This window comes from Trichoplusia ni, chromosome 21 (genome assembly GCF_003590095.1).
Source record: "Trichoplusia ni isolate ovarian cell line Hi5 chromosome 21, tn1, whole genome shotgun sequence".
In the NCBI taxonomy this organism is placed as follows: Eukaryota; Metazoa; Arthropoda; class Insecta; order Lepidoptera; family Noctuidae; genus Trichoplusia; species Trichoplusia ni.
The window spans coordinates 3014184-3216881 of NC_039498.1; the positions used below are offsets into that span (position 1 = coordinate 3014184).

At 37.7% G+C, this 202698-nt stretch overlaps 8 protein-coding genes across 19 annotated transcripts; 3 read left to right on the forward strand and 5 right to left on the reverse strand.

Moving 5' to 3' along the window:
- The first annotated feature begins 1190 nt into the window (after positions 1–1190).
- Positions 1191–39976, forward strand: LOC113504165 (LIM/homeobox protein Awh). The gene is made up of 6 exons (XM_026886330.1): positions 1191–1376; positions 24706–24887; positions 37273–37490; positions 37656–37898; positions 38186–38281; positions 38787–39976. The coding sequence occupies exons 1-6, from the start codon at positions 1371–1373 to the stop codon at positions 38864–38866; spliced, it is 825 nt and encodes a 274-aa protein (XP_026742131.1). The 5' UTR covers positions 1191–1370; the 3' UTR covers positions 38867–39976.
- Positions 39977–40205: 229 nt separating this feature from the next.
- LOC113504181 (protein henna) lies at positions 40206–46513 on the reverse strand. The gene is made up of 6 exons (XM_026886349.1): positions 46395–46513; positions 42362–42665; positions 41829–42188; positions 41477–41739; positions 41137–41366; positions 40206–40944 (listed from the first exon to the last, which is right to left on the reverse strand). The coding sequence occupies exons 1-6, from the start codon at positions 46452–46454 to the stop codon at positions 40788–40790; spliced, it is 1374 nt and encodes a 457-aa protein (XP_026742150.1). The 5' UTR covers positions 46455–46513; the 3' UTR covers positions 40206–40787.
- Positions 46514–48929: 2416 nt separating this feature from the next.
- Positions 48930–53532, forward strand: LOC113504297 (ATP synthase subunit gamma, mitochondrial-like). Its single transcript, XM_026886554.1, has 5 exons — positions 48930–49191; positions 49607–49857; positions 51818–51981; positions 52342–52506; positions 52864–53532. The coding sequence occupies exons 1-5, from the start codon at positions 49100–49102 to the stop codon at positions 53131–53133; spliced, it is 942 nt and encodes a 313-aa protein (XP_026742355.1). The 5' UTR covers positions 48930–49099; the 3' UTR covers positions 53134–53532.
- Positions 53533–53890: 358 nt separating this feature from the next.
- On the reverse strand, positions 53891–57925 carry LOC113504298 (glycine cleavage system H protein-like). Its single transcript, XM_026886555.1, has 5 exons — positions 57585–57925; positions 57129–57243; positions 55385–55464; positions 54726–54854; positions 53891–54421 (listed from the first exon to the last, which is right to left on the reverse strand). Exons 2-5 carry the CDS (start codon positions 57226–57228, stop codon positions 54263–54265), a joined length of 468 nt encoding a protein of 155 aa, XP_026742356.1. The 5' UTR covers positions 57229–57243; positions 57585–57925; the 3' UTR covers positions 53891–54262.
- Positions 57926–58796: 871 nt separating this feature from the next.
- LOC113504296 (amino acid transporter AVT1D-like) lies at positions 58797–67962 on the reverse strand. The gene is made up of 9 exons (XM_026886553.1): positions 67584–67962; positions 67346–67441; positions 66044–66158; positions 61532–61700; positions 60900–61088; positions 60412–60650; positions 60095–60301; positions 59807–60002; positions 58797–59566 (listed from the first exon to the last, which is right to left on the reverse strand). Exons 2-9 carry the CDS (start codon positions 67436–67438, stop codon positions 59434–59436), a joined length of 1341 nt encoding a protein of 446 aa, XP_026742354.1. The 5' UTR covers positions 67439–67441; positions 67584–67962; the 3' UTR covers positions 58797–59433.
- A 2841-nt stretch (positions 67963–70803) lies between these two features.
- Positions 70804–180840, forward strand: LOC113504291 (protein furry). Of its 7 annotated transcripts, none has more exons than XM_026886530.1 (59): positions 70804–71045; positions 73136–73180; positions 73263–73367; positions 73520–73738; positions 74038–74189; positions 74579–74778; positions 74886–75101; positions 76125–76248; positions 76704–76925; positions 77429–77663; positions 77753–78374; positions 78453–78636; positions 79069–79274; positions 79795–79994; positions 80158–80231; positions 80341–80462; positions 80697–80784; positions 80878–80969; positions 82296–82427; positions 85373–85540; positions 85925–86074; positions 86335–86498; positions 86821–86978; positions 87752–87862; positions 88200–88354; positions 102078–102253; positions 142563–142685; positions 147908–148041; positions 149044–149145; positions 150721–150855; positions 157441–157632; positions 158372–158463; positions 163943–164066; positions 164363–164544; positions 165734–165850; positions 165930–166099; positions 166179–166274; positions 166359–166556; positions 166642–166808; positions 166897–167155; positions 167608–167733; positions 167942–168045; positions 168153–168377; positions 168461–168658; positions 168815–168994; positions 169583–169717; positions 171149–171286; positions 171364–171508; positions 172211–172377; positions 172578–172652; positions 174860–175033; positions 175586–175723; positions 176011–176161; positions 176488–176630; positions 177447–177728; positions 177929–178060; positions 178521–178678; positions 179152–179282; positions 179375–180840. In XM_026886530.1, exons 3-59 carry the CDS (start codon positions 73298–73300, stop codon positions 179482–179484), a joined length of 9243 nt encoding a protein of 3080 aa, XP_026742331.1. In that variant the 5' UTR covers positions 70804–71045; positions 73136–73180; positions 73263–73297; the 3' UTR covers positions 179485–180840. The 7 variants fall into 7 exon arrangements, with proteins under 7 accessions (XP_026742331.1, XP_026742334.1, XP_026742333.1 ...); XM_026886533.1 differs by having other exon boundaries at positions 168174–168377; XM_026886532.1 differs by having other exon boundaries at positions 102093–102253.
- LOC113504295 (neuromedin-U receptor 1) lies at positions 115279–139472 on the reverse strand. The gene is made up of 3 exons (XM_026886552.1): positions 138468–139472; positions 129470–129689; positions 115279–122407 (listed from the first exon to the last, which is right to left on the reverse strand). Exons 1-3 carry the CDS (start codon positions 139419–139421, stop codon positions 122016–122018), a joined length of 1566 nt encoding a protein of 521 aa, XP_026742353.1. The 5' UTR covers positions 139422–139472; the 3' UTR covers positions 115279–122015.
- A 262-nt stretch (positions 180841–181102) lies between the features above and the next one.
- On the reverse strand, positions 181103–201459 carry LOC113504294 (H(+)/Cl(-) exchange transporter 3). Of its 6 annotated transcripts, none has more exons than XM_026886546.1 (19): positions 201274–201459; positions 196810–196886; positions 192404–192578; positions 191770–191802; positions 190864–190926; positions 189911–189940; positions 188223–188359; positions 187941–188144; positions 187685–187835; positions 187449–187607; positions 187229–187368; positions 186537–186719; positions 186182–186396; positions 185720–185928; positions 185308–185448; positions 184920–185130; positions 184020–184183; positions 183727–183940; positions 181103–183648 (listed from the first exon to the last, which is right to left on the reverse strand). In XM_026886546.1, exons 2-19 carry the CDS (start codon positions 196876–196878, stop codon positions 183558–183560), a joined length of 2589 nt encoding a protein of 862 aa, XP_026742347.1. In that variant the 5' UTR covers positions 196879–196886; positions 201274–201459; the 3' UTR covers positions 181103–183557. The 6 variants fall into 6 exon arrangements, with proteins under 6 accessions (XP_026742347.1, XP_026742346.1, XP_026742348.1 ...); XM_026886545.1 differs by having other exon boundaries at positions 201002–201459; XM_026886547.1 differs by lacking the exon at positions 190864–190926 and having other exon boundaries at positions 201002–201459.
- Between the last annotated feature and the right edge of the window lie 1239 nt (positions 201460–202698).

Below are 202698 nucleotides of genomic sequence, written 5' to 3' on the forward strand. Positions count from 1 at the left end.
GGGTTGCAACCTTTATCGATATTAGAATGAATTACTTAAAATTACACGAATTTTAGAATACTACAGATATATCTTAAAGTTCGGTCTCTCAAAACCTTAAACAGTTATCTCATGGTAGTGGAATGGAATAAAGGAGATCAAAACTCGGGTCTATCAACAGTCGCTGAGACAGGAGGCCGGCAGGGTGTGAGGCGACCGACACACCTCGTTGCATTAGGGAGTCTTGAGCAACTCCGTCAGTCGCCATGATTGGAGAGGCGAAACTATGCTGACCTGGAACTTGTGTAGATACTGTTTTATGTTAAAGAATCCTAGTCGTAGTTTATTCATGGTTTAGGCTTCTGATATTTAGATACATCGTACTAGGTTCGGGGATTCTGAATGTTTTGTTGTTGAAATGTTTGGTTTGCTGGTCACTTGTTTAGTACGCAACCACCTACGATATTTACGTCGCCCGAAATAGGCCGGACCACTGACAAAGGCGGTGGGTGCTCGGCTCAAAGAATGAAATGACATTTGACAGAAATAAATAGTTAAATATTTGCAGCGATGCCACGCTGTGATCGGTGTCAGCAGATATGGTGTTTGCGCAGAATACACCCCAGGGATGTACATAAAATACATCATCGTTTCAGTCATCATTCGCTTAATTAAATATAAATCATTTATATGTAATTTTCAATTTTACATAGACAAACGTTTCTTTGTGTAGAGCCGCCATAAAATGGCTATTAATTTTAATGGCGCCGCCTTCAGGCAGACGCGCCGAGCGCCAAGAATCGCACTATTCCTTGCTATGTGAACGATTAAATTCAATTTACGATATTCCAGAGCATTAGTTCACTTAAAGAGCAATAAAATGTCGGAAACATTGATGACCGCTGTACTCAATCAGAACTCATCATTGAAATCTGATACGTCACGCGAAAGCCGGTTCGCAATATTTTATTGCGCGGACCCGTACCTACTATTAATTCAGTGGGGATCATTTTTCGCGGCGCCCAGCGAGCCATCGAACACCTTTACATAGCGAAGTGAAAGGGGAGGAGGCTGGTGGAGCGCGGGGAGCAGCGGTTGTTGAGGGCGTGAGCGGCGTGTGTGTGCGCCGGGGCGGGGCGCGGCCGCCGCTCGCCAATGGCAGGCTGCGGAGCAGGCGGGGCCGGGCGGGGCGGAGGTCGCGGGCGCCGCCGTCGCCGCGCGCTAGTATCGCGGAGACCGGGCGCGCGCGCACCCGCCGGACGCTCGCGTGTCGCTCAGTGCGCGGCCCATATGTGCTGACAGTTGTATCGCGGTGCCTCGCACATGTTTATGTTTTGTTTTGTGAACTGCACCAGATAATAGCTATCAAAGTGTTGGGTGTCAAGCTGGAGATGAAGGTAAGATTTTTGGTCCTTACCGCTGAATCTCTACCGGCTCTAACAGAGGTTCTCTTAACTCTACCAGGTTTTCTGAATGTAATTCATGTGTATATGTTTAGTATTAAGCAAATCAATTCATAGTAAATCAATCAAATGTTTGTTAAAAAAATTATTTGATGACTTAAAGTTCGCAACAACTCGAAGCGTACACTAGACCCAATCATACTGTGTCATAAATTAGAATGTTCCAATAAAGTATACAATTACACATATATGCACTACCTAATTTGAAGAATATGCCAATTTAATCCGCCCACAAAATGCTATAATGATAAATACTAATGAACTTGTCTCTAAAAATACATGTTATTGACGAATGAAAAATCAACGGAAACTTGTCATTATAAAATTAGATTAGTATAAATTTAGTTTTAAGTGTACCGTTATTTTATATTTTAATTTTGTTGAAAAGCAAGAAGTACGCTGAATTCTTTCTTTTTTTCTTAAAGGCATTTTTTTTTGTAGCAGCATGAGATTCATCAATGCACCATGCAATAGTATAACTTAACACATAGGCACATTTGTAAAAGGAAATGTCTTTGATACAACACGCAACTCTTAACCGTAGGCCCAAAGTAGTTAACTATGGCGGTCATTGACGGTTATTACCTCTGAATTTTAATTTATAAATAAAACGAAGAATAATGTTGATTAAAATATTAATCTAAAACTGTACAAAATGGTAATTACAATTTTCAGTCTTAATTACGGACCTATCGTAGAAAAACTATTATAAAATATTTTTGTTCGATGCAGAATCCTATTCTTAATAAAATTTCGTGCTATTTTTTGAATTACTAGTATGTTGTACCAACCTTTTAAATGATTCTAATATGTTATTAATTACTGAACTCGGGGTGACGCCCAAAAAGCTTTATTCCACAAAGAAAAGTCAACGACTCTATGAAGCAAATACATGAAAAAAAAAACTTTCAGATAGGAGTATAAATCTTTTGAGTACATTAAAATCTTTACTGCGTTCATCTAATAATTAATTTCTACAAAAAAATCCTAAAAAACTGCATTGCAAACTGCCCACATTATGTTTATTAGACGCAATAGTAACTACAGTGCATCACTTTATACCTATTTACTCTGAATCATTTATGTACCCAAACTGTTATGATATAAAAGTATCGTAAATAAATTAGCTAAAACTTAATTTCCCATGGTTTGTTTGCAATAACAATTGCAATATAAAATTATAACTATTACCATTATTTTTCATGGGGCTTTAAATAGATAAACGTATGTTTCATTTGAAGATTACAACAGTTATTAACACACCACCTGTGTGTAAGATGGTAAATAATATACGTAATGATAGAAAAAATCTTAACTTTTATGACTACAATTTTTAATAGTTTAACAAAGAATAAAAACACGAAATGAACATAAACCACTTGCTGTTTCAAATTTAACGAAATAAAACTTTATTCTCAAAAATTAAACAAGTGAATATAATAATTCAACTAACAGACTCATCAAGGAAGTTGGAATATGTTATAGTTTTATTTATTTTAGCGTATACTCCCCAAGTTCCGATTATGACTCTACTAAAAAGACGCCATTGCCATGCCTTAAGAGCAAACTCAACCACCCAAATATAGTACGAATGACTCTCACATTCTTACTAATAGTAATACAGTACTAGTAGTTCACACGCAGACGTGTAAATAAGTAGACAATTTTGTATAATTTTGATAAAAATTAGCTTTAAATGTAACAAGTAGCGTGTTGTGGAGCGTGGTGGCCGCGTAGCATACAAAAGACATCAACGAGCGCAGCACCTTTTACATCTGCTTCTACCCAGTAATTGGCCGTTATAAATAATCCCGTGTGTATTAACATGCGCTAAAACAGGGACACCCTTTCACATTAGCGGTATTACACAATTTGCATACATTAATTACCTACATGCAAGAGTACCTCTAATCGTTATACTTATTAGAGTTTCTGCGAGATGTTGCCGTGAGTCGCTTAACAGTTAACATTTCACATTGTGTGGAGCAGTTAGTAGTATTAAATTTAGGTAAACAGGATCTATTAAATGATGATGATTAAATTTTCTTATTTGATTGTTCTAAAATTGGTTATTACAAACCTAAGTGTAGTATTGGACATCAACGTCGTTAAATACAATTTGTTCAATTATTATATTTTCTTACGCTTCAATAACAACACTGCGGTACTTCTAATGCATATTCTATGATTGTAGGTAATATATTTTACATAATTATTTAGTCAGTTTTAATGCGTTATCATAATTGAGCAACTCTATTCCACTGATTTTAATATTAAACGATGCTGTTCGGCGGTTGAGCCTATAAGTACCGGACTTACCGATGTAAACGAGTACCGAACAAAGGTTAAAAGCTACACAAAATAAATGTATCGAAGTAATAAATACGTTGGTCGTTTGTTTGCGGGCGATCATGCATCACGGCTGAGACAAGGCCAGTAATCCCGCCGAGACCATCAAATCCGATTACTGTGGAATCGGGTGCACGCGATAAATCGTCGCGGCCTCCACTGTCGTCGACGCCGATTCGTTACGTTCCGATTTACCGAAAAACTTATACGTTATATAGAGAAATATGGCGGCGGCCGCTTTGGAGACTAATATGTTATTTAAGGCGGGCGCGGAGCCCCGCGGCGCTGCCACCGGCTCAATGCGGATATTAATGATCCGAATGTATCAGCGCTCAACACACCGCGACGTCTTCTTCGCGAGCCGCACTCTCGCGGCACTCGCTCTGCACACCGCGCCGCGAGCCTCGTCACGCCAATCTAACGCAGCTACACGTAGCGGGGATCTAAGCGCCGTCTACAAAACTTGTTTTGTTTAGAAAATACATCCAATCAAGTTTTAAGTGCGCTATAAAGACAGCCGATCAACATTTTTAAAGACACAGGCCGTCACAATCACGGCGGGTAATCACCGCCAAAGTGTTGCCTAAATTGACACAAATTAATGAAAAAGAAAGTGACATTCAAATCGGTGTAAACAAAAAAGAAACGGTTGCGTTGATCGTCCGTGATACGGACAATGAACATCCCGACGCAGATGGTATCGCGGGATGTGCTACCGGGAGCCGCGTGTCGTGTGAACACGCTAGACGCGCGGCGAACGAGGCGAGGCGGGCGAGAAGAGCGACGCGCGAGGACCAAGGCGGGGCTGTTTGTTGAATAAACAAGGCGCTGGGTGCAAGGGGCCGCCGCGCTTTGTGTCGCCATGACGCGAGGGATTCTTGCTCCACTGCCTTCACTCCAACGAGCACGTCTGGGATCCTTCAGCAATGTGACGAAACCATAAGATTGCATACTTGCAGCAATAACATCCCCAATTCACTTGCACCCACCTAATATCACAAATGAAAGAATAATTTGTTACATCTTTTTGATTCCGATTCCTCTGTCTCGAGCAGCAATCCTGCCATGCGCTAGCAAATAAACGACATGTTTTATGCGCAAGCGCACTCGCCATTAACGAGTGCCTCGATCGTAGAAAGTAGGATAGTATCGCTTCTGGGAGTTTCTCCTCTAAGACAAATGTTAGAAACGGTACATTGTGCAGCATCCGGTGAGACGGCATCACTTCATAGACATTCAATGCGGCTGCAAAACAAACATCTCAAATAAAGCTCCATTAGTTATATCTAGACAATACGTATCTGTCTACAGTCTACGCTCCGTACATTAGTACTAGCGCAGGCTGATTCAAACGTTAATGTGCTAGAATCGCTGAGAAATTATCATTCTCCGTTAATTCTTCGAATCGGTAATAATTTAATCAGAGTCTTTCGAAACAGATACCTCCGTCTGTCCGTCCGTACGGAACCGTCGCCGACGGCAACTAGAGCGCACTCCTCAGAGCTCGTATATTTAAATAAGGATGCTCTTGACGCTGACACGAAGCCTCGGACCTCACTAATCAATTGTCCTCTCGGAGGTCACAAACACATTGCCGTAAAAAATATAACGCCTCGAAAGAAAAGCAAAAACTCCGGACTTTGATTCGTAAAATATTAATATTATTTTTTGTCGTTCATCTTTTATTGGAATACTTTGAGGCGAGTTCACGATGCGTCAGTACCTACGTGTGTGACTGTTCTGAAGTAGGTTTCATTGGTTTTTATGATCGTCGCTTATTTTGTTTGTGTATTACGTCGCGGGTATACCTACAGCCAGCCACCTGCCGATTATCCAACTCGACATACTAATATCTTTATTTCAATTTAGATGTAAATTTTCTAGAAATTATAAACATATTAATTTTACTGTATTGATTTACGAACTATAAAATGTACCCAGGTGACTAGAATCTTGTTCACTACAAAATAATGAATACATTACTTAACTGTAAGGTTTCAAGTAAAAACAGATTGCTCTGCTGAAAACTAAATTTTAGTCGGCTGAACGTACAACAGATAGTTTAAGCTTGCAAAACTTATTGCTTTATTGTTTAGATCATTGTCTGTTATAATTTAACTGATTTCGTTATCTCAGAATCTCGGCGTGTGGGACGTTAGACGCCACCCATCGCCCGCACAAAGCCAACATACTCAACATGCTCGTAACATACAAACATATAATACGCCTAAAAGGTTTGGCTATCGGCAGAACCATCGATTTGTGACAGTTCTTGCGTAATTGTTGTTTGCGGACATGTGATTGTTCAGCTGGCTTTAACATACGCCTACCAACAATTGAATAAAAGAAAATTTCGACAAAAACTGTTGAAAAAATTATAATTATTGAAAATTTTACTATTATTACTGCCCGCTTTTTTACCATTCAAGAAGAGATTCTGATGTTAAAGAATATAAGAAAATATATAAAGCTGAAGAGTTTGTTTGTTTTTTTGTTTGAACGCGCTAATCTCAGGAACTACTCGTTCAAATTGAAAAATTATTTTTGTGTTCAATAGATCATTTATTGAGGAAGGTTTAAGGTTATAAACCATCACGCTGCCACTAATAGTAGCGAAGATACAATGGAAAATGTGTAAAAAAACAGGGTAGAAATAAATCATAACTTATATCTTCTAACCACGCGGACGAAGTCGCGGGCAACAGCTAGTTAAACTATAAAACTTATCAAAATCTCTATTTGTTTATTTTGTGGTCAATCGTAATGATTTGACCAATTCACTAGCGTTCCAGAAAGTAATAGTTGAGGTATACCTCCACTTTCGAATAGTTCTGAATTCTCATGAGAACCTGGATTCTGGAGTAATGTTTCCAAAACTCAGCCATATTATCTGCTTAGTAGTATTTAAGTAGCGACAAGAAAAATTGCCCTAGTGTGTTGTCTAGTTACTTATAAATAATAGTTCCCGGAACGCGGATCTCACTCATGTCATGCCCATGTTCTAGTTAATTATTACCTATAAACATAATTGGCCAAGTTGAAGTAGCACAATTATTGTTCAGGATGATAAACTTCAGTTTGTTTAATTTATTTAGTACGAAGGGACTTAATTTAAGAGAATTAATTTTGGGCAAAAGAAAAGGAACACAAGCGAATAGGTGAAGGTATAATTAAATAGTTGGAGTCAAGTAAATTTTAGATTAAAATAATAATTGTATAAATAAGTATATTAAATACCCAAAGCAATAAAGTTAAAATATTTTATAATGTGTTTTTCACGTTCTGCCTAGTCGCATGTCTTCAATAGAACCGGTGAACCTCTTGTTTTTGCATTATACTTACGGGACTCTAAAACCTCATAACGAACTCATTGCAATTTATTTACGTTGTTTGACTTATGTTAGTAAAATGGCAATGTTGTCCGCGTGGAGTACATGCCACCGACATAAATGTCTCTCATCATAATTTACTGTCATTACCCACTGCGCCGGCAGCTGCTCACCATTAAAACTCTACTAATTTATACAACCGAGAATAAAAACATAAGATATTACCGATCCATAGTATCCTGAATTTTTATGTTTTAACTTATCCAAATAGACAAAGTATTAATTATCGTTTTTAATATGTCCTCAGGCTGCTAAACTCCTGACCAATGACTTGCAGTTCTAATATGTGAAGTACGACATCTTACAATGGTCCATACTCTTAATTATATATTTCACAGCACCGAAAGTGCACAAACCCACACAAAGGACGTGGCGCGAGTGCGTTGCGGACCAACGCCACAATAAGTGCCCTCTCACCGCCACGAGCCCACTCACATACCTGCGCAAGGCTCACCAATCATTACTTCGGTTACGAACAAGATTTATTGAGATGATTAAAAGTCATATTAATTTCAGACGAAAGTTAAACGATTAATCGGTTCGTTTTTCTTTGTCTTTGTCGTTTCCACAATCTAAACAGCCTTCGGGCAAAGCTTATTAGAGTAACTAATATTCGTCGACAGTTTTATTTTCGAAATTAATTGCACCAATAATAAGTCAGCCGCAGTGGAGTGAGAACAAAGCCGTGGTTGCGTCGTCCTCCCACACTAGAGCTCGCGGCGAGCGCTCTGTGGATCGTGTTGTTCACTTATTTGGATAGAGAACAAACAAATATAATTACAGTAACTTTGTTTACACTCGTTGAGCATGAAGGCCAAATGAAGCGCATGCGAGGTGTGACCACTTTCTGCACAGACTCGCACAGGATTACTGCTCATGTCCGACGCAAAGGGCTCACAAATTGTGCAAGTTGTTACATGACGCGAGATATTATCATACTAACATCTAATCATATATAATGCAGCGATAGCTGACTCTCGACACTCTTGCACAATTGTTGCGACTCTAAGGCTCGCCTCTTACCGGTTTTCCTTTCGATAATGTCGAGGGGTTTCGTGATACTTAGGCAAGGAGTCCTCAGAATGTGTACACCTCACACGGATCGCAGACAAAAGGCCGCTCTTATTGTTTGTAGTCGAAGTGGTTTGTTTAGACAGTGACAGATGGCGGCACCTCTCACCTTGTAAACATTTAACACCTCCGCCTTCACCGCGGGCAGACGCATAACGCATTAGTTAGCGCGGCCTGCACGTGGCTGATCTATCAATACAACAATATGAGCGGCGATGATTAATATCGAGGGCTCGGCGCGGCGGCGGCTCGGCGCGGCGGCTCTGCGCACCATACCGCACCGGTGTCCGCGCCCGCGAGGAATCCAACCCTATTAATATTTTATCAAACAGACGCGAGATGATGTCTCTTGTTGCGTTAATAGTTGCTCTCCATTCTGACCGCGACCATTCCGATACAAAAAATGTTTTGATAGTCCGCGCTATTGATTTCGAGCCATCAAATATCTCACCTGCGGCCTCGAGCTCGCGCTCATCGTTAGACATATGGGCGGTGAGTGTGAAAAACAATTATACTGATACCTAATGTTATATGGTTAACATACTACAAACACTTACATTTTATAGTCAACGAATAGCGCTGTATTGTTGTACAAGAGTGCTATAGCCACGTGACACTCAACAACATTTATGTAACAATACGGTTTGGGTCATCTTTCAAACACGGTGGGTTATAGAGCAACACAATGCAGTTACAAATACGAAAATAATTGATTACTAGATAATCGTTAGAAGTGGCAATAAAAGTGCGGGCGTGGGGCGCTCGGGCCGGCTCGGGCTGACTCGGGCCGGCTCGGGCGCGCTCGGCTCGCCTGGTTCCTGGTATTTAGGCAACAATAACTCCAGCCTTTTTGTTCACATGATTTAGCACCACCGGGTCGCTGTCCACGCAGTCGCAGCCGCTGCGCACGCGCTCTATACCGACCGTCATTAATTTCCATTTTTTTGTAACACTTGTAATAGCACTTATTACAATGTGTGATACAAAATTATTTTAGAATCGATTTACAATAGTCAAACGAACTTTGAACGATTACCTACACTTAACTTGTAATGGCTATTCAATGATTTTTTTTAAGACTTGTAAGATATGGTAACTCATTACATGGATAACACTTGAACAGGTTTAGTACAGTATTACTAGTATATTTTCGATAAACTTTCAGTCTCGTTTACATGAATAATGCCGTTTACTACGGCAGGAAATGAGGAAATAAATATATTAAATCATTTACATGCTAATGGTGTTGGGTGTCCGGTACCTACTTGAGATAACTAGGGTTTGGTTGGCTGAGCCGGCGGCGCCTGCACAAGACATTAAAAACTGTAATATTATTATTCTAATTTAGCGCGAGAACAAGCTCCTACTACAACATTACTAAATGTACTTTCATTTAATTAAGCAAAACTAAAAATCTCATTAACATATTGCATCAAAAATTACATCTTTTGAAATAAACCATATTCCTAGTCTCGCCTTTAAAGAAACCGTAAAGTAGCTCCGTTGTGTCAAGGGCTTTATTTGATACGGTCGTGACAAAGAGTCGATATGATTGATCCTGTGGTGTGGACACGGGAATCAGTCTGCATTCACTTCAGCTACTATTGTGCAGTGTTAATGCTAATGTAATCGTCATTATAGCAAGACGACCAGCCAGTATTCAGTCATCGAAGGTTTGTTATAAATGTAATCGTATCTATATTATGTAATTTTAAGATTAAGAATAGGCCAATAATGAATTAGCAGTTAGGATTATTAAAACTACCTTCTGTTTTAGACTCAATATTATAAACTATCTTTAAACATGAAATTATTGTAACGCCTCCCTAACACCAAATTCTCGGCGTATATCAAAGCGCAAATGACTCCTAAAAGAGTTCATATTCATAATTCATTTTCAACTGAAATGGAACTTAAAAAGATTAGTCGAGTCCGTGGAATGAAAAGGTCGCGCTACTTTATCAAGAGCATTACCAATAGAGGAGTTATAACGGCGGCATGAACAGTTACAGAATAACATTTTTCATTATAAACTTATTATGGGAGTTACATAAAGGCGTTGTATATCACTGCGGTGGTTACAAATGCGCTCGGCGGCGGAGCACAATGCGCGCCATGCATCACGCGCCGCCCGCTCCCCGCTCCGCTGCCCGCTCCGCTGCCCGCTCCGCTCGTCGCTCAGCTTGCCGCGTCGCCCGTGTCGTCGCCCGGGGTGCTGCGCGGTGTAATCCCGCCGTAAGTGCTCATTTCGTTGGGATTAACCATGTTCAACTTAGTGTAATTTATCAATTTGTGTCCGTCGGACGCGCGCCCGAACACCTTTTATTAACGTTCACATATATTTATATTGCCTCTTGCTCTTGTGTTTGCTTTTTAGTTATTACTATTATTACTTACTTAGTACCACCGCTTGTTGTATGAAATGCTGTATTTCGGACATTATCGCAATCACGAGATTAATTGCAAGCACTTATCATTCTGACTCTTAAATCGATTTCAACGCGTTTGTGCACGAAGGTGCAACTGGATTATACTCCCGGGTTATCTTACTCACCGTTAACGTTATGGTTCATATGGAATGTTCATTTTATAAAGGTTCAATATTTGTAAGATGAAAACTACGCTCAACATAGACACGAGGAGCCGCATCCATCAATCAAGGCAGATGTTGTGTCTCTGTTCATAACTTTATCTCACAACTTATACAGTTCATTGTAACTATTAATGTTTAACAACCTAATTTTATGCTTGTTTTGCGAACTTAATGATTTGTGGTTATTAATATATACTGTTATAATGTATAGGTTTATCGTAAACCATGATTTATTTAAATATTCAGCATTTCGTAACATGTAGGTACATTGGCATCGCGGATCGCGACTAAGATTAGTTTTCAAATGAGTTTTGTGTCGACGTCTCTATTCCAGTTTAGGAGACATTGCTTCTCCATTATATAAATTGAGGCTATTAACATTTATAGACGATGACATCTCGACACATGATGTGTCAAATATATTTAGATTTTTATTAATTTCGCACCGACAGAGATTGCTGCGTGGCAGGTAGGAGAGCGGCCGCGAGTCGCGACACCTGCGCCAATCGGTGGAGCGAGGCGCTTTAATTGAGATTTTACTACGGCATCGGTGACATTCAACAAATGTTATTGTATGAATGTACCTACTGATAATGTAAATAGAATACAGAGAAAGAATGTAGGTCGTTATTGTGGAGGAACACGTGTGAAACGCAAACGTTCCCCTGTACGTCCGCGCCGTCCTGACATCTATATCAAGCGCGCCACGTCAAGCCAATGTCAATCAACTCACAACTCTAAGCACTCACTGATAAGATTTAATTTAGTGCTGCCGGTGTTTGTCGGCATGTACGAGCGCGTCTGTTTGTAGTGCGCGCGAGTCACTTGTGTAAATTACTTTCAGCGTACATAAAGGTTGGCGGCTCTCAAACAGCGCTGCGCAAACATACCTGTTCAGTATTAATTCGCGTTATTTCTCTATTTGTGACGTCAAGTATTGTTCTACTCCACTTCGCCAGAACAGAGGGCCGGCCGCGGTTTATGTAACCACTTCATTGTCTTGCGCTATATCGACACAGGCTTCACATTAAAAGCGTTTGACATTGTATCGCCTTTGAGCGCCGCCCGCCTCGGCCGTGACGACCTTTTGCCACTACAAATAAAGGTATTAACATTATTATGTAAAAAATAAAAACAGCGCCACGACTCCTTATATTTCAGGATGCAACTTGGTGGAGGTATGACTGTCAATGTTCTTTAAATTATAAAACACTTTGTTGGAATTTGTTTAGTGTTGTGAAGCACCTTTGATGCGCTCTATTGTATGCTTAACTGGCCAGGAACGGAGCTGCGTTCACTGTGAACCAGCGACGGCGGCCGGCACTCGCCTGCTGCACTAAACACTCAACTTTATAGTACACACACTAAATAAAGGCCCGCACGGGCTCGGGGCAATTAAAAAAGGAATAGCTTTACCAATTTATTCGATTCGAATTTTAAAGAATGAGAGAGTTTATAAAGTTAATAATAAAGAAAAAAGTCAGCGCTTGGGCCGATGATGACTTAATTATGGGAACTAACACAATTAATAAGTTACGCGGCACTGTCGTACTGCGCAGGCGCGGACGACGTGCTCCGCTCATCAGATGCTATCATCTTCACACTTTAACGTATCTTTATAGTAATCATTGATCTTACATTATTTGATTTATTTTGATCGGCATTTGAAGTTTTTATCAATCAAGTTGTCACTGTATCGTAAACAGTGTTTTACACTAGCTCAACATGAATTTAACAATTCTTGTTGTATTCGATTTGTGTGCAATCACGAGGGGATTTAATGTATTCTTAACTCTGTTGCAGTGAAAATAAATTAATGTACATTAAGACACTGGATGAGTTGTTCAAACCTCATTCATTGAAATTCACCTTGTTACGTGTAGTGACAAGGGTGATGGCAAAAAAAATGAGCATCTTTCTTCGTTTTGACTTATTCATTAGAATATACGAAAGTGGCTTGTTACGAATACGTCACTTACCGCAAGTAGGTATTTGTCTTTCGACAAACCAATGTTTATTCGCAACGGATTTACTTGTTATTTTTCGTACTTTTAGCTAACGTACTTACTATTATTAATAATTGCATATTTTAACACAGTGCATGTACATGCCAGCAATACAAATGAATGTCTTAGGTCATAATATATAATGACAACACTAAGTTTAGAAGACGGGCATCAGTTTCATTATCTTTCTAGAGATAGCATCAGTTGGCAATAGTGTTAATATTGTTTGTGATAAAGGTGGTTGGTTACAGTTATTGTTATAAGCAACGGTGTGTCTGGGCGGCAGGTGAGAAGCACGCGCGGCCCCCGCAGAGCGATGCGCCCGCGCAGCCCGCGCCGCCCGCGCCGCCCGCCACCGACCCACCGACTGTCGCGAAACAAAACTCACGCCATTAACGCGGCTGGACAACAAATGATCAGATTCCGCACAACACATTATCACCCGCATTTTAGCATTAAAATGGTTTTTAATACTTACTGCATATCCATTAAGATAACGCAACCACTTTATAGTATCATAATGTCTGCGGCAGAATCATTAAAGAATATTTCATGCAAACGATTCGTTTATAGGGACAACAAACATGATCAGGAAATCGCAAATTAGCGACACATTACCATTAACATAAGTCGCGGGTACGGGAGGTGTCGGGGCCGCGTCACCGTGCTATCAGCGCGGGGATCACTCGCCGCCCGCTATCAAGATGACACGAGCAGTTAGCACCTGCCGCCGCGCCACCGCCCGGCTCGTGTGCCACCGCACCGCACATCTTCGTGACACTTGCGCAAAGCCTAACATAAATTTCACAAGAAATGACAACAACGTCGTATTATAAACACGGCTAAAACAGTTAAAGTATGTTTCAAGTCAACGGCATCCTTCGTGCAAAAAACATATCCGCGTAATTCGATATAAGTCAACACTTACGTTTGCGCTGCTACGGACACGGAACATTTTTTTTTGTAAATTTGAAATACAAGTGAAGTCCGTTAGTCCGGCTCTAATGCTACTTTAACTAGTAAAGATATCCGTCCTGGTAATATATCGGTGCGGCGGCGCGTACGCAAGCAATTTCCTGTCGCGCGCACCAGAATGCAAACAAATCGAACCACTCGCCTCGGGCGCTCTTATTCATAACCACGGAATTATTAAAACCACTTTTAATTAGTTTAAAATTTTGTTTGATAACGCTATGAATATTAAAAGAGGCTCGCCGACCGTTTAATTTACTACTTTCCACCCATTCGAGCCGGCGTCGAATCGTCGGCTATCACCGGCCTGGACGTAATTAAACCCGAAAAACAGAACTAGCATAGCATTATTAATATCGAGAAACAACTGGCGCCTTCGGTCTTTTCTAAGAGAAAAAAAAGCTCGGAATTTATACGTCAATAAGAGTTTGTTGGGCATTGGGCATTATCGTAAAATGTGAATAGTATTTAATAGTTGGCACAAGGCGTGCCGCTCCTATTACCTCGTGAGTTATACGACAGTTATAATGTGCCGGCACCGGGCCGCTGCCCGCGCCGCGCCGCGCTCTGCCGCGCGTTGCTCGCGACACTCCACCACTCGGCCGTCCACAACACTTTGCTACTCTTGCATCTGCGACACTTGTAAACCTCTGAAGTTTGCCCAAGAATTCACTGATTTATGCCATCTCTTAGTCAGTCTTAAAATTATAAATAGGTATGGCTGAGGCTTATTCATTTCATATTACGCTTTTATGATTTCTGGCTGAAAAATCTTAAAGAATCTTGTAATTGAACGTCTAAACTCGAATTCAATATAGAATAACAGGACTTTTCAATTCGATTCAATCTGTCGAAGTTGCGCGGCTATTACCAGTGCTTGCGATATGTGGCGGCCTCCAAGATGGGTCGGTCTCCTGCCCGTAAAAAGAATGTGAATTTCGTGAGTAATTCCATTTTGGAGACCCCTAAAGTCTAAACTACTAATACAGTATTGAGTATGGTGTCTACTACCTTAATAAGGCTAATTACTTCTTTTATTTTTAAGCCAATGAAAAACTTGCAACTTGACGAAGTTTCTGAGAGGAGATATCAACTTTTCAGTTAATTAACACAAACATTCCCTAATAACGCGCAAAAAATGACAATACTTATTGGAGTAGGAAAATAGCACTACCAATTGATGCCGATTTTCTCAGCACACAAAACCGGTTTGTTCAGACATCTGTTAGTTTATATCGCTCATGACTAATTCTAGCGTATAGGTATTATAGCATAACAGGACTCATAAATTGTGGGTCGATGAAAATGTATTTTGATTGATCAGACCGTTGCGCCGGGACATTTAACAAGTCCTGTGCGACCAAACGACGGGGCTTAGACGTTTTCATAAAACAAAACTAATTAATACGGCTGAGAGAAAAGACGAATCGATTTGATCACAACGGCGCATAAATAAAATTTGATGAGATCATAACAAAGTGGAACGGTTGACTCGGAGCTCGTAGAAAAGGCAAGGGATCAGTCCGGACAAGCGCAGTGCGCCGCACAAACAAGCCTCGGAAATTAAGTCGGACATCCAAAACTATAATAGCCGTTTGGGAGATCTGTTTTTTGTTTTCAATATGCAATAAACAGGGTAATAACGAGGTGCGCGAGCGCCGCTCGGCGGGGTGCGGGGCTGCGGGGGGAGGCGCGGCGGGGCGGCAACATGGCGTCTAATTGTTTGTAATTAGCGCCGTACGCGGTGCGCCCGCGCCCTGGGCCTCGGCTGCTTGCCTTTATGGACTGTTTATTACTTAATATGTTGTGATAGGCCGCCATTGGCGAGGCTCGTGGCCGCGACGCTCCGAAACGCTGATTGAGGTATGTGGGAACGTTTGATAGTGTAATAGATCTGTCCGCGGAGCGCCGAGCGCCGAGTGGTGGCGCGCTGGCGGGATGGATGGCGCCTATCGATTTTATGCGCCTTACACGAGTCATTAACGTGTTATGACGTCGGCTGTTTGCACGACTTGCGACACGCGATTGCGCCACGGCTTCACCGGCCAGCACCGAGACTAAAATAACCAATTTTGGAAAGAGCGCAAAGCTTTTATCTTAACTCACAGCCAAATTGCAAATCATGCAACCATAGCATACATACAGTACCCATGTTACGGGCGATTTAAACATTACTCTAATTGCGAAATAAACTCATACCAGACGACTGGTGTGCTGCGTGTCTGCTGTTTAGTTTGCTGAGAACAACAGAAATACGGGATTCCAAATTAAGATCGTATTCATGCGTTTGAGTCATAACAATGTGAGAATTTTAGATTGCGCTTGATTATTTTGTAAAAAGTTTTGTTTTTTTTTTGGAGAATAATCACTGAATGTTAACAGAATAGCAGCATAGTCAAATGGTTTGTTTGATAACATAGCGAGCCCTTCATTGCGTGACTTACCGTGACAAATAGTTAATGACCACTAACTCCATAACCATTATTTTTGGTATTAAATGTTTTTGTTATAGAGCTAGTTAACAGTTCAACTTGAAAGTGTTCTTTTTTGACCCGCAAATTGTTATTTATCTGTAATATAACACTATACTGAAATTGAATCTATAATAAAACTGGTCCGGTTCTAGCCGGACTCGTGACACTTAGGTTTCAGCACAAATAGTCTAAAGAAAAACCAAGGTACAAAAATTAATAAATAATAATAATAATAAATGCGGACAACATCACGTACATTGTTCTGAACCCAAAGTAAGTTGCTAAAGCACTTGTGTTATGGAATTCAGATACAACGAAGGTACCACAAATACCCAGACCCGAGACAATGTAGAAATGTGAATTTTTACATTGACCCGACCGGGGATCGAACCCGGGACCTCAGAGCTAGCGACACCTTGAAACCGGTGCGTACGCCACTCGACCACGGAGGTCGTCGAAAAATTGTTCTATCACTTATAACTAAAACCATTTATAATATAAGTTAACATTTATAACCGTAACAACCGTTGATTAAATCTATGTTTATATCCATTATTTCTCGTTTTAGCGACAACAGAAATAAATCATCTGTAAAAAAATCACAATTCATGAGATACAGCCTGATGGCGGAAAGAAGGAACGACGGCAGACAGCGGGGCCTTAGTAATAGGGTTAAGTTCTAACCATTCGGATACGAAATACTAAAACTGACATAGTTTTGCAAAAAAGATTTTCCGGCACTCACAAAAACGTTACCAGTTTATTGCAGAGACAAACGCTTTTTGAAAAAAATATGCACAATGTAACTTATTTATTTGCACAGAAGCGGGGTTAAAAACACGACCTAGGTTTTTGTTTACTGCCTATTGAAATACCTAGATATGATACAGTTCGAGTAAGATGGCTAATTTTGTACGACAAACTTGCCGACGGCAAAATACTTGGAATAAGAGTTTGGAATTCGAAGGCACCAAATTTCTTAGCACTTAGTACTTCAATAAGTATCTCGTCACTTGTAAGTTTCTTCTAGACATTTTTGTCGCAACTAAGAAGTTCTCTGCTACTATGTGCACTTTTCTTCTTCGCGCGAGTCTTGAAGTCTAAAGGTTCTTAGAATTCAAGACTTGCTCTTTTTACCATTTTTATTTGATTCTGACAGAAAAGTTTTCGAACCAAAATTTGGCGACACGAAGGTGAAGGAGGATATACACCGCAGAGTTTACTCGATCACTTCCATAAAGTAAAAACCTTACACGTATGCTCGGCGGTAACAAACGTGAACAAGCGAAAACGTGAAGCAGGCAGAATTGTGAAAAAATATACTTGACCAAATTAGACTGGAGTGCAGTATAAAATGGGATGACTTACGAGATATGAACGGTCTAAAACTAAACATGTTCGACAGAATTTTATTCCATCACGATAATGGCAAGATGGTACTATGATGTAGTGCTTGACCAACTAACAGCTAAGGATTTTAAAATTAATTAGTAGAGATTCTGCTTTATGTTTTAGTAAGGAGTTTGATATTACTTAATAATATTTCATTTTACTCAGAATATTTTGTTTGAGGAAATTTATGGTACACGTCACAAAGTCTTGTCATCTACTACAGCAACCTCGTCACAGCTAAAAGCTGACATTAAAAGACTTCTAATTTTATTATATTCGATCGATGGTATAACCTGGTGCTTGAGTTCAATACGCCCGTAAACCTTTGACGTAGTTTCTCCCCTAAAATACTCTCAGGTATGATTTTTCTTTTTAGTATTCCCTTCCCTAGAATGTTTTTCTTTAACGTACGAATGGACGTTACGTAGGGTGCAATAAACGATATTGTATTTTATTTCCTGTACCTAGTGCATGTCTACGATGTCTCTAAAACATTATTAGTATAAAGAGTCCTATGATATGTTACTAAAAGTTGATACGTATTTGATGTGTTTGTAAGTACTCGTGTATCTGCTTCTTCTGCAGGAGGTTCTAACTTCGTGTGTTTTCTTTTCATCGTCTGCTGACTTCGTACTCTGTTAACCATTGGATGACGCAATTTTTTTCATTTACCGTAGAATTTTAAAAAATTTCATTAAAAAAATGGCTCAGTGAGTCGTTTTCATTCGAAGTTGTTGTCATTGCTTTTGAAATAATATAATGTTGAAAAAATAACTTCAAAGTTCAAGTGAGGCTAAATCGGCTTGCTTATTTAGGAAAGTACTTTAAGGGCGAAACATTACGAGATGTAAGTAACGTGCCTGCTGAAGCCGTCGGTAAAAGGAAGTGATGTACAATATTTTCATGGGCACTGATGAAATAAAAACGCAGTATATTCCAAAAAATTTCAAAAACATACTCAAGCCTTTTTATTTTTATCATTTATAGAGCAACAATATTTTACTAAGTAATTATAGCCCAACTCAGAAACTTCTTTTACTTTTAAAATGTTTGTATGATTGAGTTTTTTTTTACATATTTATTTTATCCCTATCTTTCTCAACCTCTTGGCCGGGGCAAAACTTTGTTTGTTATTCTTAACATTTATAAAAGTGACATAAACCAATAACAAGCTCATTCAACCGTAGCGTGTTGTGTTAGTATTGAGACAAGTCGGCGATGTGACTCGTGCAAGTGGTGCTTGAGTATATTAGTGCTTGTGGCGGTGACGTCAGCGCACACACTAGAGACACGCGCTAGCCCGGCTCGGCACCGGCTTGCGCCAGTATCGGTGACGTCACTCGTGTAAGGCAACAGCGCGCGGCGCCACGCCCAGCCCCGCCCCGCTGTCGGCGGCTGCGGCGCCTCCGCATAGCTCGACATCGTGCCTTAAAATAATGGGGTAGAGTCTACGGTGATGTGACACAGCTGTGCGAGAGAGCAAACATCCGCCAGGACAGCGACCGAGACCCGCCGACTGCTATGTCTACCGTACACGTTTTACCACTACTACATGCTACAGCACACGAGCAGAAGGTCGCTTCGCGGAAGCATGAACGAGCCCAGATAGTTGCACGGATAAGGATACATTTGCATACCTATAGGTATTCCTGGATGTCTGGCTCATGACGGATGGTCCCTGTGACCCCCGTCACAGTGAAAAAACTCGAGGGCGATACGTGAATGGTGTGAAACTCTCTCCATTATGGCAGGCCGGCCCCCGCTGCGCCATTCTCGCCGCCGCTTTGTGCGACCACCAGATATCTCTGAGATACCTCTCGCATCGCTGACGTGCACACATAATTTATTTTCAATGATTTTTTGTTAGCCAGTTGGTTTTTGAAACACACTTTTGAGCTTTGACTTTTGATGATCGATGAAAAAAGTTTAGGAAATCGGGATCCCTCGCGATGCGTGAGCCGAAAACAAATAATAAAAGTATCGTTTGAAATCGTCGACGATTTAGTTTGGTACAAAGAGTTGTTGGCACAAATATTTTGAATAAATCGCCTTCAATTTCCGCGTGATTTGTCCCGCGTGACTTGGAAATTGTTTCCTCTTTGAATATAAAACGAGCGAGTGAAAGAATTACAATTCAGAAAGCGGCAGGATTGAGCGCTTTTTGCGGAAAATATTACGACGACGTTGTATCTCGTTTGGAGCGTATTGTGTAGGGATTTCTCGAATAAGAATTGCGAATATCCAACAGCTTGTTTATTTTTCTCCGGCGACGGCGGCCTGGCGGCGGCGGGTAGGTAAGTAGTGTTGGCAGTATAAACACCGCACCTACAACGTGTTATCCGCTGTCAGAGCTCTTAGTAATGGTAAACTTCCGAGAGGCACGCGGTGAATAGCTAGCGGCCCGAGCGCACCCACCCACAACACTTAATCTCCCAAATACATTTATCATGTTCAGCTGATAAAAATGCCATTGAGATCAGCCGAACACAATACGAGACACGCTCTCGGTACCTGATACGAGGCCGAAAGTCAATTATATTCAAATATAAATCGGATTTGCAAACGTAAGCTGGTAACAATGGCGTAGGCGCCGTGATGCCACCTTTAGGCCTCTCATTCCCGGATAATAGTAGGAAGCGGGACAATGGCAGGACAGTTTGGTTTGCGACACAAAGCGGGCTCCACGATCACGCTTGTCACGCCCGTCAACCGCCACTCCGCCACTACGACACGCTGTTGCATTATATTTTATTTTGTGGATTATAAACTCTATTGTGGCCAGCTATTATACACATACGTTTGCCTTTATTGTTGTGTTTGGATGAACTAGTGCAAAAAGTGGTGGAGATCATCATCTGAGGTGTAAGCTATTGTAAATGATACGCAGTCAATTATATGTTATGCTGACTGAATTTCTGCCTCGTAATAGTTGTTCTGACTTGTTAATCCGAAGACATAATATCCTTCATTAATCATTATGGATCGCGTGACCGAAGAAGTCTTAACTCGTTAATTCGTTAAAACACTTTACTTTATTTTTAACTGCCAGTAATGTTATAAAACATAAATTCGCAATTAAACCTTGTTTGCAATTCTCAGTGGTTCTGCATGATCAGCGCCGCGACGCGTCACGCCCGCGGCTCGCGCTCCGCTCACAATCGCCACACAACGTGAGTTTGGGACGCTTCTCATGCTGTCAATCGCTATTCAATTGATGAAGTTCGTATGAAGTCACAGCTATGACCCCGACCATAACCGTTATTGATTCCTACCTTTGTCAATCTTTATGAGCACAAAAGTGTCGGTTATAAATGTACGCCATTAAACGTATCAGAAACATTTATTGAGGTGCTCAGTCCCCGGTCACTCTCGTCTTGGCCAAAACACAACGGGTGACAACGGAGCATCTCATTTACATAATTTTAGGCAAAAAGGCAGAACAAACAAACCCTCGTAAATGACGCGTTAAATGCAATCAAACAACGTCATTATACACGAGTAGCTCGCTGCTTTCGTCTCAACAGAAAAAGTGTCATAAAAAGCGTATATAAGTCAGCTGAAGTCACTGCGTCGACAATGCGGCCACCGGGGATCTATTATACGACATTGTCAATGGGACCCTTAAGAAATTTGTTACGAACAGTTTGATAGGTGGTGGGCTATTGTTGCGGCGGGTAGTGCGCAGACGCGGGGCTTGCTGGTTGTATTACATATGTGCGGTTGTCGCGGGACGTATGCTGCTGGTTGCCGTAGGGTGCGCGCCGGCTGCAGGGCGCTCACCGCGCGACACTCGTGTCTATCATAACCGCAGGGGTGTCAATATACGACACTTTTGTAAAGTCGAGAGCTATTCACGCGGGAACAGATTTATGTTACTAATATTAATGGGCTGTTTATTTTGATATGAAAGCCATTGCATAAGTATTTGTTGGTTTTCGGTTTATAGATAGATAGGGTCGCATACACAGTAGTGTACATGGGAATCGAGGGCGTTATTCCTGTTTCATATTGTTTAGCATAATATGTAAATTCTGGCGCCATTTTAAGGCAAGACTCTTTAAGAAAACAGAAAATAATTTAAGATGCTGTATTCTGAGTGGGTCTGGGCAAGTTAAAAAAAGAGTTTTATGAAGAGAAGTAAACTTTTGATAGCAAATTTTGACAATACACTGAAGATATTAACAATTAGACCTAACCGGCTAAACCGACTATTTGCAACAGCCCACTGCACACAAACATGAATAGACTAATCACATAACACATTGTGATAGGTACTCATTAATTAAGTACATATTATAGTTGCGTTGCTTATTCAGCCTCATGCCTCAACTAATAATTATATTAATTACAGTTTGCTTGGAGACTCACCACTGATAGCCATATACAGGCAGTACCTCTGTCGCTCATAGAGAACATGAATAGATAATTAATTGTCGACTTAATAACGTCACATTAAACTTAAATAATGCAGTAACGAAAATCTGACCTGAGAGTGATGGTAAGTCTCAAATCTATAGGATATGATATGACACTAGACTACGACCAGTGACGTGACTTGAAAAATATATCTTGTATTTAGGTCCAAATGGCACTCCGCAGACGATAACACAAGTGCAAAATGTTCCCTTTGTATATTATCTATACTTATCTATACTAATCTATATCTATACTAATATATAAAGCTGAAGAGTTTGTTTGTTTGTTTGAACACGCTAATCTCAGGAACTACTGGTAATTTGTGTTGAATAGACCATTCATCTAGGAAGGCTTTAGGCTATATACCATCACGCTGCGAATAAAAGGAGCGAAGATACAATGGAAAATGTCGAAATATAGGGAAAATTATTCATCTTCGAGGGCTTCCGTTCAAAAATTCTCAACTTATATCCGGTAACCACTTGGACGAAGTCGCCGGCAACAGCTAGTTTTTAATACACAGATTATAGTTGCTGCTAGTCAGATAATATTTTCCATTAATTTGTACCATTGTACTTGCGAGTCCTGGCTATTCGAATCCTGTCTTGAGGTATGAATTTTTCCATGTGCTTTGCTTGTTTTTTGGTTTTTAACCTAAGATGAGCACTTGACACTATGAGCATATGTGATGGGTGCAGGACATCTTCTCATCCTCCTCAGCTCATCTCCGCTACATGTTTATAGGTCGAAGTATTAAATGCACAATACATATCCTACTACTATTATAAAGGCGAAAGTTTATAAGTATGGATGTATGGATGTTTGTTACTCTTTCACGTAGAAACTACTGAATGGATTTGAATGAAACTTTACCACAATATAGCTTATACATCAGAATAACACATAGGCTACAATTTTTGAGGTTTCTAATTTGTAAGGTCGTAAAAAAACACATTTTTTGCGCTTACATTGCAAACGCTGACTGAATCCTACAAGATAGATAGAAGGCAGGTATAAATTATAACTTATATCTCCTAACCACGCGGACGAAATCGCGGGCAACAGCTAATAACACAATAAAAAAGGGGCTCTCTAACTTATTCGAGTACTGCAATTCTATACTGCATTCCGAGTATCATGCTTATAGACAATGCCTTTCATATTTAAGCACATTTCTGGCCTGACAATATTTTGTAGCCATCGAGACCTTAAAATCAGATTCATAAATACCTACTCTGTGCCCCAATTTGGCTCTTCTGGTAATCATGAGCTATATACATATACGTACATATACGCGCTTTCAATCTTTTTCACTATGAAATGCAAAAAAGGTTTTGATATTCCACTGGTAGAGCAATTTGTAAATTCAAAAAGATTTTTATTTTTACATAATATTACTTAGACAGAAGAAGAGTTTTACTGTGTTAGTGCAGTCTTAAAATTAGTTAAAATATTGTTCTTTTAACATTGAACGTTTTCGAGTTGAAATCCCAGAGTATATGGCCTGTGGTATATCTTGGTCTATGAATATAAATTAACAGCGATGATAATACTTCGGTAAATCGCAATAAATCAACCTAAATAATATTGATTGATGTAATCATTAAACTTATCCTATTTAATCAGACGGACGATAAACAATAAATTATCAAATAACGAAATTGATATCTAAATATAACTCTGTAATATATATATATAATATATTATCATTTTTTATCTTGAGATTTAAATCTTTGTCAATCAAAGTTGTTCTCAGCAGAATTTGAATGTTCAAGTTGTTTCTTTATAAAGTTAGGGGTTATAAAAGGTAGAGCCCTGTTTTAACTTTAGAACACAAAAGTGAAGTCTGGTTGTTGCTAGATATTAATTAAAAGCAGTTTTTGATTTGTAGCTAAATTATTTTACCTCCTATAGGCAGCACCTCGAAGTCAATAAACCAGCCGACCAATTTAATTGCATCAGAGTTTAGAGTTCCAAGTGTCGCAGCCAACTGTCAATCAATTGACAGAGTTGTCGCAAGTCGATGTTTATTGCAATACGCGTAACAAACTAAGTTATGGTTCAATTAGAGCTGGCCGGAGTCGCGGCGCGCGGCGAGGGGCGCGGTGTTTGTGTGCCGCTATTAGATTACGCCGCGCCGCGCCGCGCCACGCCCCGCCGGCGACGCTGGCGCACATGTCGACTTACACAATAATTTGATTTTAAACTATTCAATTAGATTCTGCGGCGAGGGTGGCAGCACCAGCGCTAACTGTCGCTTTGTTATTGTTGTCACGCAACTTCAATGATGATGGACAATGTAATTACACGTTACCCGTTACCGATATCGGATTTCCGCCCGCTCGTGCGTCGCAGACATGACTCGCACATTCAGAGCTCGCGAGACTCGTGCTGCATTGAAACTAACTCCATATTGATCTCTATCTGAGATTTAGATAACTAACTGTTTATGATTCACTGTGTTTTGTGAGGTATCAGCATTGGCAGTTGAATTCAGCGAGTGTTTCTCGCTCGACGAGCAAACGATCTACAATTACAAAGTATTGCTGAGAACGAACTGTTTTGTTATGTTGTTGTTGTAAGTGGGTGTTGGTGTTGCAGACGGAGCACCGCACATGCTGTGCATGCGGCGAGCCGATCGCGGACCGCTACCTGCTGGAGGTGGGCGGCGGCGCGTGGCACACGGGCTGTCTGCGCTGCAGCGTGTGCGCCGTGCAGCTGGACCGCCACCCCTCCTGCTTCCTGCGCGACCGCCAGGTCTACTGCAAGCAGGACTATGCCAAGTGAGTGCCCAACACACGCGACTTGCAGCTGGCGAATTTCAACCACCTCATAACCTTCCATGGAGCTTCGCATGACACAGACTGTTTTGATTATGGCTTAAGCATTCATCCAGTAAAATATCAACCACAAGGTGTGCAAATTAAATATGAGGATCTCGCAGATGTTCAATCATGTGAAGACTTAATGACGCTGAGTGTTATGATACCGGGATGCCTTCTCTCGTTATATGAGACGTTTATATTATCAATCGAAGATTTATGTGTTTCCAAATGCTTTGAATCTCAATCTATAAAACATTAAGTTTGGTCGGAATCAGTTTTCTGCGATTTAATGATATTAGACGCGAAACTATAAATCACCATTTTTATTGTAAGTCAATAAATATGCTAATAAAACTATTAGCAACGAACATTGTGTTATCGACAAATGAGAATGAGATGCGAGATGATGACGTCGGTTGAAATCATCGTATTCCGATATTGTATTTTGAGTAAATAATAGACAAAATGTAGACAAAACATTCCATTTACCTTAGCAATATTTAAGATTGCAACCTCGATAAAAAATGACAAACTGAGAATGAAGGGAATCCTTACTCGCGTAACATCAAGACATTACAAAACGCGTAGTATATTCATAATTACTTAGTTAATAAAAGATTTACAAGCGTTAATGGTGTGCAAATCACCGCTGACCTCTTCTCTAATGTGATTAGTCCCGGCCGTGTCCCGACGCAGTGGGGGCGCGAGGCTCATAGAGACACTGAGAGAGCCCGCAGTGTGTGGTCGAGAGACACATGTCCTCGCTGCGTTCTTGTCTCCTAATTTCAATAAATGTCTTTCTAGTCCTGCGCCGCGGACGTTAATAGAGCCCGCCCCGGCCTACATGTTAACGATATTGGTTTTAATTAACTCGTTTACTGCTTTTTGTACAATTTCATTTAGTTGAAATTATACAGAATATAAAGATGTAGACGTTATTGCATGTGGAGAGAAATGCTGTTAATGTAAGGGAATGAGCGCTGTGCACGTGCATTAAAAGACTTGAAAATTTTCGTTGAAAAGTAATTAATTTATGTTTTTAGTGTTTGGAATAAAATTGAGAAAGTATTTAGACAGAGTTGGTCGAATAATTATAATTAATCAATCCATGAGCTTTATTATTTGAAGGTAACTGTAAAAAAACAGGCAAAATGTTTAGTTCGACTTGAGAAACCAGTGTTGTGACACCTACCAGAATTCTTGTGATAATGGCAATGACAACCGTACTTTTCAAAAGCTCATTGTTCTTAATTATAACGTGAGAGAAATCTCTATCTCCACTTACAAAAAACCTCTCATGACAATCTTCTTCTTTTTAATGCATTGAAAACATCGCACTTATACACTTCTTTATTCATAATTCTCATAGCTTACTGTTATGGCCTCTGAAGTCTAATCAGCGTTATATTCGCTACAATCTATTTCAAGATAAATTTAATATATTTGTAATAACTACAATACAAAATTCAAACGATGCAGATGTAACGGCTTTACCACGACTTGCATGCCAAGGAACATCAATATAATTAGGATTTCTAAAGTTAATAATAATGTTCAGAATTGTTACTAAGTGGGACTTTTGTAACGTCAAGTAGGTATTATATGAAAAATATTTTAACATATGTAACTTGATGTTTCTCTGTATGACCTCAAGTCTTGGAGATATCGGAAGAGTTTGCATACTGACTGATACTGATGAAGCGTTTGTGAAAACGTTATTCTCAGATCTCAGTATATTGCAGCACTGTGATTTGGATGGATGATTTCTAATTTTGAACTCATGTTAAAAGTGTACTCATGGAAATGCATGACTGTCTCATCCCCTAGTGTGCACTACACAGATTGTTTGGTTTAGGGATAGTAGGAACTTTTCTTTGCGTTTGTCGTTAAGGGTAGAGTATATTTTCCCATTTCCCACAATTCATCGGGCGAGGCTTTACACGTCCTGTAGACAAGTTTTATTTATAAGAACGAAAATCTCGATGATCGCTCAAATGTATAGGACTAAGTACTGATCAGTCAAAGCCACGTCTCCTGTCGAATGCAAGACCTATTTCTTAGGTAGTGTTTGGGTAGTATTCTGTAGTTCTCTTGGGTAGTGCTTGATTTGTAAGACAAAGCCGTACACCTGATTTTAAAAGTCAGGGAAACTTATGGACGAGGTGACATTTGATGGTTGAACAGTTGAAATGGAAAACTCTAAGGCTTTGGATAGTAATTCCCAATCCCAGGAAGTTTTAATTCAGATACTTTTATTAAAAAAAAACAGTTAAATAGACCTAACATTTGCGACATTTTAGTGACGTCTAACTACTTTCTCAGCTTTAAAGTATAACGACAAATAGAGCTCTTCTATAATCAAAATGAGAAAACTATGGCCAGTAGATACATAAGATGGCCTTAACAGAATAAGTGCGTTTAGCTTTTTCGTTGAAGGCTTGCGCAAAAATACCGTAGCATGGCCTAAGATTCAGTGCCATGCATTTGAGCGGTTCAACAGCATGAGCTCTTGGAGAAATATAACTTGTCTCCATCCTTCGGCCAGTCATCGACATGAGACAAGAAAGCATGCAGATGACTTAAGAAATAAAAAATGAATCAGGATATATTTTCACCTGGAAAACAAAAGAAAAACAACTGTCAACTAGCGGGGATTGAAATCTATTGTTAACGTGTTACCCCTTAAGAACGAGGAGTGGTTTTAGACTGCTTGTTTTTCCAATAGAATATCGTGAGGACTTACAACAAAACCATTTCATTAAATTTGAAATGTTGCGGAGGATATCTTGAACAGCTGAATTATCAATTCCATTTTGAATAGCAAATACTATTTAAGTTGGATAAAAAAAACGTCTCATTAATTTTATAATATTCTTGTTTTTTTTTTATTATAAGACTTTGCAGCATTATTGGCTGAATAACAATGTGACAACCCTAGTACGAAGCACGCCTCTTACCCAGTCATGGTAAAACGACAAACATTACATAAAAACGATTTAAAGCAGAGTCGTGAACATGAACATGTATTGGGAAGTGTCTGATCATTAACATCGTGCAAACACAATTAAGGTTTTCACTTCTTGGATCGCGAATTCCGGCGCCGTTTCAAATTCGTTCTGACGCTTCATTACCAGCAATATACGTGGATCGCGCTTGTCCGCCATCAGCCGTCGCATAGTCTTCGGCGTTTTCCTAACATTTAATTGAGCCATTAAACATTTTTTGTGTACTTCTGAGTGGAATTGATTTCGCCATGAAATGAAAATTGATAAAATTATTTCCACAAAATTGTTTATGAAAGAGATTCAACATTCACGTGTGCACACAAAGTCGTTTAGTCGGGCCGCGAGTTAATTCTTTTACAATACACTGCCTACGTCCAATTAACCTTCGACGTATTAGAAATATACGAAGTCATCATTATCCGAGTGATGTTGCTGACTGCGGCGGGCAAGGCGGCCGAATGCGGTGGTAGTGAGGTGTGCCAGGGCGCGGCGGCGCGGCGCACTACCACCGCACTCGGCCGGGTTGCTCGCGGCGCGCACCAGGAATGCGCGCAGGGTAGGCGGTCCGGTGTGCAGGCGACCTGTGACCCGCGCTGTGTGCGGCGCGCATGATGACGCACCACCACGCCGCGCGCCGCCGCTCGTCATCCTCCTCATACGACCTATCGGCACATGGTATCGATACCTTCCATACCTTTATTTTTATTCTAATTGTTTGTTTCCAATCTGATAACCGATAAAACAATGTGAGCAGACATATTTTTTCATCATTGTGCATTCACTGAAAGTAGCTACATATTATAGGATTGGAAATATTGGACTACATCTAGTACAAAGAACTAAACTATTATGGAAATAAAGTATATCAAGTGCTTGACGAAGCATGAAACTTAAAGAGACAGTTTTATTGATACTAACACAATAACAAGACAGCCGCGTCAGTCACAGAAAAAAAGTCAAGTAATATACTCATAAGTTGGAACTGGAAAAGGGTAACAGGTGCGTGAGAACTTATTCTCACGCATCCAAATAGAAAAAAGAGGCCAATGTCCCTCAGAGTGGTTTTATTGAAAATCCGTCGGTCGAGTGTGGAACAACAAAGCGGCGACGGGGAATGTTGCCAGCGATGAAAAAATACAGCGAGCGGGTCGTGACTTGCAACACTGTAGTTTTCATTTGTCATTTATTTTGATTGTGATAACTGGGTGCGACGTGAAACCATATATATTAATCGGGACGTCTGATGGTGACGAGCGCGCGGCGGCGACGCGTTTGTGTTCAACCAGAGTTCAGATCATGCCAGGCCTGGGGTGGTCCGCGGCCCTTCCACCACCCAGCAAGGGAATGCTCCGAGCAGGCATTGTTTTCAGGAGAACCTAAATGCCACGCCATCTTGTCAAGGCACGCGCATTATTCTTAATCCTTCCTTCCTTGTCGTTACACTCTTGCCAGAGTGGTCGTGGTCGTCACGTCCGCATTATTCTTATAGGCAAGTTAAAAGGTCTGGTATTGAATTTTGACTCGAGATTGTTACCTTACACATAAAAGTAAGTTTTGATACATTTAGTTTAGCGTCTTCTGTCCTAGTCAATTTAGTAACTGCATAGCGTCTGTCATTGTCAATCACGCACAATTCAACCACACTTTGATTGTGTCTCGAATGGATATTGAACCCGAAGTTCACTGTCGCAATTAGCACGGTGACCTATGACCATAGTGACCATGCTGAGTACGGCATTACTTGTACCTTAGTGTTTTCTTTTACGATCGGAAATAATACTTAATTAATACAAAAAATATCCTTTCTCAAGGGAGCAGTCAGATACACTCTCGTTTCATTATAAATCATCATTAAGATTACAAATAGTGGAAAAAAGGTTTTATTCAATATTTATATTTTGCTAAAACGAATACAAGATGAGCTAAATGCAACTTTGTAACTAGCTTAGCTGTTGGGTGTCTTGTGCATGTGTTTTAAAAAGCTGTGTAACACCCTTCCACTAAGGTTCGAATGCATAAACAAGTAGGTTTCTCGTTTGTAGAGTTCCCTATCAGATGTGAAAAAACTGAACTCTATTGAGGCACCGCTTTCTGTCTGTCTAACCGTCTCATGGTCCTTCCACCACAAATTCATTTTTCATACAACCGATTTGACCGTTAGTATCGCGACAATGACTTGTACATGATCGGATTCTACTTAAGACTGACAGTATGCGATTTTAGGGCGACCTTCTTACTAAGTACCGTTCTTCAAGACAGTCGGACGAGACGAACCATCTTGTGTTCTTACCTTTCTGGTGAGCGCGTACCCGCATACTATCATCGCCTTGACATTACACCGACCATAACGCCATTCAATGAGATTGTGTAATTATAACCGCTCTGCGTGGCAATATTGTAATTGGATTCTTTGTAAGATTGATTGATAGTTATCCTCTGCACGTCAGAACAGTTTGTTATTTCGCAATCGCTAAATAAACATTGATACAATTGCTATCGATTTAGCGAATTGTACATTTATGCTGTTAAGATTAAAGCGCCAGTTTACAATAAGCGCTCCCACCTGACGATCTTGATAAAAAAGGCGTTTAACTTATAAAATGATATTATTTGTTAGTTTCGACAAAATAATTATTATCTTATCCGTATCATAAATACAAACAGCCTTCCGTATGGGTTGTGATGGGAACTAGCTGCAGGTAGAGGTCCGGATGATAACAAAAGCGCTATAAATACCGGCCACGCCCGTACGTCAATAACATATAGAGCAAGCAACCAATTTAAGTTTCCCATTAGCCCGCAGCCGAGCGAATAATGTTGCCAAAGTAAAAAAAGACGATACATTCGGGTGCTCGTTAAAATGTGAGCCGTGTCACAGTTTAAATAATATTTGTGTGTTGTGGCGCACATAACGAGCGGTGTTGCCAGCGTAAATCGACGCGCGCCGCCGGGCAACTGCGGTAATTGCTTTCCTTGATGTATCATCTGTTTATTGTTTATTTAGCGCGTCTTTTTGTCTGGTAGCGGCGCCGAGCGGCCACGCGCCTCCCCAGCCTTTGTTAACCACAGACCGAAGCACGACACTTCACAACCGCTTGCGCATCTCACTGCTAGGATCTCGCCGTTGCTTTATCCTGGCAATATTTAAAATTTCCTTAATTACTTGTGGATTTAGAAGCCAGACTAATAGTTTGACAGGCATATTACAGAAATTATAAATTAATCTGAAATGTATCCAAACGATGGCAAATACTATATTAATACTACTTAGTGGCAGGATTGAGCTTTTTATTCTAAACTTTCGTACCTCTTGGGTCTGTAAATATTATTATTATGATAACAGCAGTCAGATTAGTAAACCAACATCAAAATTCGAAATGATCAAAACCTAAGGTCCGCATATTGGAATCAAAGGATTTGATTGGCGTATTCTTGACATTCTACACAGCTCAAATCACCTGATAACCGTCATCAATGTTTTCGGCACATCAGTCCGTCGTATGCCGGGCACATCAGGCGTGCAGCCCGGTGCCGGGCACTCGCGCTCGCCCGGCGCGGCGCACGCGATGTCCCGCCCACGCCTCGCCCGCCGCAAATGCGCGCGCCGTGTCTTATGTAAATGCACCATGTCCACTCTTGGCTTTAATTAATCTCTAGCCGCATAAATAAGCTCGGCCTTAGATCGATCCATTCAGAATAAACAATGCCAACTCGATTCGGTTCTGCCGTTATCATAATTCGAATATATCCATAGTTGAGTTTCACTCGTAAACACGTCATGCTGATTGAAAGCTTCGCATCACCAATTTACTTTTTATGTATGTGAGTTACGATTTGATCAAAATATCTGAAAAGTTATTTTGGTCCTAGTGTGAAGAATCAGTAGGTTCTTCACCTGTCTAGACTTAAGAAAAAAATAACCAAATCGCTCACTAGAAAAATAGAAATATTGCAAATTGTAGCCGATTAGTGTTCAAGAGGTGGTTTAGAAAAATAGCGTACCAAAAAAAGTCAATGTTAGTGTTAAAAAAAGGTTTCTGCTTCTAGCATGTTAGTGTTATAAAAAAGACATTATAGATCTTGTGTGCAAGCATAATAAGTGTAAACCAACCTCTGTCAACTGCATTCTTATTGTCACGAGGTACTCAAGTGAACGGCGTTTATAGCTCATGCTTATAAGTAAAGTATGAGAGTAATTATCATGAATCGTGGGCGCAACGCTCTGGATCGACGCGGTGCTCTCGGCGCGAGCTAATGCGAACAGACCTTAATATCGATGCCTATCGGCACTGTTACTAGATTTACAATTATTATTCTCTCTCTCACTTGTTTCCTATTTACATTAACGTACGACAAAGTGTTCTTGGTTTTCCAAACAATGTAAAGCATTGGACGCACCTATTTGTTAGGAGAGAGCTTCGCCCCTGCGTCCTGCATCCCGCGACCGGCGCTGGCGCCTCTCGCTGAATATAATCGATGCCTCCTACGTTTATAAGACCATCACATAAATATTGATTTGTGTCATTAATTCTTATAAAAGCAAACTAATTAAAAATGTTATTACAACAAATCAATGGAAAAGTGTACCTCTACCTTGAAGGTCGTATGATTAGTGGCGCATTGTGCCGGACCGACATCCACGCGTCGCCTCCGGCCGCTAACAGTGCCTCCAAATTGTTAAAACAAACTGTGGAAGAACGCCGCGATATATCTCGCATGGTGTTGTATCTAAAACAAATAACTTAAATTATGCGGAGGAGGGAGGGACGCGACGCTGAATGGATATTAAAATGTGAGGGTGGCAGGGGAGCGCGCGCGGAAAGCAATCAACGAGCGACGATTTATGAGGCGAGCCGCGGGCGAACCGCGATGCGCCCGCGCACTACACGCACCCGATTTTGTCAAACGCCCCCGGGACACACGGATTTGGTCATCCGTTTAATAAACAGAAATACCAAACGGTTTACACTGTAAATCAGATAGCGGCGTATAGAAGTGCCCCCCCCCCCTCAGGTCGTGCTCCCAGAGCGCAGGCCCCGTGCATAGTGAACGCGCTTATCTGGCTCGGGTACGCGACATCTTCATTATCGCCGAGTGTTAAAACTTGTTAATCTGTCACTTAGTTAATTATTATGCGAGGGCCGCAGTTAATTGATTCAGCCGACGACAAAATGTTAATAAGCAGTGATAGCGGTGGTGAAACGGTGCTTCTGTCCGGAGACGCAACGTTTTGAAATGCAAATCGTGCTTTTCGAATATTGGTGTGGATAGCGCCGATAAGAGACGGGACTGACTGAATTAATATACGTGTAACACGCGATTTTGCGCTTTGTGCTCAGCGGTATTATCGAGGGCGTCGCGCGTCGGACGCACCGCATGGACGCCGCGACGTCCGCCGTGCGACCGTGTTGTATTCTACCATACCTTAGTAATGGAGTTTATTTTGTTCCTTTAGTTATTACCCTGTATTTGAATCGCACAATTTACGTGTCTAGTTAATCGTGTAACTGAGCGCGTACAGTAATTAGATTACGATGAGAGTATTGCCATAAATACAGTGGAGATAACCTTGTGAATTCATTATAGTTTCATTCAAGGTAGGCTTGGGACAGAGTTAGATTTGAACTCACGTCTTAGCTTTCTTATCGTATCGGTACAACATCCGCTGTGGTCCTCCCTTACATCACAGTTGTTCTTGATCCACTGTGGGTCCTGTTAGGGATTCTTTCAAGTCATTGCAGGCCAGGGTTTTTAAAGCTTTATTGCCTGGAGAATTAGATTCGGTTTAGTCGGTAGCCTCAGGGTCGTAACCCTGGTGTTTGTGACTTAAACATAAGTCGAAGTGGGCGTAGCGTAGGTAGAGTTGACAGATTGTACATAATCATGAATATTATTATTGTCACCTGACTTCAAAAGGAAGGAGGTTCTCAATTCGTCTGTATTTTGTTTTTTTTTATTATATAATTTCAATTCTTTGGAAAATTTTGAACGAAAAATCATCGAGAATAGAATATTTGTTGCTATTTTTATATGTTTGTTGCAACCAGCACATAAGAAACTCTACACATTATTTCAATTGTTTTAAATCCTCAGCTAGATACTATTTACTAGTATTTACGTTGTCTCAGTTAATACGAGTTCGTAGCTTGTAGAAATCCACATCCTTAATTACAAATGCTCAAAGCACTATAAATAAAGGTTATCTCCGACGTATGTGTGAAGTTCGGTGTGGGTGTGTGTGTGTCATAAATATTGATAAATAAGATAATTGTCTAAATGTAAAACCAATACGATTTTTTATTTGATGCAGATAAAGTTAGCGCTCTCTAGGCTCAATTTGAATAGGTGTGTTTAGAAGAATAAAATTTCTATGTTGTTTTTCAATGAGACCAACTCATTTTGTTGTGGCTGTCTGATTTCAGGAATATTTTATCTAAATTACTTTATGAAAGCTTTTTTTTGTTCAGGATAAATATGTACAATTGCAGTACGTTAGATACGGGCAGTTTTAGTTTTTATCCTTAAAACCATTTTACCCTCCAATGCAAGTGAATTAAGTAACCTAACTATTATATGACTTTGTTTGACAACAGTCTAATCGTTTGACATCAATGCCGCAATGAACATCAATGTAGAATTCACTGAATAGTCAGTTTCTATTAAATAACATAATTTATTTACTATAGTTACGATTTAGCAAAGATTTTTCAGTTGTATGGAGCAATATTTCACTTAATAAATCAATCCATTGAAGTCCTAGTTGAGGGACTAACGGCCTAACCCTAGTTTTTTAGTAAAATTCTACCAGACATGTATGAAGTACTAAAACATTGTGCAATTACTCTTCTGCCATTCTATATGTGACTTAGCTCTGTTCTTTTTACAATGGGTCATATTCGAAAACCTTTAAAAGCTCTAGAACCTAGGAATTTGGAGTGTGTCACCCCTGAGAAAGTGGGTGTATATGAGGATTCTCCAGAAAACAAAAAATAGCAATGCCAAAGTAACGCAAAGCAGGCGCAAGCGATTCTGTGAGTCGGGCTTAGGCAGAAGGGTGACTCCGGGGCGGTTTTAAAACGGTGGAAGCTCAACATAACCAATCTGATAACCGTTTTACATGTAAAAGAAAACAATGATATCTAAAGATCATGTCTTATAGCACTTTACATACAAAGTTGACACATATCACGCGCACACCTTTATACCCGGTAGTTCAGCTGCTGAAGGTACATTTGTGACTTAATTATAAGATTGTCGCAGTTGAAATGTTTCCGCAAAGTTAATCAGGTTGTTGTTTTCGTTGCACCGAACTTGGAACTTGGAAATACCCTGAATTATATTTCAATTTCGCTATATTCAATTTCGTAAAATTATATTTTTTTTAATCAATTATCAGCAGTCAACGAACTTCAGATTTGGTTCAAACAGTTTGAAGTGTGTAACTCGATTGAATATTTCGGAGTGTAGATAGAAAGAGATGGAAATGCTTTTCAAAAAATATATTTTAATCAAATGTTTTTTAATTATATTCTTAACAAAGCACACCTTAAATAAAGTAAGCTCGTATGTTGGGTCAATTGATAGAAAAAAAGTTCGAAATGAATGATGAAATCCATCCAGACCTATTCTTGACACAGCTTAGCCAAATTTATGCGGCACGTCTTCCCACCACGCATGCTCTACAAGTTAGGGGTTATTCATAAATATGAGTACCATGACTGACAGCAATTAGTACAAGTCAAGTGTATAGTGTTAAGGACCGAGTGCGAGTCATATTATATAAATTACATAATTGCAAACATTAATTAACAAGCGTAAAGTACAATTTAATGCGTACATTGTAAGCGAGGATTAATATAAAATGAAACGTTTTAATATGTCTGTTTGATAAACGGTAGCTTCATTACCACATTAGGTGTAATGAATTCGTCCTGCCGCCGCGCCGGGTCAGAGCGGCTTGCCTTACGCCAAATGTATAAAAAAACAAACAAGAGAGTTTTAATGTTCGCGTTAAGTGATATGATAGCGTGTTAATGGTGTGTTGCATGCGTTTATTTAATTAATTAAATATGAAGGGCTCGCGAATCGTAATGGGTCCTGTGTGCCGGCCGACGCTGCGAGAGTCCCTCACTCGCTCAGATAAAACTGATCGCTTCTACCTCTTAATTATCACACTTATTGCAATTATGGGTGTTTTATTGACTCGCCGCAAATGCACACAGAACTGGTTGAGTATTTGATGACGCCTCATTACAGTTAACAGTCGTGTTTGTCGCACATGGATTACTTACTCTTAGTTGTTATTGTGAATAAAATACCATATATTTTAATTGTGAATCGTATTCTCGGTAAATGTTACAATTGTTAGACTAGTGACAACGCGGGACTGGTGGCGTTTTACTATCGCAATGTCTTTTCATTGTTTTTAGTCTTGTTGGCTCAATCGCGGATTTGGCTTTCTCTATCCTTCCTCAAATGAATAAACTCGACATTTTTTTTCATTCACTTGCCAACAATGTATGTTTTTTCCAATAGTACGAGCACACGTCGATGCTACGTTCACCAAAAACACTATTTGCTACGCGAGCTCTTTGCGTGCTGTGCGTATGCTTTTGCGAAGTAACACATGTTGAGAGTGATATTGATGACAATGACAATATCCATCCGACGCGTTTTACGTAATATGATTTACGTGCCAAAAGTCATAATACACCTTACTGTATAAGCTGGCTCTACGGATTTGACTTTCTGATAAAGTGAGTTGTAGAAAAAACCGAAGTTAGGACATGCAAAAAGCATAGAGTACGGTCTGCTACACAGTACCAGATACCACTCAATGCTAAACTCATTGCGTGTAACTTTTCCTCTTTTTTTTCGGTGTTCTTAACAGTAAAAGGAATCTTTCGTATTTTTTACCATAACCATAACTTGGTAACCTTATCAACCAACTCCTTATAATAGATTTGGCCTTGCCGCGGGAGTATCCCAGAGATCTGATGCAATCACTTGGTAAAGTTAATTAAAATTACAAATCTGAACGGTAACCGAAAATATTTGAGCAATTATATCTGTGTTACTCTTAAATGAATAATAAATATTAATCAATTATATTAGTGTAATTACTTAATTGACATTCATCAGGATGTTGATTGCTACAGTACCTATAGGTAGTCCTTCAATCCGTAAGGTATCGGTAAATTCATAATAATTTGGGCATCTACACATGTATGGATATTGTCAATGTACCGAGATTGTTAGTATATCTGGACTATGTCGTCGTGTCGTGCTGGCCAGTAGCTCAGCTGTTGTCCGCCAGCGTGACGTGTTCCTTTGCGCAGGAGTTTCGGCGCGAAGTGCTCCAAGTGCTGCCGCGGCATCTCGTCGTCGGACTGGGTGCGCAAGGCGCGCGAGCAGGTCTACCACCTGGCGTGCTTCGCGTGCGACGCTTGCGGCCGCCAGCTCTCCACCGGCGAGCAGTTCGCGCTGCACGAGGACCGCGTGCTCTGCAAGCCGCACTATCTAGAAACCCTCGACGGTGGATCGATCTCATCTGATGGTGAGTTTTCAGTCATAGTTTTTGAATATTTATAGATCAATACCCTTCATTTAAATCACATTTGCCTGCAATTAAAGTTGATTGCAATTAATTGACCAATGCCGTACATTGGGTGTGTATAGTGATATAATCATGTATGTGCAAATAAGATCATTTGGACTACAGATGGGTGCGACTCAGAAGGTTACCACAAGAGCAAGGCGAAGCGCGTGCGCACCACATTTACGGAGGAACAGCTGCAAGTGCTCCAGGCGAACTTCCAGTTGGACTCGAACCCCGACGGCCAGGATCTGGAGCGGATCGCGCAGGTGACCGGTCTCAGCAAGCGGGTCACGCAGGTCTGGTTCCAGAATAGCCGCGCCAGGCAGAAGAAGCACCAGCACACCGGCAAGGGGAAACAAAACCAATGTTAGTATACACAGGTCTGGACGCTGGACGGGGAACCATGCGCTTTCTGGCACACCACACAACGTATTTAATACTACATCCCCTGTTGTTGATATGTGCAACTTAAAGCTCATCGTTTCCCGTAAGTAGGTACTTATGCTAGACTTGTAACGCTGCTTTTAAAAATACGCACTTTTGGCGAAGTTAACCACAGTTTTGACGAAGATATTTGCGAATGTTTGCTACGCGAATAGTTCCAAGTGATTTGATTTTTCTCCATGTGTTTACGTGTTTTATGTGTTGCACAGTGGTGTCCCGGGACGCGGACCCGGCGGGGTTTGGCCGGCCCATCAACCTGCACCTCACTTACTCCTTCCAGAACAAACCACCTTTTGTACCGATAGGTAAGGCCGTCACGCACTCGTCTCTGACTACTGGATAATTTATACTCTACACGTACTTAAATATTATCTTCGGATCGTCTAGACAGCAAACCGAATTATTTCCGCACTTTTTACATTTAATAATTTATTGTTACTTTCTTCATTTTATTTAATAAATAAGTAAAAAACGATCGCTAGTACGCCTGCTCGTTGTGAAGTCGTAATATAAATAATAACAATCAGATGGTCGGTGATAGTGATTGCACGTGAGGTGCTACCGACCCGACTGCGGTTGGCTTTCATGTCCAGGCGCTCGGATGTAAGCTCCGCTGAGCACTGTCATAAAATTACCCATTATACCTTTGTATCGAAGATTATCAATCTTCGATAGTTCTAACAAATGAAGAACATTTCAGTTGAAGGAGATTATAAACTACATTATCTGCAATAAAGATAGTCTAAGATAGCTCCGTGCTAGATTGCAGTAAACCATGGACTATAAAGCAACATTCTTGTTTCGTTACAGATGGAACGTCTTTCACGGATTCCTCCATGGATGAGCTGTCGGAGGACTCTTCGATCCACTGCATGCAGAGCGAGGTGTGAGCGCCATCTAGTGGAGACGCGAATTTACAAGTGTTTCATTCTTTGAACATATCTCTTATCGTAACCTTACTCTCTAAATCGTAAACATTCTTCCAAATGTATTCTATATTACCAGTTTCTGCCATGTAAGCCTCTAATCGTAATTGTACCGAGTTGTTTGGCTAGTTCGCCTCGTACTGTTCTGCACAACAACTATTGTACCTCTAAGCGGTAGTAGGGGTCAGCTTTAGTGGATCACTCCCTCGGGAACATTCGTTTTTGTAACAGCGATTATGTGGGCATTATCTAAGTAAATTTCATTACTATCGTGATGAACTCAAAGCGCAAAGGCTGCGTTATAATCTGAGCTAGTTTTACATACTTCGTCTTTACTAATTTGTATTTGTAACAACGGATAGCATGTTATACCTAATGTCAGTAACGCACAAACGTAACAAATCATCGATTACTGAGTGAGAATCTCGAAGCGGTCTTATCTAATCTATTGTAAAAAGTTGTATTTATTTATTTATTTCTAGTAACTGTGATACGTTCTCTATCGAAACTGTTCTCGACTTGTTACATTTCCTAATACTGTAATTTGGAATAGCGTTAACTTTTTATGCAATTTTTATACATTTCTAAAATATCATATTTAAGTGCCAAGACGTACCGTACGTGTAAGAGTTAGGTGAGTATGCAAGTTGTCAGTAGATTACGTTAAACTAATGGCGTGCTTTATGTATGGATGGATGGCGGCATCCGTCAGTAACATATCATATCACGGACGAAGGGGGACGAGGCCGCTCCTGCCGCGGCTGGGTCGTCTGTCGAGGATACCTATTAGATTTCAGTATTGTAAATAAATCAAGTTTATGTACTTAACTATTGTAAATAAGGCGTGGAGACACGAGCAGCTGCCGCGGTGTCGCAGTCCGATGTTTTCGCCGCCGGGACCGCGCAGCTGACGAGTGCTCCACACATATAGGATATATTAATTTATGATGGTAGCTGTTTAAGTGACAAGTAGTGCGTCATCTCGTCATTTTAATGTAATTAATTAGTTGCTACAAGTACTAGGTACTTAAGTTTATTCTGTACAAATTTTTAAATATATTATGTTGGTTAATATTGTTGTTTTCATTTGACATTTCCTCGAAGTCGTTCGCAGATTTGAGAAAGGATATAGAACAAGTACCAAATATTGGCTGGGACATGAAACACGAGATTTCACTTTAATTTCATTCAAGAAAATACCAAGGTAAATTTCGTCAAAAATAATAAGACAATTATTTTAAACAAATTGTTTATTTTCTTTAATCATAACGTATCTTAAATTAAACTTATTAAAAACTTAACATATTTTTCTATTAATTTATTATTTAAAATTATTTACAAAATATGCTTATTTCTATTCGGATTGTACGGATAGACAAGCCGTACAATTTACATCTACTAATAATAGTTTTAATTAACGTTGGTTCTAATAAAACCTTATAATATATTAATAAAACTCATTTTAAATGCTATATATCTGACAGAGCTTATGGACTTTTGTTTTACATAACGTTATATTTATCAATTTCGTTTAGAAACTGTTTTTTTTTCAAAATAAGTTAATATATTGCACAAAGACATTTGAGTACGCTTAGGTTTAAGAGACACACAAACGAAAACTTCAAAATATCTCCGGGTTATTCCCTCCCGTATATCGACGAAAAAAATACACGTGATTTCTTCTCGTATGCACTAAACATATCTCTTCAACTCAAAAATAATGAAAATTGCGACTAAAAGAAGTCTGTTGACAAAAGACGGTTGGATCCTTGTTCAGAGCCAATAAGGTGGCCAATACTTAAAACCTGTAATTCTGGCAGCCTTGGCCACACTATGACTGGGCCAATGTAGATGCGGATTTTTGTGATAAATCGTGTCGTTTCATTTATAGCTTATCCATGGCGTTGAGGAGCAGGTTCATCTCCTGGTGGACTTCCCGAAGAAGATCCTTCATCTGTCGCGGAGAGTCCAGGATGTCCACGCTCTGTGTGTAGGGGTTGTAACGTACGCCAAAGTCACGGGGGATCTTTTGGGCGAATTTACTGGAACGATGAAAGAGAATGGTTAGAATGCTGGGACCCAAAAAGTATAGTGGTTTTGAGAAAAAATAAAAAATATTAATCAGAAAAACAATTACAGATCGGCTATTTGTTCTATAAAAAGTGTGGAGTAGAAGACTAGTTTAAATTCGATACTGCATTACAGCTGTCGCAATCTTAACTAAGTATACTTACATCATTCTTTCCTTAGCGTCTTCAAAACTATTTGCAACAAAGTAGACGGGTTGGTATTCAGTGATAGGGTACTTGGTGGCCCCCGTGGTCTCGGGGTCGAAGTCCCGCAGTTCGGGCTTATCGGAGAGGCAGTACTGCAGCTCCCCAAATGAAGACAACAGGCCCGCGCCGAACGCCTTCAGCTTGCCTTCTTGCCGACACAGACCAAACTCGACAGTAAACCAGAAACACTGAAAAAGGAGGTTTTATCAACGTAAGTATTTGAGAAGGTAGACTTATGAAAACCAGATTAAAAAAAAGATAATATATCTTTATTATTATTTAAATTACCAATACTCACAGTAGCAAGCTTTTCGATATAGTCATCAGGTGCACCAAGGGATGCAAGTCCAATCTCTTGGGAGAACTGAGCGAAGGCAGGGTCAGCAAATAGCGGAGCGTGGCCCAACAGTTCGTGGCATACGTCAGGCTCAGGTGTGTACAGTGGCCGAGAGTGGTGTCTGATGTACTGAGTGCTGTGGAACACTCGGAATGCAAGTCCAGCTAGGAAGTCACGAGATGACAACAGCCCAGCAACAGGACGCAGAGTAAAACCAGTACAATCTGAAATTCGAAGAAAAAAATAAGTAAAAAGGTTTATTTGAAAGTGGAAAGCGCATGGTTACTTAAAAATCGTTATCGTAGTTACAAACCTTTAAGGAAGTTGGAAACATCTTCCAACTGTGGGATGTTATCCTCCCTGTAGCCACAGTTCTCGATAAGCAGCGGGAACACGTGGTTGTGCTCCTTGCAGGCGTGTGTAGGATACAACTCTGTGAGCTTTCTGAACACAGCACCCCAAGTGGCAATCTCCTCCTTGGTGTAATCGACGTGAGGGAGTGGCTGTCCATACTTGTAGTTGTAAGCGATGTCCGCGAAGTACTTGCGGCGAGCGCGGTACTGCGGGTCCGTGAACCCTGGGTGGTCGGAGTCGAGTTCAGCTCCGTACGACAGGATCTGGTTGGCAAACCTATCCAAGTCGCGGATACGCCGAGGGAACCAAGGTACAGCGTCTGTAAGAGGCAAGTATAAGTTTTGGTAAGTTTTACTAACTAAACTTAAATTCCTGGGAATACAAAAGCATAAGACAAGTGTATACCTAACCATATTATAAAGTTATTTTGTTTTTCTTGAGAATGGAAGTACCTGGTAAGTCGTTTCGAAGTATTAAATGACACAAACTTACATCTATTGTCCTTATAGTTCCTAGATATAATATTCAAGTAGCCGACATTATTCTTGAGTTCGTCCAAGGCCGCTCCGAAATCGCCAACACCATGTTCGCACTCCACCATGAACTCATAGCCCGGCCTTCTGGCAGATGAGCGGGACTCGATGTGGCTGAGGTTGACTCCGTGCGAGCAGAACACGCTAAGGAACTTGGCGAGTGCGCCGGCTTCGTCAGGCGTCGCCGGGGAAAACAACAGCCATGTAGACTTGCTGGAGTCGCGACCCTCGCGAATGTAGTTGCCACCTTCCATCAGTTTTGGCTGGAATTTAATGAAACAATTAAATCATTGAGACAGGCCACAATAGTCACTAAAACTGAAAAAAACAATCTATGAATATGCATCATAAGTCAGAATTTGATAGTAGAAATGATAGATAATAATAAACTATCACGCTTGCGTCATAGACTAAGAGCTAGAGTGGCGATAGTTCACGGACCATTTATCCACATTCAGGTTACGTGGTGAATTAGCGCGATAACCCTGGGGCACGGAGTCGATGCCCGTCACGTACTGCATGCTGCCATCTATCTGATAAACTTCAAGACTACGTTTGGCTGCCTCGCACCGGTTCCGCGGGTATGCGTGCTAATCATGACATTATTAACTTTGTGAATCAGAGTAGCGCGTGTAAGCGGTGCGTGCGCGGCCACGTGGCCGGCATTCAAGCTAATTACTTGTTAATCCAAATGTGATCGCAGGCCTGTGCGAAATTGAATGATGCCTATCGTTATTAATAAAGGCTTGTAAAATATGCAGCCTTGCCTCTGAGAGCGAAATTAATTCACTTTTAATTTTCAACTTATAATTTTCGTTCGCGTTGAATGTCAGAAAGTTTTTTTAGTAGCTAAAGTAAATAAGTTAAAATTGTTGTTATTAGTCGACCGGAGTTTATTACCAATGAAAAACAGTACTTACATCATATTCTATTAACATTTTATTACGGTCATAACAAAATAATAACAAGGTGCCTTATCAAGTTGTGTGTCATATTTACTTTGGCTTGTAACATTGCGATCTGTAAAAACAGTTGGGAGATAACCCGAAGTTACAAAACACGGATAACAAGTGACAAGCAAAATTATGAAAATTGATAAAATTTAATTATTAGCAAATGAATGGCAACAATTAGTGATGCGAACGAGAAATTATTTTAATGTTATAGAAATTATTTTTAGCAGGAAAGCGGCAGTTGAGATTCCTGTGCCTGAATCCCTGTGATTAAATCGGTTATCTATAGTTTCTAGCAGGATGCTAAATTAGGCATCAAACCACAGATATTTTTTTATTATTATTAACCTGATACAAAACTAAGTTTTTCAAACGGTCTTTTCGGCCAAAGCGGAAACCGACATAGGTATTGTAGAGCCTAGGATTGGAGTCTTTTGACAACTAGCCGGGACAGAGGCGGGTCGCCAAAAATATGATGAGACGAACAGGAGGAACGTTTCTTTGGACTTAACTAAGACCGCTAAGTAACTGAGTAAATTTTACAGGCGTTAAATATTGTAATAAAAACAATCAGCAGTCGAAACCCTCACTCTTTTCTTCGTAGCCTTACAATCCACTTAAACCTAAAGACAAATTGTTATTTTGCACAATACCAAACAAAGAATACACAGAATTTTAACCGATAGTCATCCCATCTCTAGCTCTCATCGCAACTAAAGAGCTTACGTAATATCAATTATCAATTTGTTAATTGATAATTGTACGTTTTGTTAATTAATTTCTCTTTTACTGAGCAAACACAATATATTGTGTTGTTTATGTACATCAAACAATTACTTTGCTGCATTTAATACTCATTCCCGTAAAATTTTACCCTCGTAGTTGTTTAACATAATATATACTTTTTAGACACATATTATTAAGATTCATTTTCGATAGTTATGGTGAGTCGTCTCAACTGTGTACATTTGAGCAAGATTAGTTAGTACAAAAGGGGTAATAACATAAATAACTTTCACATCCTCGCGTAAACGGCCAAATTTTGTTATCCACAAAATCTTCGGTTAAAAAGAAAACATTTATTTATATAGCTTCGCCTTATTCATGGTTATTTTAAAACTGGTGAAAGGAGGTTTCTAATTACAGTGAAACATCCGAAAAATTAACTTTATCTTTATTTTTGGGTTTGGTTCGATTTAACAAACTACCATAAACCATTTTACATGGATCGCTTGGTTTGATGTTCATCGGTTACGGGGCCTTTTATTGATAGTTGATTGGAGACAGAATGGTATCGACTAGCACCTGCAGAGAGAACTTCGAGCTGTTGCTGTGATATAACTAGGCATACGTCACGTTAAATATTAAATGTTTTGACGAGCCTGCTGGTCTAGTGGATAGTGGCCCTGACTGCTGTACCGAAGTTGTGGGTTCGATTCTCACCCAGGACAAAATAAATGTTTCTCTGTCTGGATGTCTTTTTCCAAATCTTGCAAGCTTTTCTAAGTTTGAGAGTAGATGGTGTTGTGTTAATAGAAAAAATTAAAGTTGGACTAAAACCTTTTTGCTAACACTCAGTAAAAATACACAGACTACAAATAGAAGCTTCTAAATTGGCAAATTTTAAATAAAACTATCGCCGAAGTTATCTATAACTATTGTCCGGTTTTATACGCTTAAAACAGCGAGTAGAATTAGATACAACTTCAAATATGTTGTGGTAATTCTAGGAGGTAATAATTATATTTTCCACAGGTGTGTAATTGAGTAAAATATCAATTTGGTTCTATCTGTTTTCACGATTAAATGATCTAACGCTTCGTATTGACAAAGGACCGAAGAAGGTTTAAAATAAATAAAACAAAAAATACCTGGTTTTAAGCCACGCCCTTTTTTATGATATTTGTCGTGCTTTAAGCTTATGTATTCTTTGCTAAGTTGTACACATGTGTTATAGTACCGTGTTGGCTATAGACAAGAGTAGAAATATTACATTACAAATTAAGATTCGTACAATTCAGTTTTAACAATGTGGCGAAAACATTCGATGTTCTGTTTGTGTTGTACGGTAATGTTAGATGATTTTGTAGAGATTATATCTTGGTTCGTATTATTATTATTTTTCTAGTGTTGACATTTTAGGACCAACCGGTCCTGGATTTTCGTTTTTTTTTCAAAAAGTTGGGATAAAGACCAGTCTACTATTTTGAATGAATGATTGGGAACGAAACAATAAATATCAATAGAATTCATATCGTTGTAAATAGTACTAGTTTTATTCGAAAATAATGAAGATTTAGGGACACCTAACCTGAAGCTTTCTGTATAGTTCGCATTTAGCAATTAAAACAAAACTAATATCTAAATACGACGGAGACTTAAGACGGAGTTTCTTGTTAGTATTATTACAATCGAAATTAAGGTAAAAGTAAACGTAAAAATCAGTCAAATATTATAAAAAGGAATTCGGATTATTTTATTCTTTAAAAATAATATTTTATCAAACTAACAAGGTTTTGTGAAAATCATAAATATTAGGCTTTCACAAGCACAGTCAGCAATAAGCTACTGTTCATTTCTACCAAAGTACCAACTACAGTGGTATAATTACTAAAATAAATATTAATTAATCAGAATTAGAATCTGTATACTAAACATCGCTGTACAATAAATACTGGTAGAATAGCACTAAACACAAATTCGCCATTTAGGAGTATACGTCGAGAACTTTCCTAAATTATCATTGCCAATGGTACAATCATTTACATAAAGTATTTCGCTAGAGCAAAACTCTCATTCTATTTAGAGACTAATGTTCACAACGATGTTACTAACATTATCCGAACACCGTATTTTAATTAGACCCTAGAGTGGTACCTATTTCATCGCGCAAGCTTTATAATCGTTACTTATTTACCGACTCTATTACGTCCATCATTGCCTGTTCTCATTCCACAATACATGTAGCTATATTTTAAAAAAGAAATTAAGTATTTTCGAATTCGAATATTATTATGGAATTTTCTGGAATGGTCTTACCTTGTCTGGAGGCGACGAGGAGAGCTTGACCTCCTCGTTGTCAGTATGTATGCTCATCATGGTGCTGCGACAACCGTACGACACTAGATACGACGCTAACGCTCTGCGTGTAAACAAACGCGAGCGCCGCGCGCGCAGCTTTTATGAGGCGCTAGTGACGTCACGACACGCGCCACCCTCGCCGCTCCGTGGATGCGGTATTTAATGATACTCATCAAGTAATGCGTTGGTATAATACGACGTAATGAATAATTAATAAATTACGCATTAATACAAAAATGTTAAGAAAAAAACAACTTAAAACAAAGGTTTTCTGCAGTTAGAATGTAGACCATAAATAATTAGTGGTCATAACAAATAATTACAAGCACTAGAGTATTATTTCAAGTTTGTAACGAGTTAGGTTAAACCTAGATTAGGGTATAAAGTAGTTATTGAGTGTTGCAACAAATTTCAAAATAGATATCTTCAGCTGCTACTGCAGTAACTCAGTAATTAAAGTTTTACCCGCTATGTTTTTATTTTTAGCTAACCTAGTGTAGCCAATTGATATGCTTGCCACCAAATAAGTATGTCTTATTAATTTTGTACTCAACAGCCTTAAATCCGGACTACTACTATGCAAAGGTTTACAGTGTAAAACTAAAGATTGTTTACCGAGGAATACACTAACTAGAGGATCTACAAACCGCATCCAAATTGTAAAGAGCACACTCCGCTTTTTACATTGACGTGTCTGTTTGATAAAAAGTTCGTCTATGCAATGTAGCGTTGTTGTTGCGTTTGGTGCTTTTTACAAGTTTACTCTCGTCACACGAAGGTCGGACTGGTTTTTGTACCAGTCCACATTACGACGCTATTGATCGCAATAAACAAATCTTTATTGGATCAAAATATACTTGTTTTATGACAAAACATGTCCAAATAACCAAGTTGGTCAAGTACCAGATACGGCCAATTTATCGTGCAAAAAACAGAAATCGTTTTATCTTTAATGTCAAGGTTTTATTATTTTTAATTTGGTGTTAATTGAAAATAGATAAGTGGTTTGTCAACATCGGGGGGGATAAACAATGCCCTGTTTATTGACACGTTATTGGTAAAGTGTTGGCTGATAGTCGTTTTCAGCAACAGTTGAAGAGCGCGGATAGAGTTCATTGATAAACCGCATAGCTATCGAATTCACTTACGGTCCCGGGCTCGGGGGCAAAGGCGGAGACTCCTGATAAACGCCTCTCAATAGATAACTTATCTGACGTATCTAATAAGCAGTATTAATTGAATATTTTTTATCTATTGAGTATAATTGTTTTAAGACGCAAATGTTTTAAACTGGGTGGGTCACTTCGCTTCTACGTTACAAGTAGACTCTAAAATCGGATGCTAGTTCATCAATTACTGGGTATTAAGTATAAAAAAAAAACTGTGTTAAAGCCTCCAGGAAGATAAAAATACGGGAAAAATCGAAAATTCTCAAACATTTCAATTAAGGAGGTCACAAAAATAAAATTGCGTATAAAATACTCTCATGTTAGTCAAGGGTCTGATAGCAATGATTTATATAAAGTTGAGGGCTGCAGTGCGCATGCGTTCTCAATAAATCTCCACTGACGCTGGAATGCGGCAATCTGTAGGTCGAGCCTTCGGTCGCCAATACGTTACATAACGGGAGATATTAATAACAAATTATTATAAACAAATATGTCATATAATATTAAACCCGAGACTGCGTTTGTAGGCAAGGCCTATTCATTTGTTCGAATTTGATATGAACGAAGTGAATAGATACGAAGCGAGGGAATCGAGTGAATGACGTATCAGTCAACAAACCAAAAAACAACACCTACCCTTCCGAACCCATAGATTGAAATTGGTGATAGAACTTCATTCTACACTGTCGATTTAGTCCACTTTGATCGCTGTTTATCACATTCTTCCAGAAATATCGCAAACGCGTAACATGTTTAGATAAACATAGCGAACAAAAAAATAATAGACATAATTATATGTCAGCTGTATGTATAATTACGAATACATATCGCAGATATTTTGCACGCTTTGTTTCATAAGACTTTGTTAGTAAGTAATATTTAGCTGCTATAGTATAATTACTAAAAGCAAAAGTGTGCCAAAATAATTATCAAATTACCTTTTATAATGCTGTGTTGCAGCTACTTTACTCGCGTGTCTGCAGCTGAGCCGTTGGTGAAGAATTGACTGAAGTTAATATCCTTAACAAGTTTTATATAAAAATAACCTTCGTTTTTTACACAAGTCGAGGCATGCAGAAAATTGCATCAGGAACTGCCCTACATTTCCGTTTCCGCAAGGCTACAAACACTGCGACATTGTTTACCAAATAAAATATTGCTTCTTATTACCATAAAAGTTTATAGTGTTAAAAGATAATTTCGTCGCGAAATGCTTTTAGCAGGAGCACCTTTGAGGAACCAGTTTTAAGCCTCGTTTTAATTGGATTTTGAATAAAATTAAATCATCCCGAGAGCTCTTAAGATTCCTTTGATGTAAACAAATTAACCTAATAGAACCTCCATGGGTTTCTTATAGCCACCAATGTCAGAGTGACAGTGATTGATGACAGCACGTCAATGTAACGTTAGAAAACAACAATATTAGAGTATTTACCGAGGGGCCTAATACATTTTTTTTCTTGTGACCTGAGTTTTTAAACTAAAACCGGCAAGATGGTGATGCTAAAGCAGGTGTCGATACGACTTAAGTCTATCAAGAATATTCAGAAGATCACAAAAACCATGAAAATGGTGTCAGCGAGCAAGTAAGTGCAGATAGTCTTATAAAAACCAGGAATAAGCAAAATAACTATTCGGCGATGTTGCACGAGGATAGCAACATGTTTTAAAATTCTTTTCATGATAAACAGACAACTCGATGTGTGCGCGGCGCCCTGTAGGAACGCATGTTCATTAGTATAGTACAAGAAGGAAGCTTTAACTAGTGTGACAGTAACACACAAACCAAAGAGTATTAGAAGTTAGAACACAATGTTCTTGTACATCAACCAAGCTTACCCTCACCTAGAGCCGTGCGCAAAGATGAATTGAATGGAAAATAGTCTTGTTATTGTTAAAAGTCTTCATTCTAACGTATTCTATAACGTATATTGTAGTTTAAGATCTTATGGAAGATAATTGGATAGTGTCATAGTCTTAATTGATTTTCACTTCTTTTAGGTTCGCAAGAGCGGAACGCGAACTTCATGCCGCACGGCCCTTCGGCTACGGACCCCGTAAGTTCTACCAGTCATCGCAGCTGGTGAAAGGTCCAGTTGACGACGCAGCCGACCATCATCACCACCACCACTCAAAGACAAAGGTAAAAGTCGTAGAAGCCCAGCCCGCGCCTGAGGCCGAGCTGAAACCCGAACAGAAGGAAGCAGAGAAGAAACTCAAAAGGATCTACATAGCCATGACTTCTGATAGAGGTGAGGTTGAGGAGATACAGCAGTAATAAATATCCACTCACACTTTTAGCAAATCATCTGGATATAATTTTCAGAACCAATTTTATGTCGATTTTTTTTTATTTTTTCTTATTGCTCGTAATTTTCAATAGATTCTTATTGCAACACAAAGTTAAAGTCCGATCATCGAATACATTATCAGCGTCGGGAATGTGGCATACATAGTAAAATAACTCATTAAGGTTAGTTAGAACCAGCTCGAGTTAGTTAATGGGCAGAAAATGATTAGTTATTGAATTTTCATGTGGATTTGTGGATGATAACATGGGCAAATATTAACGCGTCATTGTGTTAATAGTGTCAATACCGTCACAAGTAGAGCACACAAGGGTTGGCGTGATAAGAGTAGCAAACATCTCGCCGGTCGGTGCGGCGATACATTTCGGTGATAGTGGGGTTATCGCGGATCAGGGCTCGGCGACGGACGCATCCGAGCACCTCCGCTGCCTCGAATGCGGACGCGCACGTCATGCTTACGTCACTACTGCTAAATCTCATGCCTCCAGGAGCAAAAGGCACTAATACTTGTTATATCAAGAGGATGTTTCTTATTTTCAATAATAAGTGAAAATGTATTAAGTTAAGACAAAACAAAGCTTATCTTATTAATTAAAGTGAACAGTAACATATGTTACGCGAATTTTGAAAAGGTACTTTCTTTTGCTTTTTTATAGCTGTTTATTCCTCTGTGGCAATACCTGCTGCCCTAATTGTGGCTGAATCTTGCTCCCGAGTTTTTAATTCTAGTCATCATAAGAAATCCTTATTAAGCTTTGTTTTTATTTACCTACGTCTAACGGCAACCCAGGCTTTACGTAAATAAACGTTTGTTATTAATATTATTACCTTCTTCGTTCTGTGCGTGCGTTCAAAACAAACAAACGTTGCGCAATATCTTCTTAAATGTCGCAGTTAATTTATTACTAGTTCAGTATCTAACGATAACGGTTACTCGAACATATTATGTACTTGTTTTCGAGTTATTTCGGTAACGTCAAAAATGTTACGTCTGAAGGACGGGTGGACGAAAATGGCGGCGCAGATACACCATTCGAAGTAGATCATTTTGATCAGCGTAGCACCAACAAAACTTTTGTTGGTTTCTTGACGTCATTTTCTAATTATTATTAACTTTTTAACTTTTAATAACATAATGTACGTTTTACATTATACCTTCTATTTTTTTGTATTCAACGTAGGGTCCATAGCACTATTAAGACCAAATGTTAGTCTCTGATCAAATTCAACCATTATTTCCAAAGTAATTCTCCAGTTCGACCACATTTTTCGAGACTAATCCAGTAATATGCACACTTTACAAGCATTCATACCGGTCACGGTTCACAAATGAAATCATTTTCTACGATCATGGCTAATTAAATCTAATTACGGGACAGTTGCATATCATCTTTAACCTAGGTCAATTTTAGTGCCACACGATGAAAGCATGTGCGCTTTTGACACGTGAGCGGTGATCGCGGTTGAGGAGGTTGCACGTGATTGTCATACAAGACCCTTAATCCGTACATAATGATTGGTGAAAGCAACACACATATGTAACCGATATTAGTAATCTTTCAAATGTTGATCTACCATAGAGGGTCAACGTTACCGCCACCCTCAAATTGTAAGCCGTAGAGAACAAATAACAATAAGTGTTTGCTTTCTTAAGCTGAATATTGAAGATGAGTCCGTCGTCACAGAGATTACAGTTGATTCAAATAGTATTACCGACAAAAACATACAACAGATTTCACATATAAAAATACTGAATCAGACTTGATGATAATCAGTGTCCAAATGAGAGCTATTTCAACGAAACTGGTTAATCCATTGCAAAGTTCTGCAATTGAGCACATCCACCTTTTTGAATTCGTTTGAGTGTGTTATTAGTGGTAATGAAACAAGTGGTTACGTGCAGGTCTATGCGGTGGAGTGCACAGCGGAGTGTCGCGGCGCATCAAGCGCGAGCTGACGGCTCGCACGGCCGACGGCGCGCACAGCAAGCTGGTCTGCGTGGGCGACAAGTCTCGTACCATGCTGCGACGTATTTACGCACCGAATATGCTCGTCAGCGTCAAAGAGGTGAGTAGTCGCTTCTTAACTGTTGTTCATAGATAAATTTACGCTGTTTGTCTGAACTAAACTAAATCAGAAATCGCATAATAACCAGAGATTACATTAGAAATGCCATTAGACAAAAAAAAAATATTTGCCTAGATATGACATGTGAAAATTTAGAAATTATGCTTACAAAACCAAACATATTATTACATGCTCTGCAAAATATAATCTCTAATTTTCTGATCCTTAACTTTGCTATGTCTTTTCTTGCAGGCGCTCACATTTTTTGCCATTCATTTGGATTCTGGGTACTTAAATATATTGTTGTATTGCCTGTGGTGTTTTTGATTTGATAAGGAAATTATCATATATTGATTTCAGGTCGGACGCCTGGCTCCAACGTTCGCAGATGCGTCGCGGATGGCGGCTGTCATTTCGGAAGCCGGCTACGCGTACGATCTTGGCGAGATCTACTACAACAAGTACTTCACGCCTGTCAAATACGAGCTCAGCGTTATACCTGTATTCAATAAAACCAAGATAGAGGTAAGCTCATAACTCATTGTAGATTTGTAGCAGAATTTGCAGATTACTGCAAATTTTGCTACATCATCATATTAATGATCTAAAATTCCAATTTTAAGCGCTTGTACGTACACTGCAATTGCATGTGAAACTTCGGTAATTAGATTGAACATAATATATGAGAACTGTCGATCGTGGTAAGGTAGCCTTTTATTAGTAGAACCCGTATCACGTAGTAGTAAGGATTGGTGTGATGACAACTTTATTTTAAACTACGAACATAAATTGACACCTGGATTTCTTCCTGAACCTCATACATGACTCACACTCACACTTATGACGCCGTGATAGCTAATAATATTGGGTGATATAACGCAGGGCGCACCCAACATGACTGCATTCGACGACGTCGAGGACGACACGCTTGAGAGCTACACTGAGTGGACGCTGGCGGCGCTGCTGTACTACGCGCTCAAGGAGGGCGCGGCGTCCGAGCAGTCAGCCCGCATGGCGGCCATGGACAACGCCACGAAGAACGCTGCCGACATGATCCGCAGGCTCACGCTATTGTTCAACCGCACGCGTCAAGCTGTCATCACCAGAGAACTCATCGAGATCATCTCTGGAGCAGCGGCGCTCAAGACGTGATAACACTATATGTAACCAGTATTGTATGCTTATTGCCAGATTTTTTAGGATATATAGTAGTATAGTATGTTTATGGGATGGATGGAACATCGACGCAATTACATACTTACATATCAATGAAATGATTTCGGATGATTTCTTACTGTAAATAAAAGTAAAAAGTGCTTTTGGTCACGAGATTTAGTTGTAAAAACCTAAGTCCTTTCGCAAAGTTTTTGCATCGATGTCTCTTTCACCCTTTTATGTAATATTGCTTTGTAATTACGATTTGCTTAATATTGTTTTAAGAAGTATTTTATTTTAATTAACTGTTTCACTGAACTCGTGATGTGATCTCAAAAGCGCCAATCATATAAATGTATCAAGACCATCTGTTTCATTAAAATAGCATCAGAGTTTTGAAGACTGTTTTTTTTCCTCCCCAATCGTTGAACTGGATAAACTAATAGCGGTAGTTAGCTGAATTATTTTACAGTACCTAATGTCATAATGGAGAAAATGAAGCTCTAAGAGGAATGTTCTACAACATGCGGGTATTTAGTACCACACCTATTTGATAGATGGCGCTTTTCAGTATTCATTAACATACCGGCAGACGCAACATATTTAAAGCAGTTAAGAATACTATTACAATGGATAAAAGTGAAGCATAATCAATAGCATATTAGGACCAGGCAATAGGTTATTTCCAAGAAAAGAAAAATTAAAAGGCAAACATTAAGAAGGATATCTTCAGATTGGTGAATAAATTAATGAACAAGATTAAAACATAAACTTTATTCAACCTATGAAATAAAGCAAACGTCGAGAAAAAGGAACAATTTTAATTATCACAACACTTTAACAGATAACTTGCATGCACAGTGCACATCCCAACAAAACATTATAACAAAGAGCTATGGTAGAAATTTCACATTTCATAACAAAATAAAAAAAAAACATTTAAAATTAGAAGTCAAGTGAGAGAGCGTACACAACCAAAATAGGACGATGGAACATCATAATGCTTGGTGGCAAAATGTTCCTCATTCATTTACAAAACGAAATTAAATATTGGCTTACACTTCAACAAATAAAATACGTAGGGTAAGACAAAACAACAACATTATAAATACAGCAGCAGCGCGGGTCAGTGCTCTTCCAGGTACTTGTCGTAGGTGGCCTGGTCCATCAGCTGTTTTAGCTCCTCGGGGCTGGATAGCTTTACGCGGAACAGCCAGCCCTCTTCGTAACACGACTTGTTGATCAGCGCCGGTTTCGATTCCACTTCGCTATTTTTGTCTGTTATCTGTAATTTTTAGACAACGTCTTTGTTACTCATCTTAATATTATCTACACGAAACGAGCAACGCAAAAGGAAATACTTAAAGTAGTTCCTAATTTGAAGCATAGTTCATACTTTTATGATATCTACTCACTAAAAAAAACTACTCTAAGGAAATGAATCTTGAGTCGCAGGGGGTTTCACAAAAATTCAAGTCACATGCACCAAGACACCCAGACTCAGGTACGTCATATAAGGTACGTGTAAAAGACGGCAAGAGTATCCGAAATAAAACCTCCTTTGAAACTAGTTAGGCATTATGACGTACCGTGCCCGACACTGGGCTGTAGACTTCGCCGGCTGCTTTGACGCTCTCGAGGGCACCGCACTCGTCTCCAGCGGCGACTTCTTTGCCGACCTCTGGCAGCTGCACAAACACCACCTCGCCGAGAGCTTCCTACAATACAAAACAATTCAATAGTAAGTAGACTGTCGCTGTTTTGTACCACTTCTTTATTTTCTTCATTAGGTTTCACTTCTTAAATAAGGTTGTCTTTAACACTAGCACCTTACATGTGCTAATCAAACTAGGACCCCGATTCCGGTATTTACAATATCTGATGAATGAATGAATGAAAGTAGAATTGAAATGATACTGTATTCTCCTTATCATCCAACACAATAATAGGAAAAATAACTAGGCGGAACACTGACGGCCAATACAGTGAATTTACAATTATAGTGTTGGCAAAATGCCCATGAGAATAGTCAAACACTTTTAAAGTTAATTTGATTTCCATTCATACATCGGCCATTGTAAATAGCAGAATTGCGGACCTGAGACAAATTTTACAAAGCACTAGGTGAACATGTTATTGCAAAGCAATAAAGGTATTTGGTTAAGGTAGGACAACAGTCATCATAAATTCTGGTATCATCCACAACATTAGCAACCACCATATAAGTAGATATTGTCCTGACACCAACCTGTGCATACGTGGAGATGCCGACTGTGCCGATGTTGTCGTTCACCGACACCCATTCGTGTTTCTTAGTGTAAAACCGTGCTGGAAACAAAATGATACTCGGTTAATCACGTAATTAAATTATACATCAGCTAAGCTCAGCTTAGATTGAACATATTATGAGTGCTTGGACTTTGAATATTTGGTAGTTATCCCTAATTTTAATTTTGCTTAAAGTTTGTGTTATAGGTATGAAAAAAGTAAAAACGATTTCGACTAGCAATAATTTACTTATAATTCCCTATTTAAATTTATAGCTAGCTAGACGAATTCCATTGGGGTAAAACGAAATGAAAAACACTATGATGTCATAATAACGCAATTAATTGTTTTGATTAGCACAGCCTTCTATAAGATAATAAATTAATTATAACAAGCAATAACAGTCGCTTATCGCAAACATCGATTATAAAACAAGAATACATTCGCCATGGCGCTTCTGCGGGCTTCAAATACTCGGACAAAAATCTCAGAACACTGGCCACCATGAACAGTATTTAAATGACAATAACTCAATATAATTTTTATAAGCAACCTTAAATACTAAAGAGTCTATTATAATTAATGTTACTCTTACAAATAGTACAGTATTCACAAGATATCCAGAAGTTTATTCTTATCACTACACTATCGTAAGCAACAATCAAAGCTGCTATTGTAAACATAATGTAATTTACTTTTTGCGTTCTCTTAATATCTATAAACTTGAGATATACAAGGTTTCTTAGATATGGTTTCAGTTATTTTAGTAAGCTTAAAAAAGGTGTTTGAATGTAAGAAAAACTTAATTATATTAAGGTTATTAAGTATATTTTGTAATCTATGCTAGTATTATAAAACTAAAGATGTTGTTTGTTTAATACTGCAAATGTAAGGATACACGGGTCCGATATAAAATAAATTAATAGCCCATTAAAATTTGTTTTTAAAAGTTATAGGATAATAAAGCATAACGCTTAAAGGCGATCAGTAAAGAAAAGTTTTACATAAAAGGGGAGAAGATGCGTGTTGTCTAAAACTATAAATGGGATTTCACAAAAATCTAACTTATATCTTCATAACCAAGCGGACGAAGTCGCTGGCAACAGTTAGTTACTATATAAAGTGTTTGATATGTATTACGTCATTTGACGACACGAAAGTGGTGTAACCCACCAACAAGCAACGGGGTATCTATGCAGCACTAGCTTCGCCACGTGGCGCGATCATTACATGAGAAAATAATATTGAGCTGATAGTGTCAAGGCAATGTTGCGTAATCCCGAGCCGAGTCCGGCACCTCGGCCGCTGATAACAAACGACGCTCAACTATTAATTATTGTTACTTTTTGTATAACTGACTATCTCATTGAACTGAATGAGGTCGTAAACTTCAAACAACCGTCAAGCAGGTGAACGAAATCGATGCGAAATATTTCATAAATTAAGATAAAGGTGAACAGTTGGTGAAAGATAGCTTAACTCCTAAAAGCTTTTGATAAGACAATTGATTTAATTGTTTTCGAAGTAATTAAGATTATCACATACATTTCTCTGAAGGTCAACACTATTTAGACAAGTAAGTTGAGGTGTCAAAATATACTCTCGATATGCAAAGACCAGCAAAAAGATTTTTGGTAAAGGTCTAAACAGCACAGCGATTCAGAAAGCTCCTTTACCATCTACAGAAATTGGTTACATTTGGAACAAAGTGTGGTGGTCCTTACGTTTGTGTTCAGTGCTGTAGAGAGCTCGGCTGCAGCATTGTGCGCTGAGTTGGCTGCGGGCTAGCCGTGACGTCACGCGGAACACGCTGCACACCACCATTCTTATATTAATGTCCTGGAACCGAAACACACTGTCACCATCAGGAAAACCGAGTAAAACTGCCACTGATGTTCAATAACTAAGATAATTCCAGGCCAGTATATAATTACACATCTGGAAATGAAATAAAAATAAAATATTGAGTAAAAATTTAGGAGGAACGCCTAAAATGGAATGATGTACTTTAAGCTTGAGGAGACAAAAGAAGAAAGCACATTAGCAAATTGACAATTAAATACGTCTTACTAAATAAATTAGGCTTGCCAAAACAAAGAAATTTCGCATAAATGTTTATTTTACTCCACTAATTACAAGTACTACAAAATGTTAAGATAAAATAAAAACAATAAGGTTACCTAAAACAGCGTGGAGGGAAGACGGGGGCTCTCGTACGCGCAGATCGGCGCGTGGTGCGATAGTGCGGGGTGACGCGAGACCATCTTACTCATTTTATTATCATTATCACCAATAAGTAGACAAACAAGTACAGAATGTATACTCTGCACAAGTTGTGGTAATGATCTGACAAGTAGGTACACACTGACCATACAAATCAAGCTCGAACAATAAACCAGTGTTCGTTGAGGCAGATATCAAAGGATGCGTTGTGAGACTTCTGTTCCTTTGAGTTGTAATGAGTCTGTCTTGTTGAGAAGCATCGTCACTATCACTCACTGTCTCAGTGTACGTTGCGACTTGTCTTCATTTTGGAACTATTTTATTTATCTGGAAATCATTGGTCGCTGAACTGGCCGAAGACCAAGGCCGGTATGACATTCGTACACAACCCCAGAATGAACCTTCTGGGGTTCGTTCACCGATCATTCTGAATTGTAAGGCGTCGTGGAAGAAATTTCTGGTTAGGTAAGCAATATTGTCTAAAACTGCCATAGGAACAAAAGACTAATATTTTTTTACTTGTCGTTCTTTGCCAAATTTATTGATTAGTGTAACTCAGAGATAAAGATCCCCGTGTCGATCGACACAGATGTCTTTGACAATGTGTTGTGCATCCAAGTGATAAGCTATCAGTGACGGTAGTCCGCTGGGGGTCGCGGTCTCACTGCATAGCGGGATATAGGTTCACACAGTATCGAAATGATTAAATCATCTTATTAGTATACAAGCAGATTCCTACGGCTTCACCTGTACTTCCCGTTTTCATAGAATGATTTTGAATAAGTTCACAGGTTTCGCCGGTTTTTCTATTCGAGCCGAAGACGAATTCAGCAAACCATCCAACTAGTTTTGTTTGTGTTTCTTTAATTCATATTCCTAAACAATTTAACTCTTTTAGGCTAGATAGAAAGGTGCTCTGTTGCATGCGTCTGTTGTTGATACAAAGTGATTCAAATCCTCTAAATACCTGTTTCTCTCAAAAACAAACTTGAAAATTTTATGTATGCATGATAAAAAAGCTCACGTTTTCCCCTCGAATTATTGCGTAGTAAAATCTCGTTTAGATGGAAATGTTTCCATGTTGTAGGTTAACAAATAAACCGAGATAAGGTCGAGATATGCTATAAACCGTGACCTTGGGACCTCGGCCACTGAATCAAACAACGTTATTAAACTTAACCATTTATTTCGTATGACGATGTGTTGCGTGTTGAAGCGTAACAATGCTAAAAGGGCGCCAGAAAACCTGAGGGCCTACCATCACGTCTTAAAGCAATATTTATGCAGTTGTGGAACAGAGCAGCTGTTTGCAGTTATGTAGAAGTAAGAGGTAAGCCCTAGCACAGCGGCACACGACAGGTACCTAGATGTAGCTATGGAATATCTCTACCTAATTCATAATTGTCAGTGTTCATAATGAAAATGCGGCGATTTAAATGCTAATTGGTACATATTGGAACAGATTCTTAAAGGATTAAACTAGTAATCTCGTCAAAATGGCAAAAGAATCTTAATAATAAGGCCTTACGACTATCGAGCAAATTCGGCAGTTAGTCAAGACGTGACAAACTGACAATACTTAACAACTTTAATGGTGCGTTACAAACTAGTAAAATTGATGTATTGCTGAAACTTGAAGCAAAGACGGTACTTATTTCTAAAAGAAAAACTCTATATGGTATAAAAATATCTAAAGATACAAGTTTATATCAAATACTACGTTTATACATCGATATATTGCTATAACACGAAGTGTGACAGTGTCCTTCGCAGTGTGATCAGGTCGACTCCTATTTTGATATGTGATCACAAGTAGCAGGGCACGGCCATGGATGTGCTGAAGATGGCGCTCATAGCACTGATAGAGGCAGCGATGCTTCCCACCACACCCAGGACAATCACCTCGTAGCACACCATCTTCCTCCATCCTGGAGTTTCACTGCAACATTCAAATTAATTCATTACTTATTTTCAAAGGTCTATTGACAAAAAATCATTCACATTTTTTTTAATACAAGTTTTTTATTCTAATTAGAAACAAGGTAGGTAGTAACATGTTTCGAGCACTCCCACGACTTCCGTGGTCTAACTATTGAGAAATAGAACAGTAAGATTTTTCCTCGGGGCTGATTAACTTTACAGTACCTAAATATATCATTACATTATCTAAGCTACTCACACAGGCGTCTGTCCCTCTCTGGGTGGTTGACTGATCAGTTTCAGGTAACATACTGATGGCAGGATGTAAGTGAGGAGAGCGATGGTGGTGGCGCCGATAAGAGCCAGAAGAGTGTAGAACCGAGGAATGCTCTCGCCGATGAACAAGATCGCAGCCATTATGGAAAGACGGACTATCATGCGCCAGCCAGCGGAATCTACGAGATAACCCAATTATATTATACCCATGTTAAGAAATATAGGTAAAAAAACGAAAATTTGTATTAAAGTAATAAATAACGTGACAAACCTCTGGGGACATTGTAGAGTTCCTCGATCTCCTGGCAAACAGGGTTAATAATGATAACGAACGCGGAGAGTAAATGGATGGCCATCAGCACGTTGGCAGCCAGGGTCAGCGGTGTTGGAGACATCGAGAGGGCCAGGTTAGGCAGCACGCGCTCGCCGTAGACCATGTATCCTCCAATCGCCACGAGCAGGTACAGTACTAGTACCGCTGTGGAAAATGACATTGTATCTCAAATTGAGCTCTAGTAAGTACTCCTACGGGGTACTCATAACAATATAAGGTAAATAAATCAATACAATTTAATGTTAATTTTATACCAAAGAAACTGTAGTGAAGGCTCTTCCCGAACTGTTTCTTGTCGGCCATGTCATTTTGTATGGTGGGGAAGGTAGAGGCTCCGCCGAACGCGAACATGAAGGTTCCGTACGCTAAGAAGAAGTCCATGAATCCGTGGATTCCGTAGCGGTAAGTGAAGGGAGTCGCCTCGTTCATCATCTCAATGAAGTACAGGATGCAGGCCAGTAACGATGAACCGAAAGCGAGGATTCCCATTAAACTGTAATTATATAACCCCATATAATAAACTTAAAGTCGCAGTCGTTTAAGCACGTTAATCAATACGAAAACTAGCTTATCGATATCGTAAACTGCATTTTTATCATTGCCAACAGCATAAACAAATAATGCCATAGGTAAAGGTTTCTTTAAAAGTTCCCAGCTAAAACAATTATAAACTGTCTGTAATTTTCTTACGGATTAAAATATGAGCCGACTTTTCTTTTCTATAACAAATCTTATAACTTACTGGAAGTCTTTAGGTGTTCCAAAGAAGAGAAGTGGCGTCATGGCACCAACGACGATGAGGTACCAGGTGCAGATGGTGATGGTTGGGACGAGGGAGGTCAGCACGGCCTCGATGATCTGTGCAGACAGCAGCAGGTAGACCACGGACGCGCCGAACAGAGTCACTATCATGGCCATCGATACCACAATGCTGCAGAAACACATGGAGAAAATTATAGTAATAAATATTACAAAAAAAATAACTTATGCTTATTAAGTAGTAGGAAATTTAAGCAATACAAAGTGTCGTATACAAAAGAGAAATAATTAATTAACAAAGTATTAAACAGAGCTCCTCCTCTCTCCTACCATAATGCTGTGTTCTACGGGGTCCATAACTGTTCATTGTACCTAAAATGACCACCAGAAACTCTTAGAGTTCGAGTCCGGGTCGAAGTTTTATGTTTCAAAATCAAAAAAAAATCTTCAAAATAAAATCTTTATTGTTCAATTTGGTATTTTTTCAGACACTTTTAACATTATACGGCCTAACGACTTTAGGTGCATTCCATAATATCAATTATATGGAGAAGAACCGGCAAGACTTATTGGAAGATGTGTCTTAGATAGATCGACATATGTAAAACAAAGTACCTCCAAGTTTTGCCAAGCGCCTGTTCTACAATAATGGCGTAGGGGTTCCTCTTGCGGGTCCTCATCTCCGGGTCGCGGTCCTCCAGAATGGACCAGCAGTCCCCAAGCCGCTTGCCGCTGAACGCTGCCACCACGCATACCAACACGATGAGCGGAACTCCAACCCATCCTGTAACATTAAAAGGAATGTGTATTGATTCATTTTATTTTTTGCTTAAAAACCGGCTAAGAATTCTTTTTCGAAGTGACGGTTACTAAATATTTTTAAGGATTCTAATATTCGCAGTGCTTGAAAAGCTGTTGTGTGTTAGCACATGATATTAAGATAAAGTTAAATTTTGGCTTGGGTATATGGAGCCAGCGGATGGACGGCGTCGCCGTGTGCGACCTAGGAAGCGTTGGCGAGACGACCTTAACGCTTACCGCGTGGGCTGGTTCTGTGCAGCCTAGAATAGAGAATCGTGGAAGGATTTGGGGGAGGCCTTTACCCAGCAGTGGGACCCAGTGGCCTAGAGATATGGAGCTTATAATATAAGACAGTTACTAAATGAGAAGGATTTTCGATCTGAATTTTGCAGACAGCGTTGTTAGATTTAAACAGTACTAAAATTTTATTTCTATTATTCCAGTTCAGATTGACTAGCTTGTAGCTTAAAAAATAATTAAACTATTTATTATTATTATCATCAGCCCACATACGTCAGCCCACAGCTGGACGTAGACCTCTCCAATTGCACGATAACTATCTGCTATTTAACTATTCACGTATTAACTTAATTCCACCAACGCAGATTGATAAAACTTTGAACGGAAAGTCCCCAAAGAGATACAAATACGTTTATAAAAACCTGTTAACTTTAAATCTATAACTACTGTAATCTTCTTAACAAAACCGCTTTTTTCCCTAATCAACTTATTTTTGTCAAACCAATGTCAGAATCTTGATTATAAAAATAACTTGCATAACTTATAACGGCAGAGATATCCAACAAATTTGTTACGTAATAAACAATAACGTAATAATTAATTAATAAAGTGTGCATCGTTTTCACTTTTTGCCAATACTTAAGTTTGTACTAAAACACCTAAATCATTCCAATTAGAGCAATGTTCTCTTTAGTTTTGTCAATATTATAAAATAAAAATGTAACCAAATAGCTAACAAAAAATATATACATTCAAATGTGTTCATAGTGTTGCCCAACGATGGAAAAATGTACAAAAAAGCGGTAGAACCAGTTTAGTAATTAGGCTAGTTCGTCACCAGCCGACCAACGGCTGGCAGCGCGCGAGTCGCGACGGCGACCACAAGGCGGAGGCGATCACGCGAGAGGGCCTATCAGGGCCCCAATTCTGGTATTTTAATACTTCTTTAAATTATTATTACGCAACTTATTCGATTTCCAGCCATTGCAGTTTACATGGGTATTCTCTTTACCACTTGAGTCGCGAAGCACGCAATGTCAATCCAATGAATGAAAGTTTTGGAAAATAGGAATGGTGTCAAATTTAATCCAATTTCGATTAATCCATCGGTTAGTAAATTACGCAATCGGGGAACCGAACTCGTACTTCAATTCTAAGATTTGTAACTCAGAACTTTCCGCTCCACTTCCGCTTGGATAAAGTTCTCAAAACAACATTCTTCGGTACCTATAGTAGAAGGTAGCAAACATTCGATCTATGAAAGGGCTTGTTGTCTTTGACCCGTTTGCTTAATTAATATTGAGTAGTGTATCATATGCTAAGTATTGGGTACCATTTCCTAAGTTATTGGCAATTTCATTTCAACATTAATAAAGTAACTAGGAACAAATTATGAAGTCAAGCAATCAATAAGTACAAATTTAGTATGGAGTTGTTTCCCACGACAAGTCGTGCGTAAATAATCATGCTAGTCATTTTAATTTATATGTAAGTCAAAAATAAGCATAAAACAATAAAATCCATCTAGTTTTTGCATAACATGCCTAATGAATACCGACAAAATTAAATATCAGAATTTCCGCTGACGGGCCTTGAATGAGACACAAAACGCTTAAAGCTCCTTAAAATCTCATTTAAATTATCGAAAGATTTAAATGTAAATGTACCTCTATTATTATTTGCATTCGCATAAATACCGTAATAGGTAGTGGTCTGAGTCTAGACTCATCGCATCTCCGAAAATATCATACGGTAAGTAAAAGCGAAGGTCAATATAATTTAACAGAGCAGAGTTCAATTTTTTCGCGTTCTCTTCGTCGTTTCTCCACCGACTGCAATCAGCTATGTTCATTAAAAAGGATGATTGTAACAAGTTGTATTAGCAGTTGATCTGTTTGTTAACATTGGACAGTCAGTTGTTATTTTCAAACTTATCATCAAGAGTCTTTTATTCGTGCTTGAATGATTCTTTGTACGTTTATAACACAAGATGTCTTCACGTTTGTGAGATGATAATCGACTTGTTATTCGGTAATTTATTATTCAGGTTACAGAGACATAGTCAGTCGTATGAGGAATATTTTTTTCGACTGTCGAGACCGCTAGAGTTAATTCAGAAAAATTACTGATTTTAAAATTGAGGATCTGAAGATTAAATGTTTATGTTTTCGTCCCTTCTGTCATTAAGAGATTCACTATCGCTATGATACGAGATGAACTATTGCTAAGATAATTAACAGACTACGAAAACGTTCAAAGTATTTTAGTCTGTCAGATTTTTCAGGCTAAAAACAAAATTACGGAATTCTATTGATTGAAAGTTATTTAGTAGGAATTTGGTAATACGGAGATTATACGAATGTGTTGCATTAGTATCGGCCAATATTGTAATGAATTCAATCTTTTGTTTATTCCTCCCCCGTATGCAAATTATAAAAATCCTTCACATATAGTGGTTTATCTTATCAGGCGATCTTACTTGATAACAGGGAGTGACGGCCTTCGATAGCCGACGCGACTGCTCATTAACATACCGAAGTAGTTTTGGACGTTCAATAAATATTCACATGTATCTTAAATATACATCTTCCCACACTATCTCGCCAAGATATAGATATACATACGGTATATGGACCGACTTAATTATTGGCTTAATTATAGATTAGGATTGAGTCGAACATAGTCAAAAAATATTCAATAGATATTCACAAAAACAAAGTGCTGTCGCGAACACATATTTTTTGCGCCTGCCATTTCCATGTGAATTCCGATGTAGTTTACAATAACTGACGCGGTGTGTTATCTATTTAAAACAGCAGGCGTTAGACTTTATAATCAATATATCGATACTATTTTACTTATTTCATTTTTCAATTTGAAACAAAAATCTTTTATGTGTTTTGAACTTAGAGGATAGCCATAAGCAAGACTTTGTTATTCATGTTGAGAATTAAAGATTGAGAGGAAACAGATTCTGGCTTGAGTCATGTCAAAGTGTAAAAAGTATTAAAAAAAAAACAATTTTTGGTAAGTAACTCCATTTTTGGGGTCATATCATTACGATCAGCAGGAATTGAAAAAAAGATGCACCATAAACAATTTAATGAAGACTGAATATGTACCTAACTCTCCTTTTCTAAAACCAAAAGAAATGGCACTCAGGAACAGAACGTCACCAAATTCGGAAATAAGTCGGCTGCCGCCGCTGCCTCCGTTTGCACACCAATAAATATGCAATAAATGAGAAGTATTTATTGCATAATTAAATACTTCTTATAAGAATTTTATGACTTAATACTGAGCCCTAGAAAACTATTCACACGGTTTGTTATATCTATCTGAATAGTCCCTAATTAGTTAACAAGACATAACAGAACATGTCCGCGCCGGAAAGCCTGAAATCATTCAAACTCTACAACTTTCCACTTACGCATATTGACTATTGGACTAACAGATGTTGACAATATGACCAGTAAATTTTTGCTCTATTAAAAGTAAATTCATTTTATTGTAACGTAACGAGCAGATGAACGTAGTGGTCTTAAGGCTACTTACTTGTAAAAAAATCTATTGAAATCGATCCACATTTACCAAATGTACCTATCACGTTTCACAGCTAAGCACAAGATTAAAAAAAAGCTTCAAACGTCAAATTGAATTGAATTAAACCTCCTCCTCGATTAATACCGTGAGACATTTCCTGTACTTCAGTCATCTGATATACTTAGATCTATTAATGCAGATTAGTTCGCAAGCAGCAGCTTGTTTGATCAACAAGTATTCTCACAATTCGCAATCGATGTCAATAAAGATAACAAATAAATAAAAATCTAATAAATATTTATAAATATAAGAAGATACATTTATAAGTCTGTATTTCAAAAGCTATTGGTTTTAACGCGCTCGTTTTACAAATAAGCTTTTAGTGGATTATCATATCATTTTACAGATGAATTTATCATAGAAACTTCCAACCAAAAATTTCACTTAAGTGTAACTTTTCCAATAAAATTGTTAGTAAGAATAAAAGACATTCATAAAAGAATTCGCCAGCTAAATGTCATTTCTGAACTAAAAGCAACTTACCAGTCTTGGCGAGAGCTCGTGGTAGAGCCAGCACGCCGCTGCCAGCCATCTCCCCAGCTATAAGGATTGCCGTCTGCTCCATGGACAGACCTTGGCGTTGACCAGTGCCTTCATCCTGCGAAGAGTTCCGTAAATAATATCTACATAAGCTGAATCCTTAACGGAGAAAAAATTCAATGAACATTACTTAGAGTTCCGACTTCAGTAAGATCCGGTATCTAAGAATAGAAGTCGATCACAACAGCTTCAAAAAATGGTACCTCATCCTATCCAACGGCTGCTTAACAACCTATCATAGGGACGGAGATATTGATTACCGTAAGTTTAGTTGTGGATGGGCAATGACAAAATCGAGTTTCTAGAATCCGTGGTTTCTCAAAACGATCCTGTACTGACGGCCATTTGTGAAAATCTACTACAGCTAACTGTTGGAAAAAGAACAGTTTTTCAAAAAGTGGGAACTTACACGATTTTGGGATTGGTGGATAGTTAAAATAAACACGTTACTATCAGCAACTTAGCTTAATGATTTATAGCATAGTTAAATAATAAGCAGTATATATTTAAATACTTGAGGAATTCAGCTATTTATAGGTCAAATTAGAGTAACCGGTCTCTCCAAATTGAACTCCAAATCAACAAAAAAACAGCATGCAACCTTGCGCAATAGCGTATTATAATCCACTTTAATGAGTTTTAAATGTGGTCAAAAAATGACTAGATCGTTTATGGTTGAACAGTGGGCAGAATTAGGCGACAATTTTAAACATATTATAATAAATTCAATATATTGTTTAACATTTCACTGTGTAAATGTTACATCACAAATATTGCGTGAAATTAAAGTTGATATTTTCGTAGTCTGTAGTAATATATGTTTTAAATTTAGATGAAATATCAGACAAGCAAGAAACAAAAAAGTAACCATTCAGTCATGCTCAGCGGGTTTGATACTATTTAAACATATTTAAATGTAAATGTTTTCATTGTTTATGAAACCTTTGCTTCTGAACAAATTTACTCTGCAAGTAAAGCTAGGTTGACTAGTCAGTATATAGACTTAAGATAGCAGGTACTGTTTACTTCACGACATCCTTTCATGACTTTGTCTATTAAATTCTAGCTCTCCGTAATTACAACGAACAGTTTTTTGGGCAGAGAACAGCAGTAAAAAATGCTCAAGGAGACCACAAAAAAGATATGACATAAGATACCAGCATGGTATAATGTGGTATAATGTTACGAAATATTTAAGTATCAATATTTAAAAGGTCATTAACGGCATTCTTCCAAAGACCTTACCTTGCTGCCTATGAGCGGGGTTTTCTCCGAAACATTTTCGCCGCTGCTGCTGGGACTCGTCTGCCCCTTAACTTCTATTACTTTCTTCGACATCTTCTACAAAAAATTAAATAAAACTTTAAAACCTTCCTTCATCTATAACACCCACATGAGCAATAAAAACAATGTACTTAAGTATGTGGGCCTCTACGATGTTTGTTAGACCGGTTATAACGAAATATTCCTGTATATGAATTACCTATAACTTTTGTGTCCAGTGGTCTAAAGGGTCACTTTGTTCAATTGGGAGTCGGTGATCGTTTCCTGTGGCAAGCTCCTGGTATGTGATCGTATGGCTTCTTCCCACTGAGTTCGCGGCGCGCCTTGCACGCGGCCGGTCGACGCGACGATGGTCACAAAACTGTTTCTAACTTAACATGTACCTTTGAATACTTCTGTATCACCCGCGCTCTAAACCAGAACTTTATTCTTTTTACTATAAAGGTCATTATTGACGTTGATTACTGTGGCTTCGTTACTAGTTTTCATCGTAGTCGGCTGGTTTATTAATGTGTTAGGAATATTTTCTTCAAATCGGTTTGAGAATTTCAACCGTGAGGCAATGATGCCTGTGATGATTAGAATTAATTTAGAAGAAGAAATGTTTCGAGAACCATTTCTAGTCATAAGTTTTAACACTGGTTCATTAGTCACAAACAAAGATACTTATTAATGCCAAAAAACATGTGAACAGATATTCACAGGCGAGTTAAAATAGTACAACATGCTTTTGTAGAATTCTTGATTAATGAGGTGATACATTTTTGCTTCTTATTACTAAATATACTTAAATCTTCGCGTCCCTTCTTAAGCGAATGGTGTCAATCCCGTTTTTCTCTGTAGTTACAAAACCATACCATAAGCATGAGCCAAAAGCATGACCATACAACGAAGACAAAGACTCGCTAAGTACATCGAATTGCAATTTAAACCAACGGATGTGACAGTGTGAGAGAGTTCCTTTAGGTACTCTTGGTATTACAATGACCTCTCTCAATTGCGGAGGGTCTTAACAGTCACTAAGCGTCGCGAACACTGCGTTGTTTGTCTGTCATACGCATTAAAGCCATCGAACTATCGATCCTGGAACATGAACGAGTTGATCATTACTATTGCTTCACCAAAAACCATTTCTACAGAAAGTTTGAAGTTTAAGTTTTTGTTCTACGGTAGTAATAATAATAACCGTCTATTGTAAAGTGTGCTTATAAATGCGAAGTAAAAGAGCGAGGTGACTATAGTAAGTGTTCTGGGTAATAACTAGATTATTTCTGGAAAGATTTTACGCTTTTTCCTGCTTTTCGTATAAGGCCACCATGAAGGTTTTGTTTAATAAGCTTCAATTATTCAGTTTCAATTTTATTCTTTATGAAAGTGATATTTGTCGTTTTTCAGAGGCCCTCCAACTCAAGCTGTATCGAGGAAAGCATCTTGAAAGTTTTAGATATTTTACCAGCATTATTTTGAAGCAGATTTGCAAAGATAGTGAAAACACCGAACAAAAAATTATGAACTGAATATAAAGGAGCTTAAGTCATTATTTACTTTTTATATATTGAAGTAAGTATTAGTCAAACTTCTAAACGTATTTTTATTATGGCTGTTGAAGCTTCGCAGTTCCATACACGGTGTTGAGCTGTATCTCCTCACCCGCAATAATATTACTTAGTGCCGGTAAGTCGCATGACTAGGGCATCTATCTGCTATTTACAATGGCCTACAAATGAATGGAAATTCGAGTATTTTTGAAAATAATCGTATAATACTCCTAAGTATTTTGGCAACACAATAATTGTATATTAATTGTTTTGACCGTGAGTGTTCCGCCCCGTACTCAATTTTCAAATAGTATGTTGAAAATTGCTGAAGAAAATACGAAAAGTGTCATTCATCGGATATTGTAAATAGCGGAATTTTTGCCCTGGTGGAAGGTAGCTCCTCAGCCGCTGCATGATGGATTTCCATACACGGATCGGATGCGGGAGACTGCGAAGTGGTTCAGGTTTAGTCAGTAAGAGTCTGACACTGGCCGATTTCTTCTCCTAGAACATGGATATCCATAACGACTTCTATACGCGTTTTTATGAGCACCAAAAAAAAAGGTGTGCAAACGACAATAATCCGCATTTTTCGAAGTAGGTCTTGATTGCTAACTGTTAGAATATACGACAATTTTTACACATAGGAAAACAAAATTCGCTACTGGACAAATGTTTTTTTTTCATGCGAACTCGTGCACCTTTCTTTGTTGTGGATTTATGCATAATTAATGATAGCTACCAGCCTGGCGTTGTCTCACGACTGTACAAAGGCCTATATTATAAGACATAGTAGGTAAAACCTCATATTTACCTACGGTGCACCATGGGTACAATCAAGTTTGATGTTTGTCGCATAAAAAATTAAAGTTAAATTTTACGCAGTTCGCATAGTTGAAGGGTCAAAGGTCATATAGGTCTAATGCTAACTACCTAGGTACTGATCGTTTTGATTATGTTACGTATCCCTCAAATCAATAAAGACGTTTGACGTCACATCCAAAGGAAACATGGTTTAAAATACGTCACGTCGTTCTGTTGTTCTGTTTTACGGGTAAATGGTAAATTGTAGATATATCTGACATTGAGGATATTTATTTCGACGGGATAATACATTTGAGACAATATTTGAGAACAAACATTTGACGTCGTACTTTTATTTTGGTACTACAACTAGAAAACCTACTTATAATATCCCTTTGGTACCTCCGCTTTTCAGTTTGCTAGCTTTCTTTTTTTCTGCTTTACTTAACACTGCTACACAATCAAAAAATCCTGTACGGAAGCTATTCCATGGACATTTTCATATTCCTGATAATCAGTTTTTACTTTGATCTTTGATGCCATAAGAATATAAATAATGAAGGGTTTTGAAAGTTTTCAATATATAATTATTATTTCAGCTGAAACATTAACTTGATAAACATGTCATGTACTTCTTTTACAAACAGATAAAAATAGATGTTTATAGATAGAGGAAAAAAAACATTTTAGAAAAACAGAGTTTGGTTAATAATTTCAAAACTACATTTCGAATAAAATTATACTTAATATACTACCTATTAGTCTTTTGAATTATAGCTAATAAAGTAAACGACGCCAGTAACGCCCTGCAAAGGTTTACAAATAATTTAGAGTTTGAATAAAATCAGCACAATGCAAATAATTGAAAGATTTTTTCTTAAAATATGATACTACAACGTTATATTAGTACAAAATCTAAGTGATAGAGAGTATGACGCACTCAAAAATGTTAACTGTATTCAAAAATCTACTTAGCGTGCTTGTTGAAATTATAACGGTGTTTTGTATTACGTAGAATGGAACGCAATACCATCCGCCATAGACAATATAAATCGATCAATTTACGTTGACGCGAAAACCTCTAAAACGGTAAAGTTAAAAGTGGTTATCACTTTTGGTTGCATAGTACATAAATTAGTAAAGCAAAATGTCAAAAAGTTAATTTGCTAAGGTCTGCGTGATTGAGATTATTATTATCGGATTTCTGTTTTCAATCAAGTTTAGTAAAACGGGCTACCTATTTTAGCGGTTGTAGATATCAGCTGTGTTATGGGGTTATGTGTCGTAACTGTAATTAATTGACGCATTACAGCTTAAAGGTAACTTTTACTGGTTCTATTTGGTCTTGTTTGTAACGTAGGATTTTAATATTGTAGATTCGATGAGCATTAAAAACTTTGCACAGATTTGTATCTTGTGAAACTAACCTGCCTCAACATTATACTTACCGTAGTTGATACCTATGTTGAAAATTTGCAATGCATGTGTCATCTGATACTGTATTACTCATTGTTTAGTGTTTAATTTGCTAATACTTCTCCGTTCAAACGTGAAAAATCAGTTTTTAGCACCGGTTTGTTTGTTTACGAGAATCTGTATTATATAAGATGATATTTAGAAGAATTTATCTCTATTTTTTAACATTTTACCCCCTACTTGACTTTTATATGTGTATTACCCAAATTTTCGAATAGAAATCGCGTTTGAAGCAAAGCTAAAAATAACCTATTTAAAATAAAAGCTTCTGGTGATCAAATTGAATCTATGAAGTTATGTTTGATTTAGCTGCCTGACTGTCAACAGGGCTGTGTAGTCTTCAGTCATAAATAAAGTCCCAGGAGCATGCCTAAGCTCACACCACTTCTAAATTTTATATTTTAAATCTGTTTCAAGACACACAGAACATACATCATAACCAGATAATGTTGGCATAGAAAACTGATGTAGTATTAGTTTCATGCATGTGTGCACACTAGACAACAATAGACATAATACTCATTGTATACTTATAAGTTTTCTTCATATTGAATTTCTTGTGAGTATCACCTTTTTAAGTCCTTAGAATCATTATGTAATTGTATCTTTTCCTTGATTCTGGTGTGTGATTGATTTATGCCTGTCTCTTACTCTGTACCTTTATTATTACAATATTGTAATCAGACAGTAACTTCAAATAAAATTGCTGTGAATATCCTCATATATTCCAAATATTAAAAAGGTTTATTTTGGCCTCTTGTGTTGTTAAAAAACAAATCATTTAATGTTTTCATACTTTTACCAATAGTTTATTACTTACATTTTTTAAATAGTTTTATTCTAAAAGTGAATGCCATTATATTTCCAAAAGCAACACAGAAACATAACTTAATACTAAGATAACCAACCACTGACATACCATTATGTAGCAAGAAACTATGGCATATTTATAAAATTTCTACCCTCTACTGCAAATTGCATTTTAAAACATTTAGTCAATTTTTTTATTCTGTAATGTTCATGTTTATAATTTAAACCCCAGATTTGGTTTTTAAATTAATTCATAAACTACCAACTGTATTAAGAGAATTTTAAATACAGAAATATATACTCAGATTTTGAATAAGCAGAAAAAAATAAAATTCATCTTTTAATTTATGTACTGTTTTTAAAAACAAACCATTTAGATCTGCTTAGATTTATTCAACCAATGTCATATAGCTACATATGATAAGTTGCCTTACAATGGAATATAAACTGGAAGTTGTGTCCTATTTGCACATTGCCTGTCCCCTGTATAGATATCATTATAAAGGAACACTTATCTGATTGTGTGGGTACATAGTTTGGTTTGCATGTGTTTGTTGCACATCATTTATCACATTAGTGTTACACTACTACATGTATATTGTATATATATAGTACATGACATGTGTTGTGCAAGCTCAAAGCTGAAACTCAATACAATTGATTGCAAGGCGATTGTCTCTCTAATATATTAGAGTGGTATCATGAAATTTTATTGAACAGTGAACACTCTGATCAATTCAGATGGAAATTTTTATTCATAGTCACAATTTTATTGCTTTACTCACAACAGAGTGACAAATTTTGTTTTTTTATCTGTTTTCCTGATGAGTAAAGTTGTGCAATAAGTTTTTAGTATGTCATATATGTTTTACATGTAGAATATAATTCATTGCTTTTGCCTGCTCATGCGACTGTCATTTATTTTGCATTGCAATGTGTATCATTTCATTCTTGTTAAATTACCATAGTTAGGCGGTGTGCTTTTTTATAATCATTATTTTGTTGAAACCATTGTTTTGTGACATTTAGATAAGTGTACAAAAATTAAGTACATTTTATTGCAAATACAATATAATGGTAAAAATTAACATAAAAGATACAACAACCGAGTGTTTTGTTTTAGGAATGATGAGAGAAGATGGGATCATTGTCATTGAAGTAAAAGAAGGTAAAAATTTAATGTTTGTGCATGTACATTGTTATGTGTGGATATGACAAATGTATGCTAACACTTTGTTCTATGTTTATAGTAATATAGAGCAGCGGAAAAAGGAAATAATTCAATATGATGACATCAGAGGAAACAGACTCTCTGGGCACTGCCCCATCAGATGGTCATCCTGAAGATATGTCAGGTGTGTTTAACATCTCTCTGTTAATAAATTGTCTAAAACAAAAAAAAAATACGCTTGGACTTTCATAATGTGTCTTCATCATCAACCTATACTTAATACCTACAATGATAGATTCCAAAATTTAAACATATTTTTAAATATTATTGCTATAGCTTCAGGTACAGAAGAGGCTCCATCATCAATGGTATCCAGTGAAGCAGAATCAGAGGGTAGTGTTCTATCTGAAGTCCGGCACGAAGGTGATGTGAATCCTGTAAACAGCGACAGCTCGTTTGCTGAGCATACGAATACCCAGCACGAGAGGGCCATGCCACCAATAGCCGACTGGAGGGCAGTCGGGTCCACTGTCTCTTCATTTATGTCTAGCAGAGGTATGTTTATCAGAAACATAATATCTTTGCCAACAATATCCTATATTAAAAAAAACTGGCTCAATACAATACAATGACTAACTAAATTTGAATATCCTTCAACATTCGGGACTATTTTTGACTCTATTGTAAATGTGAATTTGAATGATGGAGATCAAATTTGGCTATTTGCATACTTTTATTCTTGCCTTGTTGAATACACCAGTGTTCTTCAGTGTCTGAACAAAGTTTGACGTGCAATGTGATAAATGTGTAGCCTCATAATTAGAAGGTAAATATTTTTTGGTTTTTGTAACTAGGCTCAATGCTGCCATGGGGTCCGCACAAGGGCCCATCAGTCCCAGCTGCCGACTCCGACTTACGTCCTGGCGAGTATGTCATGAGGCTACTCTTCACAGAGTTCACAGTACAAGCAGAAAGGAAAATGGAAGCTGTCATGGCTGAACCACTGGTACGAAATTCATTTTTATTCTATTTATGGTGTTACTAACTGCTTCAATTACCTCGCAACCCTTAACTAGAACCCAGCCAATAATAAAATTTGTTTAATACCGATTTCACCAACTTTTCATATTTCACATCTGAATTATTTTAATACTGATTTCATCGGGTCAATATACCCATTCTAGTCTGTCCACAAAACTTGTATTTAGGTCAAATGTTGCATTGTAGGTAGAGAGCTGTTGCTGTAACTGGATTGATATATGGGCATATATTTGAATTTGACACTAGTTCAGACTTGAGACAAAAGATTCAGATGGTGTTCATTGACATTTCATAAGTGTCGAGTTACATTGTCTTTCAGTCTTTGTTACAAATCTAACCATAAAATCTTTTCAGGAAAAACCATTAGCTAAAACCCTACAGCGTGGGGAGGATCCCCAACTTGACCAGATCCTTCAAGCCTTTGGAACAGTAGCAGAACATTGCTTGCCTTCACTGCTGCGAGCCTTGTTCGGCTGGCTAGAGCGACAAATGGCTGACTCGCCCCAACTTAGCGAACAGGCTAAGAAACCACACCAGGACCTTCGTAACAAAAGGTAAGGACAAAATGTTGCAGTTTTTCTCTAATTTCAAAATTCAAGTGCGCAATTTTCAATTTATCTGTTTTATGCTCTTTTTTATGAATGGTGGTCTTTGCTTGCAGTATTATCTACATAGTGTCTGGCAGCGGAGCTGGCACGGAGACGGTAGAGCGCAGTTGTGAGGAGCTGCAAGCCGAGCGCCGAGATCTGGCGGTGGAGTTTCTCTTCTGTCTAGCGCTCATCGAGGTGCTGAAGCAGCTGCCCTTCCACCCCGGCCACGAAGATCTCGTGCAATACATTGAGAATGTGGCTTTCAAACGTTTTAATTATAAAGAAGGGTAAATACCGATTTTTATGTGATCTATTGTTCTATTTCTGAGCTGAGAGTCATAGTAAGTGTGACTGACGTGACTTTAGACTTATCTGTTCTGAACCACTTCACACTAATGTGATGTAAGTGTCGTGTGTGATGTAAGCAGCGATCGATTTTATCCTGCTGTTATTTTGTGGTTATTTTACATAAAACTCGCACTCTATTATTAATAGGTATTTTGTTATCATTGCATTTGTTTTAGACCTACTTTAAATTATTTCATGCATCAATTACGGACACCAATATTAATTCAAAGTACATTGAGTGACTTTTAATGTTATTTCAGTTATTAAAGTTTCTTTTTAATATCCAATCACTTAGTAAAATAGCCTAGATAGATAGCACTTCACTTAATTGCCAACTTAAAGAAACATTAAGAATTGCATGGAGTATAAGAAGTGAACCCATACAAATATCGTTTACATCAGAGGCGAAGAACTCATTAGTGTTAATCGATCGATAAATGACGCTGTATTGAGTTACTGTGTATGCAAGAGTACCTAAAGCATTACAAGAATTATTCGTTTTAAACGTGTTTTAGTGACAAATACGATTCGTTCGTGAACGCATCACTCTTGATGCACCCCACAACGTCATGTTACGTAATGGAATCTGGCATTTCAGGTTACGATTGATAGCGCCTAATTTTTTTGTATTTTCATTTATTCCTTCAATATGTCTTTTCTTCGTTTAAGTAAATTTCGCTCAATTAAACACTCCGTTTTATACTTTAGCTAAAAAAAAGAATAATAAAACAGTCTTACTTCTATAAAGTTATTTATTTTATATTGTGTTATGTTTAGGTATAAATATATTTTTTCAGTCTCGTGTCTCACGTTAGGGATAATGGTTTTGTTCCGCGATCGTCGACAAAGGTTTTCCGCGATATTGTTATCGTAAGTTCGTTATGTATGAGGAAAATCTTCATATATTTTTTATAATCAATAGATGCTTTAAAACTTTATGTTTGTTTGTTATATTTTGTCAGACTACAGTCGAACCCAAACGCGGCGAATGTTCACCTAATCGCGGACCTGTACGCCGAAGTGATTGCCGTGCTCGCGCAGTCTCGCTTTGCCTCGGTCAGGAAGCGCTTTACAGCTGAACTCAAGGTATTGTTGGTCGCTTTATATTTTAATCCGAACCCAGTTGTTACAATAACCCCATCTCTTAAAATATTATAATTTTTTGAAAGCATCAAAATTAGTACTTTGTTCAGTCTTAACTTCGGCCTGGATCTATGTAGATCTCACTTAATAAGAATTTTGTTCAGTGTTTTAGTTAATTTTAGATGTTCATCTGTCAGAACGAAATAACATATATTTACATAAAGATACAAAATGTGTGTAAAATACACACATTTTGTATTTTACACACATTTTGTATCTTTGCTTTGCAACACTAAAAACGCATTATTTTAAGCCCTTTGATAAGTTTGTTATTGAACTTTAAATAGACCAAGAAGACCGTTTGAAGGAACAAACAAATTAAAAGTCACATGCTTTCAATAAGTCTATCTAAAATAATAATTATTCATATAAATAGTATTATTTGTTTTCACCAACAGGAGCTAAAAAGCCGCGAGCCGTCGCCGCACACGACGCAGAGCATCATCTCGCTCCTCATGGGCATGAAGTTCTTCCGCGTGAAGATGGTGCCCATCGAGGAGTTCGAAGCGTCGTTCCAGTTCCTGCAGGAGTGCGCGCAGTACTTCCTCGAAGTCAAGGACAAGGACATCAGGCACGCCCTCGCTGGACTCTTCGTTGAGATACTCGTGCCTGTAGCTGCTGTGAGTATCTGTTCTTCAAATTGAAATTAGTAGAAAATTTTATACAAATGTATACGTGTCTTGGTTTAAAGTTATTATAACTGATTTAAGGGTTGTCTTGTGACTCTATCTAATAATATACCAGCGATATAGATGTAAAAAAGGTCATCGGCCCGATGACCTAAAAATAAGTTGGCTTGGCCTAGAAGTTGAAAGGCAACTGCCTAGTTGGGAAAGTCCTTTGTCCACTTCCTCGTTTGCCTAAATTGAAATTGATTGATGAAATACTTTAAATTTAGATCAGATGGTAGTCAATTAACAAAATTTAATTTTAAACTGCCAAAAATGCTTTATTTAAAACTTTTATGATGATTAGATGTTTACAACATGTTTTTGCAGAATCCTTGTTTTTAAAGTCATTTATTCGTTTCACTAATAAGTTATATTTTATGATTTGATTACATTAGCCATAATGTTCATGGTCTTTCGTTGTTGTCTGTAATAATTCTCTTCTTTAATAACAGACTGTCAAGAATGAAGTGAACGTCCCTTGCCTGAAGAACTTTGTGGAGATGCTGTACAGCCACACGCTGGACGCCAGCACCAAGTCCAAACACCGGCTGGCGCTGTTCCCGCTCGTCACCTGCCTGCTGTGCGTCTCGCAGAAGCAGTTCTTCCTTGCTAACTGGCATTGCTTCCTCGCTATGTGTCTGTCGCATCTCAAGAACAGGGATCCTAAAATGTGTAGGGTGGCTCTTGGTAAGTTATATTAAATTATATTGTAATTTCACAATGAAAAACCGTTTTATTTATCATGTGAGTTTCTTTATCACGTTAATATCCCACAGAATCCCTGTACCGTCTTCTCTGGGTCTACATGATAAGAATCAAATGTGAAAGCAACTCTGCAACTCAGTCGCGACTACAGAGCATCGTCAACTCATTGTTCCCGAAAGGCTCCAAAGGAGTGGTCCCACGTGACATGCCACTCAACATATTCGTAAAGATCATACAATTTATCGCCCAAGAACGTCTGGATTTCGCGATGCGAGAAATCGTATTTGACCTGCTCATGGTGGGAAGGCCTATAAAGATTATATTGACCCCGGAAAGAATGTCGATAGGTCTCCGAGCTTTCCTCGTTGTGGCTGACAGTTTGCAGCAGAAAGAAGGAGAGCCTCCGATGCCCAGGACGTCAGGAACCTTACCATCGGGAAATACTCTGAGGGTCAAGAAAACTTTCTTGAACAAAATGTTGACTGATGAGACTGCGCGGTCCATTGGCATGAGCCCGTATTTTCCGTACGTGCGGCGAGTGTTAGTGGAGATATTGAGAGCTCTAGACGCGCACTACGGCAGACCGCTGATGCTTACAAATACACAAAATGTTACCAAAGAGCAAGAGATCAACACAGGGGAGAGGAAACCGAGAATCGATTTGTTCCGGACCTGCGTTGCTGCTATACCAAGGTAAGTGTTATCAACAGTTCATTCAAATAGCGTTGAATATTGTTTAATTGAGTTGACTAATGTTTTGCCTTTCTACAGACTGATCCCCGAAGGCATGGGTTCCAGTGAGCTTGTTGACCTGTTGAGTCGTTTGACGGTTCACATGGACGAGGAGCTGCGAGGACTATCATTCCAGAGCCTTCAAACACTAATTGTGGATTTTCCCGAGTGGCGACAAGATGTCTTGGCTGGCTTCACACAGTTCTTAGCTAAAGAAGTACAGGTAAGAACATTTTTTTTTGCAGTTTGATAGCTTCTACATCATGATTATGTTGGTAAATAATCACATATGTTTAATAAAGCTAGATGTAATGACATTTGATGAAGATTAATTGAAGTTGCTGTAATAAAATGTATGTGCTTAATTCCCAAGCAATTAATACTTATTACTATACTATCACACATAGGTACTTATAAAGGCGCATTAGGCTTAGTTTGTATTTCGGATGTGAAATCTAGTCCGGCCGTATAAGACATTCAATGCAACAATTTACATCGTCCGATCACCGAAGTTAAGCAACAATAAATCAGGAAATTGGCACAGACAAAACAAGTGCAAAAAACATTTCTCATCTCAGTTTTCTTCTACCCTTTTCCGAAAAACAAACTTCACAATATTGCATGTAACCTATTAATAATACACTAATTTTCCCAGGACACATCACCACAACTAGTAGAGAACGGCTTACGAATGCTGCTGCAGTTACTGACTAGCTGGAAGAATGGCGAGCCAACAGCGAGCGGAGTGCCCACCAAGCAGGAGCCGCTAGCGTCGGTCATCCGCGGCGCGGAGGCGCTGGGACTTGTCATGCTGTGTCAGTGCAAGTCCTACCCCAGGAGGCTGGCTGTGCATGTACTCAGGTCTGGATTTAACAATCAACTGGTTATAGTAACGTTCCTGGAAAAAGCTTTTTTCGAATTCTCCGACTCTCAGGATGTCACACCAAATCAATAACTGGTTATATCATTAAGAATATACCTATTTATTATTCCAAACTTTATTTCCGTTTTTCGTTTACTATAAATACGTTTAAGAATTTGCCTGACTATGCTGTCAAGATCACAATAGTTAAAATGTATGGAAGTCTTCCCTAAAAGCCTTAACTTTATCGTTTCATTTGCTTGGTATTGTGGTCGACCAATATTATTGGGATAGTTATAAATTTTATATGTGAAATTAAGTTTTCTTTACCTACTTATAGACCGAGTATTATATCCAGCAGAAGTTGTGTTGTTCCAAACTGATCTTGATTCTTATAGTTGACAAAGAAAAAATCTTCCGTATTCATCTCTCCATCTTTATTCACAATTTCTGTTTTTATCGTTTGCTCTTTTGTTTATTTACAATACAATTCTGTATCCGAGACTACTGATATTTCAGGGAAGCCAAATACCTACTCGAGAAGCTACAACTGACCCGCGACGAGCCAGCTCTGATAGACGCGGCAGACGCTCACGTGCCCCACTTCGCGGAGAAGTGCTTGCCGCTGTTGCCACCAGCCGAAAAGCAGGCGATACTAGCGGCCGGCCAGCCAGACCTGGTCTGGATCGCCGAGCGAAATCATGCCGTATGGACTGCTGGTAAGATTCAAGTTCACCAGGAAAATGTTCATGTTCATTCCGTTAAAGTATTGTTAATTGTTGAAATGAATTGTTTCTATGAATATTGTGCACTGAAAAATTCTCCTGATTTTTAATCTATTGATAGGATATATCAACGTAACGCTTGTTCTACTGTTTACAGGTATCCAACACGATGAAACGTCAACAAAGAACAGCTGGAGTGGAAGTTCTTCAAACGGCGCCGATCCTTGGGAGGTAATCAACGTTACATCGATTTGTTCTACTCCGAACTATCAATAGACAACAATGAATTTATTTGAAATTGTACACCAAGTGTATTAACTCAATGCTTGTTTTATTTTAGGTGATCTTATTCGGGCTGTTAGAGCGCAGTCGCGTTCCGGCGCGGTGTCCCTCCACAATACTCCAAGCTTGGCCCATCCTGCACGCCAGGATACATGCACTATTTACAATCATAGAACCAGCGTAAGTACTAGTAACTATTTTCTTTTGAGTAATCTTGTATAGTTTAAAATGTCCACGAACACTGTTACTTTTACTAGTTTGAAAATGAATTGAATACAGGAAATCCGCTGAAGAACAAGTTTAATAGCGATATTCTAGATGTCGTTTACACTACATCATTATGGCATTTTGTGAACCGACTGAGTTCGCCTTCTTGCTCTGCTGACCGCAGTCTATTTAATGACAACTTTTCAGGCCTGTCAATGACAATCGAGCTTCACTCCTCTCACGTACCCCGGCGTTGCCGCGGAAACCGGAGAAAGAACGAGACGGATACATGCAAGTGAGTTCGAACTTCATCCATAATATTTCTGATGTAAATATTTGAAATATTTAAGATGTTTTATCATGTTGATATATTTGTGGCGTGTTTCAGGTGTGGAAATACTATATGACTATGGCCTATTTAGTTGTGCCGGCAGTGCCCAGCCCGGTCATACGATGCGCTAGCCCCGATCTCAGTCTGAGGTACGATAATTAGTCACTCGCACTTCTATCCCATAGCTCGTAAAGTCAGTGCCGAAGACACTGGTCAACACACATTGCTACTTTCTCCATTGAAATTAAAAATAATTATTTTTGTTTTCTTAATACTAAAAGCAGCTTTGCTTTGATCAGTGTACCTCGACATTGACAAAATATTGTCGTAAAATAAAAATGATATATACAATTACTTATTCCGTAGCAAATTGGCTTGATATGTTCAATTTTTGTTTCGAAATGTATTGATTGGCATTAAATTCCATATTTATGTAAAGTAAAGTATATTTATATGTGCAAACTTAATAGACAGTTGATTTTGCCTATTGTCCAAATTCTTTCGCTACAAAATGTTGTTTAGTGACAACTGGCGTCGCCGATGTACACACGATAATGCAAAGTATTTTCTCTTCTAGATTAGATGAACTTAAAAAGTATTTGTTTAAAATGGCATGCTCTATCAGATATTTAAACATTAAAGTGTATTTTCTTTATACCATAATTATACCTGATATATTTGAATAGTATTCACGAGTTATATGAGTTCTATGTCGGCGGCGCCATCCCCTGACCGGTGCGTTCCGCGCGGACTATTGAACATGTTACATTCGTTTGTGAGTAGGACGCTCCGCGCTCCGGGAGACACGCTCCCTACACAGAGTCTGCTCGCTGTGACGCATGCGAACCTGAACAACCTACTCCTAACACGAACAGTCACGACCGTAGTTACTGAGCGTCCAAGTCTTTCGTACCTATACTCATATTTCCTACTTTTTATTTACCGATCTTAGATTGTTAAAGTAAAATGGTACAGAGATTTGGACCGATATACATACCAACTGTACCTACGTGTTAGTTTCCAAACTACCTAGATAACGAACACGATTTACCCTCTCTACCACCCAATCTTATATTTTAGTTTTATTAATATCGCACATTGTAAAAAATTATTGTATGGTGCCTGGTAACAAATATTATTATTTGGTTCAATACTAAAGCCAGGATAAATAATATTCAATGCGTAGCACAAATTAGTTAATAACTGACTAGCTGTAATTTCATTAAAGTAATGATTAATGTTATGTCAAAATAAGTATCTTATAAAGTTTTGATGGTATTTTTGTAAGTAGTCAATAAATATATTTAAGAACACATACGAAAACACGAGTTCATAGTTTGTATCCGAAGCGGGGTGGGTGTAGAAGAGCGGGTGCGCGGTGAGCGTGGAGAGTGGATGGTAGTGGGAGTGGGGAGAGGAGACAGAATGAGGTAGAGCAGTTGAGGCCAGGGAACTAGCGGCGTGTGTCTGTCCAGTAGCACTGAGGCGGAGGGGTGGGTCGGCCTGGCCACGCTGAGCTCGTCGAGCGAGAGCCTCAACGCGCCCGGCGGCTTCTTCACGCTGCCCTTGAGCTATGCGCGCGCGCACAGACAACACAAACGAACGAGGTGGCCATTGACGCTCGCTATGTGCACGTCGCATTCGATTTTGTTCATAACAACATTGTTGTGTCGGTTCCATCGCTCAGATCTCTTTATATCTTCCGATCGGTGCACAATATTCTATAGCTATCAATTTCCAAGCATCTGTCTTTAGCCGCACGCCTAGTGGTTGTTGTACTTTTCCTAACTTTGTAATGTTTTTAGCGAATTACTTCTTTCAATATTAAACATCTCTTACTCGAGCGCTAATTACGATGTTCAGGGTGGAATCGACACACACCATTTATTCATGGTGGGTAATAGAAGCAGTGGCCTTTTCGAGTGTGTAACATATCTATTGTAAGGTCACTGTAGCTCTCATCGCTCATCAATCACGCCTAGGTAAATGCACAGCTAGCGCATTCCATACGACATTGGACCGAGAGGTCGGCGTGGTGGGCGACGACCAGTCTGCGCTAGTCAGACTGTGTGTGCCGACATGTTGGTGGCAGGTGGTTCCGTTGCATTGTACACAGATCACACGTCACGACCATACATGCGTATATAACATGTAGCGTTATGTTTTATGTTTGTTATTGACAACATCACAACATGTGGAAACTGTCTAATATGAATGACGTTTAGTTTAGACGCAAATCACAGTTAACAGCTTGCGAGGATCAATAGATATAAGAATCATAACATAGTGCTTAGATATAGTTAGTTTCTTTCGATAGATTAAATCTTCATACTTTAGATTAAGTTCTGGGATGATGGCAGAATGGTCGGGATGGTCATCCCATACATTGCCACTGCGTTACAAGCAGCCGATGAAAAGTGACCTACAAAGAGTGATTCCGAGCTTTTAATAATTCATAGGAGTTCTTAAGTGTAAAGTTTGTTTATGCATTAACATATAAAATTAATCGGTGATTTTCTTTGTTTCTTATCTCGTAGTGTCTAGTGTCGATAGTCATTTATTTAAGAATATATTTTTTATTGTACTAGACTTAAATACTAATTTCGACTGGAGAGTAGTTAAAATTGGCAAAGGTCTTGGTTTTTAGCAAAGTGTTATGGAATATACTTTTTACGATAAATTTTAGTTTCGTGTCGATAATACCTGTTTACAAAGAAGTATTAATAACATAGGTTTGAATAGATTCGACCCAATATTTAAGTTTATTTTGACATCGCCAGCATTTTGTTGGTTTAGCCCAAAACTACAGTGACGTTCCTTTTTTATATAGTTAGTTGTCGGTTAAGGTATTTTTTTAAATAATCGTTTTCAGAATTTCACTACAATTACATATTGGTGTATTTGTTTCTTTTGAATTCGCTTTCGTGAGAATTTTATTTCTTAAAAAATCCTTGTCTTCTTCTTTGTAAAATTCAATACGAAACGCAATCCTGAAGTGTCTTCTTAACAGAGATCTAGATTAATTGAAATTATTCCAGCTGTTACATTTATGTGTTGGTATAGGTAGTACAGGTATCTAGCTCCATAACCTGTGTCCTCAAGTCCTTTTGTCTTACCGAAGTAGTCAAATTCTCGTTGTGACAGTACAAGGCTCGGCGGCTGCTGTGTTATTACTATATTTAATGATGTCTGTATATAACATTTTTTGCCCCGACAGTGCGCTTTTCCTTTCTGCGTGTCCGGAGACACTGTGGGGGTAATATTACTTTAGCTCTGACTGTATATGTTCTGACGCCCCCTACTGTCCTGTTCATGCTAAACAAATCGTGACGTGACGTGATGGTAGTTGTCATTTGTGATGAAAGCGCGTTATTGAAGCACTCCATTATTCATTGCCGAAGATATTTTCACTTCAAATATGGTTCCACATCATTCGTTGCTATAAATACCAATTCTTACAAATCTAACGATTTACCAATTTATCTGTACCTGTATATACACTGTGAGAACATGATATATAAATACTCGTCATCACAAATGTACTGCTGGTACACGAACACGCTCCATATACAAACAGGTACACCCGGCAGCATTCAAATTATTGTATGTTTAAAACAAGTAGGTTTTATTAGTTCAGTTTGCATATAGAACTGTTGGCATGTTTAGCCAGTTGCATCTGTAAGGTAATAATCAGATTAGATATATGAAAAAGTTAGTTACCACGCAAGTGTAGAAGTAGGTGTCCGTCTCATCTTTATGTTCATCTGAAAGTAATCTGCCCATTTTTATGTTGTTATCGGTACTCAAAACATCGTAAATATGTTTAATTGTGTAACAAAATTGTTAATGGGTAAAAGTTCTATCTCATCATTGGAGTAAACCATGTCTGTAACATTTGTTTGTCAGAAGCTGCGACCCATGTATTCTTGGTTGGGTATCTCTCAAGAATTCTCCTCATTTAATCTGTTTACTAATAGACCAATTTTGAAATAAATAATTACATGATATTCTCATTTTTAAATTGAGCTTGTTTGTAAAATGATTAAGAAGTGGCCATTACAAGCAAATGTTACAACGTTGTTCAACACGTTCGTGTTGTACAATAATAACGTGATTTTAATAAGTTGTACAAATGTGTGTGTTCCATCATTCCTGTTGTCATTCGCAACGCTTTGTTGGTGACGTCATTATTATTTTATGGTGTTAACGCTTCTTTATATTGTTGCCCCGATATTATTTGTACATGCTTTTATAGTATTAGATGTGTTCAAGTAAGCTTTAGTTTTGTTATTAGATTATGATTACGTTTAGTGTAAATAATTTCCTCTTTTAATTACTTTTAATTATCAGTTTTTATTATATCCAACAAGTGAATTTTGAATTTTTTCAAACATCAACATAATATTAACCAAAAATCTCCCTTTTTAAACTTTGTCTTATAGTAATAGTTTAAAGTCCAATTTCGAGTAACAATATTAAACATTGATTAGGATTTATATGATCTAACATTGCCATATGCTTGTTGAGTTTATAGTGAGTATGGTATGCGTAGCTCGTCCCCGGACTCGCTGAGCGAGCGCAGCGGCGGCGAGGCCCGCGGGGCTCAGGCGTCGCCGGGCTCGCTGCACAAGCTGGCGGTGCCGCTCGCGCGCTGCGAGGTGCCCGAAGTGCGCGACGCCGCCGTAGCCGCCTGCGGGAACATCAACCCCGACTCGCTAAAGTAACAACTATAATACAATAACAAAACTGTCGTCATGTCTTATGCAAGAACGATGCTCAATAGACGCGGAATAAGCTGTCTTTATCATATCTTGTATCATTAATATTTTAGAAATGCATTGCAAACGACCAGTAATAATGAGATACTTTTCAATGTCACAAATAATAAAAGAAATATTTAAGTTTACCAAACCCCCACTCTTTATTTGAAATTTCATTTCTATCCCTAAAAAAATAATTGATTGATTAAAACAATTATACATTTTGTAGTATGTTGGTCCTACCTAATCATTTTAATCAGCTAATAATGATTTTGTATTGTTAACTTTAATTTCGATTATAAAATTGACAGTTTTTCTTAAAGATGCCAATATGTCTTGTGCAGAGATTTAATGGAGGAACTACTCCCCCTTCTCCGGGAGGCTGTGGACCGTAAGCAAGAGAACATGCGCCGGCGTCGACGTCGTGACGCACTCAGACTGCACCTCAACAAGATGCTGTTGCTGATCGCACAGAAGAAAACCTTCGCGAACAGGTGAGTACTTGACACCGTTTTGAAAGAATTCCACTTTCCAAGGACTCACGTATTACTCAGTAAGTTTTATCTGGAAAGGTCGATAAAATATCTAAAGTTTAAATTTCAAGTATTCCATGCGCTTTAAAAACGTTACAGTAAGGACTCTAGGTGCACGGTATTGCAAGAATCTTCCTCTCCGCTTTATTTATGTATGCAAGAACACACTAAATAAACGGTAAATTTATTCATTTTAACACTAAATTACTTGTTGTCTTTAGTGCGTTCGCGTTGGAAGGCGGAAGCTTACACCCCACGCTGACGGAGTACTTGGACGGCGTACGCCAGTGCCTTGAGGTGGAGGCCGAGAAGGACGCGCCCGCCGCGCGCGAGCAACGCATCACATTCGCTGACTTCGTCACTGAACTCATCAAGAGCTTCTCCTGTAAGTATTCAACACGTACCTGAAGACAGAAACTGGCCTTGCCTCTAATACTTGCAACCACAATCATCTGTCTTAGCCCAATTTCTGTAAACTCGGATCTAATTAAGATGAATGTCACGGATTGATCACAAAACTTACACCAAACGCAACATTGCATTCTTGACCAAATTTTAAGAATTCAAAAATGTGGCAAAATACTGATAAACATTTAAAATCCTACACAGAAAAGGACTTGTACATAAATTTAATGATTGCGGATGTCAATGCATCTTAAAGAAATTTGTCCGAAATGTGTATGAATAAAGTGTGTCTTATTTACCAGTGGAGATGTACGGGTCTCTGATGAAGAAAGAGCTGCTCCGGAGCTTGTTCTCGCTGTTCTCGGGCTGGTGCGGGCCACTCGCCAAGCATCTCGGCTCGCTAGTCCCACAGCCCACGCAACCCGAGAACGATGACAGGCTTAATTTGTCCGCTCTTAGAGTAAGTTTGATTATCACTGTAGATGTTTTTTTAAATAATATAGTGTAGAAAAGTATTGACACAAAATGATACAGTACGCTTTTAGTATAGTACTAGTCGCACTGTCATCTATAGATTTGTGATTAATCGTACAGATAATTTATATTCTCATAATATGATAACAACAGAGGAAAAATAGACGGATATTTTTGCAATATTACACTCTGGACCTGTATTGTAACCTGACTCGAACCTGTAACATATGAATCATTACGCGGTTTTCCTATGGAGTTGGAATCACAAATAGTCGCACGATTTTAGTGCTACTTAAAGGGATTAAAGTAGCAATTGATTGATTAGATGGAAATTGTTCTTCAACTTTAGATATTGCTTTACTTTTTCGGGATACCTTGCATTCCGATCGTTTTTGCACCGTATTTTTACGATTCCTATCGTGCCTTAGTTCAGCAAGCTGAGAACGAGCTCAAACCTGTTGCTCTTCGTATTGAATTCCCGATGCAGGTTTTCTCCTTACTGCGGCAACTTTCCCCGTACAGACATGGGTGGGGGAGGACCGGGCGAACATTATCTGCATTAGGGTAGGGGGCGAGTGATGTGGTGTGCTCGAATAACGGGCGAGTTAAGTGGTAGGGGAAGTCGGGTTGTCGCACTTAACACTCGTGTGCTCGCCAGAGCGCACGTACAGTTGAACTAAGTGAATACGTGTCGTGAGAATATGTGTGGAAGTGAGGTTAAAGTTATGTTAAAACTATATGTCGTCATGTTGTCTGTAGGCCATGAGTGCCCTGGTGTGCTGCGGGCCGTGCTTCGCTCCAAGTGCGCTGGCTGAAGATGGCTCTCTCTACCCCTGGCTGAGCGAAATGCTTTCCTCCACCAACGATAAGGTATGCCACATTATTATAGCATTGTAATACATGTAAATACTGCATCATTGATAAATGCCGGTAACCTAAAACTAGTTTAATTCTTTAAAAGTAATGTAATGCGAGAATGGTGTCTACCTAATATACCAAAATCTATGATTTACCACATACGAATATGTCATACCAGATATGACGACTGACAATGAAAAGTTTAAAGCTACTTTGTTCATCTAAATATTATTCTTAAATCAATTTATGTAATCGGCACCCAAAAAATAAGTTAACCTTCATCATAGAAAGTAAAACCCTGTCTTTATCTTTATAAACAATGTGACTTATATAAACAATGTTGCAACAGATATACGAGTTGGCTCGAGAGACGATAGTCCTACTGCTGGACTGCAACCCGGACATCGGTCCCCTGCTGGACTGGACGGTAGACAAGTGCTTCACAGGCACGCCGCGGGTCGCCGACGGATGCTTTATGGCTCTGGCCACTATATTCAGCGCTCGGTGAGTTTACTTTACCACTTGTAGGTAGCGGTGTGGCGGCTGAGAAGAATACAGCACAATATTGTTCCAAAATATGTCAAACCGCATCCGCTTGAGGTAGGTTGTAACATTTAGTCCTATAGCAGTGGTCATGCTGGCGGCAGAGGTTATAACAAACAATAAATGAAATCAAAATAGTATTCTGAATTGTTAGTAATGTTTGTAATTCACTCTATTTAATGATATCATAGACTTTATCATCGAATTTCAATAAAACATGGCAAGGAGAGTTGATTCATTGACAAACACGTCTCGACAAGTGATAATTTATATGAAAAGCTTTTAAAACGCTAGAAATCGCGTATCAAAAATCCAACATGGATTCCTATTTGAATTGTCCTAACAACAAAGATCAAAGGCGAAAAAATTAAAGTAAAAACTTTGTAATTTTGCAATGATTGCAAAGAACTAATTGCACATTAGTTCTTTACTTCATCATCAGTTGGTTATAAATCAGCTTATAAGTAATACTTACCTAATATAGAAACTTATATGCATCCTTTTTGGATGCCCGGTTTGGACTTCGGTGCCACGCTAAATAAAAAACAAAACCAGATGGCGCTGATTAAAAGATTGTAAAATTGTAATAGATGGCGCTCCGAAGGGTTGTCGACAAACGTCAATACGCTCCAACTCTACCCGACACAACTCTGTTTTGTTCAACCTGATAGATGGAGCCAGTGTGACGAATGTTCGCGCATTAGTTGCTTAATTCTTTGAGATAGATGTCGCTCCCTGTCCCATGTTCAAGTTTTGATTTATGAACTGACTTGTGACTCGTAGGAAAATCAAACGGATTTATAACCTAATACGTGTTGCCATAACCATAGTAACAACCCTTTCGTTTAAGCGGTCACCTGACGTGTCTGGGTTATTAGGGCACTGGGTAGAGCGAGGGTTCTGGAGTACTTATTAGTCATCGATATCTAGGTATTTCGCGGTGTTAGGGTTGAAATGATTGAGGGTTAATGTTTTAGAGAGCGTAGGGTCGTTATTACGAACTTGTCTTTAACTTGCAAAGCGCTCATGTTTTCGATTAAATTGTGGTGCAAACACTTTTGTGATACATGATTGTGAATAATTCCAGGATAAGATTTCGGTGATAATTGTGATTAGAAAGTAATCGTATTCGTTAGATTTGCTTTCACAAGTGTAATGATCCTAATAGATTTAGAAGACTATTAAAACCGATAAGTCGTAATTTTAATACGGATTGCTTCGTAATAATATGCATAACTGATGTCGCTACGGTGTTTTTCAGCGAATTCCTAAACATCCCTTTGATTTATAGTTCTAAAATTGTATGCAAAGTGTATGAGCTCTTAATAGGAGTTACAATAAGAATAGGAATAGTCTAGAATAGGGACTTCAAACGGTGAGGTTTTCCATTCGTATGTATGAATTTTTATTTGTGATTTTTCTGAATGAGGGACTCGGTAGACCGATTTCGACGTTTCATTTAGCGTGTAATAGTCTGACATTCGTTCCTATTAAGTATATTCGAGTATTTCCGAGTAGTTTTTATTTAATGACGGATAATCTTCTTATTTTATATTACTCTTTAATTAATTTAGATTATGCCTAATATCAAGAAAACAATTTAGGAAGATCTTTTAGATTTAAATATTACACATCTTTAAATTTATACTTACGATTACAGCAGAGCTTAATCAACTGATATCAAGAACTTGCTATTTCTTAAAACAGTTTTTGTCTTTGGATGCAAGACATTCTGGCTAAACATTTTTAGGTTTTCATTTTCAAATGTCTTCTATGTTTCGATTCATATATTTAACTTGTATATTCACTTTTTTATTTGCAATGATTGCATCGAAAACAATAAGTCGCCTTCTTATTTGCGGTTATTACCAGTAGCGAAAGACTGGTTTTGCCTGCGATTATTATGCTAGACTTTCTAGAAATGCCTTCAGGTATTTCAACTAGTTATTTTTATATTGCGTGTCATGTAAAGTATCGCTGGACCTATAGTGTATACTGAAGCCGCATCCGCCGCATCACCTCATTGTTAAGGTCTCCGGTTTGGTCTAAAAAAAAAAAAAAGTTCTCCGGTTTGGTCCAAAACTAGTCGTGCAATCCCGATAAATACGAGAGAGTAAAATGATGTACTCAACTAAATAAATCCCCATACAGTTATCGCTTCGCTTAGGCTTCCGATTCCCGTCGAAAGTTACATAACTCGTTATGGACGTATTGAAACATGATAAACACTATTCTTACTCACTACTTTAAGAAATATTTATTAAAAAGAATGCTGTTTTAGCAGCTATGAGTTTCTGCATTAAGCACGACCAGCACTAATAGGTATCTCTAGTAACCCTTATTTAGTGATTAACATTTTCTCAAACCTTTCGTTAGTAAGTTTCTCAATTGTTTTCACGCTTTGTTTTAGTTAGACATGAGATGATCTAGGATAACTACTAATAACGAAGGAATCGTATTTGATTTCAAAATTGTCGTATGGAACGTCAATTTATATTGGTTTTTTTTTATCTATTATAAACTGCGCGCGATTTCGTCCGCGTGGGTATTAAAATCTGATTAATAGTTTTAGATTGCACGGCATTTCTCCCAATTTTTGTAACATATTATTATTTACTGCTCCACTTAATTTCTGCTCTGCTCATATTAATCCAAAGTGTAACGGTATGTATTATTTTGCCTTTCTCAATAAATGAGCTTTCTAACCCTGCCCGATATTTTTTATCTACTGATTTTGGCCTTTTAATTGTCGCGTTCAAACTTTTCCGCTTTACAACATTAGTGAAGGTAATTAAAGAAAAATGGTAACTGATATGAAACTTTCCCTTAACTACATAATATATATGTATAATTGTTTCTGGGGATAAGTAAGCTAGTAACAACGCGCTACACACAATCTCGATAAACATTTTGATTCTTTCATTTAAAGTCCAACGCCACCTCCGTTCCAAAAAAAAAAAAAAATTTCGTTCAAATTGTAAAAATACCTAATACAACGTCGCGTTGTTTCAATGTCTTAGCTTGTTCGTTAGGCCAATAGGAAGACTGCTTCGGTATTACACCTTTTCTTTGCTAGTTCTTTTGCCTAGAACTAGATGAACCTAGCTCTACGGTTAACAATACGTAAAATTATGGTCTACCTAGATTAGGCAGTATTACTAACCTTCCTACATCAATATTGAAGGTCATATTTTTATATTATGTAGCTATTTTTCTAATTAAACCACAATTACTAGTCTAGTTGAGCAGTTAGACAAAATACTTGGTATACAACAATAATTATAAGGCGAAAGTCCGATCCATCAAAATTATAGGTTATGTGTACCTACCTAAAATTACATACACTGTACCTAAATGGTAGGTTCTACATACATACCCAATACATCAATGTAGCTATCTCTCGAAAGTGCCTGCACTATGCGAGCACAGATTTGTACCAAGTGGCTCGTACCTAAGAGGCAGGGGTTTAGTTATTCGTGCTATACCTATAAAAATGTGTGACAAAATCGTTATTAAATAAATAATTATGAATCTTCCTCTTGAAAGTGGTTATAATTATCTCATGACAATAAAATACCATTTTTTTATAACTCCGCTAATAATACACCTTTGTGTGTGTAGCTTGCAATCTAGGGACATATCTTTATAAGTTGACAAAAACTCGCCGATATAATCCTTTTTTTATTATTTGTTCGACTCTGACTACTGGAGTATGTATGGTTAAGGTAATTTAATTGGCGTTCCCTTTTTATTATAAGCTGCTGGCTAGTTTAAGACATAAAGTGTCACTGTTTTTCTTACCAAAGCAATATAACAGCAGTAAGAAAAACAGTGACACTTCATTGTATTGGGTATGTATGTAGAACCTACCATGTATAAATCTACCACTTAGGTACAGTGTATGTAATTTTAGGTACACATAACCTAAAATTTTGATGGATCGGACTTTCGCCTTATAATTATTGTTGTATACCAAATATTTTGTCTAACTGCTCAACTAGACTAGTAATTGTGGTTTAATTATAGTCCGATTTTTAATTCGAGGCAGTAAAATGACATTTCCAGTGTGGCAGGTTTTTAATTCCAAATAAATAGTGATGTGTAAGAATCGACTTATTACAATCAAAAGTTAGTCGAGCTTACATTTTTTTATTCAGATATAAAATTAGCTCTGTATAAAAAAATATATTTACGACAATTAATCAAAAGACATGCACGGTGACTGTTTTTAAATGTAAAAAATAATAATATTAATTTAAAATTTATAATATTAAAGCCAAATGCGGTGCTGGTATAAGATGAAGCACCTTACCATGCAAGAAAAGTCGAGCGCATCCAACTCCAAACTGGATGAATTCTGACATTATGCAGTGGTTGGATGAAAAACAAATTTATTATCAACTTACAATTATAAAAGCTCAATTAGCTGTTATATTGCTTTGGTAAGAAAAAAAGGGTAAAGTATACATACAAAAAAGAAAATATATCTATCATTAATCAAATCATATTTTATTGATATTACTTTCTGAACACAATATACATAAGACATATTACCAAATATCTATTATAACTACATAGCGACGCCCAAAGTTACATAAACAGGATGTACAAAACATTTTCATACATTTGGGTTTTGGCAAATACCCATAATTCCCACTCCAAACTGTCTAGTACTAGTTGGTAATTATTAACCGATGTTCTATACGATTATTCATAGTTCCTAGTTACTATGTTGAAAGTTTTGAGGAAAATCGGATTAACGGAAATAGTTCTAAAACTGCATTGTATTTTCCTGGAATGCGAAAGTTTGGCTCTCGAAACCTCAATCACCTCTGCGTCTGCTCATGATTTACGGGAAATATTAATCCTAAGTACATCAGTTTACAAACCCACATTAGATAGAAAGCAACGTACAGTTACTTTCAATAAATTATTTCTACATTTGTTAAATAAAACCTACATTAGAAATGCGCTTCGGATAGATTACCAAATTCTCCATGCCACAAGTGAATCAAAAACAGCTCACCATCATTATACATTAAAAGAGTAAAGACTTGGACTTAACTGCGCCGCACCGGTCTCAACTTCAGATTAAATAAATTAGTAAATGTTTATTTCAAGATAGAAGTAAATACCTCAACACGAAGTCTCCCATGTATTGATTTTGGAATATAATGGCATTAAATTAAACATTGTTAGTATTATTACTTAGATGTTATCTATGTTCTTTATAGTCTGCGTAAAACAATGCGTCTTATTTAGTTGCTCTCTAGTATATTTTTCTGTATCTCCAAATATCATGCTACCAAAACAGTATTCAATTAAAGACGTTCAGACCAATCCTCGCGATTGTATATTGTAGTATAAAAATTTGAAGCGTCAAATCGTATTGAAAATTAATTCCGTGCAGGCCTCGTTACCTGTGCGCATTGTACTAGCCCAACAAAAGCTAAACACAATGCGCGGATACTATCGGATTAACAGGGCGGGCGGGCTTGCACAAAACCCGTGGCACCGGTAATATTAAACTTTGATCTAACACTGCAAATTTAGATTGTGTGCATATATTTAGTCACTGACTCCCCAGTCGTAAACTATACTAGGTAACCGAATTCTCGGATTCTAACGGACTTGCACTTCACCAGTTTTTCGTTTATTTATTTACTGTCACCTAAGCCTTATCACCTCATCACATCGCACATCACCTTATGATTAAAGGCATATAGTGCGATAAAATTTTTACATAAAAAGTCTAAAAACGGATGTAATATCTAATATCATATGTAAAAACAATAAAGTCTTTAAGTATAATAAATACATAGAACTGCAAAACTAATACGATATATACAATATTTAACACTGTTACATAAAATAAACGGGAATACTATTGCGAGCACACTCAAAGAGCACGTTAATTATTCGTATTGAGGGGGTAATGATGCTTTTGCCGGGACACTCGTCAAAGCAGTACGCACAGACAATAATAGCTCGCCAGACACATAGGATAGCTCTGTTAACGTACAGGGGGTGAACCGACTGTGACTCCGTAAGGCATATCAAGACCTGTCAAGAACAATATCAGCGAAATTGACGTTTGAATCATATTGTATGATATAACTTACCACATCTAGTAATGCTATGCACATGCATGTGTACTTAAGTCGTATCAGGGAACATTTAATGACTAATTAGGTAAGATAAGTCCTGACTAAATGCATACATACGGATTTTTTTTTAAGTATTTAGCTATAAATTATATGAATTACATATCGTCTCATTAATTTTGACCAAATTTAAGCGTGCATTCACTGTATTGAGTCTCATATAATTCTAAATGCTCAAAAACATTATAAAACTCTCAAAAAACATTGCCCGTGTCTAGTAGCCACTTTATTGTTTGATGACTGATGTATGATTAATTTTGTTATTAAAGTAATATGTTATTGCCAGTCCAATAAACTTTATTTTAAATATTTCTACACTATAGGTCCGCTTTAGATTTTAATTACCATCAAAAAGCTATCTCATCGTAATGGACGTACCCATTTTGGCTCTCCCTCACGGCTACAGGATTAAGCACTATGCGCACATACATATTGTTGTAACTCCTTTTTCATGCTGCAGGGGTATTGGAGGGTTTGAATTCCCGGGAATTTTTGCAATTTTATTAGTCTCGAGCCCCGGGATTTTCGAGCCAAGCCGATAGAAGATTGGCTTAATAATTTAGGTTTTATTATTTTTATTACGTCATTCCTGACAGTGTTAAAGATCCGACACACGAGACAGTCTACAGTATTTATAAGAGTTAGATTACAATATTATCACACTATAATTTTCTATTAAAAATAATAAAGTAATTAAGCATTTATGCTAACAAATAATCCACTGGGATTCTGGATTGGATTCTGGTGCTGAGCCTACTTTGTTAGTTATGTCGTAATTTTGGCGCCTAAGCAAAAGAACGTAATAATAACTTTCGATTTTTCTATAATGTCAAGAGAAGATAGATTTTCGCTTGTTAAAATATACCAATTTGAAAGTATACTCTTCCGAATAGTTTTCTTGTATGGTGACTCGGTCCCGATATCCCGGGACTATGAAATTGTGATGAATTTCCAAACCCTAGTTTCGACGCACAGGTGCGAACGCAGAAACTCGCTTTCAGAAATTTTGTACGCATCCAATGCTTTATCGAATACTTATTTAGTAAAAACTTCAAAGGGACGGGTTTGTCATCGAGACATATTGTGTATTTTGTTTTGCTCACGTCATATTGGGAATCTAAATGAACGTGTAAACAAGTACCTACGTTCTGAGTTTCGCTGAAATGCACAGTCGCTGGTTACACAGCTTTATTTATTGAAATTCCAATAGACCGACCTCTGCAACAATAGGTTTTGTTTTGTTGCCCGCTTGGACACTGTACCCTGTAGTAACAACTGTGTGCATTCCGCAGCGTGACCATATCGCCAAACGTGCTTTTCAGACGGCAAAGGGCTTTATGAATATTCTCCCGGTGCGAAGATAGACGTGTCATTTTATTAAATCGTTTTAACCAAGCTTATTTTACGCAGTGAAAACCTATGTAATTCATATTAGATTTAAACAACATTACAGTCCATTATTGAATATGTTGTAATACTAAATATGAAGCATTCAATCAATATTCAATTTAATCTGGTTTAAGTCTCAAAAATAGTTTTCTTGAAGTAAAATATTTTTTAATAAATCTGATTTTAAATCTTCGTGCTGCACAGACGATAAAATACGTGCTATTAATAGCTTCTCGAAAATTCTTCGTCCCGAACAACTCGTTTTTCAATTTCCTAGTCGATAAACTCATAAAATACGATGTCTTGCTTATTCCTAGTCCGATAAAAATCTGCATGGAAGTTTTCTGAAAATAGCGTTCGAATGATTTCAATCATATTTGCTCGCTTAGTATTATAAAACTATGTCTGTGAAACATTGTTTTATAACCGCAGATAAGGATAACAAGTATGCAAATTACTTTCTCGGTATTCTAAAAAAATATCGCTTCTTTTTTTTTTTTTTTTTTTTTTCCAAAAAGTCTTCAAAATGTCTCTTAGTGGACACCACCGAAATCAAGTAACGATTGTTGTATATTGTAAAACGTTATCTGCCTGGCAGTCAAGTATGACAAAGAGATTGTCGTCTGTTTCACTGCAGTCCCATATGTATTAACACAGTCTAATTAATTTACTATAAGCTCTGTTACTTGTTGTTCAAGGGGCAAGATTTAGAAGTACTTCGGTCTTTGTGCCTGGTTCTTTGATTCAAAGACACACGAGACGGCACCTCAAATTCAGTACGAAATAGGGGAATAATTAAACCAAGCGTTGACGCTCGATAAACCGGCGGCAATTGATTAAATTAGCGAACGTTTTGCACAATCTATACGTCAAAAGAACTCAATTAATTTCATGTCATGACGTGATGTGCAATTATGATGCAGTCGTGTATTTTAATTACACCATGTTTCGCTAAAGGTAAACAGTTAATAGATTGTACAAAAGCTTTGTTTGTGTTGATTACTTGATGTTCATAAAATACCGGATTATTATAAATACTCGAACATGTACAATTTTAATCGATGTCCACATCGCAACATGACTTATTTCGTGCGTGAAGTACAGAATATTGAACACGGATATTGATTATTATTTTATAGAAATGTTCAGGCGAAACAATTACAGTGAGGCTTCAGCTACGCTAGATTAGAGCTACACAATATTAACCTGTCCTGACGGTCTGTTTCACGGAACACTGTAGATTAACACGAGTTTTCAAACAAAATTACACGGACTACGCATTCGTAGAAACGTAGCTTCAGCGGAACTAATATCGCTGCTCGGATTATTTTATTTCATTTTTCCTACAGGTGTCTCTCGCGGTACTCGTTAACGTTAAATACCTTTTGGATGTCAAAAGCTTGTCCGAACAAATAAATGCTTAGCGCAGCATGTTGTAATGACACTGTGATCATCCAAGTGTGATCGTCGAGTCGAACTTTTACGTTTCTCCCCTGCAAACAGTATTTCAAAATGTTTTATGGAAAACAGAGGCTCATGTGAGATTGTAAGGGGCTATTATAATGTATATCTAGTACCGCCCTCATCGTACCCACTTAACGTCAGTCAAGTATTACGATAATTTGCATGAAACTTCCGTTTGTATTATTTTACGAAAAAATAATCCTCTTCAATATTTCAATGCTTTAAAATTAATTTGATAAGCATTTTTTTCCTGTTTATGGATCCGTAACTCTATAGGGAGAATCTCTAATACTTGTCCGTTTATCTGCTTGCTTGTTTTCTTTTTTTGGGTATCTATGTTTATTTGTCTTACTCCGCGTGTCCAAAACTCATATCCTCGCCTGTATGCTTATTTCAAAGTAATTAGTAAGAAGTAGAAGGATCTGAATTAATATAAAGAGTTTTGAGAAGGTAGTTAATTTTACGGTGATTTGTTTTGGTTCGTTAAGTGTATTGTCTAGGGCAGCGTGAAACTTAAATTATCATGTTTCAGTAACAGCACCTGTCTGGAAAAGTTTCCATTAAAGCACGGTGCTCAGAAAATAAGACAATTTACATTTCGGAACTAAAGTTTGTTTTAAAAGGAGCCTGGCAGACCACTTTTTAGACTTTAAACAATGCGCGTCTGTAATTGATACGTTCTATTAATTTTCCAGACTGGAAAGTTTTCGCAGAACTTGCTAGTAATTAGAAAAATATGATTGACACATTCCTATCTAACCGAAACCTAATCTAACAATGCATTTGCATTCAGTCTGATGAAGATTTACTAAAGCTTTATTGTATATATTTTTTTAAGAGCCAAATACATTGATTTCAGCCATTCTTCTTTAGTTTCTGTTACACATATCCTTTTAGTTTTGTTATATCGTGATTCTATGGCTACATTGCGACAAATAAGTTTTAGAAAAAAAAATGCGCTGTGGATGAAAAGTGAAAATTCGTAGTCACCGGAGCACACATTACTTCATTTGTAGCGCTCCGTAGCCGTAAATTCCAATAAGGTTTTTGAAATACTCGTTTCAATCTAGACGCAAATGAAACCGGACGTAAAACAAAGAAAAAAAACGACCTCCAAAACTAAACTAATCTCTCTGCGCTGGTATAGTAAACCGAAGCTGTACTGCAGAAAACAACAAGAATCTGCCAATCACTCACAATATATACACAACTAGAACACGGAAATAAATGTTTTTAGAGGTTTGGCTTTAAAAAAAATATATTTTGTGATCAGTTTATTCTGAAGTAGATTTAAGTCTAAACCCATTTTTTTATCGGTTAATACTAGAACTGTGTGTTTTCACGATACGCTCTACCGATATTTTTATTTTTTAATGGTAGTAACTATTTATATAGACCTGATTAAGTTTGTGTATACTTTGCTGCTATAACACCCATTTTTATGGCTCTGTATGTGAAAATAATATGCAGATCTCTCTCTTCTCTCTTTTAACACTTTTTATTATTCACTTCATTGTCGTCAAAAATACCTTCATCTCGCAATTTGAGCTGGTTTTTGCCTGAAATATTTTGTCGTGCCACTGGCGGTATCGTTGAGTGTCAAGTTTTACAGCTCCCTCAAAAATCGGTATCGGGTATATTACTAAATCAAAAAAACATAGGTGAGACATACTTGCTCTCAAAGCGAGGAACGCTCTCCCCAATCAAATTGTAAAAAAACTTGCAGATTGGAGAGGGTATAGGAGGGCCTTACTAATTCGTTACTCGGCATAGCTTCCCGTACTCGAAATCGACAAAGTTTTCTGAATCATGAATTTTTATCAACGGTAACACTCGTATGTTATGGCTTCCGTGATGGAACAGGCAGAACTAAATAAACAACTGCAGCCAATGGCCAATACAAATTCAGGAAATAGGCGCCGCCCACACAATGTTTCACGAATATTGTAATTCTAGTTCGGGAACTATTTTCAAGTGTCGACCGGAGAGCGTTCATAAAAATGTCTACATAATATGAATGAATCAAATTAGTGATGAAGATAAAAAAAATACTGATCTATTTGCAATATTTTGTAGTACTTACTAGTATCTTTTAAAATAAAGATCCTAATACTGGTGGCTCTCTGCATATTGCTTCTTTAAACTCCTGAAGATTGCAAAGATGCGATGTGCTATAAACGGCAAACAACAAAAATGAAACTTCACAGCGTTGAGCCATTCAAGAAGTTTCTAACTTATGCTCCTAACGGTGACAGGCATCTGTCTGCCACCTCAATCAATATCATGTATGTTACAAATTGATATTGAGCTGCAGGTATCAGCTTAATAAATCCGTTGAAAAAGTGATTAAAGTTATATTAACACGACCAACCCGTATTAATAACTTTAGAAGCATGAAACTGTAAGACAAAGCAAATGTTTGTGAATTTACGAAGTTTCACGTTCATACTTAGTTTGCAATATTTAATTACTTAAATTTTATGGTTTATCCATGTACCTACAAGTCTCTATGATAAGGACTACAAAATAATATGGATAGTTAATAGACTTTATAGACTTTGTTGCGTTGTACAGTTTATTAATGAAATAGCGTAATCGCGCGTCACTTGCACAGGCGACAAGATCTCATTAACTCACTGAAATTTAAATAAAGCAAACTTAAATAGCTTTCCTTTATAGTGGAAAAGAAAACTGTGTTTACAACACTAAGACTGATTTGTTCTCACTTTAGACGGAGATTATTAGATACTGGTACAAATATTATGAAATGTACACCATAAAATCCTTTTTTACCGCTGTAAAATTAATATTGCATTTCGATCGCACTCAAATGAACTCCGAAAAATAGAAATACGTTGATGTTGATTCGTCCCTTGCCGGATATTTTTTTTAGTTTCGTCTGGAACACGGTGTGACGCGGCAGAGCATATTAAACCCGGTAAGGTCTTAATATCAGAGGGACGTAGCGTAGCGCTTTGCACGTATCTATTGCGATCGCTTCCTTTAATGCAAGGCAATATTACTATATTAAATCATAAGCCGAAATTAAGTTTGCATTGTACTCGTACTACACTTGAGATATATCGACATGTTTTATTAAGCTCTTATTCTCCGTTGCGTTTTAATTGAGATTTTCAATTTGTGATGTATCTATCAAGTATTAAGGCTATTTTTCGATAGAAACAAAACAGATTGTAAAGATCAGAATAATGTAAAGTATTTTTTCACAAGTAAGTTTAATTTAGTCGAAGTATTCTTAGTTCTTGCTTGACATCCACTTTGTTCAGTGCTTGACTACATCTAAAAGAAAATTAAATACTTATTCGAGAGATGCTTTAGCCGGTTTCTCCACTTACGTATTTATTGAAATTCTTTTTACGATCTATAGAATCGATTCGAGTGAAACTCATTGTGTAAATAACTATGTTCTACAACTAGAGGAATTACTACGCGGCAAGAAGTATTTTAACTGTTGATGAAGTATAATACGAAGCTATATTTCTAGGTAATATGACACAAAATAATAAGTAGTTTGAATTCATTGTAATGCATGGATGTTTATAATGAGTACGGACATTTGTAATAAAAATACGGCGCATATTCTGTTTTTAATATTGCAACAAATATTTTGCTCCTTTTCTAAGAGGTCAGATTTACCTCAGAAGTGCCCCACAAAATCGGTTTAAAGAAAATATCCATACAAAAACACTAGAATACCTTGGTTAATACAAGAATAATATCGTCATCTCTCGATTTACCGAAAGCTCTTTCTACGTCACTTGCATTATGCACCTGTTTCTACGGCGTAGCCTCCGCGTAGCTCAACAACAGTGTCGCAGCGTAGCTAATTCCAGTTACGATATTTAAAATATTGAGAGTGTATAATATATTTTTTCAATTAAAACATAGATTTCCGTAATTCGTCTAAGGTTCAATAAAAAAAAAAGCGTGTACAAAAAGCAGTTTTGTATTGTTTGTTAGGCTTATACATCTTGCATCTTGAGAAGAAGTCATTAAACTTTTTACTGGTTAGATATTTAGTTTGTTTTCACCATCAATATTTAACTTCAATTCTTTAAAGTACTACCTTCCGCTCATAAATTAATATTTCTATACGATACCTATCGGCCTGGACAATTAAATTATCTGAAAACATTAATGCCAACCGATCCACTATCGAATAACGTCAGATTTCCGCAATTACATGCATGTCGAGTGTCGATCGCCTGTCAAATATGTTATACTATTCACAATATGCGTCCATTCATTATCACCCCCGTAATAGTTATACTATATTTAATTTTGTTTCAAGTTTCGTGTTTGTAAGCTCGACGCTTAATAATTTAATGAACTTTACGACCATTTATGCTACTCCCTAAAAAGATGATAACTGTACCATGTATGCGTAACAGAATTACGTTTATGAATATTATTGGACACGTATCTTATACTTTTTATACATGCCGTCACTAAATATCCTGCCTGTCAACAGCCCCATTATAAAACTTTATCATTGTGAACTCTGATTGCTTAGATATAGCCAGAGATACATGTCAAAACTTTTTTTCCTTTGCTTTCGAGGATATTTTCTGTTAAGCTGTTACCCATTCTTTATTTTTATGTTTGCGCTGTCGTATCGTAGACAGATTTTGAATCATTATCATTAGTATGTGTTCCGGCAGGGAGTACCCGTGCGACCACTACACGGCTATCATCAACGTGACGCTGATGTGCACGGGGAGCCCGCGCGCCCCCGTCCACGAGAGCGCGCTGCAGCTCCTGCAGCTGCTCGACAAACGCTTCTTCGGCAGCGTCGGCCCGCTACCCTCCGATGACGATGCTGGTAAGTCGCACGTACCTTATGACATCATCTCCTTTTTATGGAGGGAAATCCTGGACTTATCCCCCTGGGGAGAGGCGGAGGGGCGTGCTGGACTCTTACCGGCTAAAAGCCGCCGGTGTGTCTCCTCGCACGTGTGCGCGTGGGGCCGCGGGAGTCCAAATTTTTCCGCAGCCCCGCACTAGTGCTGACCCGGTTAGTCTGGGCCTCGTCTATAGTGAGTCGTCGGTAGTGAGGTGTATACCTATCCCGTACTCAGCCTGAGGGTCGCATGCCGACACCGTCCATGGGTTAGAGGGCGAGTTAATTATGACATAATCCCCTACAGTGACTGAGTTTCACTAAATACTTACCCCCGATGTTGTATTACGTTGTAGAAATTTTAGCACCATGTGTATTTTTGTTTCATTTTATACAATACCATATAGAATCGTAAGACGTATTTATTCAGACAATTAGAACCGAGCATTGGAATCAAACAATTGTCTTTTTAGACAGGTTCGTGTTATAATTATGTGGTATTTTATTTTTTGCTTAATGTTCAACGATGATTTATATTTTAGTGCAATGTATGATTCCGTTTACGATTCGATATGAGATTTAACAACCTCCTGCTTCTCTTTTTTGTCTGCTGTCCGTGAAATGCGGCAGCGAAAAAAAAACTTGTCGCCTATTAACATGACGTTAGTCAGTAGAAGCTGTTAATATTTTTTATCTCGTCTCATTTGTCGTGTTTTAGAAAATGTGTTGCTTGCAGTTCGTCTTAATTTGATGTGTAACCCCCTTAGTATTATAAATGTGCCTCCCTTATCAACGAACTAAGAATTTCGCATTTCGCGTCATTAAGAAAATACTACACAAACTATTGTGTAGACTTCGAGAATACTTCTTCAAAAGAATTATTTTCAATATAGCTTTGTAGAACCCGTTTTTATTTAGGTATTACTGCTTGAAGAGATTCGCCGACTTATTGTATTCCAATTGGAGTACAAACGACCAAGGTAAGTGCCCGTTTTATCAAGCCTAGATGTAAGATTGATGTTTATAACCTTGGTTTTTATTGTAGCGTGTACGTACAACTACATTCTATAATAATAGGTAAACAGAGTGCAGAGTGATTAAAAAATATTCCATACAAAGAATGAGTACAAGTTCGGGGTTTCGCGATTTTAATATGTTTTATTAAAATCGATTGGGTAGTTATACCTACAAAACTAAGTATTTTAGGAACTTAAAAAAGCAGTGGAAAATATTTATATATTGAAATAGTCATGTACATGAAACGCTCAAACCCGGTCTTTACACTGTATTTTCTTACGCAATAAATGCAATGTTTTCACAGTTTGGAAATCGATTTTTTAAACTGGATTTACTTGATTCGGTAAAATTAGATAGTATACTAGTATAGTATACTCATCAGATTAGATGATGTTTTGGTATTTTAGAAGCTTTCATTTAGTTTCATTAATCCCTTTGTGCATAATGAACCATGCACGGTTAATTGGACCCTCTTGTCGGTTTCCGATTAATTGTCATCATGATCAGCTTTGATTTACCCGCTGCCGAGAATAAGCCGGCCTCCGATTACGCTGATTTCTTACATGCATGTATGTTGCATGACAATGTAATATTATAAGGACATGAAACTGTCTGATGCTGGATGCCGCCTGATTTTTACATTGATGTGTACTCAATTATAGTATGCATATTTACTTGTGTCCTACACTGTTCTTTAGTTGTGACTTAGGTTATTTTTTCAAAACAATGTTAAGTACCTACAGTCCAACAACATTGCCTGTGTTCAAATAGGTGTTCGTTTTATGTAAATTGTAACGTTTACTCAAAGTAATTGTATTATGCCTTAAGTGTAGTTAATAATGTGACCTTTTGTTACTCAATTGTATGTAAGTTTGTCATCAAATATTCGACGCTAAATAGGGTCTACTTGCGGTTGAGTAGTTATTTTCAAATTTATGTATCTGTGACAATGCTACTGTTGTGTTTTCCATCGATACAAAACGACTTATATCATCTTGTTTGGGCTTGTTGATTCGTGTTCATTAACACTGTGTGTCAATCTGTTTTAAAACTTGTGTTTAAATACATGTTTTTGAAAAAAAAATGCTTTTGTTATACGATAGTATTCGACCAAGTGCTAGGCTCCTTCTAAGGTATAGCAGGGCGCGGGAGGTAGACAAAAGCCATTCTACAACGCCTTATGTGTTTTAGTCAATGCCGTCCTTCTCATTCTGCTTCTAACATACTTCAGAATGTGACTAGCACTTGCGCTCAGTGTAACAAACCTTTTGTAAAAAATACATATGTTTCATCTTCACATTCGGTGCGTACGACAGTAAATGCGATTAGGATGCTGTGATACTAGTGTTGTATTGTTTGTATTTATGGTTGTAGTTATTACTTTCGAATGTCTTATAAAATGTTGATGATTGTAATACAACTGTTGTACCTATTTTGTGAAAAAAAAAAACATGGATTAATTAAAATGTGGAAAATAAAATAAAAATATCATATAATATTAAACAGTTTTTTAACAATTAAATATTATTTTTGAATTTTTCTTAAGTTTCTCCTGTTCCGTGGACTGTACATTAAACATTTTTGACACCCAATTGATATGAAATTCTGCATTCAGAGATAAATTTGGTTATATAGCAATTACAGGCCTACTATTTGAAATGACACAATCCCGACGTGTTTCTACCTGTTTAATAACCATTCACGAGTATTTTGCACCTACATAATTTGAAAACGAAAGTCACATATATTTGCAAATTTTCGTTCATTATATTTTACTTACTTTGATTTCATTATAGTGAAGTTATTTCGATATCATCACGTTAAATAAACAGATGGTTGACTAAATGTAAAAAATGGGGTAAGTACCCTTTTTATTACTTACATAAATAAATAAACATAATCATTTCACTCAACGAAATTTCGTTAACTTAATAACAAAGAAAAGTAACACTAGAAAATACGGAAAAGGCGGATTTTTTATAAAGATTCCACCGCCTTACCAAAAACAATGAAAGGCTACGCTATGATACTTACACTTAGCTTCTCTTCAGCAATTAGTCCCTCGACTGTTAAACGCATTCGATATAAGTCATGATTAGTCAGTGATTGGCCCGCGCAAGGATATGTGCCAACAAAACGCAACAAACAAACTAGATGAGTTCATGGTTATTGAAGTACAAAGCAAGTATAAACTGTCAATGACGTCGGTTAACGACAGTGCAGACAACGAACTTGTTTATATACTAATATTTATTAAGCCAATTATCTGTTTCTACCAGAATACCTTCTTACCACCACTTAGGCATCTTAAATGGTTTCAAGTGTAACAGAGGACTATTGATCTTGAGCACTTGGTCTTTATTAACTAAAAGTTAGTCAAATCCAGTTTCAATACAATAGAGAACTTAAAGCTCATTATGTTGGTGTATTTTAATAACGACCCGTCTTCTTAATTGATGATAAATATGAATCAAATTCATTCTACTAACAATGTATTTTATTCTTCACAAAAGCAAGTATTCTTTATTGATATTGATCTCAAAAAATAGTTATACTTACTCTCTTATTCATACTTACGATTGATAAATCCACTTCTCGAAATAAAACCAAACCTCCTCTTTCATATTTTACCTTCCTCAACGGGTTCACAACGATCATATAATTTAAAGTCAAATGACAACTAAGAGGAATAGTAATACGGCAGCTCTCCTATTCGTTTGGTTGATGTATAACCTAGTGTCAAAGCCTAAACGGCCTGTAGGCTTCTGACGTGGTAGGTTCACTCAGTAATTAATGAGAATAATCAGTCAGGATCGAATCATGCGTCAGTAATTGTAGTATGAGCACAATAGCCTCCTGACTGCACCTCATTATGGGATGCTCGTGCATAACCTTACATCAATCCAGTCTGTTCATGTGGTCATAATAATGGCTTCCATTAATTAATTACAAACACAGTATATATGTATATAGACATATAATCAAATACACAATAAACAACGACAGAGGTGCCAAAGAGCATGCTTTTTTGGTAACAGCTGATTGTAAGATATTTTTTATGCTGTTTATATTTATTTTTAATTTTACCTTTACCTGAATATTGGCTTGGGTTCAAAAAACAGTTCAGGCTCCTTTGATACATCGGGTTCGCAATACCTCACTCCCAAATATTTGCTGAATATAAATACGAAAACCCACTACAACCGCTGTATACACATATTCCAAAAGCGGTTTTTTTTTGACGGTGTATAGTTACCGTGTCCATATGTGGTCGTTTCCACGAATAACCAAAAATATGTAACGTATCTTGTTTCGTATATTCCGTATAAAAATATAGTATGGATTTATTCATTAGTTACCATATTTTAATTTTATCTTATCGACTTGCGTTTCTTTGCAATGGATTTGTATGTGTGAGCCTCAAATTCGATCCTACCGCAAGTAAAATACCAATGTAACTTTCAAAGTTAACCTATCCGTACTTAATTTAATTAATCCAAGCCATCATTGACGAACAGTGACATATGCTGAGCAAACCTGGATTCCAAATATTGAAATCTGACACATGTATATTTTATAATGACAAAGATTGTTCATCATATTTTTTTTTCTTGTAATAAAGGGTTCAGCCTATTCAGTATTTTTATACGTAGTAGTTTATTACACTTAGTACAGTAGTTAGCAATAGCTGAGGTATTGGTCATAATCTGTTACTTGAATCCATCCAAAAGTTTAATTGTAACGCTTCTGCTGTATAGTTACTTACCACTTAATAAGTGAGACGTCTTACCTGGATTTCGGTTGCATTACACGGAGTGTTGACATAAGTAGCGGCTGTTTTTCTACATCCGAAACAAGGTACAAATATTGAACGTAAATAAATCGAATTGAAGAATTTGTGTCGCTAGGTAAGCGTTCGTGAACTGAAATCTGCTTGCGTCTGCAGCAACTATAAATAAACCTTTTCGTTTTACCGAGTTCTATTTTTAGAACGATGCCTAACTCGATTTAAGCCCTGTAGACTGATCGATAGTAAACGGTGAACCGCGATTGCCCCGGCTGGTCTGTAGCTGTTTATACTGTAACTCGGCCTCAGAACGTAGATACATTTATGCAGATAGTCATAACGCATTGCTGTACTCGGGGATTACATCTCCTGTACTGACGGCTTATAGCTTTAGATTGTTAGTGAAGCTAAGTAAATGCTAGTACTGCAAACTGCGTAGTAGTACGGGCTGTTTGTCTTGTGAGTCTAATGCAGTACGAACAAAACCAGGAGGAAACCAATTTGTGTTGTGTACAAGGAATTAATTATAAATAATAAAACACACATATACAGAATACTACTAAGTTTATTAAGGGAATATTGAAATTACATCAAGATTAAATGACATATTAAATTTATTAGGTAAAGATTATAGTTATACATTAAGACATTAATGGAATTACCCAAAGATTAAATATAATCTTAAATACATTACATAATTATTTCGACAATAACACTAAGATCAAATACTTATAATATACTGCTTATACTAAAGCCATTTGCGTTCACGTTGACAATCGTAGCTTTCCAAGACTTAGTAACGGATCAGAGATTTGTGATTTTTGCCATTGCAAATCCAAATTAATTGGCAAAAAAAGTATGTTCCACGAAACGTACACAAATTTTAGTTATATTTTTACATATCGCAATAACTAATGGACATCCTCTATTAACAGCCAATTAATAAGTGCCAAACGACAAAAAAAAACACGATGTGCTCTGTACGGTATTTGCCGCAGTCATGTTACATTTTAAATATTTACTTTGATAAAAAATTCACAAACATGTCAGTTAGAAAAACAGCGTATTTTTTACCAAACGTTTTCATTACATTTAATTCACAATTAGTTTAGATGCTATCTGACGGCAAAATATCAGTTCGCATCCATTTTAAACCGACACGACCATTTTTTAAGCTTTTTTTGGTGGATTTTCACAAAATCCATACATTTGCGAATTTGATAGTGGAATCGTAATTATAGCGCAGATATGGATCTCGTAGTCTTCATTAAGGCAGTTCTTCCACCGCCTAGCCAGGAAGCAAAGATTGTCGGCAATTTTCTCTCCCAAGAAAAGTAGATGAAACAAACGAGTTGCATATTATTGGCTTATGTCGTCTTCGCTCAAGCGTGTCTCTATCTAAGATATACCTAGCTTAGCCGAGCTCGTCAGTGACAAGTTTTAATAGCCCAGTGACAAAAATATGGGAGCTACTCACTCGCTTTCAGTTGCTCGCCAACTCGTCTCAATTTACGGTAGCCGGTAACCCTTTCCCACTTCTCTTATGCCCGAACGGCGATGGCACAAGTGCTAAACAGTCTTTCGACGAAGATAAGTTGCCAGTTCAAATAGTAGTTCAACTTCAGTAGTTCAACACAAACGGCCCATAAATCCTTAAAATTAAATATATCTACTTCACTGACTTTTCGTACTGAGTAATATATTTAGAATAATAATGGATAAGATTAGAATAATATGGTAATTAAAAACTGAATCATAAGATACGATATCATTATACATGTTACTTACTACATCTAATATGTTGATCGGTTATACAATATTATGAATTAATTAATTTATTAAAACATTGCGAAATACATATACATAATAAAACATATTTCACAATGCTGCATGTATACGCTACTCAAATTTGTACTAATGGTGCTTGATTCCACATCTTCCAATTGTAGGAAGGAAGGAAACATATAATACTCTGGCTCTGTATAATAAATGAATAATCAAATACTCTGCTTACATAATAACTTAAGTATAATTGTGTTTACACTACATAAAATAAGAGGATTGTCGTAATCCATGTTGGTAGTCCGCTAATGCGAATTTATCGAGGTCATTACACTAACTCAAACGTTTTTGTATGTTGTTCTGCGGTAATTAGAAATCATTTGCTGGTCAATTGTTATTTTTTTCTATATGTCAGATACCGCTCATCATGCATTGACAAAGGTTAAACAATATGTAATGATGAATAATGATCCGTTATAAGTCAGTGATTCAACACCTTACATTTCCCATCGGTTTAAGTCTGAGATATATAAACATCACTTAAAGACTTCGACTAAAAATGACTGGTCATCTTTATCCGTGTTTTACAAAACGTCTTAAAATGTCTAACAAAAAAGGAGCTCGTGGCTAAGCTACAAGTGCACAAGTTCGCTCCTTGTAAAACACTGGTACTTGGCTGCATTTGGTTAGACTGAAAGCTGACCCCCAAGAGTTGTGAAAAGGCTGGGTTGATGTTGATATTTTTAATAAAGTTTATTTATCTCAGTTTTAAACTTCTTCCAACTTACATTAATTACCATTATACGTTGGCAACTACTAAACCCTCTAATTACAACACGACACTCATTTATTCCTAGTCCTACCTCAATTAATATAGGTACCTTAAATTTGATTGAAATAGAATAATACGACAATATGGTTAGGCTAGGCAATTAGGCTTTGAGATTCTGAAATTTGCATTTGAATATGACGGTAATATTTAATATTGAGCCAAAATGTACGGCGAGTTAAACAGTAGTCAAAAACAGATCATCGTTGTGCCTTAAACTGTGTTTGGTAGTATTTAAACTTATCGTTCACAATTCTGACGACGGTATCTCCATTTTTTTTATCTTTAACAACACGACAATTCTGACGACCTACCTCACCCATGGAATGAACCTAAATATTAATACTTTTTTGGGATTTAATTTTTTTTAAGGTTTTTTTGTATTTTTTTTTGTTTTTTTTTTCATATTTATGCCTAGAGTACACCTATATTAATTCACATTAACATACTAGGGTAGTTTAGCTACTTGTATCAATTATTGTGGGTGTGGGTTGACAGACTATTTTTGGAGTGCCGATGTTATATTGATACTAATGTATTCTTACATGTATGTATTAAACATATTTGTCTTATGATGCAGTTTACAGCTGTATAAAGTGATATGTCACATATTCTTTCGTGTTTGGTTATTCTTACGGTTTTCAAATTACGGCTATGGCACTAATATTACATATTGCCTTATTTTATACTAACTTTTAACGAACGTACGTACGTACACAAATCATCGACAGCAAAGTAAAAATGATTGGTCTATTTCGTCTTAATAATGAAAATAGTGCGGTGTTATTTCAAAGTGCATTTGAAATCGCTGCAACAGATGTTTTCGCCCGGTTTGAGTCGCGTCAGTTTGATAAGTGAAGTAACAAGCGGATGCTCAATGTGTCAGAAGTCGAGGTCGCGGTGGTTGAACTTGACCGCGGCGCAGTTTGCCTAGGTCTCTCGGCCACGGGGTCAAACCCCTCGCGTCCGATACTCGCCGATGAATGAACGAAAGATCGCATTACACACACACACGCACGAACCCTTATACCGAATACTTCTACTTTCGTTTAGAATTTGCACGCTTTTGCTACCGAATATTTTACAGTCAATGTTTTTTTATTGATTTGAACTATGCTCTATAGTTTTCAATATGCCTAATACTCAGAGAAAAGTAGATATTTATTTATTTTTATTAATAATTTTATTAATCGTAATTTTAGTGTCTAATTTACATCTGTTAATTTATAATTCTAATAATCGCTTTTTTTTACTGCATGATTGACTAAAGGGGACTGAATTGGTACGCGTGCGCTCAACCAGTTATCTCATTTGATAATTCGCTGAATTACTTTTAAAAAAACTGGCACACAGGTGCACCAGGGCTTCTTTTTAATTTTTTTAATGCTTTTGTTACCGGATATGGGCAGTTAAAACTCTGACATCAGGTTGTATATGAACCATACGATAAGACGAATTGTGACCAATTATATGTATTAACGAAGTTTAATATGTCCAGCTGTGGAATGCAGACTTTATTAATTCAAATATTCTGAAATCTGTGACTATTATTCAAATGAAGCAAAGCTAAGGCTTGTGGTCGCCGTCTTACGATCTAACCCTAACCGTATAACAATAAATACCATTAATCTATACCAATATATTTAACACGTATAATAACTATATACACTTACTGACAACGGTAACCTTCGACCATTTATTCAATTTGCGAAAAACAAATCAAAATTGATAAGCCCTCACAATGTTATTATTTTCTCCCGACGTTCCGTTCTTGACGGTTCTATAATATGTTTCAACTTTTTGCCTTCCCAAATAAATTAGAATATATACAGTTTATATTGATAATATATATTATTAGATATAAATATTTATTTTATATTATAAACCGATCATATTAATAGTGAATCCTACATATATACTATATCTATATACATACTATCACAGTCTACTGCGTAAATGGCCCTTTAGTGTCCATGCCACATTCAAATAAGGATATATTTTTTTCGTAGATATTATAATTCTATATTATGTGAATCGATTATATTTTTTAACTAACTTTATCTTTATATTTGCTATCAAAGTAAAACAAGCGACTTACCTACAATATTGTACAATGTATTATTCTTTTCGCCGAAGGTAACCGTCGCCTTTACACTACTTTACGCGCGATAACATTATGTTAAGGAGATAGATTTATTAATAAACAGAGTTATGAGTATTCCAACTATGGCCTCAAACAGTTTCTTATTTTCGATTGCAAATTCGACAATATGGTTGACCGCAACCATATTGCTTAACATTTATTTTGTTCAGCAAACCTACCACTCAAAAAGTTTAGAACCTTGAGTTACTCTAAGGATAACTTCTTGGATGAATTTATCCGTCGAAGAAACTCCATTCCTAGCCCACTGCTACCTCAGTGAGCGACTAATCCTTCTGCTTTTGAGACTTTCTGCAAACCTAGATAGAGCGAGAGGGAGAGTAATAAGGTAGTCGCGTTAAAGATGAATATAAGCCAAGCATAAGTTAACCAAACAACGAAGCGAGCAAGGCGACTAAGGGAATAGTTATTCCAGGAAAAGCACAATTACGGCGTCTAAATAACTATTAGCTACATACTAACAAATATAAGTCCCCATTTTCATAACTAAGAGTAAAAGATCTTAAACACCTAGTCCTTACAGGACGGGAGGGCTCTACACACCTCCCAATTGTACCGGATTCCTGTTCTTTCAGGTGGAACCATCCAAGATATAACCTTCGCTTACTCTCTCACTCCGAGAGCCTTACTAACCAATATTATCAGATATAATTGGAAGATGTATAGAACCCCTCGACGAAACGATACCTTGTATAGGGGTTTCGCTTGGTCATCTTACTATTAATTATTGCTACCAATAATAGAGAACATTTCCTGGCTGGAGGAAAATGTTCTCATAAAATATCAAAAAATAGAGAGCTTTCAAATAAATCTCTGTTTATTGCCTACGGTAAGAGCCTGAACAAATAAAGGTCAAATTTACGAAAAATCACCCGCACATCTTACGCCCCCTCGACACTAACTGTGAATTTGACAAGTGTAGAATCAAAAAATGCTACCTTTCCAACGAAACCAAGACTCCAGCCGAATCCTAAAACTATTGAATTAGCAATTGTGTTCTCGAAATTTCTGACCGATTTGAAGAAGCCAAATTGAGTATTTACTGTAACTATTCTGTTCTTCTATTAACTGGGAAGTGCAAAATTTGGAAGTGAACGAAATACTGTCGTTCGTTGAAGAGTGAACATTTGGAAGTTGCTCGATTCTGATGTTAGCCTTTGAAAAAGGACGAAAACGAGGAGGCGCACAATGTTAGTTTGATTGTTTCGAACGTGTCTTCGACGCTTATTTGACGGCTTGAGGTAGTACTATGTCTAGTAAGGCATGACCTGAGGTCCAAGGATGTCTAGTAAGGCATGACCTGAGGTCCAAGGATAAGCAGAAGAAAACGTTACAGCCGTAAACAATACGTATTGCTTGTCACCCAAGATACTAATTGAAAGATAAAAAACACGCAACAGAGGTGTTAATATGGTAGCCACGCGCTCCTCCGCAGAATACAAGCAATGTGTACGAATATTACTTATATTCCGGCCAACCCTAGGTTTTCACAAACCTGGGCTCACCACAATAGTACCACGGATGGGTTTCTCAGTACTCACGATCGCCAGCCTGACTCTTTCCCCGCTGAGCCCGACTCCTTCCCCGCTGCGCTATAGTGGCGTTAGAGAGAAGCGCATAGCAACGACCTAAACTAAACTAATCACAGCCTAACTGGGGACAAAAACCTATACACCGAAACTACATGAAACCCAGTAGACGCCGTAATCAAGCTTAAAGCAAGAATTAAAGAAAGCGAAACAAAACGATAGAGAAAGAAAGCTTCGATTGTATTGGTTGGAGCGTGCTTACCGCCACCAACAACATCGGTCAGGTTCAGAGTGCCTTGTGTTGTTTAACACAAGGCATTTAAAACCTGAACGGCGAAGAGGTATTGGAAAACACTCCGACCCAATACAACTGAACGACAGTTTAACGTCATGTCGAGGACGATGCAAGCGTCTTGTTAATAATGTAACGAAACATTTTATTCGAGTTAAAATAATATATTTGTTTTATTTTGAATCTCAATTTCATAATAGCGTAATAACGCGCAAAACGGACACCATGGTGTGAGAGAAAGGTTTTTTAAAGGGACGATTGTCACGACGATTGCCACGATTTTGCGAATAATCTATCACATTTCCACATTCCGTTTTTTAACCTTTTGTTAAAATGTTCCTACAAGTATTTATGTAAACATGTAACTCACTCTCCTGGTATCATCATCATCAGCCTTAAATAACTTTTGTTTGTGCATCCTCATGGGCTTCGCATCTATCCTATTCTTCCTATCTTTTTTTATAACGTGTGCTTATCTCATACTCGTCTACTTAATGTAAACTTTTGTATCTTGAGTTTTTCTAAGGATAACTTCTCTGATGAATTTATCCGTCGAAGAAACTCCATTCCTAGCCCACTGCTACCTCAGTGAGCGACTAATCCATCTGCTTTTGAGTCTTTCTGCAAACCCAGATAGAGCGAGAGGGAGAGTTATAAGGAGAGTCGAATTAAAAATTCAGGAAATAGATAGTCGATAAAGATAAGCCAGGTATATACGTCAAGCGAATAACGAAGCGATAGAAGGTGGCAAAAATAATAGTTCATACTAGGAAAAGCACAATTACGGCGTCTACATAACTATTAGCTACATACTAACAAATATAAGTCCCCATTTTCATAACTAAGAGTAAAAGATCTTAAACACCTAGTCCTTACAGGACGGGAGGGCTCTACACACCTCCCAATTGTACCGGATTCCTGTTCTTTCAGGTGGAACCATCCAATATGTAACCTTCGCTTACTCTCTCACTCCGAGAGCCTTACTAACCAATATTATCAGATATAATTGGAAGATGTATAGAACCCCTCGACGAAACGATACCTTGTATAGGGGTTTCGCTTGGTCATCTTACTATTAATTATTGCTACCAATAATAGAGAACATTTCCTGGCTGGAGGAAAATGTTCTCATAAAATATCAAAAAATAGAGAGCTTTCAAATAAATCTCTGTTTATTGCCTACGGTAAGAGCCTGAACAAATAAAGGTCAAATTTACGAAAAATCACCCGCACATCTTACGCCCCCTCGACACTAACTGTGAATTTGACAAGTGTAGAATCAAAAAATGCTACCTTTCCAACGAAACCAAGACTCCAGCCGAGTCCTAAAACTATTGAATTATGAATTGTGTTCGTGAAATTTCTGACCGATTTGAAGAAGCCAAATTGAGTATTTACTGTAACTATTCTGTTCTTCTATTGACTGGGAAGTGCAAAATTTGGAAGTGAACGAAATACTGTCGTTCGTTGAAGAGTGAACATTTGGAAGTTGCTCGATTCTGATGATAGCCTTTGAAAAAGGACGAAAACGAGGAGGCGCACAATGTTAGTTTGATTGTTTCGAACGTGTCTTCGACGCTTATTTGACGGCTTGAGGTAGTAGTACTATGTCTAGTAAGGCATGACCTGAGGTCCAAGGATGTCTAGTAAGGCATGACCTGAGGTCCAAGGATAAGCAGAAGAAAACGTTACAGCCGTAAACAATACGTATTGCTTGTCACCCAAGATACTAATTGAAAGATAAAAAACACGCAACAGAGGTGTTAATATGGTAGCCACGCGCTCCTCCGCAGAATACAAGCAATGTGTACGAATATTACTTATATTCCGGCCAACCCTAGGTTTTCACAAACCTGGGCTCACCACAATAGTGCCACGGATGGGTTTCTCAGTACTCGCGATCGCCAGCCTGACTCTTTCCCCGCTGAGCCCGACTCCTTCCCCGCTGCGCTATAGTGGCGTTGGAGAGAAGCGCATAGCAACGACCTAAACTAAACTAATCACAGCCAAAGTGGGGACAAAAACCTATACACCGAAACTACATGAAACCCAGTAGACGCCGTAATCAAGCTTGAAGCAAGAATTAAAGAAAGCGAAACAAAACGATAGAGAAAGAAAGCTTCGATTGTATTGGTTGGAGCGTGCTTACCGCCACCAACAACATCGGTCAGGTTCAGAGTACCTTGTGTTGTTTAGTTTAACACAAGGCATTTAAAACCAGAACGGCGAAGAGGTATTGGAAAACACTCCGACCCAATACAACTGAACGACAGTTTAACGTCATGTCGAGGACGATGCAAGCGTCTTGTTAATGATGTAACGAAACATTTTATTCGAGTTAAAATAATATATTTGTTTTATTTTGAATCTCAATTTCATAATAGCGTAATAACGCGCAAAACGGACACCATGGTGTGAGAGAAAGGTTTTTTAAAGGGACGATTGTCACGACGATTGACACGATTTTCCGAATAATCTATCACATTTCCACATTCCGTTTTTAACCTTTTGTTAAAATGTTCCTACAAGTATTTATGTAAACATGTAACTTGCTCTCCTGGTATCATCATCATCAGCCTTAAATAACTTTTGTTTGTGCTATTATCCTCATGGGCTTCGCATCTATCCTATTCTTCCTATCTTTTTTTATAACGTGTGCTTATCTCATACTCGTCTACTTAATGTAAACTTTTGTATCTTGAGTTTTTCTAAGGATAACTTCTCTGATGAATTTATCCGTCGAAGAAACTCCATTCCTAGCCCACTGCTACCTCAGTGAGCGACTAATCCATCTGCTTTTGAGTCTTTCTGCAAACCCAGATAGAGCGAGAGGGAGAGTTATAAGGAGAGTCGAATTAAAAATTCAGGAAATAGATAGTCGATAAAGATAAGCCAGGTATATACGTCAAGCGAATAACGAAGCGATAGAAGGTGGCAAAAATAATAGTTCATACTAGGAAAAGCACAATTACGGCGTCTACATAACTATTAGCTACATACTAACAAATATAAGTCCCCATTTTCATAACTAAGAGTAAAAGATCTTAAACACCTAGTCCTTACAGGACGGGAGGGCTCTACACACCTCCCAATTGTACCGGATTCCTGTTCTTTCAGGTGGAACCATCCAATATGTAACCTTCGCTTACTCTCTCACTCCGAGAGCCTTACTAACCAATATTATCAGATATAATTGGAAGATGTATAGAACCCCTCGACGAAACGATACCTTGTATAGGGGTTTCGCTTGGTCATCTTACTATTAATTATTGCTACCAATAATAGAGAACATTTCCTGGCTGGAGGAAAATGTTCTCATAAAATATCAAAAAATAGAGAGCTTTCAAATAAATCTCTGTTTATTGCCTACGGTAAGAGCCTGAACAAATAAAGGTCAAATTTACGAAAAATCACCCGCACATCTTACGCCCCCTCGACACTAACTGTGAATTTGACAAGTGTAGAATCAAAAAATGCTACCTTTCCAACGAAACCAAGACTCCAGCCGAGTCCTAAAACTATTGAATTATGAATTGTGTTCGTGAAATTTCTGACCGATTTGAAGAAGCCAAATTGAGTATTTACTGTAACTATTCTGTTCTTCTATTGACTGGGAAGTGCAAAATTTGGAAGTGAACGAAATACTGTCGTTCGTTGAAGAGTGAACATTTGGAAGTTGCTCGATTCTGATGATAGCCTTTGAAAAAGGACGAAAACGAGGAGGCGCACAATGTTAGTTTGATTGTTTCGAACGTGTCTTCGACGCTTATTTGACGGCTTGAGGTAGTAGTACTATGTCTAGTAAGGCATGACCTGAGGTCCAAGGATGTCTAGTAAGGCATGACCTGAGGTCCAAGGATAAGCAGAAGAAAACGTTACAGCCGTAAACAATACGTATTGCTTGTCACCCAAGATACTAATTGAAAGATAAAAAACACGCAACAGAGGTGTTAATATGGTAGCCACGCGCTCCTCCGCAGAATACAAGCAATGTGTACGAATATTACTTATATTCCGGCCAACCCTAGGTTTTCACAAACCTGGGCTCACCACAATAGTGCCACGGATGGGTTTCTCAGTACTCGCGATCGCCAGCCTGACTCTTTCCCCGCTGAGCCCGACTCCTTCCCCGCTGCGCTATAGTGGCGTTGGAGAGAAGCGCATAGCAACGACCTAAACTAAACTAATCACAGCCAAAGTGGGGACAAAAACCTATACACCGAAACTACATGAAACCCAGTAGACGCCGTAATCAAGCTTGAAGCAAGAATTAAAGAAAGCGAAACAAAACGATAGAGAAAGAAAGCTTCGATTGTATTGGTTGGAGCGTGCTTACCGCCACCAACAACATCGGTCAGGTTCAGAGTACCTTGTGTTGTTTAGTTTAACACAAGGCATTTAAAACCAGAACGGCGAAGAGGTATTGGAAAACACTCCGACCCAATACAACTGAACGACAGTTTAACGTCATGTCGAGGACGATGCAAGCGTCTTGTTAATGATGTAACGAAACATTTTATTCGAGTTAAAATAATATATTTGTTTTATTTTGAATCTCAATTTCATAATAGCGTAATAACGCGCAAAACGGACACCATGGTGTGAGAGAAAGGTTTTTTAAAGGGACGATTGTCACGACGATTGACACGATTTTCCGAATAATCTATCACATTTCCACATTCCGTTTTTAACCTTTTGTTAAAATGTTCCTACAAGTATTTATGTAAACATGTAACTTGCTCTCCTGGTATCATCATCATCAGCCTTAAATAACTTTTGTTTGTGCTATTATCCTCATGGGCTTCGCATCTATCCTATTCTTCCTATCTTTTTTTATAACGTGTGCTTATCTCATACTCGTCTACTTAATGTAAACTTTTGTATCTTGAGTTTTTCTAAGGATAACTTCTCTGATGAATTTATCCGTCGAAGAAACTCCATTCCTAGCCCACTGCTACCTCAGTGAGCGACTAATCCATCTGCTTTTGAGTCTTTCTGCAAACCCAGATAGAGCGAGAGGGAGAGTTATAAGGAGAGTCGAATTAAAAATTCAGGAAATAGATAGTCGATAAAGATAAGCCAGGTATATACGTCAAGCGAATAACGAAGCGATAGAAGGTGGCAAAAATAATAGTTCATACTAGGAAAAGCACAATTACGGCGTCTACATAACTATTAGCTACATACTAACAAATATAAGTCCCCATTTTCATAACTAAGAGTAAAAGATCTTAAACACCTAGTCCTTACAGGACGGGAGGGCTCTACACACCTCCCAATTGTACCGGATTCCTGTTCTTTCAGGTGGAACCATCCAATATGTAACCTTCGCTTACTCTCTCACTCCGAGAGCCTTACTAACCAATATTATCAGATATAATTGGAAGATGTATAGAACCCCTCGACGAAACGATACCTTGTATAGGGGTTTCGCTTGGTCATCTTACTATTAATTATTGCTACCAATAATAGAGAACATTTCCTGGCTGGAGGAAAATGTTCTCATAAAATATCAAAAAATAGAGAGCTTTCAAATAAATCTCTGTTTATTGCCTACGGTAAGAGCCTGAACAAATAAAGGTCAAATTTACGAAAAATCACCCGCACATCTTACGCCCCCTCGACACTAACTGTGAATTTGACAAGTGTAGAATCAAAAAATGCTACCTTTCCAACGAAACCAAGACTCCAGCCGAGTCCTAAAACTATTGAATTATGAATTGTGTTCGTGAAATTTCTGACCGATTTGAAGAAGCCAAATTGAGTATTTACTGTAACTATTCTGTTCTTCTATTGACTGGGAAGTGCAAAATTTGGAAGTGAACGAAATACTGTCGTTCGTTGAAGAGTGAACATTTGGAAGTTGATCGATTCAGATGTTAGCCTTTGAAAAAGGACGAAAACGAGGAGGCGCACAATGTTAGTTTGATTGTTTCGAAAGTGTCTTCGACGCTCATTTGACGGCTTGAGGTAGTACTATGTCTAGTAAGGCATGACCTGAGGTCCAAGGATGTCTAGTAAGGCATGATCTGAGGTCCATGGATAAGCAGAAGAAAAAGTTACAGCCATAAACAATACGTATTGCTTGTCACACAAGATACTAATTGAAAGATAAAAAACACGCAACAGAGGTGGTTATATGGTAGCCACGCGCTCCTCCGCAGAATACAAGCAATGTGTACGAATATTACTTATATTCCGGCCAACCCTAGGTTTTCACAAACCTGGGCTCACCACAATAGTGCCACGGATGGGTTTCTCAGTACTCGCGATCGCCAGCCTGACTCTTTCCCCGCTGAGCCCGACTCCTTCCCCGCTGCGCTATAGTGGCGTTGGAGAGAAGCGCATAGCAACGACCTAAACTAAACTAATCACAGCCAAAGTGGGGACAAAAACCTATACACCGAAACTACATGAAACCCAGTAGACGCCGTAATCAAGCTTGAAGCAAGAATTAAAGAAAGCGAAACAAAACGATAGAGAAAGAAAGCTTCGATTGTATTGGTTGGAGCGTGCTTACCGCCACCAACAACATCGGTCAGGTTCAGAGTACCTTGTGTTGTTTAGTTTAACACAAGGCATTTAAAACCAGAACGGCGAAGAGGTATTGGAAAACACTCCGACCCAATACAACTGAACGACAGTTTAACGTCATGTCGAGGACGATGCTATTGCCGGAGTTGTTCAGAATCATTGAACTGAATAGCCGTTGTAGAGTGAGAAGCAGAGGATTTTCTAAAGTTCCTAATCTGTACAAAGAGTGCCGACTAGTTTTCGATGTCGATGATCAAATTACAGGAAAAGAGAAACTGATATCGTTAGAACTTGTTTAATTTGTCAGTGACCAAAAATGCAATGAAATTTAATTGCCAAACTTCTTAATCTGTTTTCTACTTTTGTGTACTGCGGTGGAAATTGCTTTGTCTGATTTTTGCCTTAACTAACTTTTCAATGTGATTAGAAGTGATTCGGTGATGCAAGCTTTGCTATAATATTTTTATCCCCGTTCTTTTACTTCAAGTGACTTGACCAATGTTGAACTCGCCTATCGCTTTGTTAATTTACCGTTACATGTAGCTTGCTCATTTTTTAGCATTTCTGTTTTAGTTAAGAGATATAACTAGACTCAGCGATCCCTGCCTAAATAACCCTCTAGGCAAGAATTGGTACGCAGAATTGAATTGGCTGTTATAGATAAAGAAAAAAGAATGGCTAACACACTAATTCTTGCATCGTTTTTACTTATCTTGTTCATATGGAACAATTTACATAATGTCCATCAACCTAAAACCATTAGAAATGTTTCGGTGGTAGTATATTTATACATGTTTTTGGCGAGGCAGTCAATATTTTCGAGGACACCATAAAGTAATTGACCGATGACGTTACAATTAACTTTGCCGACTAACGTGATCAAGCAGGCCAGTAGTCTCTCAGTTTTGTTTTTCATATTTACGAGCTTGTCACAGTACATTAACCCTGTACCTAGTTGGCCCAACCTTCCTATAAATTTAAAAATCAATACCAAGGTAATTATTCAAAAAATATTTTTCAATACGTCCGGTTTAGATATATTATTATGCGTATTACCTACTATCGGTTTAGGTGCTAACTTTTAAATTATTGCATTTTGGAATTATTTCAATGCGTGGTCACTCAATTTTTTTCTTTCCTTTGTCTTTTTCTAAAGTTATGTTAGTAATGGATATTGTCGCATTATTCTCATTCAATAATAAATAGCTGTTATTATTAAGTAAAATGTAGCTACAATTCTATAAATCTATACGACAATGACTAAGATTACACCCTCATCATTCTACGATATCATTTTATTTTCTAAGTTTTAAGTTTGATTTTACTACACCAATAACTTAGGCTAAAGCGGTTAAATATGACTGTTTTTTTAATTACGCGATATCTTAACTTATAAAATAGATAAAAACTTAATTTAGTATTCACAAAATATTTTCTACCACTAACCTTATTCAGTAGCAGCCGGAGCCCGCCGTCGCCAGTCACTACGCGCCGAGTGGGGTAGTGGCTGGCGACGACGAACGACAATCTAGATCAGAGCTTTACACCCTAAAGATACAACATCATCATATTATTATTATTTACTCTCTAGTGAATCTATCCATGATACATACATGTAGCTAATAATTTTATAAATTACATTACTATGAATAAATGTTTGAACGGCTTCAAAAGTGCGATTAAGGATTCCTTGTGCAACACTTGAAGAAAAAAATGTTCTGACCATTTAACTGCAAACGTCAAGTGTGACTAACAAGCCAAATCACCTGATTTCAATTGGTAAGTTACACAATTGTGTCTTGGTATAAGTAATTTAAGTGCTATCGCTGCTGTTATTACGATTTCTCGGCCTGGGTGTATCATCGAACAAAGTGCTGTTCCTGGAGCGGGGATTCATCAAGTTGCGATACGGGAAAAAGAGGAACGGGAACGTTCGTGGTCGTGCGGCCGGCGGCGGTGGCGGCGGCGGCAGCGGCAGCGTCACCTGGTCGATGCGACGTTCCATGACGTGCTCGTGGCTGGCGGTGAAGCGCATGTCTTCCATCTCGATGATCTCCGGCGTGCGCAGCTGCCGGCTGTTGTCGAAGCGCCAGCGCCGGATCACCGGCTCGGAGCGGTGCCGGCGCACGTGCAGCCGCGGCCCCTCCATGTTGGCGATAGCGTTCCGGCTACCCGATGATAAAGTGTTTGCACTGTCGTGGGTTGCTGTTGACAAATATTGCTCGGTGAAACATGAAGTATTAACGAAACACAACGTTAATAAAGGTGAAGTCGTTGAATTTTACTCAATGGCTATGAAGACATAATGGAAAATCGAAAAATAAGATCTGACGGCATTCACTTGGCTTTGAACCTGTCTTAGTCAAATGTCACTTATAATAATTTTCTCATATACGTTGTTATTATTTTCTATCACTTCAGTCTCAACAAATTGCTCTTTTTTATGGAGAAAATTATTTGGACTTTAACTTTACGAAAATACTAAGACTTAATAACATTGAATTTAGAAGAAAAGGTTATTAAACTTCCGTAATACTTTTTAGGCTTTTGCAATAAGATATATTTTACTTTCTTTTTACCTCGTATTAAATTAGTTTTATATTCTTGAAGATTATGTTCTTGACTATCTACTCGTGTGCCAAGCGTACGACATAATTTTAGCGCTTTACTCAAATTGTTCAAATATGTCTTGTCTGTAGTATGCTGCTAAATCTTGCTACGCGATGCTACGCTAATGCTACACCGCTCGCTGCTATGTAAACGCTACGAACGTGACTAACATACTATTTTGAACTTGAACTTGAATGGAGGCAAATAAGAAATATTTCTCATTCTTTGGTAATAAGTTAGCCCTTATTGTTTGTTACGAAACTCTTACACTTTAAGACGAAAGAAACACGTAAGCCATAATATAATAAATATTAGATCTGCTAAACAAATGAGCGAACGCCCTAGCCTGGCAAAGCTAATCTTAAACATGGATTAAACAGCGCTTTACCAAATACAATAAAAATATTTCATCTTTAATTCAAGTCTGTTTCTTGTAGTAGGTAAGGTTGTATTAGTAAAATAAAGCTTTGTATCGCGCATCAAAAAGAAACAACACAAATTGTTGCATTAATCGATTTAGCTTCGCCGTTTATTACGGTATCGCAAAAAAAGAACACAAAAACGAAACAAACTTCGAAAATTTCAAGTTTCATGCTCAATCACAAATGCACGAAGGCTGAAAATCAAGTGCTCCTGAAAGCCCTTCGAATTAAAGCAGGTTTTATTAGTGTACGGCTCGCCAGTACCATAACCGGTGAATAAACTGTGTAACATGAAGTGCAACCCCCGCCTGTTTCCACTTCAACCTTGATTGTTTAGCGTCAATCATCATTTAGTACTTTCCTACAATTTCGTTTGCGGAATTTATATCGCTGTTTGCACCAAAACTCGTGGATATGGCACTCGATAATTATATTAATAGGCACTGACATTCCGTATTACATCAGGTATACCAATGAAATTATTTCATGTTATATTCCCACCATATCAACATCAAAACACGGGAACACTAATTAGGGGTTGTGTTTGGTATTTGTGTTTAAATTTTAATTAATCAATAAATTGAGTGGTCCTCGGTCAACGTTATAATTTGTGTGATAAATATAAACTCAGTGCTGTAATGTAGTATGTGCTGGGCAAGCACGGGTTCTCGCTTCATTTAATCATCTGTATCACAAAAGCTTGGAAATAAGTCATGTTTCGAAGTTCGTGATATCACAAATGATATGTACCCGGCGCAGTATTGCCGCACTTGTAAAACTAAAACTTAAATCAATGTCGAAACATGTCCGCTCTAAATGAAAATGTTACGCCGCCGCGCCGCGCCGTCGAGTTGATACTTGACTGGTGTTCTAAAGACTATGGGTATAGCCAATAACCTATTCTCCATGCTTCCCTTGTTCATACATTTTTTTCATTCATTGGATTAGATTTCAATCTCAATTATAAAAACAGACAACCTTTTTTCAATAGATTACAAGAATTTTCATTTCCCATTGGCCATTGGATTACAGTTAACTCTTGAATAAAGCCTCTATTAGAGGAAATGTGACTAGCTTCTTCGATTTTATTACTTTACTATTGACGTCTTGTCAAGAGAAAAAGCATGCGACATTCTTAAAGCCCAAGAAATAAATAACAAAGTATGTGAACTAACTTCATTTGACGTAAAGTAAAAAAAAACTGAGTTTAGATAAAACAGTTAAATGCGAGGCCGAAAAGCAACGCGGTAGGTTGTTAAAAAAATTTTCGGCCCTAAAACAAACTGTATTATCATTTCACTATAAACGCAATCACTCCCGTTGTCTGTCTCTTCCTGTACTTTAATGTTTTAAACTGCGCAACGTATTCTGATTCGGTATTTTTAATAGATTGTGATCTTGAGATTTTCTTGGCAAATGCTGGCTGAACCCCACGAAATACTTAGATTAAAACAATGTTTCACATTACTGTGTACTATAAACAGATCTACAAAAGTCTTCCGCAAAAAACACTATTTTTTAGGTTGACTCACTATATCTATACTTGGTATATTTTTTTTCAAATCTCCGTACCTAGCAAATAAAAACTTGCTTGGTTGCGCGGTAGCTCTGAACGTTGTAGTGAATTTCAGTACTGCACCCGGACGTAGCCGTCATGAGGTGCTAGTTCAATATAAAAGATTGACTGTAATCGGAATAACAAAAAACTTAAAAGAGACGATCCCGTACCCTGACAGCATAGACACTGAAATTCATTTTGTAAATATGAAACGTACAGGTGATACTATACTAAGTTAGGTCATAAAGGCATTTTGTGGACGGTATTTATTCCGTTCACGATCGTCCAACGTAAATGAACGTGACGACGAAAACTACTCGATAGGCAGAAAAGGATTTTTAATAAAAGCAGTGAACAGAGTGTTATTGTGTTGACATTGTAGCGCGCCTCACACTCTGCGCCTCGCGGCCCACCTGTTTTGCATGCTAGTTGATGAAGCGGTGTCTAGCTCTAGGCGTTCATGAATTACACTTTATTCCTAAACGAAAGTCAATCTCAGTCTATGTAAAGTGTCTGTTAAACATACATATTGATTGAATTCGAAATCGTTTTAATAGCACTACATATTAGTGCTATTAAAACGATTTCGAATATAACTATAATTAGTTTGTCTAATTCGGTATCTTCAATAACTGAATTCGGGTTATTTACATTAAAATGCAGGTACTCTTTTCGAAACGTACTTTCTTACGAGATAAGAGATAAACGTATCCTACATCTTCGGAATTCTGACTCACTTGTCACAGTCCCGGACATAACATTTTTTTTATAAATGCCCTGCCCTACCCCGTCTCGTAATTCTACTGGACGAATCGGAAATAATTGTTGCATCAAGTGCTTAAATTGAATATAAAGACAATTCTCTAGACTGCACTAAATAACTTTGATGCTCCTTGTAATTTGCCGTGTAAGGAACAAACTAAACTTGCTTAACCACACAGTCTCTAAGTTGACGGTACAGTTGACGAAGTTAATGAAGTCTTCGCAAGCAATTAGTCAAAGAATGTTCTAGACATATTTACACATACCATCGCATGATCTAGTAGTAGTTAATAATTATTAATATATAGTTATTAAATCTTAAAACTGCAGATTGAACAGTGATTACAATTATCTTTAAAAGTTAACTTTTAAACTGATGAAAAAATGTTGCAACGCGTTTAGGTATCTTTATAGTAAAACTATTACTTCATTACTAAAGCAAAATTAATCAAACAAGCCTTCTAAACAATGAATCTATTATATTAAGGCTTAATGTTTGGTCACTTCCTATATAACAAAATGTAGCGCGATGGTACTAAACAATATTGCTTTTTCACTGACCTACGATCAATGTTTGCTAAAGTCCAGCTATTTTACATGTGTTGAAGCAAAAAAACGTTGCCTTTTTGAACCGGAAAGACAAACAAAGGCATATTGAAAACCTAGATATGTAGAATATGTGTGGACGTTGGACAAATAGTTGCCGAAATGAATGCTTTCTGTTTATTCATCTAGTATGAATCTTTAAATAGAAGCAACAAACATTTTGTTTTTTAAAAATGAAAAAAATGTGGACTATCATTAATAACTGCTGTTCCGCGTTCGCGTAGAAGAATTACATCTTCTTAGGATTTCTTATACCGTTTTCGTAACACGTTTAATTACTGCTCTGCCCTTAATAATTATCGACTGATGGGATATATACTTACATTGAAAAAAAAAAACAAATCGGAACAGCAGTTTCTGGAGGCGCGTTATTAGTAATCATTGTAATATATGGTGTTAGTACAAACGTACCGTTAATGTGTTATTTAATTAATTATGAGAGAAATTCATATTAGCATGGCGTTACTTGTAGAGGCCCCTTTAATGACAAGAAAATAATAGTAACAATTAATAAATATAATTAAATCCTGGGATTATTTAGAATAAATTTTGGTACAAACTCTGTCCATGTACTTTTTCATTAACTTGAATAACTATTAATCTATAACCTATTCTATAATATGCTGTAGTGAAGTTAGACACTCAAAAGTAAGTAAACTTATTAAAAAAGTGTCTTGGCGACTTGAAGAGAGTGAGACGATACGAACAGTCCTGCGATAAAGTTATCCGTGAGCGCTAGGTAGCCGCGCATAACCCTGACACACTTTGCCTATAGCTTGGACGAAAGGGCCCTTTCACAAAGTTCCCTCCAAACACTCACTTCAAATAACCTTTTAAAAGCCAACCGAGATCCTAAACTATCAAGGAAGATAGTAACCAACATAAAATACTCAGTCGGTTCGATATTCAATACTAACGCGCAATAAAACAAAAACATATTGCAATAACACAATATTACCGGAACCCTCTCAACTAACCAGTTATAGTGAAATGCGGCTTTCAATACCACGAACGTGCAGAAACCTGATCCATTCGTTTCAATATATTTTTCAATAGAAAATAATTTTAAATGTATGGCCGCTGTATTCAATACAACACAGCCAGATGTGAACAAGTCAACGAAATCACTATAAATATTTTGTCCTATGACAAATGGTCCATTAAAATGTATTGTACCAAATTATTATCTTTCACTTCACATTTATCAATTTTTAGATGCACTTTATTAAAATAGTGTGTAAAAAAATTGAAACGTGAACGATATTGGTGCATTGTTTTACGCGTACTCCATTAATTAAAATAACATCAAAAATTCGTGATTTTAATGAACTTTTTGTTAAAAAACTGCCTGTTTGTACAGAATTAAAATTCAATTCTTTGTATTTACCTACAATTAGATTGTTTTGTGTATTTAGGAAAAAAGCTAATACAATAAAGTATATTATGAATACTCTAATTTAAATTCTATAAACGACGAATATAAACTAGTCGAATTTTGAGCGCTTTCTTTTATTGTTGATAAACTTATCACTTTATATAGTGAATATATCCTCAAGCTTTTAATATTAGCGTTGCCTATTATTAATTGGTTTTGCAATGGATAGGTATCGTAAAAGTGAAGGCGACAGCGAGTGAATGTAAAATTTTTGAAGCCGTTCATGAAGTTACCCTCTGCGCAGACTTTGATTACTCCATCAGACTATCGTCATACAGACATCGTTATTGGCGAAACGTCAATAGCCAGATCAAAAATAAAAACGAACAACATTAGCAACGTTCACTAAAGCGACCCCCTGCAAGGTTCATGCTTCGGCTTTGTATCTTCTGAATAATCCTATTAAAGCAACCAATAAGAGAGAGCAAAATCTAGGTTTTAGATTAGCCAACGTTTGATATTTGTTCGTTATATTCACAAAGTGTGAAGTTGGAAGTTGTACATTGAATTCTTATCTTAAGAATTTCTAGTCTGCGTACCGACGCGGTTACTTGATTTGGGCGTAGTTACGCGGAAACTAATTGTAATGGTGTTTTATGAAAAGGACGACAACTACTTATTGACTTACATGTTGTAAGTATTGTTGATTTATTATTACAATTTCGTCAGAGTTTAAGAATATTAAAACTATTCGAATATAGTTTTGCGCTTTTATTCGCAGTCACAGTAATGATCTCAAGTTTGGGATCCTCAGTATATTGAGAATGAGAAAATTAGTTTTCACCTACCTAATTAATTTGCACGTTGCATAAAATTTAACTCCCTTTAAAAGAAAGGACGGTAGCAGATTTGGCATTTTTATTCAAAATTGCAAATAGCGAATCCTATATTTCTGAATTGGTAAACGGGATCGGACGGGAGAAAAATCTTTATGAACATTTATTTTCACATTTGGACCATTAATGTGCTTAATATTAATACACCATCTTAAACTTGTTTATAATTTCAATTTAATTTTATTTGTTTTTGTTAATCATTAATTACGAAAACTTGTAATTGGCTTTAAATTAATTACGGTCTTTTGTGATTTTGTCATAAGTAGTATGTGTAAGTTCTCCTTTTACAATAAAATACTATACATTTTTCAGAAAAATCTTAATTAATCTTACTAACCCACATAGCATCTTACAGTAAGTTACTGCATCTTACAATTATTTACACACCTAGTGTAAAATAATGATGCTATGATCTACTTTGTTTCGTTAATGTCTGTTCTCTCAAAAAGCGAGGTTGGATGATGCCCGCTTAGTTCTCTGCATAAAAGACCTGTGTCCCGTGTACGCCTTTAAAAAGGACCAGATCTGTTTTCATGAAGTCATCCCGTAAATAAAAAGATACTACGAGTAAACATTGCTGAAAAGCGGCCTCCGAAATCATATCCTTATGCAGTCTTCAAAAAACGAAATAATAATGGGCAACATTGAATATTTGAAGCTTGAATAAACATTCACAATACAAACTGACCGGTTGTTAGTGCTATATACTGCATAGTACCTCTTCAAAAGCACTCGTATGCTCCGCTAAACCTAAGTGCCGGCCATAATCCTTTAAAAGCTAAACAACCTAGCAGGAACTATGAAAATGGTTTTCGGACCTCATCAATGCTACAGTTGATAAATAGATGTAGGTGTCCCGCGTTACACCAGTACTTGTGATGGTGTTGTGATAATTTAATTTTCTAACTATTAAACACATAGTACACTATTAAAGGTCAGCTAAAAGTTTCTTCTGTTATTAAAATGTTTCCACGGAGTCAAGAGATAATTCGGTTATGGTATTGATAATTTTAAGTGAAACATTAGAAAATCACTTACTTGAGATGCTGCTGGCTCTACCGGCATGCAGGGAGACGAGCGCCATGTCGTCGGTGCGGCGCAGGAAGCGACGCAGGCAGGGGATGGCCGCACACAGCGCCCGTCGGAAGTTCTGCCCCGAGAGGCAGTACAGGATGAAGTTGATGCCAAAATTAGTATGAAAAAACATCAGTGCTAGCTGCTGAACCGCTGCCCAACGCCCGGTGTACTCTGTGGCACGCTACGACAAATTAAACCGCTTAGAACCGCCGGAAGAAGATCACGCTTCCTCGACGGTGCTAAGGGGATACAGTTTTAATAAGGCACCGAATTTCGAAGACAAAACATTTCGCGCTTCTCACCACGCAGCCCAAAATGTGCAACCATTTTTAAATCTCGTTCGCCAATTTACACTGCTGTGCAAGCTAACCCGCTTATCCGTTCGCCCTCCGCGTTACTCTTCACGCAGGGTAGCTGACAGACAGCCCGCGTCATTACCATTTAGCGTTAAAAGTCATTTCCTTGAGTCAAATACTTTAAAAATATTTGACACAACGAAATTACTATACGCTCCCCTTGTGGCCTTTAATCCTTCCGATTTGGTCGGAAGGATTAAATTAAATTAAGGATTTAATCATCCACCACAGAGATTTCATGCGTCTTTTTTATCTCTGTAATGTATTCATGAAACAGATTCCAGGATGGATTGGTAGTGCACCAGCCGATCGTGGAATCTATTTCTTGGTAATTAGTTATTATTTTCAAATTGTTGAGTTTGGTTTTAACAAACATAAATATTAATACTGCGTCTTAGTGTAGCGCTATAACGCAGTGGTAATATTAATTTATTGTAATATTATGAAAACTATAAACAAATAAAAATTCCTCCTGCTTTTCAATTGCGCCCGGCGAATGTACAAAGCATGAACATAAAAAAAATAACGGAATTAAAAAAAAACAACTTTAAAAAATAATTATTTTCAACCGACTTCGAATACGGGAAGGTTGTCAAATCGTCAGTATTTTTTATGTTATCGGACAGGATGAACCGATTTTGTTTATTTTTCTATTATTAAACGTGGAAGAGCTGTCAAGTTTGGCTCTCTATTATTTGAAGTCTAATTAACATGCCAACTCAGCCCGTAACAGATGCAACTATCGGTCCATATGAACGCGTCACTTTTAACTTTTTTCGTAAAATATAAAATAAAACCGACTCTGCCAAACTTAATTTATTAAATTACTTATTATATACATATTTGACACGTTAATCGGATCAGAAATATCCGAGCAATTGATCCGCACCTCCTCCTTAAGACGGTTAAAAATGAAGGAAGCTTAGGTATATACAAAATTATAATTCTGAAGTATTTACACAAAACTTTTCACAGTACAACAGCTTTGTGCTCCAAGCATCGGCGAATATGTACACGCGCATAAAAATAAAAATTGTAAAAATAACTGCGCAACACAAAATCACCAATGTGGACCTAGGTTTGAATCCGCACAAATTGCACTAATTGTGTGGGACACACAATTTCATCAAGTACGTGATCTGGCAGCGATGACCCGCTCCTCGCTACCCTGCATACAAACATTCATTGTTTCTATTTAGTCCCCGCAAATAGGCGGTCTATTCATTTTACTTGGGTTACATAAGCTGACTGACGTATGTAGAACTCATTACATCTCTTCATCTCTATTAAATGCGTAATTATACGAAACGCATACTGTAATACCAAATTAATTACAGGCTATTGAACAGAAATAACAAAAAATCTATGAATGACGACGTAAATCACGTAGATACTCGTACATGCATAGGAGAGAATCCTATCCGTAATTATATTCAATATGTACGTAATTGGGCTTAGTTTCATTGTTATTTTATAGTCATACATTTTTTAAGAATAAGTTATGAAATAAAGGCATAAATAAATAATTTAAGATGCGGCAGTTCAGAATTTTCGTTTAGGTTTGTTTTAAAGTTGGTAGTACGCCTTCTTAAATTAAATACTAAAATCTTAAATTAAAAACTGTAAATCTTTATAAAAATACTAGCTGACCCAGCTAACGTTGTTTTGCCTCATGAATTATTTCTAGTTGTATGTATTTTTATTGACACATTATAAAGAAATCAAAACAAAAATTTTGTCCGAAAAACAAAATAACAAATTAACACTTAGGGGTATGAAAAATAAATGTTAGTCGATTCTCAGACCTACTGAACGCATATAAAATTTGGTAAAAATCGGGTAATTTGGTTAATCCGTTTCGGAGGAGTACGGTAACCAACATCGTGACACGGGAATTTTATATATTAGAATTATATATTAGATTCCTGGAGCAGGCTTAAACAAAAATTAAAAAAAAAAAAATTAACGCTTTTGGCCATCGACCACTATTGTTATATTAATTGGCTTATTTTTAAATTGAATTAACACTTTCACCATTTAATTAGCATTCTTGTAATCGTGGTAAATTGTCTCTTCGATTCCAGTACCCCCTATTGCTTATAGAGGTGTTATCTCAATGTTCTCGTTTTAGCGCCGGCTTCGGACCGTGCAGTAATTGACACGTCATTCAGTGCGCACTTTTGTTTGTTAACAGGCCGAATACTGCCCTACTCCAGGCTTTTACGAAGACAATAATGATAACACTAGAGATGGCGAAAATTTTAACTGTATAGTTATCACGGTTAATGAGATAGCGCCTCGTTACAAACGGACAGACGGCGTTGCCTCAGTAATAAGCTATTTCCCCTTTGGGTAGATGTGGAACAAACAAAAACGAACAATTAAGTCGACTTCAAAAAATAAAATATAATCGACTTTAAAAAGCGAGTAATAAAATGAACGGCAAAAAATATTAAAGTATCAAATACCGAGCTCATACTCGTTTTACATTTGCTGAAACGTAATAAATAATAACGTTGTAATGGATGCCAGAATCCGTATCGATAGCAAACAGAGAATCGCGAGCTGTACTATAAAAAAGTGGGACTGCGCCAGCTACTTATTACGAGGGTCCTTTTTATGAAACAGTCTAGAGTTCGCCATTTAGCGACGCGAAGAAAATATGCAATAGTGACTACCTCTCTCAATCCGAAAAGGCCTTTTCAATAAGTTGACTCTCGCTTGAAGTCGCGTATAATTTTAATTGTCATTACCGCTCTAATCACTTTCTACAAAGACGTTCGAAAGTTGCCAAACTTTTAGTCAGACTGTTCAATGTCAATTATTATTTTGTGTAGTTATTATAATATGTTAATTTAAGTTAAGATTTAACATCTTTTTTGTGACAAAATTTTTTCAGCATATAAACTTTCATTTTATCTGACGAATATGGGGTTCATATAATAGATATAGAAATAAATTTTCATTTGAAACACAGTATAACCTATTCCAATAATTAAGCTAATTACCGATAAAACCCACTCGAGCTCAAACACGTGTAGCGCTTGTTTTGACGTATAAATTATAATTATTATAATACTTTCTAAAAGATTGATTTGATCGTCCCCGTATTTTTTAAGGTTGCGCGTTTACATTCAAGTATCACTTGCCGCCCCTTCCGGCGCTTCATATCTCTGTTTATATGTTGTAATCCTCTATTAACTGCTATGTCTATTTCTCTACTGATTTTTACTCAACTGAGACCACTCGAACTCATCTCATGATAGATCATTATTGTTTTTAATTAGCGTTTATTAATTAGGGATTAAAATATGTATCAATGTTTAGGTTTATGTACATATTCCAATCGATAACTCCGCATGGTGAGGTATAATTATGAAGAGGCTGAAGGAAATTACTAATCACATTTATTCCTAAAACACTATTCCCGTACTGTTAAATGTGAGTTATTCAAAAACATAGCCATCAAACCAAAACAACACAGGGTCGGAAACCCCACCATTAACACGTTGAAACTCACTCGCCAGTTAATCCCGCCCGTGAAGCCGCAAGTGGTGGCGTCACGGATTTTATATTAGGCCCGCTCTGTCGCCACCGCGCCCAACTGTCTGAATGGGTTAATATCTATCTTGTTCTCTTTGGAGTTTTCATCAAAGGATGTTAGTCAAATATATTTTTTTTATAATTTATTTTATATTAAAAATAAAAATTAGGAACCTCGTCAGCTTACAATGAAGGACTCCAGTTGGGTCCGAACTACTCGGGCTATCCCGATAAGTAAGCGTGAGTAAATTATTATAATAATATTTTTAAGTGTAATATTTCCACTACTCTTAAAAAGCGTTCCTTGTTTTGTAATCGTTTTGACATGACGCAAGGATTAGGTATTACTAAATGCTTCCCTGTCTCAAATCTCAATCGTCCGATTTTCCAATCCCGATTTTTTTGTTTTATTTTCAATTTGACAAATAAAAACCATAAAAGTACCCAGTAATTTTGGTTGCTTCTAAAACTGTAATTTTGTACTGACATTTACAAAGAACGAGTTAACTCGATCGAGTATGTAAAGTACGTAACACGTAGTAGATAAAAATAGATGCCCTTTGACATAGGAAATTGGTAAAAAGTAGCGAATGTCACAAGTGTGTAGCAGCGAGTGGTTTGGGCACTAAACCGATTTTAGCTGCAGGGAATTTGCAGCGCACGCATCCCGCCCACTCTAGACTAATTCACTTTTAAATTCCGCCCAATACGCACAAAATAGATTAACTATACTATTTTTTGTTTGTTTTATTTTGACTATTTTCTAATATCGGCGTTGAAATCAATAGTCACGTATTTAAAAAAAACCATAATACGCGTTGTGTCTAAATAAAAACAATATGCCTTGTACCAAACCTCGATAACATTACTACACAAATAGAAAACGCGCAGTAGGTCGCGACAAATTCGCTCTCTCAAAGACGAAGAAAAGATACGTTTCAACAGGTGGCACACCCCTCACTCTCTCAGACGTACTCAAGCAACTGTTCAACAAAAACAATATGCTTGCCGACTAACTCCGACCGACCCGCGACGCCTGTTATGTTCGCACCTAACTCCACCGATACTAATCGTATTATTATTCAATTTGATTTTCTTCCCTCATACTTCATACCATTGTAGATCGTATTTTTAACAAATTCAAAATGTTTATGTTTTATTATTAGGTAAAAATGTTTGTAATGGTGTTGGGAAGTTGGTAGCTAAATGTCTTAATATTCAGAATTTATCTGAAGACTGTAATTAGAGACTTCGAATTACTTCTTGTTAATTATTATTATTAAATTAGCAGCTAATTAGGACCTAATTGCCTTTACTTAAACTAAATTGGTCTGCTTAACCTTACAAAGTTGAGACAGTTTTTTTCTATCTCGTCTGTTTTTTCATGTGCACATTTTGCGGCGGACCGGCGCGCGGCGTAAGCAAATCTGGCTGAACTATGCACGACGAACTGAAGAAACTTAGTTTTCTTCGGCGTTAGCTAACGATGGGCTTACGTGACTTCGTAGTTTTCAATGCCAATAAAATTATAAAGTATATTTTTTAAATTTATCATGGCTGATTGACTATGTTTTTAACGTCTCCCTCATTGACGTATTTAACCTGGTGTCACGGGTGGTTTCACAAACATTCAAGTCCTATGCACAAAGATTCCCTGACTCAGGACGTGCATTCGTAGATCACACAAATGCTTGTCCTCCGTGGAGATAGAACCCGCAATACCTCGCGTTCTGTTTCGGTTTGACGGGGTGACAACAACCCCTCGACTGTCGGTGCATTCATTAAAACAACTTGGCACATGTACAGAGCCGACGGTATACTGCGTAATGAGTAATCAGTAACTACAGCGACTGAATTTGAAGGAGTGCGTTTGTATTAGATTTTGCCCGCCTTTACTAATTATGAAGCAACTCTCTGACACGCAAATTAAACCAATTAGGTTTGGTTTGATGTAATTACAGTCATTATTGTAACGTTTTAAAAACTTTTGATTTCGATATTTGATTTTGATACGGAAATAAAAAAAGCTGATCGATGGGTCCTTTGAGACATCTTAAACTAAAAAAAACTTATATTAATCGACACACACTTGGATTCCAATATCTGATCGCAGCGTTAGAAAAATAAGTTGGGGCTATGTCTGGTTTCTAGAATACGCGAAAACAAAGTTATAAAATTATGTCACGTGAGGGTATTCAATTTGATTCGTGTTTTAAATAAAAACGTCATAATATATTTTTTAATGCATTTATGTTCTAAATCAACAGTTGGTAATAAATATTTAGGGATAAAAATATATTTAATTATTTTTCAACCACTCACAATGCTTCAGATTATTTCCACGCAAAAATAGCAAATGTCTGCCAAAATAAGATTTTAACTGAACAATTAACCATTGTTTAATAATTGCGAATAGTGAACAAAGGAATGATGAGGACAAACAAATTAAATTCACGCGGTACATAATCGCAACTGCTTTTCTTGATGTTCCGTAGTCGTAACAGCGACCTGATCGCAATGATGCTAAAGGGAATGTTGATCTTATCCGGACTCAGGTGGGTGGTTCTGCTCCTAAAAAATAATTATACTAAATCATTTGAGGCTTAATCATGTTCTAAATTATTTTCTTCCCAACATCTTCGACGTAAAGCCAAGCTTCAATCTGAGCACGACTATTCTAAAAAAATACAATAATTAGTTAAAGTATTAACTCAAGCATATCATTTTATATTTCTTGCAATAGTATTAACAAAATTATAAAATACTCACTTAATGTTGCGCGGATTACATAAATATAATAAATAAGTAATCCTCATTTCTCGAAGTCACCTGTCCACACAAGCCGCGACACAACCACGTCACACCCCATGTACCGGGGACCGCACTAAGGGCATCCGTGCACCATAAAGCGTTATTTTGCTTAATTAAAATTTTCATTGTTCTTTGAATGAGCTTAATCTTGTAATGTACTGCAACTTACGATGTTTAATAGATGCATTTTAAATATTCGACTGTGTGATTTTAACACCATTTTATTACTTAAGTAACGTGAATGCTTTACAATAAGCTAACTCAAATACATGATTTTTCCCGTCGGTCGGGTCGAGCATTCCTTGATTTAACTTTTTTGCTATTAAAAATAAAACGAAAATCTTTTTCGTGCTGGGTTTACGCACGTTGACAATAATTTGATTTCATTCTTGTTATTTTCTCCGTATTTTAAATGTGATGTAAAATACAGAATTGATATGATTCTAATAATTTGTAGAAAAGAAACCAGTTTTTGTTTAAGTCTGCCGAAGTTTCAGGAATGTTAAAGCCCACTTACATGTATAAATAATTTGGAAGCTTTATATTTTTTTGAGTTCCGTACTCGCAGAGGTAAAACGAGATCCTATTACTAAGGCTCTTCCGTCTGTCTACCTGGCCGTCAATTCGTCCGTCCTTCTGTCATTAGGCTGTATCAGGTAAACCGTGATAGCCAAACGGTAAAAATTTTCACTCGTGATGTACTTCTGTTTCCAGTATAATATCAAATACTAATAATTAAAATCAACGTTAAGCAACAGTTGTTACAGTAATAAATTTTAGGGGGCCTCCTTCTTATAGATAGCTAAGTTCCACTAGCTTTCAATAAAGCGACAAGCACTTATATTAGAGGCGTCATTATTAACCAATATCATTTTTTGTGATTTGTGAAATTATTTGTTACACCAAAACCATACCGAACTTTTAGTCTAACTTGATTCTAACAGAAAAAGTAGGTGGTAATAATATTTCGTAATAACAAACACATCTCTATTAAACTGACTTACAAAAGTCTTATTTGTGAAAAATGGTTCGTAAAATCCGAACCATTTTCGAATTTACAAGTAATAAATTAATGAGTTTATAAAGTTAAATGAGAACGTAAACCGACTATCGCAACATTCGAATGTTACATCGAAATACTCGCAAATGGCAAAAGTGTCTAGGTACATAGGCATGTTCATTTTCCTGTTTATCATTTATTTACTAGTAAAGTCTGACTCCAATCGGCACGTTTATACAATTTTTGTCCACAATAAACGGTCATAATTATGTTAAATATAAGTATATGCTAGTTTCGGCGCCTTCTCGTAGTGGCATGCACCATTGATCGATTGTTTGCTGTAAAATACCCGCTGCAAAGGAAATATGCATGATGACCTCTTGTTAACCATACTGCTCATTTTAATATTGGAGATAAAACTACATCGTTCATTTTGCCCTTCGCCATTATCTTTAAAAATTACATTCTTAAGCTTTTGTTACATATTATGTCCAGGTAACATAAACTTAAGCCGTTTACTTATGTGTAGTATAACAATTAATTATCTATTATATATTAAACTTATAACTAAAGTACATCGCTACTTTCGACTATTACAATGAAATTGCCGTCTACAGAATTCCTAAAAAACGTAGATTCATATCGACGAGTTTATATATTTGTCTGCGTTAAGCCCATTTAGCAACAGTATATTTGCTGCATCTTGCCCTTTGGTTGAGAATTTTTCAGTCCATGCTAATATTTCATTTGACTTTATTGAACACTTGCCTTCTCAGCGTTTGATGTATATCCTAATAACAGCATGAGCACCATTTAATATTTACTTGAATCTATTAATTAGGTTCGAATAATTTGCCTTCTCTCAAAATATTTTTTACTAATTTAGATGTTATTTAGCAAAGCGTGTAACCTGTAAGAAGCAACCACATTTTGCATGGACAGTGAAATATCGCACGGACATAAGAATATATGTTTCGCTCTACAATTAACCATATTTAAATGTGCAAAACTATAATACAAAAGTGTTCAGTGCGCCGTGCCGTTTAAATTTTATTTTTAAACTTTAAGAGTGCTATAGCAGCCAATAAAAAAGGCTAATTCAAACAATTATTATTTCACGAAGCAGCTTTTGCAATGCAATTATTTTTGCGTTAAATTTGACGGGCTGTCGCTTAAGCGCAGAGTTTATATAAAAACACATCGCTGTGGTACAGAGAGTAGCATCTGCTAAAATAAATATGATACTTACCATGCCGTAAGCGTAGGCCAGCACTCGCATGGTGTACGCTGGCAGGTTCAACAGCACGAACACCGAAGACACGATGAGAAGCATGCGCGTGACGCGGTGCTGCGAGCGCAGCGCGGACGGCGGTGGCAGCCGCTCCGTGCCCAGGGAACCTTGCTCCTGCTCCATCTTCATAAGAGCCCTGCGCACGCGCTCGATGCGGTACACACCCACCATTATGCATGTATTAAGGAATATTATAATGGCGAGGGGCAATGTAAATGATAGAGCAGTGTCTACAATGTTGAAACGAGCAGCGTGATCGACATACTCAGAGTCGATATTACAGTCATTTGTGCCCGGCGACGCAAAGCGCAGTACCGGGATGTTAAAAATTAGTGCAGCCAATACCAACAGGCCAACGATATGCTTGGCTCGGGTCATTGTGCACATACTGTTCCTCTGCAGCGGGTACATAACAGCGACAAAACGTTCAATGGTGAATGCCACTACAAGCCACGCGCTGAGAAGACACGACACGAAACTTGCGTACACAAATACTTGACAGAGTCCATTCAAGTGAAATATAACCGTTGATTGTACAGCTGTCAACCAAGGAGGCACCAGTTGCAGCAGAAACACTGTATCTGATATCGCAAGTGCGGATAGATATAAACTCGTCGATTGAAATCTAAGCTTACTCGTAAAGAATATAAAAACAGAAAGAAGGTTGCCGATGCAACCTAAAGACACTAATAATGGCGTGTAATACGTATTTAATAGTGTTGCTAGTATTTCGAGATAAATATCAAATGATGTTAAAGAACTATTTGTAATCGATGTATTTTCCGCGATAGTCGGCAACGTAAAGTTAGAAGCGTCCATCTCGAGGAGCCACGCGTGACTTCCACTCGGGTCTGGCTGCGACTGGCGCCGGGCTGCAGCCGACCGCGCGCCGCACCTCCTGCACCAATGCATCCTCCGCCCGGGCGAGCTCCGCCCCTCGCCGCCCCTCGCCGCGCCGAGCCGCCCAACTGCCCCCCCCCCCGTCATTTCCCATCCACTATATTCAACAAGTTACAATTTACTCGAATTTTTGTTTACACAATTATTTGCTTTTACGATTAATACAACAGCAGGAACTATTCATTTAAAACAGGAAAGGAGGAAAGTGGACAAAAAATAATCAAATATTTTTATTATCAACTTTCCGAATTAAGTATAGAATAATAGTATAAGTGACATAAATTAAAAAATATTAACAACAAGATATCAGTCGGCGGATATTTTTTTTGCAAGAGTCAGCTACGGCGTAGGCGGTCTACGGCGTAGGGATTCAAAAGGAGTTGTCTCAATATCACTGTCTCGAAGTTTATTCATCATGCAATTTCACACGCATAGTTGGGAGCCTCGGTTGGTTATTAATTTCGCTATTTTAAACATATTATAAACTACGTTAATTCTATATATAGGTATATGGAAACAGACAACAAAAATTTATGACCATGGTTATCATCGGCATAGCCTTTTCCCAACTACGTTGGGGTCGGCCAGCCTAACCGGATTCAGCTAAGTAACAGTGTTTTACAAGGAGCCTATCTGACCTCCTCAACCCAGTTACCTAGGCAACACGATACCCCTTGGTTAGACAAGCTTCTGACTGCCTGCAACGACTGTCAAAGATGTAGGAATAACTGCCGAGACCCACAATTTAACTTGCCTTCCGAACACGGAGGAACTCGTTATGAAAAAGATGGCCACCTATCTACGGACCAACCGCGTCAAGCGCAGCTTAACCTGTGATCGATTCACTTATGCGGTTATAGCTTAGCCACGAGCTCCTCCATTTATGACACTGGTTATGTATTTAATTATTCACATTGTTTTGAAAAGTACGTATCTTTATTTCTTACTATAGTCGTCATTACTTTTACGAAATCTAAGCGAGGTTTTTACCTACCTAAACGGTACACTATCAACAAAATTACATCACAACCATGATTACCACTACACCATTGATCACGATGACAGAATATAAATTGGCTGCGCGGATAAGCGAATGGTTCAGGTCTCCGATGTCCGCGTGGAACATTTGTGTGATCCACGAAAGTTTGTCCTGAGTGTGTGACTCTTTGTGCATGAGACATGGATGTGTGTGAAACCTACCGCGAAACAATAAATACCTAAATAAATGCGGACAACATCAAATACATTGTTCTAAACCCAAAAAAAGTTGTTAAAGCACTTGCGTTATGGAATTCAGAAACAATGAACGGTACCACAAACACCCAGACCCAAGAAAATGTAGAAATATGAATTTTTGTCCTGACCGGGGGTCGAACCCGGAACTTCAGAGATGGAACTTCAGGAACTTCATACATGAGAAAATCCACAATCATAAGTTATTATATTATCTATTGAATTGAGTTTGAATATTTTGCGGCTTCAGGAATCTTAAACCTTTTTTAATATCTTCAATACAATGGCAATGCCATCACGATAAAAAATTACGTATGACCCAGATAATATTTATGTTTTGAGGTTGGAAAAGCTAGTCAGAGTGAGCTATTTTAATATTTATAAGGTGAAGCGTAACGTGACATGAAACGTCCCGTTTGTTTTCTCGAGATGCGATTCACAGCTATAGTGTTAAAAAGTTTCTATCACTTGGCAGTCGCGAGGTTCCAAACTCCAGACTCCATACCACTCGTAATTTCGGAACAAGTTGGAAATGCATTACAAACCCCACCTTATTACATATTTCACTCATCTGTTATCTTATTAAATTATTGTTCTAATTACGTATAAATAATTCTAGACAATAAATGAGAAATCCATTAAAATTAGTGTAAAAGGTGAACTTTAATCTAACAAACACACAGCTTTTACTTTTACAGTAATATATTTAGCATGTAACTTGATTTCGATAGCGGCCTTAGTACGCTGGAATACCGATACAGCGCACCGGACGCATATAAAGTTGTTAAAACCAGCATTATTCAATTTCCGATACTCATCGATAGAAACCTTTTGACGCAATACACGATCAACGACTATAGTAACACAATGAAAATTAAAATCGATCGATACAATAGGTAATTGTTGAAAGGACACAAACTGTTTCGTCCCCTGCTTTTGAACAGTTTTTCCTATTACGAACATAAAAAAATACCAAATCATCCTATCAGACAATCCAGTCATAGGCATTCTACGCATAGTTAGCTACTTCAAAAATATCAGTTGACAGACGCAAAAGCTGTCACTATGTTAAGCAAGCGTCCACAACATAGCCCTATCATTCATGTCCTTTGATCTTCTCGTCTAGCGACAAATAACTTTCGATATTGTCTTCTAAACAAGATCTAAGGCTGTCTGCAGCTAATCTAATTGTAACATAGTACCTAATTAAGAAGTATGTCTCTCGGAAGGTTTCATGCGACATAGCATGTAGTATTAAACTTCAGTTCGAAACATTGTTGAGCATGAATTTTGCTTATTAAATAAACTTGTCTGCCGTGCTCGACAACAATCCGTGTAAACTTGGTTATATCTATACCTATCTAATACAGTTCTTCAACGTCTCCTGATTTAATATCAATTTCAATAACGTTCAATATTCGTACATATTGCTATCTATCTTGTACATTGTATGGTAGTCTTCACCAGCATCACAAAGCGAATAATGCATATGAAACGGCGGAACAAAACAAACATTCCAGTTTATGCATAGGATAACATTATGAGTTACATATTTGTTATATTTTGACACTACACGAATATACACGGTAATAGTGTATGTTGCTGGTGTTATCGCCCACATAACCTCTATTCAGTCACATTCGCAACGCTCTACTGTCGAACTTCCGTCGCAAAGCAAATGTGGTCAGGCTCCACCCTTCCTGCATTCTTCCTACGGACGACTAAAGCCCGCTACTAGCAATGCTGTTGCACGTCTTATATAGTAGCACGGTGCCAGAAATATATTGTTATCGTTTGCCAAATAAAATTGAAATTATTCTTCCTTGTGTTTTATTTCACTTTATAACCAACAAACATCCCATTTTATTTTGTTAATTTGATACGGAATCGTCAATAACTTTGTGTTTTGTTTTGTCACAGGTTCGGAGAAAGGGCGCGGTACGCTGGACGCGCTGCTGTGTACCACCTACTGCCGCTCGCAGCTGTACCTGTCTCGCCAGCTCTCGCAGCTGCACCCAGAACTCACCATGCCCATGTTCTCAGGTAAATTGTTGGTGTTAAACTCCTATATTCATAGCTAAACAACATAATATCATTTGATTGCCCTGATTGCCGCGATGAAACAGCCCTGAGGGCTCACGCTCGCACACGTGAGTACTGGCTCGCATAAGTGTCGCTTGAATGCAGCACAAGGCCTTTCTCGTTAACTCATCGCCACTAGGCAATTGGCAAGATAACAATATCCGCCGCACTGCTTATAATCGCAGTGTGCGAGCTGCACCCGCCGTCTATCAACAATTTTGTTTTGTTACTGCGACAGAACTGCGCCTCGGAAACTCTCCATCAACTAAATTTGTTTTGATGTGTTTGAAATCATTGCGCAGCTTATGTGATAATAAACTTCAGGCTATATTTGCAACACACACTTTATATTTTTGTTCGGAGAGAGAAATAGTGAAAAGGAAGTAGATAGTTAATAGGTCATAATAACTCGACTACCACTGGTTGTAATATTAAACCATACCTCAGTCTGCCAACTGGCTACTTAAAGTTCTAATGAATTGGGTATTTTCTGGAGTTACATTAAATAAGCTCTTCTTTATTTCACCTTTGTTGAGATTTTAGTCTATCATATACTAGGTCTTACTCATTACAGTCAATGTTTCATTGTGTAAGGTAAGTAGAAGAAAACACAAAGTTATGCCATATATATTATCATTTGACACAAATAAAAATCAGTAGCTCTTCGTAAGCTTTTTCTAAAACTACATTATTTGTAGGAATATGAACCATCTATAACGTGGGTGACTCAAACTTACCTTTAATCTAATTAGGGAAATCCTTATAAACCCCGAACTGTGTAGTTTTGTTTGTAAATGAAGCTCAAAGCAGGCGGGGATTCGCTTTGCTTTTAAAATGGTTATCTGTTTAATGGAAAATCTCTTTCACAATAATATCCATAATGGGCTCGACCAAATCCTGCTTAATTTTTAAAACATTAATTAAAGGTAATTTTATGCATTTCACTCACATTTTCATCATAATAATAGTTGATGATTTTATAAGAGCTTAAATGTACACGATGGACATATATTACATAAATCACAAACGCGTTCGCCCGCGAACATTTCGTAAATCATTATGCAGCCCACAAAGGATTACATGTCTACCATTGACTGGGAATGAAGTGACTACTAAACACAACCGATAATGAACTTTCTAGCTATCAGCTTAAGTCGTAAATAGACTGTCGATGTAGCAGCTAGCCTCCGGGCTCGGGACGGACCGCGCTTCCATTTGGTATTAATATTACCTGTCCGTTTAGTGCGTTCTTACGCAAGCTTTGTATTGACATTGACATGCAAGCACACTGCCGACCGCCACAATCCGCCTATAGCGGCTCCCGATGCGGTGCACAAAACAGTGTTTTGATTGACCAAGCGCTGTGCATTCAGGCATATTTGTTTATACTACCCGAATACCCTTCCTGACTTGACATCCCTTTACGATCCGCGATGATAGACGGATTCGCTTCCGGTGACATGCTGCCTTAGGCATTTAATCAAAACACCATGTCAACAGTAACCACGAAATCAAACTCCTGTAAAAAAAATGTTTTGCAACAATATGTAACAAATCAGAACAAACGAATCACAGTTTTACCCGTATTCCACGTAATTTAGCATTATTTCATAACTCATTTTTTTAGGAATTAAATATTCATTTTACGCTTTTATAAACGAAAGCATAGTACTCGAAAATAGGTACTCGAAAGTATACACGTAGTAAAAGATGAAGAAAAACCTCAAACTTATTAGGAAATTTATCAAAACATTATACAGAAGCAATAGATGAAAAACAAAACAAAAATAACCATTAAAGAGGATTTTGACGAACAAAACGTTAAGTAGTAGACTACCACTCAAATGAATATAGCAATTTAATATTGAAATCTGAATATCGGCTGGCGATTCGCGGCTGGGTGGCAGAGGGTGGCAAGCGGTGATGTGTGCGTGAAGGTCTTGTTAGCGATGATCGCTCATCTCAACAATCACTTTGTCTTGCTCTTGTCCTGCAGCCGACCTGTGCACGAAGCGAGATGCGTGCATGTGGCTCGGGCACCTGGACCCGACCAGAAACATACATTTATCGCTACAGCGAACCACATCATCTCACTGTTAAAATTACTACCGGTTTTGTGTGCAAACTACTATTTTTGAATTCGTTCACAATTAAAATGTAAGAATCATACATTATCTACTGCGATCTGTACAGATTAATGTCCCATAGAATTTGAAAATATTGTCTTAAAAATACGTGTGAACAAAAGTCTTTAAAAATTAAAAACAACTATTAACATAAACTTACCATTAAAAATCATACCCCGCCAAACGCAGCTATGGGGTCGAGTATGTACTAAAAATATTGATTTAGCGCTCCCCCAAGCGTAGCTGAGTGATATGCGATGGGATATCTATTGGTACCGATGGCAACAGAGCCGTTAGCCGAGGTCACTATCGCCACTTTCAATTTAATAGAGTACTAAATATTTGGGAGTAAAGTTTCACTTACCCAATAAGTTGACGTTGTGACACTTATGTAAGAATCGTTTATACAGTTCTTTATCTTGCTTATACCACTTCTGTTTTCGTTGTCTTATTATGTTTATGGACTCAAATCAACTTTATAATCTTGCAAATTATCTTAATATCGTTTATTAATGTAAATAAAATAAATCATAGTAACAACCACTGAAATATACCTAAAGTTTTAAAAATAAAGTAAAACAGTGAGCTTTGCGACTTAATGGAGGATATATGTTTAATTTTCAATAAAGTTATATCCTCTCGGACCTAATAATATTAATTACTGATATCCGTTTGGCGTGCAGTCATGTGTAATAAGAATAATTAGTGCTTTGCGATGCGGGCGAGTAATCCCCACAAAGGTGATAACAAATTAATTAACTAAAACTACGCTAAAGCTGGAACAATGTAATTGTGAAGTAATGTTGGTTTGTTGAGCTAATTAATTCGACTCAAAAGAAGAAATTATTTTTAAAATATAATTCGCAGAATTAATTATTTAAATTCACTGCTTTTCCAGCTGCATGCGTTGCTTTACCGGTACACATATTCAAAGGATGTACTTAATCCTATATTATATTAACCCATTACTCAATTAAAACTCCACAAAGTTCATAAATAGATGTGAAACTTCCTCAACGCGCTTGGTTCGTAAGTATGCACATTTACCTTCCGATGTAAGACTCTACATTCTCTGCTCATACCAAAGTTCTTGTAATTTATGGTGGCAACAATGGAACCATTGACCGACGCACCTCGCGTGATGAAAGACAGGCCAGACTAGCACAGTTCCGATTAAAATGCGAATAAGACCACTTGAAACCGAACATATCTTCGTATGTGTGTGAGTATAAGTTTGTTTTTTTTTCTTATTCCGATGTTTCTTCAGAAATAAAAATTGTGCGCTACAAGTTAGTACACGAAATATATTTTATCAATTCCTGAAGATAACTCTCATTAAAAGACTTATGAGTGCAAAAGAAAGAAATAAAATTTATGGTGTGTTTTTTTTTTAATAATCGCAGGCTACGGTGGGCATAGCATGTAGAGCTTGTTCTTCACGATAAAGTCGTTCTGTACCGTGTACCGTAATAGCTTTTGCCAATCGAAACAATACAGTAGCGAGACGATAGTTTTAAAGACACATTGAATTCCGACCGATACAGATAGGTAGATTAAGACTGATAAGATAGATAGGACCTAGGAAGATTTTGTAAATGTAATCTTAGGGTTAACTAGGATTTTTAATTATTTTGCCGATAAATAACCGTAGATATGGAACCGAAAATAGCGTACAACGAAGAGGGCAAAAGTCAAATATAGTGGGACACAAAGCATACAGGATTGTCCGATGAAACTGTTGCGCTTTTGAGAATTAAATACAGCGGGTCTTTCTTTACAAGTTTATATCAAATTTTAGGAGCATTCATTTTCCTTTTTGCTGTTACTATTTAAATGAGGAAAGATCACATATTAAAGGCAGGTACTAATTACCTGCGCACCTGGTATATTTCATCATTATTACGTCATTCAACATTTTACGGGCTGCATTATAATAAATATTGCAGACGGATTTAATTGAGCCGGCAGCCAGGATTATTTTATCTCACGCTGCGCATTATATACGTGTATTGTGTGTATTTTACATAATCTCAATTTCGATTTTAACTATTTACTTACAACTTTAAATACATCCTTTGTAAAACATTCGGCTGTCTAGATATAACAGACGTTGGACAGCGGAGCTTCAGAAGTATGTTTCCGTTTATTCCCTTTGTACGGAACACTAAAAAATACATTATAGCAATTACAAATTATTACGAAGGACGGCTTCACAAGGTGAAGGTAGATTAAACTGAAGAATACAACTAATATACTGGTCGATGTTACAATCTATCTCAATGTTCATATTTAACTTAGCAAACAACCAGGTTTGGTTATCCCTGTCTTGTTGTCAATTCCAGACGATGTACTAAATTGGGATATGCTAATTGATTAAGTTGTCCGGGCACCTTTAGTTCAAACGCCGACAGTCGTCTCACATCGGTTATTAGCCCCTATAATGTCTAGCACTTATAAGGATCAATCACATAATAGCTAATCTGATATTTGTGAAGTTAATCGGATTGATCTAGTTGTTAGTCCTTTTTGTTAAGCTACTTTGTAATAGTTTGTTGTTTAAGAGGACGACAGATGACGTCAGCTGTGATTAACAGTATTGTTTCGAAATATTAAAGGAAAAATGATTTAGCAAAATAATTGTAATTTTGAATGGAATGTTTTGAAAGATTTTCTCCCTTATACGTATTATGCAAATTTGTGTTAAAATAAGGAATACGTACAGGTGATAAAAACGTTTCAATTTCCATTGGATTTATAACTAAATCAAATTATTTTTTTATTAGTAATCAAATTTCTAACAAAACAGTTTTCAGCATATGGCCAACATGACCAGTGACGTCAAAGCGAGTCGCATCGTCGTTAGGCGCATTTTTCTAATTAATGCGCTCCAATTTCTGTATCTTTGTTTTTTCCAATTTAAATAATTTGGAAACAAAAATTACTAGTTTATTTGGCGCTTTAAGATAGAATACTCCACAAAAATCATTTCTCTGTCTCACTACTTAAACCAGAATGCTTCATGCTTCAGCGTTACTGATATGTATTTTTCTTTGACAGAAATCACGGCTCGTTTCCAAACTGCCCGAACGGAAGTCCGTCAACTGTTGCTGCAGTACTTGCTGCCGTGGCTGGTGAACATCGAGCTGGTCGACCCCAACGTGCCGCCAGCGAACCCGCTTTCCTACATACAGGTAATCAAGTTGACACTTTATCTACACTTACGCTCATATGTATTGCTCAGAATATGCCATACAAAAGCATTAGTAGAACTAATGCAATAAGTGATTGAGTATTGAGTATTGAGTAATGGTAAGAGAATAAGCGATCAAGGCAATAGGGATGATGACAATTTTTTTTGCAGTGTCGGTCTTATAGTTTTTTAATAATAATGGATACGTATTTTTTAATTTGCCCCGCAAACATAAATTGACCAAATTACAGTGAATTAAATTTACGCGTGACGTCACCATTGTGTATAAATTTTACTCTATCGTTACGTCACAAGCCCCCTCTCCTAAACTTTAAAGCAGTTAATCTTTGTCAATTCTAGTTTTTCTGAAAAAGGAAAAAATACGTGTCTCATACTTTTCAATTATCTAACTGAGGGACTAATGAGATTTTTTCTTTTTATACCCAGTCATCATCCCTATTATAAATATGACCCTCTACGTCCAAAAATTGGAGCCAGTAAATGCTACCCATTGTGTTAGTTACCAGAATTATACCAGTTCCTATTTGAATTCAGTCTTAAGCTAATACTCCTGCTAATACTCCGCTAATTGGTAGACTATTCGGAGTTGATTCAACAACCCGTCTACTGCTACATTATCGTTAGACTGTTAGTTTTAGCTACTATTTAATTGGAGGAAGATCTTTTGTTCCCCTCTGTATTTTGATGTAAGATATCCAAAAATATATCTTGTGTTCTTAAAAGAGCCGCTATTGTAAAATGATTTGTCATTTTCGTAAAAAGTCGTCATTTTAAAGTGATATCATAGGCAGTTCTGATCAATCTCAGTATATCTAGTATAGTCAATTGTTGAAGTCACGGGGCCCTGTTGACACGAAGTAGTTAGCACCAACAGGAGGGGCCCACGTGACGACGACGGCGCGGCTCAGTGTGTCGAGTGGCCGCGTCCGCGTCCATTACAGCATTATGTGTCGAGGGGATGCATGCTTGTTAATGTTCGCAGTACTACGCATCGGAGGCCGGCCGCGCCGGGCGCCGCGAGGGGCTGGGCTCCGCCGAGGCTACGGAGATGGTACTCAACAATCTGTTCTATATCACGGCAAAGGTTTGTATACTTCCGTCCCTAGTTAAGTTAACTCGACGTAATTATTAAGTCTTCGAGTAAATGGGTAGGTAAGTAAAATGTTGTGAGTGATCACTGAGGGGGTAAGATTGTTATCGATACTGATTGATTATAGATTATTTAGAGTGGTTATCTTATCGAAAACTTATAGACAAGAAAATTTGTATCTATTTAGATAAGCAAACTTACATTAAAGTAAGAAATTGATGTTTTGTACGGTTGAAAACAATCGTTAGTTTTACAGTTGTTTGCAAATGTCGATACTTCCACTTGACGGTAAAATTGAGTTAATAGCGCAAGGTTGTCACGATTTAGAACTAAAGGGTGTAATGTTGTTCAGCGAGATTGCGGGCGCGCCTCTGTTTGCGCCATCACTCACGCTGGAGGGCGCGACCTTGCAGCCGACACGACCACCGTCCTACGCAAACTACGCGTGTAACAAGCCGTGTTCAAACACATAACGCATTTCCCATACCGCACAAACAATTACAACGTGAAAGCCTAGCCTTAACTAAAACAATTCATAGCAAAACCAATACACGTGACGCGAGTCATCGTATTCCTACCAGAAACTTTCCTCAAATATAACAGTGTCGGTAGGCAACAGTCCTTTTAGTTTCGACATCAACTTGTGTGGATCGCGGTATCAAGGTCCCACGGTATAGAACGATTTGCCGACATATCGAAACATTTATCCACACGATCCTTCGGTGTGAAAGTAGGAAACGCGGCATGCCAGCTGCTACGGGACATTTCACTCGTCGAGTGCTCAACGGTAGAGATTTTCTCGAAAAGAAAACATCTTTACATTGACTACATTTAGAATCACAGCTAGTCTGACCAAAAGTTATTTCCTTTTTTTGAGTTAAAGGATGTTTATTAAGCTTTGATTTCAATAAATAGTAGGTACTAGTGTTTAGAAACCAAAATTAATATACGATATTCTCTAGGAACGGAGGGGCTTAATATTACATTCCATCTCTATAATACGAATATACCATCAAAGACTAATGTTGTGTCCAATGCAGTACTATTCTAAGCTACTTTCAGAATAGCAGACAGCATTACCTTTGATTCCCATACCTAGTTTTCTAGGAAGCTTAGCTTCAGATATAACTTTACCTTACAAAGGCGAGCTTAAATTTCTGTCGAGCACATTTCCACCGAACTTTTGAGGTATGGGAGATTAGAATATAATATGACCACGCTTCTATCTGATTCTGAATGACCAGATTACCTTCAGATATCTACATAACTTGTGTATACGTGCCTTTCATCTAGTTATTGGTGTTTCGTGAAATACTTGAGGGAAGATTACGTGAAAATAGTTTTTAATTGGGTTTATTTTAAACATGGAGCATGGTAGGGTAATATGATGTCGAGCTCAAAACAATTATTATTAAATAGTATTAAAGGTTACTATGGAAATAACCATTGTAATAATAAATTGTGATTGATTTACTTGAAAATAATCTAATTATTTTGTCACATTTCTGACTCTGAAGTTGAAATAATGTTTGTTGATTCTTCTTTTCTTATGCGGTTACTTGTCGACAGTTTTCGGACAACCATCCGAAGGAAATCGAAGAGTTGTGGTCGACGCTGTGCGCGTGCTGGCCCAACAACCTCAAGGTCATCATCCGGTACCTCATAATCGTGTCCGGCATGGCGCCTAACGAACTGCTGCCCTACGTGAGTATTAGACGCTTTATCTATTCATTATTTTGCTGCAAAATGTATGTTTGAAGGTAATGTATATCTTGGTTTTGTTGTCCACCAGTTCGTGAAATAGCTATACCAAAAGTTTAATAATGATTGACAGACGAGTTAAGTTTTAAGGTACTAGTGATGGCTCTTTGAAGCCTATTTACATTCTTGTTACGTTCAGAAAAAATCGATATCGCGTAGATTTCCAATTAACTACTTAACATGACTTTGTGATATTGTAAGTATAAGGATTCTAAAAAAAGATTTGAAGGCCACGCCGTCAAATTATTATAATTAGGTAAACATCCAACGATATCAATTTCCAAATTAGGTGACATTAATACAAGACATAATCGCTTATTAAACTAAAAATAATTTTGCTGAGAAATACTGATCGGTATTATATAAATAGGTCTTTCATAAACGTGTGCTCCGAGAGATAATTCTGTCGTTAATTGCTTCACGCATGAGTCGCATTCTCAACAATGCTAGATGTTCGTTCTGACTAGAACGTAGAACGTGTCTTCGTATCTCGCATTGTGCTCGACTATTTCTTGCACCTCCCGCGTACGTTTACACGAGTTAACGCACTGGCCCGGAATACACGTGTACCTTAAGCGATGCTTGATATCATTTGTACCTCGATTCTATTCTATTCGCACTAACTTTATCCGAGAAATGTATATTTCATTTTTAGTGACTCGTGTAAAAGTTGCACTTGAGTTATGAGTTTATGATACATGACAATTCATCCACAGGCGTTTTGTAGGAAGATAGGTTTGCTAATGGGAACTTGCGCGTACATTTCAACGCCAAACTTATAATGAAAGTAGTCGGCGTCGAAAATATCAATAGTTACTCACTCTCTCTTACTCGTATTTTACATTGTGAACAAGGAATAAACTATAGAGTATTTTTTTTAAAGACACGTTTCCTTATCAATTTATGCTATTATAGAATGTATGTAGATAAGAGAATTACTAATCTGTCATCGCGTTTCATGTCGGTACGTAAACAAAGAAAGTCGGACCTGTCTGGTTTTGTTGTCGGCGGAGTCTCGCCATCCCAGGCGAATGAAAACCGTTCTCAATCGACACTATAATTTGCTTTATTGAACATGAAAACATTATTACAAAATAGTAAAGCGATCCTAGTCGAAGCCATGTTTAGTCAGTAATTAATTGATTTACCGAGAAATAGTTAAATGTATTTTGTATGAATAAAAAAAATAAGTTTATTATTTCTATCTATTTTTTTCACACTGATAGTGGTGTTACTCGTTTAAAATTTACCTTTATGGCTTTCGACGCTCAGAATGGAAACTTTGGAACCCCGTAAAGTACGCTTTGACATTTAGATAATATCCCGGATTTTTCATTGGGTTCTTGAATGAATATCCACGGGTGCAAATTACTCGAGCAGGAACAAATCAAAGAGAAAGTAGGACCTTAATAGGACGTCAGACGGGCGGCCGAAATAATAAAATGCAAGTACAATGTACGAAAGAGTGAAAAGGGCTTATCGAGTTTGAAGCCGTGAACCAGGAAAGCTGCTTGTACATCCATCAAAAGTTCCACGTTACAGCTCGTTCCCACTCGTGAGTCGAATTCGTTTATGAATTAAATGTCGAGGCTTTTACTCACACCCTCGGATAATAATTAAGTCGTTTGTCGACCAAGCCCAAAACTGACTCGAATTTTAGACTACGTGAAGCGACTATGCCTAATGGACAAAGTTCTTGTAGTGATGTTTTACTTCAGCAATAACCGGATTAAGGTATAGACTTTTTGTGTGAACCTAGCATTGTGAGAAAATGAGATTTGAATTATTTCTCACATCTAATCTCAGGTTTTAGAATGTAAGTAAGGTCATTCGAGGAATTCCAAAAGGCAGTGTAATAATCCCGACACAAGTAAAATGTGAAAAGTGATAATGACTACTATGGTTCGCAAAATCATGTGCGCATAAGTGTGAATCGCCACATAATTCAATGTTCTGCCACGGAAACCTTTCAATTCAAATTCTTGCCCTGCACTCTAAAAATGAGACAATTCGAAAAAAAGTTGGTGTGTACAATCTGCAACGTGCACCTTTTAAAAATGCCTAGAAAACTAAATAACACTGAAATAAACACTTTTTTAAGATTATTATTGCATCCTCTCAAATCTTATTTATTTATTGTAAATGAGCACCTTTTATAGTAAATGATGATTATGAATATTTATTGTGTCCGTTTATTACTTGGTATATGAATTGATGTACGGAAAATATAATATCTGCATTCATGAAACAAAAATAAAATTCGGTTCACCATTTTAATAATTAAACATTTACATCAACATCATTCATCACGCTTCCGTTTTTACCCTGAATATGGAAACCTAAAAATGCACGTTAATATTTTTGGCTCACTGTTTTTACAAAATCAATACGATCGCTTTTATGCTTTTAATAAACGGTTACGGATAGCTCTAGCGAGCGAAAATATAAAGCAAAGCAGCTCTATGCAAACAGTGAAGTCTTGCATTCTTGCTAAACCCTTTAAGGATATTCGGTTGAGATATAATATTCGATGCTTTCACTATGCTGTTCCGGAACTGTGTTATTTCGGTACAGGAATACCATCTCCTTTCAATCAACTTTATAGTTTACATTCCACCATAAATACCGGACATTGCGCGAGGCATGTGTATGCGCTGTAGGTATTATAGTTTCCTATGTTTAATGTCTGAGTCGAGGAACCGCAGCATTATTTTGAATACTACAGGTAGGCACGGCGCATAATATTCGAATTGTAGGTTCATTGTGTGCTGTGCATTATATTCATTGTTCATTGCTCTTAATCCGGTGTGTTTCTGAATTAATAAGGCAAAACTGGGTGTCTTTGTGCACGTGATTTGTATGTATGTGAGAACCCCCGCGACTCGAGGACTAAAATCCATAATACGGGAGTCCTTTTTTAAATACCTCCACCAATTCTAATTACAATGTGATCTTTTTTTTCACATATGTACATATATCACATATAACATTAGTTAAGAATAGTCACAAACCATGTGAAACCAAATACGACGTGGAAACCTCTGTAATGTAGAAAAACAAGTTATGCACACTTATGTACCGAGCTTTAAAGTAAGGAATAATACTTTTCTTTTCATTTCTCTTTTGTCCCGGTTTGAGCTCGTTTGTACCGCCGTGTACGTTGTTTGTACCCCCATTGCAGTTATTAGAGATGAAATAAAGGTTTGAAATGCTTCGGTACAAATACTGGTTGTTGTATTGTACTCCCGAAAGTAGAAACGTTTAAATAGTGTGAGAGGTACATTAGTTAGTAAAATTGAATTAAAGTTATCAATAAATTATCATATGTATGATTAAGACCTACCGCAAAAAGTACTCTTCTTCCAAAAATAGTAGTTGCAAATGTAAATGTGATTCAAAATCAAGTCATTTATTCAAATTAGGATACTAATTTCCACTTTGTCATGGTCTAATTACATTGCTCCCTAAGTGCTTTTGTTGCGAGAGATGAAACGGCGCAACAAACACCCCAGCAGCTCGCTGCAGACTAAAAGAAACACCCCAAACACTGACTCACCCGGCGCAGCCCCATACACGGAGCCAGTATAAATTATTTCGTCACTAAATTTTATAAATTATACATCAAAAATTAATGAACATAAAACAACATACCGATCCGTCTTTAGTACATCATCATCTACATATTTTATCATTTCAATAATCATTGACTGTATAAATAAGCTTACTTGCATAGTTTATATTACAATAGTCTAATGAAGATATTACAGAGAAATTAAATGTTTCTTCAGAATCATAGGAACGAATAAAGGAACAGTTAATGATGTGCTAAAGGTATTACTGGTAAAAATTTTCCCATTGAACACGAACTCGCCGGATCTGTTGTAAAAGGCCGTTGTTACTGAGCTCCGGATCGCTTCCCGGGAATTATCGCTTGTCCCCCTCTTGCACATTGTTGCCACACCTCCCCTCTCAGTTGCATTTCACGTCTCTGAAAAACTCTGCAACTTTTAAATTCCGAGTTCAGATATGTCGCCAAACTCAAATTATTCACGAGTCAGCAACATCAAACCATGTTTAACTTTCTATTTGCTACGAAATCCGAAAAGTTTAATAATGCTTAACACTCACGTTCAACAGGCTTATTGTACAGTCAACAATTACTTCAATTATAAGGTTTTATAAGGATGCATCATTGTTTTTTTTTATTACATGTAATTTAAGATTGAATTTGAAGATGTAACTATTTATGACGCGAACGTTCGTCGGAGCTTTGCTTTATAAATCTACTAGCGACCCGCCCCGGCTTCGCACGGGAACAGTTCTAATATACGCCACAGAATTTCTTTAACGTTCTTTATTGTGATGCCATCGTCGTTGCATCGTATTGAAAAACCTTTGGAATAAACGTTTGGAAAAATTGAATAGTTGTCGTATTTATTTTGATTTTGATAAGGATTACCATCTCAACAAAAACAGCATCGCAAAGAAGTTTTGTTTTGGAATAAAATTATTAGCCAAAAAATGGTTGGGTGGAGTCAACTTTAAAAGATAGGTATATGCTGCCTGAGACTTTTTTATAGATCTTTTTATGGTGTACAATATTGTAGAACATTATTTTGATGTAACTCTTGGGGTTAAGTCAGCGTTTGCAATGAAAGTATGAAATAAAATTATTACAAAAAAAGTGGTTGTTGTGAGCGAACCTTAAGAGATAGAGATATCGCGGACTTTTTTGTAGGTCTTTTTATGGTGTACAATATTGTAGAACATTACTTTGAAGTAGCTTTCTTAGTTAAGCCAGCGTTTGCAATGAAAGTATTGAATAAAATTATTACAAAAAAGTGATTATTGTGAGCGAACCTTAAAAGATAGAGATATCGCGGACTTTTTTGTAGGTCTTTTTATGGTGTACAATATTGTAGAACATTATTTTGAAGTATCTCTTGCGGTTAAGCCAGCCTTTACAATGAAAGCGTAAAAAATAGTAAATACATTTGAAATCGCTAAAATTGACTATGTTCCTACGAAAATATGCATAGATTATACACCGTGATTTTTTAGTCGTCTTACAAAAGCAGCCCAGTTAATGTATCCAATGACTAGAACACGTTCATGATAAAAAAATAGGTATTTATGAGATTTGAAAAAAAAAAGCAATTTTTATTCAATATTATGATGCAATTCGTAGTTTTTTAGAAACACAGCTCTGTTGCGAGCGCGGTCCGAGCCTTGTAACAATGGTGAGGGGCGCGGGCGGCGGCGTTTTTATCATTTTTGAGTATATTTCGGATTTTTCTTGTTTAATTTTCTTCGTACTTATTATCTTAGTTGATGATAAAAAAAAATCGCGCTGCGGGCTGCTTTTGTAAGACGACTAAAAAATCACCGTGTATTTAAAAACCTTCCTCATAAATCACTTTATCTATTAAAGAAAACCGCATCAAGATCCATCGAGTAGTTTCAAAGATTTAAGTGGTCAAGGGGAAATAGGGACAGAAAAAGCGGTCCTGTTTTATAATTTGTAGTAATGCTTGGGGTATTTCTTTTAAACGAAGCCAAAAGGAAGAGGTTCTCAATTCGGCCAGTATGTTGTTTTATGTAGGTATGTACGCTGATTACTCCGAGACGCTTGGCCGATTTACGTATTTCTTTTTTATTCTATTCGGATGTGCTGTTATTCAAATCTAGAACCTGTAGAAAATGTAGAACTTTCTACCTTGCATTCAAGATTAATATTGAACAATAACTATTTTACAGGTATAATTTTGAATATTGCGTTGTACCCGAAATTGCGGAGCTATTTAGGTATATTGTTGCTCAATTTACGTGTCTGGTGGCAGCAAGCAATAATTAAATAAGGCGATAAAATGAGAGATGGCTGTAGCCTAATCAATAAAGCAGTATGGACAGAGAACGGCGAAACCTTTTGTAACATACTTTTTAATCTGTTTAGTTGTTTATTTCCGTGCTGGGGCGGAATCTTCGCGGATCCAATTTAGCTAAAATTTTGCATATGAGAGTGGGAGAGGTGAGAATGCAACATTCCGCCATGTCTGTCATGGATGTTTTTGCACTCGCTCTAACCTATGATGACTACCTCGAGAATGTTCAAGAAGCATGCTTTGTTTCACACAGACTGTCGCGTTTAGGTTTATTTGTTTTGTTTTTACAAGATTTTATTTGGTTTCACCTCTTCCGTGTCTGTACGTGTCGTGTATGTCTGTGTGAGAGTATTCGGTGCTATTTATTTTTGCCCTTGCAATCGAAATAGCAGTGATTTCTAATTACATTGTACATTAAGTGTTGATACATTTTACTATTGGAGATGATTGAGATGAACGTTGTTCTTTGCGGTTAATTTGAAGCAGGCTGAATAATAGCTAATATTCAGTGCAATAGGACAATTAAAAGAAAACTTAAAATCACTCGTCTAACGGGATTTGTATAAACTGGCTAAACATATAGAATTCAAATGAACGGAGGGATCTTTCTTTGTAGTGTGTTTGGCTAACATTTCTATTGATATAGGCTAAACGCGTGGTGCTGTACCTGGCTCGGTCGCGGCCCGAGCGCTTGCTGGACGAGATGATGACGGAGCTGCAGACGGTGGAGACGCTGAACTGCCTCATCGAGCGCACCGAGACGCCGCCCTTCTACCGGCTCACATCCATGAGGAAGGCCACCTCGGGACACAGCGACGGACCCTGCACTGGCTCGCAGGTAAATCAGTAGACACTTTTTTACTTGAAGATGGCCTTTGATTGTTTCACCACAAAAATGTCCCAAACACTGAAGAAATAATGCAACTTAACTAAAAGACTCTTTATATATCACGATACGCTATTGCTGAACACCTCATCGGTTTCGTGGAATTATGAGAAAAGAATTGAAAAATGGGACTCCAATTGTTACTTTTACACGTAATAATACATTTAATAAATATACGTCATGACTTAACAACGCGCTATCCGATCCGCTGACCACTTAACGCCTAATCTGATATTCTAATCGTTTGAAATGGTTGTAACAGTGATTTTCACCAGCTTCGTCCTATGCAGTAAATTACTAGTACTCTAGTCGCCCATTTTCCACTACCTGGAACTCCAATGGTGAATTACATTAAGTTGTTTATGTCGTTACAAATTGCAGGTATTCAATGGTATTTCAAAGGATTGATCGCTGCGGTACCTATAGAATACGCACAGTTGGAACGCCGATAATGTCGCTGTATTACTTACCCCCTATTAAGTAGTTCTCTTGGAGTATAATGAGTTTACGTCGTCTGTCGGCTCCCTAAATAACCTTGGACATCGTTTCCATGAAATTTATGTCTCCTTTTTTAAATTGTGTTCTAATATAATGCATATTTTCTTACGTTAGTTAAGCTCTATATGTAATTTCTAGAGATTCTATGACTTTTGTTTTTAAATACGGAAGTTAACTAAATCTTTTTTCCCAGGACGCTACCGGCCGGACTGGCGAGCTCGCACCCGTCGAGAAAGGAACGATTCACACAAAGAGGCACAGCGGCGAAGATCCCGCTAAAGCCAGGTATTTATAACTTACTAGGTTTTGCCTGCGGCTTCGCCTGCGAGGATATCGACGGATTTTAGGGTGAAACCTTCTTTTCATATTTTTTTAATTTAACGTCATAATTTTTGCCTATTTGTCGCGAATACGAATTACATTCAACTGTTTTTCCCCTCCTATTGATTATAGCCTATGTATCTCCTATCGCAAGCGTATATCTCATCCCTCGCAAATGTCGCCCATAAATCATCTTAAAAATTATAAAAACGGACAGGCAAATAACCATCTCACAATTATTTAAAAATCGGTGCACAAAATCAACCATCCAATCATTCGTCAACAAGCATCAAAACTGAAATCCGAAGCCATTTTGTTACCTGTAAGTGCGCACATCACAGAGCAATACAAACAGCGTAAATCGATATGTACCGTATTGAATCGTTATGTTCCGGACGACGCGCCGCGGTCATCCCGCCGCCTGCCAAACTGATCCGTGTATGCTATTCAAATATGGATATGGTTTCATCACGAGTTCGTATAAATACGGATACGTAACTATATCTTTTTGATATTCCCTGTTTTATACATAAACGATTTACCAGCAGTTTCTATGTAAAACAACAGTAATGACGTATACAATTCAGTACATGTCATAATATGATACTACTAGCTATTGCCCGTAGCAGTTCGTCCGCGTGGTTAGAAGATATAAGTTAGGAATTTTTGAACAGAAGCCCTCGAAGATGCATAATTATCGCATAATTATTGTATCTTCGCTGCTATTTGTCGAAACGTGATGGTATATAGCCTAAAACCGTCCTCGATGAATGGTCTATTCAACACGGAAATAACTTTTAAAATTGAACCAGTAGTTCCTGAGATAAGCGCGTTCAAATAAACTCTTCAGCTTTATATATTACTATAGATTTGACAGTTCCTATAAGAAACTAAGGTCAAACTTTCAGGCAGTTCTATCCTGTGAAATATCAATCCAAGTTCAGATACATTTCTATCAATAACATAACTCCCTCGCACAATTAAGTAACTCAAAGAGAATATGACAGACGGACAACGAAATCAAAATATCAGTTTAATTTGAACCATGTTTATTACTCGCTGTATCAGTCGCGGCGGTCCGGGTCTCGTACCTACATGATTGGTTAATAATTGGCGGGATTTAGTTACATCAAAGAGATCGGTTGCATACACTAGGCCCTATGCAACCGATCTATTTATTTAGTCCGCACTCCCTAGTGACTAGGGAGAGCGGACAAAATGAATAAACGCTTTGGGATGTGAGTGTGGAACCCCAGCGCACTCGCGGAGGGGGCCCGCGCGACCACGGTAAACATGACGTAGGTACCTGCCAGGGTAGCTGTGCAATAACCGTGCACTAACAACTAACACCGATGGCAGTAATTAAGATCGAAATGAAGTGATACAGCCATCTCAAACCGCAACCAATGTTTGTGCAAACCTTGATATTTATGTTCGGGCAGATGCAAAACGTACGACACGGAATACGTTACAAGCCTGTGTCATTTCAGAAAGATCTTTCTTAACCGTATTTAAATCCAGGTATTGTGAAGTATCTGAAACCATTGTCTCATCGTCATAAACCTTCATATCTCTATCAGTTTTTATATCTAGAACAATCCTAGTCTTCCCCTTCTTTTTGACATTCAAACTATTTCCGATTGTTTATTTTCAAATTATAACACAAATAACCTGTGACTCTTTCAAGAATAAAAAAAAAACAATATGCATTTCACTTGATTTACCTACCTCACGTTGATTTGCTCTTCAAGTTTTCAACTCACATTTTATTTATATTGGTCCTGTATTCACTTTTCCCAGTATTCTGATGTTCAAGAGTCTTAAGTTTGAAAACATACAAGTACATCATTAATTAAATTGTCTCAGAAATTATTGCAGAATTCATCTGAGGTAAAAAAAAATGTTTTCAAGCCTGCTTTTTTCTGGGAAATTTTAATTAATTTAGTGATTTAACTGTCGCAAGAAAATAGGTCAAGTTGCGATGTTATGATTTTGTAGTAGTTATTGAAAACTAGCAAAAAGTTGCAGATATGAGGCTGTAGACAAGCTTTGACCGCTAACACCGACGAATCGTTCAAATTTATTGATTTATAAAATGGAGGTAAAAATTCAATGATAGAAAAAGAATGTCTCTTTAATTGTTTTATTGTTTGCAGTTTTCTATATAATTGTTAATATGTATTTAACCATTTTTGTTGTAATGTGACGTGACATTGTCCAGGCTCAGATCTATTGTTATTGGCACTACTTAACATATATTAGTGCTGATGATAGTGATGGAGCACCGCGGGCGGGCGGTGTGGCGGCATCTACTTGTGTGTGAGGGCTCGCATTATTAGATGATGTGTGATACATCAACCGGCTCGCCCTTTGCCGCACACCTAAGTGATTAGTATCGTGTTGCTTGGATATCTCTGACACCATTGAAGGTCACATACATTCTACATGTATTTATTTTGCACTTAATGATAATAGTGATTCATTTTAAAGTAATTGATACATATTATTTGCGTATTTGTACTGTCTAGCAAACAGTGCAAATACAATATGCCACAGATAAATATATTTTTCGTCTGACTCTTCCGCGGTTTAATAAATGCAAAAATGAAGTAATATTAATTAAGCTGCTTCCGATTTATTGCAGCGAGCTGATGAGCGATGTCTGGAATACAGGCGCCTCGCGCGTTACGGTTCAATAAACATTTTGTAGAATACCACCAGAGGCGTAATAATAATTCGAAAATTTCAATCGAAATGCAAGCAAATAAAATAAAAAATTGTTCGAATATAAGGTGTATTTCTCAATGAAGTACCCTAAGTATAATTCTTTTCTTTTTGAATAATTAAACAGAACATGAATTAATAGCGAAATGTTCTATGTTCAGCTGTGAATAGAGATGAATTCTCTTCGAAAACCTAAATATGAACAACATTTATTGTAGTATAGGAATCGATACCTATGCGATCAAATTTATAATGTACAAACTTTAGAAACTATTTTCATTTTAGTTCATTAATGGGCTAAAATACGATGCTCATCTACACTTCGCCGCACTAAATACCATGAAATTTGTTTTTTTCTTTGAAATGCATCCCGGTATCGATACCGACCCCGAGGGATGGACGTCTGCCCACGTAGAAACGGATTTTATTATTAACCGGACAGTCCCAATCCTACTATACGGACTTACGATTTTCAGTGGTCTTTTTGAATTCATTTAGTCGGTGTCTCATTGCATCGAATATCAGTAATCCGCATCCAGACAGAATACATTTACAAAGTCACTTGTAATTGAGGAAAATAAATGTACAGGAGTAAAGTATGCCATAAACAAAATTCCGCAGTACGCGCATATTAGGCGTTTCAATATTTAAATATAGAAGAATTCATGTACTCTTTTTAATCTGCTTTTAAATGACCTTCGTATAAGGGTAGAAGGATATCGGGGATCCTCTATTCTCACAGTTCTGGTACTGCTTGCTGGACTTTGCCGAATCAATTATTATATGTATGTGGAAAGTACCTCGATGAGGTGGTTTTATACTACCATTTGGTATGCCTCTTTGCTGTCGGTTTGGGTGTTGGTGTGTAGTTCAATCAGTGTGGCTACAATGCATTGTTCGTATCGCTTTCAGTTAATTATACCATGGTTTTGCACGCGGATTCAGACGTACGATGTAAACAAAGTGACTAATGACCCGCAACCCTCGGAGACTGCCGATATGCACAATTTCCATGAAATGTAAAATACTACTACTTAACACAAAGCAATTGGCGCCCTATTGTGTGTGGTCGCGCAGCATACGCGCCCCCTTTTTTAAGTTATTAGTATGTTTGCGCTACGGTCAATTTGGTTTGATTCAATACATACCCAATTTTTCTTCTGATTGTTTCGCTCTGTCCTCTGAACTGCTCTGAAATACCTGCCGTATTTAATTGTCATCCCAATAGAACTCGCCCACGCTCTATTTGCCTACTATTACTAGTATAGTGATGAATTTGATATTAGAAGTTTAGTTGTAATAAACCTCAGATTGGCCGTCGCATTTACATTATGATAGTTTAATAAAATAATCTCTATCGCTAATCTATTGGATTCAATAATCCTAGCTATTTAAAAAAAAACGGTGACTAATTTAAATTTATCTGAAACTTCTGAAAATATTAATACAAAGGCGTAACATAAATACAAGCACCGTGTGTTTTGCGCGAACCCTTATTTAAAAGCGGGATCAATTTGAACCGATGTCTGGCTTCCTTTAACGTGGAATAAACCAACTCATTTGCCTCGAAATCAGATCGTTGGTGCGTCTGTATTGTATTCACCTGATAATTATGTACCTCATTATGTTGGTTAAAACTTATTTATTGTTCGACTATAAATAGACTGAAATATTACTGTTATAATAACTCGTTACTGGGTTTTCTTAAGTTTGTTCGGCTTCAAATATTTAAAATAAAGTTTAGGCACGTAAATAAAACTCACAGTTTAAAGTTCTGGTTACACAGAACTTTTGACGTCAGTGAGCGACCTGAGCGTTTATAAACTTCCAGACGGTTCTTGGAGCCCGATTCTTTGTCGTCCGTTTATAGCTATGGACTATAGGATAACTTTATATTGTTGGTAAGGATTCGTGTGTGAGGTCCCCGTTCTGATTTTTTCCCAGATGCGATATGTAAGTACTCGTGGGGTTTGTAGCGCCGATTGATTGTGAATGTCATGTCCGTCCGGAATGTTAATTTCATCTTCCTCCTGCTGTTGTCTTTCATTTCCTTTAGTTTGATTTTTGAACTTGACCTTTTTGCCGTTCACACTTCTATAGGCAGGTAATTATTAACGATCAGAATATTACAAAGTAGAAAAGTTTGTTTGTTTGGAGGTACGCGCTAATTTAAGAAACCACTGGCCCAATTTAGAAAAAAAAAATATTGTAAGAGGCTTGTGCGCGGCAGTGGGATATAGACTATTTTTTTTTAATTACTTTTTAAGCAAAGTGGTATTATGTACCGTTCTTTATAAATAAATAAATAAATAGACTGGTATTGAATACTATTGGGTAATATATATTTATGATTAATATGAACAAAGTTGATGATGTAATATTACAAAAATGGGTAGAAATCATCACTGGCAAAACAAAAAAAATAGTAAAGTTGAGCTTTACATAATTTAATATCAGTGAATATCTTAGGAGTTATCAATGTTTTAACATAACTCCGCATTAATTTAAATTTAACTTCCACTATACTAAAGCTATTTAGCCGATTTAATGAAATCCTTCATTCATCAATCAAATCCTCAAAAACCACGCGGACGAAGTCGCGGGCAACAGCTAGTTATAGAAAATATTCGTAACTTCTGACGTCAGAATACTAACAGCTACAAACTTCGTTTCAAAGATTTCACCCAACTAGGACATAAATAAGGTTTCTTTTGAATAGCGGTGCCAAAGCGCCAGAGACGCCGAGTGCACGCGGGCAAGACAAGCGATCCTCAGCACCTCCTTGCTCCACGCCGCCGGCTGACGAAGAGCCCTCGCCGCCATCCGATGGCGACGCCACACCGGTAAGTAACCTTCTAATTATGATGGTTCGAGAAATGTTGCGTGAACTTTAAGTATGTGTATATCACTGATCACAGATGAACCGCAATCTGGCAGAATTAAAAAAATATGACATTCTTTATGTGAAAAAATGTTTCAAGTAATTGAACGGAAACTTATGTGACGGTCGTGAAATAGGCTCTTAATATGAACTTTGCAGTTCCGCTATGTATTTCATTACTTTCACCTTCGTCTAATAAAGCATCTAGAGATCTCGTCTACCTATTCTCATCGTCAATGAAACTGGTCTATTCTGTAGACCGGCTTGTGCCCGGACACGGGTATAATGCCGCTGGCTGGCAGCGCGCCGGCCACCCCGCAGGACACCCGCATGGACGTCCCTCAGCCGCGACCTCTCCCCATGCCAGAGTACGGCGGCTTCTTCGCGCTACTCACTGAGTACCTGCCTGACACCAGCCAACCCATCTCAGGGTTTCACCGGTAACAAATATAAAACAACTAGCTGACCCAGCAAACGTTGTTTTGCCTAATATTTTTTTCTAGTTGTATGTATTTTTAATGCCACATTATAAAAAAATAAAAACAAAAAAAAATCGTCCAGAAAATATTTGTTTTTTGTGTGAGCAACCCTTGACACTTAGGGGTATGAAAATTAGATGTTAGTCGATTCTCAGACCTACTGAATACGCATATAAAATTTGGTAAAAATCGGTTAAGCCGTTTCGGAGGAGTACGGTAACTAACATCGTGACACGGGAATTTTATATATTAAATTTATATATTAGATAATCTGATTGTACTTGTATGTACAAAAGTCTATTACATGGACTGTAATCAAAACTGGTAACAGTGCCTGGCGATCGAGAAACGTTAAAATGAGCAGTAGCGTTTTTCTTATTAATATTCTTTGTGAAGGATCAAAAAATATTAATTTGAACCGCCATGTCAACACGACGACTACATGTAGATGTAAACGTGGGCAGCACAAAACGCAGCTCAAAGCTAGAACGCAATCCGTTATGAGAATTCAAAAGATCAAATATTTACCGTGACATATTAATTTGCCCTTTTAATGACTGCCACAGTAATGAAACAGTCCTCATTCCTGGACATTTATTTTGACTTTTTGTAAATCCCTTTAACTCATTCTGTAAAACAAAAATTTAGCGACAGTTTGCTTTTCGGCGGTGTTTTTTCAAGGGGAGGTCTTTTTTTTTTTGAACGACTCCCACAGTAATGAATTTAATCCTTGTGTCGCAGGGGTTTTACAAACACACAATTCACATGCTCAAAGACACCTAGACTCAGAACAAGCATTCGTGGATCACACAAATGCTTGTCCTACGCGGGGATCGAACCCGCGACACGTCGCGCTCAGTGGGTTTGGTGTGGTGACCTCAACCACTCGGCTATCCGTGCAGTCATTTATCATGTCATGGAAATAAATGCTCAGTGAACGCCGATAGAAAAAGTATTATCAATGAATTTCCTAACTTCATTGTTTAAAAATCCCAAATCAATATACCTAATTAATTGGGTGATACTATTGAACCGCCGAATGGCCGTAAGCAAGAATTAATAGTGTTATATTTTCCGGACCTATGTTTGTATTTCATTTGCGACTAGCTGCTAGTAACGTTTAGTATTACTGATATAATGCCGCATACAGGTGCAATGTGGCTGTAATGCTGCTGTGCGATGTGGTACTGGACGGCGTCGAGCTGGACTGGTCCATCCACGTGCCTCTCATGCTACACATTGTGTTCCTCGGCATGGACCACACCAGGTAACAACTCGCAAAACATAGCTTATTACGAATAAATGTGTAATAAGACGATAAGTAAGAGTGAATGTTGTATGCGTAGATGGATAGTTCACCAGCACTGCCGGCAGCTGCTGCTGAACCTGCTGGTGGCGGTGGCGGCGCACCACGACCACCTGACGGTGGCGCGCGTGCTGCTGGCGAGCCGCTCGCAGCAGCTGGGGCTCGGCATCCCGCCGCCCACGCTGCCGCTCGTGCCGCACAACTTCATCGGTATTCACGATACCTTTACAATTACGCGATAGACTGACAAAACAATAGTGCAATCCTAATTTAAATTTTACCTATCCAGAACCCGACGCGGCTTTCGACAGCCACCCCCAGTGTGCGCACTCTCCGCGGTCACACGCTCGCTCTTTGAGCTCCGACCCACAAGTCACGCCCGAAGGTAAGTTAATAGAAACCATTATGACATTGCTTGTCTGTCGATTTACAAATCGATACACAAGCAATAAGGAAATTTCAAAATTAGGTGAATGTGACAACTATCCGTCGCTGCCAGTGATAGTGACTGGCGAGGCTGAAACGGAGACAGCGCCCGCAGAGCCCGCACCCGAACCCGAGTCCACCGAGCTGCCCGTGGCCGACGTCATCAAATCCCTTGTGCATTTCCTTGCCAACCGCCCGACGCACATGCCACTCTGGCAATATGAAGACATCACCGCTAAAGGTAATTGTATTTTCTTTTTCGGTATATAATATTTTGGTTTTCTTATGTTGTGATTGATGATCACACGTTCGCTATGTTACGGCAGTGTGGACACTGCGGAGCTGCCAACAAATGGCAACGCTGTTGCGGCACGTGCTGCGCGTGTTCCGCGAGTCTCTGCCACACGCGCTCATCTCCGAGCGCTGGGCGCAGACCGCACTGCAGCTGGGCCTGTCCTGTCCCTCCAGGCACTACGCTGGCAGATCGCTGCAGGTACTTACGACTACACTCCACTTAATATCAATACATTTGAATAAATCTACAGTAATAACTGTTCTTATCACCTTTATAAATCTTTCAGGTGTTCCGCTTTATCGGCGTTGCTATGACTGGACGTATGGTCTCTGATATTCTTTCCCGCTTGGTTGAGACCGTGGCGGAACAAGGCGAAGACATGCAAGGCTACGTAACTGAACTTCTCCTCACTCTGGAGGCCGCTGTGGACTCGCTCGAGTCTAACTTTAGGCCCCTAGACTACATGCGAGATATATTCAAGTCGACGCCTAATCTTAACAACAAAGATGGTGGGCAGCCAGTCAATGGAAGTCCTTATACTGCTGGTAAGATAATTTACTTAAATCTATTACTTAATCATACATTTTATTTCGATTCCGCTTTCGCGTTTTGAACTTTTTTTGTTTTAGACGCATTTACGTCAAAATCGATATCTGCCCTTCCCGTTGGTTCATAGGGGTTCGTAATTAAATCGAGTGGTCGTCATGCTTTTTTTTCTAGGTATTGCTTCAGAATCGATATCTGTAGTCCCCTCTGGTTCATGAAAATGAATCTCCGTGTTATTATATTTTCTAGAAGGCACCGCTTAGAAAATTTAGTTTCTTTAACTTTTGCTTGCAAAACGTTATTTTACGTTCTCGCAGTTTATAAAAATCAGTTATTCATGAAAGATTTTGTTTTATTTAAATTTACAACTCCTGGTGTCATACTAGTAGTGTAAGTTCAACCGTAGCCTGCCGGTTCATCTATTTGACCAAACAATATATATGCTCTGCAGGCAAGCGCTCGCCGGGCGTATGCGTTGGCTGTGTGTCGAACCACACGCGCAGCACCAGCTACTCCGTGTCTTACTGCCTGCGTAAGAACAACGCGCCACCGCCCAACAACGAAAAGCCACAGCACGGTAAGACACACATTTCAAGTAGTTTTCGTAATTTTTCCATACTTATACGTGAGTATGTCGTTTGTTCAGAACTGTCACTCTGACCGCGAAATTGATCGATTGTTCCACAAGTACGTTATTGTGTACCGTAGCCCTCCGCGTGCGTGTTCTGATATCGATTCCTTGTTGGAAGTAGGAACTAATAGGCATATGTTTTTGTGTTTGGTAGAACGCGCTCGGCCCTGCAGCGAAGCGGCTAAGGGTGTCTGCTCCAACCTTTGCCGCTCCCGTTCAGCGCAGTCACTCAAACTGCTCGGCGATAGCGCTACACAGGTGAACATTACAAAATCCTATTGTTATTAATTTTTCAATATTCTTATACAATTATTAGCTTTGTGTAAATGTTCATCCTATTTAATCTAATGTTGTCTTTGAGCAAGCTCCCCACTGCATTGCTGCAGGACGACAAGCTGACGATCCTGGCCACCCTGTTCTGGGTGGGCGCGTCGTTGCTAGAGTCGGATTACGAGCACGAGTTTCTGTTGGGCGTGCGTCTGCTGGCGCGCGTCATGTCGCGCTTGCCGCTCGACCGGCCCGACGCGCGCGAGCGACTCGACCGCACTCAGGCGCATACGTCACCGTCGCTGCACGCACTGCTGCTGAAGGTACGTAACCAGTTCAAATTAATAAAATCAAATATTATTACCAATGTTTAACTTGTTAATAAGCCCGTTGTATTTTTCTACAGGGTTGCACCCATCCCAACACGTACGAGCCGGTGGTCGGCGTGTTAGTAGACATGATCCCACTGCTGGAGCTGCCGGTCATCGACCCCACGCAGTCTGTTGCCTTCCCTATGACGGTGGTGGCGCTGCTGCCCTACATGCTTCTGCATTATGAAGACGCTAACGAACTGTGCGTGCGCGCCGCCTGCCATATCGCACAGGTATACCAAATTGAAATAAATACATTGATTTAACAAGGATTTGGAAAAAATATAAATGATTACGACCCACGGCCCCCTGCTTATTATAAAAACTAGCATACTTGCATCAACCTTTCCTTTACTTCCTAATCGCTCACATGGATATTCTTTAATCAGTTCACAGCCGAGAAGAGCAAGAAGTTAGAAAACCTGGGTACTGTGATGACGCTGTACTCTCGACGCACGTTCAGCAAGGAGAGCTTCCAGTGGACCAAGTGCGTCGTCAAGTACCTCTGGGACACCTACTCGCATCTCTCGCAGCAGATGCTGGCCTTCCTCGTCGAGGTTCTGGAGAAGGTACGCATAACCATGACTAATGTAAACTGTCAATGACACCCTACTTGACAAGCTCTTCAGTAATAACGTTTCTATGCCCTGAAGTAAATACTAGAAATCGGAAACTGAACGTAAACTTTACTACCCCACTTTAACTTAGTGGGAAATTGATATTTGCAATACACAACTAAGTTGTTGCAGGTTCGATCCTCGCATAATACATTTTTATCTGAATATTTCGGTGGTCTTTACGACATACGATATTTCGCGACGAGTCGCATGTTCAATCCCAAGATAAACCTTGATTACATTTTATGCCTTTTTGTATTTTCATTAAACTATAAAAAAACATAATAATAAAACACACACAATAAAACAGTTCACAATCACTAATATCTCACATAAATAACAAAAGCTCAGGGAAAAGTCTTCCTTCACGCCATATAGGCGTTGCGACGCGTCTTCCATCTCCCTTCATCCTACCTAGATGTTACCCTACAAATATATTAATATACACATAAACATGTTCCTGATAAAACTTTAATGTTAATATAATACACGTATAGAGTAGAATGTTTTCACTAATCGATCCTTTGCACTTGTATCCAGGGCTCGGGCAACCTGCAGCTGCCGGTGCTGTCCATCCTGCACTGCATGCTGTACTACGTGGATCTGAACGCGCCCGCCGCTCAGCCCGTCAACGTAGACTTACTTAGGGCCGTCGCCAAGTTCATCGACGTCACCGTAAGTATACTCCGAATATACAAATATCAACAAAACTTAAATATACAAATAATTAATTAATTCAAAAATTCGATAAAGTGTAATTAAACCGTACCACCGCCGAAATATAGCTGGCAAATGTTAAAATACACACACATATACAAATATAGGAAATTATAAATGGCATGGTATCGTATTCTATACGTAAATTATGTATGGTTCGTAAAAACTCTCGGTATACATTTTGCGAATAAAATTGCTTGCCAATAAAATTCAATTAAATGTCGCAACTAAATGCAAATATTCGTACGATATTATTCCGTGGTAGAGCTGCGAATCGAACATAGATTTAGTAAAAAACGGAAATTATGAAACACAAGTTTATTATATATATATAATACTAAATGTTCTCATGAACTAATTTCGAAGCATTCATTAAATGATTACGAATATTGAGTCGAAAATTTAAAAGAAAAACATTATTTCGCAATATTACACGATGTATTACTTTTGTGTATTCTCCCTTCAACAAAGTACCACAAGCGTATTCTCGACGCAAATACCCGATCAGCTTATGCCGTAGAGGATTTTGCGACCAGTAACGCCATCTCTTGAGCCGAAACAAAATCAAACTTCCTAATTACCAAGCGAACGTAGTGTTAATGACAATTTGTAAAAAAAAACAATGATTAGCGACGTAATATTTTTTTTTATCTAACATTAGAGAACTTATTATTGTATAATAATTTCCTGGAGTGAGATTATTAAATTACTTTTTCTAAAAAAATATTTCGCTTGAACGATATAATCCTATACTAATACAGGTATAACTTTATATATCTGTAGTTCGTTCTCGAATAACCCCGCTTTAATAATAATGCAACTGAGAGTAATTCCTGGAACACGGCTACCGATCACCGTACCAGGAACTCGCGAATCGGCGTTCTCATTCAAATCCGATATCACTGAAATATTATCAAATGTGACAGTATTGTTACATATGTAACTATAATATTACCAACTTAATTATCCCGCTTAATTAAATGTTTAATTAGTTATTTTTATTTAAAAATATATACATTGTAAATAATTTCGTTGTAAACCTCAATATATATATTTGTTTAATATTACGTAATTTTGACCAATAAAGAATGAGACAATCAAAGCATAAAAAGAATGTGTATCGGTTCTTACTGCCGGCTCCACTTATCGTATACTTATAAGGGATTACGTTTTGAAACGTTTTACGAATGATAAGAACTCAACATTTTTCTTTTGAACGTAATAATATTTTAAATTCATTACAGTAAGATTCGTATTAGATAAAGATATAGAAATAAAGATTTAGATAATTAAGCGTAAGCAATGTGCCCTTAACTACTTAAAATAGTGCATATTTTCTAAAATGTGCTTTATCACAATACTTAAAGGCTTAATTTCGTTTGTGTTCAGGTTCAAGACAGCAACAACTACAAAGAAGCAATGAAGATTCTGAAACTGGTGGTGACACGATGCTCGACCCTCGTTGTACCTCCGTACTGGGACAACCATGCCTCCTCCATCCTCGACACTGAGCTACATGGCAAGAAAGTATGTTCATTAGAACCTACAGAGGCTACCTTAAAGGCTTAGAGCAAATAACATATAACTAATTCCTATGTTTGCAGGAATTGCCGGGACGTACTATGGATTTCACCTTTGACCTTTCGCAAACGCCAGTAATAGGGCGCAAATATCTTCCAAAAGCCGGTAGCCAACCAGCGACTGGGCCGAGCTCGCTATCGAACGCTTCTACTACCACCCCAGATAAGGGTGAGTTACATATCCAGCCTCCACCGAAATCCCCTACTACCGACGCTTTAATCAATAATAGAATTTTCTAGAATAACGCAGGTTCTGACCTCCCTTCCCATTCCATTTCCTGCTTTGTGATGATTGGTGGATAGCAATGTGCGTCAATGCGGGGCAGAGGGGGGAGAGGCAGCAAAATAGGTCAGGGGTCTGAGCTGAGGAGCGGGGATCCTGGCTCTATTCCGCAGCACTAGTGGTGCCACACCCGGTACATATCGATCAGCTAACCCAGCTCCACGGCGCAGCCTCCTCATGTAACGAGGACGCGTCCTCGTTTTTAATAAAAACTTTCCACAGAAACTAGGACAATGCGGCAAAATATTACAGAGCGAAAACATAATCTGAATATAACATTGCATGTAGATACTCATTTTCGTTAACGCTATCTAATTATACTATCAATTTCTCAAATCAAATGGAATTGTTTAGAAAATGAAGCAAAGTAGTTTTAGAGCGACCTCAAATCGTATTGGCCAATCCAGTCGTTTTTTTTTCTACTTGTTAAGATTATGTATTGGAGATCATGTATTCAGTAGTTTGAGACGATTTCCACGAGGATTAGGGTTGATATAAGTCCAAAATTACTTTATTTATATTAGATCAGGCCGTCCCCTTGGTCTACGGGTTCTTAAACTTATTGCTCACAATTAAGAAATGGTCTAGGTTCGTCAACGTCGCAGTCGGGCTCGGCGTCGACAGTGGTCGGGCCCGACACCGGCGGCGGCCCGAGCGGCACCGCTCCGCAGAGCGCCGCCTCGCCGCGCCGCTCGCTCTCGCTGTCGCCCGCGGACGCGCTCGCCTCAGGGTGGAAGAGGCCCTGGATGTCGCAGGTACACTACATGATCCTACAAAACTTTCGAGACGAAAAATAAGTCTTATACACCGATCTTGTCGTAATTAGCCTTATGACCAGTAATTAAAGCTATTTTTCAATATTTATTCTAGCACCTCATATATGATAATAATATCATGTTTAAAACTATTTTTATAACCAAATTTTAGTACTTACTAATTTGAGTTAATTTAACAGAGTCGAGTCCGCGAATGTTTGGTGAACCTTCTGACGACGTGCGGCCAACGTGTCGGCCTTCCTAAAAGCCCATCTGTAAGTAAACTGCATCGTAAGCAACACGTGAGCAGGTCGATGATATGTATTAACACACTGCCCAAAGTGACTATACCACTCACACTAACAATGATTAGTATTGGTGGTCGGTAAAACACCCTCCCAGCTCTAAGCCTGCAATATTTATTATACAGGCTTCACAGCCACCGCTTTCTATGAAAAATGACAATTTTTAAAATTAATAATATTTTTTATAATACTCCTTAGCATCGACCCGACGTATTTATTAATCTATGTATGTATAAATAGTATGTATGTACAAATTATAAATAACCGGCTGGAAATAGCCAACACAACTAATGAATATATGATTTCTACCCATCGCTGCGTTTAGGACGATTTAATTACCACTTTATGTTCTAAGGTAACTTGCCCACATACTGTAATTATGTCGCAACCGCTTTCACGCCTCCACCACACGCTCCAGGTCCGCGGCGGCGGCCGGCGCGCCGCACAGCATTGCATCGTTGTCACCGTTCGACTTACGCTTTGTTCACTTTATATGACTATACTATACTATCTATATTCATTATTCGTTTGCTAAAGCTTCACTAAACGTAACCTTCTAAGCTCTGTTGTTCTCTGACCATCTTAAACTGTAGGTTCTACAGAACATACTCATCATATTAATTGATGCTAGATACACACTATAATATATCTCGACACAAGCATAACACGTTTTACTCGAACTGTCTAGGAACGAGGACGATAGTCTATTACCGATGAGACAATCGTATTCTGCGATGAATGTTCAAGGAGGTACCTTTTTACGCACCGTGATATTACAAAAACACAATATGCCGTATGCGAGTTCATAACGTACAGAATCACTATCAATACAACTTCAGTTATGTTGAACACTGTAATAACAATGTCATGGCTTCCAATGTATGAGTTCTAGACGTCGTACATTACAATATCTAGTGTATCATATTATTCTAATATAAGATCTCACGCACGTCTCCGTCACTGTGGAAGAGCACTTTGAAAGATCAAGTTTGGCGTGTCAAATATTGGCAAAATGTATCTCCGGATCGCTGGATATGCCTCCTGGACTGTAATTCTACAAACTTCTATAAGCGACTTCAAAATGATGTTCTGTTTTACAACTTATTTGAAAGAAATTGCGGGTGGCGATTTCCTAGTCTTTACTAAAGTATTCTTATTTTTTCAGTTACGTAGATTAGAGATAATAAAAAACAAAAACATCTAGACTAAAAGCAGGAATACTAAAATTGCCCTAATGATATTAGCATTTAAAACAGGCGCCATCGTCACTGCACGGTATTTGACATTTTACATCGAACCACGTCCGTATGACGTCAATGCGGAAGGAACGGGCAACCATGTCACTTGTCCTGCTTGCACATTGACGTCAAACGAACAACCAATGGGCGTGCGTTCCTAAGCTTACGAAGCTAATAAATGCAATTTATTTTCCGATTTTCTCGGACTGTTTACTTTATGAATCTGTTATAAAAATGAAAAAGCAATTTTATATTTCCTGAATTTTAGTACTCGTTCGAATGCTGGTAATGTTTTAGTCGCACAGTAAATCATATGAAAGAATTTGATTGAAGGACAATAAAGTATAGTACTTAGGAAAAAAGGAATACCATATGATTATAAGATATATATATAGACATAATAAATTATTTATAAATTGCCTAATTGTATTTTCTAAATTGCAAAAGCAACGCGACAACGATAATTTTGCACTATCGCTGCCAAAACTCCGTTTTGTCTTTGTGTTAATGTCACTTTGACAGCGATATCGCAAAATTTTCGCTTTCTTTCGTGTTGTCACATTTAAGTCAACCCACGAATTCAAAAATATATGTTGCCATCCGCATTTTCTTTGTTTGAAGCTCACAACGAATGGAGTTTTTAAAACTATCTGAGTGATACAAAAACTATCTGAGTTATTTTTTCTGGCCTCAAATCCTTTTTAATGAAAGGATATTTTTCTTTGTTTAGATTTAAGCGCGTGAATTGTTTTAACTTGTATTTGATGTACTATGTATGTTATTTATTTATTTAAAGGATAACTGTGACATCTGTTTACCCCTTACGATAGGCACAGATGTATTTTCTTGTATAATATATGTTCTCATTTTATTAAAGGACGCTAAGTTTGTCATTTCCCAAGATTTACCTGTCTTGTACTAACTGCGATACCTTTACAGGTGATCTTCAGCCAAAGCTCAGAGTTGCTGGAGCGAGAGTCTTCGATGGCGTCCTCCCTGGAGGAAGTGTCGGGCACTCCGGGGAACGAGCCCTCCGGGGGAGCTCCTCCCACCGACCACTTTGGGGTCTTTAAAGACTTCGACTTCTTGGAATATGAGAGCGAGAGCATTGAGGTATACAACATCAGAATCCTAAATATATCTATATAGACTCTTCTATGGAGGATTCGGATACTCTTGCCTTAGAAACAGAAAAATAGTAGTAGTAGTGGGACATCATGTACTGATTTAAATCTATCCGTTTAATAAGAAATTATACAACAACAAAAAAATGAAAATTATCTAAAGTGATTAGCCATCGATACTGATTACAAAAATCAGGTGCATGCGATTTTCGACCTTACTGACTCGATAAGACACACTCAATTTTTGGTATTTTCTTGATTTTTCACGTTTATCCGTTATGGAAATGTTGAATTCTAATGTTTTTTAATAAGGTCGAAAATCCATTGCATCTGTTTTTTAATCACTTTCACGCGTTGTTCGGGTCTTCGGAGTATTTCAGGGTGTAAATTATCGCTTTACACGTACAGCCTACAGTTTTTCTATTCTGTGGAGGTTACTAGACTGAAAAGAGAACTGACTTTCTTTATTGACTATTTTTATAGTGACAGCATGCACCCAGCTGTGAGCTTATGAGTGATAACTGTGATATTCCTTGTCTAGGGCGAGAGTTCTGACAACTTCAACTGGGGCGTGCGCCGGCGGCTGCCGAGCGAGGAGCGCGACGAGGGTGCCGGCGTGGAGCGCAGCCCGCCGCCGCAGCTGCCGCGCGCGCCCGACACTCACCCCGCCGGGAAGCCGGTCAGTAACATATACTTACAAGCCGGCCGTAACACAACTCTAAATTATATATTTACCTACAATATGTACTGTTTTCAGGAATTAAAAAAAACGTTTTAAATTTACACGTCAAATCGAATTCTCTTCAATAACCTCATTAAACTAGTTTTCAGAACAGAAACTGCTACCCTGCTGCAGCAAAAGTCCTGAGAATTTCGTTTTACATTGTTGTAAACTGACTCAACTTCATTGAAGTTCAGCGGAGTTCGTTAAGTGTTCAAATTGTCTTATGTAAATGTTAACTTTAGAGCACTCATGAAGATTCCTCGGACGAGGAAGGCGGGTGGGACGACGGCGCTAGCGGGTCGCGCGGCGAAGGCGACGCGGTCACATCGCACGAGCTTGTGCTGCGACCGCGCACGCACTCCTTCTCAAGCGCTTCTAGCGGGGAACCTGACGGTAACCTATTTCACTATGAATCGTAAATTATAATTTTTCTAGCTGTGCCCCTGTGGTGTTACCCGCGTTTAAACCAAGGACTTCTTATAATCGATGATACGAGATACCTAGAGGAAAAAACTTAAATAGTAATATTCTAGCTAAATACTCAACAAGCTACAAAAGTATCTGTTCATATTTGCGCGATAAAACTATTCTTCTATAAACTACCTGCTTGCCAAGTTTCGTCTAAATCCGTTCAGTGTTTTTATGCGTGGTGCACATAATGCACCAGCTCTTATAGTTGGTGTTGTTGTGTATGATGTGTGTGGTTGTGGTCGGGACAGGCGACCGCGGCGACGTGACGCCGGTGCCGGGCGCGACGCCGGTGCTACGCGACGCGTGGCGCGCCTCCGTGGCCGCGCTGCTGCGACACGCTGCGCTCATGCCGCCGCTCGCGCTCGTACACCGCCTGCACACCGTGCTCAAGGTACCCACAACACTTACCAATCTACACTGCCGTCCTAGGTACACGAACTTTGGAATCATTGTAATGACTCTCGAATTTTCATTTCAAAAGATTAGGCCGGAGATAAAGACCTTGACTTATCTAAGCATTCATATATTGACTGAATCCATAAAGTACCATTAATTATAGTCACAAAAAAATAAATTGGTTGCTTAGTTATCATAAAATTAAATTACAATTATTTGTAAATACACTCAATAGAATCCAATGCTCACCAGTTTGAGCGATTATTACTTGACAGTATAAAGTTTGGTCATGTATAATGAGTTGTATAGGGTGTATTTATGTAAACTTGTTTGTATGTGCTGGGCAAAGATCTCGCCCATTTGCTGCCATCACTAACAGTTTGGATTATAAAATAAAACGAGTTAGCTAATATATATTTATTTAATTTTCATTATATATATAAAATCGAAATAGCATATCGCATAGCTAATACAGAACATACTAATCGCAGAGCTTGACAGGACAGTATTTGATTTTGTAACTAAGAAGAAACTATGACATTTTGAAACTTACTACGATGTATGTTGTCTAAGCATGTTTTATACTTCATAAATGTGATAGATGTACAAGCATACATTAAACAAAATCGGAAAAATAACAAATTTATAACAAAAACGCACCAAGAATTCCGTCATCGAAATTCTGTAGTTGGTCATTTCGTAAATATTTATGATGTAAAAATAAAATAAAATGCAGAGAATTGTAAACAGAATTATGGGTAGGATAATGGGAATCACATGGGGCATTTTGGTAAAGTAGAGTTTGTCTCAGGAGGTGACGTGTAAGACGGTGTCGCTCTGCGCGGACAGCGGGCTGGGAGCGGGCGCGCCTAGTGCGGGCGCGGCTGGGGGCGCGGCGGGCGCGGCGGGGCCGGGCGGGGCGGGCGAGCTGGCAGCCGTGCTGGACCGCGCGGGCGCTGAGGAGCCGCCGTTACTCTGGGTGGGACCGCAGGCCGCCGACTGTGCCCGTGTGCGGGATGCTGTACGATACGCAGCTCTGGAAATCAATGAACACCTTGAAACTTACTTTGATCGCAGGGAACACGCGCTGGAGGTATGGAACTGATAAAAAACTAATGATTGCGTGATGTTACTTTACTTTCCCACTGTATTTTCGGATCACTGGTGAAATGCAACCACACGAAATCCTAACCAAAGTAATAAAAACATACTAAGATATAAGAAAAGATTACTGGGGAGCATTTAAAAAAGATTAGAAATATCGCGAGAGAATTGACATAAAAATTGTTTCAGGTGCTGGAACTATCTCGGGGCTCCGACGAACTCGGCCGATGCCTGTATAGGCTTATCTTCCAACTGCTCCTTATATTGGAAACTAATAATAAAATGATAGTTGCGGTATACACAGCGGCCCTAGATAACAAGGTACCGTAATTCAAGCTAGTTGAGTACTTACCGCGAGTGGCGCCGGTCACAACGTGGAGAGCAATGCCGTGGGCGCTGGAGCCCTACACCGCCAGGTTTGCCGCTCGTACCGCGCATGCGTGCACCAACCACCCACCGGGTAGCCTCCCGAATTAAATCTATTTTTAGCATCTTTTATTGCAATGAAGGTGCATGTATGATATATAATGCATTATTTATTTCGATGTGAAATGTCGTCAGTTAACATCGGTCATTATTTACGGAACAGCGTCGTATGAGAAACCAACTTTTTAATGCGTCTTATCCATAAACCAGGGGAAAAATGTCGCTTTCCATGGCAAAGGTTTTCGCCCCAAAATAACAGGCAAGGCTGGACGTGTTTGCGTCTTTTGGTCGCTTTTGTTTCAATGTTTTAGCTTAAGAATTTATTGTCTTAGCTTAGGAGTGTGTGTGTGTGCAGGGTGTGGAGATGAGCGGCGCGGTGTGCGCGGTGCGGCACCAGCTGGCGGCGAGCGCGGCCAGCGCGGCGGGGGGCGCGGGGGGCGCCGACACCTGGCCCGAGCACTCGCCCGCGCCCCACGACGACGCGCGCCTTCTGCATCTCATACAGCGGCAGAAGTGAGCGACAATACTCTAGCTGTAGTAGATGTAGTCGATGTATACTCTATTGTATCTTGTATTATTATTATCAACACTACTGCCAATACCTATTATTTATTTCGTTAAAATATTATCTTCGTGATCATCCAGTCTAACCGGATGAAGTACCAGAGATTTTGTCGTGTTCTTTGTTTTTACAAATACCGACTGCCTCTCATCTGAACTCGACCCTATATCTAGCCCACACCTGGGCAAAACGATACCCCTTAGATAGACTAGTTGTTAGCGTCTCTAGCTTCTTAGTTATTATCAGCTATGACCGTGATGTAACGTGCCTTCTAAAACGGATCAACTCGTTAGACATAGATGGTCACCCATCCTCGGACCGACCTTATCAAGCATAGCTTAACCTGATAAATCCACTTGCTCAGCCGCGAACTCCCTTGTCCCGTCAGAGTAGCAATGATAAATTCAAGTGTATTATGCTACAGGTGGGGCGCTGCGCTAGCGTTGGTACGTGAACGTAATGCTGAACGCATTCTTGAACGAGGCGAGCTTCCAGAAGATGATGTCACCACCTTACTGCACGTATATTGCAAAGGTCTAGCCCAAGCGCAACCAGGTAATGTCTACTCTATTCGCATTGAATAATGGTGACAGAGCAGGTGTGCTCAACCTGGACGAAAACTTTTACTCTGATCATTTGTTCGACAGACATGGTGGCTATCACACGGCCAGTGCACGAGCTGTCGCAAAATTTATCATTTATGATGGAGAGCCTGTACAAAGTATCGGTGGCTCTGCAGCGCCAGGAGTACGGCTGATAAGTCTGGCCGCGGGCACCCGCACTCCGCCGCACCAACGCAACGCCTCGCCCGAACTGACTACATACAACAAGAACAAAACTATTTCAATAATAACTAAATATTTATAATTATCTCAACTTTACTGTAGTAACTAACTATTGAGTTTTAAATTTAAGGCCTTGTGTTACCACTGCAGAAGTTAATAAAAACATGTTGTGATCAACTGCAACAAAAATAAATAAGTAAGATGGTACTCTTATTATATGTACAGGACTATGTTTGTCCACATTGTGATATACTCTTAATCTCCTCGAAAATAATCGACTTCAGTTGCAATTAAGAACAAAACAGATAAAATATGTCGTCTTAATAATACTGATGGATATATATTTGAATATTCTTAACATACGACTATGAAATCAAGTAGTATAGAGTAGAATAACGAATTTAATAAATAACAGGGTGGGGCTAAGCCGACACTTTGTGGAATTACAAATACAGGTCAATTTGTACCCGTTAGTCTGAAGAGCTTATTGTATCACATATATTTTGCTGTTTAGTCTGTAATTAGGCATAGTTCTTCATATCACTTTTATGAAATAATCAAACTTGAACAATTTGCGGCGGCGTAGCGGATTTAAATACGGAAATAAAATCACACTAATTATTTAAATTAATGAAAAACAGTATACTAATATTTAACGTACTAAGTTTTCAAGATAACTGATCTCAGATAGTGTATAATAAATGTGCTTAGGAAATACATAGGCAGTCGCTCAAGGCCACAGCCGCACTATAAACCAAATATTTAGTAGGCTTTGCGTCTTTGAGCGATGATGAGATGTCGATAGCGTCGAGAATCCTTCAATGTACTAGGAGTTAATGAACGACACCTTTGTATCTCAGCACAATGTAACTGTGTCCGCGTAGAGTGTAGCCCGCGCACCCGTGGCGCTGTCGCTTGCAGTCTGCCAGCCTGCCTGCTTGCAAACACTCAATCTACGTTGTCTACCTTATAATTCAATATTGTAATCTTTCACAATTGCATAATATTTATAGTTTTTCTTTAATCATTGTTTTGTGATACGTTTGCGTTTTTTTGTAATAATGTTGATGACAATATTTATTTCTTAGTTTATATATTTGACCGATGAACTTTGTTTGTGTTAGATATTTGATTACAAAAAGGATTTGATAAAACAAAGTATTTAATCACAATTAAATTTGTATTAATAACAATTATATAATCAAATGAATTTCAATGATCCTTTTCAGTCCAGATGTATCTAACAAAAACAAGGTTTTGATAATTGTAATGTACTAATTTTACATAACCAATTGTAAATGTATTGAAATAAATAATTAAATTCTTAAGTTTTTTTTTTATTAATAACATCGACCTTTTATGTGAACTGTTTTTGGTCAGCGACGTTTCTTTTCAAAAAATCTTGATATTTAATCAAGACAGGAGGAAGATTATGTTTTGCAGAAAATCGGGTGTTTTACGTAAATTCCCTGAGCTACTGTTACCATTATTTACCATTTCGCGGTACCATCTCACCGTTGAACATTATTTACCCAGTAAGACTTATGCAAAAAATGCACAAAATTACTTAGATACATTAGAAAAACGGAATACTTTTAAAATCTTTATTTCTATAATAATTTCCTAAACTGAAATACGATGTACACAAACGCTTGGGAAAACCACGTCGCTATTTTATTCAATAATAACTTTTATATATGTATCAGTAAATATCATAGTAATAAGAGTAAGGTTACGGTTTACACACCACTAATACCTCTAGTTCACAGAATTGCATTTACTCCCTTTCCAATTTATGGAAATCCTTTTTTTATTTTGTTTCAACCTCAGTGTTCATGCACATAGATAACAAGCTGTGAACTTAAAGTATTAGAACGATTCTGACAGTTCCATACTTGTAGCGCTACTGACCTCCACATGACCGTCAGCATCGTCACGATGTCCACGTTACGCTTACAATTTAACAACTACAATTAAATACATCCAGATTTTAATCATGTAGGAACAACAACGATTATAGTGGATAACATTGACGGAATTGGGGGATACTCTTCGCCTATGGATATACATCTAAATTAGTTTTCTTGTTTCGATTTGATTTTATTTTATGATCATAAGTGATCTTTTGAGATATACAATAATATACAGTAAATAACAATATATTGACATGCCTTAATTTATATAATAATATAGATCGACGATATCACCCGTGCGTCATTACTTTCTGTGGTACTCGAGCATAACACTTACAATCAGATTATAAACCTTGGATACCTTTATATAAGGAAATCTTTATAAGCTAGAGCCAATGTGCGAACTAAATGTGGGTTCAATATTGCACACCAATATAACAAGTGTAATAAAGACGTAGTTGTATAATGTATTATAAAAAGGTGCGCGCGCCGAATGGCTAGGCGCAATGTATAGTTAATTATGCGATATTTACAAATATATGTTTACAATGTTTAAATTTTCAGTCCTTTCGTATAAAAGATCACATATAAACAGTACATTTTTTAAACATAGGACCTCTATGGAGCTCCCCCGCACACAGTCTGCCCGCGGGGCGGCGCCGGCGGCGGCGGGGTGCGCACCGAACTCTGCGCTTGTTGCTGTTTCTATATAGTATTTCGTCATTAATCGTATCCATCGAACTATATAACATCAGTTGCATACAAGTCCACATTATTTTCTAAAATAGATTGCATCCCTGTACCAATGTCTAAATCGAATTGTAAAGGCGTTCAAAGTTACCGTCATGATCCCTATTTAAGTGAAACTATACAAATATAATTTACTATTTTTACTACCGAGTAATACTCAATACACGTTATGTGCAACATATACATTATATTTAATATAGCGTTGGTGATACAGAGACGGGCGCATATGTGGCTGATTTAATAAATAGTTGCAGAATATAATATTCACTTAAGATCGTATTTACAATATATACATCAAGATGTTATCGCGGGCGCCGACAGACAACACGCGCGGGTGTTGCTCGATGCGCACAGATCAGGCGTCGCTCTGCCCAGTGCTCAGTGCTGGCACTGCTCGACAGTCGACACCTTCAGTCTACCTTCTATTCTCGTTGTCAAGTGCGAAATAGGCAATCTCAATACAATATACATAATCATGCGAAAACACAATACATCCGAAACTAAAACTCTACTTAAAATGAGATGTTGATAAAACATTATGCTTTGTATACAAAACATTATTTACATAGAACATTGCGTAAAATATCAAATTATAAGAAAACAAGAAAATAAATTATTACATTGTATTACCTAACATGTTTGTTCATTACTCATATAACAAATACGCATAGCTTATGGTTAAAATACTTCATTATCATGATTCATATAAAATAAATTCTATAAAATTAAAGTAGAATTGATTAATAATGTTTTGCTAATAAGGTACTTAACATAAACATAGATAATGCCACTAAGTTAAATTGGCATGTGAGTGAAAAGACAACTTAGTGACATTTTATATAAAAAACTAAAATTATTTTTGTCAAAAAATAAACATTTATTGTAAATAATCTGTTGCATCATCAAATAGTCAAGCTATAGGATTATGTACTAAAACAAAATGTGGATAGAACATTCGCAATATACATGCTTGATGCAAACCAAGGCCTCGGGCGGCACTGAACACCTGACAAGTTCAATATACAGACGAATAACCAGTTTAGCGACACTGTTATCCTGTTACAACTACTAAATAGGTATGGTTCATTATTTATATGAGGAAATAAATATCTTATATACGAAATGACGCGTCCCACTCGTGATCGTGATTAGAGACAATTACAGCACGCGTTGCATTATTCTAATAATATAGACACAAAATGAGGTGCACGTCGATACATGTCGTTTGACATAAAGTCGCTTGACGCAGCCGCGTGCCAGCAAACAGTTAGACAGTCGTTGTGAATCACTTAAACACAGTTGAATGTATATGGGGGGTAGGTGTTTCTGCGTGCAGGCTAAGGTCGTCTGCGCCGCCCGGCGTACCTCCGCCGCGGCCGGGCTCAGTTGAACAGCACGGAGCTGGGGTCCTCGTTGTCCATCTGCTTCACGTGCCGCAGCACGTCCTTCTTGGTGATCACGCCCAGCAGCCGCCTGCAAACATACACCAAGCCAATAACGTCTTGTATCATCTTCAAGTAACAACTAACGAGTTGAATGTGTATTACTCACCCATTGTGCGTGACGAGTGTCTGTCGCAGACCGAGCTTGCGAAACATATCGACGACAGTCTCCATGGGCGTCTGGTCCGTGACGGTGATGGGCGCCATGTCGAGGATGCGGTTCAGCATAAGGCAGGGCGGCGGCGCCAGCTGCTGGTGCGTCGTACCCGCGAATATCACCACGGTCTGTCCCGTGATGCCCTCCATCGTGCGACGAGCGTTAGCTGTACCATAAAACACATTGTTATTGTAAGACACAAGGTTTGTTAAATAGTAATATGTACAAGTTTGTTTAAGCGTTACCTATGGCCAGGTTAAGGTCCCGGCGCAGCACGAAGCCGACCAGGTACTGAGACTCCTTGGAGACCACGACCGGGTATCCGTTGTGTTCCGTCTCTTTCAGCAGTGTCTCCACGTCATCTACCGTCATCGAGTCCTGCGTGATCACCGCCAGCGTTTCGTTTCGTCTGTCGACAATAAGCTTGTATTAATTTGGTACTATTATTTAAAGAACTACCGCAAAATATCAAGACAACAATTCGCAGATTATCATCACATGTCATGCTGTACATAGAACTGGAACGCAGCTTCAACGCAAGGACACAATTATTACTTCCTGTATCAAGCCCAAGCTTTCATAATCTATTACTCGCCATTTAAGTTCGGTTAGCAGAAACTGTGATAACTTACAGTTTAATTGCATATAACACGCAGCAACAGCCATATAGCAATTTATCCGTCGCTTGCTCTAATGTCTACGCACAGCGTTTGGCATTAACAATGATACTTTCGCATTGGTATGGCATAGCAAAACGTTCTTGATAGGTGTCTGTCAGAAGTTTAGATTTAGATATACTTTTTTTTAATTAATGACGCCCGCTCTATGCAATTTAATTTGTATCGCTGGGTTTTTTCGCAAACATACAATTCACATGCACAAAGACACCTAGACTCAGAACAAGCATTCGTGGATCACACAAACGCTTGTCCTACGCGGGGATCGAACCCGCGACAAGTCGCGCTCAGTGGGTTTGGCGTGATGACCTTAACCACTCGGCTATGCGTGCAGTCAACAATATGAATCGTACTTGTTACGAATACGAAGTTTTTTTCGTCAAGGTAAATGGATCTAAACTAGTAAAAACCTATGAGATATTATTTGCAAGTAGCTGATTTTAATAAAGGATTTTATAATGCACTTACTTGGGCTGCATGACATCAGCGGCAAGCGAGGTGTGCTGGAACTCATCCTTGCTGTCGAGGAACGGGTACCCGTTGAGCGCGATGTGCGCGTCGTAGATGCCCTGCCGGCCGAGCGCGTCGCCCACCCACTTGGAGGCCATGGCGGCCGCCATCAGAGGGACGATGTACCGCACGCCGCCCGTCAGCTCGAACATTATCACCACCAGAGACACTGCACACGGTAACATTACTTATTATTCGAAATACAAGCGTGAATTATAATTAATATCAAATAGTATTTTACCAACTTATTTAATATATTTCTATTGTGTTTCTATAAAAAGGATAACAAGTGGTATTGGCAGTTTGTGTTGTTATAATAGTGACATGAACATTAAGAGTAGCTCACCGGTCATCCTAGTGACCCCGCCCAGCACGGCGGCGGCACCGACCATAGCATACAGTCCCGGCGTGATGCAGTCGTCGCCCGTCGAACACTCGCCCGAGAACAGCCAGATCTTCGGATAGTTGTAGGCCAGTTGTTCCACACCTAAACGTAACACACTTACGGTTAGTATAAAATAATGTAACAATTTAAATTTAAAGAGGACTCATGGAGTTTGTTTTATATTTTTTATCGGAATTTGGTTTGGAAGTTTCCATTTCCAGCGAGTTTAAGAATGTAGCAATAAACCAATAATGATATGACTTACAATCATATTATACAAGCTGGTGATAAGGAAATGTACAGATAGTTCGATCACTTCAAAGCTCAAGCCTTCATTTTGAGCTTTGACCAATAATATCAAGTGAATACTGACCAATGCCCACAATTCTGCCAGCGATGGCTCCAAGCGCGAGACTGGGTATGAAGAGTCCGCAGGGCACCTTGATACCGAACGTGAAGATGGTCATGACCAGCTTGAGCACGAGCGCCAGCACCAGCAGCCAGATGGCGCGGTACACGCCCGGGCCAGCCGCCGCCTTCTCGATGGCAGAGTTCACGTCCGTGAAGTTACGGTTGTAATCACTGCACACAATTACAATTATTTTAATTGTTTTACCCTTCATTACTTAGAAGTTGAAACAAATCACTAAGTATTAGTTATCTAAATTGTCTTTGTGACCCATAGCAAAATTGTCATTCATCAATTTAGGAATGTTATCATATTTGTTAAGGAATAAATAGCAAGAATATCAGAAAATGAATTGAACAGAATTGAATTACTCTTAGTAATTTTGCTTTACTGTTTTTGCAATCTTAATAGCAGGAAGATTCTTACCAGACGGGATCAGAGTTGGAGATGCCGCACTGGTTGAACAGCAGGTAGATCAGCTCGCTGGTGTTCATGCGCGTGTAGGGGTTCGGATAAGCGATGACGGCCGTCACCAGGGTCACCACCAGCACCTCCGTCACCGGGTACTGGCCCAGCTTCGAGTACTTGCGGTAGCGGCACCAGTAGATGTTCGCCTTTATGAAGATCGTAGCTATGCAACCCTGTATAGACGATAGAAATAGTACTTAATAAAACAATACTACTTCTAACTTGTAAAATTGCATTAAACGTAACATGTAGTCTAGTTAAAATATATGTTACACTTGCATGCTATGAGATATTTCCTTATAATTACACGTACCCCAATAATACCGAGGCCGACAAATGGTATGAGCTCGAAGAATATCCAGGGCTTGTTGTACTCCACGAAGAACAGCACCGAGTGCTCGTTACCGAAGGGATTGATGGAGCGCAAGATGAAGGCGGCGATCAGTGCGCAGAAGAACGAGCGCCACAGCGTCTTCAGGGGGAAGTAGTATGATACCTGTAGATAAACATAAGCGTCAATATTTTCATTAAGATGGGGGTTACTAATTCGTCAATCTGACTATCCTAGAAATTTGCCAGATCGATTATTCGTTTATTAGGCTTCTGACGCGGCGCTCACAAGTGCCGTGCTTGTTATTTAACAAGCAGTCAATAGACTGCGGTGCTTCGCAGTCATGTTTGTCGTGTACGCGAAGTTTGTCATTGACGGTTAAGGGAAAAGTATTTTCATTCGACATTGGAGAGTACATTCCCAGACACGATTTCTTTTTTAGTGAGTAGGATGAGGAAAAATCCCTGACGACGAGCACACGAATTAAACAATATTTATGATTTACAGGAAGACTAAACATTTTCCTGAACCAAGTACAGCATCTTGATTCTACAAACAATTTCTTAAGTTGATTGGATTTTTATTACTTCGGATAACAGAAAATCACAAAATTATCTACAGTTGTTATCGAATCTGTTTTACTGCACAAATCCGCGTGGTTTATCTATACTTACCTCTTCCAAACTGAACAACACTCCACCGATGGGCGCGCCAAAAGCCACGGACACACCAGCAGCCGCGGCCGCTGACAATATCTCACGCTTCTTAGCTTCGTTACGCCCATACTTGGGGAACAGGTACGAGAGGATGTTACCTGTGGGAATACTCGATATTTAGAAATCGTCGAAGAGTATTTGGATTTACGTTAAAGTCTTAAACGACTAAAGAACTTACCGAGACAGCTGGCAATGTGTACCATCGGTCCCTCCTTCCCAAGCGAGAGTCCTGACGATACCGACAGGATCAGACCCACGACCTTGATGATGAGCGTCCATTTCCCAAGGTACCCTCGTATAATGAATCCGCTCAATATGGTCTTGATTTCAGGTATACCTGGGTGAAATAGAAATATAAGATAAGACACAGCGCCTAAATGGGTACTATTAAGGTCAATTGGGAATGTTATATACCTGATCCGCATGCGTATGGAGCGAACATCCGCACGAGCGACGCGGAGAGGGCGGCGAATACGAGCGCCCACACGATGTAGAACAGGTAGCTGATAATGTAGGCTCCCGGACCCTCGCGGGCGCCGCCCAGAACTTGCGGCCATGTCAGCCACTGACACAAACATCAAGCGTTAGTTACTTAACATGCGACAAATGTATTCAATCATAGGTAAACATCCCGGCTTAATCTGGGAGTTATCGGTACTTGTTTTACTACCTGTGAACAATTGCCAGTATCAAATGTTGTGTCCGTATCTGACCAGCAGCACTGCTCGCGGTTGAGCCAGAAAGCTTGAGGGCAGATTCCGAATTTGAGGTCCGTCATCCAAGAGGCGCCGATGTCAATGACTCCGGCCACAATGCCAGTGCACACACCGACCAGCAGCACGCACACCCAGCCCGACCACGCATCGTGAGCTCCCTGCATATGTTACCGCCATTTAAAACAAGCTATGATATTGTCAAATAAACGATGACTAGTTTACAATACAATACCCGCCTTTATAAGATCCCATAGAGAGTCCTGTCGTTTCTTGACGATGTATCGGTGGCGCATACGGTCGCGGGCGATGTCCCGCTGCCAGTCGATCGTGTGGAAGTCATCGTATTGGCCGATTCCCGGGATGTCGTCGTCGCCTGCACAACATGTGAAAAATATTATGTTAATATAAACACAACAAATGTACAAAATACTAAGGTTATGTATGATAACAAACAGTACAATTGGGTTACAGAGTTCTTCAGATACAAAGGAATGAATTGTAATGTTAATTCTTTTCAGTGCTAGGTCAAAAGTGTTTTTGCCAACTTTTGCCTTGTGCTTGTTGTTAGCTCTTATTTAAATAGATAAGAAAAATATGAAACAGTTCTACTTTTAGAATGTATTTACTTCAGAATGTCAGAGAAGTTTATTACAATGGAGTATGGTACTGCATCAGTTACATAAATCATAAAGTATTACTTCATTAAGAAATGTCTGTACGATGCTTCAAGAGCTTATTTAGATTAAGTGGTCAATTTGCCAAGAGAATGATACCTAGTACACTATTAAGAACTAGAACAATGTATCATTAAATTCTTTAGGCGTATTAAGAGTATATCACTGCATAGAATTTACTATCAGTGTAGCATAGAATATTATACTAACTCACTTGGGGCCATGTAAGTACACACTTGGTTTGCTGCGAACTGACTCTAAATAGGACTGAGGGGACAATTATTCAATGTTCGCGACGGGCCTCTCCAGCGAGCACAGTGACCTTTGTGAGTCCGTGCAGTGATTGAATCAAGATGCCAGTGTGTGATTGTGCCCAGGATTCATATTTATTATGACTTTGAGTTTCAGCGATCTTTACAATAAAATATAACTTGAACTGTTGTTTAAAACTTTGAATTTGCCACTATATTAGAATATGATTTCATATTTAATTGCCAAAGGTGAATGTCCTAAACTAGATATGCGAGAATGTTAATCATTCATTAATCTGTTGCCCACATGTTCTCTTCATTGAGGGAAGATTATAGTTATATAGATAAAATTTATTGTTATTGTAGATTATACACATTTACATGAACAAAACATAATTTACTTGCAATGTGTAATGAGAAGTGAAATTATAAAGATAAACTAAAGATCCACTTCCACTATTCCTTTTAAATGTGAGACTATTTATTACAGTTGTCGAGTAAGATTCACTTTTCATCTGAGAGCGCAACCATGAACAGTTACGAAATAAGAACAATACAAGTGCAATGTCTACGATAGTGAAAGTGTTTGTCTACGGGTTGTTGATACACACTACTCATGCAACCATATTCTTACTCAGTATAACACACCTAAACAAATATTGATCGATAAAAAGATCTCACTTAATTCAAAATTATTATCTGTATTTGTAATGCTTTTATAACACATCTTTGGGTAAAGATGTGAAAATTGAGTTATTTCTCAAAAAATACTAACTTTAACTCAGAAATAAGTCATGTTAAAAGTAACAATACCGTTCTAAATAACATCATTTCGAATCGATTCGTGATAAAACAAATGCAACTCAAAATAATTATACAAAACAAATGACGAAACGTCTACAACAGACAGGCGTCGCAATGATACACAAGTAACTAAATAGCCTTTGAGGCTAAGCAAATCAAGAACATTTAATAGTGTATATTTCTAGTTTTGCTTACCAGACATTCCGGAAAATATAACTGCGTCCCCTGCAACAATATTGCAGTATTATTTAACAACTTCCGAACAATATTTAAAGCATGATCATACACTTAGTTCACGCACAACGGTAACCTACCTACTATTAAAGTCTACGTTAATACTATTATCACAGATTTTATTGCTTCGTTTTTAATTTGCAATACTTATGATAACACATTGGAGGTACAAAAGAAAACAAAAAAATGTTTCGACATTCGGTCAGGTGTCGGGTGACGCTGACGCAGAATGAAACGTCAAATTAAAGTGTTGCCATAGCGGTGACCTTCACAAACTACCAACAATGAATTAATGAGCTAAGCGCTCCGAGATTATTCGATAATATAAAATTATTTTGTTTGCTGTTTTACATTAAAACAAGTTTCAACTGACAAGAAATAAAAAAAAGTTTCAAGAATTTTACTAGGAGGGTCGCTCTCAATGTGGTTATTATTTGCAGTAACTACTTCAACACATTATTATTTCCAGTAGCTGAAATTTAGTTTTACTCGAAAAAAGGCAATTCAACTCCGCTTTGAGTTTATAATAAGAGGACGTGTGACGTGACGATACAGTCGCATCTATCACGTGGCATTTTGTCGACATTTCACTTCTTAACAGAAATATAATACTAGGTAGGTCTTTCAAGGCCGTTTAGTTTCACTACACAGTAGATATCGTATATAATTTGCATTACATACGGTAACTTACTAGATATCAAGATGCTCACAAAAATAAGAGATTATGTTTTTTAAGACATTATTATCTGGCATGATCCGTTTAATATCTTACTACAAGGACTGGGCGGTGGTTAATAATAAATAAAGAAAAGCATCACAAACTGTTATAACATCAAGTAATTTAAGTACAGCATAGCACAATAAAGTCACAGGAAGTTGAAACTTATAGTACATACGTAACAACATAATTTTACCTACATCATCGGCGGCGACGAGGGGCTCCGTGTCCCCCTGTTCTAATTCTACTGCGTCCATACCTAGTCGAATATAGAAAAATCACTGTTTGCATTGAGGTCTGGCACTATACTGACTATTGCTGACCTATATCTAATCTGACGGACTGCATGAACTAACATGTAGATAAACCTTATCTAATTGACATATTTGGTATACTTGTAATACGATCGCGTGTTATTATAAAACAAGTTATGTTTATTTTTGTTTGGAAACCTGTATTGGTTATCCTCTAAGCCCGCTGAGCTTGTAGCTATTAAAAAATTATGTTCTGGAAAGTACTTGCTTATTTTTTTGACCTGGGACGTAACACGCAAATAAGGAGACCCTTACTAGAAGAAACCACGATGATTCTTAGAGGAAACTTGTAAAAAAAACCTTATCACTACCTACAACTAAGCTATTATTCGTTTAAAACTAAATCGTGAACAGCATTCAATAAGTAATGAATTAATTAATGCATAACAAATATGGTTGATAACGACTTGCCTGCGATCCGAGTGGTTTTAGGTAAAGAAAAAGACGAAGGTTAACACAATCTACATGAAAGAAAAGCTATAATGTATAAACATATCACCTACTTCTTATTATAGTTCTTATTAATGATCATTCAATGATATAAAAAGTGATAAGTCACTGTCACTAGCTAAGGTCATTATTCAATATGCACGATCACAGGAATGGAAAGCATGCACTGCATGGGGGTAGCAAGGAACAGCACTTGTTTCCAATTTCAAAGTCTGTATCCAATCCCACAAAAACAATAGGTGTAATAAATTTTGTTCACAGCTCTTATCTCTTACTAGCTACTCCCATGATGTAACTAATTATGACAACTAATGATTAATCACATCAACTAAGCTTACCGGCTGACGAACTGAAGTATTGAGCGATGTAGGCTTGAAAATAAAAAATATAGTTTTATTATATTTCAATTTTACCTAAGATTACAGTTTATCTTGAATATTCAGGCAATAGACTGAAAGTATCTTTAATAAAGACGAGGATATCTATTGACTCGGTAAGAAAGAAGTATGAATTCACTAGTAATTTACTGGTATGCGCTATTTTGATGGGATAAAAAACGAGATTGATTATTTTCTCTCCCTACTGCTACATTCAACTAATTGTGGAACCTATATCATAAACAGACCACTTTAAGCAAGTCACAGAATTAGTTAATCTGTTGTTATACTAACCAATTTAGAAAGCAAGTCTTCAGGTAGTCTTAGGACCTGCTGGTGGTAAGAATTTTGACATAATGCGGCAAAACGGAAATTTTGTTAAACATTATCGTAACAGGTCATCTACAAATACCAATCAGAAAACTTTTTACAAACTTACAAAGTATTCAGCAGATTTGCGTCAAAGCATTTTTTCCCGATACGAAACTAAAATTTTGTTCTGTTTATAATATACATTGACAGATTTACAAGACATAAGATTTATAAAAAGTTTCGATGCTGAACGTAGCTCATGAATTTCCAGTCTGGTACTTACAGTTGGCACTGGCGGTGGAGTTCCTGCCGCTATGCTCGTAAAGCTGGAAAGTCCCGTGGCTGGTGGGCGTAGTGTTGACGCTGGCGCCGGCCGCCTGGTTCAGGCCCGCCGTGATGTCTACCATGTCATCCTCGCTCGCCGAGTGAGCACCCCGCCCATTGCTCGCGCTGCCACCCTGTGTTAAAGTTTCATTAGTAACTGTAGATCACCAAGGAGTCTCTTGAAGTCACCACGCCAAACCCACTGAGCGCGTGAGTCTGGGTATCTTTGCGCATGTGACTTGAATGTTTTTGAAACAACAAGCAACACAAGGATTAAACTAAGTTCGGTAACGCGAGAGTCGGTTTTAAAAATATATATAATGTTAGGTTGGTCAGTTCGATTTCAATTTTCGTCGTGTTTTTTTTTATGGAGGTCTCCTACTTTTTCTTAAGAGTGCCACAACCGCATTTTAACCATGGTGTCGAGGACCAGCGTGCAAGCTCAGGGTCTACCACATCTTAATATAATATTGGTATGGTTGCGGAAGCGTAACAGCGCAATTTATCTAACGAATAAGTTTGACGTTTCGACAGCCTTTGTATAGAAAATATGTCAAACTGCCATATTTATTCCTCAGATAAAAGTTATCTGGCGATTGAAAAATCGGCAGTAAATCTAATAATACAAATCTGTTCAGTCAGACAGATTTCCAAAAACAATTGAAGACGTATTTTCTTGAAATCATATCTTTAAAAATTAAGGAAAGTTTAAAGCTCTTAAGTTGATGAAACGACATGGTAGTGGGGGCTAGGAACATTAATTGCTAGTAAAAAGCGTACTGGTAAGTGACGTCACACGAGATTTTTTATCACTGTATGTATCCCCTTTATAAACGCGTATTCATTTTTTTTGTCAATCTGTTTTACGAAATAAACCGCTTTTTTGTCAAATACTATTGAATGCATAGAGTAGAATCTCTCTTCAGCACCCACAATACTTTTACTACTTTTAGACGTGGCGGTAGGCCCCAGGTTAGCTAACAACAAAGACCTGGCTGACCAGAAGTCGTGTATACCTGATCTGATAGATCTTTTCATTATAATGTTAACAACATCGTTTGGGAGTGTTTGTGGAAAGCCGGAAAGAAAAATTAAAGTCGTGACCAACGATCTAATTTAGCTAGATAATTATCAAAAAAAAATAGAATGAAGCAATGCTTAATATGCTTAAGTGTATTTTACAAGCATTTTATTTTAATTTAAAACCATAAAATATTAGTTATCGAATTATTAGGAAAGGTTTTTCGATAGTAACGTAAATCGATAAATTTAGTAAATAACTAAATGTATTTTAAGCCTTAAGCAACACAAAGCGCGTTTTCAGTGAAACATTGAAAAAAGAAGAGATCAATTCAATACATATAATTACAAATTTAAATAAAAGCGAACATTCTACAAACAAACTATTCGTGTTATTCTGATAGAGAAACCATAGGCTTTAAAATTCATAACGTGGCCAATCTTTAAACATTAAAAAATAAACTTCGCGAAAGAAATAATTCAAAAGAATTGATGGATAGAACTGTGACAAAAATCAATTCTTGTTTTTTTCTTGATCCAGATATAAAATAATTTTAAAAAGTCGAACGAAGTAACGAATTTTTGAACTAAAATTAGAAAGAGACAGGAATTATGAAATAATAAATCTTCGGTGCTCTTTATTACTATTACAAAATGATATTTAAAACGATGATAGAAAAAAAAGACGAAGATAAAAAGTTATGAAAAGCTCAACAACTTTTATTATATATTTCAAAATAGGTTAAGGTAAGTTGAAGAAGTTTTATAAGACAGATACATAAATCATGCTTATACTAACAGGTTCGGTTTGGCCCTCAGCAACAAGAGTTCTGTATCTGTTCCTGCCGCCTAGTTTCATTGTGGATTATGATAGATGTCAAACGACAGAAATACGACCCCTCCGAGCGAGGCAGAGCGCGTGTCTGCCCGATGCACACACAGCTATTGCAATGGTGGCAATTTATTACAAGTGATTGGAACAGCTCTGGACATTGTGCGACTACAATGTGCGCCTGATATGACAAGAGATGAATTTCCGGATCAGGTTAGGACGTTAACGTGAGCTGCGTATCTAACTATCTACCTAGGCCTCGTCACGTGTCCTGAGAAACTTCTCGAACGATATCCACCGGACCCTGTCCAGTATCTATTGAACCAGTATATACTGAAGGAATAGCCATATAAAACGATTGTGTTTAATATTTATTTAATATTGTAAATTACATACGTAGGAAGTCTATTAAGTGAAGTATGTCTCAGGAAATGATTAATAGCATGCAACCAACTTCGTTTACGAGTCGATCGATCGAAAGCCCTCACTCCTCGTTTGCTCCATTTTGTTTTAATTTTACATTAACTTAATTCTCAATCTTAACAATTTAACGGAAGCCTTAGGAGAACTATCAAGATACATGGATATAATGGCCTTACTCTTATTTCTGTCTACTTTTCGGAGACCAAACGGCGATGCTATTAAATATGTATCTATCTATGGAAAGGTCATTGATCCCACGTGGAACTTTCACCAGCCTGATACTTATTCCACATTTAACTATAATTCTGTCAAAGTCATCAGAAAGGAGGTTATTGAATCGTTGCTGTTATGCAATCATAACGTCGTGGACTGTACGATCCTTGATAGCTGTCAAGAAGGAAACGTGGTAGGAGAAAAGTAGGTCACAAATAATAATAATATGTTTTAGAACATAAAAGAACGTATAATAACACAAGGATTATAACTTAGGCGCTTACTACACTCGAAAGTAGTCGCTTATTCAGAAACATGTTTGTATGGCATATAATACGTTCGCGTTTAGCAAGACGAATGCGATTACACTTAGCTGATTTCCAGTAATGACTTAATAAGACTACAACATTCAGTCAAGTGTAATAAGCGCTTTAAACTGCATTATGTGGCATAATGCAAAATACGGGCAGCGGACTATACTATAAGAATTTTATATTTATTTATCAGCGGAACAGCAATATTTCAAGCTCTCCAAAACAATGATATAATGATAACATCTAAGTAATTGTGTGAACTGTCATAAAGCATATAAGTAGGTAGGTATCGATCTGGATACCACTAAAGTAGATACTTGTATAGTTCACAAAGAGTTCTAAGTAAATATGGTACCTACCAGAGGGGTTTCATAATATATAATCCGATCAATGATTACACACAAATTTCGCACCACTCACAAATAGTTAACAGTAGTTCTTAATATGTACCCGAGTACAAATCAAAGGTGCGGCACTTCAGAGGTATGCGAAGCGAGAGCTCGGTCAAACAGCACTGGGATATGCGGGGGCGAAAATCAATAAACGGTAAGGGTGCCGACCACGACTTCGTACCAGAGATAACGTGAACGAATTACGTAGGCGTTACCAGCCGCCGCCCGCCTACAGTACTGCATGATCACGCATTTTGGTCGGGTTAGAGTCAGCACACGTACGCCAAAGCGATACTGTATCTACGGTGCAGGTAATAGAGGTGATATCAGGTGCGCTCGCTACAGTTGCATTGTGCGCAACTCACGGCCGGGGGTTGTTATGACATGTCAAAGTGATATAGCCGGTCATTACTTTATGGGGTTTTAATCATAACACTGTAAGTATTGCATATCACGCAGAAATCACCCTCAAGCTAGACTTCTCATGCAATTTACATGTGTTTGCACTCATTTTTGCTAGAAATCATAACCGGTTTGTTTATTATCAAACAATTTAAAAGTTCTGGTCAGTAAAAGTTGATTTACGCGTGTGTTTCGCGATATCGTCGCTGATTGAGAATCGATCACATTCATGATTTAATAATGGATTCTCCAACGCTGGAGGACTTCGGTAAGTGATATTCCATACCTTTCATTAGATCAAAGCTTGTTTTCATATTTTATTTTCAACTTAAACTTTTGCCATTGTTCATTCTATTATAAATATTTGAATGTTAATTAATGAGCATCATGCCCAATAACTTACCGACGCCCAACTCCTAATATACGACTTAAATAAATAAAATAGCGGGAAATCAAAAAATACTGTTTAAACACAACGCAATACATTTACAAAGTTTAAACTGTTGCATTATTACTAACATGGCTGCGTCCATGTTCATCTCCGTACAATAAAACATGGCCTCCTGCATGAGACATGAGGTAAGTAAAAACCCTCTGCTAAGTATTTATTATCCTTAATCTACCAGTATGTAGTCCAGAAAATTGAATTTTTGGAGAGAAATTTTTAAATTATGCGTCTCATCGCGCGATCGCCAAACTCAGAGCACAATGAATACCCAGGACAATTTATTACTAGAAGTGATATTGTGATAAACTTTAATAAACTTACCTTTTTGTAGACGGACTGATAGGTAGTACCCATTTTAGGAGCAGATGACTTCAGAGGAAAACGTTCCATGATCACATCTGCAAGAGGAAAATACATTTTAACCGTCGTAAGATTGCATCTTATTTTTAGATGATTATTTCTCGAACCTTTTAACAATAAATCGTTTTTATTTCTCCTACTTACTAAGCTCTACCTGTACGCCGTGATTTTTGCATAAACGTTGTTCGTACTCAAAATACAGCGCTTTCTCGATTAAAACCGATTCCCGTGACTAGTTGATGGCCACAGATAAATAGACTACGTTTGGATATTTTTCCGCAATATATTTTACGTAAGTAACGTTTGAACACTAACCAATATAAAAATACTCTACTATGGCGCGTACAATAAAACATTACGTTTACAAGTGTAATTCCTATTTTTTATATTGTTTACGATCAAAAATTAAAATATTGCTTGCAAATTAAAATATTATAGAAGGATAGATCAAACTTTTAAGATGGAAGTTATCGGTTTATAGGATCAACACTTATCAAAATGAAATTACCTCAAGTAACCTATAATTATAAAGTTAAAAAGCACTAATATGAGGATGTCTGTGATACATTTTAATGAAGCCAATCAAGAATGAGAAATGAAAGCGTTTCTTAAGTTATCAACTGCACGTTAGCCGCGGTAATCAAGAGCCAACATGTTATTATAATTATTAACCGTATTGAGCGCACATAAACAACTGCGATTATGCATTAAACTAATACTTTATATGTCATTGAATCTTCATTAGGCTATAAATAAGGTCCCCGTTAATACAAACATTAAGTGCGAGTGATACTAGCAAGCCTTTGATTATATCAAGCCCGTTATTACCAGGGAACCATAAAAAGTACGAATATGTACTTCAGATACCACTTATCATAGCCTAATCTCGATAGACAAAATCAAGTCCTCCTCACTGCAACCGAAGCTTGCAGATTTATTGGCACTTGTGTGCCGGATGGAACATCTATTGGCCCTCACCGCAAGTGATACACACACGCTGGTACGTGATATACTTACATAATATATCTGACGGTAGATAGGGATTTCATAAGACTCTATCGAACAGAAGTTCGGTCGGTAATTCAAAGTTTAGACTCAACAGCTGGTCTTGAACAAAAATTTCTGACTCTATTTTAACTTTTGACTAATGCCAACATAAAAATCAATGCTCAGGGATAAATACTAGAGAACTTTTCACCTGTGCCAATGTTAAGGGACGCGCAAGATTGCTAAGTCACACAAAATTTTACAAGTGTTTAAAAAGCAACCAAGGCTCTTTTTACTTTTATAATTACTGTTTAAATATCACTAATAGGGTACTATGTACCCACCTAAACAGGGCCCTTTTCTTATGATGTCATAGAATGATTTATTATTGATGAATCCCATGAACCGCTCGCCGCGAAGCACAATGGCCGGCCTATGCAATTTACGTCTAACTGAAGTTAATAATTCCTCCTTATTTAGTTTCTTTCCTACGATCGATATCTATTCTACCTCGCCCACTTTCAATTTATTCATTGTGACCTAGTAAGTCAACGTATTCGGATACTCATCAGTGCAAATAATTTTGCACACTAAAAAAAACAACATTTCCAAGTTATGATGTTATCCTTTCAATTTATATTAATTCTACTTGTATAAATAAATTATACCCGGCAAGTAAGTCTTAATTTGGCCACCTGTACCGGTTTATTTACGCTTTCACCAAAAAATCAATACAAAACACCGGAAAACTCCATAAGCCGTAACAAAAATCTCTACAGACGGTACGCTCTTTTCCTCTCGATTCCTACTCAGTATCAATTTACCTACCGTTGAACCTTTACATATCATATTTTTAAAGGTAATAAATCCATCATAAACGTCGTGTCAACTGAAATTTGCTTATCTGTCACAACACCGTAACTGTACATGGCGCCGCACATAGGAGCGAAACGAAAACGCATCCCAGACCTATACATAGCCAGCTAGATAGATCATAAATCAATACATAGGTAGTTCATTTAAAGACGGATGTCGGGGCGCTCCGTGCGTAATAAATTCGTTCGTGTGAAATTAACATATTTTTACCGGCAAGAAGGATCTATTCGTGGGTAAGCCTAATCAAATTATATTGTTGTTATTGTTGTCGTAATTCGGCATAATATGGTGCGCGTTTCGTAAATTTCACAACAGGTAGAGCCATTTCGTGCAATGCTTTATAAAAGCCTTTTTGACTACAATTTCGATATGAATTATTATGACTAATTCAGTATATTAACGTGAAATTAATTACGTACTGATAAATTTGATAAGTAATTACCGTTTTTAACAAATACGAGACAATTTTTTTAGGTGTTTTAATAATTCTTTTCTTTTGTAACTGAAGTATTGATTTTTTTTGTTCAGTGCTCAATTAGATAGTTGTACTCAGGTACAAATTGGATTTGTATGACCTATTGGAGTTAAAATTTCGATAGTAATAGATCTTCTCAACGCGTTAAATAGTTGTAATCATTTTTGTATTCAGTCAATTATACTAACCATATGGAACACAAGTGTTCTTTTTTTTTTCAAATTGAAAAGCATGTGTGATGATATGAAAACAGCTAGCTATTACCTTCAACAAATCCCTGTTTGTAAAATGTTTCGATTCATACTGAATAATTTTGCAGAATTTATCTGTAAACTATTCTACACAATATCTAGGTAATGCTTTTTGTCATACAAAGGCATATTTTCCCGATGTGAAAAACTTTAGCGAGACAGTGACCAATTTCTTCATTGGATTAAGTCAATGATTACAATAATAAAGGTGGGTTTATAAAAGGACTACCTAATAGCAAGTATATCATTTAATCTCTTAAATCATCGTCTTGTCTGCTTTTTTATGTGAATGACAATATCTAGAATGATCTATGGCTTTTTCATTCAATTAGGTAATATGCAAGTTTAATCAAGGCAATTTTAGCATAAAGCAGTGTATGAAATTAGCGCCAGCATACGCAAGAGCAACCTATCAATTAATGCCACCCACATGCAAACAAAATATTTAAATTATATTTTCCTTTCTATCTCCGAGATACTCGCACAGCTGTTTAATTGCAAAAAAGTCATCTTGTCCTGGTTTCTAATATTATTTTACACAATTATATTCCATTATAAACCGATATCTATTCAAATACATAAATAAACAATCGCAATAGGTTGAAAATATTTGCAAGGTTAATGCAACAAAGCATATACCACTTAAATCTGATTTAGCACCCCACCGAAGTCTCCAAGTGAATCTAAATAACTATGCACATCCTGCCTGATCAGTTGAGCAAAGACCTCAAGATATATGTTCATATTGACATTAGATATCGAGGATAGCAGTAGTACTGACTGTAGTGCAGATAGTGCTGGTTTAGTGAAGACTAGGAGTCATTGTTTTAGGTAATTTTAAAAGCATTTTTATTTTCTATCCTTTTCTTAACCTCTAGTTGAATAGATTGTTTTCTCAACATTTAACAATTGAGATTTTAAGTTACTTTTTATTTTATTTTTCAACTATTGATAATGGCCATGGCTGAGGTTTTAGTTTTATTTAAATTATAAAGAGTTGTATTTAAGTGAACAAAATTATGATTACAGTTCCATAATTAAAAAAAATATGTATTATATTTTATGTATGAAGGTGAACCGAGTGTTATTACTGTAATGTTTTAAAGTGTCAGAAAAATGGACTTCATGAAATAAAAACTTATTTTATTTTATTGAGGTTCTTCCTAATTTAATATAAGATTGAGTATAACAATTAAAATGTAAAAAAGGTCATTTTTTGCACCAAGCCTCTCAAAGCCATCTAACTTATAATGAGAATTTGCATCTTATATAAATGTAAAATATAATAAATTAATGTTAGTTACCATACCATAAATAGCCATATAAAGGTAAGTAGTGTTGTGAGAATTTCATAGTTAACTTTATTAGTAGTTACCTGTAAATTAAAATAAAGAACGTGCCAATTTACGTGCTCCCCGATGGAATAACATTTGCATTTAAAGTAGGCGTGTAGCTTTAAAATGTCCGATTTACTTCATTAACTAATTACAATTATTGTAGGGTTAATCAGGATAAATAAAACGATTAAACAGGGAATAGGCGCATAATCCGATAGAATACTTACCCCCAACTTAAAATCTGGATATGAAAAAGTTTCGACGAATTACGAAACATAAACAAAAACTTGGAAATTACACGCCCGATATTATTAACGTACGATTTATGCACTCACAGCGAATTAACTAAGTGTATAAACAATATCGTACGAGTTCCAGACTCTTTTGATAGCCAGGAAATTGACTAGCCTCTTTAAAATCATCAAATGAGTCGCAATAACAACAGCAGCCGTATGTTAGTTGTTCTAACCAAATGCAAAATGAAAGTGCATAAACTAACCTAAAAGGAAAACATCGTAGTGTTTATCGACAGGATGCAATTAACGTATTAATAATTATTTTAGATCTATAACATAATACGAAACATGACTTGAAATACACAAACTGAAAATCGTGAACCAAAAATTGATCATAATTTTCTACATTGACTTTGAAAGAATGAACTTGAATGAAGGAAGACGACTGACGAGACACGGAATTCTGAGACATGGACTGCATTCGGATACACGCGTGGATCCAGAACCACATACAATCGAAACTATTCAAAACTCCGCTCAGTTGTGAGACTAGAAAAATCACGCAAAGTTATCTCAAAAAGTACACCAATAATATGATTAAAGTAGATATAGAATACATATTACCAAAACGGTTATATGATATACGCTTGACAAAAAAAAAACTGAAGGCATAAAACATGTATTATAAATTTAAACTACTAAATGCAACACAAAGACCTACCCATACCCCAACTCTTTTTGTTCTATGTATCATTCTACTATTAATATCTACGGGAGTAAATGACTAAGCTGAGAGCTACTCCTAATCACCGATTTGAATGTTTATTTCGTAATAAAATAACAACAAGTTAAAAGTATGTAACTGTAAACAGATTATTAAATAAAAATATTTGCACTAGTTATTCACATATGTAGAGGCATCGGGGGATAGGATCAAGAGTTTGCGCAGTTTGTTACAGGTTGCAGAACAATTATATAATACATACCAGTTCATATCGTTTCAGGAAAATGCAAAATTTTAAAATCATTACATATTTGTACCTTAACCTGTAACAAATGAGTGGACTAGTCGTATTATTTGATATCATTTATGGTCAATGCATGCAAAACTTGAATATTTTAGTCGTCGTAGCTAGGGCTATTTTTCGCAAAATAGGAATATAATTTTAGGCAAATATTAAACCTTAAATAATCATAATGTTATATATATCAAAAATTAATGTCGAGATGTTCAGATTATACATCATCATAATATGAATTATATTTTGTGTTATTATTATCGCTTCATTTGAACTTACCAATTATCTAATATTAAAATATATATGTTTCAGGGTTTACAGAAGCGGGCAAAGGTAGACCGGTTCAAATAGAAGTTAACTTATATCCACATCATTTAGAGAATAAGGTTTTGGAAAGTACGGTACTAAATAATCTAAGTCATGTAAGTAATTAAAGTTACCTAATGTTTAAATGTCGTCGTTGTTTATTATTGTTGTCAATTAGTGATTATATTATTTATGTTTGCATGTTATCGTTATTGGTCTTTGGAGTTGGTGTTTTCTTCCGATTCGGAGTCTCATCATCGGCCTAGCCTTTTCGCTAGACTGGTTGTCAGACTTCTCAAGTTTCTACTACTACTATCTGTAACGACTGTCAAAGATGTAGGAATAATAGCCGGGACCCAAAAT

Coding starts and splice junctions, on each gene's coding strand:
- LOC113504294 (XM_026886546.1), bottom strand. CDS start 196,878: ATGGAACGTTTTCCTCTGAAGTCATCTGCTCCTAAAATGGGTACTACC. Junction 186,397..186,536: donor TCGGCCTCGGTATTATTGGG/GTACGTGTAATT, acceptor TCGTCTATACAG/GGTTGCATAGCTACGATCTT. Junction 185,131..185,307: donor CGGGGTCACTAGGATGACCG/GTGAGCTACTCT, acceptor TACCGTGTGCAG/TGTCTCTGGTGGTGATAATG.
- LOC113504298 (XM_026886555.1), bottom strand. CDS start 57,228: ATGGTGGTGTGCAGCGTGTTCCGCGTGACGTCACGGCTAGCCCGCAGC. Junction 55,465..57,128: donor CTACAGCACTGAACACAAAC/GTAAGGACCACC, acceptor TTTTGTTTCCAG/CACGGTTTTACACTAAGAAA. Junction 54,422..54,725: donor ACAGCCCAGTGTCGGGCACG/GTACGTCATAAT, acceptor TAAAAATTACAG/ATAACAGACAAAAATAGCGA.
- LOC113504296 (XM_026886553.1), bottom strand. CDS start 67,438: ATGTCGAAGAAAGTAATAGAAGTTAAGGGGCAGACGAGTCCCAGCAGC. Junction 66,159..67,345: donor CCCCGCTCATAGGCAGCAAG/GTAAGGTCTTTG, acceptor AACTCTTCGCAG/GATGAAGGCACTGGTCAACG. Junction 60,651..60,899: donor GGAACACCTAAAGACTTCCA/GTAAGTTATAAG, acceptor ATATAATTACAG/TTTAATGGGAATCCTCGCTT.
- LOC113504297 (XM_026886554.1), top strand. CDS start 49,100: ATGGTGATGCTAAAGCAGGTGTCGATACGACTTAAGTCTATCAAGAAT. Junction 49,858..51,817: donor AGCCATGACTTCTGATAGAG/GTGAGGTTGAGG, acceptor GGTTACGTGCAG/GTCTATGCGGTGGAGTGCAC. Junction 51,982..52,341: donor TGCTCGTCAGCGTCAAAGAG/GTGAGTAGTCGC, acceptor TATTGATTTCAG/GTCGGACGCCTGGCTCCAAC.
- LOC113504181 (XM_026886349.1), bottom strand. CDS start 46,454: ATGATGAGCATACATACTGACAACGAGGAGGTCAAGCTCTCCTCGTCG. Junction 42,666..46,394: donor CCTCGTCGCCTCCAGACAAG/GTAAGACCATTC, acceptor ATTAAATTCCAG/CCAAAACTGATGGAAGGTGG. Junction 40,945..41,136: donor GACGCTAAGGAAAGAATGAT/GTAAGTATACTT, acceptor TCATCGTTCCAG/TAAATTCGCCCAAAAGATCC.
- LOC113504291 (XM_026886530.1), top strand. CDS start 73,298: ATGATGACATCAGAGGAAACAGACTCTCTGGGCACTGCCCCATCAGAT. Junction 168,995..169,582: donor TCGTCGAGGTTCTGGAGAAG/GTACGCATAACC, acceptor ACTTGTATCCAG/GGCTCGGGCAACCTGCAGCT. Junction 169,718..171,148: donor CCAAGTTCATCGACGTCACC/GTAAGTATACTC, acceptor GTTTGTGTTCAG/GTTCAAGACAGCAACAACTA.
- LOC113504295 (XM_026886552.1), bottom strand. CDS start 139,421: ATGCATTGGTGCAGGAGGTGCGGCGCGCGGTCGGCTGCAGCCCGGCGC. Junction 129,690..138,467: donor TGGCCTACGCTTACGGCATG/GTAAGTATCATA, acceptor AATTTGTCGTAG/CGTGCCACAGAGTACACCGG. Junction 122,408..129,469: donor TAGAGCCAGCAGCATCTCAA/GTAAGTGATTTT, acceptor ATTTGTCAACAG/CAACCCACGACAGTGCAAAC.
- LOC113504165 (XM_026886330.1), top strand. Junction 24,888..37,272: donor TGCAAGCAGGACTATGCCAA/GTGAGTGCCCAA, acceptor TCCTTTGCGCAG/GAGTTTCGGCGCGAAGTGCT. Junction 37,899..38,185: donor CAAGGGGAAACAAAACCAAT/GTTAGTATACAC, acceptor TGTGTTGCACAG/TGGTGTCCCGGGACGCGGAC.